This window comes from Schistocerca nitens, chromosome 6 (genome assembly GCF_023898315.1).
Source record: "Schistocerca nitens isolate TAMUIC-IGC-003100 chromosome 6, iqSchNite1.1, whole genome shotgun sequence".
In the NCBI taxonomy this organism is placed as follows: Eukaryota; Metazoa; Arthropoda; class Insecta; order Orthoptera; family Acrididae; genus Schistocerca; species Schistocerca nitens.
This window is the reverse complement of record NC_064619.1, coordinates 553,895,118-554,183,475: the sequence shown is the minus strand read 5'-3', so window position 1 is coordinate 554,183,475 and position 288,358 is coordinate 553,895,118. Positions and strand designations below refer to the sequence as shown.

Below are 288,358 nucleotides of genomic sequence, written 5' to 3'. Positions count from 1 at the left end.
TTCCCATTGTATAGTTCTTGAATTTCTTGCGGACAGACAGAAAGCTCCGCTCAAAAATAGCACTATCAAATAACTGTATTATTTGCCGACGCCCAGATTCAAACATAAATAAGTAGATTGCTGTGTTAACTGGTATACCTCACAGAATGACAGACATAACATATAAAGGAACTCTTTAGAAACAAATGATTGAATTATGTTCCTCGAAAAAGATTAAGTGGCAGGCGATTAAAATCAAAATACAGGTATCTCTGCGAAAACTTTCTTGTGCACTCATTCATACAGTTTCTGTGAAAGTTAGTTTCAGGCATGAAAATGTCCCAGTGTTGAAAACTGGTGAAGTTATTAATGTTCTAACGTGGTTATAAGTGTATTGGCGGATAATCGTTATTTTAAAGAAATGCTACGTTCTAATCTGCCGATTTCAGTAAGTGTTCGACTAGGTACAGGCAACCTTTCTTTCAGCAACGTCTGCGAGAATAAAATTAGAACTATATCATATTGTGTTACAAATGTCACTGCTAAGGCACTTAAGTACTTTTGATTCTCCTAGTTGAGTATCTTGTCGTAAAGGAGTGATATTGAATCGTACGGAGAATTTGATCTCGTAAACTTAACATCCATACAAGTCTGAGGCAGTACATATTTTCAGACTAATTTTATTGTTCCAACTACCGAATTGCAGTTACACATTCGCAAATGAGCTTTACTTCCCCTTACCTGTCTGAATAGTTTCCATTATATCTTCATACGTTCATTCAGTCCCAACGTCATCTGCACGGCCAATTGCATATAAACGTATACTGCTGTGAGGGGTGTAGCCTTTGTGTTTGACTTGGCTACGATAATGAGTTCAGTATGCTGCCCATAGTAGCCTACTCGATTAACGGATCTAACATTCTACACTCTACATGAAGAATGCCAGTTTTGCTTTACCTGATGAGGACTTCTTCCTTAGTAGTCCCTGTCTGGAGATCCGAATGAGAGAGTATTTCACCTCCGGAATAATTTAACACAAAGAATGCTATCCAGTAAAGCTGCACGTCATCGTGGAACGTAGCAGCTGTAGTTTCCCCTTGCCTTTAACTGTTCGCAGTACCAGCACAGCAAGGCCATGTTACCGATCGAGGTTGCGCAGTAGCTAGCACAATGGACTCGGATTCGAGAGGACACAGTTAAATCCCGCTTCCGGCCACCCATATTTAAGTTTTCCGTGGTTTCCTTAAATCGCTTCTGGCAAATGGCTGGATGGTTCCTTTGAAAGGGCACGGCCGATTTCCTCCCCCATTCTTCCCTAATCCCATGAGACCGATGGCCTCGCTGTTTGGTCTTCTCCCCCAAATCAACCCTCAACCCAACCAAGGCAATGCTGGAAGACATTAGAAAACCAGATCAGTCAGTCATCCCCACTGGCTCCTGCAGGTACATGTTTTTTCTGCCCTCTCCACAGATACCCCTCTGCTGTGGTTGTACTTACAATATGGCTGTATCGTCGAGACACTCAAGCTATCCCACGGTGGCGATGCCTTTGGTTCATATGGCAGACAGTTGGGACAGACCTGATATGTCACTTAACTCTATTTTCTGAATGAACACATGGTCCAGATAAGCTGTACAATTTTTTTATTATCAGTGTGATAGGCTAGTTTCGACCTTTGCTCATCTTGAAGCATGTATCTTAAGCTTTCAGCTTCTTTTTACGTTGTAATATATTGCTGGTATATGTCGACAGGATTACATCTTACTTCTGTGCGTATATGGCACAGAAACAATAAACTGTTGCACGTCGTTACCTCTCTTATCAGTCATAAAGAGAAAGACGTCTTTCAGTTTACGTCGTCTAACAGAGTAACCATATACAGTAGTATACTGTTTTTGTGCCATATACAGCAGTAAGATGTATTCCTGTCTACATGTTCCATCGATATAGATCCCCCAATTTAAAATAAAGCCGAAAGCTTAACATATGTGCTTAAAATTGGGTAAAGATCGAGTTTGGCAATTCGCATATACAGGGTGGTCCATTGATAGTGACCGGGCCAAATATCTCAAGAAATAAGCATGAAACGAAAAATCTACAAAGAACAAAACTCGTCTAGCTTGAAGGGGGGAAACCAACTGGCGCTATGGTTGTCCCGCTAGATGGCGCTGCCATAAGTCAAACGGATATCAACTGCGCTTTTTTAAAAATAGGAAACTCCGTTTTTTATTACGTATTCGTGTAGTAAGTAAAGAAATATGAATGTTTTAGTTGGACCACTATTTTCGCTTTGTGATAGATGGCGCTGTAATAGTCACAAACCTATCAGTACGCGGTATCACGTAACATTCCACCAGTGTGGACGGTATTTGTTTCGTGATACATTACCCGTGTTGAAATGCACCGTTTACCGATTGCGGAAAAGGTCGATATCGTGTTGATGTATGGCTATTGTGATTGAAATGCACGACGGGCGTGTGCTATGTATGCTGCTCGGTATCCTGGACGACATCGTCAGTGTCCGCACCGTTCGCCGGATAGTTACGTTATTTAAGGAAACAGGAAGTGTTTAGCCACATTTGAAACGTCAACCACGGCCTGCAACAAATGATGATGCCCAAGTAGGTGTTTTAGCTGCTGTCGCGGCTAATCCGCACATCAGTAGCAGACAAATTGCACGATTATCGGGAATCTCAAAAACGTCGGTGTTGAGAATGCTACATCAACATCGATTGCACCGGTACGATATTTCTATGCACCAGGAATTGCATGGCGACGACTTTGAACGTCGTGTACACCTCTTCCACGGGACGATGACAGATTTTTTGCACGCGTTCTATTTAGGGACGAAGCGTCATTCACCAACAGCGGTAACGAAAAACCGGCATAATATGCTCTATTGGGAAACGGAGAATCCACGATGGCTGCTAAAAATGGAACATCAGCGACCTTGGCGGGTTAATATATGGTGTGGCATTATGGCAGGAAGGGTAAATTGGCCCCCATTTTATCGATCGCAAACTAAATGGTGCAATGTATGCTGATTTCCTACGTAATGTTCTACCGATGATACTACAAGATGTTTCATTGCATGGCAGAATGGCGAAGTACTTCAAGCATGATGGATGTCCGGCACATAGCTCGCCTGTGGTTGAATCAGTATTGAATAGCATATTCCATGACAGATGGATTGGTCATCGAAGCACCATACCATGGCCCGGACGTTCACCGGATCTGACGTCCCCGGATTTCTTTCTGTGGGGAAAGCTGAAGGATATTTGCTATCGTGGTCCACCGACAACGCCTGACAACATGCGTCAGCACATTGTCAATGCATGTGCGAACATTACGGAATGTGAACTACTCGCTGTTGATGTGAATGTCGTTCCACGTATTGCCAAATGCATTGAGGTTGACGGACATCAATTTGAGCATTTATTGCATTAATATGGTATTTACAGGTAATCACGCTGTAACAGCATGCGTTCTCAGAAATGATAAGTTCCCAAAGGTACATGTGTCACATTGGAACAACCGAAATAAAATGTTCAAACGCACCTTCGTTCTGTATTTTAATTTAAAAAACCTAACTGTTACCAACCGTTCGTCTAAAATTGTGAGCCTTATGTTTGTGACTATTACTGCTCCATTTTTAAAAAAAACGAAAAAAGTGGTCCAACTAAAACATTCATATTTCTTTACGTACAACACGAATATGTAATTAAAAATGAGGGTTCCTATTTTTAAAAAAACGCCGTTGATATCCTTTTGACCTATGGCAGCGCCATCTAGCGGGCCTGCCATTGCGCCATCTGGTTTCCCCCTTCAAGCTGGACAAATTTCGTTTTATGTAGTTTTTTCGTTTGACGCTTATAACGTGAGATATTTGGCCCGGTCACGATCAATGGACCACCCTGTATAATAAAAAGTTATACAGTATACCTGGACCATATCTTCAGTCACAGAACACGTTGACTCTGTCGATCCCGACACAAGTGAAACTTAAATTTTTGTTCTAAGTCAAACATTCGAGTGTGCAGGAGTGATTCATTATGGAATTGACCTGGTACAAGCAAACGATGTTTTATGCATGAATGTCAATAGAGAACTGGAACTATGTCTCAAGCAGTATCCTCGAATTTTTTCATGTATTCGCAGCGTAATATAAACAGGTAGCTGTAGTTCTCGTTATCGACAAGACTCGCGTAGAGGACCACCACTGATTGCAAGGCAAAATCTGTCTCTCATCACTTAACACAGCTATGTAGCAATGTGTACTTCTGCAGTTTCGTGAGTATAAGACAGCATTGTTCCATTAACTTTGTATACTTAATATTTTATGATGGCTAACGTAACCGGTAGTGACCTCATTTTGTTCTCGTTTCCAAGATCTCAGGGTCATTTCCGTTGGGAGACAACGTCCAGACAATCGGCCTGCCTGCTGCAGACTACGACCCCCCTGGGGGTCTTGCTGCCACACTGACCGGCTGGGGCGTGCTTATAACCAACGGTCCTCTACCAGACGTGCTGCAGAAAGTCGACGTCAACGTCATCGACAGGGAGACGTGCCAGAGCATCATCAACTCGATAAGCAGGGTGAGAGACCTGTCCCACGTGTCTGAGCGCATGATCTGCGCCGGCGAGGCGGGGAAGGCTGCCTGCGGTGGAGACTCCGGCGGCCCCCTGGTCAGCGGAGGTACGCAGATCGGCATCGTCTCGTGGAAGATGAGCGGCTACTGCGAGAAAGCGGGCTCCGTCTACGCCAGTGTGGGCAGTCTGCGCTCCTGGATTACAAGCAAGACCAATATCTAATGGTCCGTGACGTTTCACTTACGAGCACAAATTGGCTATGGTAAATACGTAACCTGAACTTCAAACCCTTGAACTAAAAAGTTCACGGCATCAATATCCAGACGCCAGGTCACCCCCAATGATACAAGAGAAAGACTGAGTCCTTCGATGGAAATCATCATCCTCACTCAAACTCTCTATTTAATTCCATTATCAAATGGATTAGTAAATAACAAACGTAGCGCTTTTAATATCGAAGGGTAGACACTATTATAAGTAGGTGATCGTTACGGATTTTAAAATATTGAGTTTATCATTGACGTCCACTATCCCTACTTTGACTCGGACTTCTATATTTATTAGTTCAAATGTTTTATGAGAGGAGGGTCAAGATGTAATGTATGAACTGCAATAAATGTATTTTTCTATATAGATAGAGAGTAGATTTTAAAAACAGTCTACTGTAATATTTTATGAGATTAGAAAAATTTGCTTTATTTTCTACTTCATTAATTGGAGATGTTATGGTTTTCATAGTGGCAAACTAAAAGCTGCACTTCTAAAATTTGAAGCAAGTACAAAATTAGGTACTAACAGGTTGGACTTGTTATTCGTTTTTGTCTGCTCACGATTTGTATGTAGACTTCATGATAAAACTATTTAATCTTTATAATACAGACCAAATCTGTAGTCTTGAATAAAATGATTCACTGTTCATTTGAATTAAGTACAACTGGAAAACAAGACTGAAACTTGTGGCCACAAATTACAGTGTCACTTCGTGAAAGTGCTATAAATGTGGATTTGATTTTTTTAACTTTTATTCTAGAATTTAATTTTGTTTTCACATGGATCCACTAACTCAATTGCTCATTATGGTAAGTACAGTTTCCATTTTGATTTTCAACGGGCCAATTTCAGCTTCATAGTCATTTTCAGTCATCAGTGAAACTCCATCAAAACACATACATATAGTAAAAAAGCAACATACATAAAAACGTCAGAATGCCATGTTGACAATTTAATGTACTAATGGAGAAATTTGGCGTTGTTTGTAGCTGAACGTCCATGCCCGTACCACGCAGCGTCTGGACTACTAGTTAACGTTTATCACGTCATATCTCTTGAACTATGTCTCGAACAATGAAATAATTTTGTAGCTAGATTCAGCGGTATATGAGCATACTGTACGCGAATATTTTTGCGAATACAGTAGGTAGAAAAGACGTAATAAATTTAAACGTCATACATGATGAGGACGTTTTTCACTTATCTCATTGTTTATAAACCCATATCTGAATTCTGTGTCATACAATGATATAATTTTGCAGTTACATTCAGTGGGACATGTACATACTGTTCGTAAAGTATGTTGCAAATACAATTAGTGTTTAACTATAACGCCATGCCTTATGCGGTACTTCTACTGCACGAACAGTGGAAAAAGTAGAAAGCGACAAACATTTCTTCTTTCATCATTTTGTAGATGTTCCCAACGACAAAAGTTTCGTAAAAGTTTGAAATAATGTGTAACGTTCGTTGCAAGTCGCTAAGTGCAGTAGTTCACGAATAGTGGATGGTGAAAATCTGGAAATTAACGCGTCGCGGGCTACGACCCTTTTTCATCCTAACCCCATCCCTTTTATGGTTCTTACCCCCTTCAATGAGTGTCACGTGACAGTAAGGTATATGTGTACCAAGTGTGTATGTAATCAGTTCAGTGGTTCTGGAGGAAACGTGGAACACACACACACACACACACACACACACACACACACACACACTCACTCACTCACTGAGAGGGAGAGGGAGAGGGAGAGACAGACACTCATCCTTTCCTATAATATGTATGGATGATACATAAGTACCGGGATTCATATAACAACTTCCACCTAAGATATTGCAACATATGTAGCGTGCCAAACAAACCATATGCGAAGCCATCCAACACTAAAATGCTAGGAACAAAATAGCGACGGAATTTCATTATAACTCATGTACGTATCGAAAAAAACAGACCACTGAAAAACATTATATCATACGCCAACATCTATTTTATTTTCGTGGTACGTCCACATGCAGGCTGAAATATAAAACAGCTGCCCCGAGGTATAACAAAAATATTCTCAAAGACTAATTGATTATGTAAGTATATGTGAATGATGTTGACTATAAAAATGCAACGGATTGACAGTGAATATGCAAACTCATCGCATTAGTAATGGGTTTAATCTGACTGATATGAATATTAAGCGCAACTGAATTAAATTACTTGTTATTTACTCAAAACTTCACCCACAGGTAACGTCTCTGGCAGCATAGATGACAGTCTGCTATCTGCTCTATCGTAAATCTAATTATAAGTAATATACTGCAGTAGGCCTTACAGTTATTGCACAAGTCACCAATTACCTGTGATCTCGATCGCAGTATGCTTCTTGCAAGAACATAAAGCTGGAAGAGAGCGATTCTGTGCTACGACTTGTAATCATTAATTGTGCAGTGAACTAACTTGATCCTGGCAATTTGACTACCAGAACTCTCACATCTTCAAACACAAATCATCTTCTATCAACTCTCTTGGCGTCATATCCTAGTATCATACCCTAATATTAAGAAAGAAGGACTTCTTCAACAAGAAAAAGAAAGAAAAAAGAATCGAAGCCGCGAAAATAGGTGGCACGTGATGAAAAAGTTCGCAACAAATCTTCTATGCTGTGTAATATTTTACAAGGGTAGAAAAATTCGAAATTTCCCCGAGCCATATATAAAATTTTTTTTTCACAACATTATGAACTGTCCGTCCTGTCATTGAAATGTTCCTTCTCTTTCCGTAGTCTTGACAGTTGTCATGATATACCTTGGTTATAGAATATGACTCATGTGGTAAGTAAACGTTACCATCGCAGGTAAATATGATGAATACTGACAGTATGCAAGATACCACATAGACGTCTCACAGAAATGAAAAGAATAAATAAACGGAATGCAACCACATAAATATTGAAAACATGTGTTGACAGAGCACAAACAAACTGTGTCATTGTGAAACTGTTGCGTTCATTTGTTCCAGCTGATTCGAAAACTATTATGTTTTCATCATTCCCTTGGGAGTGATCACACACACATTCATACGAATACCTATATCGGGCAAGGAGGTATATCTCACTCTCTTACGATTCGTATAAATTAGGTGCGTCCATAAGACATTTCTATCATATGACTCACGTACCGTCACGAATGCCGTGTATGACACGCTAGATGTGTTTTCCGGTGGAGGATTCGGTTGACTTGGCGCTTTGTCATCAAACGTTTGCCGCTCCCATTCGAAAGCCACTTCCTTTCGGCTGCTGACAGAGCAATTGTGCAGAGTCAAGTGCCGTTACAGGTCCCTACCTTACACCTCTCCGTTGCAAACGGACGTTACACAACGACAGAGACACAAAATTGAATAAAGCGAACAGAGGGAAAAATAATGCCCTGATCCTTTTGTCCAAGCTCGTGATGACACGTCAACAAATGCACTGTGACTTGTCAAGTCTGTGAGACTGTGGTGTGCTTACTGTAAGACCTTCCGTACACACACCATCAGATTATTTGACCTGTCGCTCTAACGAAGTAGGCGCGTGTCAGCAATATGTCTCGTGGTCTTATCGTGGCGTGTTTATCTTCTGCCGTTAGGTCAAACGATAGAAATGCCACTTGCATGCTTACAGTAGCAGATTGACAGTGACCAACTTTAAACACAACTTTATTAATTTTCACACACATTTATTAAAATAATAAAAATCATAGACATTACGTAACTTGATTCTGGATGCTGTTTACAATTGACAATCTGAAGTTCCTTTGGTCTTGGTACGTTGATCTTATTCTCACATATCTCTGATACTTGACAAAGTGTCTATACATTTCTCTTCATGGCTATGTACAGGAATATGATAATCTTATTAGGCGCAGACTGAAACTTGACTACAGGCTAATGCAGACTAATGCAGACTCGTACAGACTGATGCAGACTGATTAATCAGAGGTCTGTACACTCGTTATAATACCTCGAGCGTTCAGGTATCACTGTGCGAGTGTGACCCGCGAGGAGAAAAGGTTCTACATTATCAGCAATCTCATTGGCTGCGATACGTATTAATACGTGGATCGGCGGAAGCAGAATTTGGTCCGTCTCTAAGACAGCGCCATCTCGTAGTGCGGAGACGGACGAGCGCTGCGCCTGCGCTGTTGTGCTTAGCGGGGCGCGCTCTATTGGGAAAGTTGTTACGCGCTGACTACGCGGAACTATGTACACAATAGAGACTATGACTGACGATGATTGATCACGGCATGTGGTGACCATAGTTGGAACTGGACGGTGGTGCTATGATGCTGGAAATCATACTCTGGACATTAATGCTACCAAGTTTTATATATATATATATATATATATATACATGGTGAGTCAGCTAATTCATAACACCCCTTGTATCTCCCATATCGTAACATATACAAAAATGCGGTTTGGTCAGTGAACTGCAGGGACAGGGGCTATTTGAATACATCACATTTCATGTTTGTGCTATTTTTTATTGCAGAGGTATGAGGCCATCTTTGTTTTTTTTTTTAATTTAACCCTATGTTAAATTTTAGCGTAACATGATGGACTTAACAGGGCGGTTTAAAATATGTGAATATTATAATATTTAGGCCAATAGTTTTAGAGACACAGTTATGTTCCCGTGTCGTATTCGTCCTTCAAAGCGGCGTTGTCCAATGCGACATTTACTGTTCGCCACTGAGGAACTTAATAGGGAAGGCGTTGTTTTCCTGCTACTCGATAACACCGCAAGGTGATGCACGAGGTAGCTTGATAGAATGGTATAAACGTCCTGCTGGGGTAATGAGACAACGCACTTCCGTCACAGTTTCTTGGAGCAGACATGTACACCATCGAAGAAAAGTTAGACATGCTGCTAGTGTTTGGCGAAAGCAGAAGAAATGCTGTTAGAGCAATAAAGCGATGTGGAGAGCTGTATCCTGATTGTGAGCGTCATACGTGCCAGCTTCTTGCACTTATCTGCTAGAAACTACTTGAATCGGGATCATGGAACACCATACAGAGAACAAGGCAGAAAGCTGCAACTGGTGTGGTACATGAAGAGGGCGTTCTAGCATTGGAGCATAACGACCCTACTGTTTCGTCGTGACGTACCGCCTCGGAATGTGGTATAAGTCAGAGAAGTGTTCTACGCATATTGCACAGGCATACATTTCACCCGTTTCACCTTCCATTACATCAAGCACTCTCCGGTGTGGATTTCGAACGCCGCTAGGTATTTTGCCGATTTGCTCTGCAGCGCCTGCAACGTTTTTTCAATGGGTGCGTTTTACTCATGAAGCGACATTCACCAACCACGGTAATGTGAAATTGCATAATATGCATTACTGGTCAATAGAGAACCCTCATTGGCCTCGACAGGTACAGAATGAGCAACCGTGGAGTGTTAACGTGTGGTGCGGCATCGTCGGAAATGTCATTGTGGGGCCGTACGTCATTCCTGGTATACTAAATGGCAATAACTATGGACAGTTCCTGCGAAATGCCTTCTGCCCATTTTGCTGGAAGAGGTACCGGTAACCGTGCGTCACTGCGTGTGGTTCCAACTTGACGGCTGTCCTGCTCACTCTTCCCGTGTGGCTACAGAGCTGTTAAATGAAAAGTTCCCGGATTGTTGGATAGGACGACGTGGTGAAGTGAAGTGGGCAGCCCGGTCTCCCAATTTGACACCTCTTCATTTTTTTCTTTGGGGAACAATCAAACAGATAGCGTATGCTCAAATACCAACTACGCCAGACGATATGAAGCAATGTATCATCGAAGCGTGCGCTGATATCTCACGTGACACCCTCGCAGCCGTTCACAAATCATTCGAACGGCGACCACAAATGTGCATTGCAGAATAGTGGAAGCATTTTGAGCATATGCTTCAGTAAAGTTTTGTATTATGTACAGCATGTATTTTGCATCTTTGGGTGTATTTGCTTCGTATTGTGATCAGTAGTAAATATTAACAAATAAAAAAACAAATACGTAGGAAAGAATTGCGACCAATAAGGGCCTCCTCATTTAAATTTGTATTTCTGTTACTTAAAATGTATTACCATGTTGTAGTATTTGAATACTGTATGTTGTCTACTATTTTGGTGCCACAGTTGTCAAATAAATGAATAATATTTGCGCATCATCAGCTAATTTTTGCTCAGAATATCGCACTTTGTACTATTATGGCTGCGTAAATGGGCGTGTTTGTGTAAGGACGGACTCACGACGTTTACCATGTACTCTACACATCAGGAAAGGTCGCATTGGACAACGCCTCTTCGAAGGACGAACACGATACGAGAACATATCTGTGTCTCAAAAACTTTTCGCCTAATTATTATGAAGTACACATATTTGAAACAGTCTTTTTGGCCCGTCATGTTACGCTAAAATTTAACATAGGGTTCCATTTAAAAAACCAAAGATGGCCTCATATCTCTGTAATAAAAAATAGCACAAACATGAAATGTGATGTATCCAAGTAGCCCCTGTCCCTGCAATTCACCGTCGAAACGGCTTACCAAAAAGGAAAGACAAATATGTCCGTTACAGACTCATATTGAGAAACCTGAAAGAAATATGTTTAAATATTGTAAGCAATCGCACACTGTTGAAAAGTCTGTCAGACGTTAAATGAAATTATCACGGATGTATTGGTCGTGCCGAAGGCAGCAGTTATCATTACTGACCGGTGCATGAGTGCACAGACTCATGGCTCCTCAAAGACAACCGTCATAAACTGTTATAAAAATGTATGTTTATACTACGCTTAATGAGGGGACGATTTCTCAACAGGGGCAACAGATTACGATCGCGTGATGAGTATTGAAATCCAGAAGATATTGTCAGTTTACATGGAGTACTACGATGAATGCTACAAGAGGCACGTGGTACACACGCGGCGGCAAGCCAAACACTCCGTTTTTTAAGTATTCGCAAAACCAACGAATAATGGTAGAAAATTGATGTGAATGAAGAACGTATTTTCTCAGCACGATTACTAATCAGATATGTCGTATACAAAGAACCGAAACGTATTTGCAATACAGAAACGGTGTGTCCCACATTATCACTAATACTGGCTCGGTACAAGACGGGAAGTTCCTCGTTTCACAATGGCTAGGCAAGCTCTCACTAGCAGTGGGATGTTACCTTGTTTTCTGGCACAGGTGCACACATACATACTGTTCACAACGGTAATCGTTATTTCGCGTATACGAACCTGGGCTGCAGCTACACCTAACTCTCCCTCCTCCTTAGCATATTTCAGAGCAGGCACTATTCTCACCACACTATGACAACACAAGGAGGGAAGAGCGGGTTTTCAAACTCATCCTACAGCCCTCTTCAAATGTGACTGAGCCCTGCTTGCACCGAAGACCTTAGTTAAGCTATACTAGCGTAGCACAAACTGGAATGATTACACAATAAACTAGTGGGCACTGATATCAAAGCTTAAGACTGCTCGAGAGTAACAGATGCGTGAAATATATTAATGGAAATAGACAATAATATTGTATGTGGTGCAGATTTTTGTGCGAGTGTTATGTGGTTGGGGGTGCAACTTCTTAAGCAAATGTAATTCAATTTATTAATAAGTATAAACACACAAGATGACCACCAAAGACGTTAGCTTTCATAAAAACAAAATAAGACCTATGAACAACTACTGATAGTGTATTTTGAAGTAATTTACTACAATAGAAACAACGAGTTTACAATAAGGCGCACTAATGAACACACAGTTTATTGACTCACTAGTTCCTGATGAAATAGGGAGAATGTAATTAAATTAGGACCGCTTAATTGATTCAGGCTACAACACAAGGGCAGGAATTAAGACACATAAGTATTAGTTGCAACACACAGTAAAACAGTACGTGTCATTAAATACCAGATCTTACCGCAAAAACAAATTCCAAAAGTACCCAACTAAAGCTGACATCCTACATAATACTAAACAGAAATAAAATAAGAAAGACAAAATTCGCAATGTAAGCAACTATTTGCGCACTCTGCTGGATAAACAATATCAAAACAGTAAAGCAGTGAAATCCCACAGCATTGACAATTTAAGTTTCACTGGGACAGGGGTGTCCAAAAATTCGACTCGTAAACCGTGTGCTGGCCACGTGTCTTAGATCGCAGCAAAAATGCAAATTTAGCCCCCCCCCCCTCCGCCATCCTCCCCAACGGTATGCCACGCTGACTGAGAGGTAAAAGGGGGAAGAACGGTAAACGGCGAACGCGCCGTGTTTAAATGGCAATGCTCTCGTACTGCATACGACTTGGTTTCATATTTCATGTTTCTTAACATTGCACATCACAAACGAAACAACGTTTCAGTGTTACTTTATATTTCATGTTTCGTAACAACATAGACAACAAAATAAACAGAGGTTCGGTATTACTTAATTACTTTTGGCTCACTGAAGCCAAAACATAACTTTCTTCTCGTACAAACTGTCGGTATACGGCGGCAATCTTATTTCTTGTAACTGTGACTTACTTAGCTTATAATCGAAAACAGCCTCTTCTGCAATTCGAAATATTTTATCCTGTTTGTAAACTCATTATTGAGACATGGGTACTCTTCCTGAGGACAACAATATATAAGTCCTGGACAGATTTAGCGAAAAGAATTTGTCTTTAAAATGGGCATTACATTACTGATCAGTTAGTTGTATATTCATATACACAGGGACACTTTCGACTGAAACAGCAATTGGCCTGGAATACAGTTCGAAAACAAATGCAAGGTTGGCGGTGTCCTTAGAAACGTTAAGAAAGCTTTCCTTGTAGTTCTTTCATAGTCCCAGTGAATTCTTCACGCCTACAAATCTCCTTAATGCCTGTGAAATTATGTAACTGGGCGGTGCTTTTGTCGGAATTTGTCATTTCTACAATGCAATTTTCGTTTTAAATGCATCCCTAACATATCAGAAATAAAATGTTTCTCACATTACAGCGTCTTACGATGGGATGTGTGCACTTGAAATGTTAGGTTTGCAAGCCACCCCAGATGTTCTAATTTTAGTTCCTGCACAACTTTTTTTTTCACATGTTCAACATTAGCCGACTTTACATCGAAAATTAGTACTAGGCCTGCCCCTTGTCTCAACCAATGTACTTTGCAGTGACATATGAAGTCTCCAAACTCTTTGTTCAGTTCCATCGAAATGTCTTCGAACCGTCAGTGGGAAGACGCGTGTGATACCAGAAATTTAATGCAATTTCTTTACGTGCTCCGTAACTGCAAATTTAGCACAAAGTACTTCTCGATGTACACAACAAAGAACGGCGTCTGTCGATCGTTGTAATTTTTTACTCTTTCATTGTTAATTAAGTCTTATTTCTTTCCGCATTGTTTTCTTTGAGATCACTGTCTGTCCCATGATTCGGCCCTAGATGTGGTCTTGAAAGAGCATCATCAACTATGGTATCTTCGCCAGGAAAATGTACAATATTGAAAATGAACTCCCGTAGGTAAGTCCTCCTGGCTCAGCGACCATGAATCAACTTCGCATTCGTCACGAAATCTGAGGCTCTATGGCCAGAATAAATAGTGGTCGTTCGACCAAGGAAGTCTCACCTGAACTTCACAGATTCCGATATGATAGGTGGACCTGCAAACTAACAGAATAGTTGTACTCATCCAGTTCATGTAAGCAAGAGTATGATTCTTCATCACTCTACTATTTTAAATTCCAGTAATAGCTAAAAGCCTGTAACTGTCTTTCTCAGAAGAAAATCCAAACTTAAATCTCTACTCATGGATGAAGAGTCTCCAAAAGAACTTGTTTTTCACTCTCCAATATTCCCTATACTTGGAAATCCCAGTACCAAGGAGTTTACTTATCTGCAAATGCACTTCCTTAGAAATAGGAAAGTGTTTAATAGCTTCGAATTTCTCTGAATCAGGTAAGGTACCTAATGAACTTACAGTGCATCAAAGAAATTTCACTTCACTCTAATTTTTCAAATTAAGAGTGACACCGTACTCTTGGATAATACTTACTAAATTATCCAAAGCCTCATAATGTCTGTACCAACTCTTCTGATAGTAATACAACATGATTATAGGTGGTCAGTCTCATTCTTAAATCTAGGGACAAATGTTATTGTAACGTACGTGAAAATCAGCCAAAGTGAATTTCAGCATGGAAGATAACTTGGACAATTGGTAGCAAGAACCATATCAGGCAACTGTTGCGAATTTTCAACATGTAGGAAGCATATCAATCTGTCAATAACTTACCCGTAAGTCAATATACCATGAAATGCTTTCAAGAACTCGTCTAACGTCAACGATCTTTCAGTTTTGAGTAGAGTAGTTCTATTAATCTGCCCGGCAACCGTCATCAGTCTAATATCTTTTCCCTATTTTGGCACATAAAACAACAGATTACTGTAAAAACTGATTGCAGCTTCCATGGCCCTTAGTGCAATATCTTCTCAACTTCTGCTTCAAACATCTGTCTGAAATAGAACAACGCATGAAAAACGATCTTTTATGTTCCTTAACTGTAAACGGATGTAAAAAACTCTTTACATTACCACAGTGTTCAGAAAACACTGTAGACTGATGAGGCAATATCCCAGAAAAGTTTTTCCACTACTTCATCTGCCTCCACATCATAGTCAAACCGATTTACTATCTCTTTCACATATAAACACCTCGTTGGCATTGTAGTAACAGAAATGCATAAGCAATATTCACTCTCACATCAGACTTTTACTCCTTAATACAACACAGGTCAGGTGAGGAATTTAAGAGAATGGTTCCTACCCTTTCCTCTAGTCGCTCATTCATCAAACCGTAGCTTGAATGTAGACCAATTACAGCCCGCCAACACCTCAGTGAAACATATCACTGCTTGTTGCCCAGACAAAAAGTGAACTACTGATATAGCATCGGTCACCAGCCCTGTTACAATCGCAACTCCGTAACTGCAACATTTAGCACAAAACTGTCTGGAAATCTGTTACCTTGACCAGAAATTCTACCCACACTTCACTCTTCACCTGAATACATTTTCCAGGGATTTTATCCTTCCCCTAAGTTCACTATAAAGAAAGAATAAGCCGCAAACCTACACTTTCACACCTCTGAAATACCGACTCACTCAACACAGACACCTGGCCACTTGTATCCAGTACAAAAAATTACTATATTAAAATATACATGAACCGCATTCACAGTTGTCAATATGGGCACCCATCACCTGCATCCCGCACAGGCGATATATTTGACTTGAAAGTCGCTTGCAAGGTTCCTGGGGATAAATAGGATATTGCAGTGCCTCTGTTATTCCGAATTACAAGTCAATGTTCCTTTGCAAATGCATGCATGTCCAAAATTAAACTGCACCGTAATTCGGAGTAAGACAGGCACTGCAGTGTATTAATCCGCCGACACCAGCAAGCGACTTTCAAGTGAAATATCTCGCCTTTCCGCAGATACACATAATGAATGTGCGAGTACAGACTGTAGACGCGTGCTTCACGACACATGGAAGTTTGATAATGGCTGTGAGTCGTGCTCCGATAGCGTAATGGTAAGGCGACCGCTCGCGATTAACGGGAGTTCCAGTCCAGCCCAAAATTTCGCTGTCGTCATTCAGTCATACAGCTAATGGATGTCCATATTCGCAATTCCGAATACATTTGGTGATTTTACAACGTCTGTAGTCACCGCAATATGTCTGGACCAGTGTACTCACCACAGTATTTATATTTTCCTGTGCCGTACCAAGTAAATGTTTCCTCTAAAAAAAAAAAAAATAACTCCAAACTGGCCATGTAGGCCCAACGGTACCGACCGGCCGCCGTGCCATCCTCAACCCATAGGCGTTACGTCACTGGATGTGGATATGGAGGGGCATATTGTCAGGACACCATTCTCCCGGCCGTATGTCAGTTTCCAAAACCGGAGCCACTAATTGTCAAACAAGTAGCTCCTCAGTTTAACTCACAAGGGCTGAGTGCACCCTGCTTGGCAACAGCGTTCAACAAACCGGATGGGCACGCATGCAAGGATACTGTTCAGAAGAACTGTAAGGATTAAATTGAAACTGAATTTTTCACAACGTATGTTGAAAGAGGTGTGCAGCATTGCTACATCCAGATTTGAAAAAATGCTCCATCACCGAAGCATGTTCAACTCCGTCTTGTGCTACCTCAGACCAAGATGCAGGCAAGAACAAATATCTCAATCACACACAAATTCAATCTTGTTGGAAGTTAAAGTATCAAATCACTATAACCGAGCATGAAGATGAAGGCCACATCTCAATACCTGAAAATCTTTTACAGACAAGCTATTATTACATGCAAAACCAAGGAACCCTTCACGACATACATTCCCCTGAAAGAAATCTCCACAATGGCAGTTGACAACTGTCTTAATGAGACATAGGTTATGGTATATTTTAATGACCTGAATCCATGTCACCATCTGGTACCTGACTTCTTCTGTAATAGTGTCCTGCTGTAACAGCTTCACCTAATCCCTTCTCAATCTTATACTTTCTCCCACTCTCTCTTGTGCAGTTTCCCTTCTCCTTCCATTAATCTCTATCTGATCCCCGTCGAATCTTAACAATGATATCACTTCCTCCTACTTATCAACTCCAAAAGGTACTGCACCATTACAGTTCTGTTCAGCATTAACCAACAATTGTGGAATAGCAATTCCTAATTCATCTAATTTCCTAAATGTCGGTTTAACCTCTTCCAAGCTTTCTGACATCTCCTTTTCTGAACTAAGCTTTAACACCGCAGAATTATTTTCTAAACATTGTAATAAGAAAGCATGATTTCAAATCTAGTCTAGAAACTGAGTAACTACTTCTTGACCAGATACCATCTCAAGTTTCTCTAACAAATATGTTATATTCCTTTCTCATACATCAGTTAGATTTTGAAAACCATTTGGAAAGAAACTGCTCATTAACACCCCACCAGAAACTGATTCTCTTAAACAGTATCTGGTTTACTATCGATGTTTGAAATAATCCCTTAAAATTCCATACGCTACTTTTCTCTCATTTTGTACCCACTACAACAACCCTTCCCATAAGCTCATCACTTAATGATTCACACTTTTGTTGTAATCCATGTGTCTGTCATTGTGAAATAGTAAAATTAGCCTCCAGTTTAACAGGCTACTCTCTTGCACTGGATTATATTATCTCTCCTGATCTCTCGTCATGTCCCTTCGTACTAGTTCCCACTTTCTCACAAAGTCATCTCACATCAGGCGATATTTACTAAATCATAATTTCTCATATGTCTTTTAATGTAAGCTGCAAATCCTATCATATGAGCTCCTAAAATTTCTAATACAAGTCCCTTTCCCTTAAAGGGAAATGAAAGTGAAGAAACAGTTGATTCTCTTATGTACATTATCACTTCCGTGAGGAGGAACAGTTATTAATACATCTGAATAAAATTGTTCCATGGTGCTAGATTATTCTCCTCTTTCTTTACTTTACCCAAAACTAATTATTTTGGTCCCTTTCTGCCTAACTGGGTTACCCATCATGCAATGATTGATAATACCACCAAGAAACCAACAAACAATTTCAGAATGATCTCACAAAGACACGGAGATTAATGAAATTTCACAAGTCTGGATATATCTTTAAAAATGAGAAAAATATTCACAAAAATCGCCAACCATCATGTGCAAAATGCTCAATGAGTGTCCGAACAATGAATTCTGTTTCTTACAACTTTCTTTCATGAACAACAATGGTCATGAAAACTAGAAGTACAATGGAGAAATACATTTTGGTAGTAATGCTGAAAATCAGTTACAAAATCATCATAGAACTCAAATAACTAACAATAATAGTCATGAATACTGTATGACTGACCTCAGTAACCTAAATACCGACGACAATTCTTCAGTATCATTATCACTCCAGATCTTGATTCCCAGGCAATGTTCCCAAGTCCCAGATAACTCCTTAAAAAGTCATATAAATGAATGGGTTCAGAATCCTTTAATCGTCCGAAAATTCCTCCTCAATCACTCTTGTAGCACAGCCTCACTAAAGTGCATGGGGAATGTTGAAAATGGGGCCGGGGGGGAGGGGGGGGGGAAGGGGTTGTGAATGTACCACTGTCTGCACTACCAGAGAATGAACTGACGAAGTAGGCCACGTAAATAACAGATATGCCTTTCATTATTAGCATGTGTATTTGCATTATAAACAAAATATGTAGCATATCCCCAATTATGATCTATGCAGCAACACATGTCCAATGAACAAAAATCCAAAACCTGAAAGATAACTCATTAAATGAAAACCATAGGTGTTAAGCAAATCTGGAATACTCTTCACATTTAGCCTGAGTAGTCCTGATAAATGATGCCTGTGAGTTTTATAGAACTGAACTAGCGAACAATGGAACTCTGTACAAAACTACCCTGATGACAGTACTCTCTTTTCTTACGAATATTGACCCATATCATAAAGCAATATGATAACATTTTAGGAACAGCTTAAGAGAAGAACACATGCTTAAGCTCAAGATACAAATTGGTCATCCGAACCACTTTTTCAAGTGTAACAATCAAGTTCCCAATCATAGAAGCTAACATTTGATTGTAGAAACATTTAGCATGCTACACTTGTCTCTAAACAAGCTGATACACAAAATTTCCGTGGATCATTGAACGGAACAAGGCACAAAAATTAGTTTGAATTTCTCGACGGAAACCTACCTTTGGGAACCTGAAGGCAATCTACTAAAATGCTGGAAGCAACCTCACACTGCCGAAAAGTCTATAAGACACGAAAAGTAATTATCGTGGATGTAATGATAATGATGGAGGCACGAGATAACACTAAGTTATCAGTACTGCATAACATGTATGTGAATAGCCTCAAGGCTGCTCAATCATAATAAAAATGTACATTTATACTCAACCTGACGAGGGCACACTCTGTAAATAAATGCAAAATGTTTTATATGGAGTGATAATTATTGAAATTCAAAACAAACAGTTAATTTACATTGAATAAGATAATTAATGTTTCGAGTCTCATGTAGTACCCAAGTCACTTCGCTTACAAAGTACTCGTGAAACAACAAAAAATGCACACCACATAAAGTGAATGAAAAACGAATTTACTCAGCTCTATTACGAATCAAAAATACCACAGAGAGGGAAACTAGCCCACTACCTCCAAATTGAAGGCCCCCTGTATCATTTATACTGCCTCAGTACAGACAAGAACACCTCGTTTCGGAATAGCTTGCCAACTTCGCAAATGCAGAATACTATTCCGCTGTATTCCAGTGCAGATGCCCACGGGGATATGGATCAAAATTCTCAAGGTAATTTCCCATGTTGAAACCCAGGCTGTAGTCAAACTTCACTGTCCTTGGAAACAATGGAAATTCGAGGGCAGTTCCTATGAGACTAAACTGCTACGGTCATCGGTCCCTAGGCTTACACCCGTGGTCTAGGGGTAGCGTCTTTGATTCATAATCTAAACGTCTTGATAAATAATCAGCATTGGCGGCCGAAGACTTCCGTCATAAGAAGTCAGCCTCATTCTGCCAACGGCCTTACCAAAAAGGGCGCAGGAGCGGATAGAGGTTCAGGGCACTCTCTTGTCCTAGGGGTGGGAAATTGCCCCTAAAGGCAGAAGAATCAGCGATGATCAACGACATGAGGATGCAGAAGGCAATGGAAACCACTGCATTAAAGACACGTAACATGTATCCACAGGACATGTGGCTTGTAATTGAAGAAGTGTCATGATGATCTCTCCATTGGCAAAAGATTCCGAAATAGTCCCCCATTCGGATCTCCGGGAGGGGACTGCCAAGGGGGAGGTTACCATTAGAAAAAGATTGAATAATCTACGAAAGGATAACTTTCTACGATTCGGGGCGTGGAATGTCAGAAGCTTGAACGTGGTAGGGGAACTAGAAAATCTGAAAACGGAAATGCAAAGGCTCAATCTAGATATAGTAGGGGTCAGTGAAGTGAAGTGGAAGGAAGACAAGGATTTCTGGTCAGATTAGTATCGGGTAATATCAACAGCAGCAGAAAATGGTATAACAGGTGTAGGATTCGTTATGAATAGGAAGTTAGGGCAGAGGGTGTGTTACTGTGAACAGTTCAGTGACTGGGTTGTTCTAATCAGAAACGTCAGCAGACCAAATCCGACAACGGTAGTTCAGATATACGTGCCGACGTCGCAAGCTGAATATGAACAGATAGAGAAAGTGTATGAGGATATTGAAAGGGTAATGCAGTATGTAAAGGGGGACGAAAATCTAATAGTCATGGGCGACTGGAATGCAGTTGTAGGGGAAGGGGTAGAAGAAAAGGTTACAGGAGAATATGGGCTTGGGACAAGGAATGATAGAGGAGAAAGACTAATTGAGTTCTGTAACAAGTTTCAGCTAGTAAAAGCGAATACCTTGTTCAAGAATCACAAGAGGAGGAGGTATACTTGGAAAAGGTCGGGAGATACGGGAAGATTTCAATTAGATTACATCATGGTCAGACAGAGATTCCGAAATCAGATGCTGGATTGTAAGGCGTACCCAGGAGCAGATATAGACTCAGATCACAATAAAGTAGTGATGAAGAGTAGGCTGAAGTTCAAGACTTTAGTCAGGAAGAATCAATACGCAAAGAAGTGGGATACGGAAGTACTAAGGAATGACGAGATACGTTTGAAGTTCTCTAACGCTATAGATACAGCAATAAGGAATAGCACAGTAGGCAGTACAGTTGAAGAGGAATGGACATCTCTAAAAAGGGCCATCACAGAAGTTGCGAAGGAAAACATAGGTACAAAGAAGGTAGCTGCGAAGAAACCATGGGTAACAGAAGAAATACTTCAGTTGATTGATGAAAGGAGGAAGTACAAGCATGTTCCGGGAAAATCAGGAATACAGAAATACAAGTCGCTGAGGAATAAAATAAATAGGAAGTGCAGGGAAGCTAAGACGAAATGGCTGCAGGGAGAATGTGAAGACATCGAAAAAGATATGATTGTAGGAAGGACAGACACAGAATACAGGAAAGTCAAAACAACCTATGGCGACATTAAAAGCAACGGTGGTAACATTAAGAGTGCAACGGGAATTCCACTGTTAAATGCATAGGAGAGACAGATAGGTGGAAAGAATACATTGAAAGCCTCTACGAGGGTGAAGATTTGTCTGATGTGATAGAGGAAGAAACAGGAGTCGATTTAGAAGAGATAGGGGATCCAGTATTAGAATCGGAATTTAAAAGAGCTTTGGAGGACTTACGGTCAATTACGGCAGAAGGGATAGATAACATTCCATCAGAATTTCTAAAATCATTGGGGGAAGTGGCAACAAAACGACTATTCACGTTGGTGTGTAGAATATGTGAGTCTGGCGATATACTATCTGACTTTCGGAAAAGCATCATCCACACAATTCCGAAGACGGCAAGAGCTGACAAGTGCGAGAATTATCGCACAATCAGCTTAACAGCTCATACATCGAAACTGCTTACAGGAATAATATACAGAAGAATGGAAAAGAAAATTGAGAATGCGCTAGGTGACGATCAGTTTGGCTTTAGGAAAAGTAAAGGGATGAGAGAGGCAATTCTGACGTTACGGCTAATAATGGAAGCAAGGCTAAAGAAAAATCAAGACACTTTCATAGGATTTGTCGACCTGGAAAAAGCGTTCGACAATATAAAATGGTGCAAGCTGTTCGAGATTCTGAAAGAAGTAGGGGTAAGCTATAGGGAGAGACGGGTCATATACACTCCTGGAAATGGAAAAAAGAACACATTGACACCGGTGTGTCAGACCCACCATACTTGCTCCGGACACTGCGAGAGGGCTGTACAAGCAATGATCACACGCACGGCACAGAGGACACACCAGGAACCGCGGTGTTGGCCGTCGAATGGCGCTAGCTGAGCAGCATTTGTGCACCGCCGCCGTCAGTGTCAGCCAGTTTGCCGTGGCATACGGAGCTCCATCGCAGTCTTTAACACTGGTAGCATGCCGCGACAGCGTGGACGTGAACCGTATGTGCAGTTGACGGACTTTGAGCGAGGGCGTATAGTGGGCATGCGGGAGGCCGGGTGGACGTACCGCCGAATTGCTCAACACGTGGGGCGTGAGGTCTCCACAGTACATCGATGTTGTCGCCAGTGGTCGGCGGAAGGTGCACGTGCCCGTCGACCTGGGACCGGACCGCAGCGACGCACGGATGCACGCCAAGACCGTAGGATCCTACGCAGTGCCGTAGGGGACCGCACCGCCACTTCCCAGCAAATTAGGGACACTGTTGCTCCTGGGGTATCGGCGAGGACCATTCGCAACCGTCTCCATGAAGCTGGGCTACGGTCCCGCACACCGTTAGGCCGTCTTCCGCTCACGCCCCAACATCGTGCAGCCCGCCTCCAGTGGTGTCGCGACAGGCGTGAATGGAGGGACGAATGGAGACGTGTCGTCTTCAGCGATGAGAGTCGCTTCTGCCTTGGTGCCAATGATGGTCGTATGCGTGTTTGGCGCCGTGCAGGTGAGCGCCACAATCAGGACTGCATACGACCGAGGCACACAGGGCCAACACCCGGCATCATGGTGTGGGGAGCGATCTCCTACACTGGCCGTACACCACTGGTGATCGTCGAGGGGACACTGAATAGTGCACGGTACATCCAAACCGTCATCGAACCCATCGTTCTAACATTCCTAGACCGGCAAGGGAACTTGCTGTTCCAACAGGACAATGCACGTCCGCATGTATCCCGTGCCACCCAACGTGCTCTAGAAGGTGTAAGTCAACTACCCTGGCCAGCAAGATCTCCGGATCTGTCCCCCATTGAGCGTGTTTGGGACTGGATGAAAAGTCGTCTCACGCGGTCTGCACGTCCAGCACGAACGCTGGTCCAACTGAGGCGCCAGGTGGAAATGGCATGGCAAGCCGTTCCACAGGACTACATCCAGCATCTCTACGATCGTCTCCATGGGAGAATAGCAGCCTGCATTGCTGCGAAAGGTAGATATACACTGTACTAGTGCCGACATTGTGCATGCTCTGTTGCCTGTGTCTATGTGCCTGTGGTTCTGTCAGTGTGATCATGTGATGTATCTGACCCCAGGAATGTGTCAATAAAGTTTCCCCTTCCTGGGACAATGAATTCACGGTGTTCTTATTTCAATTTCCAGGAGTGTACAATATGTACAACAACCAAGAGGGAATAATAAGAGTGGACGATCAAGAACGAAGTGCTCGTATTAAGAAGGGTGTAACACAAGTCTGTAGCCTTTCGCCCCTACTCTCCAATCTGTACATCGAGGAAGCAATGATGGAAATAAAAGAAAGGTTCAGGAGTGGAATTAAAATACAAGGTGAAAGGATATCAATGATACGATTCGCTGATGACATTGCTATCCTGAGTGAAAGTGAAGAAGAATTAAATGATCTTCTGAACGGAATGAACAGTCTAATGAGTACACAGTATGGTTTGAGAATAAATCGGAGAAAGACGAAGGTAATGAGAAGTAGTAGAAATGAGAACAGCGAGAAACTTAACATCAGGATTGATGGTCACGAAGTCAATGTAGTTAAGGAATTTTGCTACCTAGGCAGTAAAATAACCAATGACAGACGGAGCAAGGAGGACATCAAAAGCAGACTCACTATGGCAAAAAAGGCATTTCTGGCCAAGAGAAGTCCACTAATATCAAATACCGGCCTTAATTTGAGGAAGAAATTTCTGAGGATGTACGTCTGGAATACAGCATTGTATGGTAGTGAAACATGGACTGTGGGAAAACCGGAACAGAAGAGAATCGATGCATTTGAGATGTGGTGCTATAGACGAATGTTGAAAATTAGGTGGACTGATAAGGTAAGGAATGAAGAGGTTCTACGCAGAATCGGAGAGGAAAGGAATATGTGGAAAACACTGATAAGGAGAAGGGACTTGATGATAGGAGATCTGCTAAGACATGAGGGAATGACTTCCATGGTACTAGTGGGAGCTGTAGAGGGCAAAAACTGTAGAGGAAGACAGAGATTGGAATACGTCAAGCAAATAACTGAGGACGTAGGTTGCAAGTGCTACTCTGAGATGAAGAGGTTAGCACGGGAAAGGAATTCGTGGCGGGCCGCATCAAACCAGTCAGTAGACTGATGACCAAAAAAAAAAAAAAAAAAAACTAACTTACAGTAACTTACGCTAACGACAATACCCACAACCATGTCCGAGGGAGGAATCGAACTTCCGACGGCGGAAGCCGCGTGAGCCGTGGCAAGGCGCCTGAAACCGCACGGCTACCTCAATAATGTTGTTGTCTAGGGAGTTTGGTGGCCATCCCAAGTGTGTAACTCAGAAGAGTGTCCCTGGAACCACTCTGTAGCAATCCTGGACGTGTAGGGTGTCGCTTTGTCCTGCTGGAATTGCTCAAGTACGTCGGAATATACAATGGACATGAATGGATGCAGGTGATCAGACAAGATGCATATGTACGTTTCACTTGTCAGCGTCGTATCTAGTCTCTCCTTCCTTCTCGGTGCTTATCAAACCAGCGAAGTTTCTTGGCCGGCCAGGTTGGCCGAGCGGTTCTAGGCGCTACAGTCGAACGGCGCGACCGCTACGGTCGCAGGTTCGAATCCTGCCTCGGGCATGGATGTGTGTGACGCCCTTAGGCTAGTTAGAGTTAAGTAGTTCTACGTTCTAGGGGCTGATGACCTCAGCAATTAAGTCCCATAGTGCTCAGAGCCATTTGAACCTTCTAATGCCATTGACTGAGCCCTGTTCGTCTCAAAGACTTTAGTTAAGGCATAGCTGCGTAGTAGAAACAGGAGTGACTATACATATAATTGGCTAACGGGCACCGATATCATACACTATAAGATCAAAAGAATCCGGACACTTGCTGTAAGTGACTTACAATTAGTCCTTGGCCCTCTCCATCGGTAATGCTGGAATTCAGTATGGTGTTGGACCACTCTTAGCCTTGATGACAGCTTCCACTCTCGCAGGCATACGTTCAATCAGATGCTGGAAGGTTTCTTGGGGAATGGCAGCCCATTCTTCACAGAGTGCTGCACTGAGGATAGTATCGATGCCGGTCGGTGAGGCCTGGAACGAAGTTGGCGTTCCCAAACATCGCAAAGGTGTTCTGTAGTATTCACGTAAGTACTCTGTGAAGGCCAGTCAAGTACAGGGATGTTATTGTCGTGTAACCACTCCACCGCAGGCCGTGCATTATCAACAGGTGCACGTTCGTGTTGAAAGATGCAATCGCCATCCCCGAATTTCTCTTCAACATTGGGAAGCAAGAAGGTCCTTAAAACATCAGTGGAGGCCTGCGCTGTGATAATGCCACGCAAAACAACAAGGGGATCAACCACCCTCCATAAAAAACACGACCACACCATAACACCACCGCCTCAGAATTTTACTGTTGGCACTACAAACGTTGGCAGATGACGTACACCGGGCATTCGCCATACCCACACCCTGCCATCGGATCTCCACATTGTGTACCGCGATTCGTCACACAAAACAACGTTTTTCTACTGTTCAATCGTTCAATGTTTACGCTCCTTACACGAAGCGAGGCATGATTTGGCATTTACCAGCGTGATATGTGGCTTATGAGCAGCAGCTCAACCGTTAAATCGAAGTTTTCTCACCTCCCGCCTAACTGTCATAGTATTGCAGTAGATCTTGATTCAGTTTGTAATTCCTGTGTGATGGTCTGGATAGATGTCTGCCTATTACACATAACGACCCTCTTCAACTGTCTGCTGTCTCTGTCAGTCAACAGACGAAGTCGGCCTGTAAGCTTTTGTGCTGTACGTGTTCTTTCACGTTTCCACTTCACTATCACATCGGAAACAGTGGACCTAGGGATGGTTAGGAGTGTGGAAATCTAGCATACAAACGTATGACACAAGTGACACCCAATCACCTGACGACGTTCGAAGTCCATGAGTTCCCCGGAGCGGCTTATTCTGCTCTCTTACCATGTCTAATGACCACTGAGGTCGCTGACGTGGAGTACCTGGCAGTAGATGGCAGAACAATGCGCCTAATACGAAAACGTATGTTTTAGGGGGTGTCCGGATAATTTTGATCACGTGGTGTAGAAAAGACTATTCCCGAGTAAGAGACATGTGAAACATGATACATGGAAGGGGGCAAAAGGAACAGGCTCCATTCAATATAGTGTCCACATAACACTGCAAGGGGCCTCTTTGTTTTGTTTGTTTCATTTGATTTACAGATCTTCTGACGGTTTGTTATGTGCGCCACGAATTTATCTTTTGTGCCAATCTCTTCACCTTGTGCTAATAGCTGCACTCTCTACAACTCATTGTAATATCTTTAAAGTCACCTGTGTAGTCTTAACACACGTCCCGTCAACCTGTCTCTTTTTTGTCAGTGTTTTCCATTAGTTCTGTTCTTCACCGATTCTGCAGAGAACCTTTTCATCCCTTATCTTATCAGTTCAATTAATCTACAGCACCGTACTACAGCGTCACATGTAAATGCGAATCTCTTTAATTCCAATTTCCATGCAATCCATTTTTCACTAACATGCAACGCTGTGTTTAGACTAAGACTCCCTTTTGGCACATGGAATGTCAGGAGCCTGTACAGACCAGGAAGTGTGCAGAATTTGACCAAAGAATTAGAGAAATAGCAGCTGAAATTAGTAGCTTTCCAGGAAATTAGATGGAAGAGTACAGGATTAACCAAAATGAACGTAGGAGGTATACTGTATGGAGACTGTGGCGAGCACCATTAATTATGTACTCAATAATGAAAGCAGCGAAAGAATTTAAATATATTAACAACAGAAGCTCCCACGTCACAATCGCAGGGTGAAGTAGCGATATATATCCTTTATTAATAACATGTGCCGTGCGAGAATAAGGATGACTACATTAAGGACGAATTTAATACTGAATTAGACAATGTATGTAACTCACTGCAAAATCACAACGTCAAAATTTAGCATTGGCTGATTTTAATGCCAAATTTGGTCAAGAAAACATCTATAAATCGGTGGTAGGTAACGCAAGCCTGCATCAGGAAACCAGTGGCAATGGCATCCATTTGATCAGCTTCCCAACTGACAACAATCTCTGCATAGTGAGTACAAGGTTCCACCGTAAAGACATTCATAAAGGAACATTTATGGCACCAGACGGGCGTACAGTAAACCAGATAGACCATATATGCATTCAGAAGCGTTATGCAAATAGCATCAAAGATACGCGAACCTATACAGGAGCAGATTGTGACTCCGATCACTTCGTAGGTATAAGTAAAATCTACATTAAATATAAGAAAGCGTGCCGAATATCTAACAAGACTGTACCATGTAACACAAACAGATGAAAAGAAAGAGAGGTAAGAAGGACGTATGAGTCAACAACAGCAGAAAGCCTAATCAGTTGTGATGAAGTCCTAATGATGCGAAAAATAACTGTTCTCAAATTAAGGAGACAGTAAACAGTATAGCGTCTAAGATACTGGGTAAACGGAAAGAGTCCAGTAAAGTATGGTTCAACCGACTTTGCCAGCAAAAAATGGAAGAAAGTAGCTTGGCTAGAAAGATATGGTTAGAAAATCTTAGAGACCACGATATCAAAGACAAGTACACCAGAATAAGGAAGGGATAAGCTACTATACTGAGGCATGAGAAACGGAAGTATTACAAGCAACTAATAAAAGAGGCAGAAGGGGATTGTATTCATCACAGGACAATACAGATGTACCAAAAAGTAAACAGAGTAACACAAAAATATGAAAAGACAGAAACATTTATTAAAGACACACAAGGAAAAATCCTTACAAATGATACTGAAGTAGAACAGCGTTGGGTAGACTACTTCGCTAACTTACTAAACTGCGAAGACCACACTGAACCTCTTTTATGTGACGTGCCAGTCACACTAGACATCGAAGTAGAGGCAACCAGTGAAGAAGAAATACAGGGAATAATAAAAAAATTAAAAGGTAATAAACATTCTGGTGGAGAAAAAGTTGTGGGTCAACTACTAAAGAATGGAGGGCTAGAATTTGTAAAAAGAACTGCGAAATTGATAAGGAAAGTGTGGGAATATGAGAAAATGCCTGACGACTTGAAAACAGCCATAATCTGCCCCACATTAAAAAAGAATGACCCTCTGGATTGTGATAATTATAGAGGAATATCGCTCCTTAATGTAACCTACAAAATCCTATCACGGTGTCTCAAGAGAGTGATACCACTAGCTGAAGAAATTATAGGAGACTATCAGTGTGGTTTTAGGAGAGACAGGTCAACTAGTAATCACCTCTTTACATTGCGAAAGATGACTGAGATAGCATGGGAATATAATGTTAACATCCACATGGTATGTGTTGACTTCAAAAAAGCTTGCGACAGCACACACAGGAGCACAATAACCAGAGTTCGCGAACAGTTTCAGTTTCCCAGAAAGTTAATATGCCTAGGACAGGTGTGATTGGAGGAAACCTATTGCAAAGTGAAGACCAACACAGGAGTGACAAAGGAGTTTGCCTGCCGCTGTGGCCGAGCGGTTCTAGGCGCTTCAGTCTTGAACCGCGCTGTTGCTACGGTCTCAAGTTCGAATCCTGCCTCAGGCATGGATGTGTGTCCTTAGGTTGATTAGGTTTAAGTAGTTCTACGTTTAGGGGACTGATGACCTCAGATGTTAAGTCCCATAGCGTTTAGAGCCATATATATGAACAAAGGAGGTTGAAGTCAGAACAGGATTAGGACAAGGAGATGCGCTATATCCAATACTTTTCGATCTGTTTTTAGAAAAAGTAGGTAGATAACACCAAAAAGTAGACCCATTTGGAGTAATGATGGGTAGGAGTAAAATAAATCGTCTTGCTTATGCGGAGATATTGTCCTAATAAGTGGAAACCAAGAACTGCAGCTCATGACACATTCCAACAGAAACATTGCAAGGAAAGCAGGATTAGAGATTAATGAGAAGAAAACAGAGTACATGGTGGCGAGCAAGGCACTCAATGATGGTAGTTCACTGACAGTTGATGATCTCACTTTGAAAAGAGCAGACACCTTCAAACATTTGGGAAGCATCATTAAGGAACAGAAAAATATGGAAATTGAAACTAAAGCGAGGGTAGCAGCAGCAAATAAAGCTTATTCTGGCCTTCGAGATGTGTTATCCAGTAGGGCTTTTTCCAGAAGCTTCAAACTTAGGCTATATCAGAGTTTAATTCTGCCAGTGGCTCTATATGCATCAGAAAACCAAACTTACTAGTTTTTCAAAGTAAAATCTTAAGGAAAGTTTTTGGACCCAAGAGAGACCCAGAAACACAGGAGTGGAGAATACTTAAAAACCGGGAACTGAAGGGGCTATAGCAAGGGGGTGATATTAGGAATAGGATGAAGAGGCGGAGACTGGTGTAGGCCGGACATATAATTAGGATGGAGGAGGAACGACTACGTAAAGTAGCATTCTCGGGATCCATAGGGGGCGGAAGGAAGCGAGGAATGCCACGGACCAGATGGAAGGATGACATCGACGAGGACGAAGTGGCAATGGGCCTCAGTAAAGGAGAATGGACTACAAAAGCCTGGAATAGAGAGCAATGGAAGAGGAATGTAGAGAAAGCGTATGGTCTCCAATACCTAAGCGACAGTTTAGAAGACGAAGAAGAAGAAGAAGAAGAAGAAGAAGAAGAAGAAGGGTCAGTGTTTGATACTAGCTAAGTTCATTTAGCCAGGGCTCCCTGTTTGCCTGTACCACTCTGTATTTTACTTCCTTCTTCCTTCGTGTATTATGTTTTATTTTGCTTCCAAAGTAGTAGAATTTAACAAAGCCGTCTACATTGCGGTCTCCAATTTTATGTCACTTTACCGAAAAACTCATTCTACCTGCTCCTCATTATTTTGACCTTTTTTCGATTTACTCCCAATTGTAACCTGTACTCATACTCATAATGCAATTCATTCGATTCAACCAACCCGTTTTCTTCATCATTTTTTTATGTAAATGTCTTCAGCGTAACTTGTCAGTACTATCTTTCCGCCATGAATTTTAATGATGACAGTAACGTCAGTAACTTTGTATTACAAGCATTATGGAATATGAAACCACGCACCCTAAGATATGTTTAAGGGTAATTTCCCATTTTGCGTCTCCCAATTTATCCAAAACCAAAAATAATCTCTCCCCAGGTCGGCTTTTACCAGATATTTTACAGACCATTTCACAGCCATAAGATCATCAAACTGACGGTTCGGTAACTTTAAAATTTTCAGTCGGCTACCTGCCTACTCGGTACCAGGATTATTGTGTTTCCGGCTGTTGTGGGCGTGCGGTTCTAGGCGCTTCAGTCCGCAACCGCGCTGCTGCTACGGTCGCAGGTTCGAATCCTGCCTCGGGCATTGATGTGTGTGATGTCCCTAGGTTAGTTACGTTTAAGTAGTTCTAAGTTTAGGGGACTGATGATGTCAGATGTTAAGTACCATAGTGCTTAGAGTCATTTGAACCATTACTGTGTTTTTCTTTACGTCGTAATACTATAATAATTTAAAAGTCACGTGAAATTAGTACGATGTTAAAGTCGAATGAGGTAAAAAAAGAAATACTAAAATTTAAGGCATAATTCTGTTTGCACTGAGAAGTCCATCAGTGAAGTCGTTGTCCACCATATCGATTTTGTTGAACTCATTACTTAAGCCCGTGCGTCGTCATCTGTAGAGGGCTATTCCATCATGACAAACTATCAGCGATGACGGAGGACTGTAATTGTATCAGGCTGAGGTAAGACACCCTTGCCTGGAAAAGACCGAGTCGGAAGTTATAAGGAAAAATCGTTCTGATACATCCGGCAGTGGAATGCACGTACCCGTATCCCACTGTCATAGGTGTGAGAACAATCATCGCTTACAGGTTTGACTCTGTCGTTCCTGGACCATAGTCCCTTTCCTGAAGTTAATGCATTTACCCCTCTCTATTACCCCTGAGAGTTCGTAATATCATCGAGGAATCAGCCTGTACTTTGCAGGACTACAGTAATTTTCTACGTAACAGCAAGCACTAAGATTATGTGAAATAGTAACTCTTTATAGTATTGTGCCCATGTTGATGTAAATTACTTCAGAAATGCTAGGAAGGGTTCCGTATCAAGATAGAAGCTTGTAAAGAAAAGTTCAATTGTCACCCTTTTTAACTACACGCTTTAACATTCACTGGAAGTGAATGGATTGTTACGTACTGGACCTGGTATTTAAGTAGAACTGTTAATCACGCCAGGTACACGGCTGAAGTTGTATAAACGCCCGTCGAAATAGATATTTTCCGTCCGAGGCACCTGGATGCCAGCTGTACATCAGGACCACACATCTGCAGTCGCTGCTCGTACGGCCGTCCATCCAGAGTCTATTAAATTATTTCAAGACTCTCTCCGCCTACCGACTCTACTTCTCATTAATCTCTCTCGTATGGAGTGGCGTAGTCTACAATTACAACGGCAATCTCGTACTGTATCAACCAATTACTAACAGGTGTCTCTGCTTTTATTCATCCATATTCTTATGTCTCTTGGCTTTGTGAAGGTGAAACTAGAAACTCTTTATTACTAAATGACAGTATATGCGATGTTTTCTTGGTACAAACTACCATTTCTTTCTTACGTTGAGAACCATTCGTTATATTTTCGTCAGCCGTGTGTAACATTGTGCCGCTACCTGACAAATCTCATTGCTTTAGTTTCGTCTTTACTGTCATAGTCCCCAGTCACCATAGGAAACAGTTCATATGGCGTTGTGTTTGTGTTTGCCTTTCTTTCATAGTATATTGTCATCGAAAATGAAGATAGGATTATTTAGATTGTTCTATTTAAAAGTTGCGCACTATAATTATTTGCGTGTTTCACACAAATCTGTGAATGACTCCAACCGATGGTGCAGCACAAGGTGATTAGCTGTCTTAGCTTTGGTTCATCTTAATAGTCATACAAAATACCATAGCTTCTTGAAGCTAAGTCTGTACAGTCGACGGTCCACTATGTCAATGGCGTCTTCGGATTTCCATATGGTCCGATCCCCATCGATTGGAGAGCATGGGATTCTGCTACATAACAACGTGTAACTGAAGGCTTGACTAAACGATTCCCCTAGTGAAAACCAGATGATTCCTATAGTCGAGGCACTGAACAGCTTATTGAACGTTGCGAAGAAGCTGTAGACAACAAGGTAAAATACATTATTGATTCATTTATTGTTTGTTTTTGTGGAAACCTAAACTTTAAAAAGAAACGCCAGAACTTATGAGCCAACATAATTTCTTGTTCTGTGTCTACAAAACTTTAGGGTTGTATTGTAGGTGTTGTTTAAGGATATAGTCATCGCCCATCCTCTCTATAAGTTCTTTCCATTATCTTCTGTATTTCTTAATATTTTCATTTAATTAGTAAACTGCTACATTCTTTTGCTTGTTCACATTATTCAATCTGTCTCCCATCTGTCTGCCAATGGTGAGAACAAGTCATAAAACGTTAACTCTATTTGTGCAGCCTTTTTCTAGAGACATTCTACTACATCACTCCTCTCTTCTTCCCTACATACAAATTTCAGTTTACAAAAATGATTAATGTTCTACCTGCAATCTGTTAAGTGGTACCACGAAGAGGCTTTTTCCAGGAATTTAATAAATTATTAAAAAGGAAACCGTACGAATTTCAGCTCACCGATTTAATTCATATTGACGGGGTGTGTAGGGGACGAAACGCAATTCAACATATGTAAACATGAAAATGCAATACTGTACTGTTTTAGAAAACATCGAATTTTAAAATTTTACGAGTGCTTATATTATACGTATGGTCTCTTGTATCAAACGAGTCCGCAACGTAGCGAGTAAGCGCTTCGTTTCTTAAATGCAAGGTATCGGGATGGAAACTCGCAGTCCGTACTTTATTTTCATTGGCATGTAATTCTAGCAACACATTTATTACCTGCGTGCTGATTATCAAAATTTAATGTTTCATATATTATATTTATAACCTTTATTCTGCGAAAATACTTACAGTACCATGACGTCAATTCAAGCAAGGGTGGAAAAGAAATCATTCGATGAGTACAAGACGTTACGATAATATCTTGAAATCCCAACAAATTCACAGTATTATTAAATAAGAATTTTCTGCGTGAGAGAAAAACAGTTTCTTTTCCTCATCGATTCATGGGGATGGCAAGCGAACCCGGGTTGGTACGATGAAACTTTGACGATAGAGAGGGTCTGTGAGCGTGCAGTATTAAAGTAATTCTTCCAAAATGTACTGCGCTAATGCAGCCTTTAGACGTTTATTTTTCAACAAGATGATGGTCCTTATGATGAACCAGCTGCAAAACCGTGCGTACATCATCGAACAGAATAGAGAGATAGCTTCTAGAGAAGTTCAGTATGTCGTACACCACTAGTTGTCTGCAACAGTGTTTCGGTAATACGCTTCGATATGTACGGTACACCACGAAGCATAAATGAAGTTGGTTTCGCGAAATACACTTTGAAAAGACCATGCACAAGAAAAATTCGGCGCTCAGTTGTATGTGCTGTAGGTCGCAATAATTATCGTTTCCCATATTTCTGCGATCAGTATTATTCGTGCAGTTCTCCGGAGGTTACACAATTCGCTTGTCACAAATGTAGACAAAACAATACAAATAAAATACCTATACTGATCTGATTGAAAGTTCTCATGTACCTTTCTTTTACTTCCAGTCTTCAACCGAAACCATCTTTTTCTCCTTTTCTCACGATAAAGGTTATAGTAATTGAATAAATATACACTCCTGGAAATGGAAAAAAGAACACATTGACACCGGTGTGTCAGACCCACCATACTTGCTCCGGACACTGCGAGAGGGCTGTACAAGCAATGATCACACGCACGGCACAGAGGACACACCAGGAACCGCGGTGTTGGCCGTCGAATGGCGCTAGCTGCGCAGCATTTGTGCACCGCCGCCGTCAGTGTCAGCCAGTTTGCCGTGGCATACGGAGCTCCATCGCAGTCTTTAACACTGGTAGCATGCCGCGACAGCGTGGACGTGAACCGTATGTGCAGTTGACGGACTTTGAGCGAGGGCGTATAGTGGGCATGCGGGAGGCCGGGTGGACGTACCGCCGAATTGCTCAACACGTGGGGCGTGAGGTCTCCACAGTACATCGATGTTGTCGCCAGTGGTCGGCGGAAGGTGCACGTGCCCGTCGACCTGGGACCGGACCGCAGCGACGCACGGATGCACGCCAAGACCGTAGGATCCTACGCAGTGCCGTAGGGGACCGCACCGCCACTTCCCAGCAAATTAGGGACACTGTTGCTCCTGGGGTATCGGCGAGGACCATTCGCAACCGTCTCCATGAAGCTGGGCTACGGTCCCGCACACCGTTAGGCCGTCTTCCGCTCACGCCCCAACATCGTGCAGCCCGCCTCCAGTGGTGTCGCGACAGGCGTGAATGGAGGGACGAATGGAGACGTGTCGTCTTCAGCGATGAGAGTCGCTTCTGCCTTGGTGCCAATGATGGTCGTATGCGTGTTTGGCGCCGTGCAGGTGAGCGCCACAATCAGGACTGCATACGACCGAGGCACACAGGGCCAACACCCGGCATCATGGTGTGGGGAGCGATCTCCTACACTGGCCGTACACCACTGGTGATCGTCGAGGGGACACTGAATAGTGCACGGTACATCCAAACCGTCATCGAACCCATCGTTCTACCATTCCTAGACCGGCAAGGGAACTTGCTGTTCCAACGGGACAATGCACGTCCGCATGTATCCCGTGCCACCCAACGTGCTCTAGAAGGTGTAAGTCAACTACCCTGGCCAGCAAGATCTCCGGATCTGTCCCCCATTGAGCATGTTTGGGACTGGATGAAGCGTCGTCTCACGCGGTCTGCACGTCCAGCACGAACGCTGGTCCAACTGAGGCGCCAGGTGGAAATGGCATGGCAAGCCGTTCCACAGGACTACATCCAGCATCTCTACGATCGTCTCCATGGGAGAATAGCAGCCTGCATTGCTGCGAAAGGTGGATATACACTGTACTAGTGCCGACATTGTGCATGCTCTGTTGCCTGTGTCTATGTGCCTGTGGTTCTGTCAGTGTGATCATGTGATGTATCTGACCCCAGGAATGTGTCAATAAAGTTTCCCCTTCCTGGGACAATGAATTCACGGTGTTCTTATTTCAATTTCCAGGAGTGTATGTTGATAAGGCGAACAATCATAATAATTCTGTCTTAAGAATGATGCGTGAATGAAAAAGAAAGTGCCGGCAGAAACCTTCGGCCCAGAGTCCTCACGCTTATGAAACGAAGAGCTTAATCATAAGGTTAAAGACTCCTTCAATACAAGCGATCATACCAACTTTATAAACTAGCCCAGACTGTTCAAACTCGATCTTCTCTGAAACGGCTGAGAGTTTCGTCTTCCTGTTTACTTACGTTAAGGTGCTAGTTGTGTCCTACACACCCCGTCAATATGAAAAAAATCGGTGCCGAAAAGTTCGTTCGATGTCCATGTTAGTCACTGATATAGCTAACTGAACAGTTGTGCTAGCGGTACTTACGATCTGATGCCCCTCAGATGCTATCTGAACTGGTTCTACCAAAACGTAACGAAGCTGTTGGGTCAGTCTCAGACTTTAGCTACAGTTGCCTGTCCACAAATAGCGATTTTGTAGGGAATTCGTCCTTCGGCAGCCACTGCACCCCTAGAACATACCTAATAGCCGTACTGCAACAGAGAAGAAGCGAACAGTACCCAGATTTCATTTGTACTATAGCTGTATACCTTCAGAACTCATGACGACGCTCTACTAGCAACGCAGGCTGAGGAGTGGAACAGACTGGCGGTTACGAAAAAGAAATTACGATATGGTAATACACAGTTTATTAACAACACTGCTTTCAAATGAAGACAGCAAAGTAATACGTAAAATACTGTGACAGACAAATACTTGAAAGAGCGTAACGATTATAAGAAAAACCTTACTGGTTCTCACTCAATAACAACAATACACGAAAATTTTCAGTGAGAAAAATGCCATTATCAGTTGTGCGGAAACAGTGAAATTAAATCACTTTGCTTGTCTCCAACAAAAGAACACATTCATAGTTGTCTTTTGTCTCAACCGTATTAGAAATCTTCAGTCAGGGAATAAGTTCACAAGTTAGCACTGAAACCCTAATCTAAGAAGCGTAAGATAATATCACAATTAAAACTGAAACGACATAGAACAAATATAGCATGCAACAACCAAGGTACTCCACAAAGCTGGCTTGAGCCAAAGGATTGCAGTAATTAAAACCATTCTTCCTTCCATATGCAGAAGGACATGTAATCCAATATTATGAATAACGACAGACACTACACTTATAATATGTTCTTAACAACAAGACACAGCCAGGGCAAAAGCACCACAGGCGCAAAGACTCGAGCTGGTTCCAGTGCCTTAGAGACTCGACACTTGCGCGAGTTCCATCAGCGCCACAGGCGGCGCTGAGGATGGAAGTATCAACTGCCAGTTTTCTAAAGACCTCGTCACTACTGCTGTGGAGACCGGGTTGCCACTGTCAGGTAACAAGATAGGAAACGAAGGTTCTACAATACTCCAACAAATTAGTAACAAAGTCACACAAATGAGTTAAAGAGGTTTAATTATCTTTGTCAATTGGTGAGTAATGACTGCAGCACTTAATGTAATATAACACAAAAAAAGACCCTCAATGTCTAAGTGCAAATAATCGTAGATAAACTTCTCAGTAGATAGAAAATGCAATTTACAACAACTGTCTTTTCACTTCCAAGATTTCGCTAAACTAAATCAAAAATTTCAAAGTTTGAATTGGTACACAGCCCCGTAAATTGATACTCCAAGGCCTGAAAGCTTTGTTTAGCAATTCTGTGTTCAGCGTTCACAGCGCTAGTTACAGGCACGTCCAGGCACTACAAGCACAGTCTGCCAAGAAACTAGAGAAACGCCGTCCAGGCCACACTTCATGTTGTTGTCGACTCTGTGTCAGCAGCGGCCAACTGCCTCTCAGTTCTGCTGTCTAGACCTGTGTCTGCGTTTGTGTCTTTTCGGTGGCGGTAGTGCAGGCTCCACTCTTTGAACCAGGTCCCTTTCAGCAAGTTGAGAAGATGCCACAGCCTGCTGAGTCGTGCTAGGAGACTTTCTGCTAAATAAAACTAAACAACTTCAAGGTGTGATCTAGACGACAACTCAATGTAAAAAAATACAACTGGATCGTCTGGATGACGAGAGGAAAATAACTGTTACAGCAAGCAAAAGGAGAAGTGAAAATGATTTCGGGACACAGCAGTCATCTGGGTGTCTAAATATCATCTGAAATGTTTTTTAATATGCCGCAGTAAATTCTTTCGTTCGTGGTACTTCACTTTCAATGAAATGTAGAATTAAGTGTTTAAACATTGTAATCGATGTTCAACCAACACTTCTCGAAGCTGTCGGCCGAATTACCTCGCTTGGAGGCCAGAATCATATCAGTCTAGTATTTTCCTAGCAAAAAGAAAGATCAGCGTGTGAATTTAGCTAATATCATGTAATGGCACATGCATTCGTACCAATAATCAAGACAAAAATAAGAGACTCATGATAACCAAAGCGGGAAACGCATGTTCAGGCTCAGAAGAGGTTTTAAATGAGAGAAATGAATGTTTCAGTCTGACGCTGTACAAGAAATTTACTTGATGTGACTGTCACGAGATCGATAAAATATACCAACGTGTCATGCTATTGAACTCCACATACACTTCAGTTTGGAAAAAGTGAAATACCTAGACCGAGAGATGTGATCACAAAGAAATTTATTTCACATATTAGGGACGTGACAGTACACTAATGATTAGCGTTACACACCTATATACAGGGTGTCCCCCCGGGTTCCCGGGTTCGATTCCCGGCGGGGTCAGGGATTTTCTCTGCCTCGTGATGGCTGGGTGTTGTGTGCTGTCCTTAGGTTAGTTAGGTTTAAGTAATTCCAAGTTCTAGGGGGCTGATGACCACAGATGTTAAGTCCCATAGTGCTCAGAGCCATTTGAACCAGGGTGTCCCAGCTATCTTGTCCACCCAAAATATCTCTGGAACAATAACAGCTATTGGAAAACGACTTTCACCGGTATCAATGTAGGGCTGGGGCCCATGAATGTACATATTTGGAAACATTCTACAACGAAAGCATGTGTGTTTTTTAACACAAACTTATGTTTTTTTTTAATGGACCTCCTATTTTTTTTTTTCAGCAATCCATAGCATGACAAAGCACATACACAATGGCGTTGATTGCATCGCAATATTCCCATTACATCCCGAGATATTGAGACGCGAAGTTGACGCTTGAAACACCCGACATGCGCTGCTAGCGCACGTCCTGAGGCTCAGGCATGAACCCCATGCTGCCCGTAATCGCGATGTGATTGACATGTGTAATCATACCTCCATACTTATCAAGAGGTCCGAAACGAATAATACGGTCTGCTGCCATCAACTCTCATAAGCACATAATGGTTTCCCTCTTGCACGTTTTACGTATCTACGTACACAATATGAACCAGTTCCGATCGGTGTACACCCGTCAGGTTGTCTTATTTATCCTGCACACCCAAAATAAGGTTTATCTAATGCGTTATATGACCCATTGTGCCTGTCGCGCAGGCCCTGGCTCTACCTAGTCAAGTGTCCAACGTAGTTCCCACTACTGCCACAGTTACCACTTCGCCTTCTTTATGATTTGCGACCCATGCAAACTCCTGTACTCCACCACCCTCCGAGCATCCCATTTGTTGTTGCTTTGGCGTGCAGTACACCGCTTGCCAGTGTAGTCGTGCATACGAGTAATCTAGTGACGGCACGGAGGTAGTACACATTGTGAATAAACGTTGTGTTGTGGAACTTATACTGTACAGTATAATGTACACACATGAAGATATGGTAGAAATGCTGCTGATCTATGGAGAATGTACGTTGACGGGAAATACGTTATGAGATTGCTTGTTTTTTGATATTACTGTTAGCGAACATTATGATTATTAAGTTAATATGTCTGTTTTCTACCTTACTCTACATACCTGTACTGTACCCTGTGGTAGGTGGACGAAATGCTGTTCAGGCAGAACGACTCTACAGAAGACGATTCCCTGACAAGCCATCGCCTTCGCGCCGGATGTTTGGTCGTCTCACATCTCGTCTACGTGAAACGGGAAGCTTAAATCCAAGACCTCGACATCGTCCTAGAACACGCACAGATGAACGTTCTGAAGTTGCTGTGCTCGCTACCATAGCTGTGAATCCTCAAATCAGCACACGTCAAATTGAACGTGAAGTTGGTGTGTCGAAATCAAGTGCACAGGGTATCCTTAAACGTCATAAATTTCATCCTTACCATGTTCATTTACACCAGTATCTTCATGGAAATGACTTCCGCAATAGGGTAACATTTTGTCAGTGGGCTCAGCAAAAACTTCTGACTAATCAAAATTTTTTTGCAGATGTTCTCTTTACCGACGAGGCATCATTCTCCAAGAAAGGAATTGTCAATATGAGGAATATGCATTATTGGTCCGCAGACAATCCAAAATGGCTCCGTCAGGTAGAGCATCAACGTCCGTGAAAAGTTAATGTTTGGTGTGGGATTATTGGAGATACCATTATCGGAACTTCCTTTATAAATGGCATCCAAAATGGCAGACAATACTCCAGATTTATACGACACAATCTTCCTGTTCTCTTGGACACCGTACCTGTGAACCGGAGAATGGTCATGTGGTATCAGCATGACGGATGCTCTGCACATAACGCCTTACGAGCACGACGACTTCTGAACCGTAAGTTCCCTGGTAGGTGGATTGGACGAGGTGGCCCAGTTAGGTGGCCTGCCCGACCTCCGGACCTTACACCGCTGGATTATTTTCTTTGAGGAGCACTGAAGGATGCTGTTTACCAACATGAACCAACAACACCAGAGGACATGAAGCAACGCATTATTGATGCTTGTACAGCCGTCAAAGAGGAAACAGTAGCACAAAGTAGGGCATCCTTCATCCGCAGAGTGACCCTATGTATGCAAGGCAATGGCCATCACTTTGAGCATGAGATGTGAACGCTATGTTTAGTATGTAGTGCTGGTATCACAGTGGAAGTTTCTACAAAGGGCCATTTTACCCAGTGATGTTAAGAAACATTTGTTTGCAACAATTTGTCATTTAACGCATTAGATAAACATAACATTGATAATTATGTGATAATAAAACTAAGTGGTTAAACATGTTTACATTCATCTTCTATGTCCTACCTGAACTTCCCAAATCAAAACATTTTTACCTAAACAACGGTAAAACCTTTAGTCCACTTGCTTGTTTCACTAAAACCATCAACATGAATTTTATTATTACGAGTGAATCATTAACTGTCACTTGCGCTAGATCTACAGTAAAGTAAAGTTTTAACGTTGAAAGGCATTACCTTTTTAGTAACGGATTAACGATAAGCGAAGTTAACTTTGTGACTAACGTTGCGGTACACAGATATGTTACAGAACCGCATCACCCCTAGACTATGGGATAAATACCTGCTGGAATGTACGACGTTAATGCAGGATGGCAGCAGACCGTATTATTCGTTTCGGACTTCTTGATAAGTGTGGAAGTGTGATTACGCATGTCAATCACATCGCGATTACGGGCAGCATGAGGTTCACGCCTGAGCCTCAGGACGTGCGCTAGCAGCGCATGTCGGGTGTTTCAAGCGTCAACTTCGCGTCTCAATATCTCAGGATGTAATGAGAATATTGCGATGCAATCAACGGCATTGTGTATGTGCTTTGGCATGCTATGGATTTCTGAAGAAAAAGTATAGGAGGTCCATTTAAAAAAACATAAGTTTGTGTTAAAAAACCCATATGCTTTCGTTTTAGAATGTTTCCAAATATGTACATTCATGGGCCCCAGCCCTACATTGATACCGGTGAAAGTCGTTTTCCAATAGCTGTTATTGTTCCAGAGATATTTTCGGTGGACAAAATAGCTGGGACACCCTGTATATGCACTGTGAAAACTCAATACGGAGTAGCGTCGCCACAGGCTGCTGTCATAGCCCTTAGACGTCGTGGCACGGAATCAACGAGCACGTGAATATGCTGCATTATGCTGCTGGGGAATATTCTACCATGAGGTTCTAAGACGCGTCCGCAAAGCATCAGCTATAGTTGCGGGAGGACCTGAACGAACAAGCAGCTGGCTGACCATATCCCAGACAAGTTCTATGGGCGACAAGTCTGGCGAACGGACTGGCCAGAGAAGCAGTGGTAACCGTCGTTCTTGGGAGAGGGCTTGTAAATTCGTCGCAGCATTGCGGCTGCCTGTTGTCCTGAAATATGGCATGTGAAACGGCCTGAAGGAGGGGCAGTGCCTCGGGTTGTGAAACATCCCTGATGTAGCAGCAGCTTTTTAGTTTGCTCTCAGGACACACGAGGTGAGACCGCGTGTTGCAGCCAATTGCACCCCAAAGCATCACACTTTGCCCTTGTCCACTATGCCACGCAACAGCACATACAGTCTGCCCGATAGCGTTCACCACGCTGGCGTCGAATGTATAGAAGGCTATCAGTACAGGTCAAGATGAAGCGGAAATCGTGCGGAACACAGAATTTTCCCCTCACCACGCCAGTGATGGCGTTCACGTGCCAATTGCAGTCTGTGGTGTTGGTAGGTTCTGGCCATTGGCAGCCGACACAGTAGCCTGCGTCCCATCAGTCCACAGAAAACAGCGTCGAACCGTCGACGTAGATATATCCACACCTGTTGCATTGCCCCAGCATCGCACCAGTGCTGCGAATGAAACTGTTCTGATCGTTTGGGCCAAGTGCAGAAGATGGCGATCATCTCGCGCTGTTGTCACATTCTATCGCCCTGTACCCTGTCAGCACTGTGAACGGCCCTCTCCACTGCTTCCACACACACCTCCCTATTGAAGCGGAGTGCCCTGTACGAACCGCAGTGTCATGAAAAAACGGACTATTGCCCCCTCCACCCCGGACATCTATGATTCTGCCCCGTTCGAACACAATGACACCGCGATTTCCACCCTGTGATATCAGCGAGGCATCGTTCAACTCGATTACACGTTTTCACTTCGTATGACCGCTCCGCACAGACTCAGCAGTGTAACGCCGACCAGTCAGGTCACAAAAGAGGGCGCTGTTCGGCCTACGTCCACTCCACCTCTCTGCCATATAAATCACTTGTTCTGGGTCCACCGTTCGACACGTTCTCTTATCGTGGTATGTAACACTGCTGCAGCGCGTTTCGCTTTTTACAAACACTGGTGTCTTAAACATATTCCTGAAGTTGATCAGCAGTACATTCCTTCCTGAATTATTATTCTATAGAACGTTATATACATGAATTAGGTCTCCTACAGCACATTTAACATAGGTAAGAGCTACAACACATTCAATATGACTGTTACTGTGTAGGTGAAACGAGTAAGAATGTGAGTGAACGTGATGTTAAGATATATTATCAACCTTGCATGGGGGCTTAATTATTTAGAATGCAAATAATTTTTATTTTTCGTAGCTGTTTGTCCGATTATGTAGTCTCGTAAACGGTTGGCCTAGTTTTGTACGCAATCTGACTGCATAGAACAACACAAAGAATGAAATGAAAATTCCCTTAACACAATTAATTAATTAAGTCCCCAGCAACTATAAAACCTACGAAACCCAACCACAAGTATAACTGTTCTGTGTGTGGAAGTGTGATTCAACGTACGCATCTGGCACGGTTTTTCTTCAACAAGACAAGAAATTTTAAATACCATTTATACTGAAGTAATTAAAAAAAATAGAAATACTATAAGTACGCAAGAAAACCAGAATTACACTCTAATACAACATGAGCCAGATGCTTTGTTGACTGAACCTGTAATGACGCATTATTTAAGACACTGAAATAATGAAAAAAAAATGGAATATTTTACCTTCATATATATTGATGAAAAGCACTCTAATCATTACAATATGTCCATTAGAACAACATCTGCTGTCTATCCCATCAAACAACTGCATAAAACATGGAACAAGCACGCTCCACTACGACATCTCAGCAAACACTTTTCACCACGACCTCTCGACAAGAACTGACTACCACGACATCTCAAGAATCACTGACTACTACGAGTTCTCGACAAGCACTGCCTACCACGAGTTCTCAACAAGCACTGCACTCTGCTACATCTCAATAATCACTGCCTACCACGAGTTCTGAACAAGCACTCTCCACCACCGCTTCTCAATAATCACTGCCAGTGGAGGCGGCTAAACAAAACTCTCTGGCGCGATCTCTGGCGCTGTGGCTCAGTGTAGCCACCTTTCATATGCCCTTCCTCCACGGGCCAGAATTAGATGGTATTTTTGCCAGCATTGGTGGTGAAAATATCACCAAATTCGTCAAAAAAAATACAGACAAAAATAAAAGATAATATTAATACGTAAATATCACATAATTAGATAAAATTTTGGCTTTGCACTGACCTTTCAATAACCTAATATATGAAATACAGTAAGCAATACAAATTCTTTCATACATATGACTTTACATAATAGTTTACACAATACACAAAAAATCAGTTTATACAAATGTTCACATAAAATGATTTCAAAGATAAAAAAATAACAAGTAATTGATAGTTCCAGCAGTAACACCCAGCAATGGTCAACAGGTGCAGACACCAACAAGTGACATCATTCAGCAGAAGCAGTTCAATTAGTGGCACCCAGCAATGTTGAGCAGGTGCAGACAGCAACAAGCAACATCTTTTCGGTAGAAGCAGTCCATCAGTGGCACCCAGTAATGTTGAACAGGTGCAGACACCAACAAGTGACATCATTTCAGTAGAAGCAGTCCATCAGTGGCACCCAGCAATATTGAACAGGTGCAGACACCAACAAGTGACATTATGTCAGTAGAAGCAGTTCCATTAGTGGCACCCAGCAATGTTGAGCAGGTGCAGACACCAACAAGTGACATTATGTCAGTAGAAGCAGTTCCATTAGTGGCACCCAGCAATGTTGAGCAGGTGCAGACAGCAACAAGTGACATCTTTTCAGTAGAAACAGTTCCATTAGTGGTACCCAGCAATGTTGAACAGGTGCAGACACCAACAAGTGACATTATGTCAGTAGAAGCAGTTCCAGTAGTGGCACCCAGCAATGTTGAGAAGGTGCAGACAGCAACAAGCAACATCTTTTCGGTAGAAGCAGTCCATCAGTGGCACCCAGTAATGTTGAACAGGTGCAGACACCAACAAGTGACATCATTTCAGTAGAAGCAGTCCATCAGTGGCACCCAGCAATATTGAACAGGTGCAGACACCAACAAGTGACATTATGTCAGTAGAAGCAGTTCCATTAGTGGCACCCAGCAATGTTGAGCAGGTGCAGACACCAACAAGTGACATTATGTCAGTAGAAGCAGTTCCATTAGTGGCACCCAGCAATGTTAAGCAGGTGCAGACACCAACAAGTGACATCATTCAGCAGAAGCAGTTCATCAGTGGCACCCAGCAATGTTGAATAGGTGCAGACAGCAACAAGTGACATCATTTCAGTAGAAGCAGTCCATCAGTGGCACCCAGCAATGTTGAGCAGGTGCAGACACCAACAAGTGACATCATTTCAGTAGAAGCAGTCCATCAGTGGCACCCAGCATTGTTGAATAGGTGCAGACAGCAACAAGTGACATCATTTCAATAGAAGCAGTCCATCAGTGGCACCCAGCATTGTTGAATAGGTGCAGACAGCAACAAGTGACATCATTTCAATAGAAGCAGTTCCATCAATTGCACCCAGCATTGTTAAGCAGGTGCTGACCGCAGTCCATAATATTCACTGTCACTAATCACACTGTTCATCAGCAGAAATTAAACATGTCGTAGTGGCACCAATCATGTAGAAAAAGTGCAAGTAACAGTCCATAATATTCACTATCACTAATCACACAGTTCATCAGCAGTAATTAAACATGTCCTAGTGGCATCAATCATGTAGAAAAAGTGCACGTAACAGTACATAATATTCACTATCACTAATCAGTCAGTTAATCAAAGTTCATTAGCACAAATTAAACATTTCCAAGTGGCACCCATTATGTTGAACAAGTGCAGGTAACAGTCCATAATATTCACCATCACTACTGAGACAGTTCAGTCATGAACAATAGTTTGAATGCACACACAATTGCTTTAACAAAATTATTATCAATGCTCTTACACTAAACATACAAATCATAATAAACACACAAATGATATCAGGTAATTGTCATATTAACTATTACAGTACACAAATAACAGTAAACCTATAATGTTTATGGGTGTCAGTGCAAGCCACAACAACAAGTAAAATAATATTTAGGAGATAGGTTGCTACCAATTTGGGAGAGGGAAAGGAAAACACACAAAACACACTCACTCATCTTTCATCCACATTAGTGCTACTGTGTAATTGAATAGTGTTAACTGTGTAAATGCAATTCTGTCAAAATTTTATGTTCATCATGTGTATCAAGTAGTAGTGGCAGCAATGTATAACAGTCAGTAGTAGTTAGTCAACGTCATAGTCATCATGTCAAGACCAATGTTTGCCAAGCCAAATCAAAATGTACAGTTGCTGAACAACTGTCAGTGTGCCAAGATATGCAAATGCTTCCTCTCTCCAAAAAAAAAAAAAAAAAAAAAAAGTATATACTGCTTAGTGATTTAACAAAGTGTGTGTGTAGACTATCTTCCTTCTACTTGAGTGTTCTAGTCTGCCAACTTCATCCTCCTTGTTCCATATAAACCAACAAAAAAAATATGCTCCTCACTTACTTTACCTCTTATCCACCAAAACTCCAATAATCATCAGCATCACATAATCTCAATACTTCAATAATACCTCTTACATCGATACATATAAACCTTATCATCAAGCTGGCCGCGGTGGTCTAGCGGTTCTGGCATTGCAGTCCGGAACCGCGGGACTGTTACGGTCGCAGGTTCGAATCCAGCCTCGGGCATGGGTGTGTGTGATGTCCTTAGGTTAGTTAGGTTTAAGTAGTTCTAAGTTCTAGGGGACTTATGACCTAAGATGTTGAGTCCCATAGTGCTCAGAGCCATTTGAACCATTTTTGAACCTTATCATCAATATCATTTACCTTACCTCTTGTCCACCAAAACTCCAATAATCATCAACTTCACATAATCTCAATACCTCAATAATACCTCTTCAATACGTCGATACATATAAACCTTATTACCAATATCATTTCACTTCCATAACAACTCTTTCCTCTAGTCAGTCTCCTCGAACAAGTACAGATAAAATCCTAGTGCAAACCTCAATTCATCATCTCATACAATCTGAAGACACAATGTCAACACACAACCTCTGTGTAATCCATCTGACCCAAATCTTCTACTCATTATGAATTATAAGATACATTTTGGTTACCTTGTCCATCATTAAACAAAAGAAATGCATACATGACCTCTAACAGCCTTTAGTTCGAAGAACTTTCAGTAAGTAAGTATGATTACGAAGTGTGAATAATCATGATATTTCAGTGTGTACACAACTTCAAGAATTATGGCAAACAGAAGCAAACATGTGGAGTATTTCTTGTGTCAAGTGTCACTTACTATTTCAATTGCTCACAAAGAATGCAGTGTAATAACTGTCAATGGTCTAAACCTAGTGTTGGTATTTCATGTCGTTAGCTTCCTTCCTATCAGCATAAATTTATACAGCTTCCATAAAACCTCCAGCTCATGTGACTTCAATGAAGTTTCTTGTACTAATGTCGTTCGTCGAATTATAGCAGTTCATTTTCTTATCTTAAAAATATAAGGCACTGAGCGTAAGCAAAACATGCAATAGCGCGACAATATACCAGTAGAGAACAGAGTGTCAACAAGTGGATGCAGCACAATCCCTACAACGAGGCTCTGCCAAGCAAACAATCTATAATTAATACCATAGTGTGACCTAAACTCTATGTTCGTACACAGTATATCAGCATTTCTATATACCAAATTAAAGAGTAGTTATGACAACAAATAGAAATGTATAAATATGCAATCCATACGCAAAGCAGCAAATATATATCTCACATAATAAACAGGTCATTATCATCATATCAGCATAAGCAAATAAATGTTCGTGTGTCATCTTAATAAGTAAACATAAAGGCGCAAGCAGATAAATCACAAAGTATAACTTACATACATAACCACAGTCAGCACAATTAATCAGTTGACAATTACAATTGAAATAAATAAGCACAGCAGGCACAAAATAAAAAAATATGACATCCGCGAAAAAGCATAGCAGCCAAGCGATGCATAATATACGCAAGTAATAACACTGTTCATTAATAAAACATTGTCAAAATCAGTTAATGTACGCAAGCACGTCGCTTCACAGGTAAATTCATAGAACATGAAATTTAGCACAAAGTATGAGTCACGTAATCGGGAGCAGCAAATTACGTTTAAAGTACGTACCAAAGTGGAAATATGTTACCTGAAAAATAAACTCAATTAACAGTTACCTTTTTTAGTTTATTACTTTTTTTCTTCGAAATTACATTCTTCCTGAAATTTTCTCCATAGCAAGTCGTCTTAACGTCGGACACGCACAGAATTTACCTGAAGTTCTTAAATATTTTACACAACCGTATCCTGAAAAATACTGAACGTTAATAACATAATTCATCAAGTCACTATAGCTTTATACTGAATGTAATCCGAGAAATTAGACTTTGTATTTGTTTACGGCTGTCAGTGCATTCGCACTGAGCGCTCGATCAGCTGTAGGCGCGTGACGTAGGAAGTGATTGTTTGCGGTCAACGACAGCCTTGTGCGCCGCGCAGACTTGACTGTTGCTTTGAGTATGTGCCGCCGCTGGAACACGGCGCGGTATCCTTGCATTCTCCGCATGTTTTCGTATAACTGTTGGTTTCTCAAAAGTATGTCATTCCACAAAAATTTTAACGTTAGATATGTGATGTATTCCCTTAGAGCATCGAGATTTAAGAGTTTCTACTTCGACAGTGTTATCATGAATGATTTTGCGAACTCTATATGGACCGTTATAAAGCAGAAAAAATTTCCGACACAAGCCTTTTCCTTTGAGAGACAAACGGTGAGATTTAATTAACACCTTCTGACCAACTGACAAGATTTTTAAACGACCAGGACGTTTAGCTGATTTCTCTCTTCTAGCAGCCGCAGATGCAATATTTTGTAGAGCCAGGTTGACAACTTCAGAATGCCGGAGTTTCCGTGTAGGCGGAAAAGGAACAATTTCAGAAATGCGATTTGACGGTGCCTTGATTTTTAATATCAATATAGGCGGTAAAGAAGTTGAATCATTAGGAAGTTCATTCAGAATGTTTTGAAAAATATGAAGATACTGATCCCAATTTCTGTGATTCTGATGACAATAAAGTTGACACAATTTATTGATTTCCTTCATCCATCTCTCTAAAGCGTTAGATTGAGGGTGAAAAAGTGAAATGAAAATTGGTTTAATCGCCGAAGCCGTAGAGTACGAAGCCAAATTTTAGAGCGAAACTCTGATCCATTATCTGATATGACCTTATCAACATGACCCACTTCTTTAAGAAAATGTTTGATGAAAGCATTAGATACTGAACGAGCTGTTGCTTTGCGTAAAGGTGTAAAACACACATATTTTGATGTTAATTCCACTGCTACGAAAATGTACCCAAAACCATTAGTAGAACGAACCACTGGACCGAACAAATCGACTGCATCCATGTCCTTTAATTTCGCTGGAATGATAGGAAACAACAGTGCTCTGTGAGAAACAGTTGGCGGCTTAGCCTTTTGACATAATTTGCATTTGGCAAGAACAGATCGAATACGTTTTTCCATATTACTGAAGTAGCAATTTTCTCGTAATTTATGAAAGCATTTTCTGGGACCAAAGTGCGCATAACTGAAATGTGTGTACCAAATCAATTTATTGACCCACTCATTAGGAATACAAACTAACCAAACAGAGTTGCCGACCGATTTCCGTTTAAAAAGAATGTCATTGCGAACTAAATAATGCTGTCTAATCGCTACGCTTTCCTTTCTCTTCCACTTCTCCTTAATGTCCTTCCAGATTGGATCCTTATTTTGCTCCTTAGCGATGTCCTGGAGCGAAGACGAAATAAAGTTCTCAAACGCAACACCTTGAATGTACATCAAACAATAATGGTTTTCTTTGCAGTCCTCTTCAGCACTTTGTTTCAAACCCATAGGTGCACGTGCTAAAGCATCAGCAACAATATTTGAAGATCCCTGTATGTAAACAATACTAAAATCAAATTCCTGTAGATACAACGCCCATCGTGACAATCTGCCATGAGTTAATTTTGTCGACATAAGAAATTCCAAAGCTCGATGATCGGTGTAAACCTTAGTATGTCTACCGAACAAAAACGTGTGAAATTTTGTGAAAGCCCAAACAACAGGCAAGGCTTCAAGTTCCGTAATCGAATAGTTCTTTTCGGATTTAGAGAGAACACGACTTCCAAATGCAACAGTCTTCTGTACTACAACGCCGTTTTCTTCTATCTCTTGAAATAAATGTGCACCTAGGCCTTTGTATGATGAGTCCGTCGCCAAACAAAAATCTTTAGATAAATCCGGATGTGAAATAAGTGGAGCAGCAACTAAAGCATCACGAAGTTGTTCAAATTCTGACTGAGCTTCCTCATCCCAACACCAATTAGAATTCTTTCCAGACAGTTCACATGGACGAGGTGTGGCCAAATTGTCCAATCTAACAAAGCGTCTAAGAAAATTACAGACACTAAGGAAACTACGAACATCACGTTTTGTGGTAGGAACAGCATAATTACGAATAGCGTCTAGTTTCTCTGGATGAGGAAGAATACCTTCTGTAGAAATAATGTGACCGAGAAATTTCACCTGTGAACGACCAAATTCAGATTTTTCCAAGTTCACTCTAATGCCAACTCTTGCAAAAATACGTAATAATGAATCCAAAATTTTGTTGTGCTCACTCCAAGAATGTTTAGCAATAAGAATATCGTCAACATATAAAGTAATATTGTCACGAAGATAAACAGGTAAAATTTCATTTAAGCTACGAATGAATGCTGCAGAAGATACAGTAAGTCCAAACGGTAATTTCCGAAACTGGTAACAGTTACCAAAGGCTAAAAAGGCAGTGTATTTTCTACAATCAGGGTGGAGTTCTATTTGCCAAAAACTTGCGCGCATATCAATCGTGGATAAAACTTTAATTCCATGGAAATGTTGAAGAAGATCATCTAAATTTTGTGGACGGTCAGTTTTAGGAATAATAATATTATTTATCTGTCTGGAGTCCAGAACCAAACGAATTGACCCATCCTTTTTAAGAACAACGTGTAATGGGCTGGTATAAGGACTGACTGCTGGCTCAATAATGCCCTGATCTAACATGTATTGAAGTTCATTCGTAACCTTGTCTCTGTAAGCCAAAGGAATAGCGTACGTTTTTCCTCGAAATGGTGTGTGTTCTTTAACTTTAAATAGATATTGTAGGCCTTGTATAGTTCCTGTGTGATGACTAAACACTGTAGCATGTGAAGTCAAAATGTGGTGCAGCTCTTCTCTTGCAACGTCATCTGGCACTTCAGCTTTCTTAACCTTTTCATTAATTAATTCTTCGCTACTAATTATATCCTCCATCGCGTCTCTGTATCTATTGTCATTGTCATGAATAAACACACTGTCGTCATAATGCTCAACGAAAACATCAGAAGTAAGAAACCTTAAACATTTTGTATCTGATTCAGATCTTGCTAAGCACTCGAAAAATTTCAAACATTTCGGCATTCCGGCAACAGTCAAATTCACACTTCCTTCTTTAAAGTTCAAAATTGCCTTATGTGTGTTAAGAAACTCCATACCTAATGTCATCTGTGTACTGAGTAATGGAACAATAATAAAATTAGCAGACAATTCGTATCCTTGACAAATGAAATTTAGGTTGGTCTGTTGTTTAACTTCCACGCTTTTTCCAGAAATCGCTCCTCGAATTGTAGTTTTAGAAATAGGTAACACAGGACAGGCAATAGTTCTTTCACATATACGAAAAACTGATTCACTAATGACGTTCAATGGGCTCCCAGAATCTAGAACTGCAGTGAACTTATTCTTACCCACACATACTTCAATAACAGGATGTAAAAATGCGTCTACATTATTTTTCTTTTCGTCTAGCAAAATGTCTCTCATATCTTCCAGGCGTACGTAGTGTAAAGTTGTACTTCTGAACCGTCTATATTGCTGCCAGAAGCCGAAGCTGCAAGTCATTGTCGATTGTTTGCGTCACGTCTTTGATTATTCCCGTCATTTCGCGGATCAATTTCTACTATTTGCACTTGTCTCTCTGAATTTCTGTCACGCGGAGGATGCCAATTAGGTCCTTCCTGTCTGTTAGATGCAAATTCTTGGTTGTGTCTGTTATTAAAATTTCTGTTTTCCTGTCTGTCTGCATAACTACTTCTTGTATAATTTCGACTGTCACTTCTGAAATTATTGTTAGACCTACTACCCTGGTTATTTCTGTAGTAAGAATTTCTATTACTGTATGAATAATTTCTGTCTTGATGATACCGATTACTGTTTCCGTATGATTGATCATTCCGGTACGAATTACCGATATTATAATTGTCTGTGTAATTTCTGTTAGAACGTCTGTTATTGTCATAAGGCTGGTATCTATTGTCCAGTCTGTTACGTCTGTCATTCTCAAAATTACCCATATAACGCCCGTTCCGATCACTATCCCTTTTCTCTGAAAATCTATTATAATTACTGTTACTGAAAAAATTACAGGAAGTCCCGTCGTCGTTGTCATACTCAAGTTCTTGTAGCAAAGTCTTAAAAGTCTCAATGTCGTCTTTACATCTTCCAGCTAAAGCAATTTGTCGTATGGATTGTGGCAGCTTAGTTAAACAAATGCGAATTAATTCAGTCGGGCTATAAGGGTTGGACAGGAACTGATTCTTTCGAATCATGTCTTCAAAGTATTCTGCCGGCGTGCGGAACTCAGACTGTTTAAAATTACGCTGCATAATCAGACTATGTTTGACTCTGTCTTGCGTGTTTTCGGACCAATATGCCGATAGAAATGCATGATAAAAATCATTCAGATTATTACAATCTCTAATGAGTGCGCGCATCCGCGTCGCCGGTTCGTTTTCTAAATATCCACACATAAATTCCAGTTTGTGACTTAGTGGCCAATTTGGTGGGAGCGCGTACATAAATTGATCTAACCATGAACATGGATGTATGTCATTCTTAGAATTGCGGAAGATCTTAAATTTCCGAACAGTCAAAAAGTGTTTTTAGTCAAAGTTTTCGCCTCGTGGCGACAAAGACCTACCGCGTCTGTCCCAGTCCGAATGTCGATTATTGTCAAGTTCACGCGCCTGGCGCTCTCTTCTTGCATCCCGTAAATGAAACAAATTACTTTCTTCAAAGCCCTCTGCTATCTGTGATTCTAAATTTCTTCTACTGTCTTTTCCTACGATTTCCCCTTCAATTTGTTTGACTTGCTTTCGTAATGCCTCAACTTCCCTTTAGACGCGTTCATTAAATTTTCCCTGATTTTCAACATGTTTATTTATGTTCTGGTACTCTTCAGTTTCCGCAAATGGCAATGGAGCTGTATCATCAGAATCTCTGTCCCCATGTAAACTAAGATTTGTCAATTTATCTGAAATCTCCTCAACTCTTTCCAATAAATCACCTATTTTTTTCTTTCTGTTTATTAACGTCTTCCGTAAGTGTCGCGACTCGGGTTTCAGTATTGACACATTTGGTTGTTAACTGTTCATATTGTTGTGTTAGGTTATTTAATCTGTCATTTGGTACGGATTCCTCGATTTTCTCAAATATTTCTTCCTTATCATGTGCACGTTGTAAATTTAACTCTGAAAATTTTTGTACTATCACGCGATCTTTTTCTTCCTGTTCTCTATCTTGTTCCCTTTGTCTAATCTTTACTGCAATTAATCCATTATTGTGAGAATTCAAAATCGGTTGTACTTCTTCTCTAATTTCTTTCTTTAATTCATCTTTCATGTTTTTGAAACATGTCCCTATTCGTGAATCTAACCGTGTTTCCATTGTTTCCATCTCTGTTTTAATTGTTCCTATTTGTGATCCCAACTGTGATCCCAGTGAGTCTAACCGTGTTTCCATTGTTCCTATTTGTGATCCCTGTGAGTCTAACCGTGTTTTTAATTCAGATCCCAAATTTAATATTATACCCTTCAACTGCTCCATATTAACTGTTTCAAAATTCTTTTCGCCCCTAACATTTCCCGCAAAACCAGTTTCCTTCGTCATAGCTGTAAAGCTATCTGTGTTCGATACTACTCCAGAATCTTCTGTCGATAATCTCGTATTCTGAAAATTTTTTGATTGTGAAAAATTTTGAAATGGTTCCGGACTACTTTCCAGACTTATTAAATTATTTTCAACTTCATTATTCATGATACTGTTTTCCTCTGTTGCCGAGTTCGCCATGTTGACAATTTCGTCATTCTCACTATCCATCATTTTTGCCTTTTTCATCGATCGCGTAATCATTTACAAAACATACAAAACTCGTCACTATATGATAATTACACACAATGACACTTTATCTCCAACAATACCATTCACACGAAATGTTTCTCTCAAAAACGATTAATCGAACAATTGAAATAATTGCACTAAATTGTCAACCCATAGACAAGACAACAGAAATGAAATTTTGCAAAATACCATTAGAAGAATGCCAATTACCAAATCTACACATGCAATATAGCCTACAATTACTAAACTACAAATTACTACAACAATGCTATTGTCTACTATTTTTATAATCAGAAGAATTCCAAGGGACGATCCGAAGCAGCGGTCGCCACGTGCATGGGGGCTTAATTATTTAGAATGCAAATAATTTTTATTTTTCGTAGCTGTTTGTCCGATTACGTAGTCTCGTAAACGGTTGGCCTAGTTTTGTACGCAATCTGACTGCATAGAACAACACAAAGAATGAAATGAAAATTCCGTTAACACAATTAATTAATTAAGTCCCCAGCAACTATAAAACCTACGAAACCCAACCACAAGTATAACTGTTCTGTGTGTGGAAGTGTGATTCAACGTACGCATCTGGCACGGTTTTTCTTCAACAAGACAAGAAATTTTAAATACCATTTATACTGAAGTAATTAAAAAAAATAGAAATACTATAAGTACGCAAGAAAACCAGAATTACACTCTGATACAACACGAGCCAGATGCTTTGTTGACTGAACCTGTAATGACGCATTATTTAAGACACTGAAATAATGAAAAAAAATGGAATATTTTACCTTCATATATATTGATGAAAAGCACTCTAATCATTACAATATGTCCATTAGAACAACATCTGCTGTCTATCCCATCAAACAACTGCATAAAACATGGAACAAGCACGCTCCACTACGACATCTCAGCAAACACTTTTCACCACGACCTCTCGACAAGAACTGACTACCACGACATCTCAAGAATCACTGACTACTACGAGTTCTCGACAAGCACTGCCTACCACGAGTTCTCAACAAGCACTGCACTCTGCTACATCTCAATAATCACTGCCTACCACGAGTTCTGAACAAGCACTCTCCACCACCGCTTCTCACAAACACTTTTCACCACGACCTCTCGACAAGAACTGACTACCACGACATCTCAAGAAGCACTGACTACTACGAGTTCTCGACAAGCACTGCCTACCACGAGTTCTCAACAAGCACTGCACTCTGCTACATCTCAATAATCACTGCCTACCACGAGTTCTGAACAAGCACTCTCCACCACCGCTTCTCACAAACACTTTTCACCACGACCTCTCGACAAGAACTGACTACCACGACATCTCAAGAAGCACTGACTACTACGAGTTCTCGACAAGCACTGCCTACCACGAGTTCTCAACAAGCACTGCACTCTGCTACATCTCAATAATCACTGCCTACCACGAGTTCTGAACAAGCACTCTCCACCACCGCTTCTCAATAATCACTGCCAGTGGAGGCGGCTAAACAAAACTCTCTGGCGCGATCTCTGGCGCTGTGGCTCAGAGTAGCCACCTTTCAACCTCCGCATTGAATGCTGTAAATCCTCTAGTCCAAGGCGTTCCATTCATCGATGTTTAATGAATGAAAGTTTATGGATACTATACTGATGTTCCAATTTCAAGTTTAAGCAGTTTCGACAGCTTGAGAAAACATTGATGACTAGCTAAAGTTATATTTAGGTTTTTACGGAATCTATTTTCAAAAAGTGATACGGACTTGTAGCGGGATACGTTTCATTTAATGATGGCTTAGCTGTTATTACCAACTGTAGTACTTCAGTGAACACTTTTTAAGTCCATTAAAGTTCTGCAGTAATTGCCGTTAATGAGAACACATGTTTCCTTACAGTGTTCCTGAAAACCCCTATATCACCTGTATCATTAGAGCATGAAATGTTCGGTAAGGTCGATTCAATGGGAATTATCGTATCTGCTCCCATACAGCATCTTGGCATAACACAATACGTAGCAAAAACGAGCCGGAGGATGCCAAATGAAAAACATTCTGAATGGTTTGAAGCGGCCCGTCACGATTTCCTCTCATGTGCCAACATCTTCGTCTCAGAGTAGCAATTGCAACCTATGTCCTCAAATATTTCTTGGCTGTTTTCCAGTCTTGGTCTTCCTCTACCGTTTTTTACGTCTACAACACCCTCTTGTACCATGGAAGTCATTCCCTGATGTCGTAACAGATGTCCAATGAACCTGTCCCTTCTGTTTGTCAGTGTTTTCCATACATTCATTTCCTCTCCAATTCTGCGCAGAATCTCCTCTTTCCTTGCCTTATCGGTCCACCTAATCTTCAACTTTCGCTTGTAGCACGATATCTCAAATGTTTTGATTCTATTCTGTTCTGATTTTCCTACAGTTCATGTTTCACTGCCATACAATGCAGTGCTCAAACGTACATTCACAGAAATTTCTTCTTCAAATGAAGGCCTATGTTTGATAGTAAAAGATTTCTGCTGTCAGGAATGCCCTTTATCCTAGTGCTAGACTGCTTTTTATGTCCTTTGTCCGTCCGTCATTGGTTGTTTTGATGCCGTGGTAACAGAATTCCTTAACTTAATCTACTTTGTGACATTCAGTCCTGATGTTAAGTTTCTCGCTTTTCTCATTTCTGCTACTTCTCATTACTATCGTCTTTCTGCGATTTACTCTCAATCCATATTTTGTACTCATCAGATTGTTCATTCCATTCAGCGTATCATGTAATTCTACTCCACATTCACTCAATTTAGCAGTGGTGTCAGTGAGTGGTGCCATTGATATCCTATTTTAATTCCACTTTTGAACCTTTTTTTGGCTCCATAGTTGCTTCTTCCTTGCACAGATTGAGCAGTAGGAGGGAAAGACTACATCCCTCTCTTACACCCTTTCTAAACCGAGCACTTCGTTCTTGGGCGTCCACTCTTATTATTTCCTTTTCCCTCTTGTGCACATCGTAGATTACCCGTCTCTTCCTAGAGCTCACCGGTATTTTTCTCAAATATTCGAACATCTTGCACCATTTTACATTGTCCTACGCTTTTTCCAGGTCACGAAATCCTGTGAACGAGTCTTGATGTCCCTTTGGTCTAGCTTCCATTATAGAATTGCCTCTCTCGTGCCTTCACCTTTTCTAAAGCTAAACTGATCTTCATTTGACACATCCTGAATTTTCTTTCCATTCTTCTGTATATTATCCTTGTTAGCAACTTGGATGGATGAGCTGTTGAGCTAATGGTGAGATAATTCTCGCACTTGTCAGCTTTTGCAGTCTTCGGAATTGTGTTGATGATATTTTTCCGAAAGTAAGATGGTATGTCGCCAGACTCATACATTCTATACACTAACTTGAATAGACGTTTCGTTGTCACTTCCCCCCAATGATTTTAGAATCTCTGATGGAATGTTATCTACCCCTTCTGCCTTATTTGATCTTAAGTCGCCCTAAGTTCACTTAAACTCTCATCCCGTATCTCTTCTAAATTGACTCCTGTTCCTTCTTCTATCATATCAGGCTCCTGTATCTTTTCTAAATTGACTCCTGTTTCTTTTTCTATCACATCAAGCAAGTCTTCCCCTGATAGAGGCCTTGAATATAGGTGCAAACCTATCCGCCACCTCCTTTGCATTTAAGAAATGGAATTCCCGTTGCACTATTTATGCCAGCACCATAGCTTTTAATGTCACCAAAGGTTGTTTTGACTTTCCTATATACTGATTGTGTCCTTCCGACAATCATTTCTTTTTCAGATTTTTCACTTTTTCATGCCGCCATTTCATCTTAGCTTCTCTGCACTTCGTATTTATTTCATTCCTCAGCGACTTGTATTTCTTCATTCCAGAATTTCACCATCTCACTTCCACGCACACCGCCTCCTCTTATGATTCTTGAACAGAGTATTCACTATTACTAGCTGAAACGTGTTACAGAACTCAATTAGTCTTTCTCTTCTCTCTTTCCTTGCCCCAAGCCCATACTCTCCCATAACCTTTTCTTCTACTCCTTCACCCCCCCCCCCCCTCCCAACTGTATTCCAGTTCTCCATTACCCTTTCAATATCCCTGCATTACCATTTCAATATCCTCATATACTTTGTCTATCCCTTCATCGGCTAGCGGTGTTCAAATGGTTCAAATGGCTCTGAGCACTATGGGACTCAACTTCTGAGGTCATTAGTCCCCTAGAACTTAGAACTAGTTAAACCTAACTAACCTAAGGACATCACAAACATCCATGCCCGAGGCAGGATTCGAACCTGCGACCGTAGCGGTCTTGCGGTTCCAGACTGCAGCGCCTTTAACCGCACGGCCACTTCGGCCGGCAGCTAGCGGTGTCCTCATGTATACCTGAACTACCTGAACTATTGTTGCCGATAGTGGTTTACTATCGATTCTGATAAGAACAACCCTATCACTGAACTGTTCAGTGTAACATACTATTTGCCCTACCTTTCTATTCATAATGAATCCTACTCCCGTTATACCACTTTTTGCTGCTGCTGGCATTACTCTGAACTCATCTGACCAGAAATCTTTCTCGTCTTTCCATTTCACTTCACTGATCCCTACTATACTCGTACCTAGATTGAGCCTCTGTATTTCCCTTTTCAGATTTTGTATCTTCCCTACTACATTCCATGGGCTCCTCCCCATCCCTCCCGATGGGGGGGGGGGGGCTATTCCGGAATCTTTTGCCAATTGAAAGATCATCGTGCCACTTTTTCAATTACAGCCCTCATGTCCTGGGGATACAGGTTCTGTGTCTTCAATGCTGTGGTTTCCATTGCCTTCTGCATTCGCATGCCGTTGATCACAGCTGGTTCATCCGCCTTTAGGGGCAGTTTCCCATTCCAAGGACAAGAGTGTGCCGTGAACATTTGTCCGTTCCTCAGCCCTCTTTGACAAGGCCGTTGGCATAATGAGGTTGACTTCATATGCCGGAAGTCTACCGCCGACAATGCTGATTATTAATCAAAATTTAAGCGGTGGCGGGTTGCTAACGCAGGACCAAAAACGTTTTTACTACTAATCAAAGACTGTATCCCTTTTCTTGCATTTTGTTGGTTATTGCGTCATAGCAGACGTCACTTGACATTAGTTGAAGTTCATCGTTGATCCCTACTCTCTGTTTTTTTTATTACAGAGACCAGCCAGCTCTCGACCGAACAGGCTGACCTACCGTTGTAAGAGGTCCATGGCTTAGGAATTTATTGCTAGCTCACTCGTTCCTTAGTCACGAACCTCTTACACCGTGCCGGCATCCCTAGACCACGGGTTGTTCCTCACATTTGCAGTGTAATTGCCTACGTAAGAACATGTAGTTCGTATAGGACCGCAGAGGCCGCAGTCTCGTCCTTAGAAGGACGCACACCCACGTGACGACAGAGCGAGCACGTGCACCCTTCGACTGTCCACGGCCCTCAGTAGTGCTGACGACAGAGAAATGAAGACTTCAGAGAAGATCAAAGAAGTGTGGTGCGTTTTCATAAAGCAGGAGGAGTGCATCGAATGAAATTTCATCGAAGAATGACACAGCTAGGGTACAGAAAGCCCTAGGGGTGAGTGTCGTGCCTTGGAGCGCATTTCAGACTACGCCTCCTGTAATATTAGTTTCATCCATTCTTTATTCCATTTTGAAACGATAGCATTCACTTTAAGTGTGCTCCAACGCTGTCCTGAAATTGCGAATATTGCTCCGTAAAAGCAAGGTTTTTCAAATAAGGAAAACTGTCCTAAGCTACAACATGGCCGTATACATGGGAACAAATATTCTATTCAAATATAGAAAGTGTTGCGACAGGAAAAATTTATCAGTATTGTTTTTAATAGTTTATGTGTCATATTATTACTCTATTACATGACCTTAGTCACTAAGTGAAATCAAATAAAAAAGAAATACTAGAAAAACCAGTTACAAGACAGAAAACTTTTTAAATGGAAGCTATTGGCAGCTGACACAAATCTCCATTTTGAACACGGGGAAATGTTTAACAGATTAATGAAGCTCAGTTAGTTTGCAAGTAGTAAGTGTCCCATGGAAGAAGACCTCCTACTGCATGACTGGTCAAGATGGTGCGCGATCGACGAAGTATGGGTTAACCATCCACACGATAACTGACTACACTGACGAAAAAAAATCATAACACTAAGAACGAAAGTTGGTAGGCGTGTTTTTGCATTTAAAAGATGACTCCTATTCCGGTTTCGTCGCAGTCACAAAAAAGAAAGCGCTAGTAACGCCACGAGGATGAAAATCAGGTTTTCCTTAAATACACACTGTAACGGTCGTGAGTGTTACTATCCACTGAGAATGGACGCGGTGAGTTGTATTAGTCAGAAATGCCTTTAACCCCAGGAAGACGCCAGTATCAAGACCCCACTGAGATTGAACGAAGTCGTGTAATAGGACTACGAGGAGCTGTATGTTTCTTCCATCATATTTCAGAAAGATCTCGCAGGAATACAGCTGCTGTACGTGACTGCTGACAGTGTTGTCCACATTTTACCCTCGCAAGAAAACCGGGGTCCGGACGGTCACGTGGTACTGCCTAGAGAGAGGACCGTCATGTTTGGTGTATGGTTCTGGCGCATCGTACTGCATCTTCTGCACCAGTTGGAGCTACAGTGACACAACGAACTGTTACAGATGGGTTACTTCAAGGACAACACCGAGGCCAGACGCCATACAGCGTGCATTCTACTCACCCCAAACCCCCGCTATAATTTGTGGCTGTTCGATATATATACTGATGTTCAGAAAAAAACAGAATGAACAACTGGAGATAGGACATTCATACCCACAGGACATTAGAATGTTCCGCAGAAATGACTAGCATTTCATTCACCTCGGTTCAGGATGTGTCTTGTTGCCTAGTAGGCACAACGTCCGTCATGGGACTTGATAATTTCTTCCATGAGTGTTGACATTGACACGTCCTGTTATGCAACCATCCATGCCGAATTCACCTGGTTCCAAATTTCATCCGTGGTGGTTGGCACTGGGACACACTGCTACATCCATCGTTTCACCATATCCCAAACATTTCCGGTTGACGACAAGTCTGGTGATCTGGCAGGCCAGGGCAAAAGGCTGACATCATGTGACACCAAGAAGGAACATGCTCGTGCAGCAACATTTTTTCGTGCATTGTCTTGATGAAAATGGCGTCTGGGGGTCTTCTGCAGAAAAGATATGGCTACAGATCTCAGGATGGCATTAACGCAAGTCACACTGCTCCTAGTGCCCTAGGAACGCACTAACTGTGATTTGTGGCTGTACCAATAGCACACCACAGTAGGCGTCTTGTGCGAGTGCAGTAACTGTGCCACTAATTGTGTCTACGGCGAACCTAACTGTGACCCTTATTTTCAAGCAAACGGAACATGAATCGTCCGATAACACTATCTGATGTCACTCCTGTTCCCAGTTAAGTCATTCCATATACCATTGGCGTCTAGAATGTTTCTGCACATTCGTCAAAGGTAGGCGGAGAAGTGGCGAAGCGCACGAGAATGTACGATATGTTACATTCTTCCACTGCTGCAGTACAGCCGAGGAGGACGCAGATCTGTCCTGGAATGTCATTGTGATGAGGTTCGATCTTCTCGGGGGTGGCCTGGCCTCCCGCGAACTATTCTGCACACACTCCCAGCACTGCTGAACACTTCGTCTCACACGATCAGCAACTTTCCGGATGGATGCATCACATCCTCTCATGCCAATAACGCACCATCTTTCTAACTCACTGATTTGACGATACGGTTCGCGCACACGTCTGCAAAGCGTCCTGCACGTCTGCCCAAGTCACACTAATCCGTTACCCTCGGTTTTCAGCAACAAAGAGAGCCGCAGGTACATTTTACCAGGAGTTGCTGTTGCGCTGCGATATCGATGTTAACGTTGAATCTGCGGACCAGCATGCTTCATATGCTAATCATTTCCGCAGAACATACTAATGTACATGTCCTGTGAATATAAACGTTCTATCTGTAGTCGTTCAAGGTGTTCTGTTTCTTCTGGAGGTAGCTGAATTACACACTGGCGGGGGAAGAGTCGCAACACCAATAAGGAGATGTGTGACAGTTGTGAAAGTAGGTAGGAGTGTTTCTACATCTGAAGACGATGTCCGTTCCAGTTTCACGAAAATCGCATAAGAGTAGCGCTAGGAGCGTCACTGTGAGGAAGTAAATCAGGTTTCTATTAAATACAAGTTGTAACCGTGGTGAGCATTAGTTAACTTGGAGACCGGACATGGTGAGTTTATATTAGTCAAGAAAGCTTTGAAAGCGACAAAGGTGCCAGTATCAACACCTCACTGAGTTTGAACGAAGATGTCTAATAAGGCTACGAGAAGCTGAATGTTGATTCTCCGTTATTGCCAAAAAACTTGACAAGAATGTAACCAATGTATATGATTGCTGGCAGCGGTGGTCATGAGAATGTACGGTCGCAAAAAAGTCCGCGCTCCGGACAACCAAGTGGCATTGTCGAGACGGAAGACCAACGTGTTCGGCGCATTGCTCAGGAGTATGGTATCGCCTTCTCAGTAACAAACTGAGCAGCAATTGTCACCACAGTCACAAACGAACTGTTACACATCGATTACTTGAAACACGGTTTCGGTCCAGACACCCTGCAGCGTGATTCCACTGATACAAAACCGCCGCCATTTTCCACTTCAGCGGTGTGAAGCGAGGGCTTTATTGAAGGACAGGATGGACGTCTGCTGTGTTCTCTGATGAAAGCTGGTTTTGCTTCGGTGCCAGTGCTGCCCGTGTGTTGGTTACGAGGATGTAATTAGAGAGCCTGCAACCAACCTGTCTGCGTGCCAGACGCACTGGACACGGACTTGGACTAATGGCCGGGGGGGGGGGGGGGGGGGGTACGACTTCTTATCACAGCAGGAGCAGCCTGACAACAGAAGTGAATGTCGGTCTGATGATTCGACCTGTTTTGCTGCCATTCACCACCAGCATTCCACAGGATGTTTTTCTTCAGGATAACGCTCGCTTACATACCGCTATTGTAAACAACGAGCTGTTAAGAGTGTCGATGCATTGCCTAGGCGTGCAGGATCATCAGATCTGTCTCCAGGCGACCACATATGGACATCATTGCGCGACAACCCCAGCGTCATCGACAAACAACATCAACCGTCTCTGAAATGTCCCACAAAGTGCAACAGGCAAGGAATTCCATCTCACAAATTGATCTTCCGGCACCTGTACAACTCAACGCATGCACGTTTGCATGCTTCCATTTAACATGCAGAGGATTGCGCATGTTTTTAATATACCAATATTGGACATTTGCAACAGTTTTTCTCTGTCTTACATCAACCTGTGTTCTAGCAATGTTAATGCTTTAAAAATGTTACCTAGCCAAATGTATTCCCGAATGTAAATTAATTATTTTTTGGTGTTGCAACTTTTTTCCGTCTGTGTGATATTATTGCACCAGAAACTGTGTTGTTCGTTTCTGTTAGCCGTACGAAGTCATTTTATTTAACAACAGGTAATTTAAAAGCACAATATTTTCAGGCTCTAGCAATTTTACCGATTTACCTGCACTGTAGGATACAAGGTGATTGTTTATGGGACGGAGTGCATGGTGGCAAGATACTTGCGAAACATATTATGCATTGCTGCAGCTTCCTTTAGACTATAAATTATGATAATATTTTTTCTTACAAGTCACGACTAAAGCTCTATAAAGTTCTCCGCATGCACTCATACACATATTCTTACTCGAGTATTACTGAAACTTCCAACTAACATCACTCGTATGTAGCTGTATTTGTTGACGGGTGTAAAAAAGGGAACTCCCTACACTTCTCAGCGATTTTCCAGAGTGTCCTCAAGATTCGTTTACCTAACGAATCCACCACATGGTGCAGAGTTGCATGTAATCTTGATGGAACTGGATTATATGGTACCTATCTGTGCCGAGAGATTCCTCACACTCCCCTGACTCCTTCAGTTTTCTTAAATCTAGTCAACAAATGTACTACTCAGGCAGATGCGTCCAGAACCACCAGGATTCCCTTCTCCTCCAATTAAAGGTACGGAAATAGATATCATTCTGCCAGTTACGCCACTACAATAGAATTCACGGTAATAGAATAGGGCATGCGGTAAATCTTCTGAAACAGATAGTTGAATGCGTTTTCCTCCTACGACCTATTCGTCGCTTTTGAGGTACAGAATCAAGTGTCGATGAGAAGAAGAGTGGCTGGAAGTGATGCACAGTAAGATGTGGTTAGTAAAACCAAATACTGAACTACTGAAGTGATACGAACGCTTCTTCACTAGCCTTCGGATAGGGCACAGTCCGATGACGCATGGCTTCCTGCTCTGGCGAGAGGACCGTCCAATGAATGGCACTTGTGGCCTAATGATAACAGTACGTCACATTCAGACTGTATCTATTTTATACTCATAAAAGCAGGCAGAGGTTGTTTGCCAGCTGGTCTGTCCCCTACGTAATTTTTTTAAAATTAATCAGCTAGCCAAACTATCCTGATTTCAGCTACGATTTCGATACACATTTTAACACAGACAGTATTGCAGACATTTCACTCTTCATGTTTGGGTTGAGTGAGGCGATCAGTTTAATTTAATGGAAACTGACAGTTTTGAAAGTCTTCAGCAAAACAATACGACCACTGCGAGAGGGTACCACACATCATTCAGATGGTGCGACTGTGGCCTCAATAATGCATTGCTATTGTGCGTGGTGTGACCACGCAATTATTCAGACGTTACTAACAAATATCTGAGCTAGTTTCATCAACCACCATCAGTCCATATTACTGAGAGGACCTGTATCTGACAGGACTGAAGCTCGACAGCATCATTGATCAGAGACGAATGGCAGTATAATTCGCTGCAATTTCTTGCACATAATAAGCGCAACACATGTTAAAATAATTGAAATGTAATCTCAGGGCCTCAACTTCCTGTGAGTAATGACAAAGTAATTACAGAACGCAACGCGCCTTCCACCATTACGTCACCTCATCACGCTCTGCCGACTTCGCTATTGCGACCAAAAGAATTTGAAACTGTGTTAATTAGTTCACAAACATATAAACATCCAGGCTGGGAGAACTATATCCACAATAGGAGAACTTATGACAGGATTAATAACGGAAGTTTCATATTTCATTCGAAGAACAAGACCAGTAAACATCTGTACACTTATAATATGCATGTGCTCACTGAGGCAGACGGAGGAAGAAGACACATGAAAAATTTGCAGAGCTTGTAACACTTATACTGATTAGAAGTAGGTTTATGTTATGCAACTGTGTATCTGCAATTATGGAGTGTGTATTCTTTTTTAGGTAAAGTCATTGATTTTTAACAGGACATTTAGAGTTTTGTATTGTATTTATGAGAAAAGAAAAAGTAATAAATTTTTAAAATATGTGTATGTTTATAAAAAAGGCAATGTCAGTTGAAAGCTGATGCACGCTTAAGGCACTTGTATTTGTAAATCATAAAAGACATAGGCAAATCCCTCCGCAAACGGAGGTGGCATGGGGCAATGTATAAGGTGGTTTCGGCCGTGCAACTGGGCGGCTCCTTGGTGTGAACGGTACGCAGTATGTGACTAGCCGTAGCACGTTGCACTTCGACGGTGCTAAGAGAGGCAATTGGAAGCTTCATTGCAAAGCAGTTTTGCCTCGGATGTGGATCAGGCTATTATTTGGTATTCTCATCAAAAAGGAATGGCTGTAATATGTTGAAAAGCCGACGCCAAGAAGAAATTTTATAGAGCAATCGAACATAAGAACTGTGAGTACAGTTATTCGCCGTGTCGCTTGCCACCAAAACTTCACCACTGATTTACTAACTTCATACATCCAGCTATATATATGAGCATGGACCAGTTAATCTGTGTGTGAGGTTTTAAAAATAAACCAAATGCTATAAATCCTGGTCCGGAACCATATCATGGACTATTACTGCTGGTAAGGAAAACTGATATATGTAGAGGAGTATAAACAGTGTATTAATGATATTATTTATCTTTATTTTTGTTTCTTCATGTCAGTCAAGATAGAAGCCCCTCATGTCCAAATTTAGTTCTACACTTCATGCAGTAATATTTCTGTCTTACTTTCAGTAATGATCTTGACGGTAGCTGTTATTAGTATGAGCTAAGTGCAAATTTCATCTCCATGATTTCTGGTGTGTGCATTATTGATAACTGCTGCTGCACACAGCTCAGAGACCCTTTGTCAGTTTGTATCCTGTGCGCTATTCAAAGGGAAATATCAACGAAAATAGCTTTAATAACTAATGTTCAATTTTCTTAAACATATATTTCTAAATAAATGTGCCTAGTTGTGCTGACGATCTTTCATTTTTCCATTCACATATGATTTTTACCACTTTTATTAAATCTCAAGGTTAAAGTCCGTTTAGTTTTTCTGTTAATGTCACCATATTCAAAATTATTGTCCGATACCTTTGTCCATGAGATACACGCGCGGTCAAAATTTGGTATCATCACAGAGGGTAACGTTAGCTTTCTTCACTGTACGCTTGTGCATCATACACGGCGAGTCAGCTTTATGAGCTACGCTCTTACCAAAAGACAAGTGACAGGCTGACGTTATATCGTTAATTTTCTGAAATATGGTACACCATTACTTTTAGATTTAATGATTTTTGACTTACAAAGATTTAAAATAGCTTTCAGGTATTCAAAGAAAATAAAGCACACATACGCTCGAGAAAAATGTTCCTACTGAATATTACAAGCAAAACAAAGCTCCTTTATAAGTAATACTTTAGGGTTTCACTGGGTCGATGAATGTTAGTGAAAATGAAAGCGAGATACTATAATTGTAATTGACATTATATGTTTACCAATTTTAGATTTACTACTTTTAACCATAGTAACTTGGTTTATTTTACCAATGGCAGTAAGAACCTCCTTGTTAAGCCCCCTAAATCCATAAACACACACACACAAATACACACACTTCCTGGCAGATTAAAACTGTGTGCCGGACCGAAACTTGAACTCGGGACCTTTGCCTTTCGCGGGCAAGTGCTCTACCAACTGAGCTAACCAAGCACGACTCGCGCCCCGTCTTCACAGCTCTACTTCTGCCAGTATCTCGTCTCGTCTCGTCTAAAGCTGCCTTACTTCTGCCAGTATCTCGTCTCGTCTCGTCTAAAGCTGTGAGGACGGGGCGTGCGTTGTGCTTGGTGGCTCAGTTGGTAGAGCACTTGCCCGCGAAAGACAATAGTTCCCGAGTTCGAGTCTCGGTCCGGCACACAGTTTTCATCTGCCAGGAAGTTTCATATCAGCGCACACTCCGCTGCAGAGTGAAAATCTCATTCTGGAAATACCCACACATACGCACACAGAGAAATACACACATACCCGCACACACACATACAAACACACACACACGCAAACACACACACACACACACACACAAGCGCGGGTGCGTGCGCACGAGGTGTATGTGAGAGACAGACGAGGGAGACCTCAACAGATGGTCGACGTAATTGGTCGAGTGACACGGGAACACTTAACAGTGAAAAATTGTAACTGAGACGATTTCGCAGACTTGATCTGTTAGTAAAACGAGTTAGAAGATACTCTTTCTCACGGTATCTCTTGTAATTATAGTCTGTCATCAAAGCCGTATTGCTGATAAGCAGCCCGGTGTCATTTGAAGAAGAAAACAGTTTTGCATTCTCCGAAATATCCGAGTTCTTCCCCTGAGGTGTTTTTATGTTCGAGTAAGATAAGATCTTAACGTATTATTGTCCAAAGCCCACTTCGATTTATCTCAGGAAGGCACGTGGCTGCTCTGAATGTAGAATTCATAGTTCGGGATGAACATTTTATCAACGTTAACGAATCCATCCCGCCATTAAATATAGGAAATTAAATACAGGAATGTACTTAGATCACTCATCGTCCACCATGCCCCGTGTGTTCATTGCAGCAGTGTGGGTGTTAGCTGCGGGTCCGGCTTCGCCCACCAGGGCGTGGCCCCTGTCCGCGGGCCACGGTCGGGTCATCGGCGGCAGCAACGCCAGCATCTCTGACTACCCTTACCAGGCGTCGCTGCTGCGCAGTGACTCCCATCACTGCGGAGCTTCCATCATCAGCGAGACTTGGACTCTCACCGCTGCCCAGTGCGTCGAGTTCGTGCCCGCAAGCGAGCTGGGCATTGGAGCTGGGACGACGACGCGTGACAGTGGCGGCACAGTTCACACTGCGCTCTCTGTTACGTGGCACGCGAGTTACCTTTACTACACCTATGACTGCGACATCGCAGGTCTCTGGCGTTCCGTACGTTGTTGCTGCGACGCAGACTAGTATGTCGCTGGAATACAGTTTACACAGACAGACTTCAGTGATGGGCCAAGACATCACGATAGTAGCCCACCACTAGTTCGAAAGACGCCTTGTGGCGTTGATGGCGCACCATGTGGTATACTGAGCTGACAAATGTCATGGGATACCTACTAATATTGTTTCAGACCTCCTCCTGCCAGGCGCAGGGATTCATATTGGGTGATGCGTGTGTCCAAATCATTACCTCGAATTGCTCAGAATGTTCTTCAAACCAACTGGAGACAATTTTTGCTCGGTGACACATTTGGGAACATTAAGTCCACCAGTGGCTCTCCAAGAAGCCGAACATTATCACTTCCTGCCAATGACAGGTCCATTTGAAGCAGAGGGACCCGATTCATTCCATGTAAATACTGCTGACACCATGTGACTCCGAAGGCTTTCCCGGCGTAATAATTGATAATATTCTTCACGGGTGTGCAGCCGGATCATAACGTCATCTTGACACAATATTTCAGCGGTCCAACTGGCCGCCATCTTCAGGTGAGAGTGCTGGTACACGATATCGCCAGAGAGTGTACCAGCACTTTCACCTGAAGATGGCGGCCAGTTGGACCACTGAAATATTGTGTCAAGATGACGTTATGATCCGGCTGCACACCCGAGAAGAATATTATACTGACACCATTATGGAGTCACCATCAGGTTCAAATGTGCAAATGTGTGTGAATTCCTAAGGGAGGTCGTCGGTCCCTAGACGTACACACTACATAATTAAACTAACCTACGCTTAGGACAACACACACACCCTCCGGCGGGAGGGGCCACGCTAATCATGACTTGGCGCTTCAACCCGGGCGGCCACTCCGCACGGCTTCACCATCAGGTTCCACAGCACCTTGTTGACATCCAGGGTCCATGGCTTCGTCAGGTCTGTGCCAAGCTTGAACCGTACATCAGCTCTTACAAACTGAAGTCAAGACTCATCTGACGGTTTTTCAGTCCTCTAGGGTCCAACCGCTATCGTCATGAGTCCAGGACAGGCGCTGCATGCAGTGTCGTGCCGTTAGCAAAGGCACTCGCGTCGCTTGTTCTGCTGCCATAGCACTTTAACGCCAAATTTCGGCGCATTTTCATCGTAAGTACCTCATTGATTTATGACGTTATTTCACTCACTGTTGATTACCTGTTAGCACTGACTACTGTACGCAAACGCCACTGCTCTCGGACTCCATGTCTGCGATGGCAGTGCTTGAAATTTGATATGCTCTGCTCACTCTTGACACTGTGGTTCTTGAAATACTGAATTTCTCCAACTATTTCGGAAATGGAATGTCCCATGTTTGTAGCTCCAACTACCATTCCGCGTTAAAAGTCTGTTAATTCCCAGTTTGTGGCCATAATCACGTCGGAAACCTTGTCACATGAATCACCCCAGTACAAATTACCGCTCCGCCGATGCATGGTCCTCGTATCCGTTGTGTACACGATACTGCCGCCGTCTCTATACGTGTGTACTGCTATCCCATGACTTTGGTCACCTCTGTGTATGCGGAAAAGAGAAGAATTGGAAAACACTCTAGTGACCATGTGCGGTCCAAGTGGGGAGATCCCGTCAAATAACAGCCTTTGATATTGTGTAGGTTGTTATTGCTAGGCGGTTGGGAACGAGCATCTCTGGTATTGAATATCTTTTAATCTAACGCACCATATGGCTACAGCCGGCGGTGAAAGTTAGGGATTCCCCCCAAATAAGACGGTCTGATAATGTGTAGGTTCTTATTTCCAGGCGTTTTGGAACGATTATCTAGGAAACGGCGAAACTTTTCGGCTGTGAGCGTACTACAACCATGAACATCTACGAAAAGTGTGAAATCATGGTAGTTTACTGCCTGATTTCACGGAACCGGTCCGTGTACCAACAGTTCCAGCCATATGGTGCGTTAGATCGTAAGATGGCCAGCGTAAAGGCTGAATCGGACATTATTTTCAGATTAAGGATTATTAAGGTTTTAACTGTTTTATTAGATGGTAATTTATAAAATATCACTATCATCTGCTAACCATGTTCTCTAAAATCTACCGATTTCTTGGCCATCAAATAGACCTGATCTAAACCCCTTGGCATAAATCTTGGACACTACTGGGCACCACCTCTGCGTCCACACCTATGATGAACTGCGCTGTGCTGCGCTAGATAGGTAGTCATAATAGAATGAAATTTTCACTCTACAGCGGAGTGTGCGCTGATATGAAACTTCCTGGCAGATTAAAACTGTGTGCCGGACCGAGACTCGAACTCGGGACCTTTGCCTTTCGCGGGCAAGAGCACTTGCCCGCGAAAGGCGAAGGTCTCGATTTCGAGTCTCGGTCCGGCACACAGATTTAATCTGCCAGGAAGTTTCAGGTAGTCATAATGTTTAGGTTCACCATTGTACAGTTCATTATTGTACACAGCTGTACAAGAAATACAAGGAAACACTGACTAAATAAAAATTTCAGAAAATTCAGATTTATTTACGGTTTTCGTGGTGTAATTATTACATATTTATATTGTTTTCAGCTGGACGACATGTCGTTATGGTGAAAAGCACTGAAGTCCCGAAGAAACTGCTGTAGGTATGCCTATTCAAATACATATGTAAACAGGCAGAATACGTCACTGCGGTCGGCAACACCCATATTCGACAACAGATGTCTGGCGCAGTTGTTAGATCGGCTACTGCTGCTACAATTGAATTTGAAAGCTATAGTCGGCGCACGAGCGATGGGACACAGCATCTCTCAGGCAGCGATTAAGTTGGGATTTCCGTACGACCATTTCACGAATGTACCGCTAATATGAGGAATTCGGTGAAACATCAAATCTCCGTCATCCCTGCGGCCGGAAAAGATCCTTCAAGAACGGGACCAACGACGATTGAAGAGAATCGTTCAGCGTGGCAGAAGTGCAATCCTTCCGCAAATATCTGGATATTTCAATGCTGGGCCATCAACAAGTGTCCAATCATTCAACAAAACATCATCGAAATGGGTTTTCGGAGCGGAATTCCCACTCGTGTACCCTTCATGACTGCACGACACAAAGCTTTACGCTTCGCCTGGGTCTGTCAGCACCGACATTGGATTGTTGATGACTAGAAACATGTGGCATGGTCGGACGAGTCTCGTTTAAAATTTTATCGAGCGGATGGACGTGTACGGATATGGAGACAACCTCACGAATTCATGAGCCCTGCATGTCAGCAAGGGACTGTTTAAGCTGATGGAGACACTGTAATGCTGTGAGGTGTGTGCAGCTGGAATGATATGGGACCCCTGATACGTCTAGATAGCAATCTTGACAGATGAAACATATGTAAGTATCATGTTTGATCACCTGCATCCATTCATATCCATTGTGGATTCCGACGGACTTCAGCAGTTCCAGTCCGCAGCTCGTGGTCGTGTGGTAGCGTTCTCAAAAAATGGTTCAAATGGCTCTGAGCACTATGGGACTCTGCTGTGGTCATAAGTCCCCTAGAACTTAGAACTACTTAAACCTAACTAACCTAAGGACAGCACACAACACCCAGCCATCACGAGGCAGAGAAAATCCCTGACCCCGCCGGGAATCGAACCCGGGAACCCGGGCGTGGGAAGCGAGAACGCTACCGCACGACCACGAGATGCGGGCGGTAGCGTTCTCGCTTCCCACGCCCGGGTTCCCAGGTTCGATTCCCGGCGGGGTCAGGGATTTTCTCTGCCTCGTGATGACTGGGTGTTGTGTGCTGTCCTTAGGTTAGTTAGGTTTAAGTAGTTCTAGGGGACTGATGATCATGGATGTTAAGTCCCATAGTGCTCAGAGCCATTTGAACCATCAGCAGTTCCAGCAGGACAATGCGACATCCCATACGTGCAAAACTGCTACAGAGCTGCTCCTGGAACACTCTTCTCAGTTTAAACACTTCCGCTGGCCACCAAATTCCCAGACATGAACATTATTGAGCGTATCTTAGATTCTTTGCAACGTACTGGTCATAAGAGATCTCCACCTCCTCGTACTCTTACGGATTTATGGACAGCTCTGCAGGATTCTTGGTGGCAATTTCCTCCAGCACTACTTCAGACATTGGTCGACTACATGCCACGTCGTGTTGCGGCACTTCTGTGTCGTCGTAGGTGTCCTACATGATATTATGCAGGTGTGCCACTTTCTTGGGCTCTTCAGTGTATATGTTATCCTAAGGCGGAGGGGATATGAGTGAAAGAAGTAAGATGCACTCCTCACAATATAATTGGCCACTGGAATACAACCGATACAAAATGGCATACCTAATGGACAGACCGACATCACCTTGGCATTCTTGACGTGGTCCAGAGATCTGCGTGTGTGTACGCGGAGGGTTGTCACGCTGTTGGAACGTTTGAACTTTGAGCAGTGTCGCAAGTATTCGCGTCTTCTTTTATTGGCAGAGTGTATGTTACGCTGACGAGAAGCTTTACTCCGCTTCGTAGTGATTCCCGCAGAAGTCCTAGTCATATAGTTTCATGGCAGACCCTCTGCTTTCTAAGAAATGCATTGGACAGCTTTGAAGCTGCAGCAATATTTATACATAGCACGACACATTTCACCAACTAAGGGTATTAAAAGACATGTGTAAAACATAAAAGAATGAGATAGCAGACAGCTAATGATAATAGCAAAAATACGTGAAAATAGAAACCGTAATATCATCAACTCCAGACATAGAGTCTGCAAATGAGACCACGTTCATGTTATGGCAATATATTTGTATAGGTCCACCTTGCCGCGCGGATTGTACAATTCGAAATGAATGTTTCCGGGTATTCTAGTCTTCAGTTCACAAAAATATCCTCATGTGAGTATCACTGTCAATATCTGTACACGTAGGTACACACGAGTTTGTGCTTAATATCATGAGTGTTACTTGGTGTCACTATCAGAAAATCGTTTTGGTATCTCACATACGCAATCAGGTTGCAAAGTAGTGGGATGTGACGGATAGTCTGTGATTCGAAGTCAGAATTAGTTCGTGGGGAAAATTGAGTATTCCAGTTGTCAAATACATCAATACTCTATCTATGGTTGGTACTCAACCAGTTGAGTGTGGTAGTTAAAATACGTTTGGGATACACTACGTTTTGCGAAGTTTCGGTTCGAATGCTTAGATGTATATATTGCTCCACTCATTTACTGACTTGAAAATAACATTGTCAAATTTTCAAAAAATGGTTCAATTGGCTCTAAGCACTATGGGACTTAACATCGGAGGTCATAAGTCCCCTAGACATGGAACTACTTAAACCTAACTAACCTATGAACATCACACACATCCATGTTTCTCGCTGAAATTTACATTTGTCAATAAAATTTCAAAAGGACGACTGATAGCTGAAATCTGTTATTTACTAGTCAAGTCCCATAGAGCTCAGAGCCATTTGAATTTGAGCTCCTCCTGCGGCGTTGTTTTGACGGCCGCGCATTGTCAGCTAATGAAATGCACCACCGAAAATTCGCACGTGGGGAAAGAATGCAGTGTCACAATAATGTTAACCGGTGAGTGTACCGTGTTTAAAGATTTGAAGGTAGTACACTCATGCAGTCTTACGACTCCCAAAAACGTAACATCTGGAGCACCAAAACGATCGTGTTCTACAACGCTGGACCAAGCCTCATACGGCGAGACGCGTGAAAACGTACATCAGTCGTTAGCGTTATTGTGACACTGTACACCTTTCCCATGTGCGTCTTTTCAGGAGTGAATTTGGAACTGACTTCTTTTTATGGATGACAATATGCGACCGCGTCGAACAGCGCAGGTGGAAGAGCTCTTGGAAAGGTAGGATTTTCGGAGAATTTGCTGTCCTACTCGTTCCCTGGACTTAAGTCACATCGAACACGTGTGGAATAAGTTGCCGAGACATATTTCATACGTCCACATGTAGGCATGACGGAAAGCAATCGTCAACCGCAATGGCGGAGAATGATTCCTTACCAACTTCGTGGACAGCATAGGAGGCTGTGGCTAAGCCATGTCTGCGCAATATCCTTTCTTCCAGGAGTACTAGTTCTGCAAGTTTCGCAGAAGAGCTTCTGTGAAGTTTGGAAGGTAGGAGACGAGGTACTGGCAGAACTGAAGCTGTGAGGACAGGTCGTCAAAGAAATGGTTCCAATGGCTCTGAGCACTATGGGACTTAACTTCTTAGGTCATCAGTCCCCTAGAACTTAGAACTGCTTAAACCTAACTAACCTAAGGACATCACACACATCCATGCCCGAGGCCGGATTCGAACCTGCGACCGTAGCGGTGGCGCGGATCCAGACTGTAGCGCCTAGAACCGCTCGGCCACACGGTCGGCACGTGTCGTCAGACATGCTTGGGTAGCTCAGTTGGTAGAGCACCTGCTGACGAAAGGCAAAGGTCCCAAGTTCTAGTCTCACTCCGGCACACAGTTTGAATCTGTCTGAAAGTTTCATATCAGCACACACTCCGCTGCAGAGTGAAAATCTCACTCGGGAAACATCCCCCAGGTTGTGGCTAAGCCATGTTTCCGCAAGTTTGCAAGGTAGGAGACGAGGTACTAGCAGAGTTGAAGTTGTCAGGACGGGTCGTGAGTCGTGCTTGGTTAGCTCAGTTGATAGAGCACTTGACTGCGAAAGGCAAAGGTCCCGAGTTCGAGTCTCGGTCTGGCTCACAGTTCCAATCTGTCAGAAAGTTTCTACATATTAGAACGACGCACACTATGCACAGCCATCTTTGGTGGTCATACAGCCTGTTAAGACCCAAGTCCTGCGTCTGGGAGATTACAATGATTCGGGGTTATATCTGTGGTGTCACCGCCAGACACCACACTTGCTAGGTGGTAGCCTTTAAATCGGCCGCGGTCCCTTAGTATACGTCGGACCCGTGTGTCACCAGTATAAGTGATTGCAGACCGAGCGCCGCCACACGGCAGGTCTAGTCTAGAGAGACTGCCTAGCACTCACCCCAGTTGTACAGCCAACTTTGCTAGCGATGGTTCACTGTCTACATACGTTCTCATTTGCAGAGACGACAGTTTAGCATAGCCTTCAGCTACGTCATTTGCTACGACCTAGCAAGGCGCCATATTCAGTTACTATAATCTGAACAGATAATATTGTGAATCATGTACTGTCAAGAGCGACGTTCATCATTAATGGATTAAAGTTAAGTATCAAACTAATTCCGTCCGCTTTCTGATTTCTAATTCCATGTCATGTTCCAGACCTCACGTCAGTATAATCCTTCCCTCCTCATGCCAGCCTGCGTCAGCTAAAACGCCTGCGTTTCGGCCTCCACTAGTAAAATGGTGTTGGCTCTTCTGCCAACACTACATTGGCGACGCGTGTAAAAACGGTTTTCTTATCAATACTGCCCTGATTTAATTGTGTAATGGCTTCGCCACAATCTCCAGATGTACTGTCCGAATTTTATCGCTTACAGAATCAGCAGATGCGGGCATTACTGGATACCCTTGGAGAGCTCGTCCAGGGTCAACGTGCAATGCAAAACGATGAGGCAGCCGCTGCTCCACCGCTAATGCAGCCACAACACGCAGTTGCACCGCCCTTCCGACCTTTTGATGCTACACTGGAAAGCTGGACGGAGTGGTCATGCCAACTTGGATTCGATCTCGCCGCCTACAGAATTCAAGGTAACGAGCAGCAGCCTTTTCTTTTGTCGTCCGTCGGAGTGCAAACCTACCGTGTGATAGTAAAATTATTCCCCCGCCGCGACGTAGCAAGTCTGTCCTACGACGAGATTTTGTCTGCATTAGTGATGGACATATTGGATCGGCAGGACACACTTGACTTTGGTCAGGAATCATTTGAAACTTCGCCAGCCGTGTGTCAGGTTAACCGGCCCGCCGGGTGGGCTGCACGGAGCAGTAAACGGCCCTCTCGCCCATCCGCGCCGCCGCCGCCAGGCTCGCAGCCACGTGTGCCGCGCCGGCAAGCAAATGCAGTGATCAAATCACGACGGCGGTGCGCTACTAAACATTCGCGTGAGAATTGCCCGTCACGCCAAGCTATTTGCTTTTACTGTTATAAAAAAGGACATGTTCAGAGTGTTTCCCAGAAAAAGCTCCGATTGGAAACTCAAAACCATTCCAGGCCCTTTGCTTCGCACCTGAATCGGAATTGAACCAAGGATACTCAGGCTTGCGAAACTTCGCCCATGGCAATTCGTGTCGTTCATTCCACTCCGCCCAGTGCCACTCTCTCTAACAGTGACTGTGTTCGTCCCACAAATAATGTGCGTCGACATCGCCGGAACTCCCGTCAAGTCGCAAGTGATTTTGTACCAGTGTCAGTTCACGTTGTGCGAGACAGTCACTCTTGTTGTCAGGAGGACAAACTTTTTGTAGACTTGGACATTAACTGCAAAGTGATACCATTCCAGCTCGATACCGGACTGCATTTTCACTTATCAATCAAGACACTTACAAACTGCTGGGCACACCTCTGTTGCGTGCCGCAAATGTTAAGTTAACTAGAGATCACTGTGTTAGGACAGTGCAGCCTTCTTGCAACATACAAAGGACAAACAAAACTTGTGTCATTTTACGTCCTTCGTTCTTCTTCTGCAGTGAACTTGTTTGGTTTCGATTTATTTAAGTTGTTTAACTTGTCTATAGTAAATCAGGTCCTATCAGTGAACCAGACTGTGCCTTCAGACAGTGTTTCTCGTCTATGTGAAGAATTTGCAGGCATTTTTGCACCGGACATCGGTTGTGCTAAGAACTATAAAGCACATTTGCAACTGAAAGTAAACGCGCAACCGAAATTTTTCAGAGCGCGCAATGTTCCCCATGCATTGCGTTATGAGGTCGCAAACACATTACACGATTTGGAATCACAAGGTGTAATTGAACGTGTGCAGGCTTCTCTCTGGGCATGACCCTTAGTAGTTTTGCCAAAAACCTTCAGGAAAATTGAGACTTTGTGTGGACTTCAAGGCAATGGTGAATCCACAACTAGTGACTGCTACTTTTCCTTTACCCCGCCCGGACGATCTTTTTGACTGTGCCCGGGCAAATATTTTTGGAAGTGGGACCTAGCAGATGCGTAGTTGCAAATACCAGTAGACAAACAATCCCAGCGCGTTTTGGTGGTTAACACGCATCTTGGTTTGTATCAATTCAAATGACTGCCATTCGGGTGTGCATCCACCCCTGCATTGTTTCAGCAATATCTGCAAACTGTTTGTGCATCGGTCCCTGTTGCAGCAAACTATCTGGACGATATTGTGATCTCCGGAAAGACGGAAGAAGAACATTTAACCAATCTCAGAACATTATTTCAGGTCTTTCGACAAAATGGTCTTCTCTTATGGAAGGACAAATGTGTGTTTTTTGTTCGTGACTTGCCATACCTGGGCCATGTACACAATGCCCAAGGCATACATCCCAGTCCCACGCACCTCCGTGCCACACAAGACTTGCCTCCGCCGCAGAATTTGAAGCAGCTACAGAGTGTGCTGGGAAAAATCAGCTATTATCACAGATATGTGCCACATGCCTCTTCCATTTCAGCTCCGCTTAATCCCTTACGCCGTAAAGGTGTTCCGTTCGTCTGGACGACGGAATGCGAACGCACCTTTCGCTAGTGGAAATCGGCGTTTCTTTCCAATACGTGCCTTACGCCATTCGATCCCCGGTAGCCCCTTGTGTTGATGGTGGATGCATCAGATATTGGGATCGGTGCTGTGCTTGCACATAATGATGGCTCGCGCGATCGCCCTATTGCTTTTGCGTCCAAATTGCTCTCGTCTGCGCAAAGAAATTATTCACAGATCGAGAAAGAAGCATTGGCTCTCGTATTTGGTGTTACAAAGTTTCATGACTTATTGTATGGTCGTCACTTTACTACAATCACAGACCACAAACCTTTGACAATGGCCAAAAGCCACTTCCCCTTGGCAACACTTGCACATCGATTTTGCTGGTTCATTCAGGAATGTTCGATGGTTGGTTGTGATAGATTCATTCAGTAATTTTCCTTTTGTTGTCCGGATGTCTTCCACGACATCATCTGCCACCATCCAAGCGTTATCTGCTAGCTTTTGCATTGAGGGTCTTCCACAGACAATTGTTTCCGACAATGGCCCACAATTCATGTCCGCAGAATTTCAGTTATTCTGCAAGGCCAATGGTATTCAACATCTGACGTCCGCGCCGTTTTCGCCACAGTCAAACGGTGCCGCTGAACGATTGGTCAGGACTTTCAAGTCACAGATGTTGAAGTTGAAAGAGTCGCATTCTCGGGAGGACGCGTTATTGCTCTTTTTGTCGTCGTATCGCTCTCAGCCCCGAGATGGTCGCTCTCTGGCTGAGTTGCTCCATGGTCGCCATCATCGAACCTTGATGTCTTTGCTACACCCGCCGCATCAGGTTCCTGTGCAGCGGCAAATACCTGCTTTTGCCCCAGGCGACGTTGTGTACTACCGCCACTATCGAGGTTCACGGCGTTGGCAAGAAGGGCGCATTCTTCGCTGCCTCGGACGCGCTATGTATCTGGTTTTGGGGGCCTCTGGTGAGGTGCGCCGGCATCTCAATCAGCTGCGCCTCTGTCGTCGCACTGCTGCTCGCCGTCTGCTTTCAGCGACGGTGCTGTCCGGTCAGAGGCCCGGTGACCCATCTATTGACTCACCTCAGCCCCAGGAGTTACCGACGCTGCCTTCCATATTGCTCCAAAGCGACGCCCCCCCGCAGCCGCCGCCTGTTCTCCCGCCGGCGACGCCCGCCGTGGACGCGTCGCTGCAGCCGTCGGGCGCCTCCCTGGGTCACGCGGCGCTGCTCGCTTCCCGTGACGAGTTGTCCTCCGAAATGTAACTCTCGCCCGCTCTGGTCCATATGTCGCCTTTGACCGTTGGGTGCCCCGGCCCGATGGAGGTCGACCCTTCGGGCCCTCCTGTCTCTCTACGGGTGCATACATCGCATGTTGGCGTGCACCCTGGAGTAGGTTTATAGGCGTTCCCTACCTCCCCTCACTCCGCATGGCAGGGTGCGGGTGGCACAGCCTCGCCTGTTGTTAGGCTCCCCACCTCGTCGCATGCGTCAACATGGGGTCCTCCCCACGGCGGGCGGAAGCCTTATACCACCACCGTCCGCCGATTGGCGGGGAGGAATGTGGTGTCACCGCCAGACACCACACTTGCTAAGTGGTAGCTTTAAATCGGCCGCGGTCCGTTAGTATACGTCGGATCCGCGTGTCGCCACTATCAGTGATTGCAGACCGAGCGCCGCCACACGGGAGGTCTAGAGTGCGCGTCATATATGTTGGCGGCCGAGTTTAGGTTTGTTCTGCGCATCTGACGTCACAAAACACAGTCAGCCAATGAACAGAGAACGACGTTGCCAGATCTCGACTGCAGAGCGGAGCACCGACGAGTGTCTTCAGTTTTAGAAACGTTCAGTCATAAAGTAATAGAACAAAAACAATGTCTTGATACCAGACTTTCTTTTATAGAAAGTTTGGAAAAAGCATTCTTTATACCAATTGCTTCGTATTCTATTAATTAATTAAACCAAACAAGCAATAAGTCTTCTAATTCAGGCGATAGCAAGGAAAGATGTTTGTATCAATCTCACGAACCGCTTTTTCGCAAAAAGGACAGCGGTAATTGTTTATTTCCTATTGTTCTTCGACGAATTGTGAGTAATTCATAATCATACCAACAGTGTTTGTCAGTATTTTGCGTGACGTTTAGATACCTCGTGGTGTTTCATTGTACCACGAATTGCGGTAGTGTAACGGTTAAGGCGTTGGGTTAGTAAGCGAAAGGTGCAGAGTTCAAACCTTGTGTGGTGCTTATTATTTTCTTTATATAAGAACAATATCGAAGTGTCTTACTTTACGAATTTTATTCGTTTGAATGCAATTTTTAGAAGTTTCTAGTGCTTTGTCTCTTCATTAACCCTTTCGCTGCTGCAGACACGTGCTCCCCACATTCCGCGCTGTGCGCGATTTTGACATCACTGTACTGCTCACGTGTGCAGACACATGGTGTTCTCACTGCTTTGACACACTTATCATTCGATTTCACAAAAACTATTTGGCCCAAAAATTAGATTTTTATACATCGTCTTGACTGATACCTTCCCCCCATAAATGACTTAATTTTGTTTCGATGTTCAACCCAGTTATTGTGCAACATTAAATATAGTAAACCATTGCACGAAATTTTGAAGAGTTTGCAGAGGTAAATGTCCATAGAGTATACTTTCCGTATGGTCGATTATAGTTGCCACAATGTTGAGAATGAAATGTGGACAAGATACCTAAATTCCATATAAAATTTACTGTGTAACAATATCTCATTTAATTTAAGTACCACATAGGTGTCGTATGTAATATTGAGAAAAGTTACATCTTTCGCGACTGCAACAAAAGTGTGTCTGCACAGGCGAGCAGTGCAGTGACAAAATCACGCACAGCGCGGAATGCGGGGTGCACGTCTCTGTAGCAGCGAATGGCTTAACGCGGCCGTGGTGGCATTACTTCATGAACTGCGCGCTCCCCCCTTTGTAAGCTTGCGAACTATGCTATACTATGGCGCTGCTTCCCTTGGCGCGTGCGTCGTGTGCAACTGGCAACGCAGCAATCTCCCGCGTCTGGGCGGGCATGCGCGAGCCGCCAAGATAAAAGAATTGAACTATAGTCTAGAGAGACTGCCTAGCACTGATCCCAGTTATAGTCGACATTGCTAGCGATTTTTCACTGTCTACATACGCTCTCATTTGCAGAGACGACAGTTCTTCGGCCAACTCTACAATGTCAATGTAACTATTCGCTTTGACAAAAAGTGTCATTATCGCTCAACTTATGTGCATCTCTTACGGTTAACTTAAGTGCTATACTATAGCTACACTGCTCTTTCTGTGTATGTTCCAAGTTTCAAAGGGCTATGGTACTTTCGCTCACTTTCACATGGATGACACTACACGAAGCCTGTTGGAATACACATCTTTCGTCTCGGGGAATACCAGGGTGGCAACAAGAAGGGCATCCGCCTACCCTTTCAACTAACGAAACCATATCCTTCAATAACTATACCGACCCTGCGTCGATGAGGAACAAAGGCATAAGAAGACGCTGAAAGCATTTAAATTCCATCTGTGCAACTACTGAAAAATTTTCATTTACCTTATCATACATCTTTCATTTTATTGAAAGGAAACACAGTCAGTGGTCTACAGTGAAATAGATTTACCATTTTGGTTTCCTTTCTGGGATGAAAAACGCTCTGCAATGAAATATACTGAGTTGAGGTTTCTCACTTACGGTATTTTATGTCCATTTTATGGTTACACCAGGATGCCACGTCTGCTTGCGCGTTTCTGAGGTATCCTTTCGTTTCACACTGATGTTGTTTACAGATGGTTCAAATGGCTTTCAAATGGCTCGGAGCACTATGGGACTCAACTGCTGAGGTCATAAGTCCCCTAGAACTTAGAACTACTTAAACCTAACTAACCTAAGGACAACACACACGTCCATGCCCGAGGGAGGAGTCGAACCTGCGACCGTAGCGGTCGCGCGGTTCCAGACTGTAGCGCCAGAACCGCTCGGCCACCAGCGACCGGCGTTGTTTACAGAATCCAACGTTGTTCTGGAGCGCCACACATGTCTTGATGTGAAATACGGCTCAATGCAGCACCAATATTACACTCATGTTCAGAAAAAAACAGAACAAGTTGAACAACAAGAGATAGGACGTTCATACTCACAGAACATGTATGTTAGTGCGTTCTGCAGAAATGATTAGCATTTGAACCGTGTCGGCCCGCGGGTTCAAGGTCAACATCGTTAACTCTGTGCAACAGCACCTACCGGTGCAATATGGCTGCGACTCTAGTTGTCGCTGTAATCCGAAGGTTAGGGAACAGTGTGACTTGAGCCTACGTGCAGGACGCCTCGCAGACGTATGCGCGAACCGACTGAAACACCAGTGAGTTTGAAAAAGGGCCCATGATTTACGTGAGGGATTGTTACGCATCCATCCAGGAAATTGATGCTGGTGTGGGTCGAAGAGTTCTGACAGCGTAATGACTGTGTGCAGAAAGTGTATGTCTACAGATCTCAGGACGTCATTCACATAGGTCTCATTATCCTGGGCATCCACCGGCTGTGATTTGTAGTTGTAGCCAATAGTACCCCACATCAAAAGGCCTCAAGGTGCCGCTGTATGTTCTGTGCAAATACAGTCACTATGATGCCGCTCCCCTTATCTGTTGTGAACCACAATGCAGCCATCATGCATGGAACAAATTATCAGGGCTCATGGCGGTCCCTGTGCCTACTGGGCAATAGGGCACTTGCTGAACCAAGGTGACTGAACTGCCAATCATTTCTGCAGAACATATTAATATACATGTCCTCTGAATATGAATTTCCATTTTCTAATCGTTCAAGGGGTTCTGTTTGTCTGAACATGAGTGTATTTGTTTGTATGCACAAGGTTAGTCGTGTATCTATGTGCTTCATGTGTATGTACGATTCGTCTCAAGCATCAAATACTCACTGCGCGACGTGGCCAACCGACGTCAGTCTCTAGCTGCTCATCTAAAAATGTGTGGAGGTTTCCCAGATGAAATATCGAGTGTGACTGAAAGCGACATACAGCTACAGCCTCGAAACATCGTCAAATGTTTCTCGTCTTTACGAGAGCTATCATGATATCCGCCGTCGATGGAATCTACAAAATATCTCTACGTTTAAGAATACCTCATTCCTTCACCATATCCCACTAATTGTCAACAAATTACAGAACTTATTATAGAATATTCGAGATAATCCCAGTGGCAGGTGCTACAAGAGAGGATTTCCCATAACGGTAGGGTTTACTGTAAAAATTCCAAGAGCAAACTCTCTTAGAAGAATCAACAAACATATTGATTCCTCTTACGTATATCTCGCAAAATTCGAGTTTAGCAACAATCATTCGGCGTGCGGACTTTTGTATCCCGCCTGGAAGGCGGCGCGTGGGTTGGATCAGGAAAAGGTAAAACACGTCGGTATTGCTGTATGAATTTAAATCCTCTTTACTCAAGCAACAAGAATACATAGCTTTCAAGGTGGTGCGAAGTTGAAGCGAAGTTTCCTGGCTGGCTGCACCTGTTGAAATGGCGAGAATCTGTAGCGGAGCTCGTAGAGCTGCACAGCACCAGCTAGAGCGCGCTGCCGCCGGTGTCTCGTGGTAATGCCAACCTTTGAAACTAGGTGTGGTAATGCCAACCTTTGAAACTAGGTGGCATCGTTACAATCGATACCACACGGACCATTCACGACTGGGATAAGAAAGGCAGGAAATGACAGTGGTACACAAAGTAAACTCCACCACACGTCGTAACACTATTCATAAATAAAATCTGGCTGTACACCATGAGAAGAACGTAAAATATAATTTTCAGCCTGTTTCCTGGCCTAGAGCCAAGCATCATTCACATCCACATCAACCACGGGCTCTATGCACGAATAGCTGTCTGCCGATTAAATGTTTTACTTGCAACTTGTGGTAGACAGACGTCTTTAAACTCATTCTTACAAGGTGTGGAGCATCAAACATAAAAGACTGTCACCGTAAGTGGCTTGCAGAATATTAATGTAGACGTAGGAGTAAACGTAGATATAGTTATGGGCAGCGGATGTGCAGATAGATTCTCAGTTCTTTTGATAGTCACTGAAATCGTCAGAGAGGAAGACACTGCATTACACGATAGAATGTACATAATTCTAATTCAGCTGCTCCTGCATTTATGATCACAGACGTGGCCCTGAAGTGCGGCTACTGATAGAAAATTGTGCATGTACATCCACCGCCAGACGTGATGTAAAGTAAGAAAATGTATATTCGAGATATCTATTCAGCTATTAATTTCACTAACTGCGCTTTCTAGATACTGAAAATGTTTCTCAAAGTTCAGTTTGTTGATATCATACACTTTCTCTGTTTCCTCAGTTATCGAATGGCTGTGTGAGTGTACTATCTCTCACGAATGGAAGTAAAAGACTCAAGTAACCACAACTATCTGGCTGCCACGGCATATGTTTCTTATAAACACAGAATCGAAAAAGTCAACTAGAAGACATCAATCGATAATTGAAGAAAGGGGGCCGGCCGCGGTGGCCGTGCGGTTCTAGGCACTTCAGTCCGGAACCCCGCGACTGCTACGGTCGCAGGTTCGAATCCTGCCTCCGGCATGGGTGTGTGTGATGTCCTAAGGTTAGTTAGGTTTAAGTAATTCTAAGTTCTAGGGGACTTATGACCTCAGATGTTAAGTCCCATAGTGCTCAGAGCCATTTGAACCCTTATTTTTGAAGAAAGGGGCATAAACAATATTTCTCTACAAAATCTCTAAAAACTGTTTGTAGGTTGATATACCTCTAATCTACGTATAGGAAATTTGCCAACTGCGAATCTGTATATATTATTGGTGACTAAACATGTTTCATAGTCAACTGAATCAAGGGTGCCTACACGACGGTTTGCAGTTAGGGTCCAACATCTGGAGGTAATTAGTATTTTTTAGCTTTCGGAACACGAATGGTGACATTTAAGTAGCCGTTAAAAAGGTTCAATTCCGACCTTGCTAAGAACCTACAGAAACCGACTCTTCAATCTGTTTCTAGAAAGAAAAACACCTGACTACACTATACTTTTTCCATTTCCTGAGGGCTTTGGTGTGGGGGGGCGGGGGTTGGGTGCCTTGGCAACGGATAAGGGTGTCCTTGAACTGGAACCAAGCATGGAAGACTGAACCACGTCATATTAAGTAGCACTTAGATGACCCATTACGTTATTTTCTTTTATATACTTCGAACGACAAAGATCGTCTTAACTCTCTTATTACAATGGAGTGCTGGGGCTTCCACTGCATCCCTCATCTTTGAAAACTGTAATTATGATATTGTGCACGGTTATTCATGATTTCGTAACGCTCCACTGCAGTCATTTTATGTATTTCCTCGAAAATATGGTAGGCTATTGTGTATGTGCGGCTTTATCGAAATGTGAACCAGTGTTTCAGAACGGAGTAGATAACCAGATTCTGTACGATTTACGGCGGTGTGGCGCTAGTTCCCTCGCTGGGGGAAAACGACCCTTTTCCCCAGTGCAAGATTTAGAGATTCTATTTCCAGCAAGGAAGGGGAGAAGAAATCGCTAAGCTGATCAATAATTCCTAAAGAATCTATGTCATACTTATGTCACACATTCGGAGCGCTGTTATGGACTATCCAAAGATCTACTTAAGAATATGAAATGACAAATTATGTATGGCAGTTCTCTGGTGAATAATAAGTTTACGCAGCCTTTACCCCAAAAAACCTGGATGTATGCTAGTATGCTAGTATATAATCCAAGATAAACATCTGTATAAGTAAGATATAAATTTGATGTCTCAGTAAACTGCTGTGTTTTGATATATTCTAATTTTTTGTTGGTTTGGAAAGAGATGTATTCCAGTTCTTTATTTGGAAAAAACTGTACCTGATGGAACTGTATGGTGTGTTTTATCTTTGGTAATAGAAAATTCAACACATAACATTTTAAGTTAACTTTTTACATGTAATATTATAATGTCAGATAAACAAATAAAAGTAATAAATAATAATAATTGCCGTTGCACCATTAATAGCTGAAAGGTAGCCATAAATGGGATCAATTTCAACTTTGTTGCCTGGAGCGACTTGTTAATTGTAGCAGAACTGGTCATTGTGGATAGGTGGTGCTGGGTTGACAAACGTGTATACATTTTAATATCATCTTAATTTTGCAAATAAACATAAAAATCTCCACTCCAAGAGGGTGTGAACCCTGTTCCAATTATACACACCACTTTTCAACAAGGTAACCACCGTCTTAATCTAGAACTTACTACAACACCATTCATAAAAATTTTCTACATATAACTTTACAGCCAACCGGGTGCACAAGTTTAAGGTAAAAACCATAACCACGTATCGATACCACTAAGGATATCTTCTTCAGAAGGAATTCACATAAATTACATGACGCGAAAATTGTAAACAAATATGATGACCTAAGGAGCTAAAGTCAGCACAACAAGAAATGAAATAAAGTCCTCTATAGGAACACAAAAAATTTACAACAGATACAGTTTGGTAAAAGAGCAGAATTAGATTAGTTAGCTTCAGCAGAGTTTTTACGACAGTACGCATGGCCGCAAGTTTTTCAAGTTTTTGTGCACTTGGTGACGGCTGGTACTATATAACATTAATGGCTATCAGCTCGCTTCAATAGAAAAAATACTGACAAATGTTAGATTCGTGTCATACTGAAAGTTGGACGTTAATACTTCTTTCTATCGTTGATCAATCATTCTGTTGCGGTGTGCATACACTAACTCGCAGTCTGACATATTGTTATAGCGAGTAGTAGCCAGAGAAAGATCGTTGAGAGGAGTCGGGAGTGATCGGACGGAGTCTGCGGTGGAGAGATGCCGCGCCATATGTGAGGTCGCAGCCTGCCGTGATAGTGCTAGTAGCGCCGGAGCAGTCTTTGGTATTAATTGAGAACGTTTGGTAATTTGCCTTTTATATTGCGCGTAGTTGTTGCTTGCTTACACAATGGAGGGATTTTGTCAGATTTGTTATTCATACAATGAGAGTAATATTCGTATCTTTGCTGTGGTCAGAGACGTGTTTATTGAATACAGGCACTGTGGAATAATTAAGGTCTGAGTAAAGATTGTCAGCGAAATACAAGAAAAAAAAAACAAGCAAAAAAAAAAAACTCTGCTGTACCAATGTCTCAAAAGAAGAGTTCCAAACTATTGAAATAAGGCAACAGCATTATATTTCAGTTAGATACTCTAACAATAGGCTCAGAATAATAACAGTTGAATTCAAATTGTTCACAGATGACTCAACATTCCATATTGTCGTAATGCAAATACTGATTAAAAAAATTATCAGTCTACACTGTGTTATCACCTTGTCATACTATGCTTAGATAATTGAAAGTACTTTCGTTCACACACAAAAAAATAGATCATAACTATTCATTAAAATTCCCCAGATTTCCTAGTAATTAGATTGACAGTACGAGATACATTAAAAGATGTACAGGTTAGTTGAAGAATATGAAACAATGCTGAAAGATAAAGTAAGAAAATGCACTGCAACAGCTGTGACACCTATGAAAGCCACTATATATTTTTACCAAAGTACAGTAAGATAATCATTTTTGTTCAGGAAGGTGATTTGCACGTATAATGAAGTTTCTTGTGTCTTGTTATAACTTGTGATGTACATTTTTCTTTACCTTTACCGGACAGAACAGTGTGCACGGGATGAACTTTTCTGTACGTACGTACCTCGTGAAGTAGGTAATGATTTCTAGAGGTATAAGTGCTGACTTTATTTTGGATGAGAGACTGTGTATGAGTGCTTCTGAACTGAGAAACGTAATTCTGATGGTCAGTAGTTTAACCGGGGATACCTCTGACTCATGCTTGTTCTCCAGTTTAGGAAGTATTTTGAAGAGTGATAATATCAGAGTTGTACGCATACACATGACGAATTTAGGGAGTAATGTGCGATACACATATGAAATATGATGAGGAATTTTGCTTTAGGATTGCCATGTGAATCTTATAAAGTAATTATGGTTTATTAAGGCGCAATTATGGTATATTATCTGAAGTGGATTATGATTCGTAGGATATTATGCTGAAGGTTAATGAAGTGCGTTGTTCTGAGAAAGACAGACGGGACATTATACACGATTTAACGAGGAAGCGCTTTTTTTGCAGATATTTATGGAACAAGACAAGGTAAGGAGTGTACAATCTTTAAACGAAGCAACCCACAGCGGTACGAGATCCATGAAGATTCTGTTTGTGCAAACTTTATTCGAAGATAAAGTCGCAGTGATATATTCACAGAGATTTATTTTGTAGTTAAAGAATTTCTGAGAGTACAGTACTGTCGAAGGTTTGTTGCTACTGAGAAGACGTATTATGATATTAAGAACTATCGATTATGGTAAGAATACGAATTACAGTTTGAGTACCAATTATACATGCAATACACATTGAAAACTCCAGAAAACACGAAACTTTTATCTGTACGAAACATCTGCGCCTGTAGGTGATACATTTTCTTTTCGCCTATTTAGGGATAAGTGTGCATATGCGTATGTATCTGTCGAGTAATGACATGGATAGTCTTACAAAGATTTTTTTCTCTACTGCTGATATATATGAGGTATGTGTGAAATAAATATTCTATCTATTCGAAGTTTTAAAAAGAAATTGTCTCAGTGACAAATTTTGTTTTTCTATTTTTTGCTATTTACACTTACTGCACTATATTTTTGTGTGTGTCATGGTCATATATGAACTTCTCTCCATTTCAGAAGTAATAAAAAACACAGAACTGTATGCGTTTTTATGAACTAAATGTTCCCTTTAGATCGAAGTATAACATACGTAGCGAGGAGCTACATTCCAATAATACGAATGTTGCAGTGATCTGTCATGGAGAATTAGGCATTCCAAAAGTGCCCCGGCCGTGATAAAAACATTTAACCGTGACTTCTATACATTACTATCTTTCTATCTAAAAAAAAAATTATTTCAGATTTTCTCTTAAGGTTTTGATACAGCAGCGATGCAGCGCCGATTTTATCACGTTAATAATTGTAGAATAATGATTTTTTCTCTTGTCATTAAGCAATACTAAAGTTCAAGACAAGTTATTTGCTTCATTTTCGGTTAATAAACCATTTTTCAGCTATTACTGAAGAGTTCGAGGATAAATATTTTTTTTTTGTTGGAACGTAGAGTACGTTATGTCATTATTAGTTGTTTTATAAGATATGTCTTTTGAGAAACATCAATATGGGAATTGTGTGTTCGCCTTGATGAAAAAATCATTGTTATTTGTTTACTTATTTATTCCCCAAACCAGTTTCAGCGACAAATATCCCCATCATTAGTGGGTTCTTTAAATCTTATTTATTGTAAGTTATGGCACGATTTTAAGAACTTTGGTCACTGTTTGTGACATATTTTAAGTGGTTTTTCTGTTGCTGTTATCGTCAGCATACATTATGTTCGTTGAACGGCATCCACCTAATTCTGTACACAGGGAAGGAAAACTTTCGCATTTTGCTTATAATCCAAAACAGGGAGTTAATTCTATACACAGAAAAGCAAAACTTTCGAACGTGTTTTGGATCAGAAACAAAGTGCAAAAATTTTCGTGTGTAGAATTACCAGCATTCCGTCCAGCGAACTTGTAGATGACATGATGTATGCTGAAGAAAACAGCAACAGAAAAAGCACTTAAAATGTGTCGCAAACACCAATAACAGTTCTTTAAATCGTACCATTACCTACAATAAATAAGATTTAAAAAACCCACTATAGATGGCGATATTTATCGCTGAAACTAGACTGGGGAATAAATAAGCAAACAAATACCAAAGTGCTTTGCATCAAGTGGGACACACACTTCCGATATCGTTGTTTGTCTATGCAAATGCGCACCAAATAGAAGATTTTCAAGGTAGAGTTATTATGTATTTTGATTGTTATGTTTATTTTACTGTTTTGATTAAATGTCTATGGCCATACGATTCTACCTCCATAGCATTGCATTGCCAAACGACTCCATAAGAGTATGACTCCATTCGATTCAGACTCCATACAATTCTGACTCCACACGAAGAAACGTTGACATTTAACATCTGACTATAGTTTGCTTGTGATGCTACTTTCTATCTTCTATTCGATGATCATCATGTAAACATTATTATGATTTTTTTAAATGTATTAATTATGCTGTAATAACATGGAAGTACTTGTGGTAATCGCAGACACATTACTCAATGCCTGGATGTGTGATAAGTCAGGATAACTAAACTGATTATGTAGTCATAAGAAATGACATTCTTCAGTAACTTACATTGACTGGAGCTCAAGTCGTTTATACTGTATAAGAAGGAATTGCACGTATACTCACAGATATTTTTTCTTAAATATCTCACACAGAAATTGGATTGTTTGAACTTCATATTTCGTTTGATTATATATAATTTTACTGTGTAAGGGAATGTACCTTCGAGCAACGCTGATTTTCTGTAGAACGATAATTTAAATCACAAGTAATTACTAAATATACACTCCTTGAAATGGAAAAAAGAACACATTGACACCGGTGTGTCAGACCCACCATACTTGCTCCGGACACTGCGAGAGGGCTGTAAAAGCAATGATCACACGCACGGCACAGCGGACACACCAGGACCCGCGGTGTTGGCCGTCGAATGGCGCTAGCTGCGCAGCATTTGTGCACCGCCGCCGTCAGTTTAAGCCAGTTTGCCGTGGCATACGGAGCTCCATCGCAGTCTTTAACACTGGTAGCATGCCGCGACAGCGTGGACGTGAACCGTATGTGCAGTTGACGGACTTTGAGCGAGGGCGTATAGTGGGCATGCGGGAGGCCGGGTGGACGTACCGCCGAATTGCTCAACACGTGGGGCGTGAGGTCTCCACAGTACATCGATGTTGTCGCCAGTGGTCGGCGGAAGGTGCACGTGCCCGTCGACCTGGGACCGGACCGCAGCGACGCACGGATGCACGCCAAGACCGTAGGATCCTACGCAGTGCCGTAGGGGACCGCACCGCCACTTCCCAGCAAATTAGGGACACTGTTGCTCCTGGGGTATCGGCGAGGACCATTCGCAACCGTCTCCATGAAGCTGGGCTACGGTCCCGCACACCGTTAGGCCGTCTTCCGCTCACGCCCCAACATCGTGCAGCCCGCCTCCAGTGGTGTCGCGACAGGCGTGAATGGAGGGACTAATGGAGACGTGTCGTCTTCAGCGATGAGAGTCGCTTCTGCCTTGGTGCCAATGATGGTCGTATGCGTGTTTGGCGCCGTGCAGGTGAGCGCCACAATCAGGACTGCATACGACCGAGGCACACAGGGCCAACACCCGGCATCATGGTGTGGGGAGCGATCTCCTACACTGGCCGTACACCACTGGTGATCGTCGAGGGGACACTGAATAGTGCATGGTACATCCAAACTGTCATTAAACCCATCGTTCTACCATTCCTAGACTGGCAAGGGAACTTGCTGTTCCAACAGGACAATGCACGTCCGCGTGTATCCCGTGCCACCCAACGTGCTCTAGAAGGTGTAAGTCAACTACCCTGGCCAGCAAGATCTCCTGATCTGTCCTCCATTGAGCATGTTTGGGACTGGATGAAGCGTCGTCTCACGCGGTCTGCACGTCCAGCACGAACGCTGGTCCAACTGAGGCGCCAGGTGGAAATGGCATGGCAAGCCGTTCCACAGGACTACATCCAGCATCTCTACGATCGTCTCCATGGGAGAATAGCAGCCTGCATTGCTGCGAAAGGTGGATATACACTGTACTAGTGCCGACATTTTGCATGCTCTGTTGCCTGTGTCTATGTGCCTGTGGTTCTGTCAGTGTGATCATGTGATGTATCTGACCCCAGGAATGTGTCAATAAAGTTTCCCCTTCCTGGGACAATGAATTCACGGCGTTCTTATTTCAATTTCCAGGAGTGTATGTCAACTCTGGAGTATACAATTAATTGTAACATTTTTAAATGTGTCACCATTAATGTTTTTGGACAAAACTGTATGTCATTCAGTGATGTTATATGTCACACATTTAGCATGTACTGGATCAAACAAGTACTTTATGGCACGCTCTGTACTGTACCATATTTGTATCTACGTAACCAAAAGATTGTTTTTACGCTCCTGGAGAACTATAACATTTTGTTATCCTGTGTAATGAAGTGCTATAAATGTCAGGTGGAGATGAGTGCTTACATGCACAAGATGATACTTGCATATTATTCCTTCTCGACTGCATTGTATGGCTCATTAGTTCCCTATAATGTACATAACTTAATAATCTTATGCTTACGTGCATGTATTCTATCACTTTTGTAACCGATCCGATGCTTCTTTTCTCAATTTTGTTATGTAAGAATTTTGCGTTTGCTCCTTGCCAACGTGTTAGGCAAGAATCACTGCACAAATTCTTAAATGTGAAGGTGGGGGATTATTAAAGTTGGACACTAACACCTGATTGTAAAGTTTACCAATGATTTTGCTGTGGTGTGCATACACAGACTATGAGTGTGACATATTATTATCATGAGTAATACGAGCGAAGAGTTGAATCGGAAGTGGTCGTACGCAGCCTGTGGTGGAGAAAAGCCGCGCGACATGAGAGAGGTCGCAGCCTGCCGTGGTCGTGCAAGTAGCGCCGGAGGAGGCTTTGGTATTAACTGCGGATATTTGGTAATTTGCCTTTTTTATTGTGCATAGTTGTTGCTTACTTGTGAACTGGAGGTATTTTGTCAGATTTGTCATTCATATATTGAGGGTAATATTCGTATCCTTTCTGCGGGCAGAGACTTGTTAATTGAATGTAGACGCTGTGAGACAATTAAGGTCTTTGTAAGGTTTGTCAGCGTTAAAAATAATGTATTTTGAGTATATTGTAAGTAGTGTCTTTACTGGTATCTTTCATTTTTTATACCGTTACGGTTTGTTGACCAAATCCCTCCTTGACCATTCAGATTAGATATTTTAAAAAATGTGGCAGTAGTTAGTACAGTTATTGTGACCTTGCATTGCACTCTGCATGGATCGCAGTATTACTTTTGAAATATTTTAGCATGTTGCTGATCACGCTGTTGCAGCTACAAGACGAGGGAAGTTGTCAGCTGCGTACAGGAGCATTACAGAACAGTTATTAGGAGTTATAAATATTTTAAAACTCGTAGTTAGATACGTGAGAACTGATGATTTGTAGGAAGAACAATTAATTTCTGTTTTTCTTGTTTTTTCAATTCTCAGTCAGTATACAATTATTGTCAAAGATGCAACGTCACATGTTTCCGTAAGTCTTCACCAGAACTAATAATAATTAAGAATAATTATTTCAACGTTTCTCTAAAATAATTTCTTCAGTCTTCGCTCTGACGTAACGTGCCTTTATGACAGATACGTTCCTGAAGAAGTGAGATCTGACACACAAAACTACGTTAAATATAAAAAAAATACCCCGGCTTGATATTTACCCAGGTACCCAACGAACAATGTAACCGTACGGACGTCTACTGAAATGACAAACTCACGGTTTATTATGATGTGTGTGGCATGTCCGTTAAAGCTGCCGCAGTTTCTAAACGTTTTCTGGTGGGATCTAAAGGGGTATCACAGACGAAATCGCTGGTTTTTCCTAACAGGTTACGACTGACATGATCGGGAAATGTTCGTACGTGGGCGCAGTCCGTGGTTTGTGCATTAGCAACGACTCACCGATTAGGACACAACTGCGAGGCAACAGGCTCCAGGATGTGGACGACTGGCGTTGCCGGCGTAAGGCCATGAATGTATTGCACACTCGGTGAATGGATTTCTGATTGATGGACCGCGAAGCGATCGGTGTCAAACTGAGAGAACCGTGAACCGTGAACTTCCGATGTTGACTGACTGGAGAGCGAGCGTATAGCCGAAAAAAGGGGTAACCATGTCAGTGGTACGTGATTCGTGAGATATTGCCAGTGACAGCAGCACTGCATGTGGGGCAGTATGGAGCTGCTACCTGGCACCATAACAGCTGCTGGTGAGATATTATCTCTGCAGTTGTATTTCTGGCATACTGGCAGGGTGAAACCCGCGGTACATTTATGTCTGGTTAATAGCTGTGCCTTACGTCAAGCTAAGGTCCAGCTTCTAGATTTTCAGAATCATAATAGTGTATCATAATCTCTGTTTAATTTTCGCAAGTTTAGCTTTATCCAAAATGAAGAAGGATAAGAATTACAAGATTTTATGCTCCCATGTTTCACACAGTGACGTAACAGAAGAAATAAGGTTCGTGTTACGATTAATATTGACTGAAGATAATGTCACGACAGTCATTCAAAAGCTCATCAGTCTTGGTGTGGTTATCATTTGAGAGGAAGAATAAACAGAAATTGCCCAATCAGACTGACTGTTTTAAAGTTGTGCAAATTACATTATCTACGTACATGGAAGGTCAGTCTCTCTGAACAGGGGCCGTTTTTCAAACGAAAAGAAAAAATGGTAAAACAATTTTATGAACATGAGGATGTTGTTATGGGCATAGTTTACCTCATGCAAGTGTCAGACATGGAGGATTGTATGAGACAAATACAATGGAAAAGATACACACAAATTCTCAGATATCAGCACGCCAAGCTTCATAAATGGACATGTTCGATACTAGGGCTGTTCAACTATAATAAAACCCACTGAAGTGAAAGCAGGGCTAGCACACAGAAGTGTTTGATGAGAGCGGTAGCGTATTAAACGCTGTAAATGCAAGATGTGAAAAAATTCGTTCCACATGTTACTTATTCTGCCCGAAATTTCATGTATTACCTTATGGAACTCAACAGTACTTCTCTTGTCTCAGCAGCTTTTTGTACAACTTGAGTGGGACTATTCTGACGTATTTGTTCAACTTCGTGCAGAACGATTCCTTTCAGTTCTACACTGACAGAAAAAAATCGCAGCATCAAAAGGAGTTGTGCGAAATAAACGAAAGTTGCTACGCGTGACGTCTATTCAAGTTTGACATCAGTCGCATATGTGATGCTAGTAGCGCCGCTTTGAGGATGCAAATCAGGTTTGCTTTCAATACACACCATAGTGGTCTTGAGCGTTAGCTACCTTTCGGTTTGGACGCGGTGAGTTGATGTTAGTCAACAGTGCCTTTAAGAGAAGCAAGACGCCATTATCAGCACCTAATTGAATTAGAACGAGATCGTGTAACAGGGCTACGACAAGTTGGATTTTCCTTCTGCGATATTGCAGAAAGAACTGGCAGGAATCTAACCACTGTACATGATTGCTGGTAGCAGTGGTTACGAGAGTGTACAGTCGCAAGAAGACTGGGCTCCAAACGGCCACGTGGCACTATTGAAAGAGTAGACCATGGTGTTCGACATGTGGGCCTCTCGCATCGTACTGCATCTGAAACATCAGTTTGAGCAGCAGTCGGCACCACAGTGACCCAACGAACTGTCACAAATCGATTGCTTTAGCTACACCTCTGACCCAGACAACCAGTAGCCTGCATTCCACTGACCTCAAACCACCACCATTTGCGAATTCAGTGGTGTCAAGCGAGAACTCATTGGAGTGTAGGATGTAGGTCGGTTGTGTTTCCTGATGAAAGTTGATTCTGTGTGGATGCCAGGGAGGAGTTATTCGGTATTTATGTTGGCAGCTAGGGTGCTACACTATTTAGAACATGTCATCTGCAAACAGCGAAATGTAATTTTTATTTTTCTGTTTATTACCCATCCACGAACGGAAATGAGTGTGTAACTTACTTGCGTGCTTGACCCAGACAAACACGCCAGGAAACAAATGAATAATACACAGCTAGAACAACGCGTAATGGCGGCGAAACGTCTGTTCATGTTTGAAAATTCACAGAAAGTGTGTTGGCAAACCACCGTAATTCACAGAAATCAGCGAATTCATCTCGCCAAAACATGTGAGAGAACACTACGACATCAAAGCCGTACGTTAAAAATAAAAATAAAACCTGATGTATAATTACTTCCGTTTCTAAATGCATAATAAACAGAAAAGTAAAAATTGCGCTTCGCTGCTTGCAGATAGCAAATTTGTAGATTGTGTAGCAGCCTAGCTGCCAACATAAATACCCAATAGCTTCATGTAAGGTGTGTAAAATAATGCATACATGCACCCTCTTTCCAATTAAGCTGTAACTAGAATTTTAGACATAATGTAATAAACAACATACAGTGCAGCAAGTCGTTAATACTTATATCAACTGCGAACTGTAATCAAATGACGTATACTATTTTACAACAATTCTCCATTCACAATTGTAAACCTTTTGCACCAAATGTTTCTCTAAATGTTAATATGTAAGAACAATTTGATAGTAAGAAAATAAAATAACCCACTAAAGACAGCAAAGAAGATAGCTCGCAGCCATGAAGAGGACCACATATAGACGTTAGTAGAACGAATAGATCTTCAAAACTATGAATGACGTGTACACCAAGAGGTTGTTCTAATCTGACAAAAGGACGCTAATCTCAAACTTTTTTTTTGCTGAACAATGTCTCTTATTCTTCCTTATTCTATTACCTGTTATTACAATATTTATTATATCCCTTAGTATACAATGATGGTGCTACCACATATCTGGAGAGAAACTGTATAACCATCATGATAAGTTTTTCCAGAGCAAACACTTTAAAGCGCAAGAAAGTAATTACCGAATGGAACGTAAATAGGTACACGTACAGAAAAAAACATATGGTTACAATTTCAGGAAAACTGGATGATACATTCAAGAGAGCCTCACAAATTGAGCAAGTCAATAACACGCTGATCCAGATCTTGCCTTTAAGGAAGCAGTTGTTGGAGTTAGTAGTGACCAATACGTTCTCTTGAGAGATATCGTGCCTAATTTTGTCGAACTGGCGCGTTACATAGTGAAAATCCCGCACTATTTGGAGAGAGGAGAAATTTGGCGACATTGCTGGCCAAGGCAGGGTTTTCCAATCATTACGACCAGCAGTAGAAAGTTTCGCCATGTGGGAGCAAGCATTATCCGTTGTCCTGATGGCCTTCCATCAAGGGCAACAAAACACAGCGTACAATATCGTGGACGCATCGCTGTACTGTAGGAGTGCCGTGGATAATAAACAAGCAATTGCTATGATAAGCAATGGCATCCCAGACCATCACTCCTCGTTGGCGCGCCGTATCGCGTGCGATATTACGATTGGTATTCCATTGTTGTCGCTTGCCATCGCGGGTCATTTGGAAAGGCGACTCATTAATGAAGCCAGTTCTACTCTATTCAACGAGATTCCAGGCCTAAGACGTGTATATAGACGACCCGGACAGTACTAGGACACCAACAATGTCACCCGCCATATGGCCTGAAAACCAGTAAAGAACATTTTGGGTGGGGGGCAGGAGGCGGGCGGGGCGAGCATTTCTTTTCAAAAGACGCTTTGGTTGTCATCTGCGGCAGCCTTACAGCACAGCAATACGTCGACGATACTCTGAGTTTCGTTTTGTTGCTCCCCGTCGCAAGCCATACTGGGCTTACATTTCAGAAATATAGTGCCCACCCACATACGGTGAGAGTGGGAACTGCCTGTTTTCGTGTTTGCCGGACCATACCTTGGACAGCAAGGTCCCTCCCCAATTGAGAACGTTTGAAACACTCTGGGCAGTGCCCTCCAAAGCAGGACCCTCCATACAGGGCCCTCTATACAGGTCCCTCCAAGCATCTCAGGATTTTGACTATCTAATGCTCCTATCGGACAGAATTTGGCATTGTATCCCTCCGGAGAACATCCAACAACTGTATAAATCAATGCCGAGCCGAATACCTGCTTACAGAGGTGTACCAACGCGTTATTTGCTTGCTCAATAGTTTGTGAGCCCCTCTCTACTTTTTTTTTTAGTGTATCAACTCCATAAAATGTCTTCTCTTTTGGATACCACCGTTGGGGCATAGTGAGGGAGGATTCATTGGAACAAGAATAAGACTGCGATTAAGAATAGCAGCATTAAATTCTTGAATCCTCGTAGAAGAGGAATAGCTGGAATACTTGAAGGGGGAATTGAGAAAAATGGTTCAAATGGCTCGGAGCACTATGGGACTCAACTGCTGAGGTCATAAGTCCCCTAAACTTAGAACTACTTAAACCTAACTAACCTAAGGACAACACACACATCCATGCCCGAGGCAGGATTCGAACCTGCGACCGTAGCGGTCGCGCGGTTCCAGACTGTAGCGCCAGAAACGCTCGGCCACCAGCGGCCGGCGGGGAATTGAGAAGAAACAAATCCGAGTGTAATGGCACTCTCTGAAATGATAGGAAAACAGAACGCAGAGTATGCAAGTAACGCAGTCCGAGCGATTTACCCAGAAGTAAAAACATTCATTATGTCAGCACCGTATCAGGACCACAAGTCGAAGATAAGATATTTGTATGAAAGATCGACAGCAGTGAAAGCTGATGAAAATAAGAAAAATCTAGAAAGAACAGTCATAGGCATGCCACACAGCGGACAACCTGAGGTGTTACTAAAGTAAAACTTACAAGATGGAGGAAAAATGGAAGGTGGAATGATTAAAAGTAGTGGTTGACTTTAATTTTGTAGTCTCGGCGAACTGTTCAGACAAATGAATAAAGACACCAGGTATGCACTTAGCAGTGTACGGAAGCGTGCACTTAACACGGAAAAACACAGGCGAATGCTTTTCACAGTTCACCACCTGAGGTGATGGATGGTGCTGCAAGCAACACTAGATAGCGCAGTAGAAATCTGTGGACGTAGACGGGCCACCTCTGTACACGCCAACATGTATCAGATGCCGTCCAGTGGATATAAAAGAAGGAATTCGCCAGTTCACGACAGCTAGTTTTAGTCCATGACCACGAAAATGGAGGGTATCATTGAATGCTCGGAATTTTATCCCAATTTTTTCGGCAAGAGAGCCCAGAACTCTTTGTGCAAATCTCCTTAATTATTGGAAATACACGTAATGAAATGTACAGGAAAACGAGATAACTTTGCTGAGTTCAGTTGACTGATTGATTAATTAATGGAGATAAATGATACGAACAGGACAGACGAAAAAGATAACTTGGACTTTCACCTGACTGGAAATGATACTGAGAAGAAATAAAAATTTTGGAAGCTGCTAACATAGTACCAGAAACGGACAGCTATTCTGATTTTGGCTTGTTGACAGGGAAAATCATTATTCAGTTGAAACAGATAGAAAGCAGAAACGAAGTGAAAGTTAGTCACCCTTAGGAGACATCGCGCTAATACCTGTGCCACACTGTCTCTAGCTTTGACAATCGTCTCATTTGGCAAGGTTTCTTGAGGGATGCTATATTCAGTTGCAGCTATTCAGTCATTATCACTCCCTGTGGACTATACCGTCCACAAACAGTGTGTGGTAAAACATCCTATTCGGTCCTAAATGCACTCGCCGCATTGTGTCATTTGAAAGGAGGCGAAATCGCGTTTCGTCGGACCGCACAATACGCTCCAGTAAGTTATTGTCCAGTTTCTGGGTTGTTGGATTGTCCATTACAGACGTGCTAGTTTGTGTTCCACTGTGAGCGATGGTCTTTACTAGGTAGCTGATTCTGAATGTCCATTGTATACATTTCCCCTCGTAATGTTCTCCCGGCAACATGTTGAGATGGATCTTCATTTACTAACAGCAGAAATTGTGCCTTGTTTGGAATCAGTTGTTACTGACAAGGTTAGAGACTGGTCAGTGTAGGATAATACCTGTGTACGGATTCCGTACTTGTGCCATCACATACTGCTGCAAGTAGTATGCCATTTCTTGTAGACTTTCTGACCGTTCGATTCGATGCACCAATAAATTGTGCAGCTTCATTCAGTTTTCGTCGACAGTGCATCCAAACACGACAGCTGCTCTAAGTTATTACGTCATTTTTCCACGTGGGCCCATCTTACTGTGCTGAAATACATACTGGGGTACAAATACACTACTTCACTATTCCACTATTTAGTTTTCCGTGGAGAGTCACGACCATTTGTCGCCAGTTTTATACCATCTACAGTGCTCCAAAACAAATCAGTCTGCTCTTTTGAGGGAACAACTATAAGTCTGTCCGATGACCTTTTAAGGTCCAATTGGCTGATGCAAATACTTGAGGAAAAGTACCCGGGGGAACAGAGGAAAGGGTGTGCTGTTTGTACTCACTCGGAAAAGGCCTTTGATAGAGTTCGTTGGACTAAAATTTTATATATTTTGGATCAGACCAAATTTAAATGGAGGGAAAAGAGATTAAGAAGAAATCTAAATACGACACAAGTGGAAGTAAGAAACGGGCATGAGATCAGTGACTGAATAAAGATTGGGGAAGGAGTTAGGATGGTTATCTTCCTTCACCGACTATCTTTAAAATCTAGATGACACGGTTGAAAACTACTTCCAAGAAAGGAGTGATGTGATAAAAGAAGGAAGGATATCCAAATTTATAACTAGCTGATGACAATGAAAGGCAACTAACGACAAGTTAAACACCACCCATGAGGGGTATCGAATCTAGATAAACGTGTAAAAGACTGAGGCAATGGTTTTTACAAGGCAATGAGGAAAGAAAAAAGAGAAAAAATGTGGTGCTGTTCTGGAACAAGTTCTTCATTTCAAGTACATCGGACGTAAAATAAACGGCAAAATGTCATGTCATCTACAAATGAAGAAAAATATAGTTATATCAAAACGACAGTTTGTAGAATGATAATTATTTTCAGTGGGCTACTAAATAAACAACTGAGGAGAAGTTTAGCGAAGTGTTCATTTTTTGTGCGGAACGTTGCACTGTACTTTGGAGAAACTTGGACCCTGCTACAGAGAGGGGAAATGTGCTTCGAGGCGTCTAAGATGCTGATCTGGAGACAAATGTAAGTTGGAAAAGGCACACGTAAAATAAGAAACAAGGTCGCGTTACATGAAACCCAGGGTAAAAGAGAGAAGACAGGTACAGCAGTCAACCACGTAGAGCAAAAGAAGGAGAAGCTGCAACACTAGATGAAAGTAGACTGCATAATGATGAATGTATTAGAAACAAGGGTGGCTGGGACAATGACAAAAGAAAGCTGGAGTTACCAGTGACGATATCAAATTAAATACATCATAAGCAGCTGCGAAATAGGTGGTGGAAAACCGGTAGAAGGGCTTGAGTCCTGAGATTAAAGTGATGGGCCTGCTATGTGGACAGAACGTATCATCATCATGACATCATCATTATTTATTATTGATAGTGATAAGCATATAAATCCATTTAATGTGAAAAAATCACTGTTGCCTATCCACTACAGAGGAACTCATCGGCGTGATGTACAGAGAAACCAGACGAGCAAGTTCAAGGAATGCTACGTGGAAAACTGGTCACTTAAGAACTGGTTTTCAGAAGGTGCAGGAATATGATGAAAAGTCTCGAAAGCAATCCATGAGTTCCCCATTGACAAAAACTGCCCCATCGGACGCTGTTTCCTTTCCCAAATCTATACACCTTTCCAGCCCCAACCGAGTCTATGGAAGGACAATAAAGGTAGCACCATTGATGTAGCGTAGATGTGAAATGATGACGATTCTGTATCTGATCGCTGACCCTGACGTTGATGATTTTGTTTTTTTGTATTACTTCGCGTTGTTGGTTGGTCGTTGGAGTAAGGTGCGTGTTACAGTACATCTCCTTAGTGCATCCCACTCTATCTCGATGGGATTTAGTCAGGGGAACGGGAATGCCAAAGCAGTCATTGGACACCTCCTTCCATGACTTCCTTCGCCTGCACTGTTTGAGGCTGTCCCGCTTTCCCATCCATGAAAAAGAAGGTCGAGTACACCCATGAAAAGACGTACATGCTGAAGGAGTACAGTGTCAAAATGGCGTCGACTGGTGGGTTTACCGTGTCCAAAGATTTGGAGGGCAGAACGTGCATGCCACATTACATATGCCCTTCCACACCATAACAATCTGACCACCTGAACGGTCATGTCCGAAAATGTTCCTGGGTGCATTATGTGGTCCGACCTCTCCTCATATTAGAGTACGTCCAGAATCACTATTCAGACAATCTGCTTTCATCCGAGAATAGCACGCTCCTCTTCTTCTCGTAGTTCCTGGAGCTGTGCGCTTGGCACCATCGCCGTTGACACCCATGTGCGAGTGTCAACGAAACAAAACGCACAGGCCATCGAGCCATGAAACTAACCCCATGCAATCGCCGTGCGACTGTGGCATCTAAGACTTCATGCGCTGCAGTCGTGTCAAATGTGGTTGCAATTACATACGCTCTTGGACGTGGGTCCCTTGTTGCATGTAGCACAACACAGGAGTCATCTGCCGCTGCAGCTGACCGTTGTTGAACAACTCCACTCTTCCGGCCAGTAGTGCCTGTGGTTCGGAACGCTCCCAATGCATGCGAAACTATGCTGTGGACAATAGCGAGCTCATGGCCTACACTCGTTATCCATCGTTCCTCTTTCACCTTCCCAGTGAAATCACCCTAATACGGCCGCCCGGTCACGTTCTAATGAAAAACACCAACACATTGCATAGTAACTGCTCGCTGACAAACGAACATGTCTTTTCCCGATCCTTAAACTGCCTCGTGTTGTCTTGGCAGCTTCATCTGGATCGACAATCACGCTGAAGTCACGCCATGTGACGCCCAACATACTGCAAACGACTAGGAGACCTCTGGCAAACATACTTCCACACTATCATTCATGTCCGCTGGGTGGTTAATATGTTATGGTACGTTAACTACTTCGTACTAACGTTTTTCACTGCAGTATACTAGAATGGTTTGAGGCAGTGTCCATAATTGCACAAACGAAATAATGAAATGAAATCAGATGATTGTACGTCATGGTCTGGTGCACCACCTGGAGAAGTTAGGCTGCCGAGTTACAAGTCTCTGCACTTGAGGCCACAGTGGACGACCTGCGTGCCGATGACGATGGTAACATGATGATAAGGACAACAAAACACCCAGTCCCCAAGCTGTGAAAATATCAAACCAGGCCGTAAATCGAACCCAAGCTCCCTGCCGCCGTTGGATAAGCAGCTGCAGCAGCAAGTCGTATACTTCTAGCTCACTCATTTGTTACATAGTTTAATTCTTAATTTCTTTGCGTGTTTTTGGTACTAGCATTGTTTAATTCATAAATTTCGGGCGTATTATAGTATTTGAGAGTTGTAGCATCGCGTTTTAGTACCTGAATAGTGTAAATTCGCGTAGACGTCTGTCTTCTGTTTTTGTTTTGAACAGCCAGTGTCGGTTGGTCACAGTCAGTGTGCTCCCTGCCGCCGTTGGATAAGCAGCTGCAACAGCAAGTCGTATACTCCTAGCTCACTCATTTGTTACATAGTTTAATTCTTAATTTCTTTGCGTGTTTTTGGTACTTGCATTGTTTAATTCATAAATTTCGGGCGTATTATAGTATTTGAGAGTTGTAGCATCGCGTTTTAGTACCTGAATAGTGTAAAATCGCGTAGTCTCCTTCCGCCGCCGAGCAGTGTGTCAGCAGTGCGGAAGTAGCAGCATTACTGCATTTACTAGGCAATCTTGTATTTTAACAACCGTTTAAATTTTGTGTCGATTTTTGCAATCTCTGTAGATTAGTTCAGACGTTCTTTGCACAACAGTTTTTAGCATGGATAGGGACTGCATCTGCTGTGTTCGGATGCAGGCTGACATCCCTTCGCTCCCAGCTTCAGGCAGTGTTGACTTCGGTCACACAGCTTGAGGCTGTTGCCAATGGGCATCACTGTGGGGGTCCGGATGGGGGTTTGTCGGGGAAAGCCAGCTCGTCCCACGCATCCCCCGATCGGACTACGACTGTGGCTGCCCGGGATACTGCCCGCATTGAGGCTGATCCCTCACCTGTGGCAGAGTGGGAGGTCGTCTCAAGGTGTGGCAGGGGGCGAAAGACATTCCGGAGGGCTGAACGGAAGGCCTCTCCAGTTTGTCTGACGAACCGGTTTCAGGCTCTGATCTTCGGCCTGACATGGCTGCTTGTCCAGTTCCAGAGGTTGCCCCTCAGTCTGCAAGATCCGGGCGGTCGCAGAGGGTGGGCTTACTGGAAGTTGGGAGCTCCAACGTCAGGCGCGTAATGGGGCCCCTTAGGGATATGGCAGCAAGAGAGGGGAAGAAAACCAATGTGCACTCCGTGCGCATACCGGGGGGATTCATTCCAGATGTGGACAGGGTCCTTCCGGATGACATGAAGGGTACAGGGTGCACCCATCTGCAGGTGGTCGCTCATGTCGGCACCAATGATGTGTGTCGCTATGGATCGGAGGAAATCCTCTCTGGCTTCCGGCGGCTATCTGATTTGGTGAAGACTGCCAGTCTCGCTAGCGGGATGAAAGCAGAGCTCACCATCTGCAGCATCGTCGACAGGACTGACTGCGGACCTTTGGTACAGAGCCGAGTGGAGGGTCTGAATCAGAGGTTGAGACGGTTCTGCGACCGTGTGGGCTGCAGATTCCTCGACTTGCGCCATAGGGTGGTGGGGTTTCGGGTTCCGCTGGATAGGTCAGGAGTCCACTACACGCAACAAGCGGCTACACGGGTAGCAGGGGTTGTGTGGCGTAGGCTGGGAGGTTTTTTAGGTTAGATGGCCTTGGGCAAGTACGGAAAGGGCAACAGCCTCAACGGGTGCGGGGCAAAGTCAGGACATGCAGGGACCAAGCAGGAATCCATATTGTAATTGTAAACTGTCGAAGTTACGTTGGTAAAGTACCGGAACTTCAAGCGCTGATAGCAACGAAGCTGAAATCGTTATAGGTACAGAAAGCTGGTTGAAGCCAGAGATAAATTCTGCCGAAATTTTTACAAAGGTACAGACGGTGTTTAGAAAGGATAGATTGCATGCAACCGGTGGTGGAGTGTTCGTCGCTGTTAGTAGTACTTTATCCTGTAGTGAAGTAGAAGTGGATAGTTCCTGTGAATTATTATGGGTGGAGGTTACATTCAACAACCGAGCTAGGTTAATAATTGGCTCCTTTTACCGACCTCCCGACTCAGCAGCATTAGTGGCAGAACAACTGAAAGAAAATTTGGAATACATTTCACATAATTTTTCTCAGCATGTTATAGTCTTAGGTGGAGATTTCAGGTTACCAGATATAGACTGGGACACTCAGATGTTTAGGACGGGTGGTAGGGACAGAGCATCGAGTGACATTATACTGAGTGCATTTTCCGAAAATTACCTCGAGCAATTAAACAGAGAACCGACTCGTGGAGATAACATCTTGGACCTACTGATAACAAACAGACCTGAACTTTTCGACTCTGTAAGTGCAGAAGAGGGAATCAGTGATCATAAGGCCGTTGCAGCATCCCTGAATATGGAAGTTAATAGGAATATAAAAACAAGGGAGGAAGGTTTATCTGTTTAGCAAGAGTAATAGAAGACAGATTTCAGACTACCTAACAGATCAAAACGAAAATTTCTGTTCCGACAATGACAATGTTGAGTGTTTATTGAAAAAGTTCAAGGCAATCGTAAAATGCGCTTTAGACAGGTACGTGCCGAGTAAAACTGTGAGGGACGGGAAAAACCCACCGTGGTACAACAACAAAGTTAGGAAACTACTGCGAAAGCAAGGAGAGCTTCACTCCAAGTTTAAACGCAGCCAAAACCTCTCAGACAAACAGAAGCTAAACGATGTCAAAGTTAGCGTAAGGAGGGCTATGCGTGAAGCGTTCAGTGAATTCGAAAGTAAAATTCTATGTACCGACTTGACAGAGAATCCTAGGAAGTTCTGGTCTTATTTTAAATCAGTAAGTGGCTCGAAACAGCATATCCAGACACTCCGGGATGATGATGGCATTGAAACAGAGGGTGACACGTGTAAAGCTGAAATACTAAACACCTTTTTCCAAAGCTGTTTCACAGAGGAAGACCGCACTGCAGTTCCTTCTCTAAATCCTCGCACAAACGAAAAAATGGCTGACATCGAAATAAGTGTCCAAGGAATAGAAAAGCAACTGGAATCACTCAACAGAGGAAAGTCCACTGCACCTGACGGGATGCCAATTCGATTCTACACAGAGTACGCGAAAGAACTTGCCCCCCTTCTAACAGCCGTGTACCGCAAGTCTCTAGAGGAACGGAAGGTTCCAGATGATTGGAAAAGAGCACAGGTAATCCCAGTCTTCAAGAAGGGTCGTCGAGCAGATGCGCAAAACTATAGACCTATATCTCTGACGTCGATCTGTTGTAGAATTTTAGAACATGTTTTTTGCTCGAGTATCATGTCGTTTTTGGAAACCCAGAATCTACTATGTAGGAATCAACATGGATTCCGGAAACAGCGATCGTGTGGGACCCAACTCGCTTTATTTGTTCATGAGACCCAGAAAATATTAGATACAGGCTCCCAGGTAGATGCTATGTTTCTTGACTTCCGGAAGGCGTTCGATACAGTTCCGCACTGTCGCCTGATAAACAAAGTAAGAGACTACGGAATATCAGATCAGCTGTGTGGCTGGATTGAAGAGTTTTTAGCAAACAGAACACAGCATGTTGTTATCAATGGAGGGACGTCTACAGACGTTAAAGTAACGTCTGGCGTGCCACAGGGGAGTGTTATGGGACCATTGCTTTTCACAATATATATAAATGACCTAGTAGATAGTGTCGGAAGTTCCATGCGGCTTTTCGCGGATGATGCTGTAGTATACAGAGAAGTTGCAGCATTAGAAACTTGTAGCGAAATGCAGGAAGGGAGAGGCACTTGGTGCAGGGAGTGGCAACTGACCCTTAACATAGACAAATGTAATGTATTGCGAATACATAGAAAGAAGGATCCTTTATTGTATGATTATATGATAGCGGAACAAACACAGGTAGCAGTTACTTCTGTAAAATATCTGGGAGTATGCGTGCGGAACGATTTGAAGTGGAATGATCATATAAAATTAATTGTTGGTACCAGGTTGAGATTCATTGAGAGAGTCCTTAGAAAATGTAGTCCATCAACAAAGGAGGTGGCTTACAAAACACTTGTTCGACCTATACTTGAGTATTGCTCATCAGTGTGGGATCCGTACCAGATCGGGTTGACGGAGGAGATAGAGAAGATCCAAAGAAGAGCGGCGCGTTTCGTCACAGGGTTATTTGGTAACCGTGATAGCGTTACGGAGATGTTTAACAAACTCAAGTGGCAGACTCTGCAAGAGAGGCGCTCTGCATCGCGGTGTAGATTGCTCGCCAGGTTTCGAGAGGGTGCGTTTCTGGATGTGGTATCGAATATATTGCTTCCCCCTACTTATACCTCCCGAGGAGATCACGAATGTAAAATTAGAGAGATTAGAGCGCGCACGGAGGCTTTCAGACAGTCGTTCTTCCCGCGAACCATACGCGACTGGAACAGGAAAGGGAGGTAATGACGGTGGCACGTAAAGTGCCCTCCGCCACACACCGTTGGGTGGCTTGCGGAGTATAAATGTAGATGTAGATGTAGATTCCATGGCAGTCAGGCTCGCCGACCACTCAGTTACGGGAGCAGACTAGCAAAGTAATGAAAACGTGACACATAATGATAAAAAGATTCAATTTATATAGGAAATTCAGAATACATTTTAAAACATAAGCTGAATAGACAAATTCTTATTACGAATTCAAAATACCTCTTGCTCAAAGTCTAACGAATTCACAACCTGCCCAAATTCACAACTAATTACAGTGAGGAATATTAAAAGATTGTCATAATTTACGTATACAAGCCATTAAAACATGAAGATTTCAATTTCAAACTAGTATTAATCGTCATTCGGAGGTAGTACCAGTCTCGTACGGGTGCTTCCTTTTTCCTAAAAATCCTGTAGGTTTCGTTTAAGCTATTAAGTACTGAACAGTGGATGATGTGTTTTGTGCCGCTGAATAGTGCTGTTGTAAGTGACTCTGGAGGTGGTGTGATTTCTTAACTGCAAGAAGAGGATAGTAGTCACCGTGGTGAAGTGATACTGTTACGGGCCAAAGTTATTGTTTGTCGGTCAGCACATTAGTTATACATTTTTCCACAGGAAATACATCAACTTTTCTACTGTCAAGCGATCCAATGGCAGAATTTGTTACGTAGATGGATTACCAACACAGTATTCATCTGCAAATGCCGAAGTTTTTAAACGTTTGAAACATCAAGCTGCAATATTGCGGTTTGCTAGCGTACAGTAGTTTAGCTGCCCGTTGTCCGTAGGATATCGAAGCACACGAAGTTGAGATATGGGATATATTTGCTCCGTCTGTAATAGTGAGTGGAAGATTAAATAATAATTATTGTCTGTCGACTACGTGACTGGTGTCGTAAGATTAACGGTCAACAACAACGGACGGTTTCGGGAGACATGAACATCCACAGACTTGATACCGTGGTGTAAAATTTCAATGCTAATGAAAATATTCATTAAATTGGAATATCTCACAAATTTCTCAACGTTTGCTTCGTTATAGCGTCTTGCAGATTACATTTATTCTCATCACGGCAGTTACAAGCGCAATCGTAAATAAGAACAGTTTGTTACGGATGCAGTGTGAAGGGTATCTCGTGAAAAAATATTTAATGCAAATCCATACCTGTCAGAAGTTGAAGTACGTATACCTACAGACTCTGAACAGTACGGGCAACAGCTTCAGCACGTTTTTACTGATATGAACAAAGACACAATTTACGCAGAGCTTCGTGTGAGCGATTCTTAACTGTTCCCTTTACCCAGCCCTGAAGGCGGTGATAAACTACAAGAACGCATTCTGTTGGTGGAAGTGGAGCGCACAAGTAAGATGACAAACCTGAAAATTACAGTAATCTCCATAGTGTGTTCAAGCTTGTCGCCGTCTAGTCCTCAGTACTCATATTCGTGGCTCAAGAACACATAACAACCAGTTTTCATATTAAAAAGAATTAGATTATAAGCCGGCACTCACATTCGTGATAGTTACTAGATATGTGTCGATTGTGAGCACATTCTTAGCACCTTGAGCCTCTGGTAACAAACTGATCTGTCAGTATAGGTAACTAATGGTACGGTTAGACTGAAAGTGGGGCAATTTCATTAGTCATTAGTCGTATACAACAAGACAATCAGATCAAAAATGTCCAGACACTGCTTTGTAACCCAGAATTCACCAGTTTAAAAGCAGGCGGGGAGTAGTGTGTGGTCAGTAGATAAGCACTAACAGCAGCATTGGTCGCTCACGATGGAACAGCGATTTTGGAAGTGAGCTTGTGATTGGATGTCACCTGAGTAACAAATCCCTAAGGGAGATTTTATGTCTTCTAAAGGTGCCTGAATCGACCCTTTGTGATGTTATTGTGAAGTAACGACAGGTAAATCAAGACCAGGCAGACGTGATGCACACGACAGAGACCGTGGAGACTTGTGGAGGGTTGTTGTAAGAAATCGCATGAAATAAGCAGAAGTGAGTATCAAAGTCCACCAGCAGTCCAGTTGGCACAATGACTTTGCATAAGGATTTAAAAAGAATGGGGTACAGTGGGCAATCAGCTAGCCATAAGCCACGTATTTCTGTAGTCAGTACTAAGCGACAGCAAAAATGGTGTAAAGAGTGATGCAACTGGACAGTGAATGACTGGAAACAAGAACCTTGAGGTGCTGAATCACGGTATACCCTGTGGCAATCAGATGGACGAGTGAAGGTTTCTCGAATGCCCGGAGAACGTTACCTGCCATAATGTATGGCGCCAGGTGTGAAGTACGGAGGAGGTGGGTGGTATGGTATAGGATGATTTTACGTGGTTAGGGTTTGATCCTCATTTACGTTTTAGGAAACGCTAAATGCGGAATGATACAAACACATTTCACAGCAGTGCGTTGGGTGCGTACAATAAGGGAACAGAGCTGGGGCCGCTGACTGTATCAACAGAAAGCACCATGTCGCGAAACAGCATCAGTAGGAAATTGGTTCATGTACAGTAACATTCCTGAAACAGATTATCTTGCCAGAAGTTCCGATCGGAATCCAATGAACACTTTCGTGGTGTGTTAGAACGTGAACCTCACTTTAGACCCTAGCCTCCAACATTTCTGTTTGCTCTGACAACAGCTCTTGAGGACGAATAAGCTGTCAATCCTCTCACAAGGAGACTTCACGCCCGTGGGGTCGGGGATTTGTCCGAAATTTTGTGTGGTGAAAGAGGACCGTTAACACCTCACGTGGTTAAAATGTTAGGACGCACTACCCGGAAAACCCCGGGAAAAATCGATCCAAAATTTCTTAGGTGCCTTTTGAGTGTAAAATGTTAGCCCGTTGCGGAGCCGCCGTCTTGGCTAGATGTTTATGCCCTGAGTCTATGTCAGAGGTCTCAGGTTCGATTCTTCTTCTAGCACTTTTTTCCATGTGTTTCATTTTCTTTTGTTATTCCACCAATTATTCAGAAAGTTTCCCAAACCTACATTATGTTTAACAAATTAGTTACTTAATTGAATAAAAATTATTTTCTTTTTGTCCAACGACACAATTCATGGCGGTGGGTTTTCCATTTTTAACTGTAAATTATATGAGGGGAAACATTGGGTTTTTATTCAGAATAACAAAGTAGATTGGGAAACGTTTAGTTTTTATACATATAATAGTTATAAACAAGAACTGCAGTGGTAATTATCGTAAAAACAAACAAATCAATAATTTTTGCGACATCTTGCGCAACATATAAAGGCGGATTCTTTTTCAATCACAGGGCGTTTGCAATAAATCTGTACAAAAACATTCCCTATTAACATTTACGAATATGTTTTGAGTTTCTGATAATTTTGAGGTAAACCAGGCATATTGAATCATGTCTCGGAATATTGGTGAATTACAGAATGAATTTTTATACAATCTTCCCGGGAATTAATTTCACGATTCTTCTGTAACCATGCGCTGCAATTTTGCATGCAACAGAAGAAAAAAAAAGTGGCAGAGGATGAACCGAACCCGAGGCCTCTGGCATAAAACTCCGAGGCCTAAACATCTAGGCCAGACGGCGGGTCGGCACTGGACTAACATTTTATACTCATAAGGCACCTAAGAAACTTTGGATTGATTTTTCCTGGTATTTTCCGAGTAGTGCGTCCTAATATTTTGACCACGTGAGGTGTTACGGGTCCTCTTTCACCACACAAAATTTCGGACAAATCCCCGACCCTAAGGTCGTGTCGTCTCCTTGTCAGATACATTCAGACGCCATACTGTGAGTTTTCCCGGCACAGTTCAAGCGTCCGAAAGGTTAACGATGGACACTCCCATTACTAGAGTCCACTAATAGCAGTCCTGATACTTTTGATCAAATAACTGCCACTGCTGTTTGTATGTTATTCAGGGCTTGGCTGGACATCCCACAGATCTTCTAAGAGAATGGAACAAATGTCATCGCTAACGAGGAACCAAACATATTGCAGACACAAATGAGAAGCGCACAGTATTTCCAGGTGGAGTAATAGTAGGGCCCTGAAATGGAAATTCGGATCGTGATGATGAGTGCATAGATTTCCCTACCCCTATGTCCCCCCCCCCCCCTCCGCCGCCACGTCAAGAACCTACAGAGCTTTTTTTCTACTCATCCTTTGTTTTCCGCTGTGTTAGCCTTCTCGGCCGGTACCCGCTCTCGCAGCTGGAAAAAAACGCGCGTCCCCCATCCTGTCTGATTATTCCCGTGCACAGCGCAGCGCTGCCACACACGGTCCGTTCGCTCAAGTGGCGGGGGATCGCCCGTTATTTGCGAGAGGTGTACACGCAATTCTCAAGGGAGCGCAGTCCCCCAAGTGTGAATGATGGCCGCATTTCCTGCCTCTGTTCGTAATCAATTTTCTCCCCCCTCCTCCCCCTCCCACCCCGCTCGATTCCCCGCTCCATCCCCCTCCACCTCTTCCGGCAACTGCAGTCTGGTCCCCTAGCCACACACCCCCTCACCCCACAACCGCTCTACCGCCTCTCCCACACCTCCCACGGTGCTCGTTTTTCCTCCAACCGCCGCCCAATTCGGGCCATTCCCGCTGCGGCGTGCAGGCGTTTTCTGCCTGGTATGTTTTATATAGCAAAGAGGATTCCGGAAGATGAGGGATTTAGAAACGCCCCGCCACCGGAGGTGGGGCTCGTGGTGGATGCTACGAGCCGCCCGAACCGGCACCCACTGGCTCCCCCAACACCATCGCTCCCCATCCCCTGCTTCTCTCAGTTCTCCTCCGCATTTCTTTCCTTTGTAGTATTTTATTCTTTTATTTTTAGAGCACCTAGCGGCCGCCGCACACGACGTGCCCAGAATTTTAAATGACCCACTGCCACCTAAACAACAAGCATTTATCTTGAGTGCAACGTGAAGTAAGAGTTTTCTGATACCGTTTAGAAACAACTCGACAGGAGGGGTTCTTGTTACCGCTTCTGTACTTCGTATACGGAAACACAATCTCGTTCTTTCAGCGATGCAGCAACAGCCTCATACAGATCAGCAAATTACGCTATATATTTGGATCATCCGAATTTATCATCAGATTTATTGCTGCAACAATGGATATGTTGTTGTTGTTGTTGTGATCTTCAGTCCTGAGACTGGTTTGATGCAGCTCTCCATTCTACTGTACCCTGTGCAAGCTTCTTCATCTCCCAGTACTTACTGCAACCTACATCCTTCTGAATCTGCTTAGTGTATTCATCTCTTGGTCTCCCTCTACGACTTTTACCCTCCACGCTGCCCTCCAATGCTAAATTTGTGATCCCTTGATGCCTCAGAACATGTCCTACCAACAGGTCCCTTCTTCTTGTCAAGTTGTGCCACAAACTCCTCTTCTCCCCAATTCTATTCAATACCTCCTCGTTAGTTATATGACCCTCCCATCTAATTCTCAGCATTCTTCTGTAGCACCACATTTCGAAAGCTTCTATTCTCTTCTTGTCCAAACTATTTATCGTCCATGTTTCACGCTCCATACAAATACTTTCAGAAACGACTTCCTGACACTTAAATCTATACTCCATGTTAACAAATTTCTCTTCTTCAGAAACGCTTTCCTTGCCATTGCCAATCTACATATTATATCCTCTCTACTTCGACCATCATCAGTTATTTTGCTCCCCAAATAGCAAAACTCCTGAACTACTTTAAGTGTCTCATTTCCTAAATAATTCCCTCAGCATCACCCAACTTGTCTGCAGCTCGTGGTCGTGCGGTAGCGTTCTCGCTTCCCGCGCCCGGGTTCCCGGGTCCGATTCCCGGCGGGGTCAGGGATTTCCTCTGCCTCGTGATGACTGGGTGTTGTGTGATGTCCTTAGGTTAGTTAGGTTTAAGTAGTTCTAAGTTCTAGGGGACTGACGACCGTAGATGTTAAGTCCCATAGTGCTCAGAGCCATTTGAACCATCACCCGACTTAATTCGACTACATTCCATTATCCTCGGTTTGCTTTTGTTGATGTTCATCTTATATCGTCCTTTCAAGACACCGTCCATTCCGTTTAACTGCTCTTGCAAGTCCTTTGCTGACAGAATTACAATGTCATCGGCGAACCTCAAAATTTTTATTTCTTCTCCATGGATTTTAATACCTACTCCGAATTTTTCTTTTGTTTCCTTTACTGCTTGCTCAGTACACAGATTGAATAACATCGGGGAGTGGCTACAACCCTGTCTCACTCTCTTCCCAACCACTGCTTCCCTTTCATGTGCCTCGACTCTTATAACTGCCATCTGGTTTCTGTACAAATTGTAAATAGCCTTTCGCTCCCTGTATTTTACCCCTGCCACCTTTAGAATTTGAAAGAGGGTATTCCAGTCAACATTGTCAAAAGCTTTTTCTAAGTCTACAAATGCTAGAAACTTAGGTTTGCCTTTCCTTAATCTTTCTTCTAAGATAAGTCGTAAGGTCAGTATTGCCTCACGTGTTCCAATATTTGTACGGAATCCAAACTGATCTTCCCCAAGGTCGGCTTGTACTAGTTTTTCCATTCATCTGTAAAGAATTCGCGTTAGTATTTTGCAGCCGTGGCTTATTAAACTGATTGTTTGGTAATTTTCACATCTGTCAACACCTGCTATCTTTGGGATTGCAATTATTATATTCATCTTGAAGTCTGAGGGTATTTCGCCTGTCTCACACATCTTGCTCACCAGATGGTAGAGTTTTATCAGGACTGGCTCTCCCAACGCTGTCAGTAGTTCTAATTGAATGTTGTCTACTCCAGGTGCCTTGTTTCGACTCAGGTCTTTCAGTGCTCTGTCAAACTCTTCACTCAGTGTTGAATCTCCAATTTCGTCTTTATCTACATTCTCTTCTATTTCCAGAATATTGTCCTCAAGTACGTCGCCCTCGTATAGACCCTCTATATACTCCTTCCACCTTTCTGCTTTCCCCTCTTTGCTTAGGACTGGGTTTCCATCTGAGCTCTTGATATTCATACAAGTGGTTCTCATTTCTCCAAAGGTCTCTTTAATTTTCCTGTAGGCAGTATCTATCTTACCCCTAGTGAGATAAGCCTCTACATCCTTACATTTGTCCTCTAGCCATGCCTACTTAGTCATTTAGCACTTCCTGTCGATCTCATTTTTGAGACGTTTGTATTCTTTTTTGCCTGCTTCATTTAGTGCACTTTTATATTTTATCCTTTCATCAATTCAATATCTCTTCTGTTACCCAAAGATTTCTACTAGACCTCGTCTTTTTACCTACTTGATCCTCTGCTGCCTTCACTACTTCATCCCTCAGAGCTACCCATACTTCTTCTACTGTATTTATTTTCTCCATTTGTGACAATTGTTCCCTTACGCTCACCCTGAAACTCTGTACAACCTCTGGTTTAATCAGTTTGTCCAGGTCTCATCTCCTTAAATTCCCACCTTTTTGCATATGGAGTACATGAAATGACTGCAATTACATGTCAGGCGCACGAGCGTTTCTGAGGTACCAAGTACCGATCCATGTGGAAACATCCATATAAGTACATAGCGTAGCCTCCACTGGTGCCAATGCAGTCATTGACTGTGGCATCCAGTTGATCGTACAGATAGAGAATGCTGTCCTGGGTTATGTTACACCACGCCTGCTCCACCCGTTCATGTAGTTCTGTAAGAGTTGTTTGTTGAGGTGCCTTACGAGTCACTTCTCGTCCCTTCAATTCCACATGTGCTCGACTGGAGACAAGTTCCGAGATCTTGCTGGGCAGGGAATTTGCTGCACGTTCTAACAATACCACCACTGGCAAAGTAGGATAGAAATCAGATTAATAATGTTGCTCACGCAGCATATGTTCGCTTTATCGGGTAACAACAAAGTTATTGACTATGGATGGTATCGTCAGAATGGAAATAATGAAGTCACTCGAAAAAAGTCATATATTTTGGCACTTATATTCAATGGATTCCCACGTAGATATCGTTGCAGTTGTTATGGCTCATCTTGTTGATTCCAGGGTGATTCCACTTTGACTGCTAGAAGGCACCGATCTGTATTTTAGCAATATTTGAAGACCTAACAAATGCGTTTTTCAGGAAATTCTTAATGATCAAACAATCCCAGATCAGAACAATGGTATGGTAGAAATAATTTTCGACTTGGTGTTCACGACCCACATTTTTAATAAACTTCTTGTAAATTCACATATACTTCTTCTTAATTGTCACATCATAATCAATCTTCATATATTTAATTTCCACTTTAACCAATCACAAGACTTTTACAAAGCGAAATAATAACTTTTCCAAAATGAAACGAAGACTGCTCTGTGCGCATTCGCGCCAAAACGGTTACAAGTAAGTCAAAGATTATGAAAGTCTCACAGAAATGAATACACACAAGAACCATATCACTGTAATATATCGATACATCGGAGTACCTATACATTAATAAAACCAAATGTGAATATTGTCACAAAAAATGTCTGTTACTTCGCAGAAAAGTAGTACGATATTACTGGTATCGAGAACTGGGGTTGGAGTGGCGTAATGGTCACGTAAATAAAAAAACCATTACAACGTCTTGCATAGCGCGTTGAATTTCACGGCCAATGTGTGGGTGAACATTATGCTGTTGGAACATCATATCGTTTCTTGTGGCAAGATAGAACATTAACAGCATTCTGCACGTTCCGAGCACTGGTTGGAGACCCTTCCAGAAACGCCAAAGGTGAACGAGAGTTGAACTTTATCGCACGGCAGACCGTAAATGTGTCTCGGACGAACGCACTCGAGGAGACGTGCCCACCAGTTGTATATTGTAAGCGCTCACGAGCATCACTTGTTTGCAGGCAGAACCTGCTTTCTCCGCTGAGGACCACGGCGCGCTGTTCCATTTTCCAAGTGATTCTCTAACCGCACCAGTCGAGCCGTGCACGTCGATGCTGTGGCTTGAATGGAAGGCGGGTTAGAGGTGTGTGCCCCATAGTCCCAATGATAATAACCGATTCGCAACAGTTCGTGTAAACACGTCAAATGGCTCTGAGCACTATGGGACTTAACAGCTGTGATCATTAGTCCCCTACAACTTAGAACTACTTAAACCTACACTCCTGGAAATGGAAAAAAGAACACATTGACACCGGTGTGTCAGACCCACCATACTTGCTCCGGACACTGCGAGAGGGCTGTACAAGCAATGATCACACGCACGGCACAGCGGACACACCAGGAACCGAGGTGTTGGCCGTCGAATGGCGCTAGCTGCGCAGCATTTGTGCACCGCCGCCGTCAGTGTCAGCCAGTTTGCCGTGGCATACGGAGCTCCATCGCAGTCTTTAACACTGGTAGCATGCCGCGACAGCGTGGACGTGAACCGTATGTGCAGTTGACGGACTTTGAGCGAGGGCGTATAGTGGGCATGCGGGAGGCCGGGTGGACGTACCGCCGAATTGCTCAACACGTGGGGCGTGAGGTCTCCACAGTACATCGATGTTGTCGCCAGTGGTCGGCGGAAGGTGCACGTGCCCGTCGACCTGGGACCGGACCGCAGCGACGCACGGATGCACGCCAAGACCGTAGGATCCTACGCAGTGCCGTAGGGGACCGCACCGCCACTTCCCAGCAAATTAGGGACACTGTTGCTCCTGGGGTATCGGCGAGGACCATTCGCAACCGTCTCCATGAAGCTGGGCTACGGTCCCGCACACCGTTAGGCCGTCTTCCGCTCACGCCCCAACATCGTGCAGCCCGCCTCCAGTGGTGTCGCGACAGGCGTGAATGGAGGGACGAATGGAGACGTGTCGTCTTCAGCGATGAGATTCGCTTCTGCCATGGTGCCAATGATGGTCGTATGCGTGTTTGGCGCCGTGCAGGTGAGCGCCACAATCAGGACTGCATACGACCGAGGCACACAGGGCCAACACCCGGCATCATGGTGTGGGAAGCTATCTCCTACACTGGCCGTACACCACTGGTGATCGTCGAGGGGACACTGAATAGTGCACGGTACATCCAAACCGTCATCGAACCCATCGTTCTACCATTCCTAGACCGGCAAGGGAACTTGCTGTTCCAACAGGACAATGCACGTCCGCATGTATCCCGTGCCACCCAACGTGCTCTAGAAGGTGTAAGTCAACTACCCTGGCCAGCAAGATCTCCGGATCTGTCCCCCATTGAGCATGTTTGGGACTGGATGAAGCGTCGTCTCACGCGGTCTGCACGTCCAGCACGAACGCTGGTCCAACTGAGGCGCCAGGTGGAAATGGCATGGCAAGCCGTTCCACAGGACTACATCCAGCATCTCTACGATCGTCTCCATGGGAGAATAGCAGCCTGCATTGCTGCGAAAGGTGGATATACACTGTACTAGTGCCGACATTGTGCATGCTCTGTTGCCTGTGTCTATGTACCTGTGGTTCTGTCAGTGTGATCATGTGATGTATCTGACCCCAGGAATGTGTCAATAAAGTTTCCCCTTCCTGGGACAATGAATTCACGGTGTTCTTATTTCAATTTCCAGGAGTGTAACTAACCTAAGGACAGCACACACATCCATGCCCGAGGCAGGATTCGAAAGTGCGACCGTAGTGGTCGCGCGGTTCCGGACTCAAGTGCCTAGAACCGCTCGGCCACACAGGCCGGCGTAAACACGTCAGGGCTCAGAAATCAATGTATCTGTGCTGTGGTAGGTGTGCGATTTGCCACTGCTGCCCTTACAATACGACGATCCTGGCAGGCATGTGTGCTGTGTGGACATCCAGAACTTCTTTTGGTATATTAATGTTCACGTGACCACTGACATTAGTTTCGTTGCACAACTGACGTAGCACGTCCAACATGTGTCGCAGTTCACGGAAATGACCATCCTTCCACTTGGAAGGCCACAATTTAAGCCTTTCCAAACTAGCTCAGTTGGCTGTACGAAAGCATGCGTGCATCTCCTAACATGGTAACCTGCTTGCTTCACACGTTTGTAACACACAAAGACTTCTGGCAGCGAGCGTTCCCTTTTAAAAGACAGACTGCGCTCTGGTAGCCATGCAACTATGCTATGTGTTGGCGCTTGATGTCGGAACCGTTATCTGTCTACTATTCTCCAAGTTTTATGTGTCACCATTGGATGAAAATTGTTTTCAGGTGCTGTACTTCTTTCCGAAAGTGTGTTTTATTTATTTATTTAGTTATTTATTGAACCTGATCCGATTCGGACCATCTGTCACATTGGACCAGGGTTTTAGACAAAAATTATTGTGACCAGGCGAAAAGAGATTTATTCAGCCCACATAAGAATTTTTATCATGCTAATACAGGAGAGTAGGGTTCGACTGCGACCGTAAGGTCTGCAGCAGGAGAATCCTATTCCTCCTTTTATAATCAGAAAAGGCATTAGAAAGGAAACCTAATATTCAAAAGGGTTGCCAAATCGATCATCGATTCAGATCTCCGAATGTGCATAGAAGGCCAGTCAGGTATTATCTTCCTTCCATCTGAACAAATACAGACCTCAAGGGCACATTTTACTTGTTTCGGATGGTCACGCTTCCCAGCACCACTGTTAGGGACTGAGATTCTGTGGTTTCCTCCATACACAAATAATAAAATGTTCCTGGTTATTACGCCGTCGTCGAATGGCTTTCACCTTAAAACCCAACGTTTCCTTCCCATCTGAGGAGGATATTTCCAAGGGGGGATCGTAGATTCTTTGAGCGTCCAGTTCAGACCCTAGAACGGAAATGACTACAGAAAAACCGTTTCCTCTTGCTTCCGCATAGTGGTGTGAGGTCACTTGTTTTGAATGAGGAGAACTGGTATACATTTTCTTCAGCACTGGACAACAGATGTCATTCAGTTTCACGCCCTTCTCCTTCAAACTGAAATTCCTGTCGCGTTTTTCAATCTACACTCATGGAAATTGAAATAAGAACACCGTGAATTCATTGTCCCAGGAAGGGGAAACTTTATTGACACATTCCTGGGGTCAGATACATCACATGATCACACTGACAGAACCACAGGCACATAGACACAGGCAACAGAGCATGCACAATGTCGGCACTAGTACAGTGTATATCCACCTTTCGCAGCAATGCAGGCTGCTATTCTCCCATGGAGACGATCGTAGAGATGCTGGATGTAGTCCTGTGGAACGGCTTGCCATGCCATTTCCACCTGGCGCCTCAGTTGGACCAGCGTTCGTGCTGGACGTGCAGACCGCGTGAGACGACGCTTCATCCAGTCCCAAACATGCTCAATGGGGGACAGATCCGGAGATCTTGCTGGCCAGGGTAGTTGACTTACACCTTCTAGAGCACGTTGGGTGGCACGGGATACATGCGGACGTGCATTGTCCTTTTGGAACAGCAAGTTCCCTTGCCGGTCTAGGAATGGTAGAACGATGCGTTCGATGACGGTTTGGATGTACCGTGCACTATTCAGTGTCCCCTCGACGATCACCAGTGGTGTACGGCCAGTGTAGGAGATCGCTCGCCACACCATGATGCCGGGTGTTGGCCCTGTGTGCCTCGGTCGTATGCAGTCCTGATTGTGGCGCTCACCTGCACGGCGACAAACACGCATACGACCATCATTGGCACCAAGGCAGAAGCGACTCTCATCGCTGAAGACGACACGTCTCCATTCGTCCCTCCATTCCCGCCTGTCGCGACACCACTGGAGGCGGGCTGCACGATGTTGGGGCGTGAGCGGAAGACGGCCTAACGGTGTGCGGGACCGTAGCCCAGCTTCATGGAGACGGTTGCGAATGGTCCTCGCCGATACCCCAGGAGCAACAGTGTCCCTAATTTGCTGGGAAGTGGCGGTGCGGTCCCCTACGGCACTGCGTAGGATCCTACGGTCTTGGCGTGCATCCGTGCGTCGCTGCGGTCCGGTCCCAGGTCGACGGGCACGTGCACCTTCCGCCGACCACTGGCGACAACATCGATGTACTGTGGAGACCTCACGCCCCACGTGTTGAGCAATTCGGCGGTACGTCCACCCGGCCTCCCGCATGCCCACTATACGCCCTCGCTCAAAGTCCGTCAACTGCACATACGGTTCACGTCCACGCTGTCGCGGCATGCTACCAGTGTTAAAGACTGCGATGGAGCTCCGTATGCCACAGTAAACTGGCTGACACTGACGGCGGCGGTGCACAAATGCTGCGCAGCTAGCGCCATTCGACGGCCAACACGCGGTTCCTGGTGTGTCCTCTGTGCCGTGCGTGTGATCATTGCTTGTACAGCCCTCTCGCAGTGTCCGGAGCAAGTATGGTGGGTCTGACACACCGGTGTCAATGTGTTCTTTTTTCCATTTCCAGGAGTGTATATGGCCTCTCTGTATATCCTTTCATAGGATCAGCTTGTGACTGCCAGTACTTGAGTCCTATCAAAATGAATGTGGAGGTTTCCTAGCTGTCAATCATATCCCACAACAGCTGATCAGTCATTCATCCCTCTAATGCAATAGCCCTTATGCCCTTGCAGTCACTTTTGCCGTTCTTTTTGTTGGGTTCTGCCCACTCATCTCGTATGGGGTGCCTATAGGATGCTGCATTCTCGAAATGCTATACAACAATACAAGCAAATAACATTAGTACTTTTATTTCAATAAATCAAACTGATAATACTGAACTTTGAATAGTAATGGAGTCGGAAGCGATGGGCGACATTTAACAGAAGTCAGAGTTCATGCAAGTTTGACACAGCACTCTCTGCTAGGCCGTGCTAAAATTCCACTAATGTCCGGCAGGGGCTGGCAGGAGCGGCGCTTATGTTCACTTCTTGCAGGTCTCGCTTCTGTCGTGTCACGGTCCTGGTCAGTGGGTCACTGGCTGACGGCGCCTCACTGCCTTCTCTGGTCCTTCGTTCTTCCTCTACGTTTCGCCGCTTGTGGTTACGCCAGAGCACTTTTTGTAGTACCCGAGTACACCTCCCGACAGCTACACGGAATGCCATAATCTTCTGCAGTTGGTGAGCATCCTTGGCCGATTTTAGGTGATCTTGTATTTTCGGGGTGGGTTTTTTGGTAACCAAAATATTTCGCTTTTTCACGATTTTTCCTATGCAGTCAGTAACGTCCTTAATGAATAGTAGGAAAACTTTCGATTTCGCTTGCGCTTGGGCATCGCTATGATTTCTACGCTGTGGTCATTACGCTCTTTTCACCTCAGCCAATGGATAACCATTCTCGGGCAATGACTTAGTGAGATGTTTTAATTCTGCGTCAAGCAGCTCTGGTTCGCTGATTTTCCTTGGTCTGTCTCCCAACGACTTTATGATGCCTCGGTTTTGTTGTGGGTGGTTGTTCGAATCCACTGTAGGTAAGACGGGATTAGAGGGTTGGTCGTCGGTAAAACGTGTAGCCAAAGCTACCATCTTCTTCCTTCCAAACTAATACATCAAGAAACTTCAATCCTCGGCCTGCCTCCTCCTCCATTGTAATTTGAATCGTCGGATTGATCCCGCTGAAGTGTTTGTGAAAACGATCCAGTTCCTCCCTGCCACGCGACCACGTAACAAACGTATCGTCCACGTAACAGAATCAGATATGCGTTTTCTTGTTCGCAGTTTCCATTGCCTGCTTCTCGAAATTTTCGACAATGAAGTTGGCAACAACTGAACTTAAAGAGCTCCCAACACCGACTCCATCCGTCTGTTCACAGAACTCATCGTTCCATTCCTTCACAAAGCAAACATAAATGTCAATCTCTTGAGGTATCATATTTCGAAAGCTTAAAACTCTTCTCCACAGAGGCGTACCGAAACTTAGTCGGCCATCGCCCAGGAAAAGGCATCACAAAGGAAGTAAGCAAACAGGCTTGGGACAAGTTCCACAGGCAGTCTAAAGCGCTTGGTTTAGAGATTTGCGATCTACCAGTATAATGGAAACGAATTGTCTGACGATGTCTTTGAATATGAATTAGTTGCTACTTCCCACGATACTCTTCAAGTTACAATAGGAGGTGATATCGCTGTGTATCATGACACCGTCCGCCCAACATTTCCTCAGCAGACAACTTCAGCAGAAAGCATCCCCACAGCAATGAAAGCGACGTCAGAGCATGTAATGGTACTTGAATTACGTAACCATTACGGCACCTCACCTCAACCTCTCGATACCAGCAATATTCTACTGTGTTTCTGTAAAGTCGTTAACATATTTCTGAGACAACATTCAGATTTGATTTCATTAATGTAGAGGTACTTTGATACATCGATATGTTTATATTGTAATGATATTATCCTTATGTGAATTCTTTCTTTTGTCACTATGATCTTCGACGTACTTGTAACTCTGATTTTTGGGCGTATAAGCGGTTATTGGAGAGAATCAAGTCTTGGTCGTCATCTTGAAAAGACGCAAATTGTAGTCAGTTTATAAAATGTGAACTTTAACAGTGAGGAAGATATTTTCAAGTATGTTTTATATTGCGAAGTGATGTTTTGTGAGTTATGTGATATTGCAACAAAAGCAACAAAAAAAGAAATGTAACTTAAATTCGGAGTGCTGATTACTTTTTTACATCACCATTGTGCTAACTTGCAAAAGTTTAATCTTCAAGAATGGTTTATGAAACACATCTATAAAACTTTTGAATGTCGCAGAATAGCACCTAGGCCTCTTTGCATCCGAGCTTGGAATTATCACCGCCTAGATTTTCGACGATTCAGCCATGAGTTCACAACGAGACCAGCGTGGGAAATACGAAAAGATGAGTGCCTAATTTATCCATTATTTCATGAAATGACTTTATTAACTGTGCTCTAATGACACCTGCTACATAATACAACGTTTTCGTTGCCTGAAAATGGAATATTTAACAGCGTGAGCAACACTACAATCATAATTAATTTTTGACCTTTGTTGTGGTATGGTTGTTAGAAGCAGAATACACCAAGTTCGTCTGCCAATCTCAAGGACAAAGATACTACTGTGGGGAAAGCGGTGCTTTTTATTATGATGATAATACTGGACAAAACGTGGGCAATTGTTTTGGCCAGTGCAACAATTAGTTCCATGATACGTGTGTTTAAATCGGTGATGAACTCAGTTTTACACGCGAAAATATTCATAATCACTACGTATGATTTATACAAATTTTATAATTTAACTAGGTTACTACAGTACTTGTCTCTTTTGCAAAAGCTAATGTTCTTAAGATTTATTGTTATTTGTTTATTTTGTTTCCCATTCTGTCTGTCACCCTCAACAGTGTTTGAAGATCTCCCAATGTTTAGAGAGAAGAGAACATTTTGCTTTATACTGTAATAATTAAAACATTACATGACCTGTGCTAATTAAATATTTCATTCTTTCAAAGTAAAAGTCTAACAAATTTCTTGAAAATGTGTGTTGCACAATTTTTCCAACAGTGGTGCTATAATTTCAGTTTCCCTCCTAGGGTGTCATGTTATCACAAAATTTCCTTAATTTCCTCTTCCGAGAAATGTATGTCTTGTAAGTGATTGGCAGTAAAAGCTTACTTATTTACGAAAAATTTCGTACTATTTGTTCACAAATGTCCGATGTTAACAGCTGTTCACACAGGTATCACTTCACGTAATGTCACAGAAATTATTCAGAATTTAGTTCCATTACGATTTACGATTTCACACATACATAAACTCATGGCTTCAAGGTATTGCAATGACTCCAAAGAGATTGCAGTAGGATTAGCAGGTATCCGTTACAAACTGAAAGACGACTGTGTGAGTGGAATGTCCTTAGCTTAAATTCTTTCTAGTAAAAATCTGAGGTCATCACACACAATTGTAGTGGATCTCCCTAACGTATCTGCGGCGGGGGAAATTGTAACTGTTCTTTTCTTAAAATGCTACCTAAATGTGCTGCAGCTTATTATGCATTAACCGCTTTTATCTTTTGTTGCAATAAGCACATCGTACGTCTCCTGGACAGCGTCCGCGAACGTGATAGTAGCCATTATAGTAGGGAACTGAAGTCTGTCATGTGGTTATGAAATGCTGATATAATCACCAAGTCCCGTGACATGATCTGCGTTCATATGCTGTAGAATGGAATGTAAGCCCTTCTCCATGATTAAATTCAATCATTAACGTTTGTAGAATCACTGAAATAGGACAATAATCTGCTGAGATATACTAATTACTAAGGCAACAGTTGCTTTGCTTCTGTTATGAATTTTGCGTAAAACAGTATTATAGTGATAAATACCATGTTTTGTGAACACTGATGCGCCAGAGGTAATCCGGAAAAGGACGACGCTGTGCTTGCGCTGGTAGACATCATTAGACAGATTACAGCAGATTGCAGCTTCACTCCCATGTTTATCTCGAGCGGACATCAAAGTCGCTTATGAACAATGGCCGCTGTCCGGCGCTTTAACACAGAAAGGGATTTCTCCGAGAGAACAGCTTTTCTGCGCGGCTTTAATTACGCACCTTCCTTGCAGCTGCCGCGAGTGTTCTTTAGCCTAAAGCTGTCAGGTCGGTGGTCTGCTTCCAGCGCGAGCTGTTAATGAGTTATCAGCGACGGACAGTCTTAGTAGCGTTGTTAAAGTTGGTAAATACAGCACTTAATCTCGGTGAACCCTTTTCATTTGTATCCAGTTTACATTCTCTGCCAATTTAGTACAGATACACATCACGTCACTTATCAGCACAATACGTAACATTATATCGAAGGCTAGGCTTTAGTCGATTCAGAAAATATGTTGTTAACAAAAGTACTGTCGCAGGAAGCAGGCCAATATAGGTTTTGAATAATTTTAACAAAAGGCGGAAAATACACCGCCGGAAAAACTTCAGTATCCTTCATGACTGTTCAGTGGTACCAGGGTGTAGTACACTAAAGGGTTGTCAAGCGATTCATTCGTCATGGTCGTCGGCGACAGATGACGTTGTGGAGGCCTGTCTTTGTTCCCCATGTTTTGATTCTGCAGGCAAGAATTGTGGATTGCGCTAAGAGGTGAATTGTGTTTGGAACATTAATTGCAGGGTACAGTCATACCTCATCGACGAGTACATACTATTTTTGAACGACTTCAGCCGTTTGAACGGGGTCGTACTGAGGGCCTGCAGGAAGCTGGAGGGACGGATCGACGCTTTGTTGGTCACGTGTTGGGTAAAGTGTATCGTTGGTGTGTCACTGCTTGGAACTCTGGTCTTTAAAACATTCCCACGCCTGTTGACCAGGTTCTGGACCCCAGGTTGGTACATACGCACATCGAGATCGACGCACTGTGCGAGCAGCGGTAACCTAATGATTATTATCCAGGGTCGAGATCTGGGCAGATTATGCTCCTGCCGTGTCATACGGGACCACTGGTAAACGACTGCTTGCAGCAAGATTATGATCTCTAGTGTTTCTTACCCGCTTACCACTGACACACAACACGTTGCATCGCTCCGTTTGTCGTGAAAGTGTTGACTGGAGAGTACAATGGTGCTCACTTGTTTTCAGTGATAAGAGTAGGTTCTGTCTGCATGTGAGAGATGGACGTACCTCCGTGTATGGTGCAGATCTGGCGTACTGTCCATTGTATTTATACAGGTCCCATTCCAGGCTTACTGCGAGGAGTGTGAGAGAGGTGGGGTGAAGGGGGGGGGGGGGAATGAAGCAACTCGCAGTCGTATTTGGTGTTTACACCAATGGAAAAACTGGTAGAAGCCGACCTCGGGGAAAATCAGTTTGGATTCCGTTGAAATATGGGAACACGTGAGGTAATACTGACCCTACGACTTATCTTAGAAGCTAGATTAAGAAAAGGCAAACCTACGTTTCTAGCATTTGTAGACTTCGAGAAAGCTTTTGACAATGTTGACTGGAATAATCTCTTTCAAATTCTGAAGGTGGCAGGGATAAAATTCAGGGAGCGAAAGGCTATTTACAATTTGAACAAAAACCAGATGGCAGTTATAAGAATCGAGGGACATGAAAGGGAAGCAGTGGTTGGGAATGGAGTGAGACAGGGTTGTAGCCTCTCCCTGATGTTATTCAATCTATATACTATGCAAGCAGTAAAGGAAACAAATGAAAAATTCGGAGTAGGTATTATAATTCATTGAGAAGAAATAAAAACTTTAAGGTTCACCGATGACATTGTAATTCTGTCAGAGACAGCAAAGGAATTGGAAGAGCAGTTGAACGGAATGGACAGTGTCTTGAAGGGAGGATATAAGATGAACATCAACATAAGCAAAGGTAGTCGAATTAAGTCAGGTGGTGCTGAGGGAATTAGATTAGGAAATGAGACACTTAAAGTAGTAAAGGAGTTTTGCTCTTTGGGGAGCAAAGTAACTGATGATAGTCGAAGTAGAGAGGATATAAAATGTAGACTGGCAATGGCAAGGAAAGTGTTTCTGAAGAAGAGAAATTTGTTAACATCGAGTATAGATTTAAATGTCAGGAAGTCGTTTCTGAAAGTATTTGTATGGAGTGTAGCCATGTATGGAAGTGGGACGATACATAGTTTGGACCAGAAGAGAATAGAAGCCTTTGAAATGTGGTGCTACAGAAGAATGCTGAAGATCAGATGGGTAGATCACGTAACTAATGAGGAAGTATTGAATAGGAATGGGGAGAAGAGGAGTTTGTGGCACAACTTGACGAGAAGAAGGGATCGGTTAGTAGGACATGTTCTGAGGCATCAAGGGATCACCAATTTAGTATTGGAGAGCAGCGGTGGGGGGGGGGGGGGGGTAAAAATTGTAGAGGGAGACCAAGTGATGAATACACTAAACTGATTCAGAAGGATGTAGGCTGCAGTACGTATTGGGAGATGAAGAGGCTTGCACAGGATAGAGTAGCATGGAGAGCTCCATCAAACCAGTCTCAGGACTGAAGACCACAACAACAACAACAACAGGATAAAGTAACCAGTGTGGGCTACTTTACATGGGCTGTTATTATTTTTTGTTTTCTATGGCACCAAGGCGATATGCGATTCCAGGAGAAATATTCCTATCCATGTACGCTTATTGCAACGCAACGCCGGTTTCGCGGTGGACTGCGACAGATCACCAGACCACTAACCAAGAAGTGACAACGTGGAAGAAAACTAACTCGTTTGGAGAACCTGCAAGAACTATTGCGGATTATATGCGGGAGCAGAAGCCCACGTTGCCGCCAGAGGGAAGTAGGCTGTGTATCCATGTGGTTATCTGGGCACACTTTTGATACGTACCTTTCATTTGGTCTAAATTTGTTATCATTTTATACTCCTGCATTGATATAGAACTGGTCACCTCATTTGTGAATGAAATGTTCTTGTCCTTGAGGCTATCGCATTTTGTCCCTAACAGTGTATGAAGCTGAGCGTGCAAGAAGAGAATATGAGCAGCAAGCTCTTACGGAATGCTAATAAACACTCATCATAACTGGAACAGGAGGTAGAGAAGCAAAAGCAGAAACACTTAACTCTGCTCCTTTACAAAGGACAATCCAGGAAGATCATCTAGATGTATTTCTCGTGTCACTGAAAAGATGAGTGAAATATTGTCACTGACATTGAGAAACTCCTGAAACCGTTAAGCCTGAACAATGCTCCAGAGCCCAGTAGATAGCTCTTAGATGGAATACTGAATTTACGGCTGTGTAGGCCCCTCTTTTAACTGTAATCTACCGTAAATCGCTTGATCAAAAAACCATACTCTCTAATTGGAGGAATGTAAAGGTCAATTCCGCCTACAAGAAGAGTAGCAGAAGTGATCCACAAAACTGCCGTCCAGTATCCTTGATATCCATTTGATGTAGAACCTTGGAACACAGTCTGAGCTCGTACGTAATTCTCGAAGAGAATCCAAGCCAGCACGTATGGATTTCGAGAACATATTTCAAAGCCAACTCTCCCCGTCGTGATTCACGATTCGCAAGCCTCCTCTCTGTTTTTCCGATTAACACTCTGTCTTCGTATTGGACGAGTAATCATATTTTCAGTTTTATTCTATACTGGAATTAAGTACATTTAGCATGATCTACGTCTAGTCAGTGACTCGCCGTATAGTCCAGAATTATGGGTTTTCTAAATCTTATCATTTGTGAGAAGATTTCCTCACATTTGTGTTTTTTATCAAATACGTAACCAATTTAATTACAGTTCTCTGTCTACTACTGGTTGGTAGTTTCCTCTCGTTTTCGTCATTAACCAAGGCGAAACCATTCGCTGATGTAGATAATGTAGTCTGTTGTATCCACTGCCCAGGGAAGCGAACACTAGAGGTGTGTCCGCAGCTCGTGGTCATGCAGTAGCGTTCTCGCTTCCCGCGCCCGGGTTCCCGGGTTCGATTCCCGGCGGGGTCAGGGATTTTCTCTGCCCGTGATGACTGGGTGTTATGTAATGTCCTTAGGCTAGTTAGGTTTAAGTAGTTCTAAGTTCTACGGGACTGATGACCATAGATGTTAAGTCCCATAGTGCTCAGAGCCATTTTGAACCACTACAGGTGTAATCGGTTTGGTCTGCTGATGAGGGAACCGCTGACGGGAAGAACGTTTCATTTACGTCTTGCCCATCATCAAAAGACTTAGCACCATCTATAGACTTGCCGAGCGTGACACGACAGTTAGAGGATTCTTTATTTGCCGACCTATAGTACAACCTTGATCGCAAGGCATGTACGAAACTTACAGAACCATCTACGACAGCTCGTCTTTAGCTACACTTGGCCGACCGTTTAGAGGTTACGGGACCATAACCTATTTACCACTATCCGTTTCCAGTTCTGTGGGTGGCAACTGATTTAATTGAACCCCTTCATTACAACAAAGTACGTTTTTCGAATGTTACGTGCAGCAACAGAGTAGCCATGAGTCCAAGTTTGCTAACTGAGCATGCTGCTTATTGCAGAATGAGGGGGGAATCCCAAGACAAACTAGTGCATTTGCAATGGAAAGCGAGAGATAAATGCCGATGTTGTGACGTTGCCAGGCACCCTGAATGTCACCCCTTCTGAGTTCGTGCCAAGCGCCGCCTTGCTGGTCGGTCTCAGCACGCGAACCCGTTGCCTGATACATACATCCACCGCTGTCCATGACGCTGTTGCCACAGATGTCGTCGACGCTGCCGCCATCGACGAGAACAAGTTTTAGCACAATGATGATGGGGGAAAGAGTACATGGCCGTCGGCAAAGCCGGCTGCAAATAAAGACCAATAAAACAGTATAGTTTCGCTTCTTGAGCAAGCAGCTATAGTCCCCTTCTACATGCAGGCTTTGTTTTTGTAGTTGATGGCATTAATACGCAGGTGACTAATTTATTAGAAAATTTGGCAGCTCAGATTGGAGGTTTAGTATCAGCGTTATCTGAGAAATTAAAAGTACAAAATGTCAAGCTATCAGTACAGTTCTGAATTGCCAGTAAAAATTGGTTGACAGCCGATAGCTGTTAAGAATCCATTCTCTGCAGCCTTTCAGGTCCACTGTAAGAATATCTCCTGCTGGTTCGGAGCTTAGGCCGTAGCATTTGAGAAGAAGTTAGAGGTTTATGACAAGGCACTTTCAGAGAACAAAGAGGCCCTATCTAACATTACCACCAAACTGTGACTGTAGCCACAGTAGAGAAGGTAGATAAGGTTTGGACTTCGTACAACCGGGCTGAGAGTTCCTCGCCAAGTCTGGCACCCGGCGCATCTGCTGAGAGTTCGACACTCTGTAATGATTGGTCCTTCATACAGTCTGATTGGCGGATCCCTCAGACAATTCTTCTCTTACGAGGTATTGGCAGTTCGTTACCTCGCTCCACAAATAGACCCTGAGACCCTGGGGGAAAGAGAGTGGATAAATAGGCACAGAGGTAATTGCTGACTATCCCCAGTACAGGCGTAAAACAATCGCTAGACATCCTCGCGAGCTTGGACGGTTTCCCAGAAGAGCAAATCGCTGTAATCTCAGTAATGGAAGCCGAGGTCATTCTAATAACAGGTCACAATCCTCCTATGGCCATTGTTAAAACTGGCCTGAACGCCCACGGACGAATAACAATTTTCGAGACAAACCTAGTACTAGTTATGGAACAGATAACCAGAATTAAAGGAAGGTTATGCCAGTGCAATTCACAAACGGGCGATGAAACTTGATATTTGTGGTAAGGTCTTATGGGACCAAACTGCTGAGGTCATCGGTCCCTAAACTTACACACTACTTAATCTAACTTTAACTTACGCTAAGGAGGACACATACACCCATGTCCGAGGGAGCACTCGAACCTCCGATGGAGGAAGCCGCGCGGACCGTGACAAGACGCCCTAGGTCGCTCGACTACCCCTCGCGGCAAACGGGCGATGAAAGAAAACTTAACTAGTGGTGGCGCACGCTACCGCAGAATAGGTAGAATAGTGTGACAGCATTGGCGACGGCTTCCATAACTGAAGCTACTTCGGAAAAGTAATAACCATAGCTGAATTAGTATTACTGGCGGTTTGCAGTGATCGGAGAAGGAACGTAGACTGTCCTCATTATGCATTAGAAGATATGTTGACTGAGGAGCATCAGTTGCCGCAACAGCCGTATGAATTTCTTTCAGTGCTACTCAGAAATCGTTTATTGATACCAGTGTTGTTATCTCTGTGGTCTCAGAAGTACTATTCAGTATCCTCAAGGAGCGCTTTGAATTTTTTTGTTTTTCCTGTAACTGCTGTAGCATAAAGGACGCTTCTGTCGCTAGATAAAAACCAGTGAACAAACACTCTTCGTTAGAAAAATCAGTCCAAGGGACTACTTTGTTTCAGGTGGTGCTCGTAGTCAGTCTTCTGTCTGTGCATGTAATGTTTGGTGCAAACTGGCTGGGTCACTTGGATGCCGTGAATGACTGTGAAAAGGAAGAGGTAATTGTCCGTATCAATGTAGAAAGAGTAATTCTACCTTCCTGCGAAGCACTAGCGGTACATAAAAGATCTTGATGTAAAGTTTCCACCGCTGGCCGACATCGAAGATTTGGAACAAGATGTCAGACAACCAGCTAGTAGCTTCGTTCCGGTAACAGAGGCTTCCCATTCCAAGGGTTAAAAGATGAGAGAGGGAAGGTGTTCGTCTCGGGAGCAGCAGACAATTTCATTCAAAGTCTTTCAAGACAGACCAGAAAGGCTGGCCGTGTATACCTGTCACCCCTGGCTGAAGGAAGAAGAACGACTTTAGTTTCCTCCATATCCCGCCCAACTACCAAAACGAAAGGCAAAGTAAAAAGAAAATGACATGATATAATGGGGAGTAATACGAAAGTCAAAGTGTGTTCAAAACTGTAGCACAACCGATTAAGAAATCAGGAGATTTAATTTGATTCATTCTCGACCCCCCCCCCCCCCCCCGCCCTCTAAATCAGATTATAATCACAGAACTGGACCGACTACAAGGTGTAGAAACCCCTTTGACGTGGTTCGTGAGACTAAATTACTTTGCTACTGTAGGTTTGACACCACTTATTGGCAATTTGTCTTTCAGATCATTCCATGATATATACTGCTTTCATTACCAATGGCAACAGCTATGAAGATATAGTTATGGTCCTTCGTATTAAATCTTAGTGTGGCGAGGTTCAAATGTGGACAACATGCAGGCTTGGGTCCGTATCTTTCCAGGAAAGTTATATTGTACATTGGGGATACAGTAATCTACGCAAAGAGTTTTTCAGAACACTGTCAAACATTGTGAGTTGTATAGCCAGCTGTGGCTCCTGCTGGTATGAAAGAATAGGAAAATGCAGGTTGATCTTCAGGATGAGAAATTCCTAGGTAATAAACTAAGTGGAGAACGTATGCACGCAGGCGAGGACTCATTGGAGACTATTCTCCAATTTCTCTCTTCTAAACACCAGTGACAGTTGAGGACGATCTTATTTTTCATGAGATTTGTCAGCAAGTATGTGAACGATTTCGCCAAAAATAGTGTTAACCTGATGAGGTTGCTAAATGCATTGTTTATATAACTTAAGGGGATGCAATGGGGTGATGTCGCCTACCACTAGAATTTCATCAGGAGCTCACACTGCCATTTTAAAGGCAAAACTGCAGCAAGTAAGCGCTGTGAAAGTCAACTTAAAACCTGGGCTTTCAGAGAAACTCCGTGAAGATAAAACACACACACACACACACACACACACACACACACTGTAAGTACTAGCGTTGTCATCACAAAACAAAGATGACTGACGTCACAAGTTGTCGCTAGTGAAATTAATAACCAACGGCTGAGGCAACATAAACTCTGTCCCGCTGTTATTTGACAAGTGAGAGAGCAGCATTCCAAGCAGAATTTAAACAAAAACCACCTTCTTTATTTATAAAGTTACTTGCTAATTTAATTTCAACAGCTTCCTTAATAACACTATCCCAATAGATGGCTGAAGGAAGAAAAACAATTTTAGTTTCCTCCCTATCCCACCCACAGGAAGACTGGTGCCACGACAAAGTTCTACAATGGCTGGGCTGTTGTAAGCGTATGTGAGACGTATGCAGAGTACTCCGGTCCTCCAGCCTTAGCAGACACCACTGTAAGTCATTAAGTGGGCAGAGGAAGCCCCCGTTTTCTATTTCCAAATTTCGAAGTGATCACGAAATAAGTAAAACTTTATCCAGTAAGAATAACTTAAACGTTCGTCTTGATGAAGTGTCTGTGTCGTTACACGGAAATTTTCGGTAACGCAAACGGTGTCATGTCATTTACCGGCCCAGAGTTATTTTCGCGTGCCCAGAACACTGAAATGCAACGGAATAGAATCATGATCCTCTGGAGGAGTGTCTGTCACGCGGCAGCTAAACCATTTGACAGATATTTCCTAAAAGTAGGGAAGCTGGCAAGAATACACTTTTCCAGGAAACTTTCTAAATGGGTAGGATACATTCCTCAGATTCAAAATATCATCATCAATCTCTTCAAGAGGTGTTAGAGATCCCCTTAATCATGTCAGTGAGAGAAATGGGCATTACCTCCTTCCGCTACATCTGACCTAGAAACTAAATTAGCTGTTGAGTTGTTTTTATTATTTAGCAACAATAATAATTACAATGCGCTAGGTGACGATCAGTTTGGCTTTAGGAGAAGTAAAGGGACGAGAGAGGCAATTCTGACGTTACGGCTAATAATGGAAGCAAGGCTAAAGAAAAATCAAGACACTTTCATAGGATTTGTCGACCTGGAAAAAGCGTTCGACAATATAAAATGGTGCAAGCTGTTCGAGATTCTGAAAAAGTAGGGGTAAGCTATAGGGAGAGACGGGTCATATACAATATGTACAACAACCAAGAGGCAATAATAAGAGTGGACGATCAAGAACGAAGTGCTCGTATTAAGAAGGGTGTAAGACAAGGCTGTAGCCTTTCGCCCCTACTCTTCAATCTGGACATCGAGGAAGCAATGATGGAAATAAAAGAAAGGTTCAGGAGTGGAATTAAAATAGAAGGTGAAAGGATATCAATGATACGATTCGCTGATGACATTGCTATCCTGAGTGAAAGTGAAGAAGAATTAAATGATCTGCTGAACGGAATGAACAGTCTAATGAGTACACAGTATGGGTTGAGAGTAAATCGGAGAAAGACGAAGGTAATGAGAAGTAGTAGAAATGAGAACAGCGAGAAGCTTAACATCAGGATTGATGGTCACGAAGTCAATGAAGTTAAGGTATTATGCTACCTAGCCAGTAAAATAACCAATGACGGACGGAGCAAGGAGGACATCAAAAGCAGACTCGCTATGGCAAAAAAGGCCTTACTTTGAGGAAGAAATTTCTGAGGATGTACGTCTGGAGTACAGCATTGTATGGTAGTGAAACATGGACTGTGGGAAAACCGGAACAGAAGACAATCGAAGCATTTGAGATGTGGTGCTACAGACGAATGTTGAAAATTAGGTGGACTGATAAGGTAAGGAATGAGGAGGTTCTACGCAGAATCGGAGAGGAAAGGAATATGTGGAAAACACTGATAAGGAGACGGGACAGGATGATAGGACATCTGCTAAGACATGAGGGAATGACTTCCATGGTACTAGAGGAAGCTGTAGAGGGCAAAAACTGTAGAGGAAGACAGAGATTGGAATACGTCAAGCAAATAATTGAGGACGTAGGTTGCAAGTGCTACTCTGAGATGAAGAGGTTAGAACAGGAAAGGAATTAGTGGCGGGCCACATCAAACCAGTCAGTAGACTGATGACCAAAAAAGAAAAAAAAATATTTATGACCAATTCTATGTGTTACTGTAAAAGAATTTATTAAGGTATATTTTTAGGTCATGGGGTAGGGCGTCTTGGTAGCTGTCTCTTGACGGCAGAGGTATTAGACCCACTTTAGTCTCCTTATCCAAATTATAAGACAGTTCAAACGCTGCGCATCTGACATTTAATTGCGATGCGGAAAAAAATGTTGTTCCCAGGAACAGGGGGCAGCAGAGTTCAGGCAGGATCCCCCGTTTTGTTCGATGCTGAGGTACTACTTCAATACATTTGGAGAGCCTGTGCATTTTGTTCGTATTTAGGGGGATTACTAAGTGGGGTGAGGCGTGAATAACAATTTGGACAGAGGAGGGAGGCTTGCTAAAGTAGTCAGTGCAGTTGGAAAAAATTGTGACAGGACTGCTTTATGAGTACCGCGTCTGCCTAGTGAGCACGAAACCTGCATTGGACTCCCGGCCTTCGAACAAATTTTCATGCTTCGCTTCAGTCTGTAGATATAGATTATTATTGTTACTTATTATGTTTCATTGTTTGTAAGTTTTGTTGTTGTTGTGGCCTTCAGTACAGAGACTGCTTTGATGCAACTCTCCATGCTACAGCCCGCATCTCGTGGTCGTGCGGTAGCGTTCTCGCTTCCCACGCCCGGGTTCCCGGGTTCGATTCCCGGCGGGGTCAGGGATTTTCTCTGCCTCGTGATGGCTGGGTGTTGTGTGCTGTCCTTAGGTTAGTTAGGTTTAAGTAGTTCTAAGTTCTAGGGGACTTATGACCACAGCAGTTGAGTCCCATTGTGCTCAGAGCCATTTTTTTCTCCATGCTACTCTATCCTGTGCAAGCTTCTTCATCTCCCAGTACCTAATGTAACCTACATCCTTCTGAATCTGTTTGGTGTATTCATCTCTTGGTCTCCCTCCACGATTTTTACCCTCCACGCTGCCCTCCAATACTAAATTGGTGATCCCTTGATGCGTCAGAACATGTCCTACTAACCGATCCCTTCTTGTAGTCAAGTTGTGCCACAAACTACTCTTCTCCCTAATCCTATTCAATACCTCCTCCATTCTTCTGTAGCACCACATTTCGAAAGCTTCTATTCTCTTCTTGTCCAAACTATTTATCGTCCAAGTTTCACTTGCATACATGGCTACACTCCACACAAATACTTTCAGAAACGACTTCCTTACACTTAAATTTATACTCGATGTTAACAAATTTCTCCTCTTCAGAAACGCATCCCTTGCCGTTGCCAGTCTACATTTTATATCCTCTCTACTTCGACCATCATCAGTTATTTTGCTCCCCAAATATCAAAACTCATTTACTACTTTAGGAGTCTCATTTCCTAATCTAATACCCTCAGCATCACCCGATTTAATTCGACTACGTTCCATTACCCTCGTTTTGCTTTTGTTGATGTTCATCTTATATCCTCCTTCCAAGACACCGTCCATTCCGTTCAACTGCTCTTCCAGGTCGTTTGCTGTCTCTTACAGAATTACAATGTCATCGACGAACCTCAAAATTTTTAGTTCTTCTCAATGAATTATAATTCCTACTCCGAATTGTTCTTTTGTTTCCTTTACTGCTTGCTCATTATACTGATTGAATAACATCGGGGAGAGGCTGCAACCCCGTCTCACTCCATTCCCAACCACTGCTTCCCTTTCATGCTCCTCGACTCTTATAGCTGCCATCTGGTTTCTGTACAAATTGTAAATAGCCTTTCGCTCCCTCTATTTTACCCCAGCCACCTTCAGAATTTGAAAGAGAGTATTCAAGTCAACATCGTCAAAAGCTTTCTCTAAGTCTACAAATGCTAGAAACGTAGGTTTGCCTTTCCTTAATCTATTTTGTAAGATAAGTCGTGGTCGTGGGGTGAATATTGCGTCACGTGTTCCAACAATTCTATGGAATCCAAAGTGGTCTTCCCCGAGGTCGGCTTCTACCAGTTCTTCCATTCGTCTGTAAAGAATTTGTGTTAGTAATTTGCAGCCGTGGCTTATTAAACTGATAGTTCGGTAATTTTTAATGTAATGTTTGTAAATAACAGGAAGAAAAGATCAGTGCAAGGTGAGCAAATTGACCACTAGCTGACCCGTGTTTCTCACCTACACACCATTCCCCAAATGTTGTTAATTGTCGACGACGTCTGAGGAAGTAATCACCGATTCAGAAATCTATCGAAAAGGAGCTAGTCTTTCAACGCAACTGTGCTGGAAACCAAACTTATTGCGTAAATTAGTAATAATTACATGAAGTTGGGGCTTACTTCACGAGATTACTTGATCTTGAAATTCTGGTTTGCCTTACTACAGGTGGTGAGGTGGTGCGGTGGACGGGGGTGGGGAGGGGGGTTGAGTGACACCTTTATGCAGTTGCCGTGAGATTTCAGTACTGTACGGACTAACAAATTCAAATGGCCATTATACTCCGCCTTCCCCTATCGGTTATGGCAATCATGGGAAGCCGCACGGGTTTAGCTGTGTGGTCTCAGGCGCTGCAGTCATGGACTGTGCGGCTGGCCCCGGCGGAGGTTCGAGTCCTACATCGGGCATGGGTGTTTGTGTTTGTGTTTAGGATAATTTAGGCTAAGTGGTGTGTAGGCTTGGGGACTGATGACCTTAGCGGTTAAGTCCCATAAGATTAAAAAAAAATCATGAGCAGGTGTTTCGCATACCATCCAGAATCCCACTTTTGGATGATTATATGATGATGATGTTCGGTTTGTAGGTTGCTCAACCGTGCGGTCATCAGCGCCCGTACGAATTCCGAATCCTTACGTAGTCCAAACTAGCCATTGTCACGAATGATGATGATGATGATGAAGAAGTAATGAGGAAAACACAAACACCCAGTCCCCAGGCAGAGAGAATCCACAACGCGGCCGGGAATAGGACCCGGGACCCCGTGATCCAAAGGCAGCGGCCGAGCGGTTCTAGGCGCTTCAGTCTGGAACTGCGCGACCACTACATTAGCAGGTTCGAATCCTGCCTCGGGCATGGATGTGTGTGGTGTCCTTAGGTTAGTTAGGTTTAAGTAGTTCTAAGTTCTAGGGGACTGATGGCCTCAGATGTTAAGTCCCATAGTGCTCAGAGCCATTTTTGAACCAAAGGCAGCAACGCTAGCCACTAGACCATGAGATGCGCTTTTGGATGGAATCTATGCACTGGCAAAACGTTCACATAGAGTACTGCACGTAACATTCCGCTATACAGAAAAAGACGTGCGTAAATACTTGTACAGAACACAGTTTTTCTGCCATGCCCAGAACTGGTCAAGAAGGCATGGTATAGCCAGTCTGAAATAATGCATGCTATGGAGTTTGGAGCGATATTGACTTATCCGTTCCCTTTCCTGCAGTAAACACGGTGCTAATCAAATTTGTTTCTGTACTAATGACCGGCCATACACGCGGCCTGTGTAAACCTTGCTCGCCTAAAGAGAGAGAGAGAGGATACGTCCATCCGGCCGAAACCAGCAGGTCAACAAGCCACAAATACCGCCCAAATGAAATGCTTTCGCGAAGCTACAAGCGGCCTGTGCTCGGGGAACAGCTACACCGGCACTCGTTATTACGGGCGCATAAAACACGGCATCCACCTGCAATGGAAATTAATGAAGCAAAGCCTTATGTTGTGTATAGCTCGCTCCGTACCCCTCTCCCTCTCTCTACTTATTAGTCTGTATCTCTTTTTCACAGCCGCTGTTGTGTGTGTGTGTGTGGAACGCCCGTCACTCTCCGGCATTTGCGCGTAGTGTGCGTAGGAGCTGGTGTGTGGGCTGGAGTGTTCAGTGCCATTCGTGTAGCTCGGCAACCGCTACCAGGACAACGTATTTAATTAATTAACATTCCTAATCCCCGCGCTTCCGCGGCGCGGTGGCGTGAAATCTGGGTCCCCGGGAGCGACCGGCGGCGGTGACGCCGCATAATTAAATACAACAACGGCGCGACAAATAACGTCGTTAGGCGCGCCACGGGGTCGCCTGTTCCCCTCCTGGACCTGCCGGCCGCATATTAAAAGTCGGTCGCCGCCGGCCCGCTCGCCTAATTACTGCACACACGCCGGATAATGGGCCCTAATGAGAATTGCCAATTAACAAATTGTATATTACAGCGCGCGTGCGGTCGCGCGCAGCCGCCAAATGTGTGTGCTTACGTCCGGAAGTAACGGCTCAAATTAAAGATATTCCGAGAGTAGCAGCTATGGCAAACGTGTCGACTATTCGTCGCTTGAACATACATTGGCTCTGAGCACTATGGGACTCGACTGCTGAGGTCATTAGTCCCCTAGAACTTAGAACTACTTAAACCTAACTAACCTAAGGACATCACACACATCCATGCCCGAGGCAGGATTCGAACCTGCGACCGTAGCGGTCTCGCGGTTCCAGACTGCAGCGCCAGAACCGCGCGGCCACTTCGGCCGGCCGAACATACATTATTCTTCCGTCGAATGTGCATTGAATCCTGAACGTTTCGTTTGCAGTATTTTCCCCACTGATGATCTTTCATGCGTGAGCAATAAAAAGACATTTTCCGTCATACAGGTACCTAATTGTCGCCTCGTGAAATACGCACGTCCTCTGGGTTCATATGAAACAACGATGGTTTCACACGGAGTAACTGTCGCTGTCAACAAACGTCGGTATCGGACTCTCAGGAAGAAGTATACCTTCTTCGGACACTAATGTACATTTTGTACCTGTTATTCATGTTGGTAACCAAATATTGACCAGCTCTTGGGGGATATTGTCCCACTCCTTTCTCAAGGCCGTTTTCAGTTCTTGAACGCTTGAGGGGGGGGGGGGGGGGGAAGGGGCGTGTTCCCTGAGCAACATGTCCGCCAAGATCACATCAGGCATGATCGATAAGGTATAGCTCCAGGGAGTTTGCAGTATATTCCGCCACCGATGATGTTTCATGCGTGCGCAATAAAAAGACATTTTCCGTCATACAGGTCCATAGTTATAACCTCGGTAAATTCGCACGTCGTCTGGGGTCATATGAAACAATGATGGTTTCACACAAAGTAGCTGTCGCTGTCAACAAACGTCGATATCGGACTCTCAGTAATATGCCTTCTTCGGACACTAATGTACGTTTTGTACCTGTTATTCATGTTGGTACCAAATACTGACCAGCTCTTGGGGGATATTGTCCGACTCCTCTCTCAAGGCCGTTTTCAGTTCTTGAAAGCTTGGAGGTGGGGGGAGGAGGGGGGGGGGATAGGGTTGCCTTGCGTCTCGGATTTCGCGGACAGTCCGCGAATTCATACTCTAAGACGGGTGACCTGGACGAAGAGGAAAATGTCCGCGAAAAAAGTGGCTAGTAAGTAAATAAAAAAAATTTGGACGCAAGTTTTGCCACTGGCCACCGAGCAAGTGTTTCATAACTTCTGCAAACTTGACGATAGCCGTTGAAACCTGTGCTGATATTCAGTGTCACTTCAGAATCGCTCGGCTATTTTCAGAACAGACTGTGGAAGCAGTGCAATAATCGATTCTTAGCGATTATTTCAGTTTTCCGCTGTTAGTTTACAAAGTCCCTTCTGTCGTGTATCTGATGTTCTTTTGTCGTGTAAAGTTAACATTCAGCTGTGCGAAGTGTACTTCTGGTGTTGTTATTACATGGAATTTGAAATTTAAAATGTCTAAACGAAAAGTACATTTTCTAGCAGAATTTATTGATGCGTTATCAAGTATTAAACGTGGAGGAAACGAACATGAGCCTATTTGCAAAGTGTGTGGGTAACCACAATGCATCGTAGGTACGTAACAGTAATCAATCACCATATAACAAGCAAGAAACACACAAGAGCTGTGAATTCTGCTTGAACTTCCAAACAGTTGACAAGTTTTTTTTAAAGCATAATATGAAAAATATATATCGATTGTAGCAGCTTGATTGTGTACATGTTAGTTCAGTGCTTTAATTAAAAGGTTATTTAATGTCAACTGCAATTAATTTTCTTCAACATTGACCACTCCTTTATAGACGCCATTAATACTTGGATTAATCTTTCTTGTTAGTTACAACTTCTTTGTTGACAGAATTACTGTTTGAATTATGGTAATTATGAAGATTTGGCTGACGTGCAGAAAGGTGAAAGGGCATTGTGTGATTCCAGGTTTCAACCACATATTCATAATTAGCACTGTGAAGTGATGATGAAGATTCAACTGAAATGCAAACCAATGGTCACTTGCACAACATATCGGCCCGTGTTTCAACCACATCTTTACAATCACCGAATTTTGTCCTTGATTTTCGTCCTTGGATTATGGCAACCCTAGGGGGAAGGGGGGGAGCGTGTTCGTTGAGCAACATGTCTGCCAAGATCACATCAGGCATGATCGATAGGTTATTGCTCCAGGGAGATTGCAAGTCATTCCATACATTCAATATCTTCATTTTCCAGTGTCTCCGGTACCTCAGCGGCCTTGTAGAGGTGGCATTCTCGTTCGAAAACAGGAATTGGGGACCATCCGCACACCTAAACAGACGGACATGATCCACAATAATCTCTATGCAATACCGCTGTATTGTGACGGTATCAAATGGTTCAAATGGCTCTGAGCACTATCGGACTTAACATCTATGGTCATCAGTCCCCCAGAACTTAGAACTACTTAAACCTAAATAACCTAAGGACATCACACAACACCCAGTCATCACGAGGCAGAGAAAATCCATGACCCCGCCTGGAATCGAACCCGGGAACCCGGGTGTGGGAAGCGAGAACGCAACCGCACGACCACAAGCTGCGGACAGTGTGACGGTATCTCGCGCAAAGATACGAAGCAATATTGGGCCGTTGTGCATAATGCCTGCCCGCATCGTAACGCCTAGGCCACACCGACGACGTTCATGAACATTCAGTTGTGTGTACCGTGTTACCTCCTCTCTCCACTGTAACTGTTGGCTGCAATAACTTGTCACATTGAAGCGGGACTGTTCAGTGAACATGAGTTTGACCGAAGATTCTGTCCCCAACCAACGTGCGCCCTACACCTACCAAATCTTCCTCGAAGATGGCTTGGTTGAAGTCGGTTACATTTAACGGACTTCCGCGCAAACAAACCATTCTCGTTTAATCGGGGTGAAATGGTTTCTGTCAGAGACATGTGTCCGGGTAGCGGTAGCAACGTCTGTAGCTATCTGCCTAGGAGTGAGATGTATGATCCTATTGCTCACTATGGTTACGTATCGACCTTCTTGCGGTGTGTTGGTTCGTCTAAGACCAGCGGCGTGCATAGGCATAGCAATTGCATCCTCAGCGGCCTTTTTGAATCGCAAGATGACACTTCTGGGCAGATCCACTTCTCGGCCTACTGTAGTGACACTTTGACACGTTTCGAGCGGTCCAACTGCTCGTTCACGATCGTAAGCACTCAAATGATGTCTTGCAGACATGCTGCCGTACCACAAGGAATGTCACGCAAATCGGTTCCACAGCTACCTTCATCAGCCACCGCACTGCATGAGATGCCGAAAGCTTAGAGAGAGTTTTTGTACAGGCTTTGCTGCAGTTAACACTTCCCATCTTGTTCATTTCCTTTTACTGTCATCGGTCGGTAATCCGTAGCAATTGTCGGATTTCCGTACCAATTGGCAGGTCTTCTTGAACAAATGGCTGTTGCTTGGTGGCTGTTGTCAAGCAGTATAAGACTGCGTGCCTATGGAGTACCATCTCAGTTGTGCCACTGGATTAGTGATTTCCTGTCAGAATGCTCACAGTTTGTAGGAACTGACAGGAAGTCACCTAGTGAAAACTGATAGGTATAGTTTCCGAGGGAAGTGTTGCAGGCCATCTGCTATTTTGAATCTGCGTAAATGATTTGGGAAAGAGTGTGATCAGCCTTCTTATATAGTTTGCAAGTGTTTCTATTCTCAACTGCCTACTAAAGTCATCAGAAGATCCAAACGAATCACAGAACGTTTCTATGTAGTATCTTCATGCTACGGAAAGTGACAATTGGCCCTAAAGATCATACGTATGAGATCTTCCACATTACTACTAAATGAAAGTCCATATAAAGTCCCATCGAAAACAATTAAGAACAAATTTAACTGGAGCTGTACCGTAGATAATATTGTCTGTAAGATAAAGCAAAGAATGTTCTTTCTTGATACAACGCTTGTAATGGTCAGTCGAAAGAACACGAAACAAATGGTGAGAAAAGCAAGTAAACTGTTCATTATTTCAGAAGTAATCGCCATAGCAATACTTTTATCCCATTATGAGACAAGATGGTCAATGCCTTCATGGAAAAATGTTTGCGGTTTTCGACTATTATACCCAGGCGTGTACCTCCTCTTCCGAAGCAAATCGACGACCACAAATGTCTTTCCTTGGCCCTCCAAAAATATGGAAGTCGTATGGGGAGATATCGGGACTGTATGGACGTTGTGAGGACTCGATTTCGACTTGCACTTGTGTCTCAACTGGGCGCTAGTCTAACTCCATATGGTATGCATACGTGTAGGCAACCGTTTTTGGTCGAAGTCGTATCTTCGCTAAAATGTATCCAATGTCAGGTAACTGTGGCTCAGTCATAGGGCAACAACCTTCTGGTGGACTGCTGAAGGCCAAGCAGCAGACTCATAAGCTGGCTGGTACGAGCTGAAGCGGTGACAGGAAGGTAGCGGCTTTGTTAGCTGCCTAGGCCTCTGCAGCAGGGTCTGAAGACGGAAGTCGTTTCCCGCGAAACATCTACAACGTACTACAAACAACCTTGGCAACATGTGGTGGGTGTATGTTGTTGTATATTAGTGAGTCGCGCAAGATAGAAGCCAGGACTCTCTCTCTCTCTCTCTCTCGCTCTCTCTCCCCCCAGTCTTACCTGCAGAGGGCGGCACTAGCGATATGGCACGGTGGGCTCTGGTACTTCAGCAAAATGCTAGCGGTTAGCCTGTCTTAAGCCACCCGTCTACAGAGGGTTACTGGGTTTCACAAAAGGTCCGGTTTAGGAGAAGGATCCAAAAAAAAAAAAAAAACCAGTTCTGATCTGCCACTGGATATACTTCCTTACCGTTCTATCCATGTCGGGTGTAACATTGTAAAAAAACTCTTATCTCATCAGTACACTGATTCATGCGAAATATGGATTCATCCCATCGATTGCCACAGGGTATACGATTGTTGAGACCCCTTCAAACGCTGTATGCCTCCCAGTAGCAGTTCAGTTGTTGAACTATTTGGAGCTATGTATTGTGGATCAGGATAATCGACGTGTCGACTATCATAACGAGGAAATCATTGTACGACTTCACGTAAAGCTGGATCAGCAGTGACCTCGAGTGTGCAGAGACCTGTCCAAGTCAGATGCAACGACAACGACCTTCATCTTCCTGGAACCTGTCAGGGACCGAAAGCGGCGGTGACCTTCAACAAGTCAGGACTCGCATATGCATACTGCCAACGAAGACAGAATGAAGTATAACACCGCTGCACATAAATCACTGCGTGGCACTTCACAACAGGATACTAAGGTGATAATACCGGCGAACTAAGAGTTTCTTAAATCAATAGATATGAAACCTTGCAGTGACATCGTTTGACATAACCAACCCTGCGGAATATGATGAGCATACTACATGTCAGACATACTGTTCTCATAATCCTTGTGTTTCAACCACATTTAACAAGAACAATGAATCCAGAATGAGATTTTCACTCTGCAGCGGAGTGTGCGCTGATATGAAACTTCCTGGCAGATTAAAACTGTGTGCCTGACCGAGACTCGAACTCGGGACTTTTGCCTTTCGCGGGCAAGTGCTTTACCAACTGAGCTACCCAAGCACGACTAACGATCAACCCTCACAACTTCAGTTTCACTTTATGCGTTTGGTCGTTTACTAGTCGATAGTTATGAATATTGTTATTTGTGACAGTAAAAATTAGTAGACTGTCAAAGAACATTGTAAATTTAATAAAAGTTCATCCGATTACACGTATTTTTCCCATTATATCAACTGTAATATAACTAGTAAAGAATATGACAGTTGAAAGCAAAAAAAAAACTGACGAACGGAACTCGATCCAGCGATCAAGCGGCTTGAACGCCAACCACTTTTTTTGAAAAAAAAATAAAAATATTCTATGTTGTTCTTTGAATTTGTTCAGGGCGGACGTCTGATGGCATCCGTTCAGTTTGTTCCTTGATCCGTTCGCTCAGTTTTTTATTAGCAAGGGTAGCTAACGCTCTGAACGAACACGCTGAGCTACCGTGCCGGCACCCAGCTGCAGTAACTTCATGGCAAAAATGGACACGCACAGATATATATTTGAATACCGAAATTATCTTGCGATTTTCTCAGTAACACTTAAGAAGTACACGCTACTGCTTACACATTTCGTTGTCCTCATGGAGTACTACGAGTGTACGATGTTTGCAGTAAATCCGCGTTCCAAACGTCGTGGCCTCCCCTCGTTAGTGATTCTGTATTGTGAGATACGGTATGAACTTAACAGGTTCGAGATTGACTCTAAAAGCAGTTCAGTCATAGGATTAACTCTTAAAATGTATGTCTCTGCCTCTCACTCGGATTTGAACGATTTAGAAACTGCTGACTGGTTGGTAGATGAGTCAGCGGATAGAACAGTGAAAGTACTGCACGTATACCTCTAAAACTGCTTATGGGATACTTTGAGGACATGCAGTCTAATATTATAAGTACTAAGCAGGATTGATTATAGTACAGAGTGCAGCGGATAGCAAATCATATGTTCAAGGAGCCACCGAGGAGAACGAGATAACCATCAATAAAACAATATGGAAAATGCCACACATCAGTGTATCGAATGAGCAGCATTTGAAGCTTTTAAACGTTCTGAACTCAGGTGCATTTCTACCATTCACTTTCCATTTACCGGGACTTTTCGAGTACACGGTTCTACCGACTGCAACCAGACAAATGTGAGCTTTTCAAATCTCTGTTAAATTGGAGATGGTCAGATTCTTCAACCTTGCGTTACAGACCAATATAACTGCGAATATATCAAACCATTCAATCAGATTTGACAATTTAAGGTTAAATAATGCTAGAGTCTACCTGAGCTCTGAAAACTATTCGTATGATAATTTACACCTGCTGTGGAATGAAAATGTATACAGTCTAGCATTTGAAATGCATGCAAGTATCCTTGCTTCTTACTATGAAGAAGAAGGACGTGTACCCAGTCCACAGAAATTGCAGGAGCTCACGCTAATAATCGTAATAGACTGCTCAAAACAGAGCGAGATAAATTGGGACCTCTAGATAGATGTATGAATTGAATTAGAATCTTTCGCGAATTTCTAAGTACATACTGCAGTATATTCTCTGTTTCTACATGGGTGTGTGATTAACTATTGCCCTGGTCAAGAGTGTTGTGCACAGAGCGTTTGAAACAAACAAGAGCTGTGGCATACCCAGAGCATTTCACAATGGCATCTAAAGACGTAAAAATCATTGCAGACATTCAGGATTTCTTTGATTATGAGCCTAGACAATGCATATTTAAAGATTTTAAATTTATAGCGAACACAGAAGTTGCCAGTATAAATGACCCATTCACAGTAAGCATTGTATCATCGAAGACTTTCAAGGATATGAAGAGTGCTAAATAACACAGGAGTGCAACGTGCTTAGGACCTTTCTGTCATGAAATTCAATGGGATGATGATCTTGGCATACCCTATAAATCTACGGTGACGTTGCTTCGATAATTCGACCACACACTTAGCGTTTATATGTGTATGGCTAGAAGAAGATCACATGAATGTTTCGAATCTACAAGTATGTAGCTATTGATGATCTGGAATTGTACTGGGGCTGTGCTCTCCATCGACTCAAGAATAAGGAGATGTTTGAAAATAGAGTGTGGACTGGTCTTGAAAAGGTAAAACTACTTTTAAGTTGGAAGAAAACTAAATGAATTTATACCTCACAGCCTGTGTGGTTTTCTTTCACATTTCGTTAGTACATAACCTTCCCCAGATTTTTCTCAAGCACAAGAGATATAATTTTAAACATTTTGTTTTATGTCTCTGGAAGCAGACATGGTCATGTGCCATCTGCTTCCACAATGAAATGATGGGTGTAGTCCCATGCAACCACTATATAAAAATTTTGTTACTTTCCATCTCAAATTTCACCTAATCAATAGCACTCATGTTCAAAATTAATATTCTGCTTGCTGAATATTATTTGTGTATACAAAACTGCTATAAGTTTTCTGTAAACAACAAGAAAGATGTATGGCAAAGATTTTTTTCGTTTATTCAGTTTTCACAGATACAATTTGATTTTTGAGATAGAATTTGGTTCATGAGATAAACTTTAGTTCCTCAGATTACAGTTAGTTTCTTGAGATGAAAACTATTTGTTGAGATACAGTTTGACTCATGAGATTACAATCTCATTCTTGAGATACATTATATTTCTTGAGATACAACTTGGTTCTAATATTTCAATGCAGACATACTAATAACTATGACCCACTAATATTTTGTTGTGATATTTTCAGTTCAGAGATTCTTTAAACTTACATACTATTACTAATAATGATGATCAGCAAAGTCAAAATCTTCCATAGTCCGCCAAACGGTAGTACTGACTGAACATATTTTTACAATTTTCAGTAGCAGCCGTTCACAATATTCATTTTTTTACTGTTTTCCAGGGCACTGATGCACAGGTTAAAAATATTTTTATATTTTTCCAGGTACAGTAGAACTGGCTGAGAATACTTTTAGATGGCCTGGAAGCTATTTACACTAAAGGCTAATCAGGTTGGAATCGTTAGCAGCATGCGAAATTTGAACACAATGCTATTTGCAGGAACTAAAGAATAATTATTTCTTCATCACCAGGAGATGTTATTTTCTACAAAGCACACATGGTGTGCTGGTATTTGCAGATGCACATGGTGCATAACATTGACAAAATCCAGCCATTGTGTGGGCATATCTGTATACTTATTTACACACACACACACACACACACACACACACAAACAAACAAACAAACACACACATTATCCCTAAACTATTTACACTGTGATAAACGAGCCATGCTATTTCACATACATACAACAACAACATTTACATGCTCTCGCTCTCCCTCATTCACGCACCACTCTCATGAAGTGAATAGTGTGAGTATGGATGAGCTCCAGCCCTGTCATCACAAATGACCCACTTATCGCCATGAGTTGGCAAACCGATTTTACACTGTAGCACAGTGTACAACTCATGTCATTGAGACCAAATAGTCTTAATCTCAAGAGCCCTTGATGCCACTTAATGCATACCCTTTGCCCATCACTACACGCGCGATATGCATAGATCTTGGATCTCTGACCCAACAACTCCAGAATCAGTGACCCATTTGCCTCGTCTTTCATTAGGCTAATAACATTCTTACTCTGTTGAAGAATGCCATATTGACTAACGGATGTGTATTAAGACATGTCGAATTCTTCACCATGGCACCTAATTACTTATATGGATTGCATTTCTTCACCCAACAGATGAAACTCTATCTGTCCATATCCGGCAACTTATGATCAGTGAAATTAGGTTTTACAGACTGGTAATGAAAGCAGTACATGTTGAATTTAGGCAGATCTAATATGTAAATCCCCATGTATACAGGTTTCATGAAATGTACTGCAGTGTTCGCCATCTCCAGTTCTTGTTGAATATAATGACTCATTTGAAATTAGGTCTTTGATACACTTCCTTACACCCCAACGCCCATCCCAACGTGATGTAATAAGAATTTCACAGTGTTTTCTCATATTTTCCATCATCTTAGCGAAAACTGCATTATTCATCAATTTATGCAAGTCTTTTTCTGAACCATTTTTCGCTGATTTCGTCATCTCGGTATTTAAATCAATATAGTTCCTTAACCAGGGTGACTTCTTGAAGGAGCTAGCATGCCTAATAAGATGTATCCCTAAATCGCGACATTGCAGCAAGTTTCTGTAATGCATAACGTACCTGTGTTTGTCCCTTGACATTGTCATCAGCTTGGGGATGATTCTGCCGCACAGAATTAGTTGTTCTGGACATAACGGCAAATCACTTTGTGTGCCACGCAAACTATTAGGTGCCTCCACAACATACACTGCACCAGAATCAGCCTCAACACCACCTGCTACTATGAACAGTTTCACCTAATCCGATCCATTCGAGCTTCGACAAAAATCGAAACTCGCCATTTGATAGCGATTGTTGCATGGCACTTCCATACAAGCTATTCATGTCAAGATAGAGAATATAGTTCGAATCATCAGAGGCTTTGAACCTCCTGTCCATATGTGGGCAGCCTTGGCATGTCTAAGCACACATTGGAAAATTACTCAATGGATCTATCACTTAAAGGAAAGAAGCATGTTAGAATTGGTGAAAAGCTCAACGAAGACCTTTGTTTTCTTGATCACAGCGTCATAGGGCAACCCAGGTACTGTGTAATGGAAGGTGGGGTCTAGAGAATACATGGTTATCCAGAGAATAAGAGATCCAGAATTCCCTAAAAAACATATACTGACAAACGCACGTGTGTGTCCACATAAAATCTTACATACTCAACAAAATTTGGGATGCTGAACTGCTGCCAAAAATTCAGATCATACTTACACCTTGCATTCAATATGTGATCCCCTGTGAGATTACTGGAGAAAGCAGTTACGTCAGGTAGTATGGTTTCGTTGAGCTTCTCCACATAATCCTAATTCTCATATTGGAATACCCCCTTCTTGTCATAAGCTGAAACTTTGCATCATTGGGATATGCACCACCGGTGACATGTATATCCTCCTGAGGCTATGTTTCAACGAGTTTCTGGAGTGGTACTTGCATAAAGCGTAGTGAGTGTGGGACGTAGAACGTAATTCTTGGCTCATTCATTTGGAAAATGAGACAGGTTTCTCAACTCTCTCAGGCAGAACACCGCCCTTTTCGTTCTTCATTCCGAAATTACCTAAAAGCTGAATGATAAAGTGAGCATTATGTCTGCTGAGATTGTGCTAAAAGATAATTGATACGTGAAGTTGCTTGGTGGCAATGATCCTTACAAGGAGTTTCCACTTTCCAATCTAATGGCTGCCCATAGATATAACAGTCAACTGCCTTCACATACGAATCATTATTCTCCTATGCCTCAGTCATGGGAGTTTTGGTTCTCTAAAGGTGACCAACCTCCCATGAAAGTTCGTCGAGCTCAGTGAACAACCAAATCGCAGGATTATCCCAGACTTATGATTTTGTGATGGGTAAGACTTAAGGATGTAGAACTTGGTATGCTGCCTTATATTGAACATGTTTTTCTGTGAAGAATGTGTGTGAGGCTGTAGGGTCATCTTGCCCGCATCTCGTGGTCGTGCGGTAGCGTTCTCGCTTCCCACGCCCGGGTTCCCGGGTTCGATTCCCGGCGGGGTCAGGGATTTTCTCTGCCTCGTGATGGCTGGGTGTTGTGTACTGTCCTTAGGTTAGTTAGGTTTAAGTAGTTCTAAGTTCTAGGGGACTGATGACCATAGATGTTAAGTCCCATAGTGCTCAGAGCCATTTTGAACCATTTTTGTAGGGTCATCTTCACAGTGTGCCACAGGAGCAAGGACGCATTCGAAATCTCCTCAAGGTAACCATCCTTTCTGGTCGTGGGCGTTCTTAATCTTCGAGAATTTGTTTCCCTCAGTAGCCATTACAACGTATATCATCTCCTTATAGGGCAATGAACTTCATGTTTTGCTAAAAGTTTGCTTGTGTAAAAGGAATTCAGACATCTTAAGCAGATATGCTTTCAACACATGTATTTCCTTAATTGCGAGAATAGGAGGTGGATATGTCCTTGATCCAACAGTAATAATTGTCTTTATCCTTTTTTTCTCATCTGAGACTAGCGGAATGTTCACTTGTATCTTATGCTGTGCTGAAAATTCTGAGAAATGGATGGGGACGACGACTCTGTTTGAAATTTTACCAACATTTGACTTGCACACATTATGGGTATTAACATGAATTGATGTGTCGGTATTCTGTGCTGTGCCTCAAATTTAGGTATGTCTTGGGGTTTAATGGGAAACTCGACAATGTCAAAGTTATAAAACTCTTAAATGTCAATATCTATGCTGTAGTGAGATGTACGCTGTGAATAATCCCTATAATTGTAATTTTTTTCACAAGCCAGGAGTGAACAAGTGAATCAGTACTGATCGTCATTTTTAACATGAATACATACCCACTTGGCTACTACATCATCAGGAAGCTTTATATAGCTGAACTAAGCATTGACTGAATCATGGACATGCGTTTGGATGTCGAGGTGTATTACTACGCTGTGAGCTTTACCTCAGCATCTAACTGGCATCTCAGAAAATTTTTCTCATATTACACTCATCTTCAAACGAGGTAGCGATTGAGGTGTTCTGCGATATCACTCCATGCTGGTCTCATCTGCATTACTACCCTGTTTGGGGGAAGTGTGAGATCACAGCACCACACTGGACAGTGAGCCGTGGCGGGACTGGTGTCAGGGCTATCTCTGGTTAGGCACTATCGATTCCCTCTGGCAGAAGTTTGTCTTTGGAGCCTGGGCCGGCTCAGGATATAGCGAACAGTACGGGGTGGAAAGGGGCAACGTTCGGCACGGCACGCTGAAGTGCGCGTATTAGCGATACGCTGGAGAGACGACAGCGAGCACGGTATGCCTGACTATGGGCGGCAGTTAGCGCTTGATCGTACTGGGGTCAGTAAAAGTGGGCCGGCGCTGTGGCTCCTTGGCCACCTCGTGAAGCTATGCATGTGCTCACTTCCGAGAAGGAACACGCTGTTACTATTGGACTAAGCAACGTCTGGTGTCTTCGCCACATCGACCCAGCAGCTGGCATCAAGTTAACTAGTTCAAGTCCTACCAAAGATTAGTGAAATATCATGATGACTGCTCTTGAGGCAGCAAAGCGTTGCAAGGACTGTGATGTGATATTTCATGCCTCTTATTAAGTGTGTGCTTCGCTCCCTAATAGTATTGATTTTACTTCAGCTGTCAAGTGTGTAAAACACTGATACGCGTACGCATCCTTACCGAACGATCTATTTAGTATTAAGGTGAAGGTTTCCCTGTTGTCGCTTCTGATTTATGTTCCAGAGATCGGAAGCAGTGGGCCACCGAAGTGCACAGCCTCCCCTTTTAAATTACTAGCGGGGGTACGGGTGGTGGACTTCACTTGCGCTCGCGTGTGCTGTTTGCTTCCGATTTCGGTGTTCTGAACGGGGTTGAAGTACAAACGGAGTCCACATCTTAATTCGAAGATAAGTACTCAGTCGCCTCCACCGTTAGTGGCCAAGTCGCGGCCTCACAATCTCGGGCCTCAGTTATTGTCCAAGCTGTAGTTTTCTAAAACTTGTAGTGGCTGTGCTAGGTTGCCCGGGTTTTATGTTTTAAGTATTTGTCTTAAGAATTTTGCGGGATTTCTAGAAGAATGTGTCTTAATCGAAACCGTTTTCTAAAATTGCGGTGCAATTCAACCTTAGTGCCATATGTCAATTTTGATGGGGAAATAACAGGGTTATTACTGATCAAACTGTCTATAACCTTGTAAAGTTGTTCGGTAATATCTGGCCCGGGAAGGGGCGGTTTTCAATCTATGTGAAAATAATAATTGATTTCCTGGTTATTTGATGTAAAGTTTATTTTAAATGATTTACTTGGCCCGAGTGGTGCTTTTTTAAATGTTTGCAAAGAGATTAATTGCCTTGTGGTGTTATACAACAAGCAATTTGTAAAATTGGTCTGAGTGGCGGGTTTTTAAATGTTTTTAAAGAGATTAATTCATTTGTGGTTTTTATAACAAGCAGTTTGTAAAGTTTGCCTGAATGGCGTTTCTTAAAGAAATTATCCAATTTATGATTGTAATTCTCTTAATGATTTATCTATGACGCAAATAATGATGTTGAAATTAAATGGTCATTATATGAGTCAAGTCCTTCCACTCCCTTTATATTAAAGGATAAGGAAATTGCAGTTCAAAATAGAAATAACGAACCACACAGCACTTAATGGAGGAATATCGCCTCTCTACTGGGTCTTTGTACTCCCCTGCTAGGTTCTCAGTTCGTGAAAGTGTGATCAGCTCGTGAAAAGTATCCTCAGTCAACAAATATTTTAGCTCTGCCATGACGTTACTGCCCTGGTGCTAGTCACTATTAGGATTGGAGGATGGGGAGAATACAGATACAAACAACATAGAAGTATAACTAGTAGTTGGCTGCTACCAGTCTTAATTACGTCAATGCTAACACATGGGCTGAGACAAAGCAGAGCAGCGTGGTGCACCAGAGGTGCCAGCCGCAGTCGGTGACATGTCGCTCCAGCGTGAGCAGCTGAGCTGAGGGAATACTGGCTGGTGGGATGTACACTACGGGCCATTAAAATTGCTACGCCAAGAAGATATGCAGATGACATACGGGTATTTATTGGACAAATATGTAATACTAGATCTGACATGTGATTACATTTGCACGCAATTTTGGTGCATAGATCCTGAGAAATCAGTACCCAGAAGAACCACCTCTGGCCGTAATAACGGACTTGATACGCCTGGGCATTGAGTCAGAGCTTCGACGGCGTGTAAAGGTGCAGCTGCCCATGCAGCTTCAACACGATACAACGATTCATCAAGAGTAGTGACTGGCGTATTGTGACGAGCCAGTTGCTCGGCCACCATTGACCAGACGTTTTCAATTGGTGAGAGATCTGGAGAATGTGCTGGCCAGGGCAGCACTCGAACGTTTTCTGTATCCAGAAAGGCCCGTATAGGACCTGCAACATGCGGTCGTGCATTATCGTGCTGAAATGTTTCGCAGAGATCGAATGAAGGATAGAGTGAAGGGTCGTAACACATTTGAAATGTAACGTCCACTGTTCAAAGTGCCGTCAATGCGAACTAGAGGTGACCGAGACGTGTAACCACGCCGGGTGATATCGCCAGTATGGCGATGACGAATACACGCTTCCAATGTGCGTTCACCGCGATGTCGCCAAACACGGATGTGACCATCATGATGCTGTAAACAGAACCTGGATTCACCCGAAAAATGACGTTTTGCCATTTGTCCACCAAGGTTCGTCGTTGAGTACACCATCGCATGCGCTCCTGTCTGTGATGCAGCGTCAAGGGTAGCTGCAGCCATGGTCTCTGAGCTGATAGTCCATGCTGCTGCAATCGTCGTCGAACTGTTCGTGCAGATGGTTGTTGTCTTGCAAACGTCCCCATCTCTTCACTCAGGTATCGAAACGTGGCTGCACGATCCGTTATAGCCGTGCGGATAAGATGCCTGTCATCTCGACTGCTAGTGATACGAAGCCGTTGGGATCCAGCACGTCGTTCCATATTAACCTCCTGAAACCACCGATTCCATATTCTGCTAACAGTTATTAGATCTCGACCAACGCGAGCAGCAATGTCGCGATATGATAAATCGCAATCTCGATAGGCTACAATCCGACGTTTATCAAAGTCGGAAACTTGAAGGTATGCTTTTCTCCTCCTTACACGAGGCATCGGAACAACGCTTCACCAGGCAACGCCGGTCAACTGCTGTTTGTGTATGAGAAATCGGTTGGAAACTTTCCTCATGTCAGCGCGTTGTAGGTGTCACCACCGGTGCCAAGCTTGTGTGAATGCTCTGAATAGCTAACCAGTTGCATATCACAACATCTTCTTCCTGTCGATTAAATTTCGCATCTGTAGCACGTTATCTTCGTGGTGTAAAAATTTTAGTGTCCATTAGTGTACTTTCAATGTCTACCGTTGCTCCAGATGGCTATTATGACAGAGACACTGTCATCGACAGACGCCAGAGTTAGATAGTGGGGACAGCGAGTGCAGCAGCATAGGCAGCTGTGGCAGAGGGGATGGCGGAGTTGGCGAGGGCTGTAAGGTCTGTGTGGCAGCGAGTGAAGGGGACTGTGGCAGCTGCAGAGATAGGTAACCACGCAGCTGCAAGCCCCATCTTGCAAGGTGTTGTGTACTGGATGGGACCACATTGCGATGATGTTACCGCCTTCCTCTTCACCCACACCACAGCGTACTGTGATGGTGCAGCTGTGAAGAGAGAGAGAGAGAGAGAGAGAGAGAGAGAGAGAGAGAGAGAGTAAGTATACTCGTATGCAACTACAACTGCTGACAATCCAACAAAGAACATATACATACAAAAAATTACCTAACTGCCATTCTCTCCAATACAATATATCAGATGTCCATACGATCTGGGCCATACTGCACCCATTCAAGTATTAGGGGCCGGGTTCACAATATCCCACACATGCATCTTTTGTGCATCCAGTTCGGCATGAGATACTGGGGTTCTGAGAGCTTGTGCTCCTCCCGCATGCCGCCATGGTCCTGTTGATCTGTGGGTTTTGTAACATCAACATTGGAAAAAATGAGAACTAGAGAGATATTTTTTTCTGATTTCTCATGTACTTACAATATGATTGCGAAGTAGGGTGTTCATTGAAGTACCTCTTACCTATCCTGTCAGTCGCATTGAGATCATGTACTATAATAATAAAGAAGAAGATTCTCGAAGTTGTTCCACGGCCTGACGAAGCTCCCCCCCCCCCCCCCCCCCCCGCCGCCCTTTTTTTCTTGGTAAAGAACTATATTGTTCTGTTCCAGGCAGAGCTACAGTTTTCTTGGAAACATATCTGCAGGGAACACATACACAGGCTGGAGGACAATGCAAACCTTGAATAGGTATCATAATGTCGCAGTAGACAATAGCGCCACAGGTGGGACTGCGGCCAGGGGTTGCAGCCTGTGGGCATACTCTGACTATAGGGAGGCAGGCTGCAACGGTCCGAGAGTGTTAGTTCAGGCAGCAGCCACCAAGGCTCTGAAAACCAAATTGAGGCAATAGTGGCTAGCTGACCGCAAAAGAAGTTACATTTGATTATGCACCATGCAGCAGTCGCCTGATGGGGACTCTATGCATTATTTGTCTTTATAGGTATTTGCATGTGTAGTGTTAACGGCAGTAGTTTTAACCTCTGGTGCAGTAGTGCCTGACAATTCACAAAGCTTTTTCGTGACGTTCCTATAGTTTTTTTAACTCTGTAGCAGATGGTTCTGTCTATGTCTGCACAGCTATAATTTGCAGAGGAAGTGTTTATACCCACAGTTCACTATGTGCAGTTATTTTTAGGAGAGTATACTGCATTTGGAAACCTGTTTTTGAGAATAGTGTTTTTCTCAGTTACGTTTTTTTTATGATACTGGAAACTTATGAGTGGTGAGCGATATGAGGTTTCATATGTGTGGTCCCATTTTAATTTCCACTGAGGTTCTTTTCAGTACTCTGTAAATTCTATGAAGTTTTTCGAAGTGTTGATCAGTATAAAGGATTTATCATTTATCATTTTAGCAACTTCCTGCCAGTTTCGAGTAGTATTGTCGACTAGAGCACACAGTAAGGTGAATATTAGACATGCAATCGGAAAAAGTGGGCGTGGGGACGGCAGAGTGGGTATAGGAGCGGGAGTATCTGGAGCACAGCTTACAGCACCCTCTGGTGGCAGTATTGTAGACTAGAGCAGTTGGTCTTCTTAATTGGAGGTAAAAATTCACACGTACAATTGGGAAATGTGGGGTGGTGGTGGCGGAGTGTGGAGGCAGCTGTAGCACAACCCAGCAGTAGGACAACACCATCAAAAATAACTTAAGTAAATCAATAAAGGCACTATATTTCAATTTTCCTCTTTAACAGTTTACAATAATCTGGATCTTTCTCCACCAGTTCACAAGTGGGGAAGAGGTGAGAAGTGAGGGAGGGGACAGTGGTGAAGTTGGGGCGAAGAGTGGAAGTGGGAGAGGGTGAGGAGTTGATGTGGTGACGTTATGAGATGTTGCCATATCCACCCTCAGGGGCATGATGTGATGGCACCCCCGGGATAGCCAGCATCTTGAATAAATTTGGCAACAATTTAGAGTGGTAGCATTCCACCCTTACCCAACTACTGTCTGTTCCTTTCTGTAAGAAGCTCTTGAATTCGCCAAAGCTTATGAGCAATTAGATTGGTACACTCTACGTTATATACTGCTGTGCACGAGGTGTAGCTAACATATTGATGTATTTCTTAAGGTCGTATAAGACCTGCCTCAGCAATGGAGATTCATTTACCAGTCCTAAGCATAATTTCAAAGTTTCCAAACAAATAATACAATATCAGAATACATTAATTCATATCTACTTTGAGTGCGCTGTGTCTAACTCATTACACCTGTTGTCGGTATATCAAACGATGCGGAGTGTCGGCATGTGCTTAGTTTGTACAGAGTTGCATGGTGCTTTGCAGCGATGTGAATGGGAGCAGTTCTGCCACTAACCACTAGGTAGCAACAGCTACATTTTCACATTGGCGTGGCTCAGCCAGTTTGCTCGAAATATTTAAAAATTATTTGTGCAGTCGTCTTTGTGAATCAGAATAGCTATTTGTGCAAACTGTGTCAAGATCCTTGTTTTTTTCCCCTGAGATTAGGCCATACAGACAGAAAACATGACAGACAACTTGAATTTCTATACGCGTACAACATATGTGGAAGAAGATGCACAATCCAAGAGAGACCTCTCAAGAAGATAATGCAGAAATGCCGAATATGAATGAAAAAGTTTTAGCAGAAAGTTTAAGCCTAGTTAGTAGGTGAAGTCACACTTGACTCCATCACCTTGAATATCTTTGGACAATAAGTAAAATACTATGGTCCTCTTCACCTAAATGTCACAACGGTTTCAGAAAATAATAAAGCATTATGTTCTTTTACTTTACTAACCTGTAAGACAAAGAGATCATATTTATATTATTTCTTTTTCTCCATTTTTTTTTCAACATAGTATACTGTGCTGCTTTGCATACTAACCTCAATAGAGTTTTACTGGATAAAATACAATTGGTAAAATAACAAGTCCCCTTCACCATTTACGTCTCACAAGGGGAAGGTCTCCGACACGGCCAACTGATTCGGCTCATATTTGGTAGGTCGCTTGTGTACGACCTAAAACGAAGGATTATTAAAATCACTTCTAAACGTTATGATGAGCAATCGACTTAAAATTGGTGGGATCGATAGATAATTGCCAATACGGCATTTTTCATCGTCAGGTAAGGGGTCCACAAATTCATACTTTCCCAGAAATCGCGGAAAAAACTTTCACAACTGCCACTTACGTACCCACATGGTAAACGCTTTCCGGCGAGAGCGCCGATGGCGCAATGGCCCAAGTACAGCCGGCACGGTAGCTCAGGGTATAAGGTGCCCTCTGTAATAAAAAAAAAAAAAAAACTGAATGAATGGATCAACGATGAACTTGAACATACGTCACAGGACGTCCTCCTCGAACAAATACCACGACCAATAACGATCAAAATGAATTCTTTTTAAAAAAGAAAATAAAAAGCTAATTGGCTGGGAAGCGGAGAACCCAGGTTCAAATCTCGAGTAAACTGTACGGTTTTCAATTTTTAATGTGTAGTTTTCCGCTTCAGAATTCGTAGGGATAGTAGGGTTAATAAGGTACTCAACTCAACACGGAATAATAATAGTGATGAGATAGGCAAACTAATTTCGCAAACGAATTAGAAACGAATTAAACTTTTAGGCCTTGTCACATGAAAACAACTACGAGTAAAAGTGCTGCGAATTCCTCACAAGGGACCACAGATAGCCAACCGTGTGACGCTTGTTTACAGCAAGGCCTGGGTCAGAATGCATCCGGGGAGAGTCATGTTGTCCCGGTTGCCTGTTCATCATATGATAGCTGTGAATCTGGAAGAGTGAGAGTGTCCAGCACGAACCTCATAGAAGTCAATCAGAAAGAGTTGTTTTCCGTCATTAGGGTGCCGTGAACCTCGAAGATACATATAATGATTTCTCATCTCTAATTCTCCGAATAAAATATGTTTTGTAAAAGAATGCAGTGATCTTCCGTAAGTAACATATAACTTGTACTGTATGTAGTTCGTAGTAATTAGCTTTTCTGTTTATGCCGTATTAACTAGCAATTGTTTGTTGTGTCATATCTTTCAGTTACGTAATCTGAATAATGGAGGATGTACACCCTTCGACCAGCGCTGAAATACGTAGTTGGGAGTCTGTCACAGACGACGGCAAGCGGAAAGTTAATGACGCTGTGTTTTGGCTTGTGAAAGTGTTGGAAGACAGGTGTATTATCAGTGCACTACCGGAAGCAGGTAGTCCTGTTTCTTGGCGTTCCAGACTGATAGGAGGGACTATCATCGAACGATTTTTCGAGATGACGAACGAAATGACTTTTACTGAAAAACCATACCATGAAAGCGAAGCAGAAGGAGATTCAATGGAAGACATCACGAGAAGTAAATAGCAAAACGGTCATAAAGCTTTGGAAATCTCCACGTCGCATGCAATCTGTGCTTCATCTGTACCAGATGAGTATTACGAACCGGTTACTAAACGATTGAACTACGGCGCGATATCCCTTGAAGTAAAAGTAAAGGTTTTAGCGCTAGGCAGGAATCATCAAAATTGTAACCTACAAACAGTGCAAAAGAATGGAGCAACAACAGCCATGAAAAGGAAGAAGGACTTAAAATTGTGGGAAAATGATATCGTGAAAGGAGGGATAAGATACGACAAATACCAGGCGATGAATAAGTGTCATACGACCGATTTGTCGAATCTCGTCGTCGTAACGAGAATGTAACAACGAAAATACTCCAGGAGTCGACTGCGGGTGATGCGCTGCAATATACTACCAACGAGGATTTTACGTTTGCTGCATCATTATCCTGGACAAGGAATTTCAAATCGGAATATAAAATTCGTCAGCGGTATGTCACTAAATACGTCTTCCACAAGGAAGTAGAAAATATAGAAGATGTACAGAAAGTGGCGCCTTTTTTCAGCTCACAAACGGCGTCACTTATGACTGGTTTTAATCGTGATTACGTGATCAACACTGATGAAACAGGATGCGAGTATGGGGTGAACATTCGATGCACGTTATCGCATAAGGGAGAAAAACGAAGCCTTGTCGCAGCTGGTTGGAAAAATAAATAACACATTCGCACACGGCGCTGTATGCCATACAGCCTCTGGAAAAGTGTTGCCTAAGGTTTTCCTGTGTGTACAAGAAACGAATGTTACATTTGGTCCTCGGGTTACTGAATAGGCCAATCGCTTAAGCGACTCGTTGAAAATTGTTTACATTACTTGCTCCAAATCCGGGAAATTGACAAATGCGATTTACAGAACATTTCTTGAGAATCTTTTAAAATCATACTTTGCCGATAACAAGTATTGTCTAATATAGGATTCCTGGGGTGAGCAAACAAATACCCTAATCTATGACACCATGTTTACAAAATTACGAGGTTCAACCGACGTGCACGGTAAAAGTAATACTGCCAAACTGCACACCTATGTGCCAGCCGTGTGAAGTGTATTTCTGTCGACAGGCTAAAAACTTTATCCCGAGGCTTCAGAATTGCAGTGTGCTTCTGGAAACCCAGCGGGAATTGCATAAACTCACGGATGCAACAACTGTGCACAGCATAATTCATAACCAACTTTCAGCACCGAATCAAAATCAATTCCCGAAAAAGACATATTTTTAAATGTAAATCAAGTTTGTTTTCCGCCGACTCTTCGGATTAAACAGTGTAGCTGCCTACAGATTGTATTCATTAGATGTTCTTGGAGCCGCGAATATATTTGTTTCGAACGTTTATATGACAAGTACCATCAATCTAGTTGCTCGAAGAAAAGTGAGGACACGTAACAGTGACTGGAAGAGCCATTGTAAAATGACCAAGAGTAACAGTTTAGTTGTCTATTACCCCAAGAGGTTTGAGAAATTTATTTGCCAACGTTCCTTATTGATTTACTTACCTTATTAACCCTGCTACCCCTATCAATCGAGATATGGAGAAATAACAATGAGAAGAACAACATCTGCTACGTTCCCTCGAGATTTAACCCAGGTTCTCCGCTTCCCCGCCAGTTGCCTTGGCCCTTGCGCTTTCCACGCATTCGGCGTAAAGCGGCAGTTGTAAAAGTTTCTTTCATCGATTGCTGGAAAAGTATGGATTTATGGACCCCATACCTGTTGATGAAAAATGCCCTATTTGCAGTGTATTTATCGATGCCGATAATTTTGATTCGGTTGCTCGTCATAACTTTTAGGGGTGATTTTCTCCAAAACGGTAGGGTGTTGACCGAAAATATCTTAGAATCCTTTGTTTTAGGTTGTACATAAGCGACCTGCCAATTCTGAACCGAATCTGTTGGCCTTGTCAGTCCTTCGAAGGGTATAGGAGCTGACATAAAATTAAAGATGTTTTATAGGTCTTCCAACGGACTCTAACGGTACCCCGGCAAGTCTCAATGGTTCCCAATGATAATACGTTTCCTGTTGTGTGTCCATTTTCAGATGATTGGAATGAAATTCAGTGCAACATCTGTCTAATAAGATAGACTATGTGATTAAAAGAATCCAGACATCTGGCGGAAAATGACTTACAAGTACTTGGCGTCCTCCATCGGTAATTCTGGAATTCAATGTGGAGTTTGCCCACCCTTAGACTTTATGACAGCTTCCACTATCGCAGGCACACGTTCAGGTGCTGGAAGGTTTCTTGGGGAATGGCAGCCCATTTACCAGTGCTGCACTGATGAGAGGTATCGATGTCGGTCAGTGAGGCCCGGTACGAAGTCGGCATTCCAAAACATCCCAAAGCTGTTCTATAGGATACAGGTCAGGACACTTTGCAGGCAAGTCCATTACAGGGTAGTTACTGTCGTGTATCCACTCCGCCATAGGCCGTGCATTATGAACAGGTGATCGATCGTGTTGCAAAATGCAATCGCCATCCCCGAATTGCTCTTCAACATCAGGAAGCAGAAGGGGCTTGAAACATCGATGTAGGCCTGTGCTCTGATAGTAACACGCAGACCAACAAGGGGTGCAAGTGCCCTCCATAAAAAACACGACCACTCCATGACACCACCGCCTCCGAATTTTACTGTTGGCACTACACACGCTGACGGGTGACGTTCACCGGGCATTCGCCTCACCCTCACACTGCCATTGGATCGCCACATTGCGCACCGTGATTGGTCACTCCACACAACATTTTTCCACTGTTCAATCGTCCAATATTTATGCTCCTTACACCAAGCGAGGCGTCGTTTGCCATTTACCAGCGTGATGTGTGGCTTCTGAGCAGCCGCTCCACCATGAAATCAAAGTTTTGTCACCTCCTGCCTAACTATCATAGTACTTGCAGTGGATCCTGATGCAGTTTGGAATTCCTGTGTGATGAGCTGGACAGATGTCTGCCTATCACACATTACGACTTTTTCTACTGTCGGCGGTCACTGTCAGTCAACAGACGAGATAGACCTGTAAGTTTTTGTGATGTACGTGTCCCTTCACGAATCCACTTCACTATCACATTGGAAAAAGTGGACCTATGGACGTTTAGGAGTGTGGAAATCTCTCAAGTGACACCCAATCACCTGACCACACTCTGCTCTCTCGCGAAGTCTAATGACTACTGACGTCGCTGATATGGAGTACCTGGCAGTAGGTGGAAACACAATTAATATGAAAAACGTATGTTTTTGGGGGTGTCCGGTTACTTTTGATCACATAGTGCAGATATGCATCCGACCTGGTGCCTCTTGGTGTTAAGGATGTGTGTATCAGCTGTGAGTAGCGTAATCCTGTGATCGATACGCCATTTACACCGCCGAAAGAAGAATTCAATCTCAAATTTTAGTTAAAAAATGATTAAAATGGCTCTAATCACTATGGTACTTTTTTTTAACATCTGAGGTCATTAGTCCACTAGATTTAGTATACTAAGATGGTATCTGTTCGGACATGTCCGAAAGAACAGATACCATCTTAGTATACATATAGTTTAGGCTCACCGGTCACTTGACCATCTTCTTCCTCTGTGCGGATGCACAAACAGTGCACGAACTCTTACGGGAATCGGCAACGCGCCGCGAGTAATGAGTATAAAGGACGGGGACCCTCGAATGTAGTGCGGGACAATACGTTGAGAATGTGGGTTTCGCGGGAGGCGCGCCAGAGATAAACCCCCGCAGTCGCGCTATCCTCTGTGTCCTCGGTGGCTCAGATGGATGCGAAGCAGAATGCCTCCGTCGCAGGTACCCTTCAAAGGCGCTGTTGGAGATATCAGATAATGATGGCGAAGCACCAAATGGAACCAGTTACATTTATTGAAGAACCATTTAGTTGGAGCTGTATCAGTGATTTTCATTTTTATTTCTTTGATTACTCTTTGAAGCCACCTTTATTGCTGTAACACTTAGTTGTAACACTTAGTTACCCAAAAAAAAAAAAAAAAGATGGATAGAGCGTCTGCCATGTAAGCAGGAGATCCCGGGTTCCAGTCCCGGTCGAAGCACACATTTTCATCTGTCCCCGTTGTCCCCGGTCACGTATGTCAACTCGCGTGAGCAGCTAAGGGTGTTCATCTCATTGTAATTTACGCCTAGACTTAGAACTACTTAAACCTAACTAACCTAAGGACACCACACACATCCATGCCCGATGCAGGATTCGAACCTGCGACCGTAACAGCGGCGCTATCCCGGACTGAAGCACCAAATTTTAATCTTTAATTTGTTTCAGTTATGTAAAGTACTTATATAAGTGGTTCTATTCGGAACTGCTGCTTCACAGCCAGAAACACCCTTAGCAACATGAAAAACTATGTTGAGTTCTGTTTTTGGGATCTCGTGGCATACTGCAACAGAAAATTATTGGCAGCCGGCTTATGGCACTGGGCAACAAATCAAATCAGAACTTCAAAGGAAACGGTAATATTGTTTGTGTAGAGTCAAAGTTAATTTTCTTCAAAACTGTTCGCTACATTTTATCATCAAATTTTGTAGAATCTCTTCCAAAGAGCCTTTTCTAATCATGCTTTGCAGTTTGGGACGTCCGATGTTCATAACAATTCATAAGTGTTTGTTAATCAGCACCTTCATTTATGGTTACGTAGAGAAGAATAAATAGATCGGACTCTTTTAATACATGTACCAATTTGGCATCTTATTTGTGATACCTTTGTTCACTGACAACACAGAAGGTTTCAGACTGCTACCAGACACAAACTTCTTTTGGTCCCTCGAAGTACACGTAGAAACCGTGACTATGAAGCAGGAAAGAAGACATCCATTTTGATGTGACCTAGAGAGCAACGTTTATGTGGTCCCGTAATCCGTTCTCCCTGGAGTCCTTTTATTGAATCTGCGGTCAGACTTTAATTTGAGAAAGCGCCCAACCACCGCCTCGATAAGAATCCAATATAGAAAAAGAATGGCCCCTATAGAAGCTGGAGAACGCGCTTTTCTGCGCGCATAACATAAAGGATGTGTAGGAGTCGCTTTAGTGGCACGATCCACCGTTCATACGGTCACCGAACATCACACATATCGCGGCCATAGCAGGGACCGTTCCTTCCCTTTGTAATATCGCTACTATCCTTTACTCTCTGAAGGTTTTATGCACGATCCTTTCACAGCGGGTTACAAAACTCGATAACTGTGGCAAGACGCATCTTTTGCGATCTTCCTTTTTACGCTCCTTGACAAGAGAAAATGTTAGCACTTTTAACCTTTCGTCAGCGGTATCGAAAGGATAAGTCGTCTCAATATTTCAGCTGCCGGAAATGCGAAGTATCTCTTTCGTGCCTTTAGCCAGTCAAGCGACAGCCAGGTGTAAAAGTGACTGGTGACACCTTAAACCGCGTTTGTCAATAGGGTCCCTTCATCGATGCTTGTAAGACCACTCTACTTTCTTCGTCCTTTAGTGTCTACTTAGAGTATTTCTTACCGTGATTAATTCCACAGATATCAAGAATAGTGAGAACCACATTTCGGTCAAATATTTATAATGCTATTATTTTGCATGAGTTAAGCGTAATAAAAAATAAGACCTCCATTCCAAGAGATCACATGTTGCTGCAAAACGTTTAGTTACCAGTCTTTTTGTCCGTGCTGGGAAACGAACCCACGCTTCCCGTGGCCACTGTGCATGAAGAAAATGACAGGAAATGTTTGTTTGAACTGACTGCAACCACACACCAAGAAGTCAATACTGTGACATTTACGTATTCCACTGCAAGCTCTTTGCTTTCCATATTTTGAGGTACTGAGCACCAAAACAAGGAAAGAATGACTAGTAAGCACGAGTTCTGTGATGCATGCCTTAAGAGCCACAGGTACTTCTTCAGTAGAACAGATGTGCTTCGCAGAAGCGAAGATAAACAAGTATTCACAACTATTAAGGTATGCATTTTAGAGGACATCTCTATTATTATCATACATTTGTATGGTCTCATTTGGCCACTTTACACAATCCTGCGTTAGTCAGCAGTTTGGTAAATGCATGTTATTTGCTTCCGAATAGTCTGATACTTTCCATCCGTTCTGATCTCCAATTTAGCTAATATGTGAGTAACCTCCTCACTGTGCCTCGTTTGTCTATTTTTAGTTTAATTGTTATTTTTTTATTTTCCAGTTTCTTAAAATTTCCTGTTTTATTTTGCTGATCGTCTAGGTATCCGTGTCCTCTCTAATTTTCTTGATCCATCCTATGTGTTGTTTCGAATTCGAGAGTTTCTCTACAACTCTTCTTGTTCATCATATTTCTTGTATCCTCACGAAGCAACCAAGAAATAAATTATCTTCTTACAAGTGGTATTTCTAACAGACTCCATCTCTCTGAAAAACCACTTCATATGGCACCATCCTCCGTTGTCCTTTTCTGGATATTTTTTATTTATATATCTTACCTACGTCCCTCTCTCTGCTTTTAGGATTTCCTCGATTTAGTTTCTCAGAGTTTCACTCTCATTTATCACCTGTCTGAATCATCGTCATGGAGGGTTTTAATTTTGCTTTTATCGACTGGCAATTTTTATTTTTATAGACCATGTTAATTAGTTCTTCCTTGCGGAGCAAGTGTTGCGTTCACGTTGTATTTTATAACTTTACTCGTCTATTTTTTACTATTGCATGGTTTTGTTACTAGTGAGTCCGATTCCAGTGGGCAGTCGAAGACTACTGGTGGTACAACATCACCCCATTTTTTTTGTTCTAAACGTCTGATACATTTCCTCTTAAATCTGGGATTTGCTGTTTGTGAGAGATAATTTTACCATTTTTAGTAATTGGGGATAAAATCTGAAATTCTTCAATATGTCAAAGACTGAAGGTTTATGGATACAATCATAAACTTTCGGAATTTACAAAGGTAATGAATTTTTGTCTTCTTTTCTAGACATCCACTACTAACTGCAGCCGAGCGGTTCTAGGCGCTTCAGTATGGAACCGCGCTGCTGCTACGGTCACAGGTTGGAATCCTGCCTCGGGCATGGATGTGTGTGATGTCCTTAGGTTAGTTAGGTTCAAATGGCTCTGAGCACTAAGGGCCTTAACATCTATGGTCATCAGTCCCCTAGAACTTAGAACTACTTAAACCTAACTAACCTAAGGACATCACACAACACCCAGTCATCACGAGGCAGAGAAAATCCCTGACCCCGCCGGGAATCGACCCCGGGAACCCGGGCGTGGGAAGCGAGAACGCTACCGCACGACCACGAGCTGCGGACTGGTTAGTTAGGTTTAAGTAGTTAGTCTAGGGGACTGATGACCTCGGGTGTTAAGTCCCATGGTGCTTAGAGCCATTAGAACCATCTGAATTAATTTTAAAGTGATTATATGTTCTGAGCATCCTCTCCATGGTCTAAATCCTCCTTGGTAGTCTCCTAGTTCCTGTTCAAGTTGATCTGTGCAGCGAAAGTACAGAATACTTCTCAAGACTTCGTATTTACAGTCCAAGAGGTGAATCCTTCTGTAGTTATCTGGATCTGCTTTTTCTCCATTTTTGTGCAAAGTGTGTATTACAGCTACAGTCCAGTGTTCTGGTGTTCTTTGTTCCAGATTTCCGTCATGGAGCGGTGTAATGATACATTCGCTTATTTTGTTGTTTCCTCAATTCTGCAGATATTTGATCATGTCCACATGCTTTGTAGATCTGGAGCTCTCTTTAAGCTTGTAGACTTCATAGATTATCTGGTGGTATTTTTATTGGTGTTTCTATGTTCATTTGAAGAACTGAGTGGGTATCTTCACAGTGTGGTAGTGTTTAAATGTTTCTGCTACAATTTCCGTATTTCCCCTACCGATGGTCCATCTTATTGTTTTGACTGTTTTTTTAACATTTTTGTTGTAGGATCATATCTTTGAAGTTATCTGCTAGAAATTTTGGTTTATCACTATTAGTTTCTGTCGTTAAAAGTATATCTTCGCGGTTTTGGCGTTTGATTCTCCTTATTTTATTTTGCGGTCTCTCTCTTTATTTGTTAGTTCTAAGTGTGATTTTCCTGTTTACTTTGGTATGTTAAATAGGCTTGTTGTTAATGCTGTTTATCTGCCATTTTCTATCACATTCATCTGTCCAGAATTGGTACTTTTTCTCGGAGGTTTATTGGATCTATTTGTTCAGCTCCTTCTAGTGGGGAGATATATCCTCCAGGTCATCTGTTGGTTTTATATTGGTACTTCGCATTCCTTGTTATCTACCAGTTTATGAGGGTCATATTTCCTGTTCTTCTTGGGGACGGATTCTTTCTTTTGTCAGTGTTGTCAATTTAATTTTAGTTTAATCAAGTAGAACCGACCCAGTATCTTTTCTACTCAGAACTTTCACAATGTAAATTTCCGTGTGGTACTTGTTATCCACACAACCGTCATCTAGATGCCATTCTCTTTATTCCAATATAGTTGTTTTCAGGTTTTGAGGTTACTTAGGATTCTCCTTAGTAGTGAAATCATGTCATGGTTTCTGCAGAATACAGCTTCTTGTCCCGATCTTGTCCGTTCTTATTTGAGCAGGCCAATTTCCAACAAAATCGGTGCGCCTCCTTTACTTACATAACTGGGCGTTAAAGTCTCCAGTTAAAATGCTGGTATGAATTTTGTTAATTTTTGTTCCCCCGAACGAAAGATTCCCAAAATCTTTTTCTTCTTTCCTGTTTGTGTCTTTAGACGGGACATAGGAATTTATTATTGTATGTATTCTATTTGCATCCTTTATACGCTGCCCAGTCACATTAATGCGACCACCGCCTAAGTTCGACGATCACCTGCAATAACCACTCAGAGGCGGCAGGTGGTGGCACTACCTGTGCAGATATATGAAGTGTGTTGGGAGCACGCGAATAACATGGATGTTATTGTCGTACTGCGGAAACGGAGTGATTTATTTGACATCCAGAGGAGCATGATTATTGGCTTGCGGACCAAGGGTGGGAGCATTTCCGAAACGCCAAAGTTTGTAAGCTGTTTGCGTACCGCCATAGTTACAGTGTACCGTGCTTAGCAACATGGTGCTATCTAAATCGGTTTCGAGACAACTGTGGTGCACAGTGGGCCATATATGACGAGGGGGAACGATAACTATGGAGTATGTACGAGCGAATAGTTTTGCAACTGTTGAGCAACTGACCACACAGATGAACAAAGGGGCTACGAGAAATGCCTCTCCAACTACGGTTCAGTCAACGTTTCTGCGTAAGGGCCTCTGCAGAGGCGCTCAGACCATTTGCCCCTGCTGTCATCGACGACAAAGGCTGGAATTCGCAAGCCAATACCGAAATTGGGCGTCCAGTCAGTGGCAGCTGGTGGCCTTCTCAGATGAATCGTCTTTTATGTTCCGTCAGACAGATGGCATGTATGGCCCTGCAACAATCGTCGCAAGAGTCCAGGGCAGAGGAGGGAGCGTTATGGTCTGGGGAATGTGCGTCTCTGGAGGATCTCATCATTCTGAAAGTCACATTGCATCAAACGAAGTATGGACCAATTATTTCGAACCTTGTCCACCCACGCATACAGTTCGTTTTCCCTCGGGACGATGGCATCCAAAATCAGGACAACTCAGTGTGTCACGCGGTTTTCAGTGCAACTGCGTGGTCCGAAGTGCACCAGAATGAGTTTAATGTGCCCCAGTGCCCACGAGACCCCAGGGTTAAATCCCAATCGTGAATCTGTTAGTTGACTTTGATCGGGGCGATCACACCTTAGATTCTTAGCAGTGAAACATGGTGCAGCTGACCACTGCACTCGAGTCGCCATGGCTCCACATCATTGTTGTTATCTTCCTGAGCCTCTTTGATTCTGATCTTGCACGTCCACGCTGCAAAAGGTGGTCATTCAGGATTTTGATAGGTATTCAGATTACCGCGAGTTTCATGAGATTTTATTAGGTCGTGATAATGGTCACAAGTACTAGTTCTTAATGGGCTAGACTGTTGTGTTTACTTTAGTTCAACCTGTAGGACAAACACTCTACTATACGCGTGCAACACACGAAACTCCACGGCTTATTCTTGTTGAGTTGGTACCATTTGTAAAATAGAGGTTGTTTTAGACTTATTTTCAACCGAGAGTTTTGTTGGGAATATACAATACGTGATCAAAAGTATCCGGAAACCTAGCGGAAAATGACTTACAATTTTGTGGCGCTCTCCATAGGTAATGCTGGAATTCAATGCCGAGTTGGTCCAACCTCCCTTGATGACAGCATCCACTCTCGCAGGCATACGTTCAGTCAGGTGCTAGAAGTTTATTTGGGGAATGGTAGCTGCGGCAATGAGGAGAGGTATTGATGTCGGTCGGTGAGGCCTGGTACGAAGTCGGCGTTCCAAAACATGCCAGAGGTGTACGATAGGCTTCAGGTCAGGACTCTGTCCAGGACAGTCCATTACAGGGATGTTATTGTCGTGTAACCACTCCAAGGTGCTTAAAACATCAATGTAGGCCTGTACTATGATAGTTCCACGCAAAACAAAAAGGGGTGCAAGCCCCCTCCGCGAAAAACATGACTACACCGTAATACCACCTCCTCCGAATTTTACTGTTGGCACTACACAGGCTGACATGTGACGTTCACCGGGAATTCGCCTTACCCAGGACCTGCCATCGGATCACCACATTGTGCACCGTGATTCGTCACTTCACGCAACGTTTTTCCACTGTTCAATCGTCCAATGTTTACGCTCCTTACACCAAACGAGGTGTCGTTTGCCATTTACCAGCGTGATGTGTGGCTTATGAGCAGCCGCTCCACCATGAAATCCAATTTTCTCAACCCCTGCCTGTCATAATACTTGCAGTGGATCCTAATGCAGTTTGGAATTCCTGTGTGACGGTCTGGATAGGTGTCTGTCTCTTACACATTACGACTCTCTTCAACTATCGGCGGTATCTGTCAGTCAAGAGACGAGGTCAGCCTGTACGCTTTTGTTCTGTACGTGTCCTTTCATGTTTCCACTTCACTATCACATCGGAAACAGTGGCCTATGGATGTTTTGGAGTGTGTGTGTCTACCATACAGCCGTATGACACAAGTGAAACCCAATCACCCTTCCTCGTTCGAAGACCGTGAGCTCCGTGGAGCGCCCCATCCTGCTCTCTCACGATGTTTAATGACTACTGACATCGCTGACGTGGAGTACCTGGCAGGAGTCGGCAGCAAAATGCACCTAATATAAAAAACGTATGTTTTTGGGGGTGTTCGGATACTTTTGATAACATAATGATAACAAATGTGTATCTGACTAGCGGCATTCATGAATAATTTTAAGCACATGTGTATAGGTCGGATGCTACATGCCATTATTGCCATTGTTACGTTATTATGGAAGTGAGGCCGTCGGTGCTTCGACACATTCTGTTTTCAGTTTCTTCACAAATTACTTTTATGATATACGGTTATTAATTTAATTATAATTTTAGCGTAAATCTTGTGAATCTAATGACTGATGCAAATCTCATTTGACTTGTAACACATTTATAACACTACTTGAGGTTCTTTGTTAGTTGTGTTCGACTGTCCCATTTAGGCTTGTACACCACTGCTTTGATGCACCTGCCATGATTTCCTCTCGTGTGCCAACGTTGTCGTCTCAGAGTAGCAACTGCAAAAATACAACCTCTGTTATTTGCTAGATGTATTCGAATCTCTGTCTTCCTCTGATGTTTTTATTCTCTACAGCTCTTTTTAGTACCACAGAGCTTATTCCATGATGTCTTAGGAGGTGTCAAATCATCATGTCTTTTCTTCTTTTAGTGTTTTCCACATATTCCTTTCCTCGCCAGTTCTAAGGAGAACTTCCTCGTTACTTACCATATAAGTACACTAATTGTCAAGATTCGTCTGTCGCACCACGTCTCAAAACTTCTATTGTCCTCAGTTCCGGTTTTCCCAAAGTCCATTTTTCACTAACATACAATGTTTTGCCCAAACGTACATTCCCAGACATTTCTTCATCAAATTAGGGTCTACCTTTGATATTAGCAGACTTTGCCTGAGCGGGAGTGTCCTTCCCTCCAGTACTAGACTTTTTTTGATGACCTTCTTGCTCTGTCCGTCGCTGGTTATTTTGCTGCCTAGGTAGCGATATTTCTTCATTTCATCTGCTTCATGATCATCAGCCCTCATGTTAAGTTTCTCGATGTTCCCATTTCTGCTGCATCTCATTCCTTTCGTCTTTATCGGTTTAGTCGCAGTCCATATTGTGTACTAATTAGACTGTTCACCGCATTCAGCAGCTCTTGTAATCCTTCTTCACTTTCACTGAGGATAGCGATGTTGTCAGCGAATCTTATCACTGGTATCTTTTCATCTTGGATTTTAATTCCACTCTTGAACCTTTTTTTCATTTCCGTCTTGGCTTATTCAGTGTATATGCTGGACACATTTTATAATCCGAGCACTTCATTCTCGGTCTTCCACTCTTATTATTCCCTCTTGGCTCTTGTACATGTTGTATATTTACCGTCCCTCCCAATAGCTTAACCCTACATTACTTCCCTGTTGGTTGGTTGAATTGGGGGGTGGGGGGTTGGGGTACTAAACCGCGAGGTCACCGGTGCCGACGGATTAGGGTAGGATTGAGAAGGAAGTCCGCCGTGTCCTTTCAAAGGAACCATCATGACATTTGCCTGAAGCGATTGAGGAAAATCACTGGAAACTTAAATCAGGATGGCCGGAAGCGGATTTGAACCGTCTTCACCCCGAATGCAAGTCCAGTGTAGTAGCCAGTGCGCCACCTCGCCTCCATTTGACATTGTCGAACGTTTATTCCAGGTCGACAAATCCTACGAACGTGTCTAGATTTTTCTGTAGTCTTGCTTGCATTGTCAACCACAACGTCATAAATGCCTTTATGGTGGCTTTACCTTTACTAAAGCATAACTGATCGTCATCTACATATCCTTAGTTTTCTCTCCAATTCTTCTGTATATTATTCCTGTTAGGAACTTGGATACCTGAGCTGTTAAGCCGATTGCGCTGTAATTCTCGCACTAGACGGCTCTTGCAGTCTTCGGAATTGTGTGGATAATATTTATCGGAAGACAGTTGGTATATCCCCAGACTCATACATTCTACACACCAATGCAATAGTCACTTTATTGCCAGTTCTCCCCAATAATTTTAATCATTCTAATGGAAAGTCATCTATCCCTTCTGCTTTGTTTGACCTTAAGTCTTCCAAAGCTCTTTCAAAATCTGATCCTAATAGTGAATCTCCTATATCTTCTGTATCACCTCCTGTTCATTCTTCTATCACATCAGAGACATTTCCCCCCCTCATAAAGCCCTTCACTGTACTCTTTCCACCTATCCGCTCTCCCATCTGCGTTTAACAGTGAAATTTTCATTGCAGTCTTAACTTCTCCATCCTAGCTTTTAATTTCACCGAAGGTTACTTTGAATTTTCTATATGTTGAGTGAGCCCTTCCGTCAATCATTGCTTTTTCGATTTCTTCATATTTTGCATGCACCCATTTTGTCTTAGCTTCCCTGCATTCCTATTTATTTCATTTATCAGCGACGTGTATTTCTGTATTTTTCTAGTTCCTTCTCTCATAGATCAGCTGAGGTATTTTTTGTGTTACCCACGGTTTCTTCACAGTTACTTCTTTGTACCTACGTTTTTCTTCCCAAATTCTGTGACTGAACATTTTAGAGATGTCCATTCTTCTTCAACGGAACTGCGTGCTGAATTACTCTTTATCGCATTATATAGGGTGGAGAACAACTGCGTTACAAAATTTTAACGATGCTCGTGCCAGTGGGAACCAAAATTACCAGTGTTGTGGAGGTCGACAACGCACCATTTTTAAATTGCGGGAACTTGGCGCCACGGAGCTCGGATTGGCCGTGGGATTTCCCTGTTGCCGTTCGTCGGTTGACGGGCAGCGCTATGGTTGTCGGTTCACACATCCCTCGCCCCGTCACTGCCCCTACGTGACACCCACACGTGTCGCGTAGGTCCTGCTCTTTGTCTCCACCTGACGTCAGAGGCATTCACACGTAAGCTCCGCTTAGGAGCACTTACACGTCAACTGGGATTTAGTTATGTAGTAAGCATGGCGGCAAAGTATTCGCTTTAAGACCAACGAGATATGGTTTTTGTATATGGCCTAGCCGACTGTAAGGTGCATGAAGCTCAACGGTTATATGAAGAACGGTAACCAGCAAGGCGCCACCCACATACGCAAACGTTTACAGCAATTCACCGGCGACTTTGAGAAACAGGCTTGTTTGCGGGATATCATGGTGATGCTGGAAGACCTCGAATACGACGGAATGCTGCATTTGAAGAGACTGTTCTCGAGCGATTCGAGGAGGCACCTACGACAAGTACTCGAGCGGGTGGACACGACATGGGGGTAACTCATCGGTTACTACGGGAGGTTTTGAGCGATCACGGACAGCATTCATTAAGTTTCATCCTGTCCAGGTTCTAAACCCTGTGGCGGACTATAAACACACGCTAGGGTATTGGTGATGGTTTCTGTGACGTGTTGCACGAGATCCCAACTTCCCCGCCATTGTGTTGCTTACCGAGTGCACATTCCATCATGATGGCCGTTACAGCACTCGAAACGTTCATTACTGGGCAAGGAAAAATCATCACGTCACGTACGTTCACGGACACCAGGAACGATTTTCGCTCAGCATTTGGAAAGGCATTGTGGATGACATCTTATTGTGCCAGTCCCTCTACCTCCTCGACATACCGGGGCAAATTACCTTCACTTTTTCAAAGAAACTCTACCTATCCTGGTCGAAGATGTTCCCCTAGACATACCGCTGCACAAGTGTTTGCAGCACGATATGTCGCCCGCACATAGCTGTAGTGCTGTGCGTGCATATTTAAGTTAACCTTTCGACGGTCGAGTAATTGGCAGAGGCGCTCGTAGGACATGCCCCCCGCGATCACCTAACCTGTGGGGAATCTTCAAGGTTCTACTGTGGTTCACCCACCAAGACGAGAACCACCTAGAAACGAAGAGTAATTAATGGATCGCACTCAGCATGCCGTCAATCACATCAGGGCCATGCCAGGTATCTTCGAAAGAGTTCGGCAAAACACCGTTTGACGTTAAAAATCTTGTGTCGCGTCAGAGGGTCGCCTGTTCGAGCACCTCGTTTAACTATGTCATACATACAAAAAGACCCTTTTCAGGGCCGAGACAATTTGTAAAATACTTTCTGTACGCGAATATAACAGCTGTTGACTGGTTTGTACCCGGTACGTCTTATCGTGAAACTTCAATGGATGTGTCAGTACCCCGGCGGCTTCACCCCCAGGCCACCAGAGCGGAAGGCTGGCGCGCTACCCCGAGCGTGCGGGCCACCTCGGATACATCGCGATCTCCAGCAGGGAAGGCATTCGAGGTCATGCGTTGTCCAAAGCATCCGGCAACAGAGCAATCCTACGGCCAATCGGACCGCGTGGCACCAAGTTTCGTAGTTCAATAACTGTGCGTTGTCGACCTACACAACATTAGTAATTTTGGTCTGTACAGGCATCAGCTATCCAGGGTTAAAATATCGTGACTCAATTCTTCTCCACACTATATGCCGCCTCAGAGAACTTTCAGCGTATTTCTTCTTTTTATAGTACTTCCGTATCCCACTTATTAGCCCACTGATTTTACCTTTCTAGTCTCCTTAACTTCAGCCTACTTTTCATCACCACTACATTATTTTCTGAGTATATATCTGCACCTGAGTACGCCTTACATTCAGTATCTGATTTCGGAATCTTTACCTGACTATAATTTACAAGTAATTGGAATCTTTCTGTATCTCCTGGTCTTTTAGAAAACATACTTCCTACTCTTGTGATTCTTGGATCGAGTATTAGCTATTACTAGTTGAAATTTATTGCAGAACTTACTTAGACTTTCTCCTCTCTCATTCCTAGTACCAAGCTCATATTCTCCCATAAACTTCCTTCTAATCCTTTCCCCACATACGTATTCCAGTCCCCAGCAACTATTAGGTCATCACCTACCTTTACGTACCTAATTACACATTCAGTATCCTCATATACTTTCTCTCTCTCTTTATGTCCAGCTTGTGACGTTGGCACGTACACCTGAACTATCATTTAGGCGTCGGTTTGCTGTCGATTCTCATGAGAGCAAGCCTGCCACTGAACTGTTCACAGCACACTCTCTGCCCGGTCTTCCTGTTCACAATTAATCCCACTTCCGTTATACCTTTTTCTGCAGTTGTTGATATTACCCCATTCCCATCGGGCCAGAAATCCTTTTCTTCTTTCCATGTCACTTCATTGACCCACACTGTATCTAGATTGAGCCTTCACCTTTCCCTTTTCAGAGAGTCTAGCTTCTGCACCACTTTCAAACATCTGACATCTCACGCCCCAACTCGTAGAAGGTTTCCTTCAGAAAGTAATTCAATACCTTTTTCATGGTCACCTCCCCTAGGTAGTCCCCTTCCGGATATCGGAAAGGTTCCGGAATCTTTTGCCAATGGAGAGATCTTCAAGAAGCTTTTAAATTAGAGGCCAAATGTCCTGTGGATACACATTATGAGTCTTTAATTTTCTGGTTTCCATTGCCTCCGCATTTTCGTGCCGTCCACTATTGCTGATTCTTCCACCTTTAGTGGCAATTTCCCACCCAAAAGACAAGCGAGTGCCCGGAACCTCTGTCAGCTCCTTCGCCCTCTTCAAGGAGGCAGTCTGCAGAACGACTTCTTACGCCGGCACTCTTCGGCGACCAACGCCGACGCTTTCTATTCAAAGTGTAATCTTTGGAGTGGTTCGAACCCGGACCCAGGATCTTTTTATTACTAGTCAAAGACACAACCCTTAGACTATGGTTGTATTTATGAATATAAATTGACACTTATTGGTATAGGTGAGGTGTGTGTTTTATGATGTTTTACAACAAACCCTGGGTCATAATTCACTTGTAATTACTTGTGGTTTCTTTCATGTGAGTTTGTCATGATTTTGTTCCATTAATATAGGTACGCACCGACTTAGAGCTAAGGTCTCGTTCTTGTCTTAGTAGCAAATGAAATGTCTGGTGGAAGGACAGAGTGCAATTTTCTCTAACTGAGAAAGAGGTTATGAGATGGAACTGATGGTTTCTCTCTGTTACTTTCCCTCATGGTACCCAGTGTTCTTCATTATCAATGATAGACTGGACATCTTCATATTTTGTTCGGGTACTGAGAGCCTTTAGTGAAGGGATGGATATGACTGATTAGTTATTTATGTAGCCATGTACATCCTTCTGCCGTCCCTAAAACGTTGCTATATGTCATGCTCTGTCATGCTCTATGTCATGAATGAGTGCTGTAGTTGTGTTTGCCCGAGGAGAACAGCTGTTGTGCAGAGATACATGTCTTTCTTGGGTTTTTCTGCCACCCTAATACTTGGTGTGATCGTTCAAAGATGCATCTGTGGTAGTGGACTGTTTTGTGTTGGTACAGCCACTCACCCTCACCGTCAGGAACGAGTGGTGTGACCAGCAGCCAGCGCACAGCCATCTTCCAACAGTCCGTTTTCGACTAGGTTGAGGGACTCTACCTGCATCTTCGTCAGGTTCTTTGATAAATTCAGGTATGAAGCGTATTGTAGTTAAAATTATCAGTCCTTTCGTTATCAGGATTGTCATAGTTGACAGTATGTTGCGACCACTTTTTGTTATTATTCTACGAGTAGAGTCATTGGTTAGGACTTAGGTTTCTAATGGACCCATTACGCTAATTTTAATCCACCGGAATGAAGTTAATCACATGGTGGCTTCGGCACATGTACTGTTTGACGACTTTATATCATAGTGAGCTCTAGTGCATTCGGTTTTGTTAACTTTTTCGCCAATTCATTGAAGGTTTTCCATTGTGCTATGGGTCTGATTCATTGTCTATCAGGAGGTCATGCTGTCGAATGCATTGTAATGAAGAGTAGGCACGTTTACACATTTCTTTCAGCTTAGGCTTATAAACCAGTGGACAGTGTGAGATAATTATCGTCGCATTTGAAATTACTTGAACTTATATTTCATTTTGCTTGGTCGTTGTGTCCATGTTCCTAACACAGCAGAATTGCACGGAGGAACGACCATCTGCTTCCTAAATCAGTTAAGGTTAGGATTTGCATGTGACGCATGTGCAGTGCTGACAATAATCCAAGAACGGTCCCGTCTGCTGAGTACATAATTTTGCCACTGATGTCCAGTCACCTGCATGGTTACAATTAGTAAGCGATGGAATTTCACACGCGGTTTGTGTGTGATTTTTGTGCAGTTTTGCTAATAAGCCAAGACCAATCGAAGATAGTGAGTACATACTTTCGTCATTGACCTCTAATCAGCGACGTGGTTGGTGTTGGCCGCAGTGTTAATGAGCGATAATCGGTCCTGAAGAACTTCATGACAGGCTAAACATTTATTTGTGTGAAGATCTGTTAGACTGAAATGTTGATTTATACATACTATTGTCGTGTATTTTTGTTTGCTTAACCCTCACTTGCTCTCCTACGATATCTTCTGATTATGTACTTATTTTTCCTGCCAGATCTCTTCAGTCGCCAGTAACAGTGTTTTGTGCACAATTATTAGCAACGGTAGCCATTAATATGTATATGGGTGTCTGAGTATGGACGTTACGTTTGAGAAGAACCACAGTAGCGACAGAGATATATTTTCCTTCCAACCCTCTGCATAGTAAATTATAAGGCCGCATACGAACAGATGTTAAGAGCCTTCAGTGCGTTAATTATGCTACGAATTTTTTGTGTCCTGCGAGCTTTGGACAGAGTCCTTGATGAATTCTATTTTTAAAGGAGAATTCAAATGGTTCAAATGGCTCTCTGCACTATGGGGCTTAACTTCTGAGGTCATCAGTCGTCCACAACTTAGAACTACTTAAACCTGACTAACCTAAGGACATCACACACATACATGCCCGTGGCAGGATTGGAACCTGCGACTGTAGCGGTCACGGGGTTCCAGACTGTAGCGCCTAGAACTGCTCGGCCACTCCGGCCGGCAAACGAGAATTGCCATCACATTATTCATGCCAGCAGTTTCAGTCGCCTACTAATGCAATACTGGACAAATTTATCACCTGAAGAAACATGTACTGAGTCATTATTTAAATGAGAGTTCTAGAGACTGTTTATTATGTCATAGTGTGGTGGAAACGCTCCCATTCGGTTACCTCCTTTGTTTACTTGTTCTCTCCCTTTGCATTATCCGTTGTGCTAAGTTGTTTAACTCATGAATAAGGTAAATAATATAATTGAATGAATAGTAGGACAAACCCCCGGTTAACCCACAACAGGCATTGAATCGAAGAAACAATTTTTAACAAATGATTGAAACTTAAATGCGTATTACCCCACAATGGTTAATGAAACTCGTTGAGAAAAATTAAGATTAAACCTGTCCAGTCCAACGTAGAGGAAAAGTAAACTAAACAACGATAGCTAACTCTTTCAAATTCCGTAATTTCACACCAACATTCTAACTGATTACCCTATTTTACTAAACACCTATAATAATACACTGTAATTAGCTGCTTCATTTTAATACTACGCTGAGGTTGGCTGCAGAGATGGATGGGGAGGATAGGGGGAGGGTTTGGGTAGTGTTAGCAGGTACTAGCTTGTCACTTGATGAAGATGAAGAAGAAGATGATGATGACGATTATGACGCCACAAATTATGGAAACGACGTCATCATGCCAAGGTTAAATGTCATTGATAACGTCATTGTATCTAACGTGTGGGCAAGCTAGTGAGAAAGGGAACATTTGTCCCAGAGTTTCCAGAGTAACTATTGCATTCCTTCTCTTGTGACCAGTGAATTTACTAATTTATACCACTACAATCACCCTTCCCCCGCCCCCCAGCATAAACAATGGATCTTGCCGTTAGTGGGGAGGCTTGTGTAACTCAGCGATATAGGTAATTGTAGCGCAGGTGCAACCACATCGGAAGGGTATCAGTTGAGAGGCCAGACAAACATGTGGTTCCTGAAGAGGGGCAGCAGCCATTTCAGCAGTTGCAAGGGCAACAGTCTGTATGGAAAAATACAGCCATGATTTTTCCCAAGGGCATGCAGCTCTACTGTATGATTAAATGATGATGGGAAGCTCTTGGGTAAAATATTCCCGAAGTAAAATAGTCCCTCATTCGCATCTCCGAGCGGGGATAACTCAGGAGGACGTCGTTATCAGAAAAACAAAACAAAAATGTCGTTCTATGTATCGGAGCGTCGAATGTCAGATCCCTTAATCGGGCTGGTGGGTTAAAAAATTTAAAAAAGGGAATGGATAGGTTAAAGCCACGCATATTGGGGAATTAGTGAAGTTCGATGGCTGGAGGAACTGGACTTCTGGGTATGAACTGCAGATTAAAACCGAAGAAACTACAAAAAGGCAGGGATTTAAGGAGACGGGGCCTGGATAAAATGAAAGAACCAGACGTTGTAGAGGTTTCTAGAGGGCCCGATAGGAAGCCATTGACGAGAAAAGGGTAAAGGAATACTGTAGAAGAAAAATGGGTAGCTTTGAGAGATGAAATAGTGAATGTAGGAGAGGATCAAGTAAGTGAAAAGACGAGGACTAGCAGAAATCCTTAGGTAACGCAGAAGATATTGATTTTGATCTATGAAAGGAGAATATATAAAAACACAATAAATGGATAGAGCGAAATTGATTAGAAACGTCTAAAAAGTTAGATCGATAGGAAGTGCAAAATGGCTAAGCTGGAATGGTTAGAGGAGAAATGTAAGGATGGAGAAGCATATACCACTAGGGGTAAGATAGAAACTGTCTACAGGAAAATTAAAGGAGCAAAGAAGGGAAAGCAGAGAGGTGGGGGACTATACAGATGGTCTATACAAGGGAGGGTTAATTGCGGGCAGTATTATGGAAGTGGAATAGGGGAAGATGAAAAGGGAATGTGATACTTCATGAAGAATTTGACAAAGCACTGAAAGACGTTAGTCGAAACAAGACCCCGAGTGTAGAAAACTTTCCGTCAGTGTTACTGATAGTCTCATGAGAGCCAGCCATGACAAAACTCTCCCATCTGCTGAGTAAGATGTACAAGACAGGCGAAATACCTGAGCTGTGTACGACTCGTGTTCATGCCGTTTATTGTTTGTCATATTCTCTTATGATATTGCCGCCTCGTTTTCTTATTCCGTTTGCTGGCGTCACTAACTTCCTGCCTTACCTGCCGTGAGTGGCAGCAGCAGCGCTTATCAATAAGTGCATTGTCGTACCATCTCTGAAGCGACCGATAGTATTTCCGTGTCGTCATTTGTTAAGTCGGGATGGAGCTCCAGTGAGGTCTGCACAGCCGGTACTCGCCCGACCGCTGGGGACACACATGAACTCCTGTACCTCAAATCCTTGCTTAGGCCTTATGCCTTGGATTTTCGATGTGACCTTCAGCTGATCTAAATTAAAGCAAAGGAGATCTTTCGTTAAAACTTTGAGAATTTCGATTCTTGCTTGTGTGATTTTGTGTTTTAAAAAATAAAGTTTATTTGTTGAGTACAGCTGACTGTAACTCATTTCGGGCCCTTTCCACAAATACAACCGCATCCGCTCAGTCCTGCTAGCCCAGGGATTTCAGCACCTTCACACTTCAAGAAGAATATATTAACGCAAATCTCACAGAAATCAGGTGCTGACTCATGTGAAAATTGCCAAACTGTGAGTTTAATAAGTCATGGCGGCAACATACCAGCACGAATCCTTTACAGAAGAATAGAAAAACTAGTACAAGCCTATCTTGGGAAAGATCAATTTCGATTCCGGAGAAATGCAGGAGCACGCGAGGCAGTACTGACCCTACGACTTTTCATAGAAGTTAGGGAAAGGAAAGGCAAACGTGCGTTTATAGCATTTGTGGACTAAGAGGAAGCTTTTGACAATGCTGATTGGAGTACCCTCTTTCAGATTCTAATGGTGGCAGGTATATAGTACAATAAGCGAAAGGCTACTTACAATTTGTACAGAAACCAGACGGCAGTTACAAGAGTCGAGGGACACGAAAGGGAAGCATACCCGAAGTTATTCAATCTGTATAATGAGCAATCAGTAAAGGAAACAAAAGAAAAATTGGGACTAGGAATTAAAGTCGAGAGAGAAGAAATAAAAACTTTGAGGTTTGCCAATGACAATGTAATTCTGTCAGAAACAGCAAAGGACTTGGAAGAGCAGTTGAACGGAACGTACAGTGTCTTGAAAGGAGAATAAGAGATTGACGTCAACCAAAGTAAAACGAGGATAACGGAATGCTGTCGAATTAAATCAGGTGCTGTTTAGTGAAATAGATTAGAAAATGAGACACTTAGAGCAGTAAATTAGTTTTGCTATTTCCCAAGCAAAACAACGTATGATGGTGGAAGTAGGGAGGCTATAAAATGTTGACTGGCAATGACAATAAAAGCGTTTCTTAAGAAGAGAATTTTGTTCACAGGGAGTACAGATTTAAGTGTCAGGAAGTCCTTTCTGAAAGTACGAGGGCTAGTCAGAAAGTAAGGAACGATAGGTCGCTAAATGGAAACCACAGTGAAAATCAAAACTGTTTAATTTGCACCAGTTAGGAACAACTTCCAACTACTTACCTCCATAGTCGCCGATCCGACTTAGACGTTTGTCGTAGCGTTGTACCCACTTTCCAATACCCTCGTTATACATTCATGCTCATGAATTAAGGATAATGCTGATACATGGTGAAATAACCCTCTGGTGGGCGGTTGGCGGGTTTAAATCACCTCGGGGTATGACCATGTTGTGCATTCGACCTGCGGTCGTCGCACGGTGGCGCTGGCAGGAGTCCACATACGCAGAGGTGTGTTGTGCTTGTCAGAGTACGGTGAAGCGAGTAAGTGTGCAGACGTTTTCAGACGTGCTAATGGTGACTGTGTGTTGAAAATGGCTCAAAGATAATATATTGATGACGATATGAGGGGTAGACTACTAGGGCAACTCGAGGCTGGTCCAACACAGCAGGTCGTAGCACGGGCCCTCCGTGTCCCACAAAGTATGGTCTCAAGTTTATGGTAACGAGTCCAGCTGACAGGAAACGTGTCCAGGCGCTACAGTACGGGACGTCCACAGTGCACAACAGCACAAGAAGACAGATATCTCACCATCAGTGCCCGCAGATGGCCACGGAGTACTGCAGGTAGCCTTGCTCTGGACCTTACCTCAGCCACTGGAACATTTGCCTCCAGACACACAGTCTACAGACAACTGAACAGACATGGTTTATTCGTCGGATACCTGCAAGGTGTATTCCGCTGACTTCTGGTCACAGGAGTGCCCGTAAAGCCTGGTGTCAAGATCACAGTACATGGTCATTGGAACAGTGGTTCCAAGCTATGTTCACGGTCGAGTCCAGGTGTAGTCTGAACAGTGATTCTTGACGGGTTTTCATCTGGCGTGAACAAGGAACCAGTTACCAACCCCTTAATGTCCTAGAAAGGGACCTACATGGAGGTCGTGGCTTGATGATGTGGTGTGGGCTTATGATTGGTGCACGTATACCCCTGCATGTCTTTGACAGAGGAACTGTAACAGTTCAGGTGTATCCGGACGTCATTTTGCACTTGTATGTCCGCCTTTTCAGGGGTGCAGTGGGTCCCACCTTCCTCCTGATGGATGATAAAGCACGGCCCCACCGAGCTGCCATCGTAGAAGGGTACCGTGAAACAGAAGATATAAGGCGAATGGAGTGTCCTGCCTGTTCTCCAGACCTAAACCACATCGAGCACGTCTGGGATGCTCTCGGTCGACGTATCGCTGCACGTATTCTAACCCCTAGGGCACTTCAGGAGCTCCGAGAGGCACTGGTTGAAGAATGGGAGGCTATACCCGAGCAGCTGCTCGACCACCTGATCCAGAGTATGCCAACTCGTTGTGCGGCCCGTGTACGTGTGCATGGTTATCATGTCCCATACTGATGTCGGGATACATGCGCAGGAAACAGTGGTGTTTTGCAGCACATGTGTTTCGGGACGGTTTTCTTAACTTATCACCAATACCGTGGACTTACAGGTCTGTGTCGTGTTTGATCCCTATGTGCCTATGCTATTAGCGCCAGTTTTGTGTAGTGACACGTTGTGTGGCACCACATTCTCCAATTATCCTTAATTTATGAGCATGAGTGTAGGAGGCAGCCGCCAGTGCTTTCCGCCAATTCCCCACGCTGACCTGCAGCTCGTTGTCTGTGCCAAAATGTGTTCATAGCCAGCGGTTCATGTGAGCAGAGATGAAACCCAGAGGGAGACAATTACTGGCTGTATTGTGGGTAATCAAACATCACCAATTGAAAAAGATGCTGGAGTATCTTCATTGTCCCTGCAGAATGCGTTGAGAATTGTCTTGAAGAAGAAACGGCACGACAGTTATGTAATGTTGTTTGCATATTTTCAGGCGAAATTTCTCACCAAGTCCTCGTACTTGGCGAGAGGCACTATTGTTCTAGGTGTCTTTATGTGTTCCCTGTTTGCTCTGAACTAAAACAACCGTGCAAAACATCATCGGATTTTCACTGTGATTTCCATTTCGCGACCCATCGTTCCTTACTTTCCGAATAACCCTCGTATTTGTATGAAGTGTAACCTTGTATCGAAGTGAAACATGGACGATAAATAGTTTAGAGAAGAAGAGAATAGAAGTTTCTGAAATGTGGTGCAACAAAGAATGCTGAAGATTAGATGGGTAGGTAACGTAACTAATGAAGAGGTACTGAGTAGAATTGGGGAGAACAGCAATCTGTGGTGAATGGATAGTTTGTTAGGACACATCCTGAAGCATCAAAGGATCACCAATTCAGTTTTAGTTTACATTAGTATCATTACAATATTAGGGTGCCACATATAAGTGTACCCCAGTACACTCCTTTCAGTTCAAACACCAAGAAGACACATTACAAAAACCTAGTAATTAAAAAAAAAAACATTGTGGTGAGCATGATTTGCGGATTATCAAGTAAAAAACCAATATCTTCCTTGATAGTGTTTCAGCGGTAATGAAGAATTGCAAATTTGAGATCCATGCAGTTACCAGCAGGCCACTGAAAGTTAGTCCAGAGATCCTGTAAGCACGAAATTTCGTCTGAAGAAAAGGGGCCATTGATACATACTGCCAACAGCGTAGCACCTGGCCGAAACAACGTTGCTAAGATAAAAGTATTTACTCCAAGACTGATTACACAGGTACTCCATCAAATTTCAGGTGCACCCGGGATAATATTACTTCCTCTTCCGGTATTTTAGGCGATAACCATACAGCCACTTGAAAAGTAGTCAGCGACAAATTAGACAGAGATTGGCGAATATTGTTTCTCCCTAGAAACGGTGCGTTCTGGCACTGGGCTCATCGTCCCGTATTTGACTCCTACGTGGCTATAAAATTATGATACGTATTCGAAGACAACTGGAGAAAGATTTAACTATTGGACAAACACAGTCCTCAGATATGAATATTGAATGCTTCGTTGCTCTTCGCAGTTTTCATAGCATAGCTGTTCTTCTAGCCATTAAAGAAGTATATTTTTACCCTACTTCATTAGCAAGTCTTCGGCAACTGATTTATTCGGAATTGTAATTATTATATGCAGGAAAATACAGCACGTAGGCTAACTGAAAGTATTGCCAAAATTTAAGCAAAGAATGATAAACACCTGAGTTCCGATTTTAACAATACCACGCATGTTTATCTAAATGGAATTACATCTTTATCATACGACAGAAGAGGAAAGAAGGTCCACCAAGTCATCGAGCACAAAACATAAGACTCCCTTGTAGAGTGTAGTCATAAACGGATGTTTGGCAATGCATCTAAAACTAGCAGTAGAATCGGTAACTACAACAACCATCTACAGTCAGGAACACGTTTCATCTACATCTACATCTACATAGATACCCCGCAAGCCACCGTAAGGTGTGTAACGGAGAGTACCCTGTACCATTTGCTCAAATGGCTCTGAGCACTATGGGACTTAACTTCTGAAGTCATCAGGCCCCTAGAACTTAGAACTACTTAAACCTAAGTAACCTAAGGACATCACACACATCCATGCCCGAGGCAGGATTCGAACCTGCGACCGTAGCAGTCGCGCGGTTCCAGACTGTAGCGCCTAGAACCGCTTGGCTACTCCGGCCGGCCCGGGAGGTTATCTAGGTTACATGTTAGCCAGGTTAAGGATTCGAACCTGTACCATTACTGGTCATTTCTCCGCCTGTTCCAATAGTAAATAAAGCGAAGGAAAATCGACTGTTGTACGGCTCCGTATGAGTCCTAATTTCTCGTACCTTACCTTCGTGGTGCTTATGCGCGATGTATGTTCGCGGCAGTAGAATCGTTCGGCAGACAGCTTCAAATGCATGATCTCAAAATTTTCTCAGTAGTGTTTCCTGAAAAGAACGCCGCGTTCTCTCCTGGGATTCCCAGTTGAATTCCTGAAGCATCCCCGTAACGCTTACGTGTTGCTCGAACCTACCGGTAACAAATCTAGTAGCCTTCCTCTGAATTTCTTCGATGTCTTCCATCAGACCAGCTACGGATCCCAAACACTTGAGCAATACTCAAGAATTGGTCGCACCTGCATCCTATATGCGGCCTCCTTTACAGGTGAACCACTCTTTCCTAAAATTCTCCCAATAAATCGAAGTCGACCATTTGCTTCCAACCACAGATTTAACATTCTAGTTTCACCTCAAATCGCTTTCCAACGTCACGCCCAGATATTTAAACGACTTGACTGTGTCAAGCTAGACACTAGTAATATTGTAACGAACATTACAGGTTTGTTCTTCCTAATCATCTACTTTAACTTACATTGTTTCCACATTTGGTGCTGGCTGCAGTCCAACACACCAACTGGAAATTTTGTCTAAGTTGTTTCTTCCTACAGTCGCTCAACTTCGACACCTCATTGTACACCGTGGCACCATCTGCAAACAACTGCAGACTGCTGCCCTCACTGTCCGCCAAACCGTTTTTGTATATAGAGAACAACAGCAGTGTTACGACACTTCCCTGGGGTTCTCCTGATGATACACTTGTCTGTGATTTGCACTCGCCGTCGAGGAGAACATATTGGGTTCTATTACTTAAGAAGTCTTCGAGCCACTCACATATCAGTGAACTTATTCCATATGCTCGTACCCTCGTTAACAGCCTGCAGTTGGACAACGTGTCAAATGCTTTCCAGAAATACATATATATGGAATCTGCCTGTTGCTCTTCATCTATAGTTCTCAGCATATCATGTGAGAAAAGGGCAACCTGAGTTTCACACGAGCGATGCTTTCTAAAATCATGCTGAATCGCGGAATAATCTTTTAGCCTCAAGAAAATCTATAATATTCGAACTGGGAATGTGTACGTCTGCAGCAAACGAAGGTTAGGGATATTGATCCGCAATTTTGCGGATACATGCCTTTACTTTTCTTTTATACTGGAGTCACCTGCGGTCTTTTTCAGTCGCTTCGGACTTTGTGTTGGGCGAGAGATTCACGAGAAACGCAAGCCAGGTAAGGGGCCAATGCCGTACAGTATTCTTTGTAAAATCTAACTGGTATTCCGTCCAGTCCTAGTGATAAATTTGTTTTCACATCTTTAAGTTGCTTCTCTACGCCAGGTACACTATGTTATCAAAAGGATCCGGACAACCATAAAAACATATGTATTTCATATTAGATGAATTCTGCTGCCACCTACTGCCAAGTACTCATACCAGCGACCGCTGTAGTAATTAGACATCGTGACAGAGCAGAATGGGGTGCTTCGCTGAAGTCACGGACTTCGAAAGTGGCCAGTTGATTGGGTGTCACTTGTGTCACACGTCTGTACGTGAGATTTCCACACTCCAAAACATTCCTAGGTCCACTGTTTCCGATGCCATAGTGAAATAAAAACGTGAAGGAACACGTACAGCACAAAAGCGTACAGACCGACCTCGTCTGTTGACTGACAGAGACAGCCGACAGTTGGCGTAATGTGTGATAGGCAGACATATATCCGGACCATCACACAGGAATTCCAAATTGCATCAGTATCCACTGCAGATACTATGATAGTTAGGCGGTATGTGACAAAACTTGCATTTCATGGTCGAGCGGCTGCTCCTAACCCACACATCACGCTGGTAAATGCCAAACGACGCCTTTCTTGGTGTAAGGGGCGTAAACATTGGACGATTGAACAGTGGAGAAACGTTGTGTGGAGTGAGGAATCACGGTACACAGTTTGGCGATCCAATGGCACAGTGTGGGTATAGCGAATGCACGGTGAACGTTATCAGGCACCCTGTGTAGTGCCAACAGTAAAATTTGGGGGCGGTGGCGTTATGGTGTGATCGCATTTTTCGTGGAGGGGGCTTGCACCCCATGTTATTTAGCGTGGCACTATCACAGCACAGGCCTACATTGATGTTTCAACCACCTTCTTGGTTCCCACTGTTGAAGAGCAATTTGAGGATGCAATTGCATATATCAGCACTATCGAGCACCTGTTCATAATGCACGGCCTGTGGCGGAGTGGTTACACGACCATAACTTCCCTCTAATGGACCGACCCGCACATAGTCCTGATCTGAATCCCATAGAACACCTTCGGGATGTTTTGGAACGCCGACTTCGTGCCAGGCCTCACCGACCGACAAAGATACCTCTGCCAGTGCAGCACTCGTGAAGAATGGGCCACCATTCCCCAAGAAACCTTCCAGCACCTTATTGTACGTATTCCTGCGAGAGTGGGGCTGGCGGATACTTTGATCACATAGTGTATGTTATGTTCTATGTCGTATGTACCGGAGTCGAGCAGATTATCAAATGACGGTATGTTTGTACGGTTCTCCGGCGTGAATGATTTCTTCAACGTGAAATTTCAAACTTCGGTTTTCGTCTTGCTATCTTCAAGTGCCACATTAGATTGGGTTCCAATACAGATATCTTTTACAAATGCGACATTCAGCGCAAATATTAAACTATTAGCTCCTTTTCTGTTGTTATCAATCTTCTGACTCGTTATATGGGGCCCTTCACAAATTACTCTCTTGTACCATACCCTTTATATCAGGATAGCACTTGCATCCGTAGCTCTCAATTATTTGTTGGCTGTACTGCTATCTCTGTCATCCCTACAGATTTTACACTCTACAACACCCTCCAGTACCATGGAGTTTATTCCCTGATGCCTTAACAAATGTCCTGCTATCCCGTACCTTCTGCTCTTCAGTGTTTCCCACATATTACTTTCTTCAAATGTAGACAAAATCATTTACTTATTCGGCTTATGAATCCAAACTTTGATATTAATTTTATTGCTAATCTCATTTCTTCATCTAATTTCTTCATTTCTTACCACTGCTTTGTGTTTTTTCCGTTCACGCTCACTCAATATTGTTTACTCAGTAGATTGTTCATATTGTCAACACATTGTGCAATTATTCTTCAACTCCGTGGATAGTAACAATGCCATCAGCGAATCTTATCACTGACAACCAACCATTCACCCTGAATTTGTATCACTCTCTTGAAGATTTTACGAGTATGTTGACTATGCCAAAAATATAGCACCATTCTTATCCATCATCTACCAGAGATCTTTGAAACAGCGGGAAGTTTCACAGGACCGGAAGAAGGCCGAGGTCTTAGCAATCTATAAAAAGGGTAGAAAATCGGATGCACATAATTACTGGCCAATTTCACTGACATCGACTTGTTGTAGAATCATGGAGAGTATTTTGTTTTCAGACGTAATGACCTTTCTAGACTCTGAGAAGCTCAGCTGCAGAAACCAGCGCGATATTACCAAATAGCAGACATGCAAGACACAGCTCGCCCTCTTTGTGTATGATATACAACAGGCTCTAGATACCGGCTCCCATGTTGATGTCATTTCCTCGACTTTCTGAAGGCGTTCGATCCAGTTCCGCACTCTCGCTTGCTTCAAAAAGTGCGCCGGTTGCTGTGGCCGAGCGGTTCTAGGCGCTTCAGTCTGGAACCGCGCGACCGCTATGATCGCAGGTTCGAATCCTGCCTCGGGCATGGTTGTGTATGATGTCCTTAGGTTAGTTAGGTTTAAGTAGCTCTGAGTTCTAGGGGCTGATGACCTGAGATGTTAAGTCCCATACTGCTTAGAGCCATTTGAACCATTTTTTCAAAAAGTGCACGCTTACGGTCTGTCCGATAACATATCAGACAGATAGAGAGCAGTATGTCTTCCTGAATGGGGAGACTTCAACAGAAACAAGCGTAACATCAGGTGTGCTCTAAGGCAGCGTAATAGGTACGCTGCTTTTTACGACTTACATAAAAACGATGTGGTTGGTGGTATTCACAGCGGCATTAGACTATTTGCCGATGATGCTGTAGTCTGCAGGATAGTAGTATCACACCAAAGTTGTCAACAAATCAGTGAGGATCTTAATGTTCGAGTACAAAATAAATGCCCAGTCTTTAGAAGCGGTAACATCAGTCAAGTATATGGATGTGACTGTTCGAAATTATCTCAAACTGAACAATCAGATTACACAAGTAACGGGTAAGGCGAACTCCAAATTTCGGTTTATTGGTAGAATCCTGAAGCGATGCAGTCCTTCAACAAAGGAAATTTCTTACAATACGTTAGTTCGTCCAGTCTTGGAGTATTGTTGGTCTGTATGGGACCCTTAACAGTTGAGTCTGATTCAAGAGATTGGAAAGGTCCAAAGTAGAGTGGCCACGTTCGTGATTGATACATTTAATCATCGCGAGAGCGTTACAAATCTCATAGAAAGTTTGAAATTTGACACACTTGCAGATAGACGATGATGCTCACTAAATTCCAAAGTGTGATCTACGCCGAGGATGTAGAGGATATATTATTACCACCAAAGTGGAGTATACATGTAGAGCTAGATGTAGAACCTTGCCTTTATTTCCATCCTTGCTTCTTCGATGTATAGATTGAACAGTAGGGGCGAAAGCCTAAATTCCTGTTTCACATATTTTTGTAAGCCGAGCAGTTCGTTATTGATCTTCCAGTCTTACTCTTGCTTCTTGTATATGTTATATATTATGCGTATTTCAGTATAGTTTACATCTATTTTCGTCAGAATTTCGTTCATCTTGCGCTATTTTACATTGAAGAACGCTTTATACAATTCGACCATTCCTGTAAATATGTCTTGGTATTTCTTTCGTTTCAGTTGTCCACCACCACTTCGAAACAGCTTCTGTCGTGCCCTAACCTTTTCACCACACCTACATTTCATTCTTCTCAACAACTTAGCCATTAAGCTGATTTTGCGAAAGATCTCGTACTTATCTCTTTCTCTACCTGGATTCGAACAGGATAGCCCAGGAACGAGTGCCAGAGCACATGTGTATGTCAGCAAGGCGAATGATGTTTACGTGAACTGCTGCCTATGATACAACGCAGCACCAGTGAAAATAGACTCGGAATGGAGAAATGTCTTTCCCACGAAAGGAGAAATTAATACCTTGCTTGCATTGTCTACCACAATATTACGCATCCTTTCTAAACGCCAAGAAAAATTTAGCGATAAAATATGTTTCATAGTTTCTTTAATATGCCATGTTCTAAGAACGTGTTATGTCCGTAAGATCTCATCTTATGTATGTTACATCATCGTAATGCCTATTTAAATAACGAAATTAATGCGCTACAATGTTTACTCTACTTACGCATTTCCGATCCGCTTCAGTGCGGCAATTACATAGTGTTAAATTGGAAAGTTAAAATTAAATTTTAATTAATTAATTTTTGATTGTATAGGTGCAATTAAGTGTAGCAGTAAAAATTTTACAAATAAAATTTAAAGTGTCTGCTGCAGGGGAAATATTATAATTACTTTTAATGTCCATGACTCAGTTAACGACACAACAAAATTTTGTTAATGTTACGCATCTCCGAATGCCACTGCCCTTAGCTGCACTCCATTCAAAATGTACACGAACTTAAAAGGTCCCAAAGAAAATGGGCATTTAAAGCAATTAATCAGTAGCTTCAGGTTACCAATTAGAATATTATACGCATTGCATTCAGCAGTGTAAGCTGAAGAAAAAGGGAACAAGATGGACGTCTTGTGCCATCGAGTTCGCTGAAAGCACCGGCGGCGAAGATACAGTAGGAGACAAAGACAGGCCGATAAAGTTTAAAGAAGGGGCCGGCATCAATGTAAATGGAAAGAAAGGCCAGATCCAGCAAAGAGACTCTCATTAATCCACTACACTTGCTGTTGCCGGCTGGTGTGTCCGAGCGGTTCTAGGCGCTTCAGTCAGGAACCGCGCGACCGCAACGGTCGCAGGTTCGAATCCTGCCTCGTGCATGCATGTGTGTGATGTCCTTAGGTTAGTTATGTTTAAGTAGTTCTAAGTTCTAGGGGACTGATGACCTCAGATGTTAAGTCCTATAGTGCTCAGAGCCATTACAAACCAAGAGAGCTACTTGCCGTTCACATGGCCACCAAATGATTGCCTAATTGGATTTATGATTTTTGAGTAGTACTTACTTCATTATAGCTCATACACATGTAAAGAACTACTACTAGGTATTTGTAGCTTTATGACGTAGTAAAATTGTACAACTTACTCATCGCCGGCTTCTGCAATTTTCAAAGCAGAGCGCGTTTTCTTTCTCTTCTTGTTATTTCACATGAACACTATTCAAGCGCTACTGGTTACACGTATGTATTATGCTGATGTTTCTTAAGAATCCGATGAGCACAGCCGTGTAGCGGATAAATCGTGGGCCGGCCGGTGTGGCCGAGCGGCTCTTGGCGCTTCAGTCTGGAACCACGCGACCGCTACGGTCGCAGGTTCGAATCCTGCCTCTGGCATGGATGTGTGTGATGTCCTTAGGTTAGATAGGTTTAAGTAGTTCTAAGTTCTAGGGGACTGATGACCTTAGATGTTAAGTCCCATAGTGCTCAGAGCCATTTGAACCATTTTTTGGATAAATCGTCTGAAAAATTTGGTAAAGGGTACGGATTCAAGTCATCAAATATACTATCGATTGGTAGGGTAAGCGCATTTTAATATCTTGAACATGGCTGCGGTACAGCAACGGTTACAGAACAGCTGGAATAAAGGACATCCAACCAGTTGCAAACATTGGTGTTTTTCAGATAACCTTGACCATGGTTTCGACGCATCTAAACCCGTCTTCTTCAGAAGGACAGACCTGCATACAATGCTGTCAATTATAATGAAAACGCCATGGACCAATATTACGTGTCTAGCAGGAGCTAGTCTGTACAACAAACTTAGGAATATCACAAACAAAATGGTATATACGAGGGCTATTCCGAAAGTAAGGTCCGATCGGTCACGAAATGGAAACGACTATGAAAATCCGATAAAGCTTTGCACAGATGTGTTGGGTAGTGTCTCTAGTATAACCCCAGTTAGCATCACGTCGCTCTTCTCATTTCTGAGCTCGCAGTGAGTGCGTAAAGATGTCTAGAAAATAGTGTCTGCCGCCAAGTACGGGGGCCTGGTGAGAAATTTCCCCTGAAGCTATGCAGCTAACATTACATAACTGTCGTGCTGTTTCGTCTTCAAGACAATTCTCAGCCGCATTCTGCAGGGGCAATGAAGATGCTCCTGCATCGTTTTCAAATGGAAATGTGAGAGTACCCACAATACAGCCCGTAATTGTCTCCCTCTGAGTTTCAGCTCTGGTCACATGAACCGCTGGTTATGAAGACAACATTTCGGCACAAGACAACGAGCCGTAGGCCAGCGTAGAGAATTGGCGGAGAGCACTGGCGGCTGCCTTCTATAGCGAGGGTATGGGAAAGTTGGTACAACGCTACGATACACGTCTAAGTCGGGTCGGCGACTATGGAGATAAGTAGCTGCAAGGTGTATCTAACTGTTGCAAATAAAACATTTTTGATTTTTACCGTGGTTTCCATTTCGCGACCTATCGGACCTTACTTTCGGAATAGCCCTCGTATCAGCGTTGGGGGAAGTATTATCACAACTTCTCATTAGCAGTTCACACAGTAAAAGCTGTCTCTACTTGACATTTAGAGGCAATAATTCACATGTAAAAATTAAGGCCTCTAGAATCAAGGGCTTGCAAATCATAAAAACAATCACTTGGAAGAAGAGACTATGTTAGCTGCCGACTAAGGAAGAGTGGAGTGCGTGGATACCAGTAAAACAACTCCTGAGGCGCATGTGCCGAGGAAATAGTACGCTTGTCGGTCTGAACAGGCAATAAGCGTAAGCCCATTGAAATTACTAACAAAAGTACACCATTCAAATCAACGAGTATAGAGCAAGATGTTGAAAAAGACGAACACATAAAATATACTTCAGTAAGTTACTATCTTTATTGGACTGTTAGTCAATTATCATATGTAAATAGTAGTGTTTGTGTATAAGTAAGCTATTATAAGCATAATGACAGCTATGAAATTAATATCACCACCACAATATCATCGTACGGGAAGTAAAACTGTCAGTGCATAAGCACGCTATTAAACATAATGAAAGTAAAGACTAAACATTCACAGGTTTCTGGATAGTGGCAAACATAACAAAAGTGAATGGCATCAATATTTTAGTACAATATAAATTGACAAACCAAGCCATATGCACCAAAAATTGTGTAAAAGAATTTCAAGGCAATGATTTACTCAAAGGCTACCGATAGTTGTATGAAGATATGGTGGATTTGGAACCATCGAAATATTTTCTACAGGCAAGCTACAGCTGGTGATTTAGTAAATTCCTATCTTTGCGCTCAAGATGTTTATAGATCTCTAATTCTTCCCAAAGATTCATCCTGCACCCTTTGATTCCTCTGTGAAGAATAACATTGTCTTCAAAATTTTTCAGAGTGCGGTTGGCAATCAGAAGATGTTCATCAATGGTAGAGCTATGTACGTTAGCTCCTTTCTTTCCTAACAGATGGCCTTCGTATCTTGTCCTCGCAGCTCCGCCTGTTTGATCAGCGTAATAGGATGGGCAGTTATTGCAGGTTAATTTGTAGACACCTGACTTGGAAAAAGAGTCACAAGTATTTCCCACAATAAGTAGAAGACATCTGTGCAGACTATTGTCTGTAGAGAAAGCGACATTATAGTTACATTTATTCATTCGAAGACGTTTAATCGTATAGGAAATATTTCCTACAAATGCAATGCATAAGAATATTTTATTGTGGAAGAAAGGTCATTGCACAACGTTGAAAATTGTTAAGAGGTTTCTTTTCTGAAAATGTGATCTACCTTGCCATCGTCATATCCGTTATTGACTGCGATCGGTCTGATGAAATTTATCTTATTTATCTGATATGCAAGCGATAAAAGGCAAGACGATGTGACACGGAATGAAAAAAGCTAGTTTATGAACTTTCGGATGCGTCGGATCAGCGGGGTTAATATTGTCTGATTAAATTTGCTCGTGGAAGGTGTTGAAATCGAAAAATGTTGATTCCGCCCAATGGTGTTATGTTTGCCACTATTCAGAGACCTATGAATTTTTGCTCTTTGTTGTCACTGTGTGTAATAACATGCTTATGCACTGGCAGTCTTACTTTTCATACGATGATGTAATGGAGGTGATACTAATTTCATTGCTGTCATTATGTTTGTAATAACGTATTTATACACAAACCTCACTGTTTACGTATTGTAATGCACTAACAGTCCTAACAGTCTTAACTTACGCCAGTTTTTGTTATGTAGTTGTCTTTTTCAACGTGTTATTCTATACTCGTTGATTTGCGCGGTGTTCCTTTGTTAGTAATTTCAATGTGCATACGCTTATGGCCTGTTTACACATCCAAGCGTACATCTTTATAGGCACATGCACCTCAGGAGCTATTTCCCTGTCATCCATGCTCTTCGCTCTCCCTCAGTTGGCATGTAGCTACTAACATGGTCTGTTATTCTAAGCCGGCCGAAGTGGCCGTGCGGTTCTAGGCGATGTAGTCTGGAACCGCGAGACCGCTACGGTCGCAGGTTCGAATCCTGCCTCGGGCATGGATGTGTGTCATGTCCTTAGGTTAGTTAGGTTTAACTAGTTCTAAGTTCTAGGGGACTAATGACCTCAGCAGTTGAGTCTTATAGTGCTCAGAGCCATTTGAACCATTTTTTGTTATTCTAAGTGACAGTTTTAATGATTTGCAAGCGCTTGATTCTAGGGGCCTTAATTTTTTCATTTGGACCGTTACCGAAAAATGTCAAGTGGAGCTATTACTAAGTGAATTGGTAATGTGAAGTTGTAAATACTACGTGCCCTATGTGGATATATGTCATGTTGTTTGCGATATTCCTACACCTGTTGTAGAGAGTAGCTTCTGCTAGACGCGTAGTATGGTTCCATGGCGTTTTCATTGTAGTTTATCGCATCACAGCTCTGTCCTTCTGAAGAAGACGGGTTTAGGTCCATCGAAACATTGGTAAGGTTATATGAAAGCCACCAATTTTTGCAAATGTTTGGCTGTCCCTTATTGCTGCAGCATTTTAATGATTTAGTTTACTCATTAAAAGGAGCTTGGAATTATCTACGAAACGGCATCGCACTTCTTAGTTAGCAACATCCTTTCGAGGAACATGTTCATAGTAGAACACAAAATGAAAACAGCTTCCATGAATAGTGATAAGCCATTAATCTCTGAATGCAATGCGGTTGCAGTTACTTCAGCATGAATGTAAAAGGAGCTTAACTGTTAACATAATAGTGAATGAGGCTAGGCATTATTAGGAAGCGTGTATAATAAAAAAAAGTTATATTAATTTGCGCTAATAATATTTAAAGGCAACGGCTTTCATTTTATAACATAGGAAATTCAGTGTTTGAAAGAGATATGTGTTGGAACTAGGCACATCGTCAGGTTTACTTAGTAACGATGCGCGTTCTCACTGTAAACATCCTACACTGGAGCCCAATAGCCGCAAAAATAATAAGCCAAATATGTTAAAAGAAGCTTCTACACACTCTTGGAATATTGTTGTGGGTGGAAGCGCTTCATCTTAATAGTGTGACAAATCGAGTATGACCGTAAGGGACATCAGCTCTTTTCTAGAGATAGTCTACATCGATGGTCAAGTGTCGATAGTTCCAAATGGCACACATGAAACCAGCAGAGTGAGACGCGAAACTCATCATAGCCTTTTGTTAGCAACAGGTGAGAGAGTTGTACTTTGGAGCTCTACTCAGTCTTTCACCTCTGGCCATGTCTGAAACGGAAGATTAACATATTTTCTTATCCCATTATTAAAAGTCAGTAATCTGTTTTTGTGTGCTGCAGTATTTTTTCTAAAATTACAGAAATGAATCCAGAAAACTAACGTTTTACCAAATGTGAGATAATATTGCATGGAGGTGCATGCTCACGCACCTGCGAACATATATTCTATTGATATAAAAAATTTTTTTTTTTTTTTTTTGGTCATCAGTCTACTGACTGGTTTGATGCGGCCCGCCACGAATTCCTTTCCTGTGCTAACCTCTTCATCTCAGAGTAACACTTGCAACCTACGTCCTCAATTATTTGCTTGACGTATTGCAATCTCTGTCTTCCTCTACAGTTTTTCCCCTCTACAGCTCCCTCTAGTACCATGGAAGTCATTCCCACATGTCTTAGCAGATGTCCTATCATCCTGTCCCTTCGCCTTATCAGTGTTTTCCACATATTCCTTTCCTCTCTGATTCTGCGTAGAACCTCCTCATTCCTTACCTTATCAGTCCACCTAATTTTCAACATTCGTCTATAGCACCACATCTCAAATGCTTCGATTCTCTTCTGTTCCGGTTTTCCCACAGTCCATGTTTCACTACCATACAATGCTGTACTCCAGACGTACATCCTCAGAAATTTCTTCCTCAAAGTAAGGCCTTTTTTGCCATAGCGAGTCTGCTTTTGATGTCCTCCTTGCTCCGTCCGTCATTGGTTATTTTACTGGCTAGGTAGCAGAATTCCTTAACTTCATTGACTTCGTGACCAACAATCCTGATGTTAAGCTTCTCGCTGTTCTCATTTCTACTACTTCTCATTACCCTCGTCTTTCTCCGATTTACTCTCAACCCATACTGTGTACTCATTAGGCTGTTCATTCCGTTCAGCAGATCATTTAATTCTTCTTCACTTTCACTCAGGATAGCAATGTCATCAGCGAATCGTATCATTGATATCCTTTCACCTTGTATTTTAATTCCACTCCTGAACCTTTCTTTTATTTCCATCATTGCTTCCTCGATGTACAGATTGAAGAGTAGGGGCGAAAGGCTACAACCTTGTCTTACACCCTTCTTAATACGAGCACTTCGTTCTTGATCGTCCACTCTTATTATTTCCTCTTGGTTGTTGTACATATTGTATATGACCCGTCTCTCCCTATAGCTTACCCCTACTTTTTTCAGAATCTCGAACAGCTTGCACCATTTGATATTGTCGAACGCTTGTTCCAGGTCGACAAATCCTATGAAACTGTCCTGATTTTTCTTTAGTCTTGCTTCCATTATTAGCCGTAACGTCAGAATTGCCTCTCTCGTCCCTTTACTTTTCCTAAAGCCACAATGATCGTCACCTAGCGCAGTCTCAATTTTCTTTTCCATTCTTCTGTATATTATTCTTGTAAGCAGCTTCGATGCCTGAGCTGTTAAGCTGATTGTGCGATAATTCTCGCACTTGTCAGCTCTTGCCGTCTTCGGAATTGTGTGGATGATGCTTTTCCGAAAGTCAGATGGTATGTCGCCAGACTCATAGTCGTTTTGTTGCCACTTCCCCAAATGGTTTTAGAAATTCTGATGGAATGTTATCTATCCCTTCTGCCTTATTTGACCGTAAGTCCTCCAAAGCTCTTTTAAATTCCGATTGTAATACTGGATCCCCTATCTTTTCTAAATCGACTCCTGTTTCTTCTTCTATCACATCAGACAAATCTTCACCCTCATAGAGGCTTTCAATGTATTCTTTCCACCTATCTGCTCTCTCCTTTGCATTTAACAGTGGAATTCCCGTTGCACTCTTAATGTTACCACCGTTGCTTTTAATGTCACCAAAGGTTGTTTTGACTTTCCTGTATGCTGAGTCTGTCCTTCCGACAATCATATCTTTTTCGATGTCTTCACAGTTTTCCTGCAGCCATTTCGCCTTAGCTTCCCTGCACTTCCTATTTATTTCATTCCTCGGCGACTAGTATTTCAGTATTACTGATTTTCCCGGAACATGTTCGTACTTCCTCCTTTCAACAATCAGCTGAAGTATTTCTTCTGTAACCCATGGTTTCTTCGGAGCTACCTTCCTTGTTCCGATGTTTTCCTTCCCAACTTGTGTGATGGCCATTTTTAGAGATGTTCATTCCTCTTCAACTGTACTGCCTACTGCGCTATTCCTTATTGCTGTATCTATAGCGTTAGAGAACTTCAAACGTATCTCGTCATTCCTTAGTACTTCCGTATCCCACTTCTTTGCGTATTGATTCTTCCTGACTAATGTCTTGAACTTCAGCCTACTCTTCATCACTACTATATAGTGATCTGAGTCTATCTCTGCTCCTGGGTACGCCATACAATCCATTATTTGATTTCGGAATCTCTGTCTGACCATGATGTAATGTAATTGAAATCTTCCCGTATCTCCCGGCCTTTTCCAAGTATACCTCCTCCTCTTGTGATTCTTGAACAGGGTATTCGCTATTACTAGCTGAAACTTGTTACTTTCTCCTCCTTCATTCCTCGTCCCAAGCCCATATTCTCCTGTAACCTTTTCTTCTACTCCTTCCCCTACAACTGCATTCCAGTCGCCCATGACTATTAGATTTTCGTCCCCCTTTACATACTGCATTACCCTTTCAATATCCTCATACACCAATTACAAACAAGAAAATCTTGTGAAAACTGTATTTAATAGAGTATCTATTATATTATTACTACATGGCAATTAGAGAATTGATCGTAAGACCGAGACGTTGACCAGCAAACACCATTTGTTCTGAGGTACACCATACTCAAGCTATAGCACTCCCCCAACATTGGGTTTTACTATTTATAACATAAATTCTTATCCTAATGTAGTAGTAACCAGAGCCATGCACTGTGATATGTTAACACATATCAGTAAGCACAGTTGGGCTGGTTACTCTTTTACTCATCATGCATCTTCAGCCTTGCCTCCACAGCATATAGGGCTTTTCAGACTGAGTGGCTCATCCGACACGTCAGCCCATCAAAACTGTCCAGCCCATCCAGCCCATCCAACCCTTCAAGCCCATCCAACCCATCCAGCCCATCCAACCCACCCAGCCAATCCAGCACAGCTGGCTTATCCAGTACAGCTGTCGTATGCAGCCTATCCAGATCGTAATACCTAACTGGCCCATCCCACTTGTCCAGTCCCGTGAAGCGTATACAGTATACCTATTCAGCCTGTCCAGCCGCTTCCATCCATCCAACCCAGATAGGCCAACCAGGCTTTCCAGTCCATAAAGACTGTCCATCCCAAACAGTCCAGGCAGCCAAGCTGGTCTGTAACTCACAAGCCAAGCTGAGGTCTACGCCACAACACTCATCATTTGTGGCACATTTTCACTGCAGCATTCATCTCATCTACATCTTGAGTATTATGAAGATTCGAGAAATCGACGGAGCGTGCAGGATAAATTAAAGCTTCAAGAGCCATTTTAGAACAATAGGAGCGGTTGCATATTTCACATCCCATACAACAGATTTATTGAAATACATTAAAAAATACATCCACTACAAATTACGTTACCACAGAAGCTTTCGTCTGGTAACCGTTTTGAGGAGCAATAAACTGGAAACCTTCGTTCCTTGTGAGCCCTCTGCTACAGATACAGATTGAAAATAAAAAATCAATAATTTTAAAATAAAAAATATTTATCCATCCTGATTTTCCACGAGAGTATGCAATTTTACAGTAGATAGTATTGGTGGCAACCATGTATTTATGCACAAGTTGAATGTTGTAACGGGACATACTCCTCGGGCATTACTTTTCTTCAACCGTACTTGTCGATAACAGTATTAATTCTCGAATTTTGGATAGGACAGTATCATCTCAAATGCTTTTCTAAAAACTTCCATAAAATTTTATATACAGTATTTTATGTTTCAAGCTAAAATTTATGAAAAGAAATTGCTTTATTTTGGATGTTATAAGCGGTAAGTACTAGTTCTGAAAGAAACGTAAAAAAATTTTTTTCTGATAAACATTTGAAAATTCGAATTAGTTGGTACACTTAAAATTTCTATTATTAATTGTGCAATCTAGTACTGCTTAGTATGTTTATTTCTGGATTCATTTATGAAATAATAATTGAAACAAATAGAAATTCATTTGTTAAGAAAAATTGTAAACTCTTTGGAATATTGTTTTTTCCGCTGAGGGTGCCAGTAGTAATCATGCCTCTGATGCGATCGAAAGTATTTTTGTGTTTGGTGCGAATAATGTAATTTCGTCTTTCTTAATGTGAAAAATGAAGTGACTGTATGATGTACTAAAAGTGACTAAATATATTATTGTAACAACAAAAATTCTGCAAACAAATTTTTAATTTATTTCGAGAATTTCAACCATGAAGACCTAAAATGTGAGAATTTTAGCTTCAAGAATCAGACCTCTAGACAAGATGAACCGGAGCTAACTCTACGTGAAAATATAAGTAAACTAGAAAGGTTATTGTAATTTTCCCTCCTCTCAAATCTTCATAAAAGACTAACGAGGACAACAGCTACAAGTAAGAAGAAGAGGGTAGATTACAATGTCATTCAAATTTTGAGCAGTTATTTTACATATTTGCTGTGAAACGATAGGTCTTGAACGACTGCAACTACGTTATGCCAAGGCACTACAACTACGTCTGCATGATTCTTGGCAGTTCACACGTAAGTGCTAGGTAGAGGACTCACGGAATCACTCCCAGGTTATTTTCCGATCGTTCCGCTCTCGAATAGCACGTGGAAAAAAGGAATACCAAAATTCTTCCGTGCGACATCTGATTTCTCCTGTTTTATCAACACGCGCACTTCTCGCTGTGTAGGTCGTAGGCAGCAAATTATTGTAGTATTCAGAGGAGAATAATGGTGATTGAAAGTGTTGGTGGAAGGGTTTCATAGCAAACGAAAAACCCCTTAGCTTTAATTATCACTACTCCAACTCGCTTATCATATGTGTGAGACTCTCTTCCCTATGTATTGAGCGTTTTAGATGTCTTACGTCACTCCCATAAGGGGCAGGCAAATAAAAACGGGACAGATAGAGATATAGTAAGTAAACTGTTCACTATTTCAAAAGAAATCGCCTTAACTGTTAGTACATTTACCCCACTGTAAGACAAGACGGTCAGTGCCTTTATAGATAAATGCTTGCAGTTGCTTACAGAGGCATGCTTATACACACGCGTCCATCACTTCGTCTGACACAAATCGACTACCACAAGTGTCTCCCCCAAGGGTTCTAACAATATGGAAATTGCATGTGGAGAGATCGGTACATAATTGAGAATGTGTGTTTCCCCATGAAACTTCTACAGTGTAGTCGAAACAATCATGACAACATGTGGGCCCTCCATACAGTATCAATCACTCCACATTTGATTTCCAAATCGTTGAAGCCCTGAGGAAAGACATTCGTGGCCATAGATCTGCTTCGGACGAAGAGATGGAGATGTGGATATTATCATGTTACCGTAAGCAAACGCAAACATCTAGTTATGAAGGCACTGACCGTCTTGTCTCACAAAGTGGATAAGCGTACTAACAGTTGAGACGATTACTTTTGACATAATGAACAGTTTACTTACTATTTCTCCATCTGTGTCGTTTTCGTTTGACTGCCTCTTATATACCGCTCAGCAGTACACTAGAAGACGACGGAGAAGAAGAGCTTAAACAGTCTGTTTAGTAGAACTGTTGCCGTTTCTAATTGCTGTCAGTGAAAAGTAAGTTTAAAACGAATCCCTTTAGTAGGCATGTGGATGACCTCGAAATTTTCTTTATTTAGAGTCAGTTGTCACTTTGCACACGGTAGAGGTATTTGGTCGAAGTAATTTTGCAGCTGGTTTTGATTGTCTGAAGACTTTACTAGACAGTAAATGAACAACTTAATCTGCAAAAAATCTAAGATTGATGCTCACATTGTCTCCTAAATAGTTTATAAATAAATTATGAGCAGCAGAGGTCCCATAACACTCTCTTGGTTGAAAGCCGGAAATCACTTTCGTCTTACTCGCTAACTTTTCATCAATTACTACGAACTCTGACATTTGTTACAGGAATTCATGGGACTAATCGAAAAACTGAGACGACACTTCATAAGCATGCCGAGATTAGAAAACAATTGTGGAAAACGATGTCAATGTAATTCTGGAAATATAGAAATGTGGATTCAACTTCAGATTTCCTATTGATAGTAACCAATACCTCGTGTCAGTAATGAATCAGTGGTGTTTCACAAGCACTACATTTTCGGAATCCGTGCTAACTTTGAGTAAATTGATCGTTTCTTCGGGGTATTTTACGGTGTCTGAATTTAGTGCATGGTTCAAATTCCTAGCACAAATCGATGTCAATGATATGGCTCTATAACTCAGTGAATTACTTCCAGTTCATCTCTTAAGTAAGTCTATCACATTTGAACTAAAATGGAGTTATTTCATCATCATACTCCGACAGGAACCTATTCTGTATCCAATACGGACTGAAAGATTTGCCTATATTAAGTGTCTTAAATTGCTCCGCTACTCGAAGGGTATCTACTTTCCAATAACTCAAGGTGGTAGCTGTTCTTGATTAAAATACTGGAATACTCATTGGTGAAGGAATTTCGGAAGACTGTTTGGTAACTTCGGCTTAGTTGCACTGTCGTTGGTAACATTACGGCTTCCGCCAAAACATGAATATGGACCTTATGTACGACTAGATTTCGTTTTGGTTTTAGGCCCGATTTGGGGACAGACTTCCGGTGTGAACACTATTAAAAGCATCTCGCACTGAAGCACATCTGAGTTTCGAGCATCTGTAAATTCGTACCAAACTTGGATATTGTAGTTCTTTTGAAATTTACGTGCCCTTTTATTTGCTTCTACAACAGGGTATTGGTCTGTTTTGCGTAGCAAAGCGGCTTCGTTTTGTCTGTTATTAATGTATTGGTATAAAACTCTCGTCTCGTCAGCACTATTTCTCTGAATTTAAGCCACATCCGGTTGACGCTTTTATAGTATGGAAGGAAAATAGCCTGTTTCTTAGGAAGGCGCTAAGGGAACTATTATCTGCTTTTTAGCTGGGTATCTTTTGCGTTTATGGAAATAATTTAAACTTCCTGTGAGCCAAGAAGTAATTTCTCAAAATAATGTCGTGTGAAGAGGGCCTCCCGTCGGGTAGACCGCTTGCCTCGTGCAAGTCTTTTCATTTGACGCCACTTCGGCGACTTGCGCGTCGATGGGGATGAAATGATGATCATTAGGACAACATAACATCCACTCCCTGAGCGGAGAAAATCTCCGACCCAGCCGGGAATCGAACCCGGGCCCTTAGGATTGACAGTCCGTCACGCTGACGACTTTTTTTTTTTTTTTGACAGTCTGTCACGCTGACCACTTTTCTTTTTTTGTATTTCTTTTGCCACTTTTTTTGTTTTAAATTATTTTCGCTGCCAACCTTTATATATATATATATATATATATATATATATATATATATATATATATATATACTCCTGGAAATGGAAAAAAGAGCACATTGACACCGGTGTGTCAGACCCACCATACTTGCTCCGGACACTGCGAGAGGGCTGTACAAGCAAAGATCACACGCACGGCACAGCGGACACACCAGGAACCGCGGTGTTGGCCGTCGAATGGCGCTAGCTGCGCAGCATTTGTGCACCGCCGCCGACAGTGTCAGCCAGTTTGCCGTGCCATACGGAGCTCCATCGCAGTCTTTAACACTGGTAGCATGCCGCGACAGCGTGGACGTGAACCGTATGTGCAGTTGACGGACTTTGAGCGAGGGCGTATAGTGGGCATGCAGGAGGCCAGGTGGACGTACCGCCGAATTGCTCAACACGTGGGGCGTGAGGTCTCCACAGTACATCGATGTTGTCGCCAGTGGTCGGCGGAAGGTGCACGTGCCCGTCGACCTGGGACCGGACCGCAGCGACGCACGGATGCACGCCAAGACCGTAGGATCCTACGCAGTGCCGTAGGGGACCGCACCGCCACTTCCCAGCAAATTAGGGACACTGTAGCTCCTGGGGTATCGGCGAGGACCATTCGCAACCGTCTCCATGAAGCTGGGCTACGGTCCCGCACACCGTTAGGCCGTCTTCCGCTCACGCCCCAACATCGTGCAGCCCGCCTCCAGTGGTGTCGCGACAGGCGTGAATGGAGGGACGAATGGAGACGTGTAGTCTTCAGCGATGAGAGTCGCTTCTGCCTCGGTGCCAATGATGGTCGTATGCGTGTTTGGCGCCGTGCAGGTGAGCGCCACAATCAGGACTTTATACGACCGAGGCACACAGGGCCAACACCCGGCATCATGGTGTGGGGAGCGATCTCCTACACTGGCCGTACACCACTGGTGATCGTCGAGGGGACACTGAATAGTACACGGTACATCCAAACCGTCATCGAACCCATCGTTCTACCGTTCCTAGACCGGCAAGGGAACTTGCTGTTCCAACAGGACAATGCACGTCCGCATGTATCCCGTGCCACCCAACGTGCTCTAGAAGGTGTAATTCAACTACCCTGGCCAGCAAGATCTCCGGATCTGTCCCCCATTGAGCATGTTTGGGACTGGATGAAGCGTCGTCTCACGCGGTCTCCACGTCCAGCACGAACGCTGGTCCAACTGAGGCGCCAGGTGGAAATGGCATGGCAAGCCGTTCCACAGGACTACATCCAGCATCTCTACGATCGTCTCCATGGGAGAATAGCAGCCTGCATTGCTGCGAAAGGTGGATATACACTGTACTAGTGCCGACATTGTGCATGCTCTGTTGCCTGTGTCTATGTGCCTGTGGTTCTGTCAGTGTGATCATGTGATTTATCTGACCCCAGGAATGTGTCAATAAAGTTTCCCCTTCCTGGGACAATGAATTCACGGTGTTCTTATTTCAATTTCCAGGAGTATATATATATATATATATATATATATATATATATATATATATATATATATATATATATGGACAAAAGGCGTCTTTCAGTTACGACAAACAAAATTAGAAAATTACAGCCGTAGCAACAACAGAACAAGAGTTCCTTCTAAACTATGAAAAAGAATTTGAAACTAATAGTGTGATGATAGATAATAAAGAAAGAAAAATGTAACCAAATCCTGCACGCCATTCCATGTGCATGGCCCCTCGGCGTACAGATTCCATGTTCCAAATTGTTACAACATTTCGGTTCGTGTGGAGCCCCATGTCGGCGGTCATCTTCTGCCCGGTACTCCCCAACTGTGAGGGGGGTTGTCGAAGACACTGCGCAAATAGTTCGCAAATAGCTGTCGGCATAGGGGTGTACACTCAAGTGTGCTATGACTGTCCTGGAGAAATTGCCAGTAATCAAGCACCATCTTCTCATCATCGCGAAAGAGGTAGTATATGGACATGCCTTTAAACCATGTGAGAGCGTGAGTCTTCGCAGGTGGGAAATAAGTATCCTCTGGACAGAGGGGGAGCCGTGGCTCAATTGTGCGAGGCGCGATACGTAGGTAGCAGGCGAGGATCTTCTGCACTAGCAGCCATACCTCTAACGCCGATCCACATGTTAAACGGTGTTCGTCAGTATCCACGAGGTGGCAACGTGGGCAAAGGGGGGAATCCGTCATCCCAATAGCGTGCAGCCTTTGTCGTGTTACAACCTTCCCGTTCACCATTTGGTACCACGCGGCTCGTACCCGCGTGGGGAGGAACGGCTTCTGGACCGCTCTCCACACTGCCGGCCATAGGGTCGTAGGGCTCTTCCTCTCAATCACATTCCGAGGTATGGACCTTAGCAGCAGTCTGTAAACGTCTCTCGCCTTGGGAGTGCGAGTGTTGGGAAGGTCTGGGTGCACGTAACTATATTCAAGAATAAATGCCGAGAGGTGCGAGAGTGAAGGTGTAATGTGCGCAACCGTGACAGGTGGCAGAAGGGACGCCGGCAGCAATTCCTCTAACAGACGTCCCGTAAGGGAAGCATCTTTGTGGGTCCACAATTTCATCATTGTGCACAAGTATAACGCTGTAGCTCTTGCTCGTACATTTATAAGTCCCAGTCCGACATCACGCGGAGGGAGGGTGAGTGTTTCGTAGCGGACTTTGAATAGGTGTCCGGCGGTAAGGTAATATCCAAACGCTGCTTGCAGTCTCTGGGCCATCGCTGTCGATATCGGTAGGACCTGGGCCATGTGGATCATCTTAGTCGCCACGTGAAGGTTGAGGTATTCCACACGCTGTAGTAGGTCCATCCGTCGAAGTAAGTTCCGGCGAACTTCTGTGCGTATGGCCTGTAGTAATTGTGCATAGTTCATTGCAGCCGTGCGGCGCACATCCTATGTAAATGTTATGCCCAAGAACCGGATCTTGTTAACTAGTGGGAGTGGGGCTAAAGCGTACTCCTGTAGACCTCTCCCAATCGGCATCGCTGCCGACTTGGCCACATTCATGAGGCTGCCCGCTGCCAATCCATAGCGATTGATCCATTGTATCACCGATCGTACCTCTTCACCAGATCGGACAAGTAATAGAAGGTCATCAGCATACATCCTGCAGTGAAAGGTGTGACCCCTCAATGACATTCCCGAGAGCCTGTTTTTCAACCCTCCGACAAGTGGTTCGAGTGCGATCGCGTAAAGGATCATGGAGAGTGGGCATCCTTGACGAACTGACCGTCGAATCGGAAAGGGACCCGCAATCCGTCCGTTCACCAGCACACGGGATGCAGCTCCACGGAAAAGGCGCTGAAAGATGTCGAGAAAGTCAGGCGGGAAGCCCATGCGGGCCATAACGGACAGAAGGAACTTTTGGTGAACTCTGTCAAAGGCGTGGTCGAAATCAATGGAGATCAGAGCAGCTCGAAGGCGACAGCATGTGGCGATGGCTATTAAATCCCTGCATTCGCTGGTTGCCGTTTGCATGTTGGTCACTCCGCCCTGTGTCGTTTGCTCCATTGAGAGGAGTAGGGGCAGAACCTGCTTTATGCGGCTGGCGAGTAGTCGGGCGAAGATCTTATAGTCCGAGTTGAGCATTGTAATGGGCCTGTAGTCCTCGACCGTCCGATCTATGGAAGGCTTGTGTATCGGTATAAGGAGACCTTCCACGAATGCAGGTGGCACGTGGGAACCGGGGGTCATCAGTTCTTGGTACATGCTGATCCATCGGGGCATCATTAGATCGCGGAAAGTCCGATAAAACTCGAGCGGCAGTCCGTCTGGCCCGGGAGATTTGTTGAGTGCTCCATTGTTAAGCGCGTCCTCGATGTCGTCCCGTGTAATATCACCTAACAGCGTCGCCGCTGCTGCATTGTCGAGGGTGTGCGACACGTGCTGCAGTATGTCGTGATCGTCCGCTTCCTCTTCCTCTGTATTCACCTCGTCGTAAAACTGGCGATAGTGATCTGCAAAGGCTTCTGTAACCGCGGCTTGAGTCAGTACGACCCTACCACCTGGCAATACGAGGTCAGTGATCAGCTGCTGTCGGCGTCGGCGGCTGTCGAGCACGATGTGATGCATAGACGGGTTTTCTCCTTCCGCTCGGTCGTGACGTCGCGATCGCACGACGACCCCCTCCAAACGTTTCCTCGTAAGAGACAATATTTGACCTTTAATTCGGCGGCTTTCCATTTGTCGGTTTGGAGATGGTGGTTGGCCGTCGAGTTCGCGAAGCATCGTGTAATAAAAGTCCAATGTGTGACGATGCCAAGCTGCGATATCTTTACCGAATTGAGTTAGCACACGCCGAAACGCTGGTTTTGCACAGTCCATCCACCATGCTAGAGTCGAAGGATATCGGGGAAGACGACGTTCGCAATCCAGCCATGTGTTGGCGATAATTCGACGGCATTCCGGGTCTTGAAGATGTGCCACATTGAGCTTCCAGGGTCCTCGGCTGCGCCATATTCGCTGCTGTTGTAGAGTGAGTGTGCATATGAAAGCGCTATGATCGGAGAAGGCAAGCGGCCAACGTTCGGCGTCCAGTACTCCCGGCGCTAGAGCTCTTGAGACATAAATGCGGTCTAGGCGACTGGCCGAGTGACTAGTAAGGTATGTCGGCCCGGGACGGTCACCGTGCACTGTCTCCCACGTGTCAGTGAGAAGCAGATCACGAACCAGGAGCCGAAGTTCTTGACAAGTCGAGAAGTGTGGGACTTGGTCTTTGGGGTGGAGCACACAGTTAAAGTCGCCGCCGAAGATATATTGATCGTAGCGGCTGATAAAGATGGGGGCGATATCCTCCGAGTAGAACAGCGATCGTTCGCGGCGTTGGTCAGTTCCTGATGGAGCGTAGATGTTAAAGATGCGTGTGCCTAGTGCTGTGATCGCCAGCCCCCTTCCTGACGGAAGGTAAGTCACTTCTTCGATGGCAATTCCGTCGCGCACTAGTATTGCCGTACCGCTGCCATTTCGGTCCGCCGGTGACATATGTGTCACGTAACCGTAGAAAACGGGGAGGGCCGCTATATGCACTTCTTGCAACAGGGCAATGTCAACATCCGAAGAACGAAGCATCTCACGCAGCAACTGGATCTTCACTGCCGTTCGTATAGTGTTGAGGTTAAGCGTGGCGATACGATATGCTTGTTGCCGAACCGCAGCTGTTAAGTTATCCATTAAGACTGGAATTGCCTATGGCGCTTCTGACTCTATTGACACCTCCGCATCCCCACAAACCTCACCTGCCGTCCTTTCTAGAGAGCCGGCGCCAATGGCGTGGGCCCTGTTGGCGTAACTTGCATGGTTCCGTCGTCGTCGTGGTCATCCGCCCACGTCGGGGAACTCAATGCAAGATCTGCTTCCCTAGCGTCCTCAGGACTCGGCATGGGGGCTTGCACTCCAGAAGGTGGTGGGCAGCATCTGTCCTGCATATCGGCATCCGATGTTGCCACTGTAGGTATATGTGGTTTGTCCTCAGTTCCGTTCGGTGGTGCCACACTGCAGCAAATGGCGGCTGCCTCTGTGGTAGCGTCGTCATTGAAGGTGGAGTCTTCGTCCTCTGGAGGCTGCGTCGCATCCCGTTCGGAAGTTGCTCTACGCCTCCGCTTCCGTCGCTTCGGGGAGCGTTGCTTCCTGGAGCGTCCTTCTGTGTCAGACGACGGCAACGATTCCCGACGTTCCGGCACAAAGGCAGCTGTAGGCACAATAAGCGAGTCTACGGTCATGCTATCGTCATGTATGTCGTTATCCGTCGACGGGGGCGGCGGCATCGGAATTGAATCCGTAGCTTGTGGAACGGGTGTGTCGTCATCGCCCTGTATTGTAGGATGGAGCCGCGACCCAACAGTGGATGTCGGCTGTCATGGTGAAGTGGTAGCTGTCGTGAGGGCTGCTGCATAAGTCACGGGAAGCAGCGTCGGCTGCGATGGCGGGTCTGCGTCAGCCGGCGGCAGTTGCGTGATTCGACGTTGGAGACATTCTGATCTAAGGTGTCCCTCCTTCCCACAACCAGAGCAGGTCTTTGGTTGCCCATCGTAGATGACGATGACACGGCAGCCACCGATAGTCAGATATGAAGGTACATGTCTTTTAAGTTCTATTCGGACCTGGCGGACTCCATTCAGCACAGGATATGTCTGGAATTGCGTCCATTTTTCCGCAATATGATCATGGACCGTGCCGTAGGGGCGCAGTGCTGTCACGACGTCCTCCGCCGGTAATTCGAAAGGAAGTTCGAAAATTCTGATAGTGCGAAGTCCCATGCCAGAATAATCGACGTGTACAGTCCCCACATTGCCATCAGCATGGCAGAAAACGGAGGCCCTGTTTCGTGTCCCGAAAGATCCGTTCACATGTTGCGTCGTTGATGATCTTGACATATACGATACTACTCACAATGGACAAGTGAATGCCGAGAATGTCGGTCGCCGGGATTTTAATTTCTTCTCGTAGAAATCGTTCGACTTCGAGGGCTTTGGGCCGTGCAAATTCGTTGCGGAACGTAAATTTGAGCGTCGATTTTCTGTATTGGTGCGCCATGGTGATCTATACGCTGAGTACGGTACGCGCGAAACGGCCGAGTACTATGTAAACAACACGAGCGCTCGCTCCGCGGCAGGAACACAAACAGCGCGTCCTCACCGCAGCACAGCCAAAGGCCAACTCGTCGACTCAGCTACCGGGGACGGACATTCCTCAAAATAAACTAATAGCAGAGATATTTAACATTTTGCGTTTTTCCCTACAAATGGGTAGAAGAAATTATGGCTCAATTTGAGGCAATGATGCAATATGTTAGTTTTTTCACTGTCTGGCTCGTCTGTCGTTAGATTCAGTCTCATCTCGTATTCAAAACACGTACTGACATACGGAGGTGCCTCATTCTCAGAACCCCAACCTCCAAATGTGGTCTGCTTAGACGTTCGACTTTTATTCTCTGGCGTTGTTTCATTTTGCACGTCTAAACCAACGAGCCCAGTGACTATATTTACAAAAAATAACTGTCAAATTGCATTATAGTTATTAAAACATCAATGAATTATGTCTATTACGTTTTGTAGTAACTATTGCAGTAGCGACATAAATTCAGTCGAACTGGAATGTTCCGCAATTTTTTGCATGTCCATTCATTAATGTAAAGCGATCAAAACAAAAAAAAGATGTAACATATCAACATGTTGTGGTAACATAATCGTGTTTCTTTCATCAAACTTCAATTTGAAAAGCATTTGAGAAGGCATCACTAGCAAATTTGGTGGCCCTTTCCTTTTAAGTACCGAAGTAATTAATTTTTTACTTCTTTGAAACAAATTCACATATTTTGTTACACATTTATTACGAAGTATAAGTAACACGTAGTTTGTTGCTAGTAATCATAACAAAGAAGAGAAAACACTGTTACACAGAGTTCCAAAACAAAAAATTATTACCTCATTTTTGCAATGGATGCCGTTGTCCAACAGAATCATCGTTACCTTTTGGCACTATAAATCTTTCTGCCCACATGTACAATTCCACATATTTTCAACATCCACTTGAGCCAAACGTATTTCAGGTAAAAACTGAAGTAGAAAGATAGCCTTCAAGCTACAATTTCAACAATCACCAGTTATTACCTACAGTAGTCTTATCAACGCTCATGATCTTCGGCTACAGGTATCATATCTTGATAGTGAACGAAAAGTGATTGTTGTATTCAGATATTCCAGTTACCCACCTATAGTTGATCCCTGTCACAGAATTGCTCGTCTCTGCAGCAACAGAGCACACAGTGCGTTTTTCCAGCTGTTGTCTGTTCCATTACTATGTTTACATATAGTGATTCCAACAGCTGGTCGGATGTTTCACCTATTCTTGGTCGCACACTGTCTTACGAAAATGTAACAAAAATTTCACTTCGATTATTAACCGTTTCCTTAAACTTATTTTTAATCAAATTAATTCGATTTCAAATTATTTTTCATTTTAAGATTTTAAGTTTTACGGGACGTACATTTGCAACAAAATGTTCCAGAGGGGTAACAATCACTACTCCACCTGAAACAAAAGAAAGAAATGAAACCTGCAAAATGGCATTATAAAGGTTTTAATGAAACATGAATTTCTTGTTCGATGGGGCGCGTCACTAATTTCTTTCTGGTGTTAAACTCTTCATTTCATAGAAGTACTGGCGTACTATGTCCTCGGTTATTTGTAGAATCAAATCATATCTTGTTCTTGCTGTACAGTTTTCACCTGTTACGACTCCCTCTTCTACCATAACGGTTATGTCCTATCGTTCTGTCCTTTTTATCAGAGTTTTCCATACGTTCCTTTCCGCACCGATTCTGCGGAGAACCTCCGCAATCTTTAGCTTATCAGTCCATCTAAATTTCAACCTTCGTCTGTAGCACTTTGAGCATATGGAATAAGTTCACAGATATGTGGCTTGCTCGAAGACTTCTTAAATAACAGAAACCGGTTTGCTGTCCTCAACGGAGAGTGCTCGTCAAAGACAAAGGTATCGTCAGGAGCGCCCCAGGGAGGTCTGATAGGACCGCTGTTGTTCTCTGAATACATAATGAACTGGTGGACAGGGTGGCAGCAATGTGCGGTTGTTTGCTGAGGATGCCGTGGTATACGGTAAAGTGTCGATGTTGAGTGACTGTAGGAAAAGACAACACGTCTTAGACAAAATTTCCAGCTGGTGTGACGAATGGCAGCTAGTTCTAAATGTGAAAAACTCTAAGTTAATGCGGATGAGTACGAAGACTAAACTTGTAATGTCCTGATACAGCATTTCTAGTGTTCTGCTTAACATAGGCAAGTCGTTTAAATACGGCACGTAACGTTTCTAAGCGGTATGAGGTGAAACGAGCATGTAAGCATGTAAGCACTGTGGTAGGGAAGGCGAGTGTTTGACTTTCGTTTATTAGGATAATTTTAGGGAAGAGTCGTTTACCTGTGAAGTAGACCGCATGTAGGACGGTGGTGCGACCTGTTCTTGAGTACTACTTGAGTGCATGGATTTCGTCCCAGGTCGTACTGAAGGAAAACGTCGACAAATTCAAAATCAAATGGCTCTGAGCACTATGGGATTTAACATCTGAGGTCATCAGTCCCTTAGAACTACTTAAACCTAACTAACCTAAGGATATCAAAAACATCCATGCCCGATGCAGGATTCGAACCTGCGACCGTAGCGGTCGTGTGGTTCCACACTGAAACCCCTAGAACCGCTCGGTCACACCGGCCGGCAATGTCGACTGAAGAGGGGCTGCTAGATTTGTTATCGGTAGGTTCGAACAGCAAGGAAGTGTTACGGAGAGGCTTCGGGAACTCGAATGGTAATTCCTGAACGTTCGTTTCAAGTAACACTGCAGAGAAAACTTTTTTTTTTTTTTGTCATCAGTCTACTGACTGGTTTGATGCGGCCCGCCACGAATTCCTTTCCTGTGCTAACCTCGTCATCTCAGAGTAGCACTTGCAACCTACGTCCTCAATTATTTGCTTGACGTATTCCAATCTCTGTCTTCCTCTACAGTTTTTCCCCTCAACAGCTCCCTCTAGTACAATGGAAGTCATTCCATCATGTCTTAGGAGATGTCGTATCATCCTGTACCTTCTCCTTATCAGTGTTTTCCACATATTCCTTTCCTCTCCGATTCTGCGTAGAACCTCCTCATTCCTTACCTTATCAGTCCACCTAATTTTCAACATTCGTCTATAGCACCACATCTCAAATGCTTCAATTCTCTTCTGTTCCGGTTTTCCCACAGTCCATGTTTCACTACCATACAATGCTGTACTCCAGACCTACATCCTCAGAAATTTCTTCCTCAAATTAAAGCCGGCATTTGATATTAGTTGACTTCTCTTGGCCAGAAATGCCTTTTTTGCCATAGCGAGTCTGCTTTTGATGTCCTCCTTGCTCCGTCCGTCATTGGTTATTTTACTGCCTAGGTAGCAGAATTCCTTAACTTCATTGACTTCGTGACCGTCAATCCTGTTGTTAAGTTTTTCGCTGTTCTCATTTCTACTACTTCTCATTACCTTCGTCTTTCTCCGATTTACTCTAAAACCACACTGCGTCTTCATTAGACTGTTCATTCCGTTCAGCAGATCATTTAATTCTTCTTCACTTTCACTCAGGATAGCAATGTCATCAGCGAATCGTATCATTGATATCCTTTCACCTTGTATTTTAATTCCACTCCTGAACCTTTCTCTTATTTCCATCATTGCTTCCTCGATGTACAGATTGAAGAGTAGGGGCGAAAGGCTACAGCCTTGTCTTACACCCTTCTTAATACGAGCACTTCGTTCGTGATCGTCCACCCTTATTATTCCCTCTTGGTCGTTGTACAAATTGTATATGACCCGTCTCTCCCTATAGCTTACCCCTACTTTTTTCAGAATCTCGACCAGCTTGCACCATTTTATATTGTCGAACGCTTTCTCCAGGTCGACAAATCCTATGAAAGTGTCTTGATTTTTCTTTAGCCTTGCTTCCATAATTAGCCGTAACGACAGAATTGCCTCTCTCGTGCCTTAACTTTTCCTAAAGCCAAACTGATCGTCACCTAGCACATTCTCAATTTTCTTTTCCATTCTTCTGTATATTATTCTTGTAAGCAGCTTCGATGCCTGAGCTGTTAAGCTGATTGTGAGATAATTCTCGCACTTGTCAGCTCCTGCCGTCTTCGGAATTGTGTGGATGATGCTTTCCGAAAGTGAGATGGTATGTCGCCAGACTCATATATTCTACACATCAACTTGAATAGTCGTTTTGTTGCCACTTCCCCCAATGATTTTAGAAATTCTGATGGAATGTTATCTATCCCTTCTGCCTTATTTGACCGTAAGTCCTCCAAAGCTCTTTTAAATTCCGATTGTAATACTGGATCCCCTATCTCGTCTAAATCGACTCCTGTTTCTTCTTCTATCACATCAGACAAATCTTCACCCTCATAGAGGCTTTCAATGTATTCTTTCCACCTATCTGCTCTCTCCTTGGCATTTAACAGTGGAATTCCTGTTGCACTCATAATGTTACCACCGTTGCTTTTAATGTCACCAAAGGTTGTTTTGACTTTCCTGTATGCTGAGTCTGTCCTTCCGACACTCATATCTTTTTCGATGTCTTCACATTTTTCCTGCAGCCATTTCGCCTTAGCTTCCCTGCACTTCCTATTTACTTCATTCCTCAGCGACTTGTATTTCTGTATTCCTGATTTTCCCGGAACATGTTCGTGCTTCCTCCTTTCATCAATCAACTGAAGTATTTCGTCTGTTACCCATGGTTTTTTCGAAGCTACCGTCTTTGTACCTCTAGTTTCCTTCCCAACTTGTGTGATGGCCCTTTTTAGAGATGTCCATTCCTCTTCAACTGTACTGCCTACTGCGCTATTCCTTATTGCTGTATCTATAGCGTTAGAGAACTTCAAACGTATCTCGTCATTCCCTAGTACTTCCGTATCCCACTTCTTTGCGTATTGATTCTTCCTGACTAATGTCTTGAACTTCGGCCTACTCTTCATCACTACTACATTGTGATCTGAGTCTATATCTGCTCCTGGGTACGCCTTACAATCCATTATTTGATTTCGGAATCTCTGTCTGACCATGATGTAATGTAATTGAAATCTTCCCGTATCTCCCGGCCTTTTCCAAGTATACCTCCTCCTCTTGTGATTCTTGAACAGGGTATTCGCTATTACTAGCTGAAACTTGTTACAGAACTCAATTAGTCTTTCTCCTCTTTCATTCCTAGTCCCAAGCCCATATTCTCCTGTAACCTTTAATTCTACTCCTTCCCCTACAACTGCATTCCCGTCGCCCATGACTATTAGATTTTCGTCCCCCTTTACATACTGCAGTACCCTTTCAATATCCTCATACACTTTCTCTATCTGTTCATCTTCAGCTTGCGACGTCGGCATGTATACCTGAACTATCGTGGTCTGTGTTGGTCTGCTGTCGATTCTGATTAGAACAACCCTGTCACTGAACAGTTCACAGTAACACACCCTCTGCCCTACCTTCCTATTCATAACGAATCCTACACCTGTTATACCATTTTCTGCCGCTGTTGATATTTCCCGATACTCATCTGACCAGAAATCCTTGTCTTCCTTCCACTTCACTTCACTGACCCCTACTATATCTAGATTGAGCCTTTGCATTTCCCTTTTCAGATTTTCTAGTTTCCCTACCACGTTCAAGCTTCTGACATTCCACGCCCCGACTCGTAGAACGTTATCCTTTCGTTGATTATTCATTCTTTTTCTCATGGTAACCTCCCCGTTGGCAGTCCCCTCCCGGAGACCCGAATGGGGAACTATTCCGGAATCTTTTGCCAATGGAGAGATCATCATGACACTTCTTCAATTACAGGCCACATGTCCTGTGGATACACGTTACGTGTCTTTAATGCAATGGTTTCCATTGCCTTCTGCATCCTCATGTCGTTGATCATTGCTGATTCTTCCGCCTTAGAGAACCGTTATTTTAACCTGACCGAATGACTCCACTGCCGCGAACATTCACTGCGCATAACAACTACGAAGACGATATATGAAAATTAGGGCTATTTGGCATAGGGACAGTCGTTTTTCCCTCGATTTGCGAGTGGAAAGGGAATGACAAGTAGTGGTATAGGGTGCCCTCCGCCACGCAGCGTACGTTGGCTTGCGGAGAATCTATGTAGATGCAGACCTCATGTGCTTCTGTTCTCTTCTGTTCTGGTTATCCCACAGTCAATGTTATGTTTCACTAGCATACAATCATGGCAGTTGAGTTTCAAGATTGGGCCGGAGACAAGATGTAGGAAGGAACTCCTTAGGATGGAGTTCCATCTCCAGATATAAAAGCACCCCGTCTTCAGACCACGAGTTGCCTACCGGGACCATCCGACCGCCGTGTCATCCTCAATGGAGGATGTGGTTAGGAGGGGCGTGGTGTCAGCACACCGCTCTCCCGGTCGTTAGGATGGTATTCTTGAGCGAAGCCGCTACTATTCGGTCGAGTAGCTCCTCAATTGGAATTACGAGGCTGAGTGCACCCCGAAAAATGGCAACAGCGGATGGCGGCCTTGATGGTCACCCATCCAAGCGGCGACCACGTCCGACAGCCCTTAGCTTCGGTGATCTACGGGAACCAGTGTATCCACTGTGGCAAGGCCGTTGCCCTATTACCAGACATAGGAAACCAATTTGGTTATTACTTTACAGAAATTTGACATTATTTAACGTAACATAACAGTAATGAAATATACAACTGCGATGAAATATACAGTAAATGCAATTTCTTATCGAACACTAAACCTATCTTCAGAAATGAGATGTGTACAATGGCACTACACGTTGCATGAGGTAATGCGAGTGGGATTAGACAGAGCAAACAGTTGTTCAAGGCGTATTATGTTGAATCAGCGTGCACGCTATTATACACACGTGTATCATCGAGCGCTACGTTAGGTTGTGGGTTTAGTGTTATTCTGCATTACAGTCTGTAAGCATTCGATGAAATTATACACAGTGCGACATGTCACTGCATTGTGTTTAGAAAGCAGAAGCCCACGAAGAAACAGCGCAAATTGTTCCGACGCAAATTAAGGGATTTATAGAGTGGTGTATAAAAGCAATTGTTTCTAATTTTCTAATGTCGTAGAGGACATGAACATAAACACTACTTATCAGCAATACAGTGTCTCCAACTGCTTCATTTCCTGCACAAAACCCAGTGCTCATCATTTACATTTTTGATGCTTCTGTTTCAGCAGCCATTCTTATCACATAAACAATGAGCTACTGAAGTTAATTTGTTATTAGAAACCATAGAAAATCTTCTACGATACTTGTTTGCTTAGTTTAGGACATTAAGATTCATAACACAGTACAGAAAGAAAGGCTTCTTGATTACAGAACTGCCATTCAAAGTTTAATTTCCTGTCTCCAGTACATAATTTTTTTCCGAGCACATTTTCTGCGTTCGGATTTCTGATGACCGCATACATTTTTAATCGGAATTAGAACAAATTGCGGCAGCTACAAACCTTAGTAACATTTACGAATTTGCAATATTCCTTGTATTTAAATACGTTGACGGAAAAAATCGCAATACCAAAAAAAAAAAAAAATTAATCTAGAGCAACGAAATTTCGGGAATACCGTGGTCTAAGTAACCAAGTAATATTTAAGTGTCTGACTTTGCAAGATCACAGGTTAATGTAGCCATGAGATAAGCCACTGAAAATACCAAATGTTGATAGACTAATAACCTGTGTAACCGCCAGAATGCTGAATTCAAGCACGCAAACGTGCATGCGTTGTGTTGTACAGGTGCTGCCTGTCAGTTTGTGGAATGGAGTTCCATGCCTCTTGCACTTTGTCGGTCAATGCAGGGATGGTTAACGCTATTTTTGGATGACACAGGAGTTATAGTAAGATGATGCCACATACAAGTTCTATAGGATACAGATCTGATGATCGAGCAGGGCTAGACAACATGTCGATAACCTGTAGAGAATGTTCGACTACTACAACAGCAGTATGTGGGCGAGCGTTATCCTGTTGGAAAATAGCCCTGGAATTCTGTGCATGAAGGGCAGCACAACAGATCGAATCACTATGCTGACATAAAAATTTGTATTCAGGTTGCGTGGGATAACCACGGAAGTGTTGCTGCCATACGACATTGCGTCCGAGACCCTAACCCCAGGTGTAGGTCCATTGTGTCTAGCACGCAGACAGGATGACTACTGACCCCGAACTGACGTCCTTCTAATCAACCAACGGCCATCAGTGGCACCATGGCAGAACCAACTAACATCACAAAACACAACAGGCAGCACTCTATCCTACAGTGAGGTCTCGCTTGGCCCCACTGAAATGGCAAATGCCGATGGTTGGGAGTCCCTTGGAATGAACACTACAGGGTGTCTGCTTTTGCGCTGAAGTAACCGATTCGTAACAGTTTGCTGTGACACTGTGGTGTCAGCTGCTGCTCAAACTGCTCTGCAAATGCTGTATGATTCACGGAAGCCATACGCTGCGCACTCTTGTTTTCCCCTCAGCACTACCTTATGGCCTTCAGGAGCCCAGCCTTCTAGCGACCGTACATTCTCGTGACAGCCGCTGCCAGCGGTCATGTACAGTGCCTACATTCCTGCCCAGTCTTACTCGACGTCTTTCAGACTCAGTGATGCGTTGACAATGGGGTGTTTGTCACCTTAAAGCATTCTTCACTAACATCAATTCACCACGCCCATTCTAAAGGTAACTAAAGCTCACGACCGGAACAGCGTATATTTAAAGCGAACCTGATTTGCTTTCTCGATGTGGCGCTACTAGCGTCGCTGTTATGCGACTGTCGCGAAATTTGAACAGTCATGATCTTTCAGATGTAGGAACACAGCTACCAACTTTCGTTTATTTCGCATGGCTCGTCCTTGGTGTTCTGATTCTTTTCTTGTGTAATAATTTCATACTAAGAAAATAGTTTATAGCATACTTGAGTGACGTACCATTGCCAAGAACGTGCTCCATATTCCACACTTATTTTGCAATGACGTCCTTCCACCAATTTTATTAAATACACAGTTACTTTCATCCCGGTGCAAGTTCAAAATGACGCATTACTGTGCACTGCTTTACTTAGAAATATATTTAATTTCCTGCCCTCTATTATTTGCGAAAATTACAAATACTTATGATGATATACTCTGTACAATGTGATACTACAGTCAAAATCATTTGCAATAGAGAGAAACAAAACTTGTTTCTAGTTTCCCACTGCGCCGTTAAAGAACACACAAACCAGATGACACGTTAATGCGTGTGCTACGATATAATGAGAGCATTTCGGCATATCGAGAAATAATACCCGCGCCATAACCTTTTGATGCAGCAGGAGATTGAAATAATGGCAATAAATAGTGGAAACTAGTGATGAAGATAGTTATCAGGAATGCAAGAACATCGTGGCTAGGGAACTGGATAATAGCTTGACTGAGACCTGCATGGAAAGAGAGAAAAATGATAGGACTGATTAACTTAGAAGTTTATCTTCAGATACTACTCAGTAATTAATTATTGTAATACGTACGTACGCATAATTTAATTTTAATTTTTAGGTTAGTTTGATTTACATTACCTTCAATTTGAAACAAAAGGCTAACTATTATACTGCTTTGCACATTGGCGAAATGTCTGGTGCCAGTAATGCTGCAATGTGGAATGTTCTGCCCCTGCTCGTTCCCTGGAATACCCACACATTTCAGTAAACCAACATCAGCGCATTCGCATGTAAGCCACAATGAGTTGCGCAATGAGTAGCGTACTATAACGTATGTGACTATAACGTACTTTCCTGCAAAGCTATTAATAGCGCTTTGCTACTCTTTCATTCAGCAAATACTTGAATAAAAGCAGCAATTTGTAGTCGCCTTCCCAGAATGTAGTCAGTTGCCCATGTCCCTATAACTGTAAGACGTTTTTGTTGCTTAGCTGATCTGCCACAGTTTTTAAAACGAACTGAATTACAATTTAGATTCAGCTACAGCGATGAAAGAGCGTAAAAGTTGTGCCAGGATACACATACGTTCGGAAAAGAGGTTGAAATTTTAAGCTCTTGCAACTTATTCAAGGGTCCAATTGTTTCAAAGTAAGCATACATAGTTGCGTAGAACGAATAGATTTCAATTACTTAACTTCTTCCTCTAACTCCGACTTGACAAAAATATGTTACTCATTCATAAATAACCTGATCGTCAACCATCTTTGTCTATTTCCGTAAGAACTACAACTTATCATTTGTAATCTTCACTGTTCCACATCAGGTTTTCGACTTAGACACGATACTGTCGTGCTACTTCAGTTTCTACCGGTGTATTTGTTGCTCGAACAGTCCACGGGTATACTGCCGGTTCAATACAACGGCGATCAGACATGTCGCCATCGTCAAGTGCGCTGACGAACTGAGCTCCTGAGGGCGGGCGGCACACTGACCTGTAACCGCAAGCAGACAGCTGCCACCACCCTTCTCAGAGGAATGGAGTACTAAAAACACTAGTACACAGGGCGCGCAGCATCTCAGACGCAGAGAATCTGCCCCAGGGATTGGAATACTTCAAGACCGTGTTCCGAAAAAACGGGTACTCGGAATGGCAGATCAGACGAGCTCTCCGTCCCACCAGCACAGCACAACCTGTGCAGACGGACGAAGTCACGGAAGAAGAGGTAGCCACTGCCTTTCTTCCGACATTGAATGAAATTAGGAAGACTCTCAGCAAGAAATACGAATTGGCGGGCAGGGCGGTCGTAGCAAGCACATCGACGCTACGACAGATTCCGACGCCCACGTCTTCGCGACCGCCGGCGCACGGGCGCAGACGGTGAAGAGAGCGGCCCGCGGGGGGAGGGCATTTAAAACGGCCGCCCGCCCTCAGGAGCTCTGTTTGTCAGCGCATCTGACGATGACGACATGTCTGATCGCCGAAATATTGTGCCCGTTGGAAACTATGAACCGGCAGTATACCCGTGATCTGTTCGAGGACGATACTCTCAATTATGACATAAAAACCTTTATCTTGAACAAATCTTCAGAATTTACACCTCTCATTTCATACTTGGTTTCATCATGAAATAATTCCTTCTTCTTAGTGCGTACCTCCGGAAATTCAGGATCGGTAAGTTATTAATTGCACTGGCAAAAACTTCAGATTCGATGGGAACGGTGTCCCAGTCTTCGCATAGATATTTTAACTTAATAAGCTGTCAAAGTGTCTTACCTCAGTAGCTATCGTAATATTTCGAGCTTGTATTAATTAGATTCTGTAGTCAGTTGGTACCAACAACTTTAGCCAGACTAATGTCAAGATGGGGTGTAAGGTATGTGATGCGTCTCAAACAGCCTCTCCATACAAATGCCAACCTCACCTTCACGAGTTGCAGCCAAGGATTGCTGCACGGTACACCTTGTTACCACTAACGAGGATATGGCGACCGAGTATCTCCCGGAATAAGGAGACACCCTCTACCAAGCGAAACGGCCTCCTAGGAGGGCGGATGAGCAGGTAGAGGCAGGGCACTCTCTTGTCCTTGGGATGGGAAACTGTCCCTAAAGGCGGAAGAGCCACATGATGGCCAACGGCATAGAATGAAGAAGGCAAGGAGAAACCACTTCATTGAAGATCTAATTAGATTTCTCAAGTATCAGCAGCCATAATATGAATATGAAACAAGCTCTAGTAAAAATGCAATCCGGAGTAATAGCCCCTCATTCGGATCTCCGGGAGGGGACTACCAGAGATCTCGTTTCAACAGTTCATAGGAAGAAAGGAAATAAAAAGAGCTATAGTAGAATGGGAACGTGGAACGTCCGCACCTTACTGCAGATGGGGAAGCTCGAAAACCTTAAGCAAGAAATGAAGAAAATGAAGTTGGATATACTAGGAGCGTCTGAAATGAGATGGCCTAACTGCGGAGATTTCTGGAGTGATGAGTACAGGATAATTCACACAGGAACGATAGAAGATAGACCTGGAGCAGGTGGGGTTGGAGTAGTTACGAGTCGAAAATTGGGGCAGAGAGTGAAGGGATATATACAATATGGAGGAAGGATAATACTTGTCAGTCTGGATACCAAACCTACAGAGACGGTTGTGATACAGGTCTATATGCCTACCACAAACCAGGAGGATGAGGAAGTTGAAGCTGTATATGAAGAGTTAAATGGAGCCTTGAGAGGAATCAAAGGAGAAACAAATTTAATAATCATGGGAGACTGGAACGCAATAGTAGGAGATAAAGAGGTACAGCCAGCTGTTGGACGCTACGGCCTTGGTAAAAGGAATGATAGAGGAGACCGACTTATAGAATTTTGTAACAGGAATCAACTGATAATATCGAACACGTGGTTTCAACATCACCCCCGTAGAAGATACACCTGGAAGTCACCAGGGGATAGAGAACGATACCAAATTGATTACTTTCTAGTCAAAAATAGATTTAGAAATCAACTAAAAGACTCTAGAGCATACGAAAGCCCAGATATTGTGAGTGATCACAACTTGGTTGTTGCGGAATGCCGACTCAAGTTCAAATGCATAAGGAAGAAAATAGGAAATGGAAAACTGGATATAGAGAAGCTTGGAAACCGTGAGACGCAGAAGGAGTTCCAAGAAAGGGGTAAGGATCTATTTCAACAGCATCCTATAGAGAATGTAGAACAACATTGGGAAAATATGAGAGATGGCCTAATAAAAGCAGCTGAAGAGATAATTGGAAAACAAAAACCAGAAAAGAGGAAGGAGTGGATAACTGATGAAATAATACTCATGTTTGAGGAAAGAAGGAAGCTCAAAAATAATGAAACGGAAGAAGCGAAAACGGCATACCGAGTGCTTAGGAACAAAATCAACAGGAAGTTGAAGCAAGTAAAAGAAAGTTTCCTTGAAGACAGATGCAAAGAAGTTGAAGACCTTCTGAAGAAAGGGAACCCTGAATTAGCATACAAAACAGTGAAACGCTTCTTCTCAGGAGGACAAAGGATTAGATGTAATGCCCTAATAAGAGAGGATAATAAGATGGTGTATAATCATGAAGATATAGCACCAACGTGGAAGGAATACATAGAGAAATTATATGGAGGCAACGTACAAGATGACATGATTGAAAGTGAGGACGAAGTAGATAAAGATGAACTAGGAGACAGCATACTAAGGTCTGAATTTGATCAGGCAATACAGGCACTTAAGCACGGAAAAGCACCAGGAATTGACTCATTGCCTGCAGAAATCATCAAAGCAGCTGGAACAGAAGTAAAAGATAAATTGTATAAATTAATCTGCCAAATATATGATACTGGAGAGCTGCCTGAGGACTTCAAAAAGTGTATTATTGTTCCATTACCAAAGAAAATGCCAGCAAAATCGTGTGCACAATACAGAACCCTCAGCCTAACATCACATGCATCAAAAATTTTGACAACCATCCTCCTCAGAAGAATTGAAGGGAACGTGGAATGCATGCTCACAGAAGACCAGTTTGGCTTTAGAAGAGGGAGAGGTACGCGAGAAGCCATTATGGCCCTAAGGCTCATAATAGAAAAAAGAATGGAAAAAGGAAAGGACACCTACATAGCATTTGTTGACCTCGAAAAGGCCTTTGATAAGGTTGAATGGAAAAAACTGTTCCAGATATTGAGGGAAACTGGAGCTAAGTACAAGGACAGGAGAACGATATGGAACATACATAAAGAAGAGGTGGCAATAGTGAGATGTGGGGAACATCAACAACAAGCAAAAATTAAACAGGGTGTGAGACAGGGATGTGCACTCTCCCCTGTCCTCTTTAATATGTACATACAGAAAGCAATGGACGAGGTCAGAGAAAAGTTAGGACAAGCTAATGGAATCAGGATCCAGGGAAAAATAGTTGATATGCTGCGTTTTGCGGATGACATTGCTGTCCTAGCGGAAAATGAGGAAGAATTACAAGTAGTGTTTGAGGAAATGGAAAACACTCTTGCTACACGGTACAATATGAAAATTAATAAGTCAAAAACAAAAATCTTATTTGCAAGCAAACAAAATAATCAAGCAATTACGAATATAAGGCTGAATGGAGAGAAACTGAAAGAAATAAAAGACTTTGTCTACTTGGGAAGCAGAATAACATCAGATGGTCGTAGTAGGAAAGATGTAATAAGTAGAATAAATCAGGCAAAGACTGCATACTATAAAAGGAAAGGACTCCTCACATCAAATATGATAAGCCTGTCGTTAAGGAAGCGGTTAATAAAGACCTTTGTTGGGAGTGTGCTTCTCTACGGCAGCGAAACCTGGACACTTGGAGAGGACGAAAGAAGAATGATTGACGGATTCGAAATGTGGTGTCTGCGAAGGATGTTAAAAATTCCATGGACGGCCAGGATGACAAATGAAGAAGTCCTGCAAAGAGCGGAGGAAGTTCCAGTTCTTTGGAAGACGGTCAAGAAGAGGAGAGATATATGGATGGGACACATTCTGAGACATGAAAGTCTTCTCCACACTATAACGGAAGGCCTTGTGGAGGGCAAAAGGGCAAGAGGCAGACCTAGAAGAAAGTACATAAGCCAGATAATGCAGGACCTAGGCCGCGGAAGTTTCACGGAATTGAAGAGGCTGGCCGACAATCGCACTGAACGGAGAGCTGCTGCAAATCAATCTTAGGATTGGCAACTTAAGAAGAAGAATGTCAATATAAAACACTTGAAAGATCTCCCTTAAACCAAAGAAACCTTAATATAGAACGAGTTCCAGCTATCAAATTTAACGCAATTTACAGGGAGTTTCAACAGCAGTGGTGATCCTTTCCTAGTCAACTGGAACTGGTCTTAGAGCGTCAACCCGTCCGATGGGTATCAGACGTGAAACATGAAGAATTTCAAACATAGTGTTTCAGACCATTCCATCGTTGTGGACTCCAAGTGAACAGGTCGTCACGAAGTTGAATCACTCCTATATATCTGCTTCGTGACAACTCTCATCTGATTGTACACCGCATAAGATGGTAACAAGCAAACAGTGGATTTAGCGCGAGGAGCTCGTTTATAACACCATGTCATATTCTTGCCCGTGGCATTCAGTGATAGGAATTAAGTGTTTCACAAGTATTGATCGAAATAAATGTACAATAGCAACTTCTCTTTGCTGGTTATAGTCTACGAATTCTAAACTTCTAATTTATTTCTTTTCTATACTTTTAAATTTCCTTTTTGAAGTAAATATAACACAGGATGAATATTGTCTGTTCATTATCATTTGAATCAAGAGTTGAATCAACGAAAATTGAGTAATACTTCTCTTTTTCCCTCTCTTCCAATATTGCACTTCTGACGTAATTGGCACGACTAGCAATAAATTTATTCTATCACTTGACACCTAGTTCACTTGTAGAACTCCAGTTTCTTGTCGCCGACCGCTGTGGCCGAGCGGTTCTAAGGGCTTCAGTCCGGAACCGCGCTGCTGCTGCGGTCGCAGGTTCGAATCCTGCCTCGGGCATGGATGAGTGTGATGTCCTTAGGTTAGTTAGGTTTAAGTAAGTCTACGTTTAGGGGACTGACGATCTCAGAAGTTAAGTCCCATATTGCTTAGAGCCATTTGAACAATTTTTTTAGTTTCTTGTCCGTCTCTGACCTGCTAATGTATTTTGTGATAACTGGATCGTAGTGACTCAAGACTTCTAGTATTCCGAGGAAATTTCTGTTATGTACATCTCCAGCTCTCTCTGATGAACCTCTAAAAGCCAAACTTCTTTCGGCAAGAAATAATGTAACATCGAATAACCTGAGCGTTCCCATGTAAGTAGTCTCTTCAACAAATGAACAGAAGAAGATTACTACATTATTTCCCAATACAAGCATGGTTAATGTACCTATTTCATATTATTTCATATCATTTCATTTCTTCATTTTCACTATTCTTTCAAGACAACTATATACACGAAGATTTTTTTTTGCATTTACTTTTGAATGCAAAACCTTGTGGTGGAATCATAAATGCCTTATTTTTCACTGTTGTTCGCAATCATACCAAATTATGACGACGTTTTGCAGCTGTTGCTGTTTACATTTGTTAAGGAAACATTTTGATAGGCTCTCCAAAATGATTTAAAGAAAGCGCAGTTCAGGGAAAAGAAAGAACAAGATTTGCTACATTGGTGCTGGGGCAATGTTCTTTGATTTATTATATGATAACATTTTTATTTTACATTAGCAGTCTGGTATTTGACAACTGAACACTCTGGGGGATCCGAAACTCTGAGGCCTGGGCCGTGGGGAATTTTTCCCGTCTTGCATACTGCACTCCAAACGTGCATTCTCAGAATTATCTTTCTCAGATTAAGGTCTATTTTTGATGCCAGTTGACTTCTCAAGGTCAGGAATGCGTCTTTTGGTAGTACTATTCTGCGTTTTGTGTTCTCTTTGTTCCGTCCGTCATGGATTATTCTTCCTCGTAGGTAGCATAATTCCTTAACATGCGCTGTTTCATGATCCTCAAGTATGATGTTAAGTTTCTCATTTCTGACACTTGTCATTACGTTCGTCTTTGTTCAAAAAATGGTTCAAATGGCTCTGAGCACTATGGGACTTAACATCTTAGGTCATCAGACCCCTAGAACTTATAACTAGTTAAACCTAACTAACCTAAGGACATCACACACATCCATGCCCGAGGCAGGATTCGAACCTGCGACCGTAGCAGTCGCGCGGCTCCGGACTGCGCGCCTAGAACCGCGATACCACCGCGTCCGGCTCGTCTTTGTTCGATTCACTCTATATTCACATTCTCAAAACACTGAACTGTTCATTATATGCAACAGATTCTGTAATTCTTCTTCACTTTCCTTGATCGTAGCAATGTCAACGACGAATCTTATCATTGATATCTTTTCACCATGAATTTTAACTTCTCTCTTGAACTTTTCCTTCTGCCATTGCTTCTTCTGTCTATAGACTGAACAAGAGGGTCGAAGAGAAGCATCCATGTCTTATACCAACTCTAATACGAAAACTTCGTTTTTGGTCTGGCTGTGTATTAAACCTTCAGTCAGAATTTTGTTTCTTGTAGTCTCCACTGATATTTTGATCTCTCCTTACTGGCGTTCACAAATTTGCTGTTTTCATTTATTGTTACTATGTCGGCTGGCGGTACTCTGGTTTGATGTGATAGGTATATTCTGTTCTGTCGTTAACTGACTGTATGGAATTAGTCTTGGCGTGGGCTGTTTATGGGGTGCATTCTAGGCTATTGAATTCTGAGGTGAGATTGTATCACTGCGTGCCTTTCTTGTCATTTTTTTATTGTGGTACTGTTAAATGTGTTATAGAGTTTTGTACCTCCATATTGTACTGTCAAAGAAATTGTAAGAGACAGGTGATTCTACCACGTTGTATTATGTTAGATATTAGCTCCACTGTCTGGTAATGTGAATGTATCTTGTGAATGTACTCAGAATTGCAGATTCCGATTAATAAATTTATTTAAAAATTCGTTAACTGTTTAGCAAACAGGACCCCACTCACTTTCTACTCCCACATTTTCCAGCGCCAGTCACAAATATGCTATGTATAACTTTCGTTCCTTACATAAAAATTTGGTACGTTGCTTCCAGTGCTATAGCAGAACAAGACGTTTCGTTCCTGCTACCGTTACAGCGCCTCTGTAGCAAATTTTATATACGGCTCTCACATTTCACATCCCACACAGTGTCCTTACGTTATGTGCATTCGGTAAGAATGTATTTAAGTTGTTATACTTTCCAAACAAGTACCAAGAAAAATGATATCAAACAGGACTAGAATAACATTCTTTTTTTACCATCATCATTTCACTCTTGCTCATCTCAGCACTGAATCGCCTCGCGAAAGCTTGGGGAATCTCTTTGGCTTCACAATCCAGAATGAGGAAACGTTCTTATTAGTGACGTACGTAGAGAAATATAATTAGAAAATCTGTAAGACATGCTACTTTTGAAGAACCTTATAATAATATAATTTAAATAAGCTGCAAATTACGATGGCAGAAACATTTCAAGAAGTAAATAGGTTTAAAGGCACTGCCTTATTTTTTTCGTGACTCCCCTCAGGCTACAGCGGAAAACATTTTCTTAAGAAGGCTCAGAACGCCCTCTTCTGAGACCCCGCGTGTTTTTTAATATACGCTTCCCTTCATTTTTGGATGTTCTTTCTGGAGGGGAGCTTTGTGGCAGACGCGTAATGCGCAAAAGCGACAGCTGAAGTCTGTATCATTTTAGTACCTTTACTGCCTCCAGCTTTTAAAACAACACTATGGTACGAAATTACCATTATCGTTATTTGTCGAAGAACGCGACTCACAGATTTACCTGGGAAATTATACCATTACTGGTTAGTGCTCAGATCGTCAGTCAGCTTAAAACTCGTAATGACGTAAAATGATCATTCACTCATCCAAACAACTACGTGTATGCGTATGGTTAACATGGTAAATTATACGAACAACAAAGAAGCAAGAACTAGGATTAACTTAGCGAAGCAATGTACTGGTGTAAATGATGGACCCAGCGCCACACTCATACGTAATCTTTTATAGACTTAAGGCATCAGTTGCTTTGCATAAATTGTGAATCACATAAAGCGCCAACACCTCTTTTGCCATTATATCGGAGAACCTTACGAAGTCATCGTTAACAATTTCGGCATTTCGAAATGGAACAACAAAGAGACGATATGTTTCGAGGTTGTTCAACGTTTCATTGGAATCAAATAGGATTAATTTCAATCTTTTTCAAAACGAAAACATGTGTTAGCATTAATAGTTTCTGAAGGGATTACGACAATATCTTAACATTTTCAAGTATGTATTCGGATTTAGCTAATATTATTTTGTTGACGAATCTAGCACTTGTTTAATGCCAAAACAGTAAGAATCAGGACTTGCTAAGATTCAGAATTTCCTGCTTCAACAATATTGTGTGTCATCATATTATTACGTTTACCCAATGAATCATGGTCCTTGACGAGATGGGGTGCGAACTTCTTCGGTAAAAATTTCCGCACCGTATGTGGTACCACCTTGGAGGGGTATCTGTAGAGAAGACAGACAAACATGTGGCTTCCGAAGAAGAGGAGCAGCGTGTTTAGTACTTGCAGGGGCAACAAACTAGTTGACAGACTGACCTGGGCTTGTCATGGGCAACAAAGTCTTACTATGGTGGTACTGTAGACGGCTGCTAGCAAAGGAAACTACTGCCGTTATCTTTTCTCCTGGATATACAGCTCTACTGTGTTGTCAGTAAAGGGTTAGGACACAAAATAAATTGCAGATAATTCAGGAGTACGTGTCATAGTGATTAATAAAGGAGGATTGCGTGCAAGGTACTTTAAAACACTTAGTGAACACATTATCGTAGCCAAAGCAGACACAAAGGTAACATCCTCTACAGCAGCATATGAATGTATGCCGACTAGCTATACAGGTGATGATGATATTGAAAGATAGAATGATGATATAAAAGAAATTAATCAGATAAATGGGACGAAAACTGAATTGTGATAGGGGACCAAAAATGTATATAAGGAAATGGAGGAAAACTAAAAATAGTAGGAGAACATGTACTGACAGAAAGAAGTAAAAAGGGAAAACACATGTTAAAAATTTGTACAGAGGGAAATTTAATAATTGTTAACAGTTGCCGTTCTTATCATGAAAGAAGGTTCTATACGTGCAATACAGATGGAGACAGTGGTGTGTTTCCAGCAGATTACACAATGAAGGCAGAGATTTGGAAAGAAAAGGAAAGACACAGGGATCAGTACAAATTGATATGAAACTAGATTACAAAGTATAAAAATTCGCCAAATGAGGTAAATAAAGGGAAAACAGACGTCTAAAGATGAGATTAAGAGGTGGTCCACATGACAAAGCTAGACGAGCAATACAAGGCTGCAGATGTATTTAAAAGAGAGATGTCACCTATAAGAAAATTTAAGATGTCTTTGGAGAATAATGGAGCAGCTACGTGAAAATGAGGAGCTCAGATGCCAAGACACTACTAAGGAAAGAAAGCTGAAAGGACACTGGAATATAGAGAGGGTCTAAATAGGGAGAAGAAATTTGAAGTTAGTGTTGTAGAACGGGAAGTTGCAGTGAAAGAAGGTGAGACGGGAGATACTGTACAGCCAGAAGATTTTGACAGAGTACTGAGAGACTTATGTCCAAATAAGGCCATTGTACTAGATAACATTCCCTTTGAATTATTGAGATCATTGGGAAAGCGCCAAAAAGCTATTCTATCTGGTATGCAAGATATGATACAGGTGAAGCACCCTAACACTTCAAGAAGAATGTATTAATTCCATTTCCGAAGAAGTCGTGCGTTGACTAGTGAGAATATTACCGAATTATCATTTTAATAAATCATTGGTGCTGAGTACTGATACGAATTATCTACAGAAGTTTTTAAAACTGATAGAAAGCGACGTCATGCAGTTTCGGTTTGGATTCTAGAGAGCTTGAACACGTGAGCCGGTACTGGCCCTAAGACGTGCCTCAGAAGATAGTTCAAAGAAAGGCTGTTATACATTTCAGCACTTGCTGATGCAGAGAAGAACTTTCACAATGTTGATGGAATGCACTTAAAATGTGTTGCTAACAGAGTTAAAATACATGGAGCTAATGTTACCTACAAGCCGTATTGGCACTAGACTGCCATTACAAAAGTGTAAGGGTATGGAAGGGAAACAGTAACTATTAAGAAAGAGATATTGATTTGTAGCCTTTCTCGAATGTTATACAGCCTGTACATTGAGAAAGTCGTAAGAGAACAAAGATAGATTTTGAAAAGAAATTAAAATTTAAGATGCAGGCATAAAACCTTGAGGCTTACCACCGACACTGTTGTTCTTTCAGAGGCAGTAAAGTACTAGGTAGATCAGGTGGACGAAGTCCATTCTATCTCGAAGAGAGCATATAAGATGAATACCAACAAAAGTAAAACAACGTAATAAAACACAGTCGAATTAAATCAGGAAATTACAAGGGCATTAAATTAAGAAATGCGACACTAATAGTAGAAGATGCGTTTTATTATTGGGCAGTAAATTAACTGATGATAGTAAAAGTTCAGACAAACAACAGAAAATGATTTTCCGAAATACTGGAATTTTAACATGGAATATATATTTAATAGCTTGGACGTAATTCCAGGAACCATTCGTCAGGAAATACTGTGCTACAACAGGATGCTGAAGATATCAAGAGACAGACAACTAATGAGGAAATTGAACCGTGGTACTACTCAATTCGTTAGGAAATCAAAAATTACAACCTCACCACAGTTATTTAAAGGAAATAGGAATCCCGGGATCACTAGTGATGGACAAGCTTGTTATTATTTTACAATTTTAATTTGACTCAAAACAGACTCTATTATAAAATTCGAATTCGGATATTTGCCCTCTTGCTGATGCAATATACAAATCTTCACTTTAATTGAATTACAAAACACGAATAAGAATCATATTTTGCGTCCGCAACCAAAATCACAGATAGTAGGCAAGGTGAAATGATCAATCATAGGCCATCGCTCTTGTTTAACCATATCTCAAAAGACTAGTAACACTATACACTTCCAACCCATAGTTACACAGCCCCATAATGCCACAACTTCATTAAAAACAGAAAGATCTTAAGGCTTAAGAAAACTAAACTGCCCAAATAAAGGTCCACAGTGAAACATGCTTATACTAAAAATGCAAAGTGGGCCAAACGAGGTCGCAAAACTGGCACACAGGAAAAATAACAAAATGCACATTCATTGAAGATATTAATGATTAACATCGGTGTTAACTAAGAATGGCTAGTAATAACCAGTAAAATGACTTACAGAAACGCTAATATTAACATAGTGGCCTCACTGAACTAACGGACATAATGAGTCAGAGTGATTCCGAAATTGCAATTAACTTTAGAGAATAGCGCTAAGGCCCACTGCAGTATTTGGAAGCAATAACGTCACGGCCGGCAGGCAATATGAGCATTCACCCCACACGGCTTGTGCACAGGCTCACTAGCAGGCCGTATATATTTGTATATAGTCCGACAGGCCTCACAATGAGCGTCCTGGCAAAAATCGATAACCGCACCAACGCCAGGAAACGAGCAGACTTAACAAATGGCCTACAGCACAAATAGAATGCAATGAAAACAAGCTCAAATCACACCACACTGGAATATATAATAAGCATGTCCCCAAATTCTTATGCAGCAATACTCTAACATTACCCATCTCCCACTAAATTAGCAGGAAACAGAGATCACTTTCAGTTCCAAAAAATGGTTCAAATAGCTCTGAGTACTATGGGACTTAACTTCTGAGGTCATCAGTCCCCTAGAACTTAGAACTACTTAAACCTAACTAACCTAAGGACATCACACACATCCATGCCCGAGGCAGGATTCGAACCTGCGACCGTAGAGGTCGCGCGGTTCCAGACTGAAGCGCGTAGAACCGCTCGGCCACACCGGCCGGCCTCAGTTCCCTTAAGGCACTTTCAACATTAAATAAACATACCAAATCCTGCCGTGACAAATGATTAAACCATTAACTCTACGGCTGCCTGGTGCGTACACAACCGCAACCAGTCCCAAAGCTGTCAATATGTCCTAAAACAAGTTAAAATTTGCATGGAAACCACTTAAAACATACAGTCCACAGATGATGAGAACATCAGCCTCCTTAAAATAGCCCATGTGGAACCTAGTTCAGAACCCTCTCCGGCAGCTACCCATGCCACAATAAGTTTCAACAATATTCTTAGTTAAACACAGAATAAAAGTCATAGGTAACTTGAAGTCGCCACGGCTCAGAAATACTCAATTCAGTTGGGGAGTAAGGAAGTTGAGGTGCAACTTGACTAAAATAAGGTACCAGTTGATAGAAAACATCCTGAGGCATCAATCACAGCGAATTTGGTAGCGGAAATAAGTCACGGAGTTGAAAATCATAGAGGTAGACCAAGGTTTCGAACTGAGGAGCTACTTTATTGATAAGTAGTGGCTCTAGTCTCGTAAACTGACATAGGGCCGGGAGAGCGGTGTCTTAACCACATGCCCTCTCCATATCGTCATCCAGTGACGTCTGTGGGTTGAGGATGACATGGCGGCCATGTGGTACCAGTGGGCCTTCATGGACTGTTCGGGCGCAGTTTAGCTTCTGTTTTAGACCAAGATTTGACTACAGTAAAAGGGTTCAAATGATTGCAGGTTACAGTAGCTATGCAAAGATGAAGAAGTTTGCACAGAAGTGAGAGAGCTGAATCAACCTGTCTCATACCAAAAACTACAATAGCGCCTCCTTCCAATGTTAATTCTGTTATATACAAATACCGTAGTAGATGCCACATCGTATGGTAAAATTCCCGTTAATTTATTTCCTCTTCTATGAACTCTAACTGCTGTTCATACAGTACATCACATGTAGCCTTAATTTTAATATCCTTCCATTGAACCACATGGCTATGCTCCTGAATTTCCAGGTACACTACATTTCATTTCCAGTTTTACACTTTAAGAAACTTTTACACTTTCCATTGTGATCGAAGGTGGGTTTCGCAGCCGTATGACCAGTTGGAATTACTTCCATACTTCTCCAGAATCCAAACTGGTGCAATATAACTTGCATCTGAAGACGGCGCTGGTGGTCCCGAAATCGATAATGCAATAAAGAAATTAGACACCGTCCTTTGCACCAAGAAGCTAATTGATTTACAATTTTAGAAATTTCTTTCTTGATGTCTCCTCCATACTGAAAAGCAGCAGCGCTCTTCCCTGAGGAAAGCTATCTATGTCTGTACAAACCAGTGTCGTATAGCTGATATAAATTGTAGACTTGCAAAAGCCAGAAAAGCATTCCTATACAAAAATGTGCGTCTTTGAATACCTTTTGTTCATTTGTATGGTCCACTTCACTGATCTGATGGTGATGCAATCAGATAATAAATAAATAACTTAAAGAAAAAGAAAACATGTGTCGCGGTCAAGACAAGTGTATTAGGCTACCAATCAGAACCAGGAAATATCAAGTGCAGCTGAAAACACACCCGTGGCTTTCTGTTCGACCAAAACATTTACTTTAGTTATTGATTTAATCGTAAGCTAGCCCAAAAACTGGATGAGAAAATCTGGTCTGGGAGTATTCTTTTAAAAAATAACATTTCTGAACACAGTGAAAATCCATTTTGTATATTTATTTCGTAAGCTGTCTGCAGTTCCTGCTCTACACGAGCTTTTGTTTTGTAGCTGTTAAAGTGATACAGCTGCTTCTATCTTCTTCACTGGATATGCGGCACAGACAAATTACAGCGAAGGATGGACACTATCTTGTTGTTCCTTCAGTGTATAGTTTTGCTTTCTTCAACCCTTCACGTTTGGCTGTCATTGGATAAAGCTCTGGCTTTTTACACAAAAAAATACACGCTGATCATCATTATTTTTATCGATGATTTGTTAGATGTTTATAATTTTCTTTCATTAAATATAACTACACATTGATCTTGCCAAAAGCTGAGAAGCGATTTTTCTTGGTGTTTTAGTCTCTGGGTCACTCTGCGATGCTCTCTTGGGATCTCTGGGATTCTCTTGTGCACTCTGGGAATCTCTGGGTTACTCTGGGATTTACTCTTGGGATCTCTGGGATTCTCTGGGTACTCAACTATTCTCTATGTACTCTTTGTATTTGTTACTATATTCTTTGTTCTTTATGTATTTCTGATCAATTTAAGGGATGAAATAAATATTATATCATTGTTGGAGAGGATGATAATGTTTCCCAAGTCTGCTACATTCGACACACTTTAAGTGAACAATAAATAACAGTGCACGTAAATGAAAAAAAATAGTAGAAAACATAACAAAGAAAGAAAAAAAACATTCCCATTCGTTACTATACCTATCCTCATCATCGTTATTATCATCGTCATTACTAATTCCGTTATTTACTGCTCATGTACTATGCACAGGGTGGTGCAGGATATGTGTTAACACGTGTCAGCATGTCTAAATAACTTAAGGGAATGCAGCCGGGCGCCCTAGTCGACAACCACCATTATTTCGATAGGTGATCACCTGTCATTTTCAATGCAAAACCGCAGCTGCAAAGCGCTGTAAAAGGAAATATAAAATCTCGGTTTGCAGAGCCATTCCGGAAAGGTAAAACACACAAAGATACACACACACGCAGACACATCCACCCACACACTGTAAACACTATCACCACCACATCAACCAAAGATGACAGAGGTCAGAAGTTATCGAGAGTGAACATTACTGAACAACGCATGAGGTAGCAATACATCTGTCACTCTGTTTTTGACAAGAAAGAGAGCTGGGATACACACAGAATTTAGGCAAAAATAGCTTTATCTGTTTACGAGATTACTTTCTGATTTATACTGCTTCCTTAATAACTCTATCCCCAAAGCTGGACGAGCATGCCAAGACCTTCGTGTTGTTGTATTCCATGTGGTGACTGGTGCTAAGACAATGTTCTGCATTAGCCGATTAGCTAGGTTATTGTAAGCGTGTGTAATGCTTATGATCAATGCACCTGTCCTCCACGGGCCTGATATGCCACAACCGCAAGACATAGAATAGACACCCGCCTTGTACAAAACAAGATCGTCCTTAACGGAACCTAAAAGTACTCTAATCTTGGATGGAGGTCGGAAACCACATTTTACATCATATTTCCGCAGAGCACTAGCAATCATATTTGAAATCCTACCTTCTAAGTGCCTTCCAGTGTATCCATTCCGATGAAAGGTGGTCTGAGACTATCGTGGCACAGGCCACACTTGGAATATAACAACACCAGCCATTGAAAGAGTGTTATTAAGGACGCAGTTGAAACTTAATTAACAGATAACCTTGTAAATAGGAGATTTTTATTGAAATTCTGTGTGTAATCATTCAAGAGCAGAGGAGCAGAGTTATTGATGCCGCACACGTTGTACAATAATTTTCACTTTCGATAACTTCTGGCGTCGGTCATCTTTGATTGGTGTGGTGTCGCTAGCGCTTACAGTGTGTATGTGTGTGTGTGTGTGTGTGTGTGTGTGCTATTTTCTGAACTGCTCTGCAAACTGAGGTTTTGCATTTCCTTGAAAAGAGCTTTTCAGCTGCATTTTTGACTTGAAAATTACAGAGTGGTCTCTTGTCGAAATCTCGGCACTGTCGATGACGTCACCCGGTTGCATCCCCGTAAATTATTTTAAGTTGCATGCGCCGGGAGACACTCAGGTCTGATTATCTACTGTGGTTAAATAGTATACTTCAAATGATTCTTCTGGTCTCTACATATATGTCTCTATTCACATATCCGAACGGAAGGACCAACAATGGAAAGGCGTTTGTTGATCGTAAATACATTTATGCGAATTGTGGATGTATCGTTGTGGTGAAACGCGCATTCAAAAGTACACTTAGCCCAACAGGAGCACCATCCGTAATGACAATATCTCGGTGAGATTACAGTACAGAACAAAATTAAAAACCTGATGGCAATATTGAGCGTCCTCCGATACAGATTTTGTACAAACTGTTCCCTTTTTTAACAGGGTGATGAAATCTTTTGAAAAGAGTGTATCTGTACATGATTCCAAAAGGTACTAGTCAGGTCGACCAGCCTTAGCTGTATTACGGGAAAAAGTGGAACGAGTGCGATCCTTATTCTGCGAGAAGCCCACTACGTCAGCAATATATGCATATGCATATGGATGTGACTTGACAGGCAGCAATTTAAAAATAAAATTTCTTTTAATCACTCTTGGTTACACCCTTCGCGGTGTGTACAGTTTAGTTGTAAGATTTCCGCTTTACGTTTTTTGAATATAGCTAAGCCTGTCCCAATAATGAAAATAATCGTGGTGACTTATCAGGAAATAGGTATAGATCGAAATGCAGAGAAATAATGTTAATGAAAGGACGCAAATTGACGAGGCTGGAGAGACCACACCAGTAAGTTCCTTAATAGGTAAAAAGAGTAACAGTCCGTGCAAATGAAAACCAGAAGCGACACGAACAATTAACACTCCCCACTATAGTTGGGAACATTTACTCCTTTCCCAACGTTCCGACATGTTTTCTTTCCGCTTCGAGCGAGGATGAGGAATACTGCGTCGATCAGAAGAATGGAAACGCCAACAACAACACAGGATGCCACTCGGCAAATGGTCGGATTCGCTCGCGTCATTCGCGAGTGGCGTGCGGGATTTGCAGCATGTCAACTGGCGGTGACGTCACACAGCAGGCACTAGGCGCCTGCCCCCACAACCCCTCCCACTCAGCAGACTTTCTTCCGTAGGGGCCGTGCTGCAGAAAACATCCACTGGAGACACGGTTTTGTCGCCGAGAAATTGGCTTCCTTCGGGAGCACAGCAGCCCTACAGCACGATTCTCGCCGACGAAATGTTGGCAACTTTTCCGAGAAAAAGAAGAGAGTGATGTGCCCACAGTAGCCATTGACCAAATAACCTCCCTTGTGCAGAAAAACCGCTTGATAACCGCTGTCGACATTAAACCCTTCACCATATAAGTGAATCTAGGAGGCACTATCAAGTTACTAAGAATAAGAAATGGTAACAGTATTGTTCATAAATACTCTGGAGCAATGCTTGGCAAGTTAAAAGCCACTGTAAGAACAAGAAACATAAATATGTAAGTGAAACAAAAACTGTTTCCGTATTGTCTGTGACATAATGACGTATACAACTCCGAATAGTTTATGCTGCGACAATGACACCAAGTTGTTCTGCCGCTGAATACTCTTCCAGAGTCCGATATAGCACATCTCATGTCAGCCTGTGATGAAATCCATAGACACGTTACTTAAAGGCCTCTCGTACGTATAGTTGGCGCAGTGGTTAGCACACTGGACTCGCATTCGGGAGGACGACGGTTCAATCCCGTCTCCGGCCATCCTGATTTAGGTTTTCCGTGATTTCCCTAAATCGCTTCAGGCAAATGCCGGGATGGTTCCTTTGAAAGGGCACGGCCGATTTCCTTCCCCATCCTTCCCTCACCCGAGCTTGCGCTCCGTCTCTAATGCCCTCGTTGTCGACGGGACGTTAAACACTAACCACCACCACCTCGTACGTATATGACTCATCGCCTCCTCAAAATATTGGAGCCCTTTTCACACAAAGAGATCACGGCCGATATTAGCACACTTAACATACAGTAGAAATACATCCACTCACTGTTTGATTGTATTTATATAAAGAGATGGCTCCTTAAGAAGGCACAGAAATGCTACTGTAACCAAAACACGAAATTTACTCTGCACTTTGTATTGAACGCCACAAATAATTTTTGTCTAAAAGTAAACTAAAAAGAAGTATCAATCAAGTCCAAAGTGTCATTAATCAGCCTGCCTGCCGTTTTTGTAACTTCGTTTGTCACGAAAATACGAACAGCACCACGTTTTCTTGAAATTACACTATATCTTTTGTTATACAGTAACCCACTTCCTGTTCAGAAACCCTGTCGCTGTGTTCCTATCACGTGATCATCATTTATTAAAACACAAGAAAATTGCCATTGAGTCTACCTGCAATAGCACACAATGCAACTACGCAGGTAGCGTAATTCGTCGTCTTGCTGGAGTTGAGAACATACTAATGGAAACGCAAAGACAATGCATAGCAGCCATTCAGTCAACCAAAGATGCCTGTTAGTATGATGTAACCAACAAGTAGATGGTAGGAATACTCTCATCTGAGTGGGCAAAATAAGTGGAACTTAATAACCGACGTCCATTCTTCTTTTAAACGATAGACTTCATCGGCTCTGATGTGTTTATTTGTGCCTCCAGAAACTACATCTCGCATTGACGCCCGACTGTCCCTTCAACAACGAGATGATAGAACCCGAAGGGACACTATATTTACGAGGGCTGTTCGGAAAGTAAGGAACGATGATCGTGAATCCACAGTGAAAATCCGACGAAGTTTTGCACAGACGTGTTAGACAGTGTCTCTAGCGTGCCCGTAGTCAGCGTTATGTCGCTCGTCTCAGTTTGCAGCGTACCCTGAGCGCGTAAAGAGGCCTAGAAAATAGTTTCTCCCGACGAGTGTGGGTGACAGCCGTGAGATTTCTCCTGATTTCCTGCAACCCCACATAACGTAACTGTGATGCATTTCCGTCTTCATAACCGTTCTCGGTCACACTCTGCAGGTGCAATGAAGACGGTCCTGCTTTGTTTTGGATGGGACGTGTTGTTCACTCACTGTGGAGTCCGGACTTGTCTCCCTATCATTTTTAATTCTGCTCAGATAAATCTCAGGCTTCGAATACAACATTTTGACAAAGACAACGAGCTGCAATCCAGCGTATAAAATTGTCAGGAAGCACTTCTGTGATGACGATATTTGGTAGTGGAGAGTTAAAGTCAGAGAGGCGAGAATGCACATTAGCTGGATCGTGCAGCTAAATGTCACAAATAAAACGGTTTTGATTTTCACTGCGGCTTCCATTTCGCAACCGGTCGTCCCTTACTTTCCGAGTAGCCCTCGTATACAAGTCACAATGGTTCAAATGGCTCTAAGCACTATGGGGCTTAACATCTGAGGTCATCAGTCCCCTAGACTTAGAACTACTTAAACCTAACTAACCTAAGGACATCACACACTTTCATACCCGAGGTAGGATCCGAAACTGCGACCGCAGCAGCGGCGCGGTTCCGGACTGAAGCGCCTAGAACCTCTAGACCACAGAGACTGGCTATATAGGTCATTAACTAAGCTACTACAATTATTCCTTATACCAGCTTGATGGTTTCTGCAAACAGTTCGGACTGAGCTAATCAGCAACACGTTATCAGGACTCAACTCTGCTCGGGAATCAATATCAATATGTCGACGAGTGAACAGGCCCTTCAACTGTATCACTAATCTATTTATATGGACTCCGCCACTTGATCACGGAAATATATATCCTGGACCCTCTGTCCCTCTGTTTTGATCCCTCCGTTTCGGTAAAAGCGTGATATCCGAGTTGTACCCTCTGATGCAATGTCAATGTGGCATTTGATTTTGACCCTACTGCCGCAGAATCAGAATGATTGGCCACTATACCTCTATAACACTGTGGTCCTGGAGGTGACTTCGTTGAAGGTGTTTCGTTGCGATATTTGTATCGAACCCTTTGTTATTTTCTTGAGTCGTCTGTTTTTGGACTGATCTTATGCGTCCTGCCAAGCTTTCTTCTCCTCTGCCAAACTTTGCATCACAAAGTAACAATTACAACCTATGACATTAGTTATTTGCTAGAAGTAATTCATTTCCTGTCTTTTACATTTTTTACCCACTACAGCGTCGAGTACCATCTTAACAGATGTCCTACCATTAGGTCATTTCTTATTGTTAGTGTTTTCTAGATATTCCTTTCCTCACCTATTTTGTGGATAACTCCTCATTACATAACTTAGCAGTCCACATAAATTTTTGACATTCTTCTGTATCATCACTTCCCAGATATTAAGATCTACTGCGCTTTTCCCACAGTCCGTGTTTCACTACAGTACAATGCTGTGCTCACAGAGTACATTCTTAGAAATTACTTCCCCAATTTAAGGACTATGTTTGACACCACCAATTCTGTTGGCCTGAAATGTCCTTTTTGCTAGCGATAGTCTGCTTCTCATCTCCTCCCTTCTAACGTACCTAGAACAACTAAAGGCGATCTTCGTCTGTGAAAATGGACTCGATAAGCAATCTGAGCTATCAGTAAGCGGAATTTAACCCTCGTAACACTGTGTACGTGTTGTATGAGTGTCACTTTCACTGTCATTTAAGCCCTCAGCAGATCGTTACATGAAAAACTTAAAACTAATCTTGGGATAAGCTGTCTGACTGCGTATTTGACTACGAAAAACTACAGGAACAAATGAACCTGTAACAATGAATACCTAAGCTATCGGACTGCGTATTTGAATAAGAATTTACAAGTGATACAGAATCTGACATGTGCAACGGAATTTACTGGATTAGAGTACAAGACATGTTGCGGCGTGTCAGTGTCTCTTTTTTGGCCCGAAGTTTTGCACTCGCCTCTTTAGATGACTGCCTTTTCCTAGTGGTTTACATTAATTCGCAGAAGCACGCAGCATCAGCGGCTAAAGCTTAGTATTACTAAGATTGAATTTATTAAAAAGGAGTTTTCTTGGGTCCTGTTAGCTACCAAATAACTTGTAAGAAAGAATTTCGTAAATTAAGTCTATTTAAGAATTTCAGGAATCATCATGACCAATAATAGTTTGAGAAGTATTAATAATGGCGTAATGCCTGACAATGACCTTATCAGTATCAGTAATAGCAGAGTGCCAGATTACAAAATTATTTTAATTTCAAAGTTACATTAATATTTAATAACACATTAAGAATTAGATGTGGAGGATAAGTATAATTATTTGGAAGATAAGGCGGCTTCTTTAACAAGCAAAACATGAGATTATTGCGGACTCGGACTAACAATCGCGAGCCTAACTCTGCAATTGCGGTTTACGCTATGCTTGCGAATTTTACCTTGAATTCCATCTTTAAGGGTAGTTACGCCATCTAAATCCCTCCTGGCCATATCAAAGAAATCAAGCCTTCAGTGTGGTGCAGCGTGACACGTCTTCTGTCTGCAAGCTCTCGACCAAACTACGGAAATTTTACTCTCGCAGACATCTCGTTTCACAACAATGCTTAGAATCGCGCTACGATGTTTCGTCCTCAGATTGTTACTATCGTTGTCTGAGTGCTTATTTATTTCCGTAGAGAATCGCAGAATCTTACACAATGCAAAGAATCGCCTTAAGTTGGCTATATTATTTTCTTCACTCAGTGTAATATTTAATCAATGTAATGGAGAGTTCTAGCACACTCACACACAATTTCAATTGCTTTCTTCAAACTTTATTTCCATCGTTGCTTCTTAGAGGTGTAGACTGAAACGTAGTGGTAAAAGACTGCATGCCTGTGTTATATCCTTTTTACACGCAATTCGTTCTTGACATCCGACTCTTATGGTTCGTCTTGCTTCCTGAACATACTGTATATTACCCATCTTTCAGTATAGCTTTCCACTATTTATCGAACATCTTGCAGCAGTTTGCATTGCTCATCGCTTTAACCAGATCAACTAACTCTATGAACGTATCATGTTTTTTCTTCAGTCTTGCTTCCATCATAACAGCAAATCAGAGCTGCTTCTCTAGTGCCCTTGTCTTTGCCAATCTGATCGCCATTTAACAATGATCTGCAGCGAGCCAGGTTAACAGGAATACATGGAAAGGCTAGGCCCCACGTTATGACATCACTCATTATTGTTTAAGCTATTCACAGTTATTAAACATTTTAAAGAAGCTACAATAGTAAAAGGCAAAATTTTGTACATGGCTGCACGTTCAGAGACCGTGAATAGTTACAATTAAAAGAAAACAGCCCTCGGTCACTAATTTTTAACGAATTAACCGGGTCTGTCACACTCATTGAGATGAGTACCCCCGTTTCCTACGTTACGAGTGCGAACAGCCCAACGTCTTACATTACTGGTGTCGATATAATCACTGCACCTTTTAAAAATATGTTCGTGGTTGAATGAAATCTTTTTGTGGAGGATGAAATCTTTTTGTATAAATAATAAGCAACCAATTTGCTGCCAAGTGTAATGCTTGTTAAAATCCCTTTACCATGGTTTCATCGTTCATAACAACCTCTACTTCAGAAGGAAATATTGACAGGTGGGTTACATTTTGTAGCAGAGGTGTGTTAGAATTCAGTAGCTATTAATTGGTGAGGAAATACCAAATGACTACAACCATGTCATGCATGTTTTAATTATTAGGTAAATGAAATTTGGTATCTGACTGATGCCTGTCGGCTATATTTTAATGTACCTTGGCTACAAGATGTAACCCAGTTGTCAATACCTCTTTTTGAAGAAGACGTCTTTTCTTCAGACTTGTTCTTAAGTATTAACCTTTTAAACAGTTCACGTCTCTTCATTTTGGCGTTCATCTGAAGGGGTTTTCCACCTAAATTTGTCCTGAAATTGTTCGGTACTTCAGTACAGTTAATGAGCAAGTTTTAAATTAAGGCACGAGAAAAACTGGTGTACATAGAACTAATGATAACGGGATCCCCCTGTAATTTATTGTTGTGTGTTTCAGGTACTTCTGCTGAATTGGTTTTATCTGAATATTGTTTTTTAGCTTTGAATTGCTGTCAGTCTCTTATTATAAATTTATTTGAAGATTGCTACGTGTATTATTTAGACAACAGTGGGAATTTTAAATTTTTTATCACAAATAATTATCGAGCTTGAGATGAAACTTTTAATTGATGTTTTGATTGCTTTGAGCTCCCATTTAAGACCACTGTTTCACCGGTATTTTACCAGTGGTACTGGATCAGTTTAAATATTATCAGCCTTGTAATAGCTACCCTTTAAAACAAGAAAAAAAATTGGTAGGACAATATGATTCTTTAATATCTGCTGAGTAAAAATGGTTTGTTAGTAAATTTGTTTTAAAGGATGTCCTAATTAATGTTACCCCAGCACCACTTCTTCATAGCTCGTACCATTCCTATGGCAGCAGACTATGCTGGGCCCGAAACCCAAAGGTATGGTAGGAGCTATGATGGAGCGGTAAGATGCTAGACTGATAATAATTCAGATATTATTTAAAACAAATTTATGAACAAACCATGCATATTCAACACTTATTAAAAATCGTATTGTCCTACCCTTTCTATTTTTCTTTTTCTTTTAGAGGGTAGCTATAACAAGGCTTTCTTATAATTGATAATACCCACACTGATCCAGTACGAACGGTAAAATAATGGTGATCCAGTACCAAGGGTAAAATACTGGTCATACAGCAGTGTCAAATTTGAACCCAAAGCAATTAAAACATCAATTAAAAGTTTCAACTGGAGCTGGATAACTAGTAATCATTAAACAAATTTATAAAAACGAACTGATAGTAGTTCAAATCTAAAAACCATGTTGATATAAACCCATTTTAGCAAAAGCGCTAGAAATACACAACAACAAATTACAGTTTAGTACACATCAGTTATTCACATGCCACAATTTAAAATTTGCTCATTTACTGTGGAGGGCTACCGAACAATTTCAAAACAAATTTAGGTGCAAAACCCCTTCAGATGAAATAGGAACTGTTAAATTACTAAAGATAATTACTTATTCCGAGAACAAATCTGCAGAATTAAAATACATCTGCTGTTACCTATGTGGCTATGAAGGGCCGTAATCTTAGTATCTTGTTTTATTTCAGACATCAGTCTTGCACATATTGCATACATCATTAAATTGGAGCGATAATATCTCAAACGTAAATCGGTTACCACTGGTCCCACACATGCAGACAAGATAATGGGCTCCACCGGGAACAAATCAATGACAGCCGTGTAACATGAACGCTGGCCAGTCACGAAATAGTGGGAATATTCGCGCCCCACAAGGGCAGACTCAATTACACTTTTGCAAGACGTTGAACTAAATCATACAGATGGGCAGGTACACAATAATAAAGTTACTCGGCTTCACATGCAGTTATCCAGTATCCGTGTGTAAATGCAACCAGGGCGCAGCGAGAGTACAGTGACGGCTGTACGGACTGCCACCCATTACTTTACCGCCGATCTCCTTCTGGTAACACCAGTATTGTGCGGTCGAAGTCCTCTTCCAGGGAAAAGGGGAGCTCCAGCCAAACTACAGCTTTCCAAACAGGCACTCTCAGCTACAACCAAGCTGCGGTATCACTCCAGGTGCGGCCAAGTCGTTTTCCACCACATACACCGGCTGCTCACAGCACAGGGTCCCACTAACCACCTTCCTTGTGTTGATGCTAACTGAGGACCCCTTTGGTGCCCGAGCCACACCGCCTCGCGTACTTCATTCGCTTCTCTGTAATGAGTTCTACAAGACTAGCGATTGCACCAGAGGGACAGAAAGTTGAACAATACGAAAACTTTTTCGGAAGATTTCGATGCATGCCAAAATTTCGACATAGTTACATTACACGCCTCCATGTTACAGGCTAGAATTCGGAGCCCACTAGCGGCAAAAAGTTACAAGTTGCGTCAGCGTAAAAGAAAAGTCGACCGAGTAACGTGCATGAAATTTAATACCTGAAACGCTATTTGAGAACAGAACACAAAATTCGCTGGCATGACTCTTCAGAACACCCCCGTAACAGTATTTCCTATCTCCTAAAACTGGCCCTGCATTGTAAATGATGTGATAATAAGACTATTGAAACATACTGCTGCGTATCCCCAGCCCGAAACCTAATCCTCCTGAATACCACACTACACAATTTCCGAGCTATGATTTTTTTTATATGCGCTACGGTCGCAGGTTCGAATCCTGCCTCGGGCATGGATGTTTGTGATGTCCTTAGGTTAGTTAGGTTTAACTGGTTCTAAGTTCTAGGGGACTAATGACCTCAGCAGTTGAGTCCCATAGTGCTCAGAGCCATTTGAACCATTTGAACCATTTTTTATATGATTTTCTATATGGTCTGATGGGCCCAGCCTCGACGTCCTCTCCAGAGCTAACCGTTTCACCTCAGAGTAACACTTGTCAACTACGTCTTAAAGTATTTGCTGGATGTATCCCAATCTCTGCTTTACTCTGCACCTTTACCCCTAGAACTGCCTCCACAACCATAGAAGCTATACCCTGATATTTTAGAAGACGACCTACCATCCTGTCCCTTCTTTTAAGTGAGTGTTTTCCACATTCTCTTTTCCTCACCGATCCTACGCAGAACTCTCTCACTGCTTATCATTCCACCTAAATATCAGCATTCTTCTGTGTCACTACATCTCAAGTGCTTCGATTTTTTTCCGGTTTTCCCACAGTCCATGTCTCAGTACCATACAACGCTGTGCTCCAAACGTATGGGACCGAAGATCCCGCTGTTTGGTCCACTCCCACAAATCAACCAATCAACCAATCCAAACGTACATTCTCAGGCATTTGTTCCTTACATTAAGCCCCATTTTTTATCCTAGTAGACTTCTCTTGGACAGGTATGCCCTTTTTGTCTTAGTCAGCTTTTTTTTTACCATCCTTGCTCCTTCCGTCGTGGGTTAATTTGCCACCTAGGTAGTAGAATACCTTACCTTCGCTCTGAGCACTTTGGGACTTAACATCTGAGGTCATCAGTCCCCTAAAACGTAGAACTATATGAACCTAACTAACCTGAGGACATCACACACATCCATGCCCGAGGCAGGATTCGAACCTGCGACCGTAGTTCCGGACTGAAGCGCTTAGAACCGCTCGGCCACAGCGGCCGGCTCCTTATCTTGATTGACTCTTTGATCACCAGCTTTGATGTTAAGTTCCTCGCTGTTCTCATTTATGCAAATTTCCGTCGCTATCGTCTCTCTACGATTTACTCTCAGTCCATATTTTCTACATTTTAGACTTTTCATTATATTCAATAGCTCGTCTAATTCTTTTTCAGTTTCACTAACGATAGCACACTGATATCCTTTCACCTTCAAATTTAATCTCACTATTGAAGTTTTCTCTTACCATTTCTCCTTTGAGATATAGATGAACACTAGGGGAGAAACACTACATCCATGTGCACTTCCTTCTTGATCTTCCACTCTTACTGTTCCCTCTTGGCTCTTGTAGATATTGTGTATAATCTGTATAGCTTGCCTAAATTTCTCTAGGAATTTCAAACATCTTGCACTATTTGACACAGTCGAATTGTTTTTTCAGGCCCACAAATCCTACGAACCTGTCTTGATGTTTCATCATTCTTGCTTCCATTATCAATCACAACGTCAGAAGGACCTCTCTGATGCCTTTAACTTATCAGATTATCATCTAACAGATCCTGAATTTTCTTTTTCTGTATACTAAACTCCTCTCTTGTTTGAAATGATAGCTGAATTTTATGGACGCCCTGTATAACATTACTCCGCCTGCAGTTGCCTTCACAGCGGGTGGAGCAGACAGTACGAGTCGACGACCGCAGTCCTCTGGTACGCCGCCGCCCCCGGACGCAGCGACTAACTTCTCCAGTATTGTTCCCTCGCCCGGCTTCCAGGGGTGCTCGGCGAGCAGTGTGCACAGTGCACGGCGGCGGGCTGCCTATGTGATCAGCTCTAGGCGCCGCCCGCCGGTGCACGGTAATCCGTATTAAGAGGCGCCCAACTCGGCGTGTAGCGGCGGGATTCCCGCGATGCATATTCATGGCCGTTTAAGTGTGATTCCAACCCGCGGTGCTAAAACCGCGTCGCCCTGTCCTGTCGCAGTCTGTTCCGTTCCAGCGGCCCTGCTTTACCGAAACGTGAGAACGCCGATTGGCCTGCGAGGCGTATTCACAAGCAGCGCAGCTCCTAGTGATAGCTGCTGTGTGCTTTCCTGACCAAAGTAAGCCTGTTGGTAAACTTCTACGGGCGTGTACGCTCGCGTACTTTCGTAAGCGTCTATCTCTGTCTCTCTCACTCTCCCTCTTTGGATGTGTGTGTGTGAGTGTGTGTGTCTGTGTGCGTGTCTGTGTGTGCGTGTGTGTGTATGTGTGTTTGGAGGGAATGACTGTATGTGAACTAGGGATCATGCGCCTGAGTAGAGGAGATAAAATATAAAAATAAGGCATTCGTTACTGATGGTCGCGCCTCGTGTTTTTATGCTTGTTTATTTATTCCGGTGCTCCATTTGGCAGGTACGACAAATCAAATTCGGTTTAGCTTTTTTGTAGCTCCCATACTTCCTTTATCCTTCGAAAATGCCGTTCCTTTTCTTCCTCGGCGCAGTGCCTACCATTTCAAGATTTTTTCCTTTGACAAAATGCTGCCATTTCTGTTGATTCTCTAAATCGAATTCGAATAGAGCTCTTTCTTTGATATTTATTTCATTCTGGATTACTGTTATTTTTAGGTCACAGTATTTTCCTTACATTTCTTCTTTCAACGTTTTCCAGTTTTCAACATTCCCATATCTCGTTACTTACATGTTTTTGCTGCATGCAGGGTTTCAGGTCTTACCAATATCTCATAGTATCTTACTTCAGCGTTCCACAACCAAAATTTTTTGTTGTATACTGTTTTAATTGTTTTACGTATGAAATTTACTTCCACTTAGTTCCCCCAATGTTGAGTAGCATATCGGGCAACAGGTTCCTCCAACGAAACTCGTTCACCTGCCTGTTTTCAGCTTCTTTTCGGTTCAAGTTCATGTATTCAAGAACCTTTGCAGCAGTTCGTTTCCAGTTGTTACGTGTTGTTGCTCTACTTTCGGTTCTAGGCGCTTCAGTCCGGAACCGGGCGACTGCTACGGTCGCGGGTTCGAATCCTGCCTCGGACATGGATGCGTGTGTTGCCCTTAGGTTTGGTTAAAGTAGTTCTAAGTTCTAGGGGACTGATGTCCTCAGCAGCTAAGTCCCATAGTCCTAAGAGCCATTTGAACCAATTTTAACTTAATTTGTGTGCAGAGTTTGTTGACGTTTTGGACGTTTTGCATCCATATATGATGATAGAGGTATGCAACTGAAGCTTTCTGGACAATAGTCATGTGGATTCGCAGGCGGCTGAAACCTTCCCAGTTCGGCCGGTGAAGTCTGAATCTTCTGTTGGACTCTAGTTTGAGTACATACATTTCTACTTTTTAGGAACATTCTATCCGTCTTATCACAATTTATTTTTAACTTGCAGAACTGCCAATTCCATTCCGCAAGGTAATCATTAGTTGTAAAATTTGTGGAGTTCCTACTAGGACAAAGACTCACGTCTGTAAACCTCATCCCAATGTGTGCCCTTGATGTACTTTTTCTTAGTTTTTCTCATTACGAAATTTACGACTAATTTCAAAAGAGCGGTAAGCAGTCCTTTATAGGCTTAAAAAATTGACCTTTGATTCTCCATATACATAGTCAAAACCTTTTTTGAAAGCAACGGAGTTCAGATACGGTGGACAGTTTGATGCTGTGCACTGTTCTATTACGTTATGCGCAACATGCATTTGTTCAGAGCAGGACCTCCCACTTCTTCGTTTCTCTTCAACATTAATTTGTTTGTCAGTATCAGAACAACAAAATAAATTATCATGTAAAAACATTCACATACACGATATCCTAGCTTCCCCGATTTTACTTTCTATTTCCTTACAGTTTTATTTTATTATGGCTTATTGCTTCCATATCTCAATTGTACAGTACGGCTAATTATTACGACTTTACTTTATACTACGAAAGCTATCTGATACGGATATGTTGTTTAGAAGTTCTCTTTGGTCAGGTTTTCTTTATTGCGTCATTTTGGAATTTAAGAGAAACTTGGCCTTTCTAGAATGCTCTGGATAGGTACGTGAAGTCTTTGAGAGGACATTTGCATTTCACTTCAACTGCAAGCTGCTAACCAGAGTATACTGATGACATCCCCACAACTAAGTAGCATCACAGTTCCACGTAATTAAATGCTTCATGGGGAACATTCGCAATTTTGTTCTTCTCCGTTTCATTTGAATTCGTCGTTAAATTCATCTTTACAATTCTAATGGCTTAAAGATCACATTTAACACCTAATAAATATTAGAGATACAGCACGCATGAGATGTAAAACAAACCAGACCTCGGATGATCAATCGCCTGCAGGTAGCTATGCAACAGAATTAGTCTGTGAGAAATGGAAAATTCAGGTATGCTCACTCGTTAACTGAGGAAGTTCGCAGGTCTCCGCCTCCGTGAAAAATCTACGAGGTCAAGGAACAGCCAAAGCTCAATCTACGTCAGAAACACATCTTGCTATTGAGAGTTTGAATCAGTATTTCACTACTCTGCCGTCTTCACATGGACAACACGCAAGGTCGTAAACGATCGATTCCCCTAAAGAATCAGAGACTGTTACAAACAAAATATTTTCTTCTGATCCGCGCAACCTTTAAAATACTCAGGAATTCAATTTCACGAACTCTATCTGTCCCTGCGAACCACGATGATATTACTGTGTAAACGATTAATTTACTGGTGGCTCCAGTACCACCCAAAATAAAGAACATTTATAACCATTCTCCTACCTCCACCATCTTTCTAACAGTCTGGAAGCAGGAAAAAACCGTTACACATGAATGAATCTGCCAAAGAACCTCCAATTACGAAACAAATTGCATTCTACTCGGATTATGCAATGCCTTACAATGCCAGTTCACGATTACCAATGACATAACTTTAAATACACTTTTTGGCGAATACCATTAGGTGTCGCCAAAATCGCAGCACGACAACTACTCTTGTAGAAGTGGCTGACGATTCTAAATAAGCTACGGACAAGCAAGAAGCGACTATGTGCTATCTGGATACCAGAAAAGCATTCGACACTGTCGCCTATGACATTCTGCTTGCTTAATTCACAAGACAAACTTCTTTCCGAGTGCTATACAACGGTTCCACACATATTTTACGTTCCGCCAACGGTGTGTATAGATTGGGATAAGTAAATCACACTAGATAGATATGGTATCAGGGATCACACAAGTTTCAGAGCTGCGTCCATTACTGTCCTTATTATTTGTTAGTGATATGGCGACTGTTTTTCCCCGTTCAAAATATCGCTTATACGCTGAAGACCTTCAGTTATATCGACGTGTAAGGCCAACGAATAAATGCACAGCTAATCAGCAGATAATGTTGACCTACTCATGAAAGTGGACGTAGAACACAGGTCTGAAAGTTAACCCATCTTACAAAAGACTTATTACTACGCACTTCAGAGAGTCTCTTCCTCACTTAATCCTAAACATTACAGAATTTAATTTCCTCCTTCGGCAAATTTATTGGGGATAATTGTGGACCATCACTTACAAGACAAGCATCACAGTATCACTGCACTCTTCACGGAAGCATGGAAAGAAATATAACAGAAAACTTCAGAACAAAACTCGTAGGAACACTAACACCACCTTTACTTGATTATGTTGTTCCTATTCTTCAAGTATTTTCGTATGAGAATTCACACCAGGTGGGACTGAAGTTTGATGTTTACGATCAATACTTTTATGATGTGCGCTATTTAGACAGTATTACTCGAAACTACGAGCAATAATCATGGCTACGTGTAAATAAGCGTTCAACCCATCATACCCAGTGTTTGCTGTATCATCTTCTAGATCATAGCCTTCCCTCTAATTTATCTTCAACTGTTACACCACCATGTGAAAAACGAAGATGAAACACCCATTTTCAACTAATTAAAATGCGCCCCATAACATAACCTTCTTCTAAAAACAATATTCTCAAGCAGAAGCCCGATTTTAGAATGATCGTCCTCAAAATATCAGCGGAATTAGATTGTTTTCACACTTCAAAAGACAGATGATGGTCCGCCATCTGTCGTAATAGGATTCTCTTCAGTATTCTTGTCTGCAGTTCATTCTTATCAAAACTCTTCCCCGCTGCTTTCCTCTCCTCCTGTCACAAAGTAGTCGATTGAATGTCTATTCCTTCTTAACACTTATTATCATCATTTTCAATCATCTCCCTTTTCATTATCTCTTCAATCTATGATGGTACTAAACACACATCAAATGTTCTAAACAAATCAGTATTACTCTTAATCTTTATGCACCTATTATTATTATTATTATTATTATTAATCATAAACGCAAGATATTATTATCCGCTATCACTATTTTTGTTGATAATAACAATCGTTCTCGGTGTAACTTACAACATATCTATATATAATGAACTAGAAGTGTGGACAGGAACTGCTGTGTGCAGTGGTGAGTGTCTATCGGCAAAATTCTGAAATATTACAATTGAAGACTCTGTCAATAAAGTTCTGAATTAAGTTACAGAAGACGGTTGATATTAGTGTCCAAGCTAACTGGCTCACTTTTAAAGATTTTAATTTCTTTGTGTTTACTTTGCAGCGTTACCGAAAGGAGTGCTTCAATTAAAAAGGCCATGCTATTTACACAGCTGTCTGTTTCGTATCTGGTGGCTTTCAACTACAGATAGTGAGGCGGAAAGCAGATGCCCCAAGCGCACGGGTGGGCATATTTGTTGTTAAAGTCTAAAACAAAAGGAATATTCGGCAGAATCGTCTACCACTCAATAAAACTCAGCCCTCCACTCTGAAACACGTTACATGGCTCAATGTTTAGCATTATTACCAGGACGATAGGGGAAAAGGGACGTTAACAGTGCCAGATGTCGAGATATCACTGAGAAGAACACGGAGGTGCTGTGTACTCATGTAAGAAAGCGTTATAGGGATCTGACAAAGGCCTCATTTGGGGTCTCCGTTTGGTCAGCTGGTCGAGTCGTGCAATATTCAGAGTTGTCGGGCCCTCTGATGTGACACTGGAACGATGTTGGACTGAATGGAAAGACGAGGGCAGGCAAACTCTTTGTCAAGTCTTTGAGCGACCACGCCTGGCCACCTACAAGGGAGGATCGCCGTGTTGCGAACCAGGCACATCGTAAACACGTGAAGTCTGTGGCTGCCATCAAAGAACAAGTAATGGACTCCAGGAGCTTTCTGTGCCATCCTGCGCAACCGGTCGTAGTCTAGCAGCTTTTGGACTAAAGAATTACGGTCCCATGCGTGGGATACCTTAAAATCGTAACACGAACGATTGTATTCGGAGTGGTAATTCGATTGGAAAGCATGGACTGTGATGGATGGCGTCGTGTTGTTTTCAGTGATAAATCACGGTTCTGGACTATATCGGACGATTATCGTCGTTGAGAGCTCGGCACCTGTGTGTATATCCCACTCTTCCAGTGTTTAGGAGAGGCACAGGGGTGTTACTCCTGTCGCCGTTGGGTATGACTTCAGGTCACTACTAGTACTCAAAGAGAAAACTCTGAGGGCACAATCACATAACGAGTACAACCTACGATGTTACACGTTACCTTTCTTGTTACAGTATCTTGGCCTCGTTTGTCAACAGGACAATGACGGAGCACATATGTAATTAATGAAATGAAATGACGTCACCTACTGTCACCGATCAGTGAAGCTTCACTTCGTTTTCTCCACTCCTACAATTGAAATATTTTTTAAAAATATATCCCAAACTCACCATGTAATCCGATGAGTCAATGCATCAATAAATAACAACAAAGTTTCGCCTATATTACTACGCCGTGTCCTTAATGTAAGCTGTTATTAGCGTGCTCATGCAGAAATAAATCTTCATGTAGGGAGACTTGTCTAATCTGTTGTAAAAGCAATCTCAAATTCGAAAATATTAATTTATTTATTGTGGCACTGCAGGTATCATCTTCACGTCATCCCCTATGCAGCAACCGAGCCAGGTAGCGCCTGGTTATCACACTGGATGCGGATTCGGACAACGACGGTTCAAAGCCCGCCCCCGGAGATTAAGATTTAGGTGTTCCGTGACATCCCTAAATCGCACCAGGCAAATGTCGAGATGGTTCCTTCGATAGCGGATTACCGATTTCCTTTTCTATTCTTCAGTAATTCGAGCTTTAGCTCCTTATCTAATGACCTCGCTGTCGAAGGTACTTTAAACAATAATCTTCCTTCAGTTTCCTACGTTGTCCTCACCGAATGGGTGCCATAGAATGGCCTGACAATGTTGCTTGGTATTAAAATCGATAGTTAATAGAGGCAGTAAAAATGCTACTGAATACTAAGGCATACAATTTTTTTTGGTTGTATTGGTCGCTGATCCAACCTACAGTATGTCGGGAATGTGTAACCTTTGAGTTGTATTCAAAACTTGTGAAATAATACTACTTTGATAAAACTTTATTTTCAGTGATGCTCATACATAGAGGAAGTGAACTGCCAATCAACTATTACAAATCTGTCATAATATTATTTTTCACTTAGTGATATTAGTGCAAGTACAAATAAGATGAGCTGACCTATAGCTTTATCCGCTTACTACACACGGGTTAGCAATAGCATTAATGTAATTTGAAATGGTAGCTATCTAAAAGGGGCCATGATGGTCCATAGCCAGTTATGGCATTGAAATGAAGGAGTTTAAAAGTATTTCTGGGGTTGTGCTATTCATCGAGAAGAAAATGTGTAAATTATGATTGCGCTTCTATTTTCGAAGATGGTTCGGTTGATTTTAAAGTTGGGCCACAGCCATAATTAATAACGCATTTTTTCCTCGTTGTCTGCCATATTTTTGGTATGTTTGTATTTTTCTTGGAACTATGATTAGCTTATGGGGTTTCTTATAGAACTAGAAGAAAATTTTCATTTAGGGCGAACGGGGTGTGCTTAACGCTGTGAAAGTCCTTAGACAAGCATCTCGACCAGCGCCGAATCTTCAGCTGGAGACCGCTGCATTTGGATTCGAAGTGTTCCAAACGATCGTTAACCTTCCTCAGCAGAAGTACCCTGCTTGGCATCTGCGCAGGTGTTAACTCCCACAAATGGATATATTTCATTGCCTCAATTTAATTCACAAAGACACAGTTTCCAAATCTTGAAACTGACGCCAAACGTACATGAACTTTTCAAGTTCGGTGAGCGAAACTCAGAACGTCGTGTCATCTATGCTACGAAGATGACTCCTTATTGTTCAGATTACTCATTCGTCATAACTTTCCATTGCTGTAAATGTGGCAAGCGCCACTGAGATTGTTGGCTGGTCCTGTATATAATGTATGGCAAAATCTCTAGTTAACGCTGTTCAATTAAGTTTCAGCATATATTTTTCACCTCATTTCTAATACTTTGAGACGGCGAAATCGCGCAACTCTATGAAATTATTAGATTACACCAATGGATAACTTTAATTTGATTTTTTTAAAATAAAAGCTTGTGAGCATCATTTCGTGAATATCATGCCAGTAACACTATCAGAACAATCCTAATTAACTCTTTCAACAGAATAATATTACTATGTAAACCAAGAAGAACTACATTTTCGTCCTTTATATTCAAATTATACCTGTTATTTACTAAATCTGTCATAAAACTTAATTTCCAAACCTGATGGAAAGCTGATAAAAATAGTTGCTTACGACATTGATTGATGGCAGATGTATCGTTTTCATTTCTCGGAGGAATGAATAGTCGTTCTACTGCTGAACCAACGACAAATTGCCCGCATTACAGCTAGCCGTAGGGAGCACCCCAACTGAAGTGTTCTGAAGAGTCTCGTCCTGGAGGAAACGTCTTAGTGATCACGACTGGGAAAAAAAATCAAAGTTACTTAGTGTGACTGCAACAGTAAATGTATCTTCTATCCCTCGCGAATCTAGTTCTAATTGCTACGTCGTGCATTAGCAGTAACCTGATTAAATTATTCCTTCGTTTGACGATAGAGTCACTATTTTAAAACGAGAATACAGCTTTACGTGACCTTTGAGTAGATTCGTACCTTACATTGCCATACTGTACGGGCATAAAATGCACAAAATACGATCATGTATTTCAAGCTGTAGTGATAGAAGGTACTGAGAACAGTAACTGAGTAATCTATTTGCTACCCCACGCGGTCTAGGGCGTCTTGTCACGGTCCGCGCGGCTCATCCCGTCGGAGGTTCGAGTCCTCCCCCGGGCATGGATGCGTGTGTTGTCCTTAGCGTAAGTTAGTTTAAGTTAGATTAAGCAGTGTCTAAGCTTAGAGACCGATGACCTCAGTAGTTTGGTCCCATAAGACCTTACCACAAATTTCCCATTCCTCCGAAACACAGTTCAAAGAGTCGACGTTTCTGTCCGCTAAGTGTGAGTACACCTGCCAATCACTTACGCACATTAAAAATAAACATCAGTTATTATAACACTAAAAGCTGTATCAACTATAATGGAAAAGCAACCAGCTTGGGCTCTTAGTAATTCAGTATATGTTCAAAGTATTCTGTACTGTGTGGCAGATAAAATTACGGTATGCAATGCCAAAATGAAAGTAGTACAAACTACCATTGGGTTACTGTTGTTTTTTTAATTTATATTACTTTAAAGGTACATGTACAGTTAAAAGGTGAAGCATTGCATTGAGTAATGTTGAACCGTTGATACAACCATATCCGTAGACCATAATTAGAAGAGTTAATCCAGCGAGACAAGGAAGAAAAAGCATACCACGTGCAGCCGTTCAAAAACCAGTAACTTTGTATTAATTCAATCAACTTTCCATGTGTGAATATGTCTTTCATCAAAACATATAGGTACAGATAGTAAACCATCAATCATAATTGGCAGTAGTTGCTGAGTTTAAATACCATTGATTTTTTCAGTGCATCTCTAAGTAATATTTTCGAACGAATGTGGTTTAAAATAATGTGGGTTAGTGACTACGTATGTGGCAATTAATTTTTGAAAACTTTTTGTTTGCAGAAGGTACTCTAGTGCATCTTGCAATAATTACTAAGTGTTAATCAGTTAGAACAAGGACGCACAAACGTTTTTAAAGTGATTTATTTCATTCTCCAGTAAGAGCAATTTGTTTCATGATAAGAACCGTATCGTATTTCATACCCACTTACACCTAGAAAACCATAAATTACAGAGTATAAATAGATATTGACACGTTACACGAACTCGAAAAGGGAATAAAATGAGCTTATAAGAAATAATAGAAACCTACGTAACACATTTACACATAATTTAGAAGGAATAAGTGGAAATACGTAATAAAGTGCGTTTCTAAAACTTCAGGAAGGTATACACATTGAGAGACAATTGTTTTCCCACATATCACATTCCTGTTCATGTTTAGCTTCAACATTATAGACAATGCAAACAGTTTTGTTCTGTATCTAGAACACAATTTTCTGTGACTCTTCCCTATCTTCACTGAAATCGTTTAAAGATATTTCATCTTATAATACAATCTTGACATTGTAATTTGCTTGTTTTGCTTCCATGTTAATTTAAAGTACTACTTCGTTTCTTTAATATGGCATTTATATAGTCTTCTAGAGTGTCAATTCTCGACTGCATGTTGCTAGCAATAATGTTTCTTTCTCTGAACCCTCTATGTTATCATTTATTCCTTTGCATATGAAAAACCTTAAATTTCTTGATATTTTACGTTTGAGAACCTACGAGAATGCTGGCTAGCACAACTAATTTCAGCTGTTACAGTGAAGGTAACCTTCGAAAATGTAAATCCTAGTAAAATCTTTTGGAGTTTCCCACGATATCAGATGGTCAAGCATCCGAAAGTTCATAGGTATCTAAGCACTTGACAGAACATAAAACTGGAGAAAATTGTGTTAGTTTATTTCGCTGACAGGCCGTAAATTCATATAATGTGGGTGCTCTTTGGTCGGTGAACAGCAAGTTTAAAAGTAATATCAAACCAGAAAAGATAACAAAATAAAGTTTAACTGTTGTTTACCGAAGAAGAATACTACGTTAGAGTGTAGGCAATGTTAATACTAATAAAAGTCAATGATAACAGATTGACGTTACGACAACTGCTCGTGCAGCACAGTTAATTAGACGCCAGCAGTTGCTGTGATCCAAGAGCGGAGCGTTCCGACGTTGGTGTAGACGCCACCGTCGGTCTCGCAGTACTCCCTGCCCCATGAGACAATGCCGACTTGCGTGGTGCCACTAACCAGCGGACCACCGGAGTCACCGTAGCAGGTGCTCCTGCCAAACTCGCCGGCGCAGATCATGCGGTCTGTGACGCCGAACCTGAACACGCATCTGACGCGCCCTATGACGCTGATGTCGAACTTCATCAGTGAGGAGGCCAATGGGCCTTCGGTGGCTGTGTTGCCCCAGCCGGTATTGGTGACTGCGATGCCAGCTGGTGGGTCGTAGCCTTCTACAGGGAGACCAACGATCTCTGCGTTGTTGACGATCGGGAAAGACCCATCCACCTGAGGTAGAGACACGAATTAATTTAACTACAGATATTATACGTGAGATAGAGCTGAATGTTCTTGGCAGGGTAGCACCAACGTCATATTGACACCTAAAGAAAGGAAAAAAGTAGGATGAGGACTGTGAGATGGGGGGAAGGGGGATCTAGTAGCATCATACTCTTCAACAGCGAAGATATCACACGCTAAATATCTATATGCCAATGGCCAATGTTCTGTGTAATACAAGGATTAATAAAGTTTTGTTTGACAGCACTCCTCACGTAGTCACTGTAAAAACTTTTATTCACATGCTCTGTGAATGCAGCCACGTTTAGTTTGAACAAACCCATCGCCGCTTGAGATGCGATGTTCAGTTTATCTGGTAAAATATAAGTATTACGTCTTTTTTTTAAAAAGTTCTGTATGTGGTCTCGTTCGTACAAGATGACATGTCTCCTGTGGCGTCCTTCAAAACCAAATCCTCTCGCAATGAGATGAAGTTCTATAAGCACATAGTTGTCCAGTTTTCGAAAATTCCGTAATCCTTATTATTGTTTTCATTGCTGTTACTGTGCTCTTTAGTCAGAACAGTGGTTTGATGCAACTCTTCACACGAGTCTATGCTTTGCAAGCCTCTCCATCTGAAGCGTTGCCACCTACAAGAATACACAATAATCTACAAACTGCATTCATACCTAGATCTCCCTCTACAATCATAATTCCCCCCACCCGACGCTTTCCATCATTATCAAACTGATTATTCCTTGGATGAAAAGTTCTCTATTAACTTGTCATGTTAAATTCGGAGAAAAACCCAAGCTTTCGGTAACTACCTTCATCACCGTCGTCGAGAGCTCTATCCAGCGTTCCTAGCAGTGCACATCCTTCGCATTTGGACGGTGGGCTATGAGAAGCCTCATCGTGCGGGTTTTATTTAACTGTGGAAAAATGCTCCTATCGGATCACAAAACGTGTGAATATGTTCCCGTGTGTTTAAAATGAAAGACCCTGATCGAAAAGTGGAGTGCCACCTGCCTTATTCTACCTTCCTCAGCACCTATGAAAATTTTCAACAAAATTTCGACATGCGAAGATGTTGGCACATTTTTTACAAGTAATTCACTTCAGACTCCCACAAGCTCCTCTAACTGTAGCTCATCCACACCCACTAGTCCATCACTGTAAGTCGCTAGTACCCGTCCACTCACTCACTTTTCCAGTCCCACACCTTGTCATTATCCCTTCTTCCCTCTCTTTTATTGTCCTCTATGTCATATTCAGAGTCCACTTCGATCTGTCCCATTACTATCTTCTCACTCTTGCTCTCTATTCCTATTATTATCTCATTCTTTCGTTTGTCATATGCTCTGTCTCTCACTATCAGGGCTCTCACCAACTTCCACTTTCTCTTTATTCCTCCCCCCCCCCACCCCCCCTGCCCCAATAGCACTGCCACCTTCACTCTTTTCCTAGGACTATCCTATTACTACCAACTACATTCCACTGTCACTGGGTCCCTTTCTTCCTCTCACACAGCCATTGTCTCATTCGCTCTTTGCACAATGCAGCCATAGCATACTATCTTCTCGTATTTATAATTTTCCGTCTCTTTGCCACTGCCACGTTCTTCTTCTCTCTCGGCATCTAATAGAGCGAATATGTACACAAGCCTAATATTTTTGGAATTTTTTAAAGGTAACGAAGAAGGCAGGATAAGGCAGGTGGTACTTTTCAATACGTGTTTTTAAAATTAGCATTTTTTGTGCTCCGATAGCAGCATTTTTCCTCTGGTTCCCTTCTTTTTCATCTGCAGCAGGGTCTGTAACTCATATGAAAAGAAATGAATGAGTAAAATTTTGATACTTTACTAATGTGAAATTGAAATAACGCAAAACAAATTTTACACCTTAGATCAGATTTTCCGTGCAAAAATGTTTACACGTGCTTCAGTACTCCAATACGTGGTTCCCAGATAACAACGGAGACACTGCAGCATATTTCTCCGTGCTACGTCGCTTATAAACTACGATTTCATCTCAGACCGCAATTTAAGAGCGTCTTTTAAGCCTACGAGTACATTTGAACCTCTGTTTCTAGGAAACATATAAAGACGTGAAGAAAATTTTGAAGGTAGTTGGAGGCCCGTATCTTTGTAATACATCGTAAAAATATACATTCATTTGCTGTGCATAGCCGTCTTGGAATCCGAGGCTGAGTCTCGGTACCCAAAAAACAAGGTTTTGAGGTGTTTCCGACAACGCATAAGGATTTCAGAAAACGGGGACATTGGTCTTCTAGATAATTGCCTAGAGATTATACCGTTAAATCTGAGCAATTTGCTGCAATTGCTTTTTTATTTACATTACTTCTTACACAAGAGTTTTCTTGTATAGGTAGGGTAACTTCGAACCTCCGTATTTTGGCAACGTATAAAAACATCAATACAATTTTCTAGTTCGTAGAAGATCGGTATCTTGTGAATATATCGTAAAAATTTCAGCCGTTTGATGTGATTACCCGTCTCGGAATACTCCGCTGCATTGTGGTCCGGTGATAACGGCATATATATGGAAAAAAACTGTTTTATGGAGCTTTTCGAGGAACCGACCATGAACTAATGATGTTAGCATACGTCCGCTCAAGACCACCGTAGACCACTTCAAATCAGATACAATAAACCGATTTCTTCCATTTTACTAAGCAGGAGGAAGTGTGTAATATTCAAACTTTGACCGTAGAGTGTAGGATAATTACACTGAGACGATGATTCTGTTGGATATACAAATGTTTCCTCACCCGAGGGCTACACGAAACACCTTACCCTCTTTATATCATCAATAGTACTCGAGGTACAAGAACCGGAAAATCCCGTTTTTATTCGCGTCGTTTTGGAACATATTGGGTAAGCATGCTGTGCATTGTGAAGTGAGTAATCCATGTATCTATTGAACTCTATGTCACACAGTGTAATACTCACTGCTTCTCCGGACACAGTGTCCCAAAAGTGCGAAAAGTGGGTAAGAATACTCGTGCGATCAACAATAATCTTATGTTTAATTAATAGGCTGTCGTCAGCAGGCACTAATTTTTCTAAATCTCTGTACTTCAGGTGAAGCTGATGTTCCATACAGCGACATCAACAGTCCGTATCGACTGACTCACGTAACTGCTTCAACACTCACAAGGAATGTTATAAATCTCTGGCAATCTCAGGCCGAAATTATCTTTAACAGTTCTTAATAGTTCCTTAATTTTTCTGAGATGCAAAAAATCAGTTTGATTCTTTACCTGTTCAGGTCTCTATCTGCATTAGTTGCACCGCAGAATGCGAGACGCTTTATGTGTTGGTGCTCCCGCCTTGTTGTAAGGCCTGGCGTCTTAGTATTCTTGACAGTTTTACCAACTGTCAAATATTTCAATACTCATTCCTTTTTAACACCGCCTTGAGATCATTCGTCTCGTAGCCATGTCTGAAATAGTCCTAGCTCTGTGAAGTAGGGTGTTCAGCATAGCTGGATACTAAAAGATACGTCGGAGGAGATACAGGTCTTTCGATACACAAAGTGGCCGGGTCGTTTACCTACTTTCCTTCGCACCAGCACATCAAGGAAAGTCGACTTTCCACCCTTCTCCACTACCGCCGTAATTCATATTTTCGGATGCCTGTTTTCCCTATTTTCAATGAAGTACTGCAGTGCCACATTAATAACGTAACGTCAATGTACTTGAAAAAGAAGTATGGATGGAGGAGGCATTAAGCAAGGCCTGTTCTTCAAAATTTTCCATGGAAAAGTTAGCTATTGCTGGTAACAGAGGCGAAGCGATGGCTGTTCCACCAGTCACTTCACTTTTACTTTCCACTCCACAAGTAATACGTGACTGTCACAGTGTTAGAATGTTTTCTGTCAACGGCGAAATAACTACAGCCAAGCCGCGACATAAATTTCCTTCACGTGAGTTTAGATTCAGGACCTTCTCAATTGGTTTTAGTTGTGCCTATCTTAGCCTAGCATTCTTCTGTTGCTCTGCTTTTCTTGTCTGAAATAGTTATCGTCAATGTTTTCCTGCCATACATGGCTACACTCTCTAATGTTCAGAAAAGACTTCTTAATTCGTAAATTTATGTTCGATTTGCTGAATACACGGGTTGTCCTGAGTAAGTATGTATTTTAATTTGATTAATCCGTTTCCTTCATCCCCTTTTCTCTGTTCGTCTGTTCTGCCCCCTCTCTGTCCATATCCTCCTGCCCATCTCTCTGGTCATTTGCTTTATTCCTTCTGCCCATCTCCTCCTCCCCCTCTCTCTGTCCATTTCCTTCCCCATCCCTCAGCGCATCTCCTCCATCACTCACTCCCTCACCCTCAACCCTTTCTTTGTCAATCTCCTCCTCCCCATATCTCCACCCATCTCCTCCTCTCCCCTCCCTTAGTAGCTCTTTACTCTCTGCCATCACTATCCCTTCCTCAGTACACGTTCAAAAAAATGGTTCAAATGGCTCTGAGCACTATGGGACTTAACATCTATGGTCATCAGTCCCCTAGAACTTAGAACTACTTAAACCTAACTAACCTAAGGACAGCACACAACACCCAGCCATCACGAGGCAGAGAAAATCCCTGACCCCGCCGGGAATCGAACCCGGGAACCCGGGCGTGGGAAGCGAGAACGCTACCGCACGACCACGAGATGCGGGCGTACATGTTCTCCTCATCCATATCTGTCTGTCCATTCCCTATTCTTTCCATTTCCTATCTCCTCGTTCTCCCTCTCTGTCTCCATGCCGTGACCCTCAAGCCAGTAGGTTTTTGTCCCCACAGTACAATTATGTAATAGATGGATTCCAATCTCTGTCTCACTCTACAGTTCTTGCCCACTACAATTCCCTCTAGTACCATGGAAGACATTCCGTCATGTCTCAACAAACGTCCTAGCATCCTGTCCCTTCTCCTTACCAATGTTTACCACATATTTCTTTCCTCTCCGATTCTGTGTAGAACCTCCTCATTCCTTACCTCATCAGTCCACCTTATTTTCAACATTCGTCTGTAACACCACATCTCAAATTCTTCGATTCTCTTCTGTTCCGGTTTTCCCACAGTACATGTTTCAATACCATATAATGCCACACTCCAGCCGTACATTCTCAGAAATTTCTTCCTCAAATTAAAGCCAATATTTGATATTAGTAGACTTCTGTCGGCCAGAAATGCCTTTTTTGCCATAGCGAGTCTGCTTTTGATATCCTCCTTGATCCGTCTGTCATTGGTTATTTTACTGCCTAGGTGGCTCAATTCCTTAACTTAATCTACTTCGTGACCTACAGTCCGGATGTTAAGATTCTTGTTGTTCTCATTTCTACTACATCTCATTACCTTCATCATTCTTCAATTTACTCTCAATCCATACTGTGTACGCTGTTCATTCCGCTTAGCAGATCATGTAATTCTTCTTCACTTTTTACTCAGGATAGCAATGTCATCAGCGAATCGTATCATTGATATCCTTTCACCTTGAATTTTAATTCTACTCCTGAACCTTTCTTTTATTTCCATCATTGCTTCCTGGATGTACAGACTCGACAGCAGGGGCGAAAGGTTACATCCTTGTCTCACACCCTTTTAAATACGCTCACGTTGTTCTTGGTCTTCCACTCTTAATGTTCCCTATTGGCTGTTGTACATATTGTATTTGACCCGTCTGTCCCTATAGCTTACCCCTACCTTTTTCAGAATCTCCAACACATTGTACCATTTTACATTGTCGAACGCTTTTTCCAGGTCGACAGATCCTATGAACGTCTCTTGATTTTTCTTTAGTCTTGCTTCCATTATTACCCGCAACACCACAATTGCGTCTCTCGTGCTTTTACATTTCCTACGGCCAAACTGATCGTCATCTAGCGCATCATCAATTTTCTTTTCCATTCTTCTGTATATTATTCTTGTAAGCTACTTGAATACATACGCTGTTAAGCTGATTGTTCGATAATTCTCACACTCGTCAACTCTTGCAGTCTTCCGAATTGTGTGGATAATGCTTTTCCGAAAGTCAGGTGGTATGTCGCCAGACTCATACATTCTACTCACCAACGTGAATAGCTGTTTTGTAGCCACTTCACCCAACGATTTTAGAAATTCTGATGGAATTTTATATTTTCCTTCTGCCTTATTTTACGTTAAGTCCTCCAAAGAACTTTTAAATTCTGATTCTAATACTGGGTCCCCTATCTCTTCTAAATCGACTTCTGTTTCTTCTTGTATCACATCAGAGAAATCTTCCCACTCACAGTGGCTTTCAGTGTATTCTTTCCACCTATCCACTTTCTTCTCTGCATTTAATATTGGAATTCTCGTTTCACTCTTAATGTTACCACCCTTGCTTTTAATGTGACCGAAGGTTGTTTTGACTTTCCTGTATGCTGACTCCGTCCTTTCGACAGTCAGTTCTTTTTCGATGTCTTCACGTGTTTCCTGCAGCCATTTCGTCTTAGCCTCCCTGCACTTCCTATTTATTTCATTCCTCAAAGACTTGTATTTCTGTATTCCTGAGTTTCCCGGAACTTTTTAGTACTTTCTCCTTTCATCAATCAACTGATATAATTCTTCTGTTACCCATGCTTTCTTCGCAGTTACCTTCTTTGTACCTATGTTTTTCTTCCCAACTTCTGTGATAGCCCTTTTCAGAGATGTCCATTCCTCTTCAATTGTACTGCCTACTGAGCTATTCCTTATTGCTGTATCTATAGCGTTAGAGAACTTCAAGCGTATCTAGTCATTCCTTAGTACTTTCGTATCTCATTTCTTTGCGTATTGGTTATTCCTGACTAATGTCTTAAACTTCAACCTACACTTCATCACTACTATATTGTGATCTGAGTTTATATCTCTCGATGCAATGTAACTGAAACCTTCCAAAATCACCCGGCCTTTTCCAAGTATACCTCCTCCTCTTGTGATTCTTGAACAGGGTATTCGCTATTACTAGCTCAAACTTGTTGTTGTTGTTGTTGTTGTTGTGGTCTTCAGTCCTGAGACTGGTTTGATGCAGCTCTCCATGCTACTCTATCCTGTGCAAGCTTCTTCATCTCCCAGTACCTACTGCAACCTACATCCTTCTGAATCTGCTTAGTGTATTCATCTCTTGGTCTCCCCCTACGATTTTTACCCTCCACGCTGCCCTCCAATACTAAATTGGTGATCCCTTGATGCCTCAGAACATGTCCTACCAACCGATCCCTTCTTCTGGTCAAGTTGTGCCACAAACTCCTCTTCTCCCCAATCCTATTCAGTACCTCCTCATTAGTTATGTGATATACCCATCTAATCTTGAGCATTCTTCTGTAGCACCACATTTCGAAAGCTTCTATTCTCTTCTTGTCCAAACTATTTACCGTCCATGTTTCACTTCCATACATGGCTACACTCCATACAAATACTTTCAGAAATGACTTCCTGACACTTAAATCTATACTCGATGTTAACAAATTTCTCTTCTTCAGAAACGCTTTCCTTGCCATTGCCAGTCTACATTTTATATCCTCTCTACTTCGACCATCATCAGTAATTTTGCTCCCCAAATAGCAAAACTCCTTTACTACTTTAAGTGTCTCATTTCCTAATCTAATACGCTCAACATCACCCGACTTAATTCGACTACATTCCATTATCCTCGTTTTGCTTTTGTTGATGTTCATCTTATATCCTCCCTTCAAGACACCATCCATTCCGTTCAACTGCTCTTCCAAGTCCTTTGCTGTCTCTGACAGAATTACAATGTCGTCGGCGAACCTCAAAGTTTTTATTTCTTCTCCATGGATTTTAATACCTACTCCAAATTTTTCTTTTGTTTCCTTTACTGCTTGCTCAATATACAGATTGAATAACATCGGGGAGAGGCTACAACCCTGTCTTACTCCCTTCCCAACCGCTGCTTCCCTTTCATGTCCCTCAACTCTTATAACTGCCATCTGGTTTCTGTACAAATTGTAAATAGCGTTTCGCTCCCTGTATTTTACCCCTGCCACCTTTAGAATTTGAAAGAGAGTATTCCAGTCAACATTGTCAAAAGCTTTCTCTAAGTCTACAAATGCTAGATACGTAGGTTTGCCTTTCCTTAATCTTTCTTCTAAGATAAGTCGTAAGGTCAGTATTGCCTCACGTGTTCCAGTATTTCTACGGAATCCAAACTGATCATCCCCGAGGCCGGCTTCTACTAGTTTTTCCATTCGTCTGTAAAGAATTCGTGTTAGTATTTTGCAGCTGTGGCTTATTAAACTGATTGTCCGGTAATTTTCACATCTGTCAACACCTGCTTTCTTTGGGATTGGAATTATTATATTCTTCTTGAAGTCTGAGGGTATTTCACCTGTTTCATACATCTTGCTCACCAGATGGTAGAGTTTTGTCAGGACTGGCTCTCCCAAGGCCGTCAGTAGTTCCAATGGAATGTTGTCTACTCCGGGGGCCTTGTTTCGACTCAGGTCTTTCAGTGCTCTGTCGAACTCTTCACGCAGTATCGTATCTCCCATTTCATCTTCATCTACATCCTCTTCCATTTCCATAATATTGTCCTCAAGTACATCGCCCTTGTATAGACCCTCTATATACTCCTTCCACCTTTCTGCCTTCCCTTCTTTGCTTAGAACTGGGTTGCCATCTGAGCTCTTGATATTCATACAAGTGGTTCTCTTCTCTCCAAAGGTCTCTTTAATTTTCCTGTAGGCAGTATCTATCTTACCCCTAGTGAGACAAGCCTCTACATCCTTACATTTGTCCTCTAGCCATCCCTGCTTAGCCATTTTGCACTTCCTGTCGATCTCATTTTTGAGACGTTTGTATTCCTTTTTGCCTGCTTCATTTACTGCATTTTTATATTTTCTCCTTTCATCAATTAAATTCAATATTTCTTCTGTTACCCAAGGATTTCTACTAGCCCTCGTCTTTTTACCTATTTGATCCTCTGCTGCTTTCACTACTTCATCCCTCAAAGCTACCCATTCCTCTTCTACTGTATATCTTTCCCCCATTCCTGTCAATTGTTCCCTTATGCTCTCCCTGAAACTCTCTACAACCTCTGGTTCTTTCAGTTTATCCAGGTCCCATCTCCTTAAATTCCCACCTTTTTGCAGTTTCTTCAGTTTTAATCTACAGGTCATAACCAATAGATTGTGGTCAGAGTCCACATCTGCCCCTGGAAATGTCTTACAATTTAAAACCTGGTTCCTAAATCTCTGTCTTACAATTATATAATCTATCTGATACCTTTTAGTATCTCCAGGGTTCTTCCATGTATACAACCTTCTATCATGATTCTTAAACCAAGTGTTAGCTGTGATTAAGTTGTGCTCTGTGCAAAATTCTACCAGGCGGCTTCCTCTTTCATTTCTTAGCCCCAATCCATATTCACCTACTACGTTTCCTTCTCTCCCTTTTCCTACACTCGAATTCCAGTCACCCATGACTATTAAATTTTCGTCTCCCTTCACTATCTGAATAATTTCTTTTATTTCATCGTACATTTCTTCAATTTCTTCGTCATCTGCAGAGCTAGTTGGCATATAAACTTGTACTACTGTAGTAGGTGTGGGCTTCGTATCTATCTTGGCCACAATAATGCGTTCACTATGCTGTTTGTAGTAGCTTACCCGCATTCCTATTTTCCTATTCATTATTAAACCTACTCCTGCATTACCCCTATTTGACTTTGTGTTGATAACCCTGTAGTCACCTGACCAGAAGTCTTGTTCCTCCTGCCACCGAACTTCACTAATTCCCACTATATCTAACTTTAACCTATCCATTTCCCTTTTTAAATTTTCTAACCTACCTGCCCGATTAAGGGATCTGACATTCCACGCTCCGATCCATAGAACGCCAGTTTTCTTTCTCCTGATAACGACATCCTCTTGAGTAGTCCCCGCCCGGAGATCCGAATGGGGGACTATTTTACCTCCGGAATATTTTACCCAAGAGGACGCCATCATCATTTAATCATACAGTAAAGCTGCATGCCCTCGGGAAAAATTACGGCCGTAGTTTCCCCTTGCTTTCAGCCGTTCGCAGTACCAGCACAGCAAGGCCGTTTTGGTTATTGTTACAAGGCCAGATCAGTCAATCATCCAGACTGTTGCCCTTGCAACTACTGAAAAGGCTGCTGCCCCTCTTCAGGAACCACACGTTTGTCTGGCCTCTCAACAGATACCCCTCCGTTGTGGTTGTACCTACGGTACGGCTATCTGTATCGCTGAGGCACGCAAGCCTCCCCACCAACGGCAAGGTCCATGGTTCATTGTTACAGAATTAAATTAGTCTTTCTCAACTCTCATCCCTTGTACCAAGCCCGTATGCTCCTGTAACCTTTTTTTTCTACTCCTTCCCCTACAATTGTATTCCAATCCCCCATGGCTATTAGGTTTCCATACCCCTTTAAATACTGTATTACCCTTTCAATATTCTCATATACTTTCTCTATCTCTTCATCTGTAACTTGCGACGTCGGTATTTATACCTGAACTATCGTTGTCGGTTTTGGTTTGCTGTCAATTCTTATAAGAACGACCTTAAACGTTCACATAAACACACTTTCTGCCCTACCTTCCCATTCATAACTAATCCTACTCCAGAAATAACATTTTCTGCTACTGTTGATATTCTCATATAATCATCTGACCAGAAATCCTTGTCTTCTTTCCACTTTACTGATTTTCTTTTTCAAATTTTCTGGTTTCCCTAACACGTTCAAGCTTCCGACATTCCACGCCGCGACTTGTAGAACGTTATCCTTCGATTATCCAATCTTTCTCTCATGGTAACGTCCCCCTTGGCAGTCGCCTCCCGGAGATCAGAATGGAGGACTATTCCGGAATCTTGCCAATGGAGAGATCATCATGACCCTTCTTCATTTACAGGCCACATTTTCTGTGGATGCACTTAACGTCTCTTTAATTCAGTGGTTTCAATGGCCTTCTGCATCCTCATGCCGTTGGTCATTGCTGATTCTTCCGCCTTTAGTGCCAGTTTCCCACCCCTGTACAAGAGAGTGCCCTTAAACTCAGTCCCTTCCCCCTCCCTCTTTGACAAGGCCGTTGGCAGAGTGAGGGTGACTTCTTATGTCGGAAGTCTTTGGCTGCCATTGCTGATTTTAAATCAAAATACAAGCAGTGGCAGGATTCGAACCCGGGACTGAATACGTTTTGCTTATAAATCAAAGACGGTACCCCCCCCCCTTTTTTTTAACTTAGTTCGCTTTCGTTCGTTGCATCTGCTCGGGGCAGGCGTTGTAAGACTTCGGTTTGAGGTCGTTGTTGATCGATTAATTCAGTTTTTTTATTAGAGAGGGCAACTAACACTCTAACGGAACACGCTTAAATACCGTGCCGGTGAACCCCTAGACCACTGGTATGAGTGGAAAACAAACAGACAGCCAGGTCCGGATGGAATACCAGTTCGGTGTAACAAAGAATATCTACGTTATGGACTCCTGAATTATCTCGCATTTTTTCGCGAATCTCTCGCCGAGCGTAAAGTCCCTGGCTGCTGTAATAAAGAGCAGCTTAGTCATGTGTATGTTGCTGTTGTGGTCTTCAGTCCAAAGATGCAGCTTTCCATGCTACTGTATCCTGTGCCTGCTTCTTCATCTCCCAGTACCTACTGCAACCTACATCCTTCTGAATATGCTTAGTGTATTCATCTGTTGGTCTCCCTCTACGATTTTTACCCTCCACGCTGCCCTCCAATACTAAATTGGTGATCTCTTGATGCCTCCGAACATGTCCTATGAACCGATCTTTTCTTCTAGTCAAGTTGTGCCACAAATTTCTCTTCTCCCTATTCTATTCAATACCTCCTCATAAGTTACGTGATCTACCTGTTTAACCTTCAGCATTCTTCTGTAGCAACACATTTCGAAAGCTTCTATTCTTTTCTTGTCCAAACTATTTATCGTCCATGTTTCACTCCCATACATGGCTATCATCCATACAAATAGTTTCAGAAACGACTTCCTGACACTTAAATCTATATTCGACGTTAACAAATTTCTCTTCTCCAGAAACGCTTTGCTTGCCATTGCCAGTCGATATTTTATATCCTCTCTACTTCGACCATCATCAGTTATTTTGCTCCCGAAATAGTAAAACTCATCTACTACTTTCAGAGTCCCATTTCCTAATCTAATTCCTCATCATCACCCGACATAATTTGATTACATTCCATTATCCTCGTTTTGCTTTTGTTGATGTTCATCTTATATCCTCCTTTCAAGACACTGTCCATTCTGTTCAAATGGTTTTCCAAGTCCTTTGCTGTCTCTAGGAGAATTACAATGTCATCGGTGAACCTCAAAATTTTTATTTATTCTCCATGAATTTCAAAAACTACTCCGAATTTTTATTTTGTTCCCTTTACTGCTTGCTCAATATACAGATTGAATAACATTTGGGATAGGCTACAACCCTGTCTCACTCCCTTCCCAACCACTGCTTCCCTTCCATGCCCCTCCACTCTCATAACTGCGATGTGGTTTCTGTGCAAATTTTAAATAGCGTTTCGCTCCCTTTATTTTACCCCTGCCACCTTCAGAATTTGCAAGAGAGTATTCCAGTCAACATTTTCAAAAGCTTGCTCTAAGGCTACAAGTGCTAGTGTATAAAAAGGGTAAAAGAACGGACCCGCAAAATTACGGACCAATAGCCATATCATCGGTTTTGCTGTAGGATTCTTAAACATGTTCTGGGTTAAAATATTATGAATTTCCTTGCCACGGGAATGCTTCTGTTTACAAATCAGTACGGTTTTGGAAAGCATCGCACTTGTGAAACACAGCTTGTCTTTTCTTACGTGATAAAGTGCGAATCATGAATGAAGGGCAGCAGGCAGATTCATTATTCATAGATTTCCAAAAAGCGTTTAACACGGTGCTCCACTACAGGCATATCGAATGAGGTGCCACATATGTGAGCGGCTAGACGCCTTCTGGAGTAATAGTACCCACTACGCTGTCCTCGACAGCGAGTGTTCGAGACAAGGGTATCGTCAGAAGGACAGGGTGAGCAGCAATCTGTGGCTATTTTCCAATAATGCTACGGTGTACAGGAAGCTGACGTCGCTGAGTGACTTTGGGGGGGGGGGGGGGGGATGTACAAGATAACTGAGACAAAACTTCTAGTGCGTCGAATTTCAACTAGCTCTAATTGTAGAAAAGTGTAGATTGGTGCAGATGCGCAGGATAGACAAATTCCCCTAATGTTCGAATCCGTCTTTAGTAGTGTGCTGCTAAACACAGTCATATCGCTTAAATTTACAACGTAATGCTGCAAAGCGATATGAATTGGAACGAGCATGTAAGTATGAGTAGGGAAGGAAAACGACCGACTTCGGCTTTTTGGAGAATTTTAGGAAAGTGTGGTTCATCTGTGAAGGAGACTTCATAAAGGACACTAGTGCCATCTATTCTTTAGTACTACTCCTGTGTTTTGAAAAACGATAGGTCGGACTGAATGAAGATACTGAAGCAAACAACACGCTAGTATTACCGAGATTTCGTATACAGTAATAAATTCTGTTAACAGTAGGAACTGGTAACATTAATGTATAAAAAAACAGAAAATTAAAATAAGGATCAATTGAAAAAAATAAAATAAAATAAATTAACTCAAATGCCAAGTGAGGAACTTCCATCTTATACTACTAGATATGTTACTGGCAGTCAACTAACTGCAAGTATACATAATTCTGATCCTGTTGTTGCTGCACAATTCTGCGTTGCCCCACACAGTTATGTGCATGTTTCTGCAATCCTCAAATCCACGCATACCTGTGTTGATGGCGATAGCATTCTTACTTTTCACTTTTCTTTTAATATACAGAGCGTTTCCGTAAGAGCGTGCAAAAATGTAACAGGGCATATAGAATGCTCCACACAACAATTTGAGGTAGGAAACTTGGGGTCGGAGAAGCCATGTTAAGTAGAGATGGAAGAAAACTTGTCTACCGCTATGTCTAGCATTACTGTTTTCCAGCTTATTTACATATAACAAACGTACACGTTTATACGAACTCTATTGTTTATTTACTTGTGTGTGACACTCCAGTGGATACGGAAATGGAGTTGGTTGCCAGAAAGTTTGCAGTCTGTGATGTGATTCGAAACACACCAGGGATATTTGTCAGGGAGCATCAGAATCGTATTCCACGATGTCGAGCTTGTATTGAGGTTCATGGCCATCAGTTTCAGCAGTATAAATGGTACGTTCGTTGTTTCAGTTACGGTATTTGCAGTTAATTGTAACTAATGTAAATAAAGATGTATTGCATTCCTATTTACTCCTTAAGCTGACTTTCTTCGACCCCAGGTCCCTACCTCAAACTGCTCAGTGGAGCGCTCTCTACGTCCTGTACATTTTTGCACTCTCTTACGGAAATACCCTATACATCACTTAATTATATTTATATGTGTCTTTCATTATCTGTGACGCTTCTTGTGACCTGTTGACGTTATTTTGATATTCAGAGCGTCAACTTGATATTATAGACTGAACGTTAAGCAGCTGCCTCTTGGATATTCTATGAGTATTCATATTGACTCTAATAAAAATATCCACGGGTGTACTGCCGGTCTACAGTGTCCAACGGGCACAATATTTCGGCGATCATACATGTCGCCATCATCAGGTGAACTGACGGACTGAGCTCCTGTGAACGTGCCGGCACGGAGATCCGTACACTATGGCTGCTCAGGGGGAACTGGATTCGGTCGCGGCGGCGGCCGATTTAAATACCCTCCGCCCGCGGCGCGCTCACTCCGCCGTCCGCGCCCCGCGCCACGGTCGCGCGGAGGAACAGATTGCGACGGCGTCTGAGATGACGTCGGTGTGATGGCTCTGTCCGCCGTGGTCGTCACAACTATACATTTGCTCGATTTACTCTTGATTGACCCAATCGCTGGTTCCCAAGCCTTGGACTGATGACCTTAGAAGTTAAGTCCCATAGTGCTCAGAGCCAACCAAAGCCTTGCTAAGAATATAGCCACAGCCACGGTTTATGAGGCTTGGGTTGGCTCTGAGCACTATGGGACTAAACTTCTAAGGTCATCAGTCCAAGGCTTGGGAACCAGCGATTGGGTCAATCAAGAGTAAATCGAGCAAATGTATAGTTGTGACGACCACGGCGGACAGAGCCATCACACCGACGTCATCTCAGACGCCGTCGCAATCTGTTCCACCGCGCGACCGTGGCGCGGGGCGCGGACGGCGGAGTGAGCGCGCCGCGGGCGGAGGGTATTTAAATCGGCCGCCGCCGCGACCGAACCCAGTTCCCCCTGAGCAGTCATAGTGTACGGATCTCCGTGCCGGCACGTTCACAGGAGCTCAGTCCGTCAGTTCACCTGATGATGGTGACATGTATGATCGCCGAAATATTGTGCCCGTTGGACACTGTAGACCGGCAGCACACCCGTGGATATTTTGATTATCAAATATACCGGGAGAAACTCAAGAATCACATATTGACTCTAGTCCACAAGTTTAGGTCACATACAATTTCGAGATCGGAGTCAAATTGTCTGCAGTCTCTCTCCACCTTAGAAAGGGGCAACTGAAAAAATCCTTATCAGCGATACGTTCCTCTTTACATACACACATTGATGTATTGTTACATTCCACTCGATGCAAATATTTGGGATACGGACCGTGACGTGTTAATAGGTGCACCGTATCTTGGATAGAGGAATGTCACAAAGATTAATCCCATTTCTGATGCTTGGGAACTTATTGTGAACCCACCTTGCAGTGCTTCTAGTGTCTCAGTCAGGATGCCATTCATATAACTTTTAGAGTCGTAAATGTATTTTTTCTGTTTTTGTGATCTCGTACACATGATCATATTGTCCACCCCGTAACCAACATAGTGCTGCCCTGTAACGTCCAACGATATCCATCGGACGTATCCCGATAATGACCAGTAATCCCTCGACAGGTGTGGTGTGAAAGGCACCGATTAATCCCAGAATTACGCTCCGTTTAATTCGTCGCAATATTGTTATGTAAAGCACTCCGTCTTCAGGCCACAAGTGGCCCATCGGGACCATCCGACCGCCGTATCATCCTCAGTTGAGGATGCGGATGAGAGGGGCGTGTGTCAGCACACCGCTCTCCCCGTCGTTTACGATGGTTTTCTTTGACCGGAGCCGCTACTGTTCGGTCGATTAGCTCCTCAATTGGCATCACGAGGCTGAGTGCACCCCAAAAAATGGCGACAGCGCATGGCGGCTGGATAGTTACCTATCCAAGTGCTGACCACGCCCGACAGCGCTTAATTTCGGTGATCTCACGGGAACCGGTGTATCCACTGCGGCAAGGCCGTTGCCTATTGGTATGTAGCTGCCTTCTCTAAGGCGATGCGCTCAGACGCTGCCAGCGAAGCCCACTATGGCGTTGAAGATAAGTTCGTGATATGACCGCACCACATGCCGCGATAATTTATAATCAGCAGTGCCAGTACGGGTGGTCTTATGTGTAATTTCAGCCGGTTTCTGAGTAACAGTTTTTAAATGTTCTGGAAAGTTCCTTTCCTCGTCTAGAAAAATGCCGAACAGAGCTGTGCTTTAAAGGGATTCCGTCCTAGCCTCAGGGAAAGATTTATGAAAAGACAAAATTTTCCTTCAGAAGTATGTATGTGGTTTTATGAATAGCTGTAGTAAGTTTGTTGCCCTTGCACCAATGATGCATCTGAGCAAGCATATCATTCGTCTTTTTCTCAAGTCCCTCCGTATAGTCTGCCGACACAACTAGTACGATGTCATCTGCGCATGCAACAACAGTTTCAATAGTGTCCGCCCCGTATTTCAGGGCTTCAGTAGTAATATCGAAGAACAATGAAACGCATATGGAACCTTGACGCCAGCCCTTGATTATCTTGCTCTGGCCCGCAAGCCACTTGCTGTTACGGTCACTACAGTAATCTACACAGCTCCTCTTACACAGACATCTGAAGGACCGAGATCTCGGATGCGTGCAAACATCGCAGGCCACTAAAGATTATCAAATGGATCCCTGTCGAATTTTCTACAATCTGAAGAGCTCTGGTAGCACCATAATCTACACATTTCTCTTTTCTGATTTCACATGAATACTGGTTTACACCATACAGCTCCGTGTGCGCGGCCACAGAGCGAGCGCTCTTGAACTTTTGTCAAGACGTATAATAGACAAATAGATTTATAGATTTTCAGTGATTTCAGGACTTTACCCTTCTCCTTGTTAATCGCTGTTACTCTTGCTGTATTCCATACCGTCGGGATCCTACTTATTCGCAAAGCCTCGTTTAGTAATGCTGTGTAATATGGCTTTATCATTGGACCTACCATCCGCGCGACCTCAGGGTAAACGCCATCCGCACCAAGTGCCTTTCCAGTTTTGGGACTGGAAATTGTGATGGCAATTTTTTCTTCAATGAAAGGTATTACCACCATCTGAGTATCGTATTAGTTACCTAGTTTACTTCTAAGTTGTGCCTCTGCACCAGTATCTACGTTAGTGTTAGCATCAGGAAGTTTCTGTGTTTGCAGTAGCAGCGCGGTTCCTGAGTGAAGCGCCTAGAACCGCTCGTCCACAGTGGCCGACTGTATGAATATCAATTTGTGACTAATGTGCATAAATCCTCGTTGGTGTTCGCTTTTTTTTAGTTTATGGTATGGTAACGAGATGACCAAGTTGTACTCTCTAATACAATAGGCACCCTACAACTAGATGCATGAACCTTGTATATCACCGCAAATAAATCTAATTTAACCACATTCTTTTGTAGTAAAAAAAAACATCTCTTAGCAAAATTCATAGTACAGAAGAAAATATTGAAACAGGCACGCAGATGTAAATACCTGAACTGTAACACTTTTTATGATTATGCCTTACGGTAACGGTCCTGTATAGAACTTGGAAAGGTACTTAAACATGTTTGGAACTACGGAGAGAACAATCCAGAACAAATAGTGACGCAGGTAGCGCCTCAGTTCACTACACAACTCTGAAGCGCCAAAGAAGCTCTTATAGAAATGTAAACAGGCAGCATACAGTGCTGCGGTCGGCAACGACTATATAAGACATCAAGTGTCTGGCACAGTTGTTTGGTCGGCTACTGTTGCTGCAGTGGCAGATTATTAAGATTTAAATCAGTTCGAACGTGGTATTATAGTCGGCTCACGAGCGATGGGACACAGCATCTCCGAGGTAGCGTGAAGTGTGGATTTTCCCATACGACCGTTCCACAAGTGTACCGTGAATATCAGGAACGTAAACAAACATCAAACCTGCGACATCGCTGCTGCCGGAAAAAGATCTTGGAAGAACAGGACCAACGACGACTGGAGAGAATCGATAAACTTGACAGAAGTGCAACCCTCCCGCAAATTGCTGCAGATTTGAATCCAAAGAAACATCATGATATGCGCTCTCGGAGCCAAAGACCCACTCGTGTACTCTTGATTACTGCACGACTCAAAGATTTACGCCTCTCCTGAGCCCGTCAATACCGACATTGGACTGTTGATGACTGCATACGTGTTGAGTAGTCGGACGATTCTATCGAACGGATGGACGTGTATGGTTATGGATGCAACATCTGAATCTATGGACCCTGCATATTCATCATGGGACTCTTCAAGCTGTTGGAGTCTCTGTAATGGTTGGAGCGTGTACAGTTGGAGTGACATGGGACTCCGGATACATCTAGATACGACTCTTACAGGTGACACGTACGTAAGCATCCTGCCCGATCACCTGCGTCCGTTCACGTCCAGTGTCAATTCCGTCGGACCTGGGCAATTTGAGAAGGATAATGCGGGACCTCACGTGTCCAGAATTGCTACAGAATGTCTCAAGGAACATTCGTCTGAGTTTAAACTTTTCCGATGGCCACCACACTCCCCAGACTTGAACATTATTGAGTATATCTGGGATTCCTTGCAACGTCCTATTCAGAAGAGGTCTCCACCCCTCGTCCTCTTACGTATTTATGGACAGCCCTCCAGATTTCATGTGTCAGTTCCCTCCACCACTATTTCAGACATTACGCGAGTCCCTGCCACGTCGTACTGCGGCATTTCTGCGTGCTCGTGGGGCCCTACATGATGTTAGGCAGGTGTAACAGTTTCATTGGCTCTTCTGTGTGTAATACTATGACTGTACCCCTACTATTCTACAGAGCCGAAGCAATGATGTTCGAACCACTACAGAGAATTTCAGTAGCATAAATGAGCCTTTGAGATCTTCGTCAGGGTACAAATTATAAGATCATAAGAGGAACGGTGAGATACGAAATGAGCTATATGGTCCGTAAGTAGTTGAAAAGATCCAACAGCACAGAAAACGTAGGAAAGTCATGCAATTTTTTAAGGTCAAAAGCGGATTGCAAGGAAAACCTATGGCTACAGATACACTGGTAGAAGAATACCACTACCACGTAGGCTATTTGTAAATTTGTTTTACGTTCCTATTGGACCAAATTGTTGAGACCATAGGTTCCTCGGCTTACGCACTACTTAATCTAGCTTAAACAACTTACGCTGAAGACCACACACACACGCATGCAAGAGGGAGAACTCGAACCTCCGACGGCGAGAGCTGCGCGCCCTAGACCGCGTGTCTACCCCACACGGCGACGACGGAGGATATGATGCGATGAGCTTTACATTGCTTGACATAGGAACAGGCTTGATAGGCCAGAGATCGGTTAACACAGGAGGGGGCTACACGCGTTGGTGTGGCTGTTTTGCAGTGGACTTGGTGGTTCTTTAGGAGAGACAAGGGAATGTACGAAAATGGTTTCAATCTCAAAGGAAGCAAGGCAAGCACAGGACGAAATCAGACCTAGGTACAATCGGTATTATAGTTGCAAATTATCGTGGATTTCCAGAATGAGATTTTCACTCTGCAGCGGAGTGTGCGCTGATATGAAACTTCCTGGCAGATTAAAACTGTGTGCCCGACCGAGACTCGAACTCGGGACCTTTGCCTTTCGCGGGCAAGCTGTGGGTACCGGGCGTGAGTCGTGCTTCGGTAGCTCAGTTGGTAGAGCACTTGCCCGCGAAAGGCAAAGGTCCCGAGTTCGAGTCTCGGTCGGGCACACAGTTTTAATCTGCCAGGAAGTTTCATATCAGCGCACACTCCGCTGCAGAGTGAAAATCTCATTCTGGAAACATCCCCCAGGCTGTGGCTAAGCCATGTCTCCGCTATATCCTTTCTTTCAGGAGTGCTAGTTCTGCAAGATTCGCAGGAGAACTTCTGTAAAGTTTGGAAGGTAGGAGACGAGATACTGGCAGAAGTAAAGCTGTGGGTACCGGACGTGAGTCGTGCTTCGGTAGCTCAGTTGGTAGAGCACGTGCCCGCGAAAGGCAAAGGTCCCGAGTTCGAGTCTCGGTCGGGCACACAGTTTTAATCTGCCAGGAAGTTTCATATCGTGGATTTGTTGGAAAAGAACCGCAGCTCCAAATTCTAATAAAAAGGAATAAACCTCATTTGCATTTATTGACAGCTGACTAAAACTGGATATAATTTTAGGTGTAGTTTTTATAAAGAACATAAGGGCGCTCAGAAAGGACAGAGTAAAGGCAGTTGGTGGTTGAGCATTTGTTTCTGTGAGAAGTAGTTTATCTAGTCGTGAAATTGAAGTAGACAGTATGAGTAGATGTCATACTCCTCCAAAATTAATAACCAGATATTTTTATCGACCCCCTAGACTCAGAAGACATAGTTCCTAAAAGTTCAAAGAAAACATGAATCTCATATCGTACAGATAATGAACTCTTAGAATTGTAGTATGTGGTAGTTTCAGTCTACTCGCGATATGCTGGTGAAATTACATGTGAAACCACTTTCTAAATCGTTCTACATTTTTTCTCAGAAAGTTATCTCGAGCGTTTACTTCACGGGCTCACTCGAATTGTAAATGATTGCGAACACTTAACATTTTAGCAATAAGTAAACCTGAGCAAAAGCCGAGCATCATAACGAATACAAGGATTGGTGACAAGAAAGCCGTTGTAGAGAGACTGAATGCCTTAACTTCAAAGCCGAGCAAAAATAAATGGAAATATATCTATTTATTGAAGCTGATAAATTTCCACCAACACCTTAAAAACAAACTATGTAGCCGTAGACCAGATTTGGCTTAAATTACAATTAATATAACAGACACCAATATATATATATGCCAACTAATACATAAGAGGCGGAACTGATCGCCGTGGTATACAAAACTGGTCAGAAGACTTTTGCGGGAACAACGGAACGATCATGCCCAGCATCTTCAAAACTGGCGATGTGCAGAAGCTCAGAACTTAGCACGGACTTCAGTGTGGGATAGTTTCCTCTATGAAATCGAGCAAAAAATCAATACGTTTACTGCGCGACAGAAATTTTAATCTTCCGTATGTCCATCATTTTATCTGGAGGCCTCTGGGACTACGGCCGTTTACTATCGTGACAAAAAATGAAAACACCTACAGCCGTCATTATGATTTGATTTTATTTTGTCGCAATGAAGCGTTGAAACTGGTAGCGACAAAATAAAATAAAATCATAAGGACGGCTGTAGGTGTTTTCATTTTTTGTTACGATAGAAATGTTAATGTTGCCATGGCAGTGTCACTAAGACAGGGTTATTATAGACAGTTTTTCAGAATTCCATCACCAAAGAAGACGAAGTAATTATTACACATTTCTTAGCAATCATATACGGAATTCTTATCAATCACATACAATCGCTTTCTGGTCAAAAGATCCGTACCCATAGACTGAAAATTTGCGCAAATGACACTAATACTAGAAGAGGAAGTAGAAGTAATTCACTGAATTACAAATCCAAATAACAGATGTCCATATGCAGTAGGATTTTTTATTCGGACATTATGAAATACCTCGAAGTAAACAATCTACAATTACCCCGAAGAAAACGATCTACTGATACATAGTCAACACAGAATCAGAAAATAACTTTCTTGTGATACACAGCTAGCTCTTGATTCGAAAAAAACGAACGCATGTTATAGTCATGGGAGGGCTATCGGCATGGGATCTCAAAATGAGTTCATATTTCTCGATCTCCAGAATGCTTTTGACACCGTTCCTCACAAGCAGTCTCATAAGAGGTGTCGTCTCTCCTGTGCGGCTGGATTCGTAATCGGCAGCAAGTTCTCATCTTGTACAGTTGACGGAAAGTCATCGAATGAAAGAGAAGTGATATCTGGCGGTCCCCAAAGACACTTTATTCGCCCTCTACTGTTCCTAATCTATATCAACGATTTACAAGACAATTTGGGCAACCTATTAGATTTTTTGTAGATTAAGCCGTCATTTATCGTCTAGTAAAGTCATTAGAAGATCAAATCCAAACGCCAAATAATTTAGACTAGTACCTGTATTATGCGAAAAGAGGCAATTCACTCTAAATAATGAACGTGTGAGATCATCTATATGAGTACTAAAAGAAATCTGTTAAATTTTTGCTACTTTATAAAGCACACAAATGTGAAGGCTGTCAATTGAACTAAATATACAGAGGTTACATATACGAACACCTTAGATTGGAACGATCACATAGATAAGGATATGGAGAAGGTGAAGACGGCATTTTAATTGCAGAACACTATGAAGATGGAACAGGTGTATGAAAGAGACTGCCTACACTACACTGTTCGTCTTGTTATGGAGTAATGTTGTGCGGTATGGCAACCTTACCAGATAGGATTGACGGAGGACATCGAAAGGGCAGCTTGATTTGAATTACTGCTCAACTGGGAGACAGTGTCATGAATATGACACGTGAAACGGGCAATTATTACTACGTATTAATATAAAAGCGATTTTCGTTGCGGCGAAATTTTCTCACAAATTTCAATCGTCAACTTTCTCCTCCGAAGGGGAATATATTTTGTTGACGCTCACATACACAAGGAGAAATGATTATTGTAATAACAGAGAAGTCAGAGGTCGCACCGGAAGGTGTAAGTGTTAAATTTTTCCTCGAACAATTCGAGAGTTTAATACTAGAGAAAGTGTCTGAAGGTTGTTCGATGAACATTAAGTGAGGTACTTAAGTGTTAATTGGCGAGTACTCATGCAGATGTAGATGTAGAATAGGCAAAGATGCATAACACGGAAATGAATAGGAGTATGACGATGATATTTCTGAAGGAGAGATTTACTGGTGAGTGAAAAGTTCACAAAGTATTTATTTGGGGAATTCCCGTTCTACAGACACACCAGGTTGTAACTATTTTTGAAAAAATTGCTGCAGACAGCGATCAAAGTATATTATTTGGAATTAACTATAAAACAGTGTAGACAGCAAAAGCAGGAAATAAGAAGGTAGCGTTTCGAGTATCACATGATCATCTTAAGGCCTTAGAGACAGGTTGATGAGCAATGGCTGCACATGGATCAGTAACGCAAAATGACTATAATCACTTGCTCTAATTGATTATCTGTTGTTTATTATAGTCATTCAACAATTCACCTTCCATGTACATCGGTTGTCCATAAATACAGTTTTGAAGGTCTGAAAGTGACCATGTGATGATCGAAACCCGTCATCGCGTAATAAATGTGTCTTCGCGATCTAGTCTGTTTTACAACTAATTTCATACATTTTTAAGGAATTTATTCTCAGTTGGGCTGCGACCATGAAAGTAGTCGTAATGAACGAAAGTTAGATGGATAAGAGAACAACAAAATTAAATAGGGAGCATGTGTTGAAGAGTACGTTTTGTGTTCATCTATACGTGAGTGGCCTCTTAAAGACCTGTAGTCCGTGTAAACCCACCTGTATTACGGCAATATCGCAGTCGACTGTTTCCAGGGAGAACCGTTCGTGCAGCGCACCGTACGAAGCCGCGAGCGCGACACCGCCGCTATCACGGATAGACGTCGCCGCTCTTACGGTCACCACGGCGATATTCAGGTCATACAGACAGTGGGCGGCGGTCAGCACCCAGTTGCTGCTGATGATAGACGCTCCGCAGAAGTGCGAGCCCGCGTTTTGGAAGGAGACCATCCATGGGTAATCGGCGATGTCGGCGGGGGTCCCCCCAATTATTCGGCCGCCGCCTCCGGTCCGAAATCTGACCACGCTAGGCGCGGTCACTCCACAGGACGGCAGCGACAGAACCAAGACGATAACTCGCAACATCACGACGACTACACTATGTGCTAGACGTGCCTTACTTTTATATCGGAGTCACACATTTGTGCTGATGTCACGGTGTCGCATCGCTAATTAATGGATGCAATTTCCGTCCAAAAACTGTTATCTGGTCGATGCTTAGATGGCATGTTATTTTCCGAGGCAAAGTAGTACTTCCGATTCTTTCGCCATTGTCCGGGCACCTGTTTTGATTGGAGAAATGAATGAAAATTTGTACCAAGGCCAGAATTCGAACTCAGGTCTCCTTCTAACTAGGCAGATGCCCTTACTACTACGCCACCCATTCCCATTGCCTTTTCACAACTGCATGGACTACTCTAGAACTTCTCCGGCCTCCATACAAATCCAGTTCAACCCACTTGCTATTCCGTTAAACTGGAACAACTTTCCAGTGGCTCTCCAACTATAATGGATTAGCAGCTCAATAAGATTTTCATGCTTCCCTAGCCAAGCTCTGATTGATGATCCACCAATATGGGTGCCAGCTGGCCCTTGTAAGAGCTCGCACATTTTGCATAGGGAGTCTTGGGCGGTAGCAAGACCTGTAGCCTATAGAGTGGATGGAAGAATCTGTCCGTATAAGAACTAAGTCGACAGAAGAGTTCCATAATTTAAAGCACTTATTGCTAGAGGACCTTATAATGGAAATTTAAATATCTCTTATACTCAATGGGTGTCTGGTAGTGAGAAAGAACCTTGAAGTGAATGATAGCAAGGATGGGATCTTTTCATGAAATTTCAATCACCAGTTTTCTCCTCCGATTGCGAATACATTCTGTTGGCACCCACCTACATAGGGAGAAACGATCTTCACGATAAATAAAAGAAATCAGGACTCGCACAGAAAAATTTAAGTGCTCGTGTACGGTGGTCCTGTCGTGGCTGAAGCGCTGCGGGCTTCCAATGTGTTTGCAATAGAGAAGGAGCGACACGATTGATTTCAGTGGGAGTGGAGTTGCGGTTGAGCGTTACGAATCTTAGGAGGCTGGACTGCATGGATCCATGTTGTATTGTGGAGGGCGACTCGGAATTTTTATGGTGCTTATGACCACTAAGGACTGGCAGAGAGCCCTGTTGGTATTGGAAGACGACTTGAAGTTTTTATTACGCGTGTAAGCCCTGACAACCGGTAGGGAGCCCTTGTGTGTCGAGGAAGGCGACGTGGAATGTTTATTGTTGGTATGAGCATGAAGGACAGTCTACAAGGAGTGAAATTACGTCTTCGAGGACGCCTCGGAAAGGGTAGCATGCGTATTTTCACAAAATTTGTCACGTGAAGCGTTATTGGAATTAAGATTCGATTTTAACTGAATGTAAGTAAGGATAGCAGGATATACACCAAGGTTAAGACGTTGAAGAACTTGATAGACGTTAGTACCCGAGAGGCCAAAGAGATAAGCCTACTGCCTGGTGTTATCTTGGACTGTTGAGGCCATGAAGTATTGCTCCAACCTTGTGACGAAGATGAGCAATGGCTCCATCTTCTAATCGAAGTCTCCAAATGGGGAGGTTCTAAGTCTAGGGGACTGATGACCTCAGCTGTTAAGTTCCATAGTGCTTAGAGCCATTTGAACCATTTGAACCAAAAGCAGTGAACTGGGTCTTGTTGTCCACCGTTTCCAATCCAACTCTGTGGGATGGTGTTGTTAAGATAAAGAAGAATCTCATGGTGGAAATGAGGTGGAGTTCCGTCATGCATAAAAATGAAATCATGGGAATCTTCGTGAAGTTGAGGAAACAACCAAATTTGCAACGTTTCCCCGTATTACCTTCACGTCACAGTTTCCTCCTCAAAAAAGAGAGGTCCATTAACTTTGTCAATAGAAATGGCACAAAACGCATTCGATTTCAATAAGTCTCTTGCATGTTTGATGAAGATACCATGATTTTGTGACCCCCAAATTCTTACATTATGACGGTTTTCTTTAGGCTATAAAAGAAATATTCATTCGTCTGAAAAGATCAGGAATAAATATTCTACGCGACGATGGTGCTGCTCACCCTTCTCCTTTGACAATACTCTCAAGATGGGGCCCCATGTCTGGGGTAGCAAACTGTAAAAATTTAATATTCTCCCTGTTCTAAGAACGAAATTTACTCTCAATGAAACGCCGATTTTGATGAAGTGAGCCAACTAAAAATTTCAGTATTAAATTTCGAGACTTACACTATAATCTCCTGAAAAAGTAAATCAAGGCTATTAAGCTGGGTCTAAATTTGTCCGTTTCACCTACTCCACGTACCAGGCATCACATAATCGTTTAAACAATTAGTTACATAACTAGACGATGACTGAAAACGAATGGCTGTTAAGCAGAGTAAGTCCTGTTACAAAAACTAAAAAGATTTACAGTTGTGTGTGATTGTGGTGGCTTCTTTCGGGACTTACTGTATTTCTGCTTTTGCTGCTTCAGTCATATGGAGAAGTAGAAAGATCACTTTCTTCCATTTGGGTTCCTCATCAGTGACCATTCACATTGTTGAGTAGTTTTTCATAATGTGTCTGTGATCGCCACGTCTAGCCCTCAGACTGCTCAACTACCACTATGGCACCATGATAGCGCATATACAAAGTAAATACAGAGATGAGGTATTTGAAATGTATTAAAATACGTAAGGTGTCGTAGAAAGCATTATTTGAAATGACACAAAAACATTGGCAGCATTTTCCGTATTAGAGTGAGAAAGTACGACTTCGAATTAAAACATTTTTTGAAAAAAGTACGGTAATAAGTAACACGAGATAAACCTAATTTTCAGTCATATTAAAACTAATATTTCGCCTACAGGGTCTGCGATGCAATAAATACACAACTTAACTGCATCTCTCATCTCTTCTAATGCAAAGGACAATTCCACATCCGGAACTCGCGGAGAAAATACTGCCAGTGAGAAATGGAAAAGACTTAAAGTTGTAACCTAACAGCTGTTACCCATCCGGACCGAAATGATTTCAGAAGACTAAGCTGAATAGCAATACCTGGCTCATCGTTCACTTACCTTACTGTATTTCAGAACCTATTATCCAACATAACTTATACAGCCATATGTGATGGAAAAAATGAGTTAAAAGAAAGTTGTAGCCAAAATAATCATACTTTGAAGACTTTTACGCACCCCACCCACTCGATTCACGCATGTTAAGAGAGGAATGAAGATTTTTTTAGTATTTTGTCCCTATTCGGTAACAATAGTATTATATAATGAAAGAATAAGCAAACAGTTGCATATAAGAAAGTTAATTTCGTCACCGGTTTCGGGCATTTAGTTTCCTTCTTCAGAAGGCTATGCATATCACGTTACTTCCGAGTGACAGTACTAAAGTGGTATCAGACCATGGCACTGTGCTGTATGCACTCTGTTACTGACACTCGAAAATAATGCGATAACTATAACCATCTGAAAAACATCACTAAGTGCCTGAAACCGCTCAAGAAATTAAATTTCTTATTTGCAGCTGGTTGCTTATTTTTTCGTTATATGAAGATTGTTGTCGGACCATGAAACTTTCTTAGTTAATATTAGCAAAGGAAAAAAACTGAGAGAAATTTGATAGACTCTGTTCCAATCCTTTTAACATTCTATGAAAGTAGCAACTGGTTTTCTTTTATAAGCATTAGTTGGAAAGAAGAAGATTGCTTCTGTTGAGTATCCAGTCCCGAAAACCTCATAGTTGTCTCACTTCTTACGTCTACTATTTGAGCTTTGGAGTTTGGTTGGTGTGTTATCAAACTTGAGGACAAAACCCTTAGACACGGTTTTAACTGCGACAGTTATAAGTATATTCAATGAAGAACCGTCAAGATAAAGACCAACAATATGCTAGTTAATTAAGAAGGCGTCTTGTTCTCCATATCAAGCACAAATATTTGCAGAATTTGATATTCCTTTACCGGAGACTGCACTCGTTGGCTAGTCATGGACCACGTTCTCAGATCACGCTCTTCACTAACCCATTCAGACCTGAGTTTTCTCTCGAGGAAGGAAAATTTTTTCTTTATGTGATAACGCTGTAAGACGATTCTTTTAATGAGTTTAGATGAAAGATTTATACAAAAATTTGTATTCATTTAGTAAATATACTTTGTACACTTGGCTTCATTTTGTGGACTAAAATAACTAATTACCAAATATTCTCTACTGGTGTAAACAATAAAATGACATTCAAAAAATACTAAGCGAAAACAATAACAATATTCAGTTATACAGTATAATGTAGCCGACCAACTACATCCATGTATTCTGGTGGTCACAAGCTGGGGGCCTATTGATAGATTGACTTGCTGATATTTTTATAGCGATGCTCAACAGCTGACAGCAGTTGCGCATAATGGAAAGGTCGAACAATCACAAAATGCTTACCTCCGGTTTTCGTTGGGAAAAAAATTCTTGTCTTGCAGCTAAGGCACAGAAAAGTTAATGTAGATAATTGTAACTAGAAGGTCTGAAAGGGTTAAGCACTGCAGAAACCTCAATAATCCTTATCTACAGACATATCCACAGCTACTGTCACAGGTAGCCCACCAGCAACAGGTTTTCTAGTTGCTATTTAGGAAATATTATAGAATTAAAATTAATACACACAGCAAAATAAAATTTCTAAAAATATGTGTAACCAATTATACAATATAGCGGCACTTAATACAAAGAGCTTTGTAGCAGACATCGTCCCCTGTTTATTCACATCTCTATGGAGGTTGGATACCCACACATAAGAGGCCACTCTCTGAAAAGGACGCCAGCATCCAGCGGCTTCTTAAACCAGAATGGTGCTGTACTGCAAGTATAGGTTGGATGAATACTTCATTACCGTGGATCAAGGGTACCTTCAAACATTTCATCATTGTCGAAACTACTCAAAAATATAGTAAGAGGAATTATTAGTTGATATTACATGGACGTGTGGATACAATGCTTTGCAATGTCCCCACTTTTCATGAACACGCATTTTACCAGTGAATGTACATTATGGAAAAGCCGAGATAGTTTTTGCCGCTAAATGAATAATTGGTATGCCGGCACTGAAATTTGGTGAGTACTGAACAAGCCTGTCCTTGAATTTTCCTACCGCACTGGTCAGCCACCGTCCGCTGTGGCCGAGCGGTTCTAGGTGCTTCAGTCCGGAGCCGCGCTGCTGCTACGATCGCAGGTTCGAATCCTGCCGCGGGCATGAATGTGTGTGATGGCCTTAGGTTAGTTAGGTTTAAGTAGTTCTAAGTCTAGGGGACTGATGACCTCTGATATTAGGTTCCATAGTGCTCAGAGCGATTTGAAACATTTTTTTGGAACTGATCGATCACAGAGGCCTTGTTTGAACATATGCATATGCAAATAGGTGCAAAGTGAAATTGTGTTGAGAATGTTCACAAACACTGAATACATGTGTCGTACTTTCCTGATATCACAATAAAATGGTATTACTCTACAATTACTACACAGTGCAATACACCCACGAGCCCTTAGCTAGTCTTGGGAAGTATCTTCTTTTTAGGTTTACCACTTTCTTGCAGTGCCTTTCTTGGATATGTACACCTGTCACGTCACCTTTAAAAGTGTCAGTTTTCATATTTGAAATACCTTTTACTCACTTACGAGATCTATTTTTT

At 42.7% G+C, this 288,358-nt stretch overlaps 3 protein-coding genes across 3 annotated transcripts in view; 2 read left to right on the top strand and 1 right to left on the bottom strand.

Annotated features, from left to right (window-relative positions):
• Nucleotides 1-5,152, top strand: part of LOC126263455 (trypsin alpha-3-like) — a 9,146-nt gene extending 3,994 nt beyond the window's left edge. Inside the window, exon 2 of the mRNA XM_049960548.1 lies at nucleotides 4,370-5,152. Within this exon, the coding sequence (XP_049816505.1) occupies nucleotides 4,370-4,792 (423 nt within the window). The 3' untranslated portion in view covers nucleotides 4,793-5,152. The remainder of the gene's footprint in view (nucleotides 1-4,369) is intronic.
• A 63,417-nt stretch (nucleotides 5,153-68,569) lies between these two features.
• LOC126263454 (trypsin alpha-like) lies at nucleotides 68,570-247,946 on the top strand. The gene is made up of 2 exons (XM_049960547.1): nucleotides 68,570-68,927; nucleotides 247,732-247,946. Exons 1-2 carry the CDS (start codon nucleotides 68,570-68,572, stop codon nucleotides 247,944-247,946), a joined length of 573 nt encoding a protein of 190 aa, XP_049816504.1.
• Nucleotides 247,947-258,182: 10,236 nt separating this feature from the next.
• Nucleotides 258,183-282,737, bottom strand: LOC126263453 (trypsin alpha-4-like). Its single transcript, XM_049960546.1, has 2 exons — nucleotides 282,372-282,737; nucleotides 258,183-258,572 (listed from the first exon to the last, which is right to left on the bottom strand). The coding sequence occupies exons 1-2, from the start codon at nucleotides 282,735-282,737 to the stop codon at nucleotides 258,183-258,185; spliced, it is 756 nt and encodes a 251-aa protein (XP_049816503.1).
• Between the last annotated feature and the right edge of the window lie 5,621 nt (nucleotides 282,738-288,358).

Excerpts from the sequence above, each read along its gene's own strand:
- LOC126263454 (XM_049960547.1), top strand. The coding sequence starts at position 68,570 with ATGCCCCGTGTGTTCATTGCAGCAGTGTGGGTGTTAGCTGCGGGTCCG. Across the intron at positions 68,928-247,731 it reads CTATGACTGCGACATCGCAG|TTGCCTTCACAGCGGGTGGA; the intron begins GTCTCTGGCGTT and ends CTCCGCCTGCAG.
- LOC126263453 (XM_049960546.1), bottom strand. The coding sequence starts at position 282,737 with ATGTTGCGAGTTATCGTCTTGGTTCTGTCGCTGCCGTCCTGTGGAGTG. Across the intron at positions 258,573-282,371 it reads GCGATATTGCCGTAATACAG|GTGGATGGGTCTTTCCCGAT; the intron begins GTGGGTTTACAC and ends TCTCTACCTCAG.